Here is a 288358-nt window from a genome sequence, read left to right on the forward strand (position 1 = left end):
GGATCAAACCCAGATCTGTTGACTGGGTGTGAGTGTTTGATTGGTTCTGATGCTCCGTCCATCACCACCCCCTTTTGTACCACTTTGTTCGCCATAAGTTGGCAGGGTATGCTCAGACGTGAGTCCCTTGCTCACTTTGCCACTGGATTCAAGCAAGCGTGGCTGAAGACGGCTGAAATGCCAGAAACCGGTCCTAGGAAGCTTGTTTCCGGTCCAGGGAAGGCATGGCTTGGCAGTTCGGGCTGGACTGTTCCCATGAGGCACAGGGTCAGACTGATTTGCATATGGCCATGTCTGAACTGGGGTGGCAGAGTGGGCTAAAGAACGGTGATGGATCAAATCCGGATCTGTTGACTGGGTGTGAGTGTTTGATTGGTTCTGATGCTCCGTCCATCACCACCCCATTTTGTACCACTTTGTTCGCCATAAGTTGGCAGGGTATGCTCAGACGTGAGTCCCTTGCTCACTTTGCCACTGGATTCAAGCAAGCCTGGCTGAAGACGGCTGAAATGCCAGAAACCGGTCCTAGGAAGCTTGTTTCCGGTCCAGGGAAGGCATGGCTTGGCAGTTCGGGCTGGACTGTTCCCATGAGGCACAGGGTCAGACTGATTTGCATATGGCCATGTCTGAACTGGGGTGGCAGAGTGGGCTAAAGAACGGTGATGGATCAAACCCAGATCTGTTGACTGGGTGTGAGTGTTTGATTGGTTCTGATGCTCCGTCCATCACCACCCCCTTTTGTACCACTTTGTTCGCCATAAGTTGGCACGGTATGCTCAGACGTGAGTCCCTTGCTCACTTTGCCACTGGACTCAAGCAAGCCTGGCTGAAGACGGCTGAAATGCCAGAAACCGGTCCTAGGAAGCTTGTTTCCGGTCCAGGGAAGGCATGGCTTGGCAGTTCGGGCTGGACTGTTCCCATGAGGCACAGGGTCAGACTGATTTGCATATGGCCATGTCTGAACTGGGCTGGCAGAGTGGGCTAAAGAACGGTGATTGATCAAACCCAGATCTGTTGACTGGGTGTGAGTGTTTGATTGGTTCTGATGCTCCGTCCATCACCACCCCCTTTTGTACCACTTTGTTCGCCATAAGTTGGCAGGGTATGCTCAGACGTGAGTCCCTTGCTCACTTTGCCACTGGATTCAAGCAAGCCTGGCTGAAGACGGCTGAAATGCCAGAAACCAGTCCTAGGAAGCTTGTTTCCGGTCCAGGGAAGGCATGGCTTGGCAGTTCGGGCTGGACTGTTCCCATGAGGCACAGGGTCAGACTGATTTGCATATGGCCATGTCTGAACTGGGGTGGCAGAGTGGGCTAAAGAACGGTGATGGATCAAACCCAGATCTGTTGACTGGGTGTGAGTGTTTGATTGGTTCTGATGTTCCGTCCATCACCACCCCCTTTTGTACCACTTTGTTCGCCATAAGTTGGCAGGGTATGCTCAGACGTGAGTCTCTTGCTCACTTTGCCACTGGATTCAAGCAAGCCTGGCTGAAGACGGCTGAAATGCCAGAAACCGGTCCTAGGAAGCTTGTTTCCGGTCCAGGGAAGGCATGGCTTGGCTGTTCGGGCTGGACTGTTCCCATGAGGCACAGGGTCAGACTGATTTGCTTATGGCCATGTCTGAACTGGGGTGGCAGAGTGGGCTAAAGAACGGTGATGGATCAAACCCAGATCTGTTGACTGGGTGTGAGTGTTTGATTGGCTCTGATGCTCCGTCCATCACCACCCCCTTTTGTACCACTTTGTTCTCCATAAGTTGGCAGGGTATGCTCAGACGTGAGTCCCTTGCTCACTTTGCCACTGGATTCAAGCAATCCTGGCTGAAGACGGCTGAAATGCCAGAAACCGGTCCTAGGAAGCTTGTTTCCGGTCCAGGGAAGGCATGGCTTGGCAGTTCGGGCTGGACTGTTCCCATGAGGCACAGGGTCAGACTGATTTGCATATGGCCATGTCTGAACTGGGGTGGCAGAGTGGGCTAAAGAACGGTGATGGATCAAACCCAGATCTGTTGACTGGGTGTGAGTGTTTGATTGGTTCTGATGCTGCGTCCATCACCACCCCCTTTTGTACCACTTTGTCCGCCATAAGTTGGCAGGGCATGCTCAGACGTGAGTCCCTTGCTTACTTTGCCACTGGATTCAAGCAAGCCTGGCTGAAGATGGCTGAAATGCCAGAAACCGGTCCTAGGAAGCTTGTTTCCGGTCCAGGGAAGGCATGGCTTGGCAGTTCGGGCTGGACTGTTCCCATGAGGCACAGGGTCAGACTGATTTGCATATGGCCATGTCTGAACTGGGGTGGCAGAGTGGGCTAAAGAACGGTGATGGATCAAACCCAGATCTGTTGACTGGGTGTGAGTGTTTGATTGGTTCTGATGCTCCGTCCATCACCACCCCCTTTTGTACCACTTTGTTCGCCATAAGTTGGCAGGGTATGCTCAGACGTGAGTCCCTTGCTCACTTTGCCACTGGATTCAAGCAAGCCTTCCTGAAGACGGCTGAAATGCCAGAAACCGGTCCTAGGAAGCCTGTTTCCGGTCCAGGGAAGGCATGGCTTGGAAGTTCGGGCTGGACTGTTCCCATGAGGCACAGGGTCAGACTGATTTACATATGGCCATGTCTGAACTGGGGTGGCAGAGTGGGCTAAAGAACGGTGATGGTTCAAACCCAGATCTGTTGACTGGGTGTGAATGTTTGATTGGTTCTGATGCTCCGTCCATCACCACCCCCTTTTGTACCAGTGTGTTCCTCTGCAGCCACTCTTTCTGTGGCTGTCTCCCCAGTTGTTTGGTGTGTGGTGCAGGGTGTGGATTCACCTGGCTTGTTGTTGTGCGTGGGGGAGCACAGGAGGGGCACATGGCATGTCCCTTCATGCTGGGGGGGGGCCTGGTGTGTGTAAGGTGGAGGTGGGGCCCTGTGGGTTTTGTGCTCTGCCCATGCCTGGCGCTGGCCCTGCCTTCTGCATTGTGCGCATGTTTTCCCGCGTCTCCACCGCTGCGGTGACGTGACCGTGACATTACTTCATGATCACAGTAGATGGGTGACCTGGATGCGGAGGGGTGATTTAGTGACAGGTAGGACATGTGTGGGTACACTTGTGGATGTGTTCCTGTCCCCTCCAGGGTGTCTGGTGTGGACAGGAACCCTATATCAGCCCTGGAGTTGTGTGTTGTTGTTGTGTGCCCGATTGTGTTATTGCGTACCTGCAGGGTCATCCGTGACGGTCCATGAGTTGCTGGTAATATATCAGGTACAGCACCGGGAAGATGTGTATGGCTGGATCAATTGCGGTCGGGCTGGGTAAAGGGACCGGGACTCTGGTTTTGCGCTCCGCTGTCGAGGTTCCGTCATCTCTGGTTGGGAGTTTTCTTTGCTTCGGTGCGACTGGATATTTGGGGCATCCTGATTTGTACAGCGGACGGGACATCATTCCACACAGTGGTGAGTCTTCATTGGCTCCCACCACCGCGGTGGCACTTTGATGGCGGTTCGTGTTGCCCGGGGCGGACGGGAAATGGGCTATGTTTGGCCATACTAATATGGCAGACGTGAGAACCGCTGCTGGTGTGCGGAAAAAAGCATTTTCCGCCAACGCCAGCACCACGGTGGTGCCTCCGCCCACCATACTATTAGACCCCTTAGCATTGAATGAACCAGAAAGTACAGATATTGTTAAAACGCATATGTTGGAAACGTACCATCCCAAAAGGAATCCATATCTGGAAAATCTATGTCTCTAGGAAGTACTGCAACATTGCAGCTTTTAGAGAAATGTTACAGAAAATATAAATGAAGAAAAATATGCAGTAATTAGATGTTATGGATGTTTGGTAAAACATGCCAAAGGAAATCTTTTTAACCACAGAAAACTCAGCTGCAAAACTCCAGATAAAAGTGAATTTTTACTATTTAGCACTTCTGCAACTCTTCAAGCCTTGGCGTAGGGAACTAGAATTACTTGGAGATTTTGACTGCTATGAAGATTCTTTTAATTTTTTTTTTAAATTTGTTTATTCAGGTCAGCAAGTAAATGACAATACAGTTATAGATACTCCAGGCTGCCGCATCTGCGGGCTGTGTCCGAACATATCAAGTACTGTAAATCAGCGTGAATGCAATATTCGGTTTTCATATTACACCCAAATACATTTTTACATAACCAAAACCAACACAAACTCCGGTACAGATGGGAATCAGCAGCACACAAACAGTTTACACGTGGCAATTCAGGAGCGAAATCTGCAAAGGGGGCACCTTATATCAAGTGGCACACAGCAATGACGAACTTTTGTATGTATCGGACCCAAGTGTGTCGCGACCCACGTGGTCCCAGCCATATCCCCCACTGGCACACTGCCCGGCCCGGCCAGGCGAAACACCTCACTCTTCCCACCGTCCCGTCTCCATGCATGCACACCCAGTCAGCCACCGACATCTGTAAAATAGGCTAGAGCCCAGCATACTAGGCCAACCCCACCCGACCCCCAACCCCCTCAACCCATGTCATCCGAAACTGCCCCTGCCAGGGAACGTGGAGAGTCGGGGGAGCCCGCCCCCTCCCGGGTCCACTGCAGAAAGGGCTCCCAAATGTCCCTCGGGCGGGAAGCGGTCGGCATCGTCTCCCAGTAACATTCCAGCTGTGCATTTCCATACGTGACATCTTTCACCCATTCTGTAAATTTAGGCACGGATTTACGGCCCCAGCGCACCGCCACTTGCCTTTTAGCATAAAGGAGCAGTAGCGTGTGTAGTTTCCTGGTCTTTGGTGGGGTAGCTTGGACATATCCCAACAGCCCCAGAAGTGGTGTCGGTGTGTCGGTTCTGTGAAGGATTTGATTGATGGCCGTGAAGATATTCACCCAGTATTCCTCCAGGCGCGGGCAACTCCATGCCACATGCAGGAAAGTGGCCTGCTCGGCCCCACACTTCCAACAGTTGTCATCCTCCCTCAGGCCCATACGATGCAGCGATCTCGGTGTGCGATAGTACCTGTGTAGGAACTTGAAATGCACCAGGCGCAACCTGTAATTAGGGGATAGTTCCTTCAATTGCCCACAACAAAAGGCCCATTGCTCTTCAGACAAAGGGGTCTCTAGATCCTCGTTCCACACAGTGAGCGAGGTAGGTACCACGACAGGGGCCTGCTCTTGCATACAGTTGTAGAGCCGGGACACCAGTTTTTTGGGGGAGGCTCTCGAGAGTAAGTTTTGTAATGCCTGAAGTTGTGGGGGTTCCTCCGGGAATTGAGGCCACAGCGTTTTGCAGGATTCTCTTAGCTGGTGTAGGGTAAAGAGATCACTAAAGGTCCCCTGCGAGTCAGACTCACCCTCCACTGGAACCCCGAAGGTGCCCCCCGGATAAATGTCAGCAAATGTGTGCAGCGTTTTTCCTCTGATCACCACGGCTCCCCCTTTGTCTAGCAAGCAGGGAAGCAAGGGGTTGCCCCTCAGGGGGGCGGCCGGTGCATACAGGAGGGGGAGTCGCGCCCGCCGTCTCAGCTCCCGCCATGTCCAGCGAAGCAAGGCTACCGTGTCCACATCCCCGGAGGGGCGGGACGGCTTTCCGTATACTGCCACACTCAGGGGTAAAGGAGCAGCGGCCGCCGTCTCCACTGCAATATGCGGTTGGTAAGGTGTGGGGAACACCCAAAAGTGCAGAAATTGCGCCTGCGCGCAAAGCGCGTATAATGCCATGTCAGGGGCCCCCAGTCCGCCCTGTCGCAACGGGAGAGTAAGCAGCGCCCAGGAAGATCGCGCCTGGCCCCCAGCCCAAACCAGCGTCAACAGAAGTGACCGCACCCGCGTGTGGAAATGCGTCGTCAGGGGCAAGGGTACATTCACGAATAGGTATAAAAACTTAGGAAGGACCACCATTTTTACGAGGGCGATCCGCGCAACCAGAGACAGGGGGAGCTTATTCCAGAGTTCAACTTTCCCTTCCAACCAGTCTACTGCCCTGCCGAAATTCAGCAACCACAAGTCGTTCAGGCTACGGCTGATCCAGACCCCCAGGTATTTGACCGAGTCTGTTTCCCAGCGCAGGGGATAGTCTGAGGTCACCTCCAATGTGGCATCCGTCAGGGGGAACGCGACAGACTTGGACCAGTTAATCGCCACCCCCGCCAATCCCTCGAACCGCACGAATTCCCTCAGAAGTGGGCTCAGGTTCTCGGCGGGATTGTTGACATATAACGTCACATCGTCTGCGTACAGGGAGATCAGCAGGCTGCGAGAGCTGAAGCCTATACCCCGGGCGGTATGGTGCTGGCGGACCCGAGCCACCAGAGGCTCCATGGCAATGGCAAAAAGTAGAGGGGACAGAGGGCACCCCTGCCTGGTCCCGCGTGATATGCCAAAAGGCTGGGAGATCAGCCCATTCACCCGCACCCGTGCTCTTGGAGCGGCATACAGGGGCCGAATCAGGTTTATGAAGAGGGGACTAAATCCCATTCTCCCAAGAATCCGAAAAAGGTAGGGCCACTCTAGCGAGTCAAACGCGTTCGTTGCGTCTAGGAAAACGACCGCCGCCTGTACAGAGGGGTGTAGGTGGTGTAATACTGAGAAAATCGTGCGCAGATTGTGGGACGTGGCGCGGCCGGGGATAAACCCCGATTGATCGGGCAGCGCCACCATCGGTAACAAGGGCTGAAGCCTGTCTGCAATCAGTTTAGCGTAGATTTTAACGTCTACGTTAATAAGGGAGAGCGGACGGTACGAGTCCAGCAGTTGACTATCCTTGTCCGGTTTCAGCAGCGTGATTATGAGTGCCTCTCGCATCGAGTCCGGCAGGGAACCAGTCTCCTGGGCCTCCGCAAATACCGAGAGGAGCCTGGGGGCAAGTTCATCAACGTATGTTTTATAGAAGGTGGTGGTCAGGCCGTCCGGGCCAGGGGCTTTATGCGTGGGCATGCTCTTTATCACCTGCGCCACATCCCGGGCAGTGAACGGGACATCCATGTAGCGGCGGTGGTGGTCGCTAAACCAGACAAGGGCGATCGAGTCGAGGAAGGCATCTAGGGACTCAGGGACTGTAGTCTGTCTAGAAGTGTACAGGGACGAGTAGAACTGGGCAAAAGCAGTCAGGACTGCATCGTGCCCTAGCCGGAGCTCACCCCCCACGTCCTGTATGGAGGCTATAAAGTGGGACTGCGCACGCGGGGAAATCAGCCGCGCCAGGGTCCTGCTAGGTCTATCCCCCTCCCCGTACCGACGGGCCTCCGCCTGTTTACCCAGGAATTTTACCTCACGCTGCGCCTCGGTTTCGAACTCTAGGAGCTTGGCCTTCATTTGGGCCGCCAGTGAAGGCGACGGGTCAGCACAGAATCGTTCCTCTAAGTCCCGTAGCTCCCCCTCCAATCTGCTCAGGATCCCGCGGATGGCCTTGAGAACCCCGGCCTGCCTGGAAATACACTGGCCTCGGATCACCGCCTTAAATGCGTCCCAGAGGGACGCCTCGGAAGCCACTGACCCCGTGTTGGTTTCAAAATACTTCACAATGTCCTCCCTGATTTCTTCGGTGAAAGCAGAGTCTGTGAGTGCATGCTGGGGTAGCCGCCAGGAGAACGCGCGGGTGGGGGCATCAGGTACTCGAATCCCTAGCAAGCAGGGGGCGTGATCCGATAGTAACCGTGCTTGAATGTCCACCGCAACCCCCCAGGTCGCCACATCCGGCGAGACCAGCCAGTAATCCAGTCGGGACCATGCCGCATGCTGGCTCGTTATGCAAGTCCCCACAGCATCAGAGGGGTGCCTATCTCTCCATATATCCGACAGCAATCCCTCGGCCATGATATCGAAAACGGCTTGTCGCGCTCTGATGTGGGTTGGCCCACCCGCCCCCTTACGGTCCATTGCATCCACCAGTGCCACATTAAAATCCCCGCCCAGAATAATAGTGGAACAATCCCGTAACACGATCTGAGCCCACAGTTCCCTGAAGAAGTCGGGGTCATCAACGTTAGGTCCGTACACTGCAGCCAATACAATCTCCCTCCCCTGTAACACCTCGTGTGTGATAACATAGCGGCCCTCTTTGTCCAATACAGTGTGATGTTCCTTCCAATCCAACCCGGCCCGTATGAGTATGGCCACCCCTCTAGCATAATTCGAATAGACAGCGGAGTACACCCCTGCCCAACGTGAGTGTTTCAGCCTGTGTGAGGGAGTGGAGGACAGGTGTGTTTCCTGCAGGAAGCAGATATCTATCTTGTGTCGGGCGAGATACCCCTGCATCAGCCGAGCCTTTTTGTAGTCCCCAAGCCCTCTAACGTTCCACGTCAATAACCTAACGGTCGTCATCCCATCAGTCACGTGATGTCTCTACGCCCTCGCCCCTGCACTGTATCACCAACACAGTGTATAGCCCGTGCCCTGTGTGTGGCCGCAGTGTGTTGAAATGCCAGAAATTATATCCATCGTACCATAACATGTTAAACTGTAACGAACCCAACTTCCCCCCCCGCCCTCCACCCTCACCAACCCCCCAATCAGGTTGTGACAGATCCCCACCATGTACACGCAAAACATATGTGCACATGCAACCCACAAACAATGGGAGACACCCCATGGGGCGTGGTGCTCCAGACGAACTCCCCCGCTTTCACAGGGTGGCTACACCATAAGCAACCCATAACACATCCGAGTCCCTTGTACTGTCGAGGAGTTCCAGTTCTGGAGTTAAATTGCACATACCAGGGATAGGCCTCCCTCGGCAACCCGGAAACATGTATCCGGCCCACCGGAGCGATCACCGGCGGGAAGAAGACAACCCATCCCGTAGAACCCTAAATGAACAACATGGGTGGCACTAGCCGCCTACTCACGTCCTATTCAGTCATTGTCACTCAGGCGATCGTCTACCATCTCAGCACGTGGCGACGTGCGTCTAGCCGCAGCTCCACCGAGCCGCTTAGCAAACTTCATCGCCTCCTTTGCCTCGGTAAAGTAGTGAGTGGTGCCTTCATGTGTCACCTTCAGCTTGGCTGGATATAACAGTGCATATGGGATGGTAGCCTGCAGGAGCAGGTTTTTGGCAGGCAAAAATTCTTTCCGGGCGGCCTGCACCAGAGGAGTGAAATCCGGGTAAAAGGAGATGTGGTTACCTTTATGTTCGATTTTCCCCTTTTCACGTGCAAGGCGTAAGATAAGGTCCCTATCTTGAAAGTTCAGGATCTTAGCCAGGATCGGGCGCGGCGCCGCCCCCACTGGAGGCTTCTTCCCCAGCGACCGGTGTGCCCTCTCAACCGCGAACATCGGGGAAAGCGCCGGATCAAAGAGCTCGTGGAGCAGCTCCGACACATAGAGCTCCATCTTGCCCATGTTCGTCGTTTCCGGGATGCCAGTGATGCGAATGTTGGATCTGCGGGACCTGGCCTCTAAATCATCAGTCTTGGCCCTGAGGAATGCCAGTTCCTTATCCACAAACGTGAGGTGTTGTTTGGTCTCCCGTCTGAACTCACAACATTCAGTGCGTTCGTTCTCCAGGCTGTCGAGTCGAGATTCGTGCGAGTCCACCTGTTGCTTGACTGATTCCAGCTGTGAGGCCATGGCGTCCAGTTTTGCATCAATGCTCTTCAGGCTCGACCGCACCTCCAGCATCAGCGCGCGGTATTCACTTTCAGGCCCCGACCCCTGCGAGGTAGACTCCGCCGCCTCCTGTTCCGCTGTCTGCTGCCTGGCCTGGCGTTTGTGTTCAAACGTGAGCCGGGACTGCTTCGCCTCGTTCTTCCCTCCCATGGCGTCTGGCCCGCCACGGACCCCTACAGGAAGGTGTCCGCTGAGATAATCCGGTATGGCAACGTATCTCAGACAGCGCCTCGTGCGCCGGGATCAACCCCCGGGGTTCAGCCCCCTCTACACCCCCGCGGGCTCAGATCAGCTGGGGCGCAGCATGTAATCGCACCCGCCAGTCCGGTCCAATCTGCCCCCTTCTCGCCGGGCAGCGCGGGTGTTGTGCGATGGGCCACAGGCAGCCCAACTATCTCTCACCTGTGGCGCCACGTATAGTCTCACTGCCGCCCCCTCCTCATCCGCAGGTGTCCACAGGAGCCCGACTGTCCCGACTCGGCCGCACCCGGCGCGACCAAGCCGCGTCCTCAACCCGACAATCTCCGAGTCCGGCACAGGGACGATGCGGTATGTTAAGACAACACCGTGGCCTCTTGCGGTTCCAATCGCCTCCAGGCCGCCCGCAGCAGCGCCAGTGACAGTCTATAGCGTGTGTCCAGCAGTCAGCACAGCGCCAGCCCCATCCGCAGGTCACCTCACACAGGCCGTCGCCTACCTTCACATCAAGCGTGTAGGGGCGCGGGCCAAGCTATAGTCCGGTGTCCGCCGCGCTGGCCAGTCGCTCGGCCGCCCCCGCTAGTGTTCACAAGATGGCGCCCGCGCCGCCCGGGTGACCTCCTTCCTCGGTCGGGCGCAGGCAGGCCCGGCAGCGCTCCACACGGCGCGGCAGACGGAGCACAGCGGCCGGGTCCCCAGATGGTTCCGCTCCTGCGGCGACGGACCCCACACTTCCACTCTCTCCAGGTCCGGGGGAGCAGCCGGCCGCCTCACTCCAAGCCCGCACAGCCCCGGCCTCGCGCAGTCGCAACCAGCCGCCTCCGACCCTCACAGCGGCGGGCTCGCACCAGAGGATCCACGCGGGTGGGGAGGACAGGGGCACAGCTCGGCTCCGCGGTTTCCAGCTGCCTTCAGATGGCAGACGGCAGCGCTGCTCGATGTGCGGCACCCTCCGGTGTAGAAAACGGGACTCTTCGCGTGCTTGGGTAGGATTATTTCAGGATTTATTCATGTAGCCGGCGGAGCTCGCTCACAGAGCGGCCATTTCGCTGCCCGGTTGGCCACGCCCCAAGATTCTTTTAATTTTTAATGCATATAAAGATAACATTCAGTGCACAATTTTCCCTACTTATCTACATATGATAAATGAAGAGATTGAACAAGAAACTACTATTGCAGATGAAATAGCTGGATACAGTTCTGCTCCATAAGTCAAGATCCACTAGGACAACCAATTATTGAAAATGAAGCAGCAATACCCATGAATGAAGTAGAAACAGCATTACAACAAGCACAACAGGATATTATTGAGTTGAGAAACTTGGAAGAAGAACTAAATATTGAACAAAAATAAATATATTAGCAGGTGACACAACAGAAACAGCATGGTTTGCTGCATGAAAAAAAAGAATGCCAATGCACATCATTTAAACCTTTTCAAATGTACATCAGTGGTCAAGCTGGAACAGCAAAAAGTTTCTTAACTAAAGTTTTCCCTAGTTACCTACACAAAACTACTGAATCACATTTATCTTGTGTTGTAACAGCTACAACTGGATTAGCAGCACACAACATTGAAGGGATTACTTTACATCGATTACTCATGTTACCAGTTGAACATAAAAATATATTGGAATATGACAGGCTATCTGGAGAAGATTGTCATGAAGTTTCAAAAGTACTGAATTAATTGAAACTTTTAACCATTGATGAGTTGAAAATGGTCTCAAACTTAATGCTTGCCTTTGTACATTTAAGAATGCAACAGATTTTAAAGCACACAGCTACCTCCGAAGAGGTGTCCCTGCACTGGGGGCCATCGGGAAGATTTACTACAACTTACTTATGTGAAAGGAGAACTGGTTTCTAAAACACTTGTCCATGAAGACACTAGCAAATATTTGGGAAGTATTGGAAATGTGACAATTTGGTCTCATTTTGAATATAAAGAACTTATTAAGACTATGTGACAAGCAAGTGATGAACATTTTGGAAACATTCTTCAAGATTTAAGAATTGGTGTTTTGACAAAACATGATAAGGAAGCTTTACAAAGTCGGCTACTATTAAACTTGTTTGCAAATGAAAACATAGCACCTGAAAACATGTACAAAAAAATTGGAGAACAGAATTCTGTAGTTTGCCTAATGCCTGCACTGCAAGAGTGTTCTACATTCAATCAAGAACTTTTGAAATTAGAAAAACAACCAGTAGTGAAAATGGAAGCTATTGATGAAATGGAACACGAAGGAGTTACTATTCCCCTCTCAGAGAAATTACAGTCAAAATTGGATTCTTTGGAAAAGTCTATGTCTAAGACTGCAGGTTTAGAAAATACTTTATATATATGTGTAAACTGTCGGGTAATTTTAAGGTGAAATTTGAATGTAGAGGAAGGTTTAGTAAATGGAGCAATAGGAAAAGTTGTTGATTTCGTACATTTTCAGAACAGAGATGAAATGGAATTTTTGAAGATTAAATTTGATCAGATTGAAGAGAATGGACGTTGTGCTGGACGTTTTTTGCTGGTAAAATACTTGTGTGTTCGTAGAAAACAGTTTCCACTTTCTTTAGCATATGCAATAACCATTCACAAATCTCAAGGTTTAAGTGTAGACAGTGCTTTGGTAAATATTGGAAGTATAGTTTTTAAAGAGGGCACGCCATATGTTGCATTGTCTCGCTTAAAAACATTATCTGGTTTGTATTTGATTGATTTTAATGAGAAAAAGATCAGTGCTGATGCAAATTGTGTAAGAGAGTACAAACAGTTAAGAAGTCTTTATGCTCCTACCTTAGGTTAATATCCTATACATGTGAAACGTGTATTGTGTCCAAAGCGGAAATATGACAAATATTCCACTGAGATTCAAATAAAGAAAACAATTCAAGAGAATCATGAAGGTGCAAAGAAAATGAAAATTGACACTGTTGATGATATTGTAAAATGAAATGATATACCAGCATTTGTAAAGCACACAGCTACCTCCGGAGAGGTGTCCCTGCACTGGGGGCCATCAGGAAGATTAGCCGAGCTATTGCCCAGAGTCACATGGTGCTGGACTAACCTGCCGCTGGTGCCGGGGATTGAACCACAAACCCCGTGGTCCGGATTTAGGCACCCTGGCCGCTGCGCCACACCTCTTCCACAGTTCTAGTTCAGGTATCAACTGCTATGCTAATGTAAAGATATTCATCATGAAATTATGCAAAGAAAAAAGATTTTGTTCTTTACTACCTTATATTTTTCAAAACTTGGTAACTGATAAAATTAATCCATACTGCTTCTGGCATTAGGCATCTAGTGGGTAGATGTACTGGTTCACTGAAATTTACATTGAATATACAACAAGAAGCACAATAATTTCTTATGTTTATGCTTGGAGTATTGGAAGATGAAGGAATCAAAATTGAATTTTATTCGGACTAAGTTACACATGAGATCATAAATGTGAAGAATGTTCATTTTCTTCTACCACTGAAATAGACACTGAACTATTGATATACTTGACAATACCAGATTGCAAATCAGTGTCTTTTAACAAATTAGTAAAAACAGCTAATCAAGATATGAAATGCTCTCATTGTAAATCAGAAATCTTGTCAACATGATTATACATGGAAAGATTTGGAAAATATGTCATTTTAATGCTACAACATTGTAGAGTAAATGGAAGAAAATAGGAAACCAAAATTAGAAATGTTGTTGCAAGTCAAGTATCAATTTCAGGAGGAACATTTAAAGCAGTAGCTATAATTTTCCATGATGGACCCACTTCAGCATCTGGACACTATATTGTGTATTTAAAGTGCATTACGGGATGGACACTTTGCAATGATGCCCATTTGGAATTCAAATGTAGATTGCCTTACGAATTACCAAATTCATATGGGATATTTTTGATGCCAAAGTTTTGAAAATATCATTCGGCCTGTTGGGAAGATGTGAACACTAATTGACGAGTTTATTTTGGATATTTTCAATGCAAACATTTCGGAAACATTATTAGGCCTATTGGGAAGATGTAAACAATTAGGGCATCATTAGGATGCCATCCTGACTGAAAATGGGACCGCCCGCCATAAGTGCAGCGGTCCCATGGGGGAGATAAGGATGCGCCCGCCACACTGGCGGGTGCATCACGCATTTTTAACATTGCAGCGGGCGGTGCTTTCAGCAGCACCCGCCGCAATGGTAAAAATGCATTCTGTGCATTTGCATGCACAAAGTGGCAGGCACCGCGTGGTGCCTGCCACATTGTGCATGCAAATGCAGGGGGGTACCATAGGTACCCCCCACACCCCCAACTTCCTGGGGGCACGCAAATGGCCCCCAAATGTGAAACCCGCATGCCTTTCCATGGGGGCAACACCGCCACAGAAAGGCTGCTCTCCGCCTGCATACAAATATATATTAAACCCTTTTCCGCACGGTCGACTCGTCGACCGGGCGGAAAAGCGACGGACGGTATTCCCGTCTGCCACGGTAACCCCGCCATACTACTATGGCGGGGGGAAATGGGTAGCGGGTGAGGAAGGATGTAGGGCGGATCACCACCACCATGCGGGCGGTGGCGATCCGCCCTACTTCCTAAGGACCCCTTAGTGTATGGATTATTGTTTGTGGTAATTAATATTGCATTTGGAAAATTGTGTTTAGAAACAAGTAGTTTTTATATTTGTTCTTTATATTATACGAGATGTAAATGAGAATGTACATTTTAGAAAATCTTGTTTAGAGAAATAAAAGACTTAGGGGCCCATTAGGCTGTAGGGCAGATCGCCACCACCCACAGTGACTTCGGGGGCCCGTTGCATGCCCCCAGTGTATTGGGGGGTGGGGGGTGCCCATGGGGGGTACCTATAGTACCCACCTGCATTTGCATGCAGAATGCGGCAGGAAGCGCGCGGTGCCTGCCACTTTGTGCATGCAAATGCACAACATGCAGCTATACCATTGTGGCGGGTGCTGCTGAAAGAACCACCCGCCGCAATGTTAAAAATGCGTGATGCACCCGCCAGTGTGGAGGGTGCGTCCTAATATCCCCAACGGGACTGCCGCACATATGGTGGGCAGTCCTGTTTTCCGTCAGGATGGCGGGCTGACAAAGTCCACCCGCCATCCTAATGATGCCCTAAATGTTGTTGAACAATGTAACTAAGAAACTATAGATAGGTAAACACACAGTTACACATGTTGTAAATAATGCTCAAAGCTGATTTTTATTTTTTACAATCTCGTTAATTGTTTTTTCCCCGCTGTTGTATGATGATACTACATTTTAGTCACTGTGAAATTCAGTATAATCTTAGCACAGCAAAAAAGGGAAAGTGAAAATCTTATGTAATTGTAAAATTATGTTGTGTTCTTAAAAGTATACAATTATATTCAATAACACTTTTTCTTCTATTTTACAGAAGGTAATGGTGAAGTTTGGAAATATTTTAAATTCAATTTACAACAAAACTACTGTAAAATAGTTCCACTGAGTTTTGTATAAACATTAGTAAAAAAAGGTAAGAAGAAATAATGTAATATGCATGACAATGTGAAATAATGTTTATATCCACTATCACTGCACTCATCCATTCCTTCAAACACTACCCATGCACTCATCTGTGTACTCAGGCACTATTCTCACACAGGCACTATTGATATACTGGTACAATCACCCAGGCACTACCCATGCAGTCTTGCAATCACCCAGGCACTACCCGTGCACTCTTCCATGTACCCAGGCATTACCCATGCACTCTTCCAATCTCTCAGAGATTACCCCTGCACTCATGCAATCACCCAGACATTACCCATGCACTCCTTCAATCACTCAGGCAGCACCCATGCACTCCTCAAATCACCAAGACATTTACCCTGCTCTCTTGCAATCACCCAGGCATTACCCATACACTCCTTCAATCACTCAGCCAGTACCCATGCACTCCTCCAATCACCCAAACATTATCTCTGCACTCCTGCAATCACCCAGGCATTACTCATGCACCCCTTCAATCACCCAGCCACTACCCATGCACTTATATAATCACCCAGGCACTACCCTTGCACTCTTCTAATCACCCAGGCACTACCCCTGCACTCATGCAATCACCCAGGCACTACCTATGCACTCATAAAATAACCCAGGTACTACCCTTCACTCATCCAATCATCTAGCCAGTACCCATGCCCTTATAAAATCACCAAGGCATTACTATGCACTCCTCTAATCACCCAGGCACTACCCTTGCACTCATGCAATCACCCAGCCAGTATCCATACACTTATAAAATCACCCAGGCACTACATTTGCACTCATGCAATCACCCATACACAGACATTGTTCCTACTGGTATCAACATTATTATGCAAGCATGTTTTATGGAGTGCATCGACATTGCATTTATTTATATTACAGTGGTCGGGCCTGCATATATCATGGCATGTAATGACATCATATTCACAGATTTAACACCATCTTCAGTTCTTCTTCCAGTCGAGATGAGATCTAACTTCTGAGTGCCCTATTTATCTTCAGAAAATGCTCTCAGGGTAGAATTAGGTTGGCAGTCAATGGGCTACCAGAAACTCTCTCTCCTGATGACCACTTTCTGGTAAGTGTGTTATCTCAAGATGCACCATTCTGCCCAATCCCAACATGGCAGAGCCCATATATCTGTGAGGTGTGGCTACCAGGGGACTACACACCTCTCAAAAACAGGTTTGACATTAGGTTTCCCCTCTCCTTCAGAGGTGCCAGCTAGTTTGCCTAAACAACGGGAATGCCCCTCTCCCAAGGGTTCCCCATTTGCTCTCCAGAGGTGGCTTCAGATGTGAAGTTTGTCATTTGGGCTAATACCCATGTGGCTTACTGTAGCAGGGAGGTAACACCTGTCAGTAGTGAAGGACCTATTGTCTCCTTTCCTGGGATTTTTAGCACGTCTCCCTAGGAGGGCTGAAAGCTGTCTCTTGTTCAAGCTCCATGTTCAACTTTTAAGGGCACAAGATATTGAAGGCAAGAAAAGAACAACTTTGTAAATGTTGCACACTGCTACTTGCTAAATAAATTTAGAGTTGAGAATCAAGTCAGGCTTATGGCAGCAAGTTATTTTATACCTTAGAGTATCAACTTTGGTCGCATCGTTCAAGAGTTAGCACAGCTAAGGGTTCATCGTGGAACCCTGCACTTGTCAATGGGGTAACCATATCTTCCCACAGTAAAAACAACACAAACACTTACCACAGCGTGGGAAACATGTGGGGACACTCCTGGACCAAGGGTGGGCCTGTCCACGCCCATCCACGCCTGTCGGAGGCCAGAGGAGGCTGAGCCCTCCCTCTAATGCCTAGGATTCAAAATCTTGCTTCAACTCCAGCCGACAGAGGGGAAAGATGGGGAACAAGAAGACAACCCAGCTAGGATCGGAGAGGGTAACTATGAGAGATTCAGACTCCTCTTTGATAAAAGTGACATCTGCCATTTTAAAAGAAATTGCCCTGACTGAAAAGAGACTCTCATTGGGAGGTGGGATTGGTGAAAAGGAGACCCTTGAAATTTTTGATATTGAGCCCCTCGCTGGGATTCCACAAGAAGAGTCTTTAAAACTTGTACTCTTGAGCGTTCTTCATTAATACATTCTTCCCCAGGCCCCATCATTTCTGTCCCCACTGCTCCCATTGATATATGGAAAGGAGGCTTCACCCAAGATCTCCCTCACATCTCCTCATAAAGAGCGTGTAGGTGACACATGATATTTCGAACTCTCAAGATTACTTTCATGGACAATCCAATAGTCCATTATGCCCGAACCAGAATTGGACTGAAGTATGTGATAAACTCTGTGATAACATGCTCAGTTATTAAAATCCATTTCCTTGCATCTGGCTAGCATTGAGCGGGCATTGCAGGAAATACTTTCTGCTAAACCATAGGTTTTGAATGGAGATGGCCCTAATGTACAAATTCCACAACCCCATACAACATTGAATCCAAACTGTGCACTTAATATAGGTTTACAATCAGTGTCCTCGAGAAAGCCTGATGTAACCTGTTTGGCTAATCTAAATCAAAGACCGACTTTAACCAATGATGTATTATTAAATAAAGCTTTAACATCTGCAGGGTGGGTTGGCACTAACGGTGGCTCAGGGGAGAGAAGCGGAGCATCTGAGAGCTGGGCTCAAATACACCCGAAGCAGAGCCCACAGGTGGATAGGATGGAAAAGGTGAACAGATCCCATTATTTAAACTTACCTTCAACTGCATGCCCTTTCATTCTAATCATGGTAAATGTCACAACACTAAGAAATAATCAACAAGAATCTACGGGCCAACTTATGGATATACAACGGCACTGGCTTTCAAGGTTTGTGAGATCCGGCCCTTTCAGTCAGGATCATTTGATCATGGCTAGAAGAATACGTTGGGTGGGCCCTGCTCCAAAGCAAATAGAGGGTGATTGTATAGTGCTTAATTTTGACAACTCGCGACTGGTAGATGATCTGTTTAGACAGCTACCCTCAGCTTCCATACTGTCTTCTCAGATTTACACAGTACCACTGGGTTTCTTTTATAAACCACCTTGTTCTGATACATATTTGAATGTCAAAAATCCCATTAGTGGAATTGGCAGTTTATTCTGCCCCTCACAGAGGGATTCATTAGACATTCCTATCAGAAATCGATATGACCCATTAGAGAACCTAGACCGCTGCGACTGACTCTCTTCTTGTTTCCAGATGACACAACTTACAAATGGGGTCAAGTCAGTAAAGAACCCAGTAAAATTGATTGTTGTACAACTCACAATGCATAGTCCTGAAGTAGCAATAAGCAAGAAAAAAAAGAAGGACGGAGACACGCATCTGAAGGAAATTAGGGCTAGAATAGGATGAAAAAACCTCATCTTCATTACGTGGAATATTGCTGGGTACAATAATGAAAAAGATAACAATGATTGGCATAAAGAACTGATAAATTCACATATCATTTACCTTCAATAGACATGGGAGGAAGATCCAATTAATCTAAATTGACTACCGCTGATTCCAAACTCTAGCTCTTCAATCTATAAGATGCAGAGCAAAGGGTGGTATCTTAACACTAGTTGCGAATACCATCTTGTTTAAAATAGTAACATTTTGTAACAATTCACCTTATTTTCATATTTTAGTTGTATAAGGATATAAGAGTAGCGACTTGCTATTAATACACTACTACGATAATAATTTTGCAAATCCATCCACAGTAGTAGAGGCTATAGGAAGGTCTTCGGGAGATCTCTCTATAACCACCCTAAACCAGTACAAAAGATACGGGTAGGTGATTTTAATGTAAACAGATGCCCTAGACAGGAGACATGATCATGCGGGTTCATAGATCACAATGGTGGAGGCATTCAGTCATTTTCATCATGCTAGCCATGGGAACACCCTAAATAATCTATTAGTCTCTTTCCAACTTGAAATCAGAAACAAGTTAAATTTAACTACAGATGATCTGGACCCTACCTTTTATAGGGCAGGGTCCTGTTCAGCTATTGACTATCAGGCACATGCATCAAAATCCAAATTAGCGATTTCTTAATTGCGAAAAAAAAGGAATCGCAATTAAAAAAACGCTATCTGGAATGCATGAAGCTACTCGCGAATAAATAGCGATTCGCACATAATCTCAAAAGGGATAGCGAGGACACAAATGCGACGTGCAAAACCAGAAAATCACAAATTGCAATCTCGCTATTAGCGAGATCGCTATTTGCAAATTCGCTAATAGGGAAAATCGCAAAAAGTGTGTCGCATTGGAAGCAGGCTGATGACATCACAACCAGGAAGTCATCCAGTCCATGCTTCATTCAGTGCCCTGAGGAGTTCAGAGGAGGAGGCAGAGTACTGAAGCTGACCTGAAACACTTCCTAATCTGTATCCAGCTACTTTGTCAGACGCAGGATGGACAAAACAGCATCAGGGGAGAGTGCCAAACCCAGGAAGAGGAAGATGAAGTTCAGTGAGAGGGAACTGGAATATTTCATTGAGGAGGTCAGCAGAAGCCATGACAAGCTATTTGGCAAATTGTCTCTGAATTTGGCAGAGGCAGAGAAAAGAAAGATATGGCTGCACATCAAGACAAAAGTGAATGCTGTTGGTGTCACACACCGCAGCATTGATGACTTTAAAAAAAGGTGGTACGACCTGAGGATACGTGCCAAAGAGCACATAGCCGAAAGGCTGAAGGAAGCAGGTGCCACAGGAGGGGTTCCATCGACTGCACCCAACAACACAGCCCTGGAGGACCTTGTGGAGGTGACAATCCAACCTGAGGCAGTTGTTGGAGTCACACAGCTGGACACATCTGGTGCAGTAAGTATCCCACAAGGTATGATGCATGCAAGCATAATCCTTTGCGTAATGTGTAATCGTGCACATACACCAAGGCAAATCACAGTCTACACATCAAACTCCAGTCTACGTTTCCCCTCATACACCAATGCATCGTGGGAGTTGTAGTCATGTCAGCCAAGTGGGCATATAAAAGCAACAATGGCAAGCAAAACACACCAACACTGCTTGGCAGCCAGTGTTTTCAGTCAGTGATTTAATCTGAGAAAAGTATGCCAAATGTAAAACAATTGTAGGATTAACCAAAATTAAAATTGCATTCTTTCACCTCACAGATGCAGCTGAGGCAGACTCAGAAGATAGTGACCGCCTCCACATCTCAGAGACACCTGCTGAGACCGATGTTGAGACTCCAGTGGCCCCAGCATGCACACCACCCCCACCACCAAAATGCAGGGCACATGTCCCCTCACTGCAGCCAATGGAAGCCGAGCTGACTCCTGCACCCACTACTGGGTCCAGCCAGCCATGTGTTGCAACACCACCTCCACCACAAGCACAGGTCCAACCGGGATGACGGCGCTGGTCCAGGTCTCATATTGCTGCATGTGAAGAACAGGCTCCGAATGTGTATGGTGGCGTAGAGTCCCAGATGCTACGCATGCAGCGCCTGCAGGGACGACACATAGGCTCAATTAATCTACAGATCTCAAAGCTGGCAAAGAATATCAGCACAATGGCAGACAGTGTGCGTGAGCTGACAACCATGGTTGCTGAGGGTAATAGGCACACAAACTCGAGCCTTCAGGAGCTCACGCAGGCGGTGCTTGCAGGACAAAGCACTAAGCGGAGAAGGCATCGCCACAGCATGATCCGCATGTCAGCCAATACAAGGGCCATCAACAAGCTCAGCAACACCACTGCGCTGCTGGTACGGTGCTCCGTGGCAATGCAAATAGATCTTGGACATTTCTGTGGGGATGTTGCCAGGGCCCTAGCACAAGTGACCACTGCTGTGGAACATATCCAGGCTGGAACTGTGGGTGGCCTCAACTTGACAGGGGAGGAGGGGAGTGAGAAGGCATCGAGCCTTAGTAGCCTGTCGGTGCCAGTGACCACAACCAGGAGGTGCAGATCACGCAGCAACACATCTACAGTCACACATCAGGGTGATGTAGCAGAGGCAGGCGAAAGGAGGCTAAGGGTGCGTGGCAGGAGGCGCTAGCCAGGCATGTCCTCCTTTTTTGGCCATGGTGGGGTAACCATGGTCAATTACAAAGTAGTGATTGCTATCCAGTGCGTGGAACAGTTCATTTGACTTTATACCCTAATGCAATCACAGTCATATGTTACACTTATTTAATTTTATCTAGAAATGGGCTCATGTTAATAAATAATTTTGCGTTCACCATTTAGTTGTCATGGCTCTTTATCACCTACCTCAGAAATAATGTTGGGTGATGTGTGCACGTCTCCTCTGCCCTTCAGCTGAGTTCACCACATGCGCATGTCGGTGTTGTGCGGGTGGTTGGTCATCCCCATCAGACTCACTGTAGGACATCTCGATGTGTATGCCTCTTCTGGTGGTAATGTTCTGCAACATGACACATGCAGCCGCGATCCTGCAGTAGGTCTCTGGGCTGTAGTGCAACGCTCCATCAGTTTTGAAGAATGCGAAAATGACCTTTCAGTATTCCAAAGGTGTGTTCTATCACATTCCGTGTGCTGATGTGTGCCGCATTGTACTTCTGCTCATGTGGTGTGGCTGAGTTGAGGTATGGTGTCAAGATGTAGTCTCATACTGCATATGCACTGTCACCTACAGGGTGGAAAGCAAAGGGTTACCCACAGTTATGCAATTACATTTGTTTGTTGATGTAGCAAATAGGTATATGTGCGTACCAAGTAGATGTCCTTCGCCAAATTCACCCCTGAGCAGACGCCTGTGGATGCCACTGTGCCGGAATATATAGGAGTCATTGTTGCTTCCTGGAAATTGTACCACGATGTCTGTTATGATATGCTTAGCATTGCACACAACTTGCACATTAATTGAGTGATAGGATTTCCAGTTCCATAAGATGTATTCATTGGCAGCTGGGAGACAGATAGGGACATGCGTACACTCTATACATCCGATCACATGAGGGAATTGTGCTACCTGGTCGAAGTCATGTTTTGTCTTATTCAACTCCTGTGGGGTTGTGGGGAAGGTGATGTGGGTGTGGATCCTTGTCATCATGGCGTCAAGGAAGTTTGTGAAGAAGCATGAGAGTGAGCTTTGTGATACCCCTCCGGCTACGGCTACTTCCCCCTGGAAACTGCCTGACGCTAGTAGGTGCTGGCAACATAGGACCTGTACATATGCGGGGATAGCATGGGTCCTACGGGTCTGGTGCTGCAATAGGGGTTCAAATTCTGCAATTAGGTGCATGATCATTGCACAGTTGAGCCTGTACTTATCGTAGATTTCATCCTCATTTTGGCCCAGCAGTGTAATGCGCACTCGGAAAATCCTCTCCTGTATCCTCCTTCTGCGCTGGGCTGCTTCATTGATCCTCATCCTCCTTGCCAGCACGTAGAGGGCTGCCATTGTGAAAGGCTTCAGGGGTCTCCTGAGTAATTTTTACAGGGTTTCAGATTAGTGACATTACAAAAGGGGGTGGTGATGGACGGAGCATCAGAACCAATCAAACACTCACTCCCAGTCAACAGATCTGGGTTTGATCCATCACCGTTCTTTAGCCCACTCTGCCACACCAGTTCAGACATGGCCATAAGCAAATCAGTCTGACCCTGTGCCTCATGGGAACAGTCCAGCCCGAACTGCCAAGCCATGCCTTCCCTGGACCGGAAACAAGCTTCCTAGGACCGGTTTCTGGCATTTCAGCCGTCTTCAGCCAGGCTTGCTTGAATCCAGTGGCGAAGTGAGAAAGGGACTCACGTCTGAGCATACCCTACCAACTTATGGCGAACAAAGTGGTATAAAAGGGTGTGGTGATGGACGGAGCATCAGAAACAATCAAACACTCACACCCAGTCAACAGATCTGGGTTTGATCCATCACCGTTCTTTAGCCCACTCTGCCACCCCAGTTCAGACATGGCCATATGCAAATCAGTCTGACCCTGTGCCTCATGGGAATAGTCCAGCCCGAACTGCCAAGCCATGCCTTCCCTGGACCGGAAACAAGCTTCCTAGGACCGGTTTCTGGCATTTCAGCCGTCTTCAGCCAGGCTTGCTTGAATCCAGTGGCAAAGTGAGCAAGGGACTCACGTCTGAGCATACCCTGCCAACTTATGGTGAACAAAGCGGTGCAAAAGGGGATGGTGATGGACGGAGCATCAGAACCAATCAAACACTCACACCCAGTCAACAGATCTGGGTTTGTCACCCCAAGTGGGACGGGTATGCTCAGACGTGAGTCGCGTGTTCTCCATGCCACTGGAATCAAGCTATCCTGGCTGAAGAGGGGTGAAACCCCGAAACCGGTCCTAGGATGCTTGGTTCCAGTCTAGGGAGGACCTGGCTTGGCAGTTCGGGCTGGAATGTTCCCATGAGGCACAGGGTCAAGACTGATTTGCATATGGCTGGGTTCAAACTGGAATGGCATGGTGAGCAAAAAAACGATGGATTTAGGCCCAGATCTCTGTACTGGTGTGAATGTATGACATTGTTCTGCATTCTGTCCTTCAACTGCTGTTTTTGCATTTCAGATTAGCGACACTTGTGCGCATTTTTTCTTTTTTAACTTTAGCACCTGATTGTGATTCCACTTATTCTGCACTTGCTAAATAGCGATTTTCATGTTATTATGCATCTTATTGGAAAATAAAGCTTACTGATTGAATACAAAAACGAAATGTTCGGCCCATGCAATATGCTGCACTCTGCCTTGGGGCTCGGAAGGCCTGCCATTTGGGGTGACTTACACATGTTTCAAATGGATATTTGACTTTGACATGGCTTTAAATGGCAAAGTCAGGCTATAAATTTGAAACTGCTCCTCCAGTCTACAATGGTGGACTGGGAGACTCATTTAACCTTTGTCACACCAGTCACACCAATCAGTGCTGCAATCCCTAGGAATGACTTTCTAAACTAAAGGCCCTGAGTACCCGGTGCACCATAAACTAGGGACTTATAGGTATGTTAGCCTATGCCACTTGGGTATAGCCAATGTAACATACACGTTTTGGGATGAGGGCACTGGCACTGGCACTAAGGTCTGGTTAGAAGGCCGCAGGGCACTCTCAGAGACAAAAAAACAGCAACATCAGTTGAAAAACATGGGGGTAACCATTCAAAAAGAGGTGTTTCTTACGAGATCTAGGGATGTTTTTCATAGGCCAGGCCTAGGTGTGATTAGAGTTTTTAATTTCATATATCCACCTGTGGAAATGTTAGCAAATCAGTCACGATTATTTCTTACTTTATTTTCAAAATAATATTCAATGGTAAAATCTGAATTTTTATAAATTATTTGAAAAAGTAACTTTGTAAAAATATTTATTTTAGGTTGCCTGAACCAGAACTGACTTAAAACAGTTCTGGCACTCATCACACCTCCAAAGCTAGAACACAGAGTTCTGGCTAAGATAATTAATAATCCTGGCTCAGGAAGCAATGGCCTGCCTCTGAATCCATGAAGGGGCATGAAGTGTTAACTGCTGACTACCTTGTAGGTATTAGCTACCTGGGAGTGAACAGGAACTGTTGGTAGTGCAATGAGTTCTACAAACTTCTTTTCACTTGGAGATGCCTAGTAGGGTTTTGTAGGGTATATCCAGTCATAGTTGGGTAGAAAAACAGTTTTGGCCCAGTCCGATGGGGAGAGAACTTTCTAAATAAGAGAGTGACCAAGAAGCTGAAAGCAGACTTGCCTGGTGGCCATAGGGGTCAGCTCTATTGGAAGAGGCCTCCCAGGTAATCTTTCAAGCAAAGAGGAAGTGCTGCAATAAGCGGTGGAGGTTGCAAGAAAAGAGTAAGGATTGGGTGGCAGAATTTTCCAGTTGTTAGAAAAGTGGCACAATATGGCACCTCAATCATCATCTCCTCGGAACATTCCTGAACCTGTGAAGACTCCACCACAGAAGAAAGCCCTGCTGAAAGAAAGATTACCGACTTGACTCATGCGGGAAGAAGACTCCCTCAAGGATTCAAGGAGTTCTTGCTAGTTTTGGAACTCATGAGCTTCAACTGATCGCTTAGGTTTCAGTGGTTCACTTCCTGCTTGCCTCCTTCAGAGAGATAAAAAGCAGAAGGCCAAGATGACACAGAGGCCTGCCTTTTTACTTATTATTTTTTTCTCTATTTTTCCCATTTGATTTCAGAATGTTATTGTGTTGTGTTCTTTCCTTAAGAACTGCTGATACGTTTTGAACCTAACATATATTTCTCTGGTGGTTGCCTGCTGCTTGTACCATAGGTACCAAAGTATTGAAAATGACCATCATTTGCATGGTATTTTTCTGTTGCTGAAACTGTTTTTGTTGCCATGGGACACTGTGCCCTTCATCCCTTCTAATAAGTTGTATAGTGCCTGTGCCCTCCCATCCCAACCTGTTAAAATCGGTATGTACCTGATGGGTACATTTAATTTGCTTTTACCTCCCTAGAATATGGTGCTATATGTACCTAGGGCCTGAAAATTGAATGCTACAGATGGGCTTCAGCACTCAGTGTGTCACCTACTGAAGTAGCACTGTAAAACATCTTCAGGCTAGCTACTGGAGTCTGGGTGTACTGTTTTAAACTGACATTTCAATGCAGCAAAATAAACCTTTTTCCAGGCCTAAACCTTCCTTTTTAATACTTAAACGTCATCCCTGAATGCTATTAAAAAATTATTACATGCATATTTAGTGTTTTACATGTCCTGGCAGTTTTTCGCTGGGGCCAGGCTAGCTCTCCATAGGTTAACACTGGTTTGCAATACTACATTTAATAAGCGCTAAACTCAGTTTGGGAATATCTTGAAAATGGGTTCAAGGACTCATTTTATTTGCAACTTAAAATCCAACCTAGTAGTCAATTCAAATTATATATTACTATTTTGGAAATTACACTTTTAGAAAGTTGTCTGTTTCCTGCTTAATATCACCTGACACCTGATAGCTCCCGTCTGGTGAGATGCGTATTGCTTCCAAAAAGTGGACAAATGGTCCCAGTGTTGAGAGGGGGATTCCTCCCTTGACAGGATGGCCTGGGGCTGCGCCTTACCCCTTCCTGAGCTTCCAAAGATACTTACCTTGTCACTGTAAGATGAAGCTCACACCTAAGCCTCCCTCCCTTTGTCTCTCCAGTCAGACTGGCGCCAAACTCATTGGGAGGGCAGAAACTGACAAGAGCTAGTTTATGGAATATATAAAGGATTGCCTTCCACCGACAGGCTGGTACTGGGCATAAACGTGTCCTCTCCTCAGAGCACTTATGAACCTGGGAGGAATCAGAAGAACAAAATCCCTGCTGTCTAAAAAACTTGAAGGAAGACTGGACCTGCTTTCTTTGAATCCAGGATACCACATGTGACTCCTAAAATCATTTATCTGACCTCCGGTTTTAGCTACAAGATTACAACAAGCTTCCAGAGGCCTCTCTCCATGTATCTGCCCAGCTGACCAGTTCCAACTGAACCTACCCTACACCTCTGTTGAAGTGAGCCATAATTGCCAAGTGGTGCTGGACCCTAGGCTGGTGTTAGAGTGTACTCCTCCAACTGCAACAAATGGGACTTAGAAACCGTATGCCAAGTTTCTTCCTGAAGAAACCATGGAAACAGGGGTCAGTGTTGAAGACACAGCCGTTGATGTTAAATCACCGGTCAGCCTCAACTTTCTGGTTTGTCCTTCTGGAATAAATCCAACTTCCAGAAAACTCCCTAAGGACTGAAGAACTTCACCGGGACTGATGCTGAGCACCATGCAATTAATATCGCTTGTTCTGTGCTTTCCCCCCTATGTTGACAAGTGCACCATGACCCTGCTCGTCAGCAGGCCACTGTTGTCAAACCCTGCTTAGGATCCAGCTTTAAGCTTGTCCCGCTGATGAGTCATCGACAGCCACGTTATATTCCTAAAAGTTTCGAAGTCTGAAGGTAAACTTTGCACTGGGATGAATTTGGCTCATATATCCGACCCATGCTCCATTTTGGTAAGCCTTAACATTTGGCTTTGACTAGTGTAACAAGATACCCATAATTGGCGTTTTGTTTTTTTAGTACAATTTTAAATTCAAACACAAAAAAAATCATATTTCTAGTTATACTGACTGGATGTTTGTCATGTTGGAATTGTATGTATTGTTTGAGTGTTGCATAAATGTTTTAGATATTTCCTCTTAGTTAAGTCTGACTGGTTTATGCCAAATTACCAGATGGCTAGGCACAGATTTATTTTGAGTCTTTAATGGTGTACCATAACCAGGATTGTGATTATTGTATGAGGTGGCCTCTCATCCCCTCTACAAACCCAATACAGTGACTGCAATTTATAGGAGTCAGGTAAGCTTCACAGGTCATGCCGGTCAAAAGTGAGAAGTGAAGCTCTTTCTCTGCTACAAAGCAGGATGGTGGATCCAGTGGAAGTCCCTCAGAGTTGAATCTGCTGTTCTCAAGCTCCTGGTGAATCTTTCAATATTGGCATCCAAGGCAATGAGTGGGACAAGACAGGACAAAGCATAATTTGTTGGGTCTAGGTTGCTTTGCTGCAGAGATGAATTTGTTGCCTCACCCTATTCCAAAGTCTACATTCAATCTTCGCAGGAAAGAACAGCAAGTGGTACAAAGAAGCAATGCTTAACTGGAGAAAATGCAACTTTCAGGGTTAGCTTTGGTATTTTATCCCCATTGTACAGAACTAAATACAAATTATAGACATGACAATTTTTGAAGATGCAGGCCAAATCACTCCTTCTCTCTCCTACATGTCCCAGACCACTAGAGAAAGCTCTTAGCTTCCAGCTGCATATCCCAGGCCACTCTCCTGCACAGAATGGAGTCCTGTGTGTCTGAGACAGTACATGGAGCCATTAGGGGTGAGCAGAACTCATGGAGTTTCATTCCGCAGAAATCCGCAGAGTTACATAAAAACTCCAGAGTTCCGCGAATCAGCGGATTTAGGCATGTTGTGCTCCTCGTGCTGACTTTTAGTGCCGGGAGTTAGTACCGTGCTGAAAAATCAGCATGAACGGCACCAAACATTGTGGCAGAGGATTAGGGGTGGGCGGAATTTGCGAAATTCACTTTCGCAAACTATCGCGAAAATGTTGAAAATCTGCGCAAACACGCCGGAAATATCGCGAAGACATGGAAGTTTTTTTCCCGCCTGTTCGCGGTATTTTTTGCGTGATCGTGGCACGCCAACTTACCCATGAGGTTGCTCACGGGGACGGCCATCTTGTTTTCACTTGTCCCACCCGCCCGCGATGCTTACTTCCTGTTCCGGGTCGCGCAATGCATGCTCGCGCCCGTTCGCGGTACGTATTTCCTGTTCGGGAACGCTTTTACTTGTTCGCGTTGCTTTTTGCGTGCTCGGGGAGAAAATATCGCGTGAACTTGCGCACGTGGTCGCAATGGGCACGGCCATCTTGTTTTTCACTCTATTGCATGGTTCTGGGGCCTGATTTTCAATCCTCCCTGCATCTTTCCAATCCTTTGTTTGAAGCCACTTTTTTAAAATCTTTTTTATTTATTATTTCTCTAACTATTTTCCTGCTTCTATATTTTTTGTTTTTGTCTACTTTTTTTTGTTTTTTAGCTACTTTTTCACTCTTTCTATTGCCTGCTATTTATTTCTTTAACTTACTTTTTAAATGTTATTACCTTTTCTTTCCAGCCCGTCTCTCATCCCCAGAACCATGTCAAAGGGTGGGGCTCGCCACAGCCAGAGCCGCAACCGCCTTCCTTGTGGAAGGCGGCGCCCACAAGGGGTGCAGGCATGGGCCTTATTTGGGGAGGTGGAGTTGGCTGCACTCATTTTCTTTGTGCAGCGCCACCTCCCCTCAAACCCGGCAGCAGGTGGCAGGCCTGGGTCCGGGTACGGGCTCCGGGAGTGTCGACAGCGGTGGGGGAAGGTGCGCCGGGCAGTGTTCCGCTGCTCTGGGGTCCGGGTCACCCAGGCGCAGTTGGCGCACTGGTGGTCCGACATCCTGGACCGTGAGCAGGACCTGCTGGACCTGCTAGGAGTGGAGGTCCCGGGTCTTGGTGAGTAACTATTTAATTATTACTACTTTGTGTCTGTTCTTCTGCTCTGTGTTATATATTGCGAATATCTTTTTTTCTTCCAACTAGCTAGAATGTTGCTGCTTACATTCCAGGTTAATTATGTTTAAAAGTCTTCTGTGATTGTTATGACACAGGTGCTCCTCTGCGCTACTACTAATCTTACTTGTTTGCAACTTAGCGTTTGCGCTTGCTTAGCGTGATTCTGAAAGAGTTTATTTTAGAGAAATTACGTTTCGTAATGCTATAGTGACTCTAGTCCTTACTTTGTCCTGTCACTAAGAGATAGGGGCGGATTGATACTTAGGTTTAGTTACTTTGTATGAGTTTGTAATTTTTTAGTGGTATGCGTGATGCCTCCTCAGTTACGTCACGTGCTGCTAGTACGCCAGTCTTTATTAGAACCTTTTCTAGTTTGTTCAATGAGTGGTGGTAATTGGCTTAGCACTAGCAGAACATCAGCATCAATCAATCAACCCAAAATTTGGTGTATACAAAAACTTTAGTCATGTGTCCTCCATTTGACCATATGCATTGTTGAGGACTAAAAGAAGTGGAAATGCATACTTAATGTACGATTGGCGCGCCTGGAATAGGTGGGCTAGGTCGGGTGGTACGTCGTACTTATGCTTAGTTAGTATTCTGGAATCAGAATGGAAGACTGGATTACTGTTGACAAATAGTAAGTAGTCGATCCGCAAATCCCCCAATACTACTTGTTGATCAGATGAGATCGGTCAATTCAATTATTGCAATTGTTGTTTACATTAGTGTTTTTTGACCGTTCTTTAAAAATATTTTATTTGTTTGACACCATCCATCAATGTTTGTCTCTTTCTTATATCTTTCCTGTTCAGCACCCAGGGGCAGGCAGACAGGGAGTGGGCAGTCGGCGGGAGAACAACACCACCAGGAGGACACCAACGAGGACTCCTCTGCTGGCCCTAGTAAGTCTTCTTGTTTTTAATAATAATTCTTATTCCATAACTTTTACTGCACCATATTTTTCACAAACTATTGTTTCCGTTTCCCAATGCTATTTTTTAACAACAATTATCCTTCGATCTATACGGTTTCAAAAATCTTGTTATCCCTGCCTCTGGTATGATGACTCTCTGTACTACTACTACTATCAGTCTGTCTCTACTGTAGCAGCTAAGATTGCCCAGTTGGCCACTCTTTAGTTGAAAGGTTGTAAATAAAACTCAGATTCACCAGTAGCTCTAGCCATTGAGTCCAGTCCTTTGGGTCGTCCTCTTCTACTACTTCTAGTCTTATTGATCTTGAGTCTTTGTTAATCTTGAGGCTTTGACAATTCACACCAACAAATGCCCAACCAGATTTATTACTATTTTGATATGATAGGACATACTACTACTGTTGTAGGGATTTTGCACATACAGACCTTTGCACAAGAAAATAGGATGTTGGTGATGGCAGGTTGGACCTTCCTCACACACCTCAATCAGAAATTCAGAACCCACCACAATCCCCTGCCCGACTAGTTATAGTAGTGTCTTGTCATAACTATTAGGTCTCCAAACCCTCCCCCCAAGATACCCAACAAGTAGACAACCCAGAACATAACACACACAACCTCTCAGTCATGGAAGCAATGCACATGCACACCCTTCCTTTAATTTGCTCACTCGTGTAAGTCCACACCAAATACCACCAAGTCCATGTAAGTTCAAAATGTTTATTTTGAATTGAGAAGCTCTGTACATTGTTCTATTATATAATGCAGCACCAACAGGAAAATCAATAACATTCAAACAATAAACATTGTTACACTTCTTTACAGTTGGGAATTAAATCATGATAACTGAACAGTGGTGGAAGCACCAACATCCCTTAGGAATTTAGTTTATATGAATTTATAAATGAAGATCTCTGAGTGAAGGGACCCCTCACCTTAGAAGAACCTAGTACTGGTAGTTGTTGCATTATAACTAGGGGTGGGCGGAATTTGCGAAATTAACTTTCGCAAATTATCGCGAAAATGCTAAAAATCTCCGCAAACACGCCGTAAATATCGCGAAGACGCGGAAGTTTTTTTCACGCCTGTTCGCGGTATTTTTTGCGTGATCGTGGGTCGCCAACTTACCCATGCGGTTGCTCAAGGGCGCGGCCATCTTGTTTTCACTTGTCCCGCCCTCTCGCGATGCTTACTTCCTGTTCCGGGTCGCGCAATGCATGTTCGCGCCCGTTCACGGTCGATATTTCCTGTTCGCGACCGCTTTTACTTGATCGCGTTGCTTTTTGCTTGCTCGGGGAGAAAATATCGCGCGAACTTGCGCACGTGGTCGCAATGGGCGCGGCCATCTTGTGGTCATGCATGGTTCTGGGGCCTGATTTTCAATCCTCCCAAAATCTCTTCAATCCTTTGTTTATAGCCATTTTTTTTGGATCTTTATTACTTATTATTTCTCTAACTATTTTCCTGCTTCTATATTTTTTGTTTTTGTCTACTTTTTTTTGTTTTTTAGCTACTTTTTCTCTTTCTATTGCCTGCTATTTATTTCCTTTACTCCTTTATTTATTTTACCTTTTCTTTCCCGCCCCGTCCCCAGAACCATGTCCAAGGGTAGGGCTGTTCGCCGGCGCAGCGCAGCCAGAGCCGCGACCGCCTTCCTTGCGGAAGGCGGCACCCACAAGGGGTGCAGGCACGGGCCTTATTTGGGGAGGAGGAGTTGGCTGCACTAATATTCTTTGTGCAGCGCCACCTCCCCTCAACCCTGGCAGCAGGTGGCAGGCCTTGTACTACTTTTACTCTTATTGATCTTGAGGCTTTGAAAATTCACAGCAACAACAGCCCTACCAGATTTATTACTATTTTGATATGATACCCTATAGGACATACTACTGTTGTAGGGATCTTTCACATACATTTGCACCAGAAAATAGGATGTTGGTGATGGTAGGTTGGACCTTCCTTGCACACCTCAATCAGAAATTCCGCACCCACCACAATTCCACTGCTTGACTATAGTACTGTCTTGTCATAACTATTAGGTCTCGGAACCCTCCCCCCAAGATACCTAACAAGTAGACAACCCAGAACATAACACACCCAACCTCTCAGTCGTGAAAGCAATTCACATGCACACCCTTACTTTAATTTGCTCACTCGTGTAAGTTAGTCCATACCAAATACCACCAAGTCTATGTAAGTTCAAAATGTTTATTTCAATTTGAGAAGGTCTGTACACTGTTTTCTTAGCAGCACCAATCGAAAAATCAATAACATTAAAACAATATACATTGTTACACTTATACAGTTGGGAATTAAATCATGATAACTGAACAGTGGTGGAAGGCAGCACCACCATCCCATAGCAATTTAGTTTATATAAATTTATAAAAGAAGATGTGAGTGAAGGGACCCCTCACCTTAGAAGAACCTAGTACTGGTAGTTGTTGCATCATTCAGAAGCTCTGGTTCGTAGAAGGGAATCTTGCGTCTGTAATGCGAAAAAAGAAATGGTGTGCGTTAGTATATTGCAACTTGCAAGCATTTCTCAGCCGTGCCAAAAAGTGTAGCATCTATGGATAAGCAATATGGACTAACAGTAACAGTAGTACACCAGTACTTCCTAAAAAAGTGGCTTGTTAATGTTTGTGGACCGCTTGTACGCAGCGCGTAGACTAGACAGTAGCAGTGTGAGGCAGGTCATGTGGGCTCAAAGGTGTCTTAAGAAGCTGCAAGGTAAAGGTAACGTCACATGTGCAAAAATAAAAGCCACAAAGTTAAAATGGTAGCATGGCTAGGGCTAATTAAGCAAAGGCTACAATGATCATATATAACTATTAGTGTCTACTATACTACTACCTGATTTGTACTAGTGATGTATGTTAGTATTAACTCATTTTTCAACCTTGCAACTGATCAATAGGGGGGAGGTGTATATGACGCCTCATAAATGTGTAATGTTTTCTAGGCGCACTACCGACCACCAGTGCCGGGGCCAGCGAACAAGGCAACGCGGAGGGAGAGGATACGGCAGTTGCTGCTGATACCGACGATGGAGCGGTAGGGGGAGTGGCAGCACCACTGGCAGGCGGTGGTAAGTTAGATTCATAATCCTTAACTATTGTTGAACTTGACAGCACACTCACTGCAAGGGTGAACTGTATGTATATGTATACTGTACAGTTGTGACTTAGGGCCCCATTAGGATGGTGGGCGTATTGCCCCCGCCGGGCCGGCTGGAATTCACTGCCGATACCGCAGGGGCAAACCTCCGACATCCCTGTAGAAATTATTCAGACCCCCCCTACATGTCGACCAGGCGGAAAAGGGTTCAATATGCCGGTGGTGTCTCTCTGAACACACCGCCAGCCATATAATCTGCATTTTGGAATGCCTTTGCGTGGCGGCATTGCCGTCCGCCACGGAAAGGCATGCAGACATTGCAGAGTATGCGTGGGTGCCCCCATGGAGGGTACCTACCTATGCTATGGTACCCCCCCGCCTTTCCAAGCAAAACGTGACAGGCTCTGTGTGGGGCCCATCATGTTGTGCTTGGAAAAGCAGCACAACATGTATTTTTAGCATTGCTTTCGGCACCGCCAACCAGAATGTAAAAAAAACAGGATGCGCCAGCCACTGGGCCGGGCGCATCATCCTAATTAATTGTCCCCACGGCGGGACCCCCACCCTTTTTAGCGTGAGGATGGCGGGCGGACAAAGTCCGCCTGCCATACGATGTTGTAAGTAGTAAGTATGAGTTGTTGTGAACGTTTGAAGTGTGAACTATAAAACTAGAATCCCTTTAATTGGCATAGGAGCGAGAGTATTGAGGAACCAATGGCCTCATCTAATTTCAACTCCGCTTTGAAAGTTTTATGGAGAAGAGCCCCTGGTGCACTGTTCAACTAAAAAGTGAAAGACGGGTGGAAGGAAGAAGGACGGGCGCGATTTAAAATGTTATGTACTACTGTGCTTTATAGTGCTACTCTACCATGCCACTATGTGTATAAATAATTAACTTAACTTGTTTTTCTAAGAGTATATTTTACAATTGTCTTGTTTTTTTCTTTTTGATACACAGCTACTCCTAAACTAAATCGAAGGGAGTTGGCCGCCAAGGCACGGCGCCGGAAGCTGGAGGCAATCCAGCAAGAATACCGGCGGCTGGTGGTCTTAGCCGAGGAGGAGGAGGAGACTGCGGCTGCAATTGTGGAAGCCTCCTCCCGTGGCCCGGGCCCCAGCCACCACCCTCCAGCGGTACGGCGCCACCGTCTGGCAGCTGCCTGCCGCCACCGTGCCATCTCCGGTGCCCCCCCCACTGTGGCTGCAACTGGCGCACCCTTAGACACCGCGTCGCCCGTTTAGAGGGCGAGATGCGCCAGATGCGTGTCCTCCTCGAGTCCCGCCCCACCAGTTAGTCCCTGTCATCCTGTTCTGCCCCTTTTTTAATTCTTGTTCTTAACTCGTTTGGGCGTTACAGTCTTTTTTCTACTATGGACAGTGGTTGGGGTTAGGGAGGGGGGTGGGTCAGCTTTTGTGGGTTTAGTTTATTTTTGTTAGGGTAAATTAAATATATTTTTCTATGTTACATGCAATGTTGTTGATGTTTTGTAGGTGGGGTAACTGTTTAACATCACACTGTTTCCTTGCTGGTGCATGACCGCCCATAGCCTATGTTTGATTTCAATAATTGGCTGACTGTATAAAACACAAACAGATAGATGAGAGACACAACTCACTCATTGACTGGTCGTTCTAGTACTTTCAGTCTGTCCTCTAGTCTATGCATTCTTTGTACTGGTGTGTGAAAACGAAATCATTGACATGTCCATTATTAATTCTGACTCCCCCAAACGTGTCTCTTACCGGTGCTTGATGTTTATGTCCAACTGTGTCGCAGCACTGGCTGGATGGTGAAGATGGTTTCCTTTTTCATACATGCCATGATTGGGGTGGTGGTGGTGGTGGTGGTAGTATAGTAGTAGTAGTAGACACTGGCAGGGTGGCAGCATTTCCAAAAAAAGAAAAGGAGACAGTCAATCGCCTTTGAGAGACTCTTAGAGGAGTAGTTGAATGAAGTACAGTACAGAACTTACCGAGCAACAATAATATGCTCAAATATTTGACAAAAAAACTGAATGGTGGTTAGGAGGATAGCCTACTAGACAGAGTTACAAACTATAGTTGTGTCGAGTCACTTGACTATGCCTACAGTCTAACAGTTAGTGCTGTATATGAGGAATGACAACAAACAAATCCAATCAATGCCGGCAATTCATGCTGAGGTATATGTTCCTTTGTTAAATAAAATAACCTCTGAAATATCCTACTCATGGGTGGCCAAGCAGAAGAAGATCATCGCTCTGCCTTGAAATTGAAGTAGTGTTGCTTTCACCACATCCGCCCCAGCAAGTGTGTGATTAAGTATTGGTGTACATTTAATTTAGTTACACCTCGACAATAAGTCACACAGCCCGGGGGAAGAGGGTTAGGGTTTGTTGAGTGGATGGGAAGGGGGTTTTTGGGAAAGGTTTGACATAGAAAAACAGTATGCATACATAGACAAACAAACGACAATCATTGAAGACTACCATATCCATATGTTAAGGGAGAAAAAGGCAATGCATGCATGATGATGAGAGACAGGGTTACATACACTTCTAGTTCTTGTTCTGTTGTTCCGGCCTTAATACTTTAACACATAGCAAATAGAAATTTTAAATATTGGTAGGGAAGAAACGTAAACACAGAGCAAACCTAATGATGATAACAACTCCAAGAACACACTGTTGTAAAGATTGTATACAAGATATTAATCAAATTATTTAAAAGAAGATAAAAGTGGATACTGTTACTGTCTTATCCCGGTCAAAAATGTGGACTGGATTTGCATCTCGGCATTCCTCTTGCTCCTCTCGTCCATCAATCTTGGGTGTGTCGCCTCGCCACTGCCCGGCTGGAAAAAAAAGGTGATGGATTGGTAAGGTAATTAATATGCATTATAATGTTTTACAAAATTTAGGGCAAGGCCCGGCCTGTAATTGTAGATGGAAAACCAAAGGGGATATTGAGAAAGAAAGTTAAAACAAATGCACAAGTGATGGTGTAGTGCAACAAGAACACTTTCCGAGGTGGCATGTATGCATCATCTCTACTCTAGTCTGTTTCCAGCATTGACCTTCATCAGTAACAGGAGAGAGCAGGCCCACAGTGCTTAGCATTAGCACACCCTACGTTAAGACTTTAGAGTCCTTTTTTTTTCTCTCAAAGAGTTGGACAAACGCTAAGCACATTATCAATTCCAAACATAGTATTTTACAGTTTAAGTTAGTAAAATCAATGCACTGCAGTCATCCCACCGCTACACTCTATTCAACTTCTACACAGACATTTGGGTCTGCTGTGGTTGTTGTTGACGTGTTTACCTTTAGGCTTTTCCGTTTTATGCCACTCCTGAAACATCCTCCTGACTTCATCATCATCTCTGATACTTTTACTGACTGACTGTGAAGATCGGCCTGCAGTATAAGTAAAATTTTTATGACACAACAAGAGTAGAAATATAAATATTACTGACTTGAGTCATTCTTTATTGTGTACAGAAAGATAGATTACTACTAGTACACTTTGACATCACTTTGTGCACAACAAACAAACAACGCAAACACAAAGACCAATAGCTCAGAGTCAGGTGTCCAATGCATGCCATTAATTGTCATCATTCATTACCTGTTCCTTCTCATCTTAAGTTAACGGGCCATCTCTTTCGCCATCATCATGATGGACGGTGCTGTTGTGTGACAGTCATTTGCATTGCGCAGATTGAGTGAGTCCCCTTCCTGTATTGAATTAAAAGCAATGTATCACCAAGATGCAGGAGAAGTACACATTTCTTATTTGCAAGAAGGGAAAAATTGAATTCAACTTGAGTTAAGTTTAGTGTGTTCTGTAAAGTTGATTAGTGGCAGTGCACAATTACATAAATTCATGCGCAACAAACACAACAAAATCTACATCATTCAGTCTGCGACTCTGTGGCCAATGCATGGCATCAATCATTACCTGTTCCTTCTCATCTTAAGTTAACGGGCCGTCTATTTCGCCATCATCATCATGGACGGTGCTGTTGTGTCACAGTCATACGCATTGCGCAGATTGAGTGAGTCCCCTTCCTGTATTGAATTAAAAGCAATGTATCACCAAGATGCAGGGGAAGTACAAATTTCTTATTTGCAAGAAGGGGAAAATTAGTGTGTTCTGTAGAAAGTTGATTAGTGGCAGTGCACAATTACATAAATTCATGCACAACAAACACAACAAAATCTAAATCAGTCAGTCTGCGACTCTGCGTCCAATGCATGGCATCAATCATTACCTGTTCCATCTCATCTTGTTAACGGGCCATCTATTTCGCCATCATCATCATGGACGGTGCTGTTGTGTCACAGTCATACGCATTGCGCAGATTGAGTGAGTCCCCTTCCTGTATTGAATTAAAAGCAATGTATCACCAAGATGCAGGAGAAGTACAAATTTCTTATTTGCAAGAAGGGGAAAAATATTGTGTTCTGTAGGAAGTTGATTAGTGGCAGTGCACAATTACATAAATTCATGCACAACAAACACAACAAAATCTAAATCAGTCAGTCTGCGACTCTGCGTCCAATGCATGGCATCAATCATTACGTGTTCCATCTTATTTGCAGTTAATGGCCAGTCTCTCTTGGCTCTGAAAGGAGGATAGCTATAGTAGTCATCTGATTCATGGTCCACTTGTTTTGGAAGGACGAGGAAAGTTTGAATTTGTTGTTACCATCATCCAATCATCATTCATGAGGGAAATGGAATTGAGCAGGAGATTCAGTATGATCGAGCGGAGGAGCTGGATTCGGAGGACTGTACTGTCAAATGGCAGACACCTGACACTTGTATATTAAATTAGAAGAGTAGAAGACTGTGATAATGGATTTGTTGCGATTCACAAGTTTATAACCGGAACGACAGACACATAAACAAAGGGGGAAAAAAGGGAGGAAGACAGTAAGTGTGAGCCTAATTGTCAGGGAAGTATAGCTCGTCCTCAAACTCTGGGGGTTCTTCCAGTAGTAGGTAATCATCTGACAAAATACTTCCATCACCTGAGCCGCTGTCCTCATCTTCCTCTGTTGATTCATGTATTGTGTAATTCGGTGGTATGAAGTGCTGATTCATTTTGATCATTGTTAACCTCTCCACGTTTTTTGGAGATAGACTGGTCCTTCTCAATGTTACAATGGAACCAGCAGCACTGAAAACACGTTCAGAAGAGACACTTGCAACAGGGCAAGCCAGATAGCTTATCGCCAGCCTGCTGAGCTGTGGCCATTCAGACCTTTTCCTATACCAATACAGCAATGGGTTTTGATCAACGTACACCTCTGTTGGGTCGTCCAGATAGGCCTGGACCATCCGCTCAATGTTCAGGGTTGCTGCTGGTAAGCTTTTGTGCTGTTTTTTCTGTGCATCAGCACTGTGCTTACAATAGCCCATCTTTACATACCAATCCTGTAATGATAATGATTGTACTCGGCCTAATGATCCAGTTATTGTTTCTGTAGTCAATAGTGATGGTGAGTGTTGTGATTGTGAGCCAACCGCACTGCCCACAGCCGACGAAGTTGCACTTGATTCTGCATGGCCTGCTTCAGTATCAGTACTTGTTGTGGGTTGATGTGGCGGGCTTTTAATTAGCAGCCCTTCGTTTTCAAACTTAATGGCTGCTTCAGCTATACAACTTTTGTAGCGGGCAACATCATTGTCGGAAAAAGCAAGGAATGTCTTCACTAGTCCTAATTTTGCACGTGGATCCAGAATTGTGGCACAAATGTAATGTTCTTGTGACAAAATTTTATTTTGTATCCTTACATTTTCAGTTAAGCGCCTGGATAAGCTCTCCACCAAGTCATGGGCTTGCCTAATGTCCTCTACACCTTTGTAGGATTCAGACACATTATTCAGCTCATGCTCTAGCATTTGCAACAATGGGATAGCTTGGCCCATTGTACAGTCCTCCTTGCTGACTTCACGTGTGAAGACCTCAAAAGGAGACAGCCTCTCAGTCAGGCATTTAATTAGGGTCCATTGCTCCCTCTGAAGGGTCATGCCTTTAACACTAGCATCACTGCTTCTGTACCAGACATATTCATGGAGTGACCTGTGCTGTTCGTACAGACGATCAAGCATGTAATACATTGAGTTCCAACGTGTTGCCACCTCCTGGATGAGTGCCTTGACTGGCATCCTATGGGTTCTTTTTTCAGAAAGTCTTGCACTATAATGTTTATGCAGTGTGCCAAACACGGAACCCTGAAATAGGAACCAAGTTCCATGGCCTTAAGTACATTACTGCCATTGTCTGTGGCAAAAAAACAATACCAAGCCCTCTGGGCCGCAGCCATTCCAAAACCTTGGTGCGAAACTCTTCTAAAATGTTTTCAGCCCTATGAGATTTCTCCATGGCGAACATGGCTACAGTTGCATGTTTCCGAGTACCTTCAAAAATTGCAGCTGTGTCAACAACACCTCGTGCAGATAGTTTATCTCTAACTCCCACAAAAGAGATCCAGTGTGCAGTGATGCACATGTAATCTGCGGCTTGGCAACTGCTCCACATGTCTGTTGTCAGGTGGCTTTTGTGCACAGCACTCTGCTGCAAACCATGACCAACCAATTCCAGCACATCATGATGTAGTGCCGGAACAAAAATTCTTGCGAAATAGGACCGGCTGGGAACATTCCATTTCGGGCAGATGGCAGACACAAATTCAAGGAAACCCACCCCTTCCACAAATGAAAAAGGAAGAAGGTCCAGCGCTAACATTTTAGCCAGCTTCGCATTGTACAATCGTGCCGTTGGGTGGTTGCGTTGGAACTGCCCCTCCAACCTAAACATGCTCTCAATGGTAGGCTGGCTTACTTTCCTTAGTGGTGCTGTTTTCATTAACCCACTAAGGCTCAACGACACAGATTGTCTCATTGAGGTACTCGCCGGTCGCCTTGGTGTCTCACCCACACTCTGAGTATGGCTCTTACTGCGGTGCCACTCTGATGTTACTGAGGAGGATGTGGGCGTTACCACTGCAGTGACTGCACTACTGGAGACAGGGCTAGAAATGCCTCCCTGTTCTTCACCTGCCACCACAATAATATCGCTCCCTGATTCTGAATCCTGACCAACTTCAATGGGTTGACTTTTTCTACTTTCTTTTAACTTAAGTAGGTGATCCTCCCACACGATAGTGTGGTGTATTCTGAGATGACTTGCTTGTCCTCCGGTACCATAGTTTGTACCAAGCTTACCACGCCAAACACCTTGCCGACAAATTAAGCATATAGCAACGTTCTCCTCCGTGGCGCTAACAGAAAAGTAGTCCCAAACTGGGGAGGAGAACTTTCTGGCACTGCTGGATGTGCCACTTTCAACACCAGATGAACTTGAGGGGGTGTTTGAAAATGTATGACCCTGTGCACCTACACTGTGACTTTTACTACCACTACCTACTGAGATGGTTGAGCTGGATGTAGGTCCCTGCCGGGCCTTCGAAAATCTGGCAGCTGGAGGTAGTGGTGGTATAACCTGTGTTGGTGAGATCCGTGCTACATCCCGCTCAGTAGCAGCCTTTCTGGATAGGGTGAGAATGTTGGTCTCCAATCCCTTTGGGGCGGGAGTAATGTGCGTGATGACTGGCTCGTCTTCATCAACATCATCACCCCCCTCTTCTACATCTACCTCCATAACTCTAAGTTTTTCTGGGACCTTCCTTTTCAGAAGCATTGTCTTGTGGCGTATATCACTCTCAGACCGAGCTGGTGGGACCCAAGTGTCATCAGGATCATCAGAAGCGGGGCTTGAAGAAGAAGATGATGGACTAAGCCTCCTTTTCCTTGCTGGTGGTCTGGAAGACAATAGATCTTCTGAAACAGTGGTTTGACTTTGCTCCACTTTGTCTGCAGGAAGCTCGATTTCCTGAAATGCCCCTACGTCAGGAGCAACAACTACTATGGTGGGCTGTTGCGGCGGCTGCTGCTGTTCTTGTTGCGGCGGCTGCTGCTGTTCTTGTTGCGGCGGCTGCTGCTGTTCTTGTTGCGGCGGCTGCTGCTGTTCTTGTTGCGGCGGCTGCACACTGATCTGCTGAGTTTGCGCCTGCATTGAACTTGATTGTGTACTACTTTGCGGTAATGACATTTCTTCAACATCGCTGGTCGTTAGTAGACTGGCTACCTCTGCGACACTAAAGCCCTTGGGCCTAGGTTGGTGGGGTTGGACCGCTGTGCTACTCCCAGCTTGGTTCCCGGACAACGCTTTGGTGGCAAAAAAAACATTGGCCGGCACACCACCAGTCGTGGTTAATGGCACTTCCTTTTTCTGTTCCTTCTTCTCACCGGCAACTTTCTTGGTACTGGACCTGGTACCTTTCTTTGGGGCCATCTTCTTCAGATGTCAGGCAGGATGCAGATGCACAACAAGTTCTGGTCTCACGTGGACGTGATGCGCAGCAGGACTTCTGTCTGGCTGGCAGTACAACGGGTAGCCGGGTGATGCTGTCTTTTGTGAACCTAAAAGCAAATAAGACAGGAGAAGAACATCAGTGAAATGTTGCATTTGTTGTTGTGGTTCAGTTACTTAGTACTGTACTAGTGCAAACAAAAGATAGTCTAGCCATTTATGACTTTTTTTTTAACTAGAGCTATGTTATACTACTGTGTACAGCTACACACTACACTCTCAGGAAGGATAGGAAAGTTAATAATAACCACCAAAATAAAAATGTAATGAAAGTGGGGTGGACCATTAAATTATTTGAGCATCTCAGCATCCATGGAGATGCTGCTGGCAAAGGGGGTGGATGGATGGAAGCAGTAAGCCAAATAGCCAATAGGAAAACCATGCAGGCCTATGGCAAAAGCAGGACACTAATAACTCACAGTCCAAACACCAAAAAAGGCCACCACCCACATGGACACTCACAAATCACAAACAAGCCGGGGGCTTGGGAAACACCAGGAGCTGACAAAAGGCCTATAAAAGCCAGGTAAAGGATGCATGCTAAAGCACACTGCTCTGCCTTTTTAATGCAACAAAATGGAAATACGAACATTCACAGGCCCCAAAAAGGTCTGCAGGGCGCATGCATTGCACACCAACACACCAGACACATACAACAAAAGCATGTCTTTAAGACAACCAACATCAGAAAGGCCACCCCAAAAAACACACTTCCGCAACTCAATCCAATGCCATCCATGCCCTAAATGATGTCTAAATTCAACAGACCACACAGAAAACACTTGATTAATAAAGCTGTGGCTACCTGCTCTGATCCTGGTGGATGAAAAAGCAGGCCTGTTGGCAGAAAAGGCCAGGCAAGCTTGCAGGCCTAGGCTTCAAAATGGCCACCAGCCACATGGCCAGGCCCAACAAAATCGCAAAGGCCACCCCCAAAAAACACACTTCCCCAACTCAATCCAATGCCATCCATGCCCTAAATGATGTCTAAATTCAACAGATCACACAGAAAACAGAAGATTAATAAAGCTGTGGCTACCTGCTCTGATCCTAGTGGATGAAAAAGCAGGCCTGTTGGCAGACAAGGCCAGGCAAGCTTGCAGGGCTAGGCTTCAAAATGGCCACCAGCCACATGGCCAGGCCCAACAACATCACAAAGGCCACCCCCAAAAAACACACTTCCCCAACTCAATCCAATGCCATCCATGCCCCAAATGATGTCTAAATTCAACAGACCACACAGAAAACACATGATTAATAAAGCTGTGGCTACCTGCTATGATCCTGGTGGATGAAAAAGCAGGCCTGTTGGCAGACAAGGCCAGGCAAGCTTGCAGGCCTAGGCTTCAAAATGGCCACCAGTCACATGACCAGGCCCAACAACATCACAAAGGCCACCCCCAAAAAACACACTTCCCCAACTCAATCCAATGCCATCCATGCCCTAAATGATGTATAAATTCAACAGATCACACAGAAAACACTTGATTAATAAAGCTGTGGCTACCTGCTCTGATCCTAGTGGATGAAAAAGCAGGCCTGTTGGCAGACAAGGCCAGGCAAGCTTGCAGGCCTAGGCTTCAAAATGGCCACCAGCCACATGGCCAGGCCCAACAACATCTCAAAGCCCACCCCCAAAAAACACACTTCCCCAACTCAATCCAATGCCATCCATGCCCTAAATGATGTCTAAATTCAACAGACCACACAGAAAACACTTGATTAATAAAGCTGTGGCTACCTGCTCTGATCCTGGTGGATAAAAAAGCAGGCCTGTTGGCAGACAAAGCCAGGCAAGCTTGCAGGCCTAGGCTTCAAAATGGCCACCAGCCACATGGCCAGGCCCAACAACATCACAAAGGCCACCCCCAAAAAACACACTTCCCCAACTCAATCCAATGCCATCCATGCCCTAAATGATGTCTAAATCCAACAGATCACACAGAAAACACAAGATTAATAAAGCTGTGGCTACCTGCTCTGATCCTAGTGGATGAAAAAGCAGGCCTGTTGGCAGACAAGGCCAGGCAAGCTTGCAGGCCTAGGCTTCAAAATGGCCACCAGCCACATGGCCAGGCACAACAACATCACAAAGGCCACCCCCAAAAAACACACTTCCCCAACTCAATCCAATGCCATCCATGCCCTAAATGATGTCTAAATTCAACAGACCACACAGAAAACAGAAGATTAATAAAGCTGTGGCTACCTGCTCTGATCCTAGTGCTTGAAAATAAAATACATTCAAATAACAACAAAAGGAACAGTTGCTTCATCATGCACACACCCATGAGGCCATGCCCATGGCTAGTTCGGGCCTACTACTACTACCCACAAAATTTAAAAACAAAAAAAGGATTGATGATAATTAATTAGCAAAAATAAATTGTAGTTACAACAACTGCAATGCCCACAATCAAACAGACACAACAACCACTTACTTGTAAAATATCCTATTCCAAAAATCCTCAAATCCAATTGCAAGGATGCAGCAGACAAAAAGAGTGATCTTTCCAGCTCCAAATCCAAAGGCAGAATTAGCAGGAGATGGACAAAGCACTGGGAGGAGCCTGCTGGACAGGAACAGGAAGTTGGAGATTCTGTGTCACTTCCTCCCTCTCTCCACCTTTTAAAAAAAGGACTCCTTGCACAAAAAAGCACAGCCAAATGTCAATGTAAGGAGTTGTTTTCATCCAAAATCAGCATTTGCAGAAGGTTTCATGCTGCTAGAGCTGATATTCCTCTCCAAATTGAAAATTTTACATATTCGAGTTCTCGAGCTTCACATTACTTCCGCCGGCGTGCCGAAAATGACATGATCGCGTTCTCTTTGTCAATGTCGCGTTCGGGGTCTCTTTCTCCTGTTCGCGTTCGCGTTCGCGTTCAATTAGACGTGCCCGCGTCCTCACCCTCTCGCTCGTGATGTAGAATGACGTGTTCGAGATCTCAATCTTCTCATACTCGCGCGGTGCTTGATAGCGAGAAGAAAGACGTGATCGCGCGACAAATGACGTGATCGCGCGACAAATGACGTTAATGCGGCCGCGAACTGTCGCGAGACAGCGCAAAATGGCTACCAACAATCCAACATCTCGTGGAGAACGCGACCGGGTCGGGAAATCTTGTTGGCGAACGCGGGGATTCAGGTAAGACGATCGCGCGCACGCTAGAATGTATTATTTTACAGCGCGAGCAAGAAACAAATTATCGCTAAACTGCGGAATGCGGAAATTTTGACATTTTTGCGCTTTCCGCGGAACGCGAAAATGCCAAAATATCGCATTTTCCACGAACGGAACGGAATTTTGGCCCAGGCCTAATTATAACCTCGTCAAAGTTCTGGTTCGTAGAAGGGAATCTTCCGTCTGTAATGCGAAAAATGAAATGGTGTGCGTTAGTATATTGCAACTTGCAAGCATTTCTCAGCCGTGCCAAAAAGTGTAGCATTTATTTATAAGCAATATGGACTAACAGTACACCAGTATACTTCATATAAAAGTGGCTTGTTAATGTTTTGATTGATCGTTTGTACGCAGCGCATAGACAGTAGCAGTGTGAAGTCATGTGGGCTCAAAGGTGTCTTATACAACAAGCTGCAAGGTAACATCACATGTGCAAAAATAAAAGACACAAAGGTAAAATGGTTGCATGGCTCGGGCTAACTAAGCAAAGGCTAGAATGACCCTAGGGAGGACCATATATAACTATTAGTGTCTACTCTACTACTACCTGATTTGTACTAGTGATGTATGTTATATACTAACAACTCATTTTTAAATCTTGCTACTGACCAATAGGGGGAGGTGTATATGACGCCTAAAAATATGTAATGCTTTCTAGGCGCACTACCGACCACAACCACCATTGCTGGGGCCAGTCTGAACACACCGCCAGCCATGTAATCTGTATTTTGGAATGCCTTTACTTGGCGCCACGGAAAGGCATGCGGAGTATGCTTGGGGGCCCCCATGGAGGGTACCTATGCTATGGTACCCCCCTGCCTTTCAAAGCACAACGTGGCAGGCTCCGCGCGGGGCCTGTCACATTGTGCTTGGAAAAGCACAACATGTATTTTTAGCATTACTTTCGGCACCGCCCACCACAATGTAAAAAAAACGGGATGCGCCCGCCACTATGGCGGGCGCATCCTAATTGTCCCCACAGGACCCCCGCCCTTTTTAGCATGAGGATGGCGCGCGGACAAAGTCCACCCGACATCCGATGTCCTAACTAAGTAAGAGTTGTTGTGAATGTTTGAAGAGTGAAGACGCCCTTTAATTGGCATAGGGGCGGGAGTATTGAGTAACCAATGGCCTCATCTATCTGATTTCAACTCCGCTTTTAAAGTTTTATGGAGAAGACTAAAAGTCAGATCAGATCACCTGGTGTTCAACTAAAAAGTGAAAGACGGGTGGAAGGAAGAAGGACGGGCGAGATTTAAAATGTTACGTACTGTGCTTTATAGTGCTACCATGCCACTATGTGTATAATTAACTTGTCTTACTGTTTTTCTAAGAGTATATTTTACAATTGTCTTGTTTTTTTCTTTTTGATACACAGCTACTCCTTCCAAAGTTAATCGGAAGGAGTTGGCTGCCAAAGCACGGCCCCGGAAGCTGGAGGCAATCCAGCAGGAATATCGGCGGCTGGTGGTCTTGGCAGAGGAGGAGGAGGAGACTGCAGCAGCACTTCAAGCCTCCTCCAATGCCGGACCCCAGCCACCACCCTCCAGCGGTACAGCGCCACCGTCTGGTGGCTGCCCGCCACCACCGCAATACCATCTCTGGTGCCCCCCCACTGTGGCTGCAACTGCCGCGCCCTCAGACTCCGCATCGCCCGTCTAGAGGAGCAGATGCATGTCCTCCTGCAATCCCGCCCCACACCTTAGTCCCTGTCTTCTGCCCCTTTTTTAATTCTTGTTTGGGTGGGTGGGAATTGGGCGTTGGGGTTTTGGACTATTTTCTGGACTTTCTTACGGACATTGGTTGGGGTTAGGGAGGGGGGTGGGTCAGCTTTTGTGGGTTTTTAGTTTATTTTTGTTAGGGTCAATTAAATCTATTTTTCTACGTGACATGCAATGTTGTTAATGTTTTGTAGGTGGGGTTACTGTTTTACATCACACTGTTTCCTTGCTGGTGCAGGCCAGCCCATAGCCAGTGTTTGATTTAAATTATTGGCTGAATGTGTAAGACAAACAGATAGATGCAACACCCCTCACTGAGTTGTCCTCCTAGTACTTTCAGTCTCTCTTCTAGTCTATGCATTCTTTATCTGGACTCAAAGGGGTGTGTGAAATTGAATTCATTGAAAACACGTTGATTATTAATTATGCCTCCCCCAAACTTCTCTTACCTTTGCTTGATGTTTAACTTAGGCACAGCAATGGCTGCATGGTGAAGATGGTTTCCTTTTTCTAACATGCCATGATTGGGGTGGTGGTCGTAGTATAGTAGTAGTAGTAGACACTGGCAGGGCAGCAGCATTTGCAAAAAAAAAAATAAGACAGTCAGTCACCTTTGAGAGACTGTTCGAAGATTAGTAGAATGAAGTACAGTACAGAACTTACCGAGCAACAATAATATGCTAAAATATTTTACAACAAAACATAATGGTGGTGGGGACAGCCTAAGAGACAGAGTTACAAACTATAGTTGTGTCGAGTCACTTGACTAGGCCTACAGCGTAACAGTTAGTGCTGTGTATGAGGAATGACAACAAATCCAATCAATGCCGGCAATTAGTGCTGAGGTATATGTTCCTTTGTTAAATAAAAACACCTCTAAAATATACTACTCATGGGTGGGCAAGCAGAAGAAGATCATCGCTCTGCCTTGAAATTGAAGTACTGTTGCTTTCGCCACATCCGCCCCAGCAAGCGTGTGATTAAGCACTGGTGTACATTTAATTTAGTCACACCTCGACAATAAGTCACACAGCCCGGGGGAAGAGGGTTAGGGTTTGTTGAATGGATGGGAAGGGGGGTTTCGGGAAAGGTTTGACAGTGAAAAACAGTACGCATGGACAAACAAACGACAATCTTTGAAGACTACCATATCCATATCAATATGTTAAGGAAGATAAAGGAAATTCATGCATGATGATGATTGATAAGGAGACCCGGATTACATACACTTCTTGTTCTGTTGTTCCGGCCATAATACTTTTACAGATAGCAAATAGAAATTTTAAATATTGGTAGGGATGAATCGTAAACAGAAAGCAAACCTAATGATGATAATAACAGCAACAAGAGCACACTGTTGTAAAGATTGTATACAAAAAAATGAATCAAATTATTTAAAAGAAGATGAAAGTTGATACTGTTACTGTGTTATCCTGGTAAAAAATGTGGACTGGATTTGCATCTCGGCATTCCTCTTGGTCTTCTCGTCCATCAATCTTGGGTGTCGCCACTCGCCACTGCCCGGCTGGAAAAAAATGTAGATTTATTGGTAAGGTAAGTGTGCATGAAATGAAATGAAATGAAAATAAATTTATTGAGCGCGATTGCTGCCCGGGGGCGTCCAAGCGCTAAGTTGTGCTGAGGCGGAGTGACCAGGAGCGGAAGGATTAAGACACGAAGGATTTAGCAAACAGTAGTGTCTTCAGGTGTTTCCGGAATGAAAGCAGATTTGGATTAGATCGGAGTGAGAGGGGAAGGGCGTTCCAGAGTTTGGCAGTGTTTAGAGAGAACAGCCTGCCACCCGACCTGGCTCTCTTCACTCTGGGAACAACAGCCAGGAAGGCTTCCATCGACCTAAGATTCCTGTTTGGGTGATAGGGGGTGACAAGGTCGTTGTTAATGGGTGGGCCTGTTTTCCAAAAGGCGTGATGTGCCATGCATAACGCCTTGAATGCTACTCTCTGCCTCACTGGCAGCCAGTGGAGACTCTTCAGGGCCGGTCTGGCTGACTGGGATCGTGGAATCTGTAGCAGGGTGCGTGCTGCACAGTTTTGCACGATCTGTAATTTCCGGAGGGTCATTTCGGGAGCCCCCACATACAGGGCATTGTTCGAGTCCAGACGAGACTGAATGAGGCCCTGTACCGCCACCTTTCTAGCTTCTAGCGGTAGAAGTGGAAGGATCTTTCTAAGAATTCTTAGTAGGCCAAAGCATGTGGCGGACAGCTTCATGGCCTGGTTGGTAAATGAGAGTTTGTTATCCAGCCACACTCCTAGGCTTTTAACACTTTCCTTGGGGGTGGGAGGGGTACCCAGAGTACAGGGCCATAGAGAGGTGAAAGGTACTGGGGAGATTGGGCCTATGAGCATTAGCTCCGTCTTGTCCCCATTCAGTTTTAGGGAGGAGGAGGTCATCCATCCCTTGACATCCTCTAAGCATTTTAGCAGATCTGCCGGGCATTGCCTGTTATTGCCCGCGGCCAATGAGACCACTAGTTGCGTGTCGTCGGCGTATGACACAATTTTGATGCCATACGGTTCGACGACACCCGCCAGCGGCCTCATGTATACGTTGAACAGCACAGGGCTCAGGGAGGAGCCCTGTGGTACTCCGCAGCTGAGGGTTTTCCTAGAGGACATTGTCTCGCCATCAAAGATCCGAAAGGATCTCTCAGACAGGAAAGACTCAAACCACCTTAGTGCGTCGCCAGATACTCTGATGTCATGGAGGCGGTTCAGCAAGGTGTTATAGCTGACCGTATCGAATGCGGCACTTAGATCAAGGAGGATCACTGCCACTGATCCCCCCTGATCCAGTACCCTTCGAGATTCTTCTGTGACTGCTAGCAAGGCGGTTTCAGTACCGTGCTTCGGTCTGAAGCCTGTCTGCGATGTGTGTAGCAGAGAATGGTTCTCTAGGAACTGAACGAGTTGGGCGTTTATAAACTTCTCCAGAACCTTGCTGACCCAAGGGAGAAGTGAGATGGGGCGGTAGCTCGCAAGATCATCGGGATCTAGGCTAGGTTTTTTTAGCAGTGCCCGCACCATGGCTTGCTTCCATGTCGTGGGGACTACGCATGCAGAGATGGACGAGTTGAGAAGTTCCAGTATTATCGGCAAGGTGGTTTTAGATGCCTGCAGCAGGACATCTGGGGGAGCAGGGTCACATGGGGAGCCTGATTTAACTTGGCGTGCCACCTTGTCTAAGGTGTCGAGATCCAAAAGAGGGAAGTGCTCAAGGGAGGGCTGCTCGGGGGGAAGGTGCGGTCTGGGAAGAGGTGAGGCAGTCGCGTCCCGGTTTGTGGCTACTGTTGGGAATGTAGAGTAGATTTTTACGACTTTGTCATGGAAAAAGTTAGCAAGCACATTACATTGGTCCTGGGTTTTATTAGGCGGGGTTGCCGTATTGGGGCTGGTGCATAGCTTTATTATACTAAAGATTTCCTTAGGCTTAGATTTAGCCTCAAGAATTTTATATGAGTAGTAGGTTGCAATGTAATGTTTTCCCAAGTATAGGGCAAGGCCCGGCCTGTAATTGTAGATGGAAAAACAAAGGGGATATTGAGAAACAAAGTTGAAACAAATACACAAGTTATGGTATAGTGCAACAAGAACACTTTCCGAGGCGGCATGTATGCAACATCTCTACTCTAGTCTCTTTCAAGCATTGACCTTCAACAACAACAGAAGAGAGCAGGCCCACAGTGACAGGCCTGACGGCACGTTGCTTAGCACATCCTACGTTTAGAGTACCTTTTTTTTTAAAGAGTTGGACAAAGGCAAAGCACATATCCATTCCAAACATAGCATTTTACAATTTAAGTTACTAAATCAATGCACTGCAGTCATCCCACAGCTACACTCGACTCCACTTCTGCACAGACATTTGGGTCTGCTGTGGTTGTTGTTGACGTGTTTACCTTTAGGCTTTTATGCCACTCATGAAACGTCCTCCTGGCTTGTTATTATTCCATCAATAATCTCCGATACTTGTACTGACTGACTGTGAAGATCGGCCTGCAGAAGAAGTAAAATTTTGTTATTACACAACAAGAGTAGAAATATTATTGACTTGAGTCACTTTAGTGTGTACAGTTAGACTACTAGTACACTTTGACTTCACTTCATGCACAACAAACAAACAACAAAAACACAAACACCAATCGCTCAGAGTCAGGTGTCCAATGCATGCCATTAATTGTCATTAACTGTTCCTTCTCATCTTAAGTTAACGGGCCGTCTTTTTCGCCATCATCATCATGGACGGTGCTGTTGTCAATCATACTCAGTGCGCAGATTGAGTCCCCTTCCTGTATTCAATTAAAAGCAATGTATCAAGCTGCAGGAGAAGTACAAATTTCTTATTTGCAAGAAGGGGAAAATGCACCTTGAGTTACGTTTAGTGTATACTGTAGAAAGATGATTAGTGCACAATTACATAACTTCATGCACAACAAACAACAACAAAATCACTCAGTCTGCGACTCTGCATACAATGCATGACATCAATCATTAACTGTTCCACCTCATTTTCAGTTAATGGGCAGTCTCTCTCGGCTCTGAAAGGAGGATAGCTATAGTAGTCCTCTGATTCATGCTCCACTTCTTTTGGCGGGACTAGGAAAGTTTTTATTTATTCTTCTATTTTCCATCATCCAATCATCATTCATGAGGGCAATGGATTTAGGCAGGAGATTCAGTATGATGGAGCGGAGGAGCTGGATTCGGAGGACTGTACTGTTAAATTGCAGACACCTGAAACTTGTATATTAAATAAGAAGAGTAGAAGATGGTGGTAATGGATTTGTTGTGATTCACAAGTTTGTAACCAGAACGACAGACACACAAATAATGGGGAAAAAAAGGGAGGAAGACAGTAAGTGCAAGCCTAATTGTCAGGGAAGTATAGCTCGTCCTCAAACTCTGGGGGTTCAGCCAGTAGTAGGTAATCATGTGACACATTACTTCCGTCACCTGAGCCGCTGTCCTCATCTTCCTCCCTTGCTTCATGTATTGTGTAATACGGTGGTATGAAGTGCTGATTAATTTTGATCATTGTTAACCTCTCCATGTTTTTGGGCGAGAGACTGGTCCTTCTCACTGTTACAATGGAACCAGCAGCACTGAAAACACGTTCGGAAGAGACACTTGCGACAGGGCAAGCCAGATAGCTTATCGCCAGCCTGCTGAGCAGTGGCCATTCAGACCTTTTCCTATACCAATACTGCAATGGGTTTTGATCAATGTACACCTCTGTTGGGTCATCCAGATAGGCCTGGACCATCCGCTCAATGTTCAGGGGTGCTGCTGGTAAGCTTTCGGGCTCTTTTCTCTGTGCATCAGCACTGTGCTTATTAATGCCCAACTGTACATACCAATCGTCTAACGATTCTACAGGGCCTAATGATCCAGTTATTGTTGCTGTTGTCGATAGTGATGGTGAGTGTTGTGATCCAAACGCACTGCCCTCAGCCTCCGAAGTTGCACTTGATGCTGCATGCCCTGCTGCAGTACTTCTTGTGGGTTGATCTTGCGGGCTTTTAATTAGCAGCCGTTCTTTTTCCAACTTACTTGCTGCCTCAGCTATACAAGTTTTATAGCGGGCAACATCAATCTCTGAAAAAGGAAAGAATGTCTTCAGTCCAAATTTTGCTCGTGGATCCAGAATTGTGGCACAAATGTAATGTTCCTGTGACAAAATTGTATTTTCTATCCTTGTATTTTCAGCTAAGCGACGGGCTAAGCTCTCCACCAAGTCATAGGCTCCCTTTTTGTTCTCTACACCTTTGAATGATTCAGACACCTTCTTCAGCTGATGCTCTAGCATTTGCAATAATGGGATAGCTTGGCCCATTGTACAGTCCTCCTTGCTGACTTCATGTGTGAAGACCTCAAAAGGACGAAGCATATCAGTCAGGCATTTAACTAGGCCCTATTGCTCCATCTGAAGGGTCATGCCTTTGACAGTAGCATCCCCTCTATGCCAGACATATTCATTGAGTGGCCTGTACTGCTCAAACAGACGATCAAGCATGTAATACATTGAGTTCCAACGTGTTGCCACCTCCTGGATGAGTGCTTTGACTGGCACCCTATATTCACGTTGAATGATCCTCAGCTGCTTCCGAGCTTTAAAAGAATGGCTGAAATTAGTGCATATTCTTCGGCAGATGGCCAGTAAGTTGCTGACTATGGGCTCTTTTTTCAGAAAGTCTTGAACTATAATGTTTATGTAGTGCGCCAAACACGGAACCCTGAAATAGGAACCAAGATCCATGGCCTTAAGTACATTACTGCCATTGTCTGTGGCAACAAAACCAATACTAAGCCCTCTTGGGCGCAGCAATTCAAAAACCTTGCTGCGAAACTCTTGCAAAATGTTTACAGCAGTATGAGATTTCTCCATGGCGAACAAGGCTACAGTTGCATGTTTCCGAGTACCTTTAAAAATCTCAGCTGTGTCAACAGCACCTCGTTCAGATAGCTTATCTCTAACCCCCACAAAAAAGACCCAGTGTGCAGTGATGCACATGTAATCTGTGGCTTGGCAACTGGACCACATGTCTGTTGTCAGGTGGATATTGTGAACAGCACAAAGCTTGTCCAACCAATTTCAGCACATCATGATGTAGTGCCGGAACAGCAATTCTTGCGAAATAGGACCGGCTGGGAACCTTCCATTTAGGGCAGATGGCTGACCCAAATTCAAGGAAACCCACCCCTTCCACAAATGAAAAAGGGAGAAGGTCCAGCGCTAAAATTTTAGCCAGCTTCGCATTGTACAACCGTTCCGTTGGGTGGTTGCGTTAGAACTGCCCCTCCAACCTAAGCATGCTCTCAATGGTGGCCTGGATTACTTTCCTTTGTGGTGCTGTTATTTTCATTAACCCACTTAGGCTCAACGACGCAGTTTGTCTCATTGTGGTACTCGATCGCCTTGGTGTCTCAGCCTGACTCTGAGTATGGCTCTTACTGCGGTGCCACTCAGATGTTACTGAGGAGGATGTGGGTGGTACCAATACACTACTGGGGACAGGGCTAGAAATGCCTACCTCTTCTTCACCTTCCACCGCAATAATATCGCCCCCTGATTCTTCCTGACCAACTTCAATGGGTTGAGTTTTTCTACTTTCTTTTAACTGAAGTAGGTGATTCTCCCACACAATAGTGTGGTGTATTCTGAGATGACTTGCTTGGCCTCCGGTACCATAGTTTGTACCAAGCTTACCCCGCCGAACACCTTGTCGTCAAATTGAGCATATAGCAATGTTCTCCTCCTTGGTGCTAACAGAAAAGAAGACCCAAACTGGGGAGGAGAACTTTCTGGCACTGCTGGATGTGCCACGTTCAATACCAGATGAACTGGAGGGTGTGCTTGGAATGTGACCCTGTGCAGCTGCACTGTGACTTTTACTACCACTACCTACTGAGATGGTTGAGCTGGATGTAGGTCCCTGCCGGGCCTTGGAAAGTATGGCAGCTGGAGGTAGTGGTGGTGTAACCTGTGTTGGTGATATCCATGCTACATCCCGCTCAGTAGCAGCCTTTCTGGATAGGGTGAGAATGTTGGTCTCCAATCCCTTTGGGGCGGGAGTGATGTGCGTGATGACTGGCTCGTCTTCATCAACATCACCCCCCTCTTCTACATCTACCTCCATAACTCTACGTTTTTCTGGGACCTTCCTTTTCAGAAGCATTGTCTTGTGGCGTGCATCACTCTCAGACTGAGCTGGTGGCTGCCAAGTGGCATCACGATCATCAGAAGCGGGGCTTGAAGAAGAAGATGATGGACTAAGCCTCCTGTTCCTTGCTGGTGGTCTGGAAGACAATAGATCTTCCGAAACAGTGGCTTGCTCCACTTTGTCTGCAGGAAGCTCGATTTCCTGAAATGCCCCTACGTCAGGAGCAACAACTACTATGGTGGGATGTTGTTGCGGCTGCTGCTGTTCTTGTTGCGGCTGCTACTGTTCTTGTTGCGGCTGCACACTTATCTGCTGAGTTTCCACCTGCGTTGATTGTGTACTACCTTGCAATAATGACATTTCAACATCGCTGCTCGTTAGTAGACTGGCTACCTCTGTGACACTCAAGGTCTTGGGCCTAGGTTGGTGGGGTTGGACCGCTGGTGCTGAGGTGCTGCTCCCAGCTTGGTTCCCGGACAACGCTGCTGCAGGCGTAACTTTTTTGGTGCCAAAAAAAACATTGTCCGGCACACCAGTCGTGGTTAATGGCACTTCCTTTTTCTGTTCCTTCTTCTCACCGGCAACTTTCTTGGTACTGGACCTGGTACCTTTCTTTGGGGCCATCTTCTTCATATGTCAGGCAGGACGCAGATGCACAACAAGTTCTGGTCACACGTGGACATGATGCGCAGCAGGACTTCTGTCTGGCTGGCAGTACAACGGGTGATGATAATGACACCTCCTCCTCCGGCTTTTTGTGCACCTAAAAGCAAATAAGCCAGGAGAAGAACATCAGTGAAATGTTGCATTTGTTGTTGTGGTTCAGTTACTTTCTACTGTACTAGTGCAAACAAAAGATATAGTCTAGCCATTTCTGACTTTTTTTTAACATGGGCTATGTTGCACCACTGTGTACAGTCACACACTACACTCTCAGGAAGGATATGAAAGATAATAAGAACCACCAAAATAAAAATGTAATGGAAGTGGGGTGGACCCTTTTTGCCATTAAATTATTTGAGCATCGCATCATCAATGGAGCTGCTGCTGGCAACGGGGGTGGATGGATGGAAGCAGTAAGCCAATAGGAAAACCATGCAGGCCTATATGGCAAAAGCAGGACACTAATAACTCCCAACACAAAAAAAGGCCACCAGCCACATGGACACTCACAAATCACAAACAAGCAGTGGGCCTGGGAAACACCAGGAGCTGGCAAAAGGCCTATAAAAGCCAGGCAAAGGATGCATGCTAAAGCACACTGCTCTGCCTTTTTAATGCAACAAAATGCAAACACGAAAAATCACAGGCCATAAAAAGGTCTGCAGGGTGCATGCATTGCACACCAACACACACCAGACACACACAACAAAAGCATGTGTTTAAGACAACCAACATCAGAAAGCCCACCCCAAAAAACACACTTGCCAACTCAATCCAATGCCATTCATGCCCTAAATGATGTCTAAATTCAACTGACCACACAGAAACACTTGATTAATACAGCTATGGCTACCTGCTCTGATCCTACTGGATGAAAGCAGGCCTGTTGGCAGACAAGGCCAGACAAGCTTGCAGGCCTAGGCTTCAAAATGGCCACCAGCCACATGGCCAGGCCCAACAACATCAGAAAGCCCACCCCAAAAAAACACACTTCCCCAACTCAATCCAATGCAATCCATGCCCTAAATGATGTCTAAATTCAACAGACCACACAGAAACACTTGATTAATACAGCTGTGGCTACCTGCTCTGAGCCTACTGGATGAAAGCGGGCCTGTTGGCAGACAACAAGGCCAGACAAGAGACAACTAGCTTGCAGGCCTAGGCTTCAAAATGGCCACCAGCCACACACATGGCCAGGCCCAACGAAAGCCCACCCCAAAAAAACACACTTGCCAACTCAATCCAATGCCATCCATGCCCTAAATGATGTCTAAATTCAACAGACCAAACAGAAACACTTGATTAATAAAGCTGTGGCTACCTGCTCTGATCCTACTGGATGAAAGCAGGACTGTTGGCAGACAAGGCCAGACAAGCTTGCAGGCCTGGACTTCAAAAGGGCCACCAGCCACATGGCCAGGCCCAACAACATCAGAAAGCCCACCCCAAAAAAACACACTTCCCATCTCAATCCAATGCCATCCATGCCCTAAATGATGTCTAAATTCAACAGACCACACAGCAACACTTGATTTACAGCTGTGGCTATCTGCTCTGAGCCTACTGGATGAAAGCAGGCCTGTTGGCAGACAACAAGGCCAGACAAGAGACAACAAGCTTGCAGGCCTAGGCTTCAAAATGGCCACCAGCCACATGGCCAGGCCCAACATCAGCAAGCCCACCCCAAAAAAACACACTTCCCAACTCAATCCAATGCCATCCATGTCCTAAATGATGTGTAAATTCAACAGACCACACAGAAACACTTGATTAATACAGCTGTGGCTACCTGCTCAGCCTCTGAGCCTACTGGATGAAAGCAGGCCTGTTGTTGGCAGACAAGGCCAGACAAGCTTGCAGGCCTCGGCTTCAAAATGTCCACCGGCCACATGGCCAGGCCCAACAACATCAGAAAGCCCACCCCAAAAAAACACAGTTCCCCAACTCAATCCAATGCCATCCATGCCCTAAATGATGTCTGTAGTGTTTCATGTCTCGTTCTGTTTTGTCGCGTGCTGCTTTAGTTTGTCATCACGAGGACAAAGCAGAATGAGAACATGTTTACCATTAAATGGGATAAGCTCGTGGACTCTGTCACAAGTACACTGCGGTTGGAAACCGGTGTCAGGTTTCAAAGGGATTGTACGTTGAATGGAATTGGAATTGGTGTTAACTCCGGACAGGACGCATATGTCCGGTTGAGTATTCAATAAATTATTCATCTACTAATACTTTGTTTAAGTGTATTCACTACACTTACATTTTGGCGACGAGGATGGGATTCCTGATGTGTGTTCGGGCAAACTAGGGAAATTAGAGGGTTTTGAACACCTCATTCGTCTCAAACCTGATGCATACCCAAAAGTTCACAAGGTACGTAATATACCTTTTTCAGTTAGGGAAGAAGTTGAGAAGGAACTTGGAAACTTAGTAGAAAAAGGTGTAATTGAACCGGTTGAAGCCTCCCAGTGGGTTTCTCCATTGGTCGCAGCCAGGAAATCCAACGGAAAACTCAGATTATGTATTGACTTAAGACATTTAAATGACAACATTTTGATTGATCAGTTTCCCTTGCCTAAAATTAATGAAATTATCACAAAGTGTAAGGGGATGAATGTTTTTTCTACAATTGATTTATCTCAAGCTTACCATCAAATTCCGTTGGTGGATTCATGTAAACATTTAACAGCCTTTATTTCTCACATAGGATGTTTCCAGTACACTAGGATGCCTTTCGAGCTAGCCTCCGGCTCTGCAGTATTCCAACTGCTAATGTTCAAAATATTTGGTCATTTAAAGTATGTGCTTATATTTCAGGATGACATTTTGATTATGGCCAAGGATAATCATGATCACAAAGAAAAGTTATTTCTTGTATTGTATTTGCTAAAGAAGTACGGTCTAACCATTGAACCTTCTAAGTGTAAGTTTGCTGCCAATACTGTAACTTACTTAGGCCATGGAATTAGCGCCTCTGGGATCCTCCCCAAGACCAAACTAGTTTCTGCAATAACTGATGCTCCCAGTCCAAAAAACAAAGATGAGGTCAAATCCTTTTTGGGATTGGTAGAGTTTTTATCTAAGTTTGTAGAAAATGTTTCTAATAGAACTTTCCATATTAGAGATCTCCTAAAATCAAAGAGTAGTTTCACATGGTGCAGTCTGTGCCAAGAAGAATTCACTGATTTAAAAAAATGCAATAATTTCAGCCCCGGCACTTCAAGGCTTTGATCCTCAGGCAAAAAACATAATCACCACAGATGCTAGTGGTACAGGTATAGGTGCTGTTTTCTCACAAGTGGACCATAGTGGGGTAGAATCCATTGTAGCATATGCTTCAAGATCCTTGTCTCCAGCTGAAACTAGGTATGCAGTGATCGAACGAGAAGCACTTGCTTGTGCTTGGGCACTAGAACATTTTCAAACGTTCATTTGGGGAAATGAAGTTACTATCAAGTGCGATCACAAACCACTTGTCAAAGTTTAAAAAAATGTTGGGATGATAAATGTGTCTTCTAGGTTAGCTCGGATCTCTATGAGACTTTTAGACTTTGTGTACAAAGTTGAATACCTCCCTGGAAGAAAAAATGTGGTTGCTGACTTTCTGTCGCGATTGCCAGTCTAAATGATTGAGAACCAGGAAGATCTTATGGACAGTGTTCAAGTCGCACTACTGTGGGATCACGGTACGGATTCGTTTGGAAAAAATGAATGGGATGAGGCCCTATCCACTGATGGTTGCTTAAAGAGGGTTTTGGAATTTGTCACCAGTGGATGGCCCCGTAAGTTAGATGTTAGTGACATTAAACCTTTTTGGGAAGTCAGAAATGAGTTGTCCATTTCAGAGGGGATTTTGATGAGAGGTGATAAGGTCGTTCCTCCTTCAGCATTGAGAGAAAAGATTCTCACTTTGTGTCATGAGGGACATTTGGGTATTTCAAAAACAAAATGCATAGTGAAAAGTAGACTCTGGTGGCCTGGTTTGGATATCTCTGTAGAGAGGTTAGTAAGAGATTGCAATCTCTGTTCCACTGCTGACAAGACCCTTAAAACCCTCAGACCCCCCATGAGTGATTTTTTATGTCCCAATGCACCTCGGGAGAGTGTTGCTGTAGATATCATGGGTCCTATTGGTAGTTCTGAAAAATATATCATCTCCATGATGGATATTTTTTCAAAATGGCCTGTGCTCAAGGTTATCAAAAAGATAGATACAGAGACTGTTATCACATTCTTTGATGATGTTTTCACATCAGAAGGTACTCCGGCTAACATTATCATTAACATTATGGGGTACAATTTACTTCAAGAACCATGACTCAGTATTTATCTGAGTGCGGTATTGCGCACAAAAGCACTTCTTTGTATAATCCAAGTGGGAATGGTTTGGTTGAAAGGTATAACAGGGTTTTAAAAGGTGCAATCCAATTAGCATCTCAAAATAATTTTCCCTGGGAAATTCAAATCTTTAAAACATTATGGGCATACAAGTTGCCATTGCTGATTCGACAAAATCTTCCCCATTTGAGCTCATGAGGGGCAGGAAACCAAGAGCTAAGCGGTACCCTGGTTGGTTTAAAATTTCTGGTGAAGTGTATTGGTCTTCTGTTGAGGTTAAAAAGAATTTATCTATCAAACACGACAAGTATAAAAAATTCTATGACGCTAAATATAGTACCAAGGATGTCAAGATTTCTGTTGGTCAATAGGTCAGAATCAGGAAACCTGGTTTTACGAAGAAAGGTGTTGGCAAATTCTTTCTTCCTCAGCGAATAGTTGCTTTTAAAAAAAATGCTGTTGTCTTAGATGATGGGAAGTGTTGGAACCTGAAGAGAGTTGCATTATGTAATGCTCCCAAGATTAACAGTTCAATGGCTGCTCAATCCAGTGTGATGATTGACTCTGATGAAGATACTTGTCAGCTTCATGTTGATAAAAAAACAAGTGGTCAACATATTTCATCAGAAGGTGTGGACATCAATACTGGAGCTAAAAGAGTCATCAAACGACCTGTTTCTTTGAAAGACTATGTATGTGAATAATTTTTCTGTTTTGTATAAAGGAGGAGATGTGTAGTGTTTCATGTCTCGTTCTGTTTTGTCGCGTGCTGCTTTAGTGTGTCATCACGAGGACAAAGCAGAACGAGAACATGTTTACCATTAAATGGGATAAGCTCGTGGACTCTGTCACGAGTACACTGTGGTTGGAAACCGGTGTCAGGTTTCAAAGAGATTGTACGTTGAACGGAATTGGAATTGGTGTTAACTCCGGACAGGACGCATATGTCCGGTTGAGTATTCAATAAATTATTCATCTAATAATACTTTGTTTAAGTGTATTCACTACAATGTCTAAATTCAACAGACCAAACAGAAATACTTGATTATTAAAGCTGTGGCTACCTGCTCTGATCCTACTGGATGAAAGCAGGCCTGTTGGCAGACAAGGCCAGACAAGCTTGCAGGCCTAGGCTTCAAAATGGCCACCAGCCACATGGCAAGGCCCAACAACATCAGAAAGCCCACCCCAAAAAAACACACTTCCCCAACTCATTTCAATGCCATCCATGCCCTAAATGATGTCTAAATTCATCAGACCACACAGAAACACTTGATTAATACAGCTATGGCTACCTGCTCTGAGCCTACTGGATGAAAGCAGGTTTGTTGTTGGCAGACAAGGCTAGACAAGCTTGCAGGCCTAGGTTTCAAAATGGCCACCAGCCACATGGCCAGGCCCAACAACATCAGAAAGCCCACCCCAAAAAGAACATACTTCCCCAACTCAATCCACTTCCATCCATGCCCTAAATGATGTCTAAATTCAACAGACCACACAGAAACACTTGATTATTACAGTTGTGGCTACCTGCTCTGAGCCTACTGGGTGAAAGCAGGCCTGTTGGCAGACAACAAGGCCAGACAAGAGACAACAAGCTTGCAGGCCTAGGCTTCAAAATGGCCACCAGCCACATGGCCAGGCCCAACAACATTAGAAAGCCCACCCCAAAAAAACACACTTCCCAACTCAATCCAATACCATCCATGCCCTAAATGATGTCTAAATTCAACAGACCACACAGAAACACTTGCTTAATAAAGCTGTGGCTACCTGCTCTGATCCTACTGGATGAAAGCAGGCCTGTTGGCAGACAAGGCCAGACAAGCTTGCAGGCCTAGGCTTCTAAATGGCCACCAGCCACAAGGTCAGGCCTAACAACAGAAAGCCCACCCCAAAAAAACACATTTCACAACTCAATCCAATGCCATCCAGGCTCTAAATGATGCTTGAAAATGAAATACACCCATGAGGCCATGACTAGCTCGGGCTTACTACTGACTACTACTACCCACAACATTTTAAAAAAAAGGAATAATAGTTACCAAAAATAAATTGTAGTAACAACAACTGCAATGCCCCCAATCAAACAGACACAACAACCACTTACTTGTAAAATATCCAATTAAAACTTCCTCAAATCAAATTACAATGATGCAGCAGACAACAAGAGTGATTATTCCAGCTCAAAATCCAAAGGCAGAATGAGCAGGAGATGGACAAAGCACTGGGAGGAGCCTGCTGGACAGGAACAGGAAGTTGGAGATTCTGTGGCACTTCCTCCCTCTCCCCACCTTTTTAAAAAAGGACTCCTTGCACAGAAAGAACAGCCAAATGTCAATCTGAGGAGTTGTTTTCATCCAAATCATCATTTGCAGAAGGTTTCATGCTGCTAGAGCGGATATTCTTCTCCAAATTGTAAATTTTACATGTTCGAGTTCTCGAGCTTCACATTACTTCCGCCGGATGTCGATGGCGTGTCCAAAATGACTTGATCGCGTTCTCTCGCTTCCTGTCGCGTTGGATATGACGTGTTCGGTGTCTCTTGCTCCTTTTCGCGTTCGATATGACGTGCCCGCGTCCTCACACTCTCGCTCGCAGTGGAGAATGACGTGTTCGAGATCTCAATCTTCTCATACTCTCGCGGTGCATGATCGCGAGAAGAAAGATGTGATCGCGCGACAAATGACATGATCGCACGACAAATGACGTTAATGCGGGCGCGAATTGTCGCGAGACAGCGCAAATGGCTACCAACAATCCAACATGTCGTGGAGAACGCGACCGGATCGGGAAAACTTGTCGGCGAATGCAGGGATTCAGGTAAGGCGATCGCGCGCACGCGAGAATGTATTTTTTTACAGCGTGAGCAAGAAAAAAAATACCGGTAAGATGCGGATTGCGGAAATTTTGAAATTTTCGCGCATTCCGCGGAACGCGAAAATGTCAAATTATCTCAATTTCCGCAAGCGGAACGGAATTTTAGCCCAGGCCTACAGAGGAAACTTCTCAAGTTGATTTTGCTGCCGCTTGGGTATATTTTGTACTAGTGTTACAATCAAGGGGGGGAGCTACAAGAAGCTGTAATCCATTCGGCTTCCTGTCAATAATTCATAATCAAAAGGGAATGGATCACTTGTACCTGCAACCAGGGTCCAGATCGTTCTATCCGTCAGTACACAAAGTCGGTACTTAGAGAACCCTCATTCACGTAAACAGGTCGCGGGGCGGTTTATTTTGATTCTCCGCCTTTCTTTTAATACGTGTCAGATTTATCATTGGGTCTCTTTATGAATGCTTCCTCTACCTGGAGGGAACCACTGGATTTCACAGTAGTGATCAGAAATTGATAGTGCAAAGTGCTCTAGTGAATAGTGATATTAAACATTTCTTTCTCATACTACCTTACAAGTAACGCTTTTATTGTATCTGGTGTATGGGAAGACTCTTAAAAAAGGTGAAATTCGTGCAAAAAGGCCTAATTATGAAACCGCTGCACTGTTTGTGTCCAGATCTAAGGTCGACATGTTTCAGCCCTAAGGATGCCCCTGACGGGTCGATGGGCTTTCTTCAGGACGTAAAAAATAATTGTGAGAAAAGGTAATTTCCGATTCTGGTGGAAATCAGAGTAAATACTCTGAGATTCAAGGTCAATAGTACCTAAGGGTTGGCAATACCTAAAAAGAAAGATAAAAAGAAAAAGACGAACAACAGTGCGAGTACTTATTTTCTTAAGTACAGGTAGAAAGTTTGGCAGACAAAAATAAATGGCAAATCTTTAAAATACTTTAAAATGGGTAAGCAAGCATGTTAAATTGCAAGTCTTTATATTTATGTGAACTGTAGTTTGTTTGGGGGCTGCTTGTAATATTCAATGGTGTAATGGTAGCTGTGTTATCGTAGCTCCTGTCACTTCTTAGTAAAAGTGGTCACTTTTAACTGATAAGTACCCTGATCTAATTCTTGTGGAGCGGTTATTTCCACAGGTGTGTTTTGCGATATTTCGCTTGTCACGTTCAGAACATAGTGAGAATATGTCTCTGGTCACGGTCTAAATAATGTAGGTACGTCTGTGCGGGTATTCGGGGAATATGAGTGTCATAACTGTGGGTCCCTATTTCGCTAATACACTTGTGTGTTGCCCGGAGGGATGAGGGGAGTGTTGCGCTACTATTACGTATAGATGAAAAGCAATTGGAAAAGTAAAAAAGGCCCTTTGTGCAATCAATCGTAAAGAAACAAACAAATGGTGTAGTAACGGTCCATTATTATTCTAAATATACGTTAATAAGGTAATTGGTGGTCTCACTCATACCTTAACGAAGTCCCGATTTGGGCTTCTGCGGGGCCGCTGAGAGCGCAATGCCTAATATCAGTTCAGGGAATGACAAAAATAACATGATACAGTCAAATTGCTTTCCATATGTTATGGGAAATACTTTACGTGTCTTCCAAAAATGTGCATTCCCGCATTGTCCATACCTCCTTTTTGGGGCTGGGCACGACTTGTGCTGGCGCTGATCTCAGGAACCCAATTGACGCAGGATCCCGTGTGAGGTCAACATCTTGTATTCAACAGTATGGAAATGTAAGAAAGACTCTTTGGGATCTATTGAGTGGTATTGCTTTCTAAAGGTCCTGTAATTTTCGCTACCGTAACGTTAATTTTTATGTAGTGATAAATAAGGTCATGTTTGTTTAGTGCACATGGGAAAATATATTAATCTGTGTATAGATCATTAAGGGGAGTTAACCATTCTTTTTCTAGAAGTGGTGGTTGCCTACAATAAAAGACATTGCAGAGAGCGATCAAAACAATCTTTCAAAAGAAATGTTTTCTTCAAAAGAAACCAAATAGGGTCTGGATGGAACTTCTCATTGAGAGACACATTGATGGCTGGTGTTTAGCGGGTCGCGATATGAATTGTGTTTTTGTGAGGCCTAGTGAGTTATTGGACAGATGTTTCAATAGAGTTCAGTCTGTAGTGTGGGTCATTTGATGCTAAGCCAGGGTATGTTATCGTTGAGGCCCACAGTATCTGTTTTGAGACGATGTACCCATCTCTGTTCTTTTTCAAATAGGGGTTTTTCAGCGTTGTGGATTTTCCCTGTCAGCGCTTCAATAATGACCCAGTTGAGGTCATCAATAGAATGTTTATGTTCGATATAGTGCCTGCTCATTTTTGTTGTCTCAAGTTTACACTTAACATTACTCCTCTGTTCACAGATACTGTGGGCCTCAATGATAACATCTGTCCAATAACTCACCCAGCCTCACAAGAACACAATTCTTATCGCGACCCGCTAAACACCAGCCATCAATGTGTCTCTCAATGAGAAATTCCATCCAGACTCTATTTGGTTGCTTTTGAAGAAAAAATTTCTTTTGAAAGATTGTTTTGATCGTTCTCTGCAATGTCTTTTATGGTATGCAACCACCACTTCTATAATAGGAATGGTTAATCCCCCTAAATGATCTATACACAGATTAATAAATTTTTCCATGTGCACTAAACAAACATGACCTTATTTATCACTACATAAAAATTAACGTTACTGTAGCGAAAATTACAGGACCTTTAGAAAGCAATAACACTCAATAGACCCCAAAGAGTCTTTCTTCCATTTCCATACTGTCGAATACAAGATGTTGACCTCACACGGGATGCCGCGTCAATCAGGTTCCTGAGATCAGCGCCAGCACAAGTCGTGCCCAGCCCAAAAAGGAGATATGGACAATGCAGTAATGCACATTTTTGGAAGACACGTAAAGTATTTCCATTAACATACGGAAAGCAATTTGACTGTATCGTGTTATTTTTGTCTTTCCCTGAACTGATATTAGGCATTGCGCTCTCAGCGGCCCCGCAGAAGCCCAAATCGGGACTTCGTTAAGGTATGAGTGAGACCACCAATTACCTCATTAACGTATATTTTGAATAATAATGGACCAATACTACACCATTTGTTTGTTTATTTACGATAGATTGCACAAAAAGCCTTTGTTACTTTTCCAAGCGCTTTTCATCTATACGTAATACTAGCGCAACACTCCCCTCATCCCTCCAGGCAACACACAAGTGTATTAGCGAAATAGGGAGCCACAGTTATGACACTCATATTCCCCGAATACCCACACAGACGTACCTATATTATTTAGACCGTGACCAGAGACATATTCTCACTATTTTCTGAACGTGACAAGCGAAATATCTCAAAACACACCTGTGGAAATAACCGCTCCACAAGAATTAGATCAGGGTACTTATCAGTTAAAAGCGACCACTGTTACTAAGAAGTGACAGGAGCTACGATGACACAGCTACCATTACACCATTGAATATTACAAGCAGCCCCCAAACAAACTACAGTTCACATAAATATAAAGACTTGCCATTTAACATACTTGCTTACGCATTTTAAAGTATTTTAAAGATTTGCCATTTATTTTAGTCTGCCAAACTTTCTACCTGTACTTAAGAAAATAAGTACTCGCATTGTTTTTCGTCTTTTTCTTTTTCTCTTTCTTTTTAGGTATTGCGAACCTTTAAGTACTATTGACTTTGAATCTCAGAGTATTTACTCTGATTTCCTCCAGAATCGGAAATTACCTTTTCTCACAATTATTTTGTAGGTCCTGAAGAAATCCCATCGACTCGTCAGGGGCATCCTTAGGGCTGAAACATGTCGACCTTAGATCTGGACACAAACAGTACAGCGGTTTCATAATTAGGCTTTTTTGCACGAATTTCACCTTTTTTAAGAGTCTTTCCATACACCAGATAGAATAAAAGCGTTACTTCTAAGGTAGTATGAGAAAGCCATTTTTAATATCACTATTCACTAGAGCACTTTGCACTATCATTTTCTGATCACTCCTGTGAAATCCAGTGGTTCCGTCCAGGTGGAGGAAGCATTCAGAAAGAGACCCAATGATAATGCTGATACATATTAAAAGAAAGACGGAGAATCAAGATAAACCGCCCGTGACCTTTTTACGTGAATGAGGGTTCTCTAAGTACCGACTTTGTGTACTGACGGATAGAACGATCTGGACCCTGGTTGGAGGTACAAGTGATCCATTCCCTTTTGATTATGAAATATTTTGTACTAGAGCAGCAGCTTTCTGACCGTGCACGGTCGCGACAGCCCTCAACCTCCCGCATTGGGAAAATTGTTCTGTGTGCCCTCCTAGCGACTGAAAATCACACAAGGGGGTGCCAAATCACACTCTTACTCTTCAACTTACTTACTGTTGGCAAGCTTCATGAAGTAAAAACTCCAGCACACAGCTGTCAGCGGAATTTGTCCGGAACTCCACGTTACATGCATAATTGAGGTGGCAAAAACTCCCCCAACTCCGCAGGTGGAGTGGAATTTATCACCCACCCCAAGGAGCCATACCATTTAACTTAGAAATTACTTCCAGTGCCAGGATTCAAAGAAATGTAGATGGCTCAGATTTCCTCACAGGAAGATTAAGCAGGATTACTTTGTCTTCTAATGTTTGTTTCAAGTCAAGGGGTGTGATAACAGGTCAGTGCCATTTTTTATCAAGTGCAGAAGCCTTTGATTTGTGACTTCCAGAGGTTCACTTCATGTCAAATCCCCACCACATTTCACCTCCTTTTTTTTTTACCTTTTTCCGTATTACTTGACTTTAAATCTACCCAGAATACTCTAGCCAAGATGACAGAAATCCCATTCCTATCTGAGGAGTCCCAGATTCAACTCTAAAGGAATGCAGAACTGCCCCTCATTCAGATCTGGCAAAAGAAGTCACTCCCGCTATGGGAGAGAGAAATGTGTGAGATGGCTCTCCTGATGAAAAGCTTTTATCACTTAAGTATCCTTTTAGCTTCTAAATTCAAACACCAGTCCCTAATTCTAGCTCTTTGTGAAGCCATCTGTTCCTGCCTATACCTAAATGGCACATTTCAGGTAAACATTCATCGATAGCCCATGCCAGTTTTCCTGCCTTTAGAGTCAGCCTGCTGTTTTTGATAGATCACATTTTTACACCTCATGAGGATGGTAAGTACTGCCTCTTATGAGAAGGGAATGCCAGCAGAACTGTTTTTCTATGTTCTGGATCCCCAACAGCACAAGATATGATTTGTACTATAGAGATATGAAAAACTACCTACACTACTGTCACAGATTTTTGATCAAGTGTAAAAATAGCTTTGCAGTGCCAGAGTAGACACAGTCACAAAATACCAGAACAAAACCATCTAATAAAGTGGGTGGATTACTAAAAATGTGTCCTTCTGCACAGTTGTATCCCCTGTTGTCTTCTCCCCCGCCCCTGAAGACTAGATTCTGTTTGCTCATTATGATATATGCATGTAGAGTGTGTGTGTGGGGTGAAGTGTGATGTTATGCGGGTGATATTCATGTGCGTAGTGACACCCCATCCTGGAAATGGCCTCTGCACCTCTCTCTAATATAACCTAGCCATGCAGGGTTGCGAGAGAGAGGAAAGCCACTAACACCAGAGCAAAACATTGCAGTGTCTGTGAGATTTTTACTCAGTTACCTGCAAGCAAGTTTAGTGACTTCCACAATATTTTAAATCCTTGAACGATTACTGCTGTACACTGGAGAAAAAGACTCTTGCAGTCCCCACAAATAGGCACCAGTGGTGCCCACCGACACCCACTGCCTCAAATTAACCATTGACTGGAGTTCTTCGAGCAGGACAAATCTGTGGCTAGGCAAGGCTCCACGAGGCCAGATACCTTCTTTACAACATTCAGCTGAAGCTTCATTGCATCAAAAGGCTCTGAGTGGAACAACCATCAACATATTGTTTGTCGATGTTGTGACTTTCTCATGTAGCCTCAGTACTTCATCTCCCTCCTCTTGAGATCAACGCTTTTCTAAGTCTAGTCCCACCTTTATTGGGTGCTTAAATTTTCTCCTGGATGTTCTCTAAGCTCCAAACCCTGATGGGCGACCTCTAGGGCTGTGACAGGTAGCAGTGGGAACCAGGATCAACCATTCTCTTCTGTCAGGACTTCAGCACAATTCCCAGGGCTCAAGTGGAGTAATTGAGGTAACATAAAAAGCTGGCAATAGAACCTGAATGGAGCGGATACCTGTGTTGGTGAAGCAGGGTCTTGGCCTTCTGAGAAACCTTCCACACATTCACCTGGGAGCCAACCCCAAAATAGGGGACAAAAGTAACAAGTTAGTACATCAAAACACAAGAATGTATTCCATCACAACCTGCCTTACCCTATACAGCTAAATCCGTTGACATTGTCTTCAATCTAGTAGGTTTGGAGGGGTAGAGCTTTCTACCAGAGGAAAAGTCGGATTCTGTAATATCACTTTAATATGCAAATATGCATACTGGTCCAAAATGTACAGTGGAAAACATTAGAAAGTATGGCATCAGGGCTTGTCTCTGGGGTGACTCCTCAATTCCAACAGCCAGGACTGTCACAAGAACGATGGAGTATGCCAATGGGTGCTGTTAGATCTGGGGGTCTCTAGTTGGCAGGGTAGGTACCACTGTCCAAGTAGGGACCCTTGCTTCTAGTCAGGGAAAGGGGGATACACTGTTAAGATAACCCCTGCTCACCCTCTAGGTAGCTTGGCCTGAACAGTCTAGGCTATCAAAGGCAATGTGTAAAGTATTTGTACCAACACTCACAGTAACACAGTGAAAACACCACAGATTTACTCCACACCAGTTTTAGAAAAATAAGTTATCTTTACTAAAAACTTCACAAGACCAAATACTACAGAAAAACCAACATACAATTAAAAAGGTTACTTTAAAGATAGTACAAGAGTTTGCAGAAAGTACTCCAGGATGTAAAAATCAATGTCCTGCACAATGCGACTCTCAATGCACAAAATGCGACACTCTCGTGCCCAACAGTACCTGTAGTTGTGTTAAGGTTCCCAAAAGCTATAACAATGAAGATGGCAAAGGCGATGCGATACTCCTGAGACCTTGGGGAGGCTTTGCAGCAGCCCTGCTTCACGCAGCAGAGGTGGATGCGCCGGCTCCGATCTGTTGGGGGAGGATGCGATGACTTTGGCTTTCGTTACCTAGGTTTCTTAGGGGGAAGCTTCACGCACAGGTACGATGCAACGATCTTCGGTGCGGCGCGATGCGCGGCGCAGCGCTGACTTCTGGCGCCACAACCCTCAATGCATTATGGGACGGGACTCTGCGTCGACACACGCAGCGACTGGATACTTTCACGCACCGGCAGTGGTGCGGCCTGCAAACTGGTTCTGCGACGACCCTCGCAGCGTCAGGAATCTTCACGCACCGGGACGATGCTCGACGCACTCGGCGATGCGGGGACTCCGAGTGCTGCGATGATGCCGCAATGAAATTCTCCTCGCACTCTCGCTCTTGCGACTCGCAACCGGATGATGCGACCCTCAAATGGATGATGCGATGGGTACCAGTTACTCTTGTTCACGCTTCTGCTTTCCAGCTCCCAAACACAGCAAAACGGCCTCCTGAGGCCCCAAGCCAAGACTAGGCAAGCACTCCAAGGCAGGTCAGAACTCCCTCAGCAGGGTTCCAGGGGAGCTGGTGGTGAAGTCCTTTTGTTCCTGGGACTTCTTAACAGGGAGCCAGCTCTCCTCAGGCCCTTGGAGATCAGAATCAAAAGAAGGGGACACAGCAAAGTCCTTCCCCTCTCCTTGGCAGCAAAGCAAAACAGCAAGCAGGCAGTCTTCTCCTCTTCAGTTCCTTCCAGCTTTCTCCTTGGCAGAGGTTCCTTCTTAGTTCCACAGTGATCTAAAGTTTAGGTGTCTGGGGTCCTCTTCTTATACCCCTCCAAGTCTTTGTCTCTCTTTGTTTCAGTGGGGGGATTCCCCTTGAGGAAATATGAATTTTGTGATCAGTTATGTCCCCTATCGTAGACCCCAACGGCTCCATGTGCATGCTATAAGTACATGTATGTTCCCTCCAGTTCCAGTTATGAAGACGCAAATACATGTGCGTCCACCGTCAACATGTCCTCTTTCAGATCCGCCATGAATGGGTCAGATATTCCATTCCTAAGTATGAAAGGCCACCGACTTTATGTGGTTCACTTTCCACATTCTACAGATTCAGGCGAGTAGGCCCTGAATTCTGTCATCAAGCCTTTTCCTGCCTTCTGCCTCTGAAAGCTCCAGTCCGAGCCTGCATCTGTATCCATGAACTTTGTCCTACTCCCTGCGCGGCTAACGGTGCCTGATCCAGCCTGTTGCCTGCCAAAAACTGTATTTCACCTTCAAGATTATCTGCTCCGCTCCTCATCCGATGCATTCCTGTCTAGTAGTTTAGGTAAACATTCTTCCAGCTACCGTGCAAAGGGCCAGGCCTCACTATCCTCATGCAAGTAATTCATAGCCCCTGTTACCATGGAAGATTCCTGCCCCCTCGCATTTCATGTAGACGCTTGTACACGCACTAACAGTCAGTATAGAATAGATTCCGTCCTAGAGACCTTTCCTTTCGGATAATACAGTTCTTTAAACATAAGATATTAGACATGATTTGGGATTAGGTTGACATGACCCCTCAGACTTCTGTCTCCACATGTAGAGCTAAATGTCAAGTCCCCTTCACCCTCTAGTTGCACGTCAATCACACGTCATGCGGCTGCGCGCGCATCTCTGCCAAATATTTCTGCTGACATTGCAGGATTCTCTTATGGATCCACCCACTTGTGACATCATGTATAATGACGTTTTCTAAGTTACGCCTATATGTCCGCCTTTTTTAGTTACGCATGCATATTTTATCTATCTTATCAACTGTTACGCCTCCTGCATCTGTTTCACTGTAATGCATTTCTTATAAAAATGATTACCTGTCAATAATGTAAGGTCTTCCTTCCTGAACCCTCATGGTGATGGAATTTGAAGCCTGCAGTTCGAACTGTATTTCCTTTGTAGAGGAATAAAGCCTTTTAGAAACTCTAATACCACGGATTCTGCCTCTTATATTTACTGAGTTATTCTTACTAGACTTTACCGCATAAAAAAAATAGTACCGGTAATGAAATATTTACCACATAAATTGGCGCCCGAACAGGGACACTTTCTCATCTCACGCGCCGGAGGTGCGTTGCAGGCCCGGTCTCCTGCCACAGCTGAACGGACAAAAACGCGTACCTGCAGGATTTCCTGTATCTCCCTCCGGCCAAGCGGGGGCGACTGAGGCTGCGATCAACACCCAGACGAGGCGGTGAGAAGTGCGAAGTATCCCGACCAGAGCCTAGCTGAGAGAGCAAGATCCGAGGTATACAGAGGCCCACCAGGTTCCGAAGCTCCGAGTCCAGTCGAGTCGAGTCCAGTCCGGTCCAGTTTCAGTTCAGTTCCGAGGCCTTCCGTTCCGCGCTACCCGGTGAGTACCATTGCCGGGGAGGCATTTAAACGTGCACATAGTCTGTGCCGGTCAAGACGGGTTTGGGTACACAAATCCGGTCTGCACTGTTTTAGCAGTGTATCTGTACTGTTTAGCAGTATATCTAGTATGTCTTGCATATAATTAAGTATTATCTAGTGTTAGTATTATGTCAGTAACTAGTTTTCTATTAGTTATCATCGTTCGTTAAACTGTTAAAATGTTAAATGTTTAATACGTTCTACATATTGTGGTGTGAATGATTGTTCATTATTGTGTTTATTGTATTAAGTGTGTTCAAGTAATTAAGGTCTAAAAATGCCGCTCTTTTCAAAATTAAGACAGATCAAAACTAGAAAAGGGGTACTCGAAGAAGCTGTTCCCATTCCACCTAGGGACACTCCAGGATATTTTATGTATCATAAACATGGCCTAGATGCCGTATTATTTCTTGATTTATGGGTGGACTACACCAAGGATTTACCAGAGAGTCAGAGATAGCCCGCAGCGGGGACCTGGGATGCAGATTGCATCATGAGAGTAGAAGAAGAATTATGGAAAAAGAAAGCCAGACAGTCACAGAAAGATGCCATTGAATTATGGCGTAAAGAATCATATAGACGTACAGAAAAAGCGCTCAGACAGGAAGAGAAAGGTAGGGAGAATTCGAATAAAATCCGAGAAAATTTATTAATTGAGGAAGGTACCCGAGCAAAAGCAGAACAAATAGACAGACAACGAAGCACTCTTATGAATGGTATGTATCCTCTTCTGGCCGAAGGGTTACCTCAGGCTACCCCGGAAATACCAAAAGACTTGACTCCTCCACTACTCCCGATAAAAGCACATCCTAAAACAGCAAAAGACGTTTTCCTTTCCTCTTATTTAGATGACGTAGCTCCCGAGTATGCTAATGCCACACCACACACACCGCTTGCCGATGGTGTACAACACCAAGAGCATCCGTCTGTATCCCCGCAACAACAAACTCCTACGCCCATTCCCACAGGTCCGTCCGTTTCTACTATTTTTCCCGCATCTACAATTTCTATCTTACGTCCAACGAATCCTTTCGTGCCTAGCACCTCAGACGGTGCTACAGGAGGTACGACAGACATGTTTGCCACGCCGCCGCGAAATAAACAGACCCTTAGAGATTTAGCACTCCAACGTACACCCCAACTAGCGACATCCGACATGTTTAAAGAACATCTTGTGGATTGTAGATACGATCCAGTGCCAGGTAAACAGGACAGATTGCTACTATCATCACTACGTATACGACGAGCTACATTGTATTTAATGACGATACCAGGAATGGTTGAACACCTAGACAATATATATCACTTTGTCCAAACAGGGCGAGGCCCAGAAAGTATTAACGAAGCTATGGAATACCAGAAAGTGGATGTACAAAGACAACTACTACGTTTTTTCATAAATTGCGTGATCAGGAACCAAGACAGGCCTGGGGCAGATCATGATACCATGCAAAAACTTGCCAAATGGGGTCAGAACATATCAGACGAGAAACATGATAGACAGGCGTGTATAATCGCCATGTATCGAAAGATCCGCAAGGAAGTAGAACGAATACATAAAGAAAGACGAGAAGCAGACAGAATTGAATCAGAGGGAGAGGAGGAGCAAGAGTCAGAACAATTAGAAACGATAGCTTACGTAGGTAAAGGAAGACCCCATAATAATACTAGAGGCTTTAATGATCCGATACGTCCGATACGTCCAGAATGTAACAGACACTTTCAAACCCCTATGTTAAATACAAGGTCCCCTGAACACCTATTCCAAGCTGCTGATAAACTACTCCGAGACCGAAGGGGGTACCATATGCTCGATTCCATAGACGAGCAAGAATTAGCTAGGTCAGCAGTACAATGGGCTGACAGTCCCAGCAAATACAGTGATGATGCACTAGCACACACGTTTCTGAATCTTGCCCCCGACGAACAGCGTTTAGCTAGTATATACATGATTCAACACCTCCTTATATTATATAAAAGCCAACACTTCGATCCTGGACCCTTACCTGACATATTGACCGAATTACTCACGAATAAATGGAGAGGGTCAGGTACTGATTTGATTAAAGAAATTCTAGAATTTCGAAACCAGTATATAATTTTCGTATGCCCAGAACACGTTCCAATTCCCGCTATGGGAAGAAAAATGTATCACATAGATAGACAGAATCCCTTACGCGAAGTACACCCAATCAGAGGTGAAGATAATAACTTTACACGCGTGTTTGTGTACACGCCTATAACTAAAATTGAATTATTAGAAATGAAGAAAGTAGTACCCAGCCATGACAAGGATCCAGCAGGTTTCCACCGTGAGATAAAGGACATGTTACTCATGGGAGAGTATACTTACCCCGACATTATGAAAATATTGAAAGTGTTAATGCCTGCCGGTGTTTACGAGAAACTCAAAGAAAAGGAATGGGAGGTGGGAGACCAAAAGATAGATTGGACAGCATTAGAAAACGAAGAAAAGGCCCGAGCTGCAGGATCAGGGCTTGGGGAAAAGACTACAGCACTACCAGGATTACTAGTGCAGGTACTGCCACGTTTATTAACTACGAAAAAGGAGGACTGGGGTGCAATCTCAGCCTGTAAACAAAAGCAAGATGAAGACACTAGTGATTTCTATTCCTGATTTGAAAAATGTTTTGGTATTAATAGTGGCATAAAAGCAAGTAGCGAGTCATATCCACATCTGTTTGTGACAAAATTAGTTGAAAATTCTCTGCCGCAAGTCAAGAATAGAGTATTGAAATTCGAGAGTACCTGGCAAGGTAACACCCCGTCACAGATGTTACAGATGTTGCAATATCACCACAATAGAATTAGAGAAGAACAAGAACATGAACAAAGACGTATGAAAGATACAAAAATGAAAATGCTTGTTGCTCAGTCAGTTCCAGCTGATGGTCATCACAAGGGTGATGCCACAGGTCCGGTGAAAGGGACATGCAACTATTGTAAACAACAAGGTCATTATATACACGATTGTCCAGTACTGAAACATAATATTGCCACAGGTAGAACACAGGAAAGACCACGTCCACCTAGACAGGATCAGAATCAACAACAAATCCCTCAGCATGCACAACATAGGTCAACTCCGCAACAACTAGCTCCGCAACAGGCAGCTCCACAACAGACCGTAGCAACACCACAAGCGCAGCCTATTGCTGCAACACAAGCAACAACGCAACAGATGTATCAGTATGCACAAGCAGATTATCCCGATTACCAGCGATACACATGAAATAGCCTAGAGAGGGAAGTTGGCTTACCCCTTATCGAGGTTCCTGTAGATCAAGAGGGACCTTATGTACATAGTGAACTATTAGGGGAAGACAGAAAGTTTTTACTTGATACAGGGGCAAGCAGAACAACCATACGACGCAGTGAAGTTCCAGGGGCACCTCTCTCAGGCTCACAGAATATTTCCCTTGGATTCTCAGGAAAGCCTATCATTAATGAAGTTACGCAACCCCTTCCACTTACGGTTGGTCCATTAACACGTACTACAGATTTATTGCTTACTAAATCATGTCCAGAAAACTTGTTAGGTATAAAAACATTGAAAGCTCTAGGAGCTATAATATGTTGTTCTCCGGAAGGAGTACGACTATTTCTACGTGACTTTAAAGGTCACTATGTGTCCAGAGACATGGACCACCGGCTGCAGAGTTTACCTACACATTTATGGGCACAAGGCCCCACTGATGTTGGTTGCATGAACATTACACCATATCGTGTCACACTAAAAACAGGAGTAGTACTACCACGAATGCGACAATATAAGTTACCGCCAGATGCTGTTGTGGCTTTGCTGCAAATCATTGACGAGCTCATTGCACAAGGAGTGGTTGTAGAAACCGACTCCAATGTATGTAATTCCCCGATAATTCCGATTCTTAAAAGAACGGATCCAAAAGCATCACCAGTATATCGATTAGTTATTGATCTGCGTGAATTAAATAAATGTATTGTACCACAATACCCTGTGGTCCCAGATATCTCTTCATTACTAACAGCTATTGATTCAGAAGCAAAGTTCTTCACTGTAATTGATCTCAAGAATGCTTTCTTTAGCGTCCCAATAGATCCGGAAAGTCAATATCTGTTCGGATTCAGTTTAAATGGACGAAGTTTTAAATTCACACGCGCACCTCAAGGATTTACAGAAAGCCCCAGCATCTATAGCCAAGCATTGAAACGAGAACTTGACAGTATCCACATGCCAATTAACACTGCCTTGCTTCAATATGTCGATGATCTGCTGATCACCGCCCGAAGCGAACCTGAATGTGAAAAAGCGTCACTGGCGGTTTTAAAATTTCTGGCCAACAAGGGGCACAAGGTGTCCCCTTCTAAGCTGCAATTCTGTGTCCAGCGAGTTGTTTACCTTGGGCACTCGCTGTCCAAGGAGGGAAGACAGCTTACACCCGACCGCATCCAGTTAATTGCTAACATGTCACCACCAAAGACACAAAAGGAGGTGCGGGCTTTTATAGGTCTCACTTCATACTGTAGGCAGTGGATCCCTCAATATGCATTTCTAGCAAAACCACTCATCCAGTTGACAACACAGGAGGCAGCCATATCGACTGTCCTCCCTTGGACTCAAGAACATACACATGCCTTTGAAAGCTTAAAGAAAGCTTTATGTCAAGCACCTGTTTTAGCAACACCATGTTACAGTAAACAGTTTACACTCTTTGTTACAGAACGCGAAGGTACTGCCTTGTCAGTACTCACTCAGGAACAAGCAGGATCACACAAACCATGTGCTTATTTCTCTAGTACATTAGATCCAGTAGCTCAGGCTCTTCCTGCGTGCCTGAAATCAGTGGCAGCAACAGCTTTAGCAATCAGACAAAGCGATGCCATAGTGTTAGGACATCAATTGACAGTACAAGTACCACACGCAGTAGAGGTTCTCTTGAACCGCACACAAACACAACACTTGACTATAGCGAGACTCACCGGTTATGAATTAACATTGTTTCAGCCACACATAGAAATCAGACGTTGTAATACGTTAAATCCTGCCACACTTTTGCCAGTAAATGGAACAGATCCATTGGCACATGATTGTATTGAAGTCATTACTATCACGACGAAACCCAGACAAGACTTGACAGATATCCCTTTATCAGATCCAGACTTGACATTGTATGTAGATGGTTCATGTATGAGAACAAGTACAGGAGAGTTAGTGGCCGCTTACGCAGTCACAACAGACACTGAAGTCATTGAAACAAATTGTATTAACACTTTGTCAGCTCAAGCAGCAGAGCTCATCGCTCTGACACAAGCCTGTATCCAAGCCAAAAATAAGAAAGTAAACATATACACAGATTCACGTTATGCATTCGGAGTCGTCCATGACTTCGGCGTACTGTGGCGAGAGAGAGGTTATTTAACTTCTCACGGTGCCCACATCCAACACGGACCCCTCATTCAAGCCCTATTAGACGCGATTCATCTACCTACTGCAATATCGATTATGAAATGCAAAGCTCATACAAAAGTTACCGATATCATTTCTCAGGGTAATGACCTAGCTGACAGAACAGCTAAACAGACTGCTCAGAACCAGACTCATACAACTGACGCGACAAAGACAATAGTTCTGACACCAACACATTGCATGACAGTTAAGGATCCCGCCCTTGATGTAATTGACATACAGACACATGCTACACCAGAAGAAATAAAGAAATGGACTGAATTAGGAGGGATCCAAACGGATCAAGGATGGATGACGAAGGAAAAATCTATATGGTTTCTTCCCGACTCCATGGTTCAAGTCATCATTAACACAATACATAGTCCAGCGCACCTAGGAGAAAAAGCTATGCTAGACAGCATTCAACACATTTGGTTCAACAAACACTTGCGAGCAGCAGCCAAACAGAAAGTACGTACCTGTATGATATGTTGTCAGTTTAATCCAGGTAAAAGCATCCCCGTAGAGCAGGGTGGATTTCAACCTCCCGATCATGCTTTTGAAGTCCTCCAGATGGATTATATCTAGATGGAACGATGTCGAGGATTCAAATATGTTCTCGTAGTTGCCTGTGCTCTTTCCCGTTGGACAGAAGCCTACCCGGTTTCAGATTACACTGCCCCGACTACTGCCAAACAGCTAGTTCGAGAATTCTTCCCACGATTCGGTTTGCCACGTATTGTCTACTCAGATAACGGCCAGCCGTTCTCATCCGAACTGATGAAACACGTTTCACTTCTGTTAGGTTACCAATGGAAATTCCACTGTGTTCGACATCCCGAGGCAGCAGGTCTTGTGGAACGTCATAATCAAACTCTGAAAATTAGATTGTCCAAAATATGTAGAGAAAAAGGTGTTGATTGGATAGTAGCCTTACCAGTTGCGCTCTTTTACATGAGAATGGTAGCACATTCTCGAACAGGGCTATCCCCGTACGAGGTGATCTTCGGTAGACCACCAAATATGTGGGGGACGCCTATACCTCGCAAAATCACTGATGTTGACTGTAATATGCTGACAGATTACCTGGCTTCCTTGATGTCTGCACTACAATCTTGTCGTTCACAGGTAGCTGCAGCTTTTCCCGATAACACTGAGGTGAAGCCCCACGACGTGGTTCCAGGTGACCTGGTTCTGGTGCGGAATTTCGACCGGAAGACCCAACTGGAGCCTAGGTGGAAATCGCCTAAACTCGTTCTACTAACAACAAGGACAGCCGTGAAGATCGAGGGACGTAAAGGGTGGTTGCACTCGAGTCATATCAAGAAATTTTATGGACTACCGTCCGATGTGAACACTCAGCCTTGTATTCCTTCACAGACTGATTCAAAGCTCCCCTTGGTTGAACCCATGAAAACTGAACTTTATAAACTAAAATTAAGGTCTAGCAAGTCAGACAATTTGATTGTTTAAGTCCTCTCCAAGGTGAATCGGTTGAATTTGTCTCTGACATGTATCCTCTAGACCGAAATAGAGAGAGAAATAGACAGATAAAGCTGAAAAAACATGCGTACTGTAAATCGCTTCGTAGTCACTGCACAGTAACATTATTAATTTTGTTTCTTCTAAGTCTTCTGATCATCATAACTAGTGTATTGCTTCATATGTATTACCCTATTTCTAAACGTGCTTACAATGTTACTGCTGAACATTCTTTTAGCGAATTACTTCCGCATGAGTTGTCTTATAGATTTGCGCTGCGCAACAACACATTCATTAGTATGTTACATCACTCCCATCAAACCAGCAATGCTACAAATTGTTGGATATGTGGCCGACTCCCTCCCTATCAGAACTATAAGGGAGTTTTGCCCCTCTTTCCATATCCGTTCACACACAATGGCTCCTGTGGAGCATGGTTTAGTTTGATCAATTCTCTAGATTCAAATTCAGTAGTGTATCAAGACAACTGGGTATGGGGAAACCTGAACCTCGTTTTGCTTAAAGTCTGCTACCCTAACAAGGAGGGACTTCCCAAAAGAACAGGAACTGATCTAGAAAATGAAGTATATGGATTAGGTAATTTTACACTTAACCTCCTGATTCTGAATGTTAAATCCGAAGCTACGCCAATCTTGCCCGCTATGTCAGTATTCCCAGTTAAAGGAGAATTATGTGTAAGAAAGAATGGTTCCATACACATGGGCCATAGTAAATGCACCACTGTAATAAAATTCAGTGATCAAGGCAAGTCCACGTTTAGAGCTTCCCGTCATTCCTACTTCATATGTGGCCAGACCGCATATATACGTTTACCTCTAGACTGGGATGGTACCTGTTACATTGCGTTCCTTCTGCCACCTGTTTTCCTAGCCCCTCCTGATTATCACAGAAATACCCATTTAGTACACAATATACAGCAGAGAGATCTCCCGATTGTCGATTACACTGAAACGGCATGGGAGCAATACACAGATTTCAATAAAGGTTTCTTTCCCTATATAGGTACAGTCACTAATAGTAAACTGATACGTAGATTAACTAGAACCCTTGAAGCAGGGGTGAACGAGACTACTTCCGCCTTAGGCAATTTAACAGAAGAGCAGTCTGCTATGCGGATTGTTGTGCTTCAAAATCGTCTTGTCCTTGACGTCATCCTGGCCGATAGGGGCGGAGCTTGTAGGGTCATCGGATCAAGTTGCTGTGTTTTCATACCAGAAAACTCGCCGTCGGTATATAAAGCCATAACTCGCCTTCATAAGATTATAAGCCAGATACACCAGAGTCCAGGCACCTGGACTTGGTCCGGTTGGTTCTGGAGCGTATTGTCAGCCTGGGGATGGAGGATCCTATCCTTCCTAGGTATTGGCTTTCTCATACTATTCAGTTGCTGCTTGTGTCTACAATGTGGGCCAGCGATTTGTGGTCTGTGTGCCACATCGTGTATCCCACATCCAAGTTTTCGTTCAAGATCCCGGAAAAAGAAAGAAGAACAAATGATGCTATATGAACAGATCGATGGATTGATGAAGATCGATATCTCCTGAGGGTCCGTAGGGGACAAGGAGGGAATGAGGAAATATGAATTTTGTGATCAGTTATGTCCCCTATCGTAGACCCCAACGGCTCCATGTGCATGCTATAAGTACATGTATGTTCCCTCCAGTTCCAGTTATGAAGACGCAAATACATGTGCGTCCACCGTCAACATGTCCTCTTTCAGATCCGCCATGAATGGGTCAGATATTCCATTCCTAAGTATGAAAGGCCACCGACTTTATGTGGTTCACTTTCCACATTCTACAGATTCAGGCGAGTAGGCCCTGAATTCTGTCATCAAGCCTTTTCCTGCCTTCTGCCTCTGAAAGCTCCAGTCCGAGCCTGCATCTGTATCCATGAACTTTGTCCTACTCCCTGCGCGGCTAACGGTGCCTGATCCAGCCTGTTGCCTGCCAAAAACTGTATTTCACCTTCAAGATTATCTGCTCCGCTCCTCATCCGATGCATTCCTGTCTAGTAGTTTAGGTAAACATTCTTCCAGCTACCGTGCAAAGGGCCAGGCCTCACTATCCTCATGCAAGTAATTCATAGCCCCTGTTACCATGGAAGATTCCTGCCCCCTCGCATTTCATGTAGACGCTTGTACACGCATTAACAGTCAGTATAGAATAGATTCCGTCCTAGAGACCTTTCCTTTCGGATAATACAGTTCTTTAAACATAAGATATTAGACATGATTTGGGATTAGGTTGACATGACCCCTCAGACTTCTGTCTCCACATGTAGAGCTAAATGTCAAGTCCCCTTCACCCTCTAGTTGCACGTCAATCACACGTCATGCGGCTGCGCGCGCATCTCTGCCAAATATTTCTGCTGACATTGCAGGATTCTCTTATGGATCCACCCACTTGTGACATCATGTATAATGACGTTTTCTAAGTTACGCCTATATGTCCGCCTTTTTTAGTTACGCATGCATATTTTATCTATCTTATCAACTGTTACGCCTCCTGCATCTGTTTCACTGTAATGCATTTCTTATAAAAATGATTACCTGTCAATAATGTAAGGTCTTCCTTCCTGAACCCTCATGGTGATGGAATTTGAAGCCTGCAGTTCGAACTGTATTTCCTTTGTAGAGGAATAAAGCCTTTTAGAAACTCTAATACCACGGATTCTGCCTCTTATATTTACTGAGTTATTCTTACTAGACTTTACCGCATAAAAAAAATAGTACCGGTAATGAAATATTTACCACACCCTGCTCAAACCGGTTCCTGGGTGTGCTCTGCCCTGGAGCACCTGGTTCCTTTCAGAGTGAGGGGTAGGGTCGTTAGACGCTCAGCAGGAGGTGGAGCCTTCTTTGTGCTGGCAGAGGCAGAGTCCTCAGCCTGGCCAGCAGGGGGTGGAGCCAGCATTGTGCTGGCAGAGGCAGCCCTACTCAAACCCAGGGGCTACTCCTCCCACCCATTTAGAGCAGATCTCCCTATTCACCCTGCTGCTGACTCATCCAGACTCCTGGAGCCACCTAGCCCATCACATGACACCAGTCAGCCAATCTGCACACAGGCACACAGGAAGGTTAAACAGGAGAATAGCTACTTTCTAAAAAGTGCTATTCTCACACAGTGAATTTAAAAACCATCTTGCTAAAAAGATGTATAATTAAATTCTGAACACAGAGATACCAAACTTGGATTTTCTATCTTGCCTTTAGGGGAAGATAGGCATGTAAACAGCCTCCCCCATTCTGTCCTATGGGCAAGATAGCCTCTCAGCAGTGAAAAACGAAAATGGCTGTAATTCACTACCAGGGCATGTTACACACCTCAGTACATGCCCTACCTTTCGGATACACTGCACCCAGCCCAGGGGGGTCCCTATGGCCACCATAGGGATGCCTGACATGTACAGAAAGGGAAGGATAAGGCCTGGTCAGTGGTTGCACTGGCCAGGTCGACATGGCAGTCCTGGACTGCACATAGGCACTGCAAGCAGGCCTAAGACATCATTTTAGCGCTACTCCTGTGGGTGGCACAATCAGTGCTGCAGGCCCACTAGTAGCATTTGAATCACCAGCCCTGGCACATTCAGTGCACTTTACTAGGGGCTAACAGGTGAAACAAATATACCAATCATGGATAACCAATCAATATAACAATTTATACAGAGAGCATATGCACTTTAGCACTGATCAGCAGTGGTAAAGTGCCCAGAGTCCTATTGCCAACAGCCACGGGTCAGAAAAAATAAAGGAGGAAGAAGCAAAAAGTTTGGGGATAACCCTGCAAAAAGGGCCATTTCCAACACAACCCCCTTCCAGCCTAAAGCCAGGGTAGACCAAGCGATACCTCAATGGGATTCCCTGCTTAGGGCGATAGAACACGGAAACTGGCCCAAACAGCAGGGCACTATTCCTGTTCTACGCCTTCCTGAACCCGGTTGGATCCCTCCATCCATACTCTCAGGGTCCACCAAGCCAACCCATGTGGAACCCTTCTCTTCACCTGTGGACACCACCTGTGCAGCACCTAGCCTTAACTTGCTCACAGACAGACAGACAGCAAGCCGCAGTGACCAGTGACAGTGGTCAGGGATGGGACCCAGGCCTAATGCCTCTCAGGGCTCTCAAACCCCTGTGGCGTCAGAGGGTGGGGGGCAGTAGCCCCAGGTGCTGGGCACCCTTTGTCCACTCCCTTCCCTGTCAGGTCAGGTCTGACAACCTGGCACTGACCCACCAGCCCCGGGCCTGTATCTGGTGGCTGGACAGGAGGCTGGGGTGGGTCGTTCCATACCCGTTCCTCCTCTTCCTTGGGGCTCTGTACCCTCCCACCTGGAGCGGTACCCCCTTCTAGAATAGTCAGGGCACCTGTGGCAGGTGTCCTGCATCATTTGCTCACCAGTTCAGGGGTTCTATCCTGCAACTGGGATTCCAGGTCAGGGGGGACACCCCGGACCTGGCCCTCCAACCTAGGGTCTACACCCCCCAGGTGAACCAGGGTCAGAGGCGAGGACTCCCTCTCTCTGCACCCCCTTCCAGAAGTCTGCACCCTCCCACTCGGAGTGATACACCTCAAAGACAAACTGGTAGAGACACTGCTTACAGATGTCCCTCCCTCCAGGTCAGCCATCACCTGCACCTGGCTTCCCAACCCAGGGACCAACCCCTGCGGTTGAACACTTGCCCGGCGCACCAGGACTTCACTCACAGATGTGTCCACACTGGTAGACAGCACCCACCTGGCCAACACAACGGTGTGGCCCAGTCCACCCCCAGGGTGTGACTCCTGCCCCCCTTCCAGGGGCAACCCTGTCCACCAGGACAACCAGCCACAGGGGCCACTGACAACTGTCAGTGATGAGAGCCAGGCCTCATGCCTGTCAGGCCTCTCGAACCTCTGTGGCATCAGAAAGTGGGGGGCAGTAGCCCCAGGTGCCTGGCACCTTTCCTTCACTCTCTCTCCTGCCAAGTCAGGTAGGGCATCCTGACACTGGCCCGCCAGCCCAGGGTCCGTACCCTCAGGCTGACCAGAGGTCACGGGCGAGGCTCTCCTCCCCCTACCTCTCCTTCTGGGGTCCTGCCCTCTCCTCCCAGGAGAGTCACCCTCAGAACACAACTCACCCACCAGTTCAGGACCTCTCTCCAGCAACTGGTCTCCCAACCTAGGGTCTAAACCCTACGGTTGCACCGGGGTCAGAGGCGAGGACTCTCTCCCTCTGCACCCCTTTCCAGAGTGCTGCACCCTCCCCACTGGAGTGGTACCCCTGGCAGCCAAACCGGTCAGGAGACAGCTTACAGATGTCCTTCCCTCCAGGTCAGGCAGATCCTGAACCTGGCCTCCCAACCCAGGGACTAAACCCTGCAGTTGCACACCTGCCTGGCATGCGAGGACTTCTGGGGACTCACACAGTATCTCCCCGAGGGTGACACATGACTCATGTGTCTCGTGACAGTCTGCCTGGCGCAGATCTCCCGGCCCCTGTCCACCTGACAGTGTGCGAAGATCCCCCTGGACAGAAGTGGTGTCACCATGGTCACTCCTCGGGGACTCAGCCCTTCTGGCTGGTCCTTGACCCACTGGTTCTTCCACTGGGGAACACATCCCCCTCTCACCCCTCAGTCTGGACTTCTGCACCCTCCCAACTGGAGCTGTACCGCCAGACACCAGACCCACTGGAGCTCTGTTTACAGAGGCTCCAGGTTCTCCTGACACTAGGAGATCCTCCTCAAATGGCCTACTAGCACTGTCTAGGCCCCCAACCTGGTGTTCCCTTATGGAACCCTCCAGGTCCTAAGACTGAGTTTCGGGCACCTGGGGACCCACAGTCCCACACTCACCCCTTCTCCACTGAGACAGGACGTGAGCCCCTACACCCCTCCCACTACACTGGGACCTAACTGGGCTACACTGAACCTCTTCCACCTCACAGGTCTGGAAGATATCTGTGCCACTCCTTTTGGGATCACTCCCCAATGCCTCTTCAGACCCTCTGGCATCCAACCAAAGGTCTGCCTCCAACGCAAGCTCTCTGGAACCAGAGAACTCACACTCCACCGGGTGTTGGCATAGCTCTGGAAAACAGGGACTTAAAATATGTTCTCCAACAAATGAATCACACAGCCCCCCACAGTTGTTCACCAAGCTACCGTTTGCCTCACCCTCCAGTGCCTCACACAAGTACCCCACACCACTCTCCTGAGATTGGCAAGACAGTATCTGACTGTCTCTGTCACACAACTCACACTCTTCTGGGCGGTCTTCACACTCACACACCAAGGTTTCTACCATGGGGGAACCCCTCTCCCTGTACCTCTCATCTAGGGTCAGTAGAGTGTCCCTCCCACCACTAGGAATATGGTCCCCTGTGCCAGTTCCCCAATCTACTTCAGGGACACTGCACTCCACTGGAACTACATCATAAACCTGAACCCCCTGGTGTATGTCAAACCCCTCCTTCAAGTCAGGTGCCACATCTCTGGGTGTTTGTACCTTTCTCTCAGCACTAGAAACTCCAATCTTGCTGCCACCATCTGAGCTGGACTTCACCTCCAACTCAGCAAAGCTCACTTCTTGAGCTACCCATTTTTCTTCTTCAGCTGAGACACTCATGGCCTCAAGCCTCTCGAGCTCCAAATCAAGCTCCCTCATCCTTAGTTCATGTGCCAAGGTCAATTTAAATTCTTCTAAGGCATACATCTTCTTGCTCTCTTCTACTTTGTTCTGGGTTTCTATTTCCATCAGCTTCAACTCAAGCCTCATGACTTCTAACTCATTATCTCTAACCCTTTGGTTTTCCTCCAACTCCTCTGGAGTGAGACCCCTACTGGAATGGGAGCTGCCAGCCCTTGAGCCTGGGTTGCTCACAGGCAAATCGTTGGGTTCAAAACCATCCTCCCTATTTGCATTATTTCCATATTAGGCCTCCCACCAGGCCTTCAAGGCTTTCTGTAGCACATCCTTTCTAGATCCGCTTTTCACAGGGCAACCAAGGTCTTTGCAGAATTGCTTGAGATCTTCAACTCTGTATGAATACAGATCCTCAATGGAAAACTCCAATTCTGCCCTCTCACTTGTTGCCACCTGAAACATGATGCTCTTGAAGAGGTATTCAAAAATAGAACCAAAAATCAACAATCAGCAGTATGTGGCTGTGTAATGGTCTGCTCTCCTAGTGATGTACACCAATTACTGTGGGTCAAGTACAAATACAAGTTCAATCCTCACCGCTGACCACCAATGTTAGATCTGGGGGTCTCTAGTTGGCAGGGTAGGTACCACTGTCCAAGTAGGGACCCTTGCTTCTAGTCAGGGAAAGGGGGATACACTGGTAAGATAACCCCTGCTCACCCTCTAGGTAGCTTGGCCTGAGCAGTCTATGATATCAAAGGCAATGTGTAAAGTATTTGTACCAACACTCACAGTAACACAGTGAAAACACCACAGATTTACTCCACACCAGTTTTAGAAAAATAAGGTATCTTTACTAAAAACTTCACAAGACCAAAAACTATAGAAAAACCAACATACAATTAAAAAGATTACTTTAAAGATAGTTCAAGAGTTTGCAGAAAGTACTCCAGGATGTAAAAGTCAGTGTCCTGCACAATGCGACTCTTAATGCACAAAATGCGACACTCTCGTGCTCAACAGTACCTGTAGTTGCGATAAGGTTCCCAAAAGCTATAACAAGGAAAATGGCAAAGGCGATGCGATACTCCTGAGATCTTGGGGAAGCTTTGCAGCAGCCCTGCTTCACGCAGCAGAGGTGGATGCGCCGGCTCCGATCTGTAGGGGGAGGATGCGATGACTTTGGCTTTTGTTGCGCAGGTTTCTTAGGGGGAAGCTTCACGCACAGGTACGATGCGGCGATCTTCGGTGTGGCACGATGCGCGGTGCAGCGCTGACTTCTGGCGCCGCAACCCTCGATGAATCACGGGACGGGACTCTGCGTCGACACACGCAGCTGGTGCAGTTGGGATTACTAAATTTCCCCCTGCTTCCACGGACAGAATGATTTCTCAGTCACACGCACATACACACATCACACGCTGGTGGGGCCCATAACATCAACAATCATTCTCCCAAACTATCCATGCCTACAGAGGGATATCAAATCCCAAACGACAGCTGTTCGCTTTGATAGAGGAAACCGCTTCTACTGAATCACCCTAACAATTCCTCCATCAGGAGGTCAATCGGATCATTTAGTTGTTATTTAGTTTAATGATGCTCTTAACTCTCAAAGTAATCGATAAACATTTCAAAGAAATAATCACCCGACACAGTCATTCAAATAATGATTTTCTTTATCTAATTCAATTTCAGGTTAAATCCTAATAATGCAATATTATCTTTTGTCATATTTACCTATTCTGGATAAATGTCGTTCTCTAAGTCAGAACTGGTCCTCAGTAAATTCATCAGAGTTCTAAAGTCTCCGTCCTCTTCCGTCAGCATAAGGATCTCTGATCATCGATTCTCCGTCAATAACTTCGGCACAAAGTGACGTCTAGCGAAGAGCAGCAGCATAGAGTAGCCCCTTTCCTCTCTAGTCTACTAATATTTATACTAAAATTTACATATAACAGTTACATTTTCTCATTTCCCAAGCCAACGATTGGCTGAATTCAAATACATCTCAATACATTAGGAAACATTTTCAAATTTTCCCATGTGGAAGAAGTTTCACAGTAAATGTATGGGAAAGACAACTCCGAAGTCTTAAATGTATCAGTTTGTTGGTAACAGGTTGGGTTTGACAGTTTGTTTTTTCCAAATAGCAACATTTGCTTCACGTTCAGGGGCATTGGCACCTCGCCCAGGGTAGTCTTCATGGGCATGATCTGACAGGTCACACAAGGGACACGAACTAAGTCAGTTCAGGCGCCTTTCTCCATTGTTCAAATGATGAAGTAATGTACTCTAGTTAGGTTTCAGTCGGCGGCCATCTTTTGGTAGGCCGGAATAGTCAACTTTAAGCAAAGAAACACAAATCGTAATTAATACATAGAAATGATTAAAACAGTGTTAAACCCTTGCTAATACCCTTATGTGTATGCATTTATCTAGCCATATGCAACATCCAATGCCGTTAATGCTGGTTTATTTAAGCGCAAATCACAATAACACTATTCAAGCAACATTTATCGTTTTAATATGCATACAAACTTAGTTCACTTATTAATTTAGCCATGCAAATGCATTCCCACGTGTATTTTTTCTGTTAATAAGGTTGATTTAGTATTAATCATTTTAATATAAACATATATAAATGGATTGGGTATATAAAAAGGAAACATTTTACCCGCTCCATCACAGCGACTGGATACTTTCACGCACTGGCAGTGGTGCGGCCCACAAACTGGTTCTGCGACGACCCTCGCAGCGTCAGGAATCTTCACGCACCGGGACGATGCTCGATGCACTCGGCAATGTGGGGACTCCGGGTGCTGAGATGACGCAGCAATGAAATTCTCCTCGCACTCTCGCTCTTGCGACTCGCAACCGGATGATGCGACCCTCAAATGGATGATGCGATGGGTACCAGTTACTCTTGTTCACGCTTCTGCATTCCAGCTCCCAAACACAGCAAAACAACCTCCTGAGGCCCCAAGACTAGGCAAGCACTCCAAGGCAGGCCAGAACTCCCTCAGCAGAGGTCCAGGGGAGCTGGTGGTGAAGTTCTTTTGTTCGTGGGACTTCTTAACAGGGTTCCAGCTCTCCTCAGGCCCTTGGAGATCAGAATCAAAAGAAGGGGACACAGCAAAGTCCTTCCCCTCTCCTTGGCAGCAAAGCAAAACAGCAAGCAGGCAGTCTTCTCCTCTTCAGTTCCTTCCAGCTTTCTCCTTGGCAGAGGTTCCTTCTTATTTCCACAGTGATCTAAAGTGTAGGTGTCTGGGGTCTTGTCTCTCTTTGTTTCAGTGGGGGGATTCCGCTGCTCAAACCGGTTCCTGGGTGTGCTCTGCCCTGGAGCACCTGGTTCCTTTCAGAGTGAGGGGCAGGGTCGTTAGACGCTCAGCAGGAGGTGGAGCCTTCTTTGTGCTGGCAGAGGCAGAGTCCTCAGCCTGGCCAGCAGGGGGTGGAGCCAGCATTGTGCTGGCAGAGGCAGCCCTACTCAAACCCAGGGGCTACTCCTCCCACCCATTTAGAGCAGATCTCCCTATTCACCCTGCTGCTGACTCATCCAGACTCCTGGAGCCACCTAGCCCATCACATGACACCAGTCAGCCAATCTGCACACAGGCACACAGGAAGGTTAAACAGGAGAATAGCTACTTTCTAAAAAGTGCTATTCTCACACAGTGAATTTAAAAACCATCTTGCTAAAAAGATGTATAATTAAATTCTGAACACAGAGATACCAAACTTGGATTTTCTATCTTGCCTTTAGGGGAAGATAGGCATGTAAACAGCCTTCCCCATTCCGTCCTATGGGCAAGATAGCCTCTCAGCAGTGAAAAACGAAAATGGGTGTAATTCACTACCAGGGCATGTTACACACCTCAGTACATGCCCTACCTTTCAGATACACTGCACCCAGCCCAGGGGGGTACCTATGGCCACCATAGGGATGCCTGACATGTACAGAAAGGGAAGGATAAGGCCTGGTCAGTGGTTGCACTGGCCAGGTCGACATGGCAGTCCTGGACTGCACATAGGCACTGCAAGCAGGCCTAAGACATCATTTTAGCGCTACTCCTGTGGGTGGCACAATCAGTGCTGCAGGCCCACTACTAGCATTTGAATCACCAGCCCTGGCACATTCAGTGCACTTTACTAGGGGCTAACAGGTGAAACAAATATACCAATCATGGATAACCAATCAATATAACAATGTATACAGAGAGCATATGCACTTTAGCACTGATCAGCAGTGGTAAAGTGCCCAGAGTCCTATTGTCAACAACCACGGGTCAGAAAAAATAAAGGAGGAAGAAGCAAAATGTTTGGGGATAACCCTGCAAAAAGGGCCATTTCCAACAGGTGCATCCTATAAAATTACTGCTAGAGGTATTTAATAATAGCATAAACGTCAATCCACTAAAAGACCATAGGTAGCAGAAATGACTTTACACCCCTTTTGACCTATACATTCACTCACATACACAGGCTTACACATTAGCAAACAATCAAACATTCAAACACTCTCTCCCGCAGAGTTATATTCTAGCTAATTCTACTGTTATTCACTATTAGTGTAATAAAAAAAATGACAAAAGCAAGCAGATTGGATCCCCAACCGGATGCCTGTGTTTCTGACACTGATTTTGCCACCTCTGAGTCCAGGGGTTGCAAATACAGTGCCAGGGTTCCAAGGGACAAGCTAGGGTCGCATCTGTGACCCATGACGCCCCCGAATGTCATCCACGAATAATAGTGCATCTGGCATTGAAGATAGAAAATACAATTGTCAGCCTAGCTCCCTCTAGATGCCCTTCATCTAATTTTAATTTAGCTACTATTCAAAGAAATGTGGACCTTCTTTTTTAAACTACTTTTTAGGTTTCGCCTAGGCCGTGCATGCGCTGTCTCGGCGAGAGATGCTTTATACAGTATAGTGGGGGAAGCTCCGCCCACTTTCCGCCTATCTTTGTGATTAGCTGAAATCCTAAATGCTGCAATCTGATTGGTTTTCAGCAACTTAATCCCGCCTCCTGACGGCCATGTTGTCATTTTTCTCCTTCGATAGCTATCAGCCCCTTTACTTTCAAAACGTTTTTGTTCCCCTGCCTCCCCCCATTCCCTCCCGCAGTCCGTGGCTTCTCTGCCCACCACCACCCCTCCCTCCCACTCCCATTCGTACCTTCTTCCAGGCATGCACTTTTACTTACAATGCAATAGGTCTCCCGTAAACACGAGTTCTATTGCATTTATAAATGTTTGTTTTGTGCTGTGATTGGCTGGGGGAGTTCGCACTCTATTTTGCCTGACCTATGAATAACACATGCGCGCGCATACAATGTTTTTCATGCTGAAGGAGTTACGTTCATGTTTGCAACACGAGCCAATTCACGGGGAAGGCAGAGACAGCACAAGCAGAGAAACGAAACAGGACAAAGAGAAGCGCGCCGTGTTGAGTATGCTGTCCTTGTTTTAATTTCAGTTTTGCCGTTTCTTGTTACAATTACTGAGTGAGAAAGTGCAAGCATTCCTGTTGTGCCTGAGATAGCTGTAGATCATTTTGACTGTCAGGGACAGGAAGGTCATTTTGCAATGCAACCCAACAGAAACTGATAAGTTATTTCACTGGAGCCAAAACGCAAAGCAGCTAGAAAAGCTCCTGCCTTATTCACATAGAAGACACGGTGGAGAAAAGCTCTGAAGCGCTCCCAGCGTCCATGACGCAGGAATGCCCCCAAAACATTCATAAAGTTGTAGAGAGTTCAGGCCGGAGAATATGTCTTTTGATGATTCCGGTGTTCCCGTCGTTTCAAGATCACCGTCTGGCTATGCCTCCACCTCGCGTGTATATTGCTTAATGCAGTCTTTCTGTGCTTCTCCATGCATTCCATATTAGATTTCGGGAAGGCTTAGGCGGTGCTTTAAGAGAGGTATAGACAGACGTGCAGGCACAAACATACAGAAAGCAGGGTATTTTTAAGCTTTCTTCTGCCGTCAGGGGAGCACAAACAGACGGGGGTGCTCAAACAGTTAGAATACCGGATTTCGCTGCTCCTTCAGAATGGCCTGGAGATCCTTCAGTTGGAGAACTTACTCACCGATGTGGTACTACAAGGAATTCTGTTACCACCGTGTAGTCCTGACAGCAGCCAGCCATTATTTCTGATGAGTTGTCCGTTGTTTCTTAAATATTTGTACAATGTTGTAGGATATGGTGATTTAAATGTGAGTTTTTGATTTCATAAGATATAGCATATTCATTTGGATGCAATAATCCACTAATGGCTACAAAAAGGTTGTTTCAGGCGGCAGTGCGTGAAACAACTTACAAGTAAGGTATTATCGGCCAGAAGCATTGTAACAACTTTGACTTCCTGCTGTTTCCGAAGTGTGACTTAAAATATAATACTTCTCCGTTGTTTATTGAGACTTTATAATAAAGCAGCAGAAGCTGCCTGTTTGAACGATGTTGGTCACGCTACAGTCCAGCAGCACACACTGCCTGTTTGTCACAGAGTGGTTTTAAGTTCCCACTGCACTTGGTTTACCTCTGCATATTATGGATGTTAAGGTCGATGATTTTATCTATCTGCCTTCCTTCACACCCTAACAATTATAATGTGCTGCTGCTTAAGCAATTAGTTTTTTTTACACAAAGTTTTATGTCCCTAGATACACTGAGTCATTTTTTCCATCACGCGCTGCTGTCATCAAACACTTGTGGAAGAATGTTTTTGGTGTCCTGAAGTCCTTACGCCTGACACTGGGTAAAGCCATTTGTTTAGGATTAGAGGGGGCAGGACTTTTTCTAGTTATTTTGGGCAGCCTGAAATACATTTTGGAAATGGAGCACTCTCCTTGATGGACCTGGTGATTCGTCCTTGGATAGGCTGTCTTTATAGCACAAGGTTTTGGTTTCTTTTACACACTGACTGTTCTTTCATCCTTTGACCCTTCTGCCCTTTACTATCAAATGGTAGGGTTGGCAGAGATGATCACCTGCCCCGTTTTCAATCCAATCCCCCCCTGCACTGACATCAAGCTGACTTTGAAGTGTGTCATACCTGGCTCCTCTAATGTCAGTTGTCTTGGAAAATGGTACTTAGGACATTAAGAAATCTGTTCTATAAAGACAGGTCTTACCATACTCCCCTCTTCCTGTATGTACATGGAAGGAGGAAGTTGACGGTGCCTTGTGCATGTCAGGATCTTCCACTTACTGACTCAGTCCCAGTTACTGTGCACCACAGAACACACCCATATCATTACATACAGGGTGTGTGGCTGCATGTTAAGGAAATATACCATCATGTACAGTTAGTGACTATGTACTGTACGACATTGTGCTGATTTATGCAGGCCAAGATTGTGTACTGCTGCACATGAGTCCAGTGTCAGTATGGCAGGATCTTGCATTGGTGTGACTGCATACAAGCTGATTCTTGTACTTGAACATTTAGCCAAGTGACTGAATGAAAGGACCTTGTGCTGATTGTATATTTGTGCAAAGATACATTTTGTAAAGGCAGGTCTGCGACTGTACATACTTTGATTATTCTACTGTGAAGTCAACCCTTAAACACTTTACCAGCACGTAAGTACACTGATAGCCTGAGGATTGTGAGAGTGATGGTATATAAGTACTCTCAGTTGTCCTATTTTACCACAAACAATATATTTAATGGTTAATGTAATATAATCAATAATATGCTGCATAACTAAACACTTATAAGGTCCCAAAGGCGCGACCTATTGCATTGCAAATGCTTGTTATTATTCGAATTCTGTTGAAGCAAAAATCCAGATTTATTTGTTTTTAAAACGTTGTGTAGTTGTATACCTTTTATTCTTGCGTTTATCGTTCGAATGTGGTGTGGACGTCAAGTTGCACAAAACTGACTTTTGATCCTATTTAAAAAAATAGTTTTTTGTAATGATGTAATAGCGTTTTCCTTGTATGCTTCTTTTTATTGTTAAAACAAAAGCGGCACAATGGAAAATTTAAAATGATACAAGAGAGGAATCTAACTTCTAATGGAAGATTTGGAAAACATCAGATTAAGAGCAAATCGCTTTTCAGAGAAGGTCAAGGTATTGTGCTCAATTTAATTGCTTAGGATGACACCAAATACAATCTCTGCACCTCTCCCAGAAATAACATATTTCTCTTCTCACCTACCTCTAACTGGGAGCGATACCATACATCAAACAGATTCAATCGCCTTCTGACTGAAGTTTTATTAATGGTTTTAAGGACGTTAAACGGCGAAGGAGAGCTGGAATTAGATCTCAGCGATAGCTATTCACAGCTCCCAGAATTTCCTAATGAAACGGGCCAAAGGTAGTTGGCGATAAATCAGAGATTGCTTCGAAAGATTCTTTACACGAGGGTGAAAAAATTGAGAGATTTTATCTGGAAATTGTCTACTATAAAATTGACACAACAATGATGGCTTGAAATGAATAGGGAAACGGTTTTAACTATCAATAGAGCAGATTAAATACCAAACATTTGCATACACCTTGAGGCCTGCTCATCCCAATCCGGTAAAGAGAAAATGCGCTGGCATGCAGTCACACTCACTGTGACCTTGTTCAAGAGACCATTCACCATCTCAGGACAGAGCGACACAGGCTCAAGATTATGCGCCATTGGCGATTCCATGTTTTAATTTCGATGACCCGTATTGCAAGGGTGTGGCTTTCTTCCGGAAAGAAAAGCAGCTGCAAGACAGGATTTTCAGTTTGGAAATATCTGCTGATATACAGAAAGTATGAGCTGTGTAGTCATGTTCAGCCCGTGTTCGTATCCGGGTATTAACCCCTTCGCTGCTAGGCCTTTTCCCCCCTGTGCTAAGCCTTTTTTTGGCTAGTTGGGGTAATTCGCGCTTAGGCCCCTGTAACTTTTTGACCACATATTTTATCCACGTCAAATTTGCGTCCTTTTTTCCAACATCATGGGAATTCTAAAGATACCCAGGGTTTGTGGATTCCCCTGGAGGGTACCCAGAAATTAGCCAAAATACCGCTACATTTTTTTTTTTTTTTAGAAAAATGGGAAAAAAGGGCTCCAGATGAAAGCGTCTGTTTTTTTCCCTGCAAATGGTATCAAAAAGGGGTTGCGGTGCTGAAATCACCATCTTCCCAGCTGTTATGGACAAGCAGACTTTTGTAAGAAAACCAACATTTTTTATACAGTTTTGGCATTTTTCTGGGACGCAGCCTATTTTTGCTATTTTTTGTGCTGTCAACCTCCTTCCAGTTAATGGTAGAAATGAGTATGGAAGCAATAATGGATCCTGGAGAGCTATACATTTTAGAAAAGTAGCCAAAATTCTGAATTCATCAAGGGGTCATTTGTGTAGATCCTTCAAGGTTTCTTTAGAGAAACTAACAGTTCAAAGTAGGAAAAATTGAAAATTAGTTGAAAAAAACAGCCATTTGTGTCAACATTTTTACCTGTAACTTCTTCTAATTATGACAGCTCTATGAAAGCAATATACTGTTACATTTGTTCGACCTTTCTGGTTGTGGGGATATATAGGACTTGTAGGTTCACCAAGAACCCGACGAACCCAGAGCCAATAACTGAGCAGCGTCTTGCAATGGTTTTTTATTATGTACCGGGTATATAGCAATTATTTTGGGAAAATGTATACTTGGAAAAATTGGTATGATAGACACCTATGTATTTCTGAAATGGGAACAAAATATAGAGTTTAGAAACAGTAGATATTTGCACATTTCCGAAATTGGGAGTACCCATACTAGCATGAGAATTATAGGTCATTTTTCAAAATGACTTCTTTTTTACACATTGTCTTTCATTTGGAAGGCAGAAATGCATCAAAAGTCAATAGGTATGTAATGGGGGTGGGGAAAGAACGGGGCGAAAGCCAGGCCGTGGTAATGAAGATTTTATTGTTCTTAATAAGCGTCTCCTTCTTGCAACCAATACATCAGGGCATGTTGAAAAGAGTTCTTTAGAGGTAGGGGATTGTCCTCTCCTTAACACTGTCCGGTCCTCCCTGCGTCTTTGACCTGGTCGGCTCCCAGGGGGCTCCATGATGTTCTGGAGAAAACAGAACAGAGGAGAACGGGTATTAGGTCACAGTCCAGGCCAATAAATGAGGGGTAGGGAGTGCAGGGTCACCTCACACCGTGACACATACACAAAAACCAAACGTCTATGTGAGAGAAACAAAACCAGTGAGGGTGCTCAGGGTAGGGGAGAAGTGGGTGGTACAGGGAGAGACCCAGCTATGACTCCGGATGTCTGTCCTGCATCCCAATCCAGCCCGATACCCGCTCCCGTACCTTGGTAAGCCACGCCCCTCCTGGAGCATGGCTGGGTGGCTCGTGGTGCCGTGGACCTCCTGGCAATCCTGGACTCTTGCTGAGGTGGACGCTCCGTCTGGTCTCTCTCCGGTTTCTTCCTTTTTTCCGTAAAAGATCTCGCTCCGGATACCGACTCCTTCTTCCTCCTTCTTCCTCCTTGGTGTTCACACACACCCCTTTCCTGTTGTCCGTCCTTATTGCGCGGCATGTCGTGACGTCATCCAGGGGCGGAGTTTCGATGGTAGGGAATCCCCAGTTAAAGGAGCCCTCTTCGTAGTCCTCCGATACATCCCGTAGTGAGAGAGATGTTGGACTCATGTCATCCTGTTGGGGAGAGACAAGAGGGGGAGAGGGGGATGTTGTAGTACACCAGTCCGCATTATCGTTGTTTTCCTTTGATGTCGACCCCACTTTGTTACAAGGTAATATCATTTGCTGTACAATTCTGAGTTCCCCTAAGTCTCCCGATAAATATGGTACCTCACTTGTGTGGGTAGGCCTAGTGCCCGCGACAGGAAATGGCCCAAAATGCAATGTGGACACACCACATTTTCATAGTGAAAAATTACCCTTTTTTGCTAAGTGCCTAGCTGTAGTTTTTTAACCTTAGCTCTGCCGGTACCTAGAGAAACCTAGCAAACCTATATATTTTTGAAAACTAGACACCTAGGGGAATCAAGGATGGGGTGCCTTGACTGGCTCACCGGGTACTGTTACCCAGAATCCCTTGCAAACCTAAACAATTGTCCAAAAAAACAAATTTTCCTCACATTTCTGTGGTGGAAAGTTCTGGAATCTGTGTAGATCCACAAAATTCCAACCACCCCACGTTCCCCAAAGTATTCAGAGAAAAATTGTACCTCACTTGTGTGGGTGGGCCTAGTACCCATGATAGGAAACGGCCCAAAACGCAACATGGACACACCACATTTTCAGAGTGAAAAATGACCATTTTTTTGCAAAGTGCCAAGCTGTAGTTTTTTAACCCTAGCTCTGCCGGCACCTAGGGAAACCTAGCAAACCTATACATTTTTGAGAAGTAGGCACACAGGGGAATCCAGGATGGGGTGACTTGACTGGCTCTCACCAGGTTCTGTTCCCCAGAATCCCTTGCAAACCTAAATAATTGTCAAAAAAAACCCAATTTTCCTCACATTTCTGTGGTGGAAAGTTCTGAAATCTGAATGGATCAACAAAATTCTACCCTCCCTGCGTTCCCCAAAGTATTTTGAGAAGAATGGTACCTCACTTGTGTCGGTAGGCCTAGTGCCCGTGACAGGAAACGGGCCAAAGCACAAAGTGGACACACCACATTTTCACTGCGAAAAATGACCCAACCTACCAAACCCACACCTTTCCGAAAACTAGACACCCCGTGGATTCCAGGGAGGTATGACTTGCATGGATCCCCCAATGTTTTCTTACCCAGAATCCCCTGCAAACCTCAAATTTAGCCAAAAAAATCACTTTTTCCACACATTTTTGTGTGGGAAAGTTGTGGCATCACCAGGCTAACACAAATTTCCTACCACCCAGCGTCCCCCCAGGTCTCCCGATAAAAATTGTGCCTCACTCATGTGGGAGGCCCAAGTACCTGCGACAGGCAAGGGTCCAAAATGTATTGAGGCGACATCAAAATTGTCTATCACAAAATGACCTGGTTTTGCAAGGGGGGTCACCTGGGTTTTTTGGCCCTGTGCTGAGCGGCCACCTAGGGAAAATGTGACAGGCCTGCAATTCCCACGTTTCATGTGGGAAAATGCACCATAAAACCAGAGTACAAAAACGGTGAGATGACAATGTACGAGCACAACCCCACATCCATGACGTAGAACAAATGACCGTTTTCCAGCATCACAAAGGCATCTGCTCACAGTCACAATGTACATTGACATGCAGTCTGCATGTAAACTATGCCAATGCAGACACATGCATGGAAAACACAGTGAAACTGCATCTCCCCTTCACATTGCAGAGGGACAAGCAACCCCTCCTGCACACAGACGTGTCATTGCCATGATCAATCAATCATGACAGCGTGGACGAATGTAGGGGCAGTGACTCCCGCTTATGTATATGTTGCCCATGTTGTGGGACTTGAGTCACAGGGGGCATCTCTGCATCATGGTGGTACATAACTGAGCCCAAAAGGAGCCATGTTGTCACCTGTAGGTCACAAATGGTAGCCAAAATGGAATAACCTTGGACACATGTAAAACACCGAAGAGTGGGATATCCTACTAACTGTGACACACAGAACTGGCAGTTCAAATATGTGACACCCCAAATAGCCTCTCTGCACAGAGGTGACACACCCACCATCCATGAACATATCATAAAATCGTTATCAACATGTTAGAAGGCGACCTCAGAGGGGCCCGGAGGGGGCCCTGACTGGCCTGAGACCAACCCTCGAAGTATCGTAGCCGGGCACTGGCGGGAGACTCCTCAGGGGAGGAATCTCGTATCTAGGATCGTACACCACACGACAAAGAGACACAACACCGAGAGTTCTTAAGAGCAAATCTTTATCAGATCGGAGTGGTAAGATCTTTATGATCCGCAAAGCAATATATATACAAGTGGAGCACGGGCTCACAAAGTCTTGGAGGGGGGGTTAGGAGGTAGCGGGACAGTCTTTGGGGGGAATAGATCAAATGCAGGAGCGTATCCGGCGCACAGCTCACAATCCTCGAGCTGGGGGATACGCTTGTCGTCGTGGGGTCCGGCGGGACCAAGGGAGTCTGTGGGCACTGCGAGATACTCAGCAGGCTCGAGTACAAGTTCGGAGGTCTTACGATCTTCAGGGAGCCGCGAGTCACTCAGCAGGGCTCAAGCACAAGTTCGGAGGTCTTACGATCTTCAGGGAGCCGCGAGTCACTCAGCAGGGCTCAAGCACAAGTTCGGAGGTCTTACGATCTTCAGGGAGCCGCGAGTCACTCAGCAGGGCTCAAGCACGAGTTCGGAGGTCTTACGATCTTCAGGGAGCCGCGAGTCACTCAGCAGGGCTCAAGCACAAGTTCGGAGGTCTTACGATCTTTCAGGGAGCCGCGAGTCACTCAGCAGGGCTCAGGTGGTTCCAAGGCGAATCTGCTGGACAGTCCCAGAGCACCCCTTGTTATAGGGCGACTCCTCTTTGATGTCCGGAGTCTGTGCAGGCAGGGGTCTTGTCACCTGGGGGTCGCTTGTTGGGGGTTTCCTGCCTTTGTCCTTTGATCCTTTCAGGGCCGGGTCGGGAGGAGCCCCAGACACCCAGCAGGCGTGGAGCCAGCCCTCAGGGAGGCTGGCAGGTCGATCGAAACCCACCGTCCCAGGGAAGCACAGAGGTGTGATGGAAACTGCTCCTCCCTCTCTCATGCCAAGGGGGCGCGATGTCCTCCAGCCGGAGTGGCGCCTGTAGGCTAGGGTCGTGCTGGGGCCGGGCGGCCATCTTGGTGCATGCAGTGGGCACGCGGGCCCGGGGTGGCCGAAGGAGGAAGGCCTATGGACGGGGGAAGTCCGGGTCGGGTGCGTGTGTTCTGGTGGGAAGGATCGGCTAGGCCAGGGGCTCGGGGCTGGTGTGAGGTGCAGGGGTCAGGTCTGACTATGTTACGAGGGCCGGGTCCAACACGCGTCCCCCCCAGCTGAAAGCCGGAGAGAACTACCCATCTTCTTGGGGGTTCTCTTCGCTGAGGCGGAAGAATCGGGAGAGGCCATCGGCGTTGACGTGGTCCGTACCAGGGCGATGTTCCACGGTGAAATCCATCCCCTGGAGGGAGATTGACCACCGCAGAAGCTTGGGGTTTTCTCCTCGCATCTGCATGAGCGATCGCAAGGGGCGATGGTCGGTCTGGACCCTGAAATGGGTGCCGAACAGGTAAGGGCGTAGCTTCTTGAGGGCCCAGACTACTGCGAACGCCTCGCGCTCGATGGTACTCCATCTCTGTTCCCGGGGCAACAGCCTTCGGCTGAGGAAGGCCACGGGCTGGTCCAGACCCTGGTCATTTACTTGGGAGAGGACAGCCCCGATGCCATGCTCGGAGGCATCAGTTTGTACCACAAACTCTTTGGAGTAGTCGGGGGCCTGGAGGACGGGGGCCGTACACATGGCCGTTTTCAGGGCATTGAACGCCTCTTGGCAGGCAGGGGACCACTGTATCTTCTTGGGCTGCTTCTTGGACGTGAGTCCCGTGAGGGGACCGACCAGGCTGCCGTAATTCCGGATGAATCTCCGATAGTAGCCCATGAGGCCCAGAAAGGCTCGGACCTCTGTTTGGGTGGTGGGGGGCTCCCAGGCTAGGATGGCATCGATTTTGGGCTGTAGAGGGGCGACCTGCCCGCTTCCGACCTGGTGCCCCAGGTAGGTTACCGAACCTTGCCCAATCTGGCATTTGCTGGCTTTCACGGTGAGGCCCGCCTGGCGTAGGGCGGTTAGCACCGTCCGGAGGTGTTGGAGGTGCTCACTCCATTCGGAACTAAAAACTGCGATATCGTCGAGATATACAGCGCTGAATTTTTCCAGCCCGGCCAGGACTCTATTTACCAGTCGCTGGAAGGTGGCCGGTGCATTTTTCATCCCGAAGGGCATTACGCGAAAGCGATAGTGCCCATCCGGGGTGGAGAAGGCGGACCGCTCCTTGGCTCCCTCTGTGAGCGCAATTTGCCAGTAGCCGCAGGTGAGATCAAAGGTGCTGAGGAACCGTGCAGCTCCGAGCCGGTCAATGAGCTCGTCGGCTCGTGGAATGGGGTGGGCATCGGCTCGGGTGACCTCATTGAGTCCCCGGTAGTCCACGCAAAAGCGGAGTTCCGGGGCGACCCCGGGGGCGGCTGCTTTTGGGACCAGGACCACGGGGCTGGCCCAGGGGCTGTCTGAGGGTTCGATCACGCCTAGGGTCAACATTTTCGAGACTTCAGCTTGGATACAGGACCGGACCCGATCGGGGACTCGGTAGGCTCGATGTCTCACTGGTGGGCTGTCTCCGGTATCCACGTCATGGACACACCAGTCGGTGACCTTGGGGACCAGGGAGAAAAGGTCCGGAAACTGCCCTAGGAGCTGGCGGCAATCCTCACGTTGCTGGGGCATGAGAGACGGGGAGAGGTTCACTCCTTCTACGGAGCCGTCCCTCTCCTCAGTACATAGAAGATCCGGGAGAGGATCCGACTCTTCTTCGGACCCGTCGTCAGTGGCCAGTAGGAGGCTCAGCTCTGTCCGCACAAAGTGGGGCTTGAGGCGGTTCACGTGGAGGACCCGGAGGGGGTCCCGGGGTGACTGGACGTCTACCAAGTACGTGACCGGGCTCTTTCGCTCAACTACTTTGAAGGGCCCGGTCCATTTATCCTGGAGCGCGCAGGGTTTCACGGGGGCCATGACCCACACCAGCTGGCCCGGCTGAAACTCTACTAGTGCGGCGTTCTGGTCATACCAGCGCTTCATCTCCTCCTGACTCGCCTCCAGATTGGCCTCCGCCAACTCCCGGAACCTCCTAGTCTGATTGCGGAGGGTCAGGACGTAACGGAACACGTCTCGGGGGGTGCCTCGGGGCGCCGCCTCCCACTCTTCTTTGACCAGGCTGAGGGGCCCCCTGACGGGGTGCCCGTAGAGTAACTCGAAGGGGCTGAAACCCAAGGATTTCTGGGGAACTTCTCGGTATGCGAATATGAGGCAGGGGAGCAGGAGGTCCCACTTACGCCGGAGGGGCTCTTCCAGGCCCGCGATCATCCCCTTCAGAGTCCGGTTAAACTGCTCTACCAGGCCGTTTCCTTGGGGGTGGTACGGGGTGGTGAACTTGTAGGACACCCCGCACTGTTGCCATAAGGACCTCATGTATCGGGAGATAAAGTTGGTCCCGCGATCGCTCACGACCTCGCGGGGAAAACCCATGCGGGAGAAGATCCCCATCAGCGCCCGGCCCACCACGGGGGCCGTGACGGTGCGCAGGAGAATGGCCTCAGGGTAACGAGTGGCATGGTCCACCAGGACGAGGATGAACCGGTGCCCCTGGGAAGTTGGGGGGTCCAGAGGTCCCACAATGTCGATCCCGACCCGCTCAAAAGGGGTACTGACGACAGGGAAGGGCTGGAGGGGAGCCTTGCGCTTCCCTCCACTCTTCCCACTGGCCTGGCACGTGGGACAGGACTTGCAGTGGGCTTCTACATCTGCTTTCATTCTAGGCCAGTAGAAGTGAGTCACGAGGCGACTGTATGTTTTGTCCTGACCCAAGTGGCCTGCGAGGGGGACGTCGTGGTGATGAGTATAGGCCCCAGCTAGGCCAGCAGGACACAAGGGTTCGCTCTCCTGCAAATGGAATCTACAAGGAAGTTGGCACGGAAACTGCAAAGTACAAAGACAAAGTTTATTAACCCTTAAGGGTGGTCCTACAACCCATACAACACTCTTCAGTATTGCATAGGGTAGCACACAGAACTTGCGTACACGGTCCCCTTTTATACACAACAGAGGGGCTCATAAGTGGGTGGATACAACATGAGGCAAAGAGTATTACCTTTTATGGTCATTTTCGATACAGAATCAATATGTGGGCGGAGGAACTAATTTCCTGAGCCCGCGAAAACATGGTCAAGCAAGGACTAACTGATAACAGATGTGGTCAAGTGTGGGCATGCGCCAGACGGACAAAGGGGCTATTTATAGACTGTTACTAGGCAGATTACAAGAGCAACTAACACGAAGATAGGACTCTTCTCGTGCTACGCACGTGGAGGCATGACAATACAAAATGGAGTCCAGACTTTAGTCAACATAACGGGAGAAACTCGGTCATAAAAGGGGAATTCATGTCTTTAGTGAATGCTTACTCACATCGTTATTTCAATTTTCAACAGACGACCCTTTCAGCATTTACTGAAGACATCCGGTTTATTAGAATAATCATCGTATATATCAATCTTCATCATTTCTTCTATTTCTTTAGTCAGATGTTTCTGGTAAGTGACATTGGCAATAGCTTTCTTATCAGGAATGCAGAGTGACACACATAGGGAACAGAGTAAAGGACCACATTGGATACAAATGCAACAGGAAAACAGAATTGCTACAATGATACAGAGACCAGTTAGAACCTTCCATCCCCATGTGGTGATCAATGCCCAAAACCATCCAGAAAAGGTCCAAGCGCCATTTTCTGTATGGATTTCAGCTGCAATTTTATGCAGTTTATTGATAGCATTATAAACTGATGGCGTGTGGTCAGGAATAAACACGCAACAACTACTTCCGATAATTTTACAAGCTCCACCTCGGTCAGCTAACATAACATCTAACACCATTTGATTCTGCAATGCAACAATTCTAGTAATTTGCAATTCTTCCGTAAGATTCCCAAGAGCAGCAGCGGTTTGATTTGTCACAGCCTCTACAACTCTTGTTAACCTTCGAACTTTCCTACTGTTTAGGGCAGCCCCAACAAAGAAAAACAATCCTAAATTAAAATCAATATACTGCTGCAGACTAGTGTCAGTTTGGTCCACGTCATCAATCGATAGAGTACGTTTATACCTATTTACAGTCACATTATTCAACAACTTCAAATCCTTATGATAAGATGCAGGTGCCAAGAATACAGGAGGTAATAGAAATGCTACATAACATACTCCAGACCAACCGGCTGGCAAGCGGTAATAACCTTTATTTCCACACACGAAGTATGTATTATGGGATGCTAAGAAGGTACTATTATTCAACCCGTCGATATTTAAAATAGTGATGCAATAACTAACACCCACAGGAATATAACCCACACTCTGGACACACAGGTCCACTTGAGCTTGTGCCACTTGAATCACAAATCGGTCTTTCCCCACAGTGTCTCTGGTGTTCGTGAAAATATAGGGAATCGATTCATTGTCCGGTCGATACTCTTCCCATTCCCAAATTGTCCCATTCGCTTGCGGATATCCATCTTTATCTTGATGACATTCCCTATTAAGTCTGAAGAGTAATCGTCCCACTGTAGGCTTCCGGGTGGCAAAAAGTAAAGTGTACCATGCTCTACAGGAGCCATTATGAGAGAAAGGAAGGGGTATAAACGGAGTTCCTCCTTTCTTCTGGTGAGCTGGCATCATGCCACATATCCAACAGTTCGTAGCATTGGTGGCAACATGGGTATGATGCAACATCTGGATGAAAGTGTTATTCAAATAAGACTGACGATGCTTCAACTCTTGATACGGTAGTGTATAAAAGTAGTGCTCCTCAGGCACTGGAGAAGTCAAAACAAGTAACTTTCGAGCAGGAGTCACATCCTCCACAAACCATGTGGTTATCCCAACAATAGCTACTGTGAACATAAAACCTGTTGCACAAAGGATTTTCTTTTTCTCCATGTCAGAATGAAAAATCAATATCTTCCTGAAACTAAAAGGTTGTCAGAACTCTTCCCCTTAGGCAGAGGTTGATTTCTTCACCAGCGGGCCAAGACGAGTGTCGCTACACTAATGCAGGGCTGATCCCCCCCCCTTGCCTCATTGGCTCTCCGTTTCACTAACCCAAGGGCCGTTCTGACAACGTGTCCTGATACTGAAGAATTCACTTCCTTGGTCTGAGATGATATCGCCTTCCTCCAGGAATCACGTGGTCCGGAAAGAGCTCCTCAGTGTCGTTCGGTTCCACAGCACGGCCTTTCTCTGCAGTCAGAATTTCTCGATGGTCGGTCAATACAGCAGGCTCCACCAATCCGGGCGGCACTTTGCGACAGTGCAGGGAATGGATCCAATTCTTTCGGTTGGAAACCCGCACAGCCATCCTCGTTGCAAGTAGGACTTGCTCAGGACCAACCCATCTCGGCTCCAAGCTGTTCGTCCTTTCAAAAATCTTCACTATAACATAGTCTCCAGGTCGGAGACTGTGACCTTCGCCGGTGGACCGATCAGGGAGCGCCTCCCGGACCTGTTGATGAATAGAAACCAAGTTATCCGTTAACTGTGCCAGATAATCATTCATCATTACAAAAGGTACATCATACACAGCCTTAGATCGTGGTGGACCCCAAATATTCATTGGGCGTCCAAAAACAATCTCGTACGGTGTAAGACCAGTTCGAGAGTGCGGTATCGATCTAATTGACAATAATGCCAGCGGTAAAGCATCTGGCCAAGTCAAAGAAGTCGAAGCTTGGATCTTAGCGATCTTGAGCTTCAGTGTACCATTATACTTCTCAACCAGTCCTGCAGACTGAGGGTGAAACACTGCGTGGAACTTCTGGGTGATGCCCAGACCCTTCAGAACATACTTTATAACATCCGCTATAAAGTGGGGTCCGTTATCACTCCACAGCAGTCTACAAACGCCGTATCGAGGGAAGAACTCCTTCAATAGCATCTTGGCGGTAGTCATTGCAGTATTATCTTTCGTAGGGTATGCCTCGACCCATTTACTAAAGGCACATACCACTACTAGAACATACTTCAAATTGTTACAGCGCTCAAGCTGGATGTAATCCATCTGCAAAACCTCAAAGGGTGCAGTAGGTGTCGCAAATCCTCCTGCTGGAGTTCGAGTACCCTTTCCTGGGTTGTACCTTAGGCAAATCATGCAGGTCTACACTACCCTCTTTGCCGTGCTAGCAATCTCTGGATGCTCCCAGACTTGAGTAAGCAATTTTACAATTGCGGAAGCTCCAACATGTGCTAGCCCATGTGCCATCTGAACCATAGGTTGTACAAAAGCTGTGGGTAACTTCCATCTATCCATCTGCTTATTTCTCCAACAACCCTCATCATCCAATTCTCCATCATTGGACCATTGCTCCCGTTCATTGTCAGAAGCGGTCCTCTGTATTTCCACCACCTCTCTTTTCGCATCGTGCCATCTTTCTACCTGCGACTTTACTACATACATGGCAGTAGCACCGGGCTGCATCGCAGTCTCCCGTGCCACCCGGTCTGCCAAAGCATTCCCTTCTCCGACTTTATCAACCACTTTCTTATGGGCACTACATTTAATGATAGCAATTTTCCTCGGATATGTCAATGCAGTCAAAAGGTTGTGAACTAACTCTCCATGCATTATTTGTACTCCATGCGACGTTAGAAACCCTCTCTCCTTCCAGAGTAGGCCGAAATCGTGCGCTACTCCGAAAGCATAGCGGCTATCTGTATAAACATTCACACACAATCCTGTACTGAGCTCACATGCTCGTGTTAATGCTATCAGTTCCGTTGCTTGAGCTGATTTCTGTGGTATGCGTGCTGTCTCCACTATTGTTTGCAGTGTGGTAATTGCATACGCTGCTGAAGTCGTACCATCTGGTAGCTTCAGGCATGATCCATCCACCCACAATTCTCCATCTACATCTGGAAAGGGCGTATCTTGGAGATCAATACGACCCTTTGTCTGTTCCTCAGTCACAAGAATACAATCATGTGCTTTCCGTGCCTCAGACTGAGCTTCCGGGAACGGCAACAATGTAGCCGGATTTAACGTTACACACCTCTTTAACGTAATATGAGGAGCCAAAAGCGTCAGCTCATATCCCGTTAAACGGGCACTGGTCAAATGCTGCGTCTTTGTCTGATTAAGCAGGGCATCAACAGCATGGGGGACTAATACCAACAGCTTATGAGATAACACAATTCCCTCGCTTTGGCATATTGACACAGCTGTCGCCGCAACCGAGCGAAAACAACCAGGCAATGCTCGGGCAACAGGATCAAGTACAGCTGAAAAATACGCACAAGGGCGCTGCTTGTCGCCATGCATCTGCACTAAAACTGATAATGCACATCCATCTTTCTCATGCACATACAGCGAAAAGGGTTTTGTATAATCAGGGGTCCCCAACACTGGTGCTGAACAAAGGGCCTGTCGCAATTGCTGGAAGGCAGTGTCACACTCATTTGACCACGGAAGCGGAATAGGTGTGTCTTTTGTCAAAAGGGCTAACAATGGCTTGGCTATGTGTGAAAACCCTAATATCCATTGCCTACAAAAAGAAACAAGACCCAAAAATGCACGCACGTACTTCTGCGTGGAAGGCACTGGCGTGTCCAAAATTACTTGAATACGATCTGGTGTGAGTGCACGCCCCTCCTTATACAAAAGGTGACCCAGATAAGTCACCTTTGGTCTACAGAACTGCAACTTTTTCCTCGACACTTTGTGATTGTGAGATGCCAAAAAGGAAAGCAAGGATAACGTGCTTTTCTCACACAGCTCCGGAGTGTCAGCCGCCAACAAGATGTCATCGACATATTGTATGATGGCGACTCCCTCGGGCAAAACAAAGGAGTCCAATTGTCTTTTCAAGGCTTGACTGTAAATGCTAGGGCTTTCTGTGTAGCCCTGAGGAACTCTACAAAATCGATAAGACCTGTTATTCAGAGTGAAGCCAAAAAGGTATCGGCTATCGGGATGAATAGGAATTGAAAAGAAAGCATTTTTCAAATCAATAACCGAAAACGTGGTCGCCGTTGGCGGGACCAAAGTGAGCAACGTCGTGATATCAGAAACCACTGGATACTGAGGTATCACGATCTTGTTCACCTCCCTCAAATCAATTATAAACCGATAAACTTTGGCATCCGTATCCTTCTTCAAGATGGGTAAAATTGGGCTGTTACAGACGTTGTAGGGAACTTCCTCCACTACTCCCACCTTAATCAAATCCTGCACAATCTGTATAAGGGCCTCCTCCCCCTCCTGGGAAATACGATACTGCGGGAGGCGTGGTAACACCGCCCCCTCCTGGACACTAATATGGACAGGCGGAATCACCATCTGTCCCACATCGGTATCCGAAATGGCCCACAAAGTACGAGGGAGAGTTGCTAACACAGTATCCTCTGCAACCACACACATCCGTTCAGACAGAGGGTGATTATCATTTAATATCACACGCACTCCAGCGGGGGAGCAGCGGATCGTAGCTCTAAAGTGCTTGAGCATATCAAGACCCATAATGTTGTCCGGCGTGTTCGGGGCAAGCAAAAACGGACAGGGTGCAGAAAAGGAGGAATCAACCTGGAATGTGAGGGGTCGAGAAAGAGGGCTTCGGGAGAGCGTACCGTCAAACCCTACCGATGTAACCATTAAGCCAGATGGGGGAGCCCTCGGAACCAATTGTTTAGACAGCGCGCTACGAGTCGCTCCTGTATCCACTAGGAACTGATCAGTAGAACCCAAAACCTTCGCTGATACATAAGGACCCTTCTGATCAACCGGCACCTCAACTGATTCTAACCCCCATCCAACGCATTCCTATGCATGCTGTGAATCATGGTACCCAGAGCGGTCAGTCCCTGACACTTGGTACTGGTTTTGTCGATCAAAGACATTAGGTCTATCTCGTTGCTGCCCGGTAGGTTCAAAACGAGCGTAATCATTAGAATTCCCTCTAAAATTCGAAGAACCCCCTCTACCTCTCGGTCCACCCTGATTATGCCCCTGACGCGATGCATACAACGCCGGGCAATCTCTGGCCCAGTGTCCCGATTGTTTACAATACGCACATTGATTCCTATTCAAATCAGATCGGCCCAAAGGAGGACCATAAGATCCTCCCCTACCTCTATTGACACCCCGACGAGGCGGACCGTACACTTGCGCTAACATCACCTTCGTTTTTAAATCTTTCGACTTCTTCTCCTCCTGCCCCTTTGCTTCTTGCTCCTGACGCTCATAATACTGAGCTATAGTCAGGAGGGCTGTCGGAGACGCGGTGGACCAAGAACTTTCACTCGCTTTTAGGCGGGCTGCTATTGCCGGTAATAAATTCGCCACATATTTATCAGCAAAGAGGTGTCGACCCGTATCATCCGTAAGTGACTGACCACTAAAATCATGAAATGTCTCCTCAAAGCGCGTAAAGAAATCTGCAACTGATTCATCAACTTTCTGTTTACACGAAGCTAACATATTCCAGTCAATCTTTTTAGGGGGAATGATTGTTTTTAACTTGGTCAAAATAGCAGCGGGGAGATCTAGGATAATCTGAGGTGGTTTCTGCGCGGGCTTCCTCTCCCTATCCTCATCCTCAAGCTCAGACCACCGAGCCTTAAAAGCGGCAACATCATCCACCTTCCGTACGGATCGCCACATATCCGGTGGTAAAATAAGCCCAAAGAACAGATCTATATCTGCTAAGGTCATAGTACAAGAATTCAAGGCCCCCTCGACTTCTTCGTAAAAGGCCGCTGGATTCTTGCGGGGATCAGGCAATGCATTCTTTAATGCCATAACATCAGCCCTATGCCAGGGAGTATAAACCCAATTGTACACAAAATACCCCTTAGCATCGGCGGAGGTAACATCCGCACTAGTTCCCGCTCCTTTAGGAGGAACATACAAAGGTGCCGCCTCTCGCATTGGTTTAGCATGCACTAGTTCGCTCTTATCTGCGTGGGAGGTAGATGATTGGTCATCACCGACACGTAAATCCGACTGCTTTTCCTCCTCTGCTTTTAGGCGCGCTCTCTCTTTAAGGTCACTCGCCGCGTCCCGCAATGCAAACAGCCGTCGAGCTGCATCAGGCGCCTTAGAGGGAGAAAAAACCCCGTTACGCAATGCTTTAGCATCTAATACTACATCATCAGGCTCAAAAACTTCCGAATATTTCCGAAAAACAGAAATCACTTCATCAGAAAAGTGTCCCAAAAAATACAACTTCTCTCTATCCTGCCACTTTTCCCAAGAGTCCAACAATTCAGCGAGGGATAACTTGCCCTTAAGTGCACGAAAGGAAACTTGCCGAAGCTCACCCATTCGGTCAACCGATAACATGGACCGCGTGTCTACCTTACCCGAAGCCGATCCAGAATCCTGCGACCTCGGGGCAGACGCGCCAACATAAGGGGGCGGAGAGCGATCTAATAAATAAAAATCATCGTCAAGATTAGTAAGGACAGGATAAAGTGGCTGACGGACAGCATATTGACCCGAGACTTGCAGCCTACGCCCTTTCTCTTGTCTCTCCGTCTGTTCTCTTTCCTCCCGACGCTTCGCTTCCTGTGCTCGCACATGATCATTCTTCCGTTGCTCTTTATCAAACAGCGCTTTCTCACGTTTCTCTCGCTCACGCACTTTCTTCACCCATAATCGCACACATTCAAACATGTCTTGCCGAGCACGCCGTTTACACATACACTGTTCCACATACTCAATCTTACGCATATCAAATGATCCATACAAAGGCCATCGTAACTCAGGATCCTTTTTGGTGTATTTCCTCCATACCGTGCTGTACATTATGGAAGAAAGACCATGCTTCACATACATATCCCTATTAGGCGTCCCCTCTGGAGGGGCTGGAGCAGATTCCTCGAGGTTTAACCGGTTTCCAAAGCAGCAGCACCCCTTACGGAGTGCGCTAAAAGCAGGCATGCTCAAAAATAATGCAAAATATGCAGTATTAAAAAAATGGCACTTAAACGTTGCGCCGTTCAAATTTAAACAACTCCGGAGAAATATCTCCACATTACCTGCCTATATGTGTTGCAACGCATATATTCTCACAATAATCAATACAAGATATGACCTGGTCATCACAAATCAAACTCAAATAGCCAAACCCGGCTTCAAAAACTCGGAGCAAGTACTGTACAGCGGTTCTTACCAATCAAGAGTGTCCAGATTCCAACTGCCAAGCTCCAAAATTCGCCCAAACGGCTGTCACGGCAGGACCGACAGAAGAGGTCTCAGTCGAGGACCGGCGCCACCCAGATGGTCAGCTCGGAAGGGGAGGAAGAAAACCTCGAGATGCCAGGACTAAAGTGCCTCTGGCAGTGATCACATCCCCGGCCAAATTCCTCACCTTCGTCACGACCAGTCCTTCGAGCATCCGAGTCGCCGATGAGCCCCACGTGACGGGCGCCAATTGATGAGTATAGGCCCCAGCTAGGCCAGCAGGACACAAGGGTTCGCTCTCCTGCAAATGGAATCTACAAGGAAGTTGGCACGGAAACTGCAAAGTACAAAGACAAAGTTTATTAACCCTTAAGGGTGGTCCTACAACCCATACAACACTCTTCAGTATTGCATAGGGTAGCACACAGAACTTGCGTACACGGTCCCCTTTTATACACAACAGAGGGGCTCATAAGTGGGTGGATACAACATGAGGCAAAGAGTATTACCTTTTATGGTCATTTTCGATACAGAATCAATATGTGGGCGGAGGAACTAATTTCCTGAGCCCGCGAAAACATGGTCAAGCAAGGACTAACTGATAACAGATGTGGTCAAGTGTGGGCATGCGCCAGACGGACAAAGGTGCTATTTATAGACTGTTACTAGGCAGATTACAAGAGCAACTAACACGAAGATAGGACTCTTCTCGTGCTACGCACGTGGAGGCATGACAATACAAAATGGAGTCCAGACTTTAGTCAACATAACGGGAGAAACTCAGTCATAAAAGGGGAATTCATGTCTTTAGTGAATGCTTACTCACATCGTTATTTCAATTTTCAACAGTGGGCCAAGCCCAGGAGGAGGTTTCGGAAGCGTAGTGGTACCACCAGCACCCGGCCGGACCCTAGCTCCACCGACTTCTGTTCGCTGTACAGAAGGTCATTCTCCCAATAGACCCGGTGCGTCCCCGTCTGGTCACCTGCGGCCTGGGCCTCTGCCTGTTGCCGGGGCCCGACCAGGGAGGGACAGGTAGCCTGCTCTCGGCAGAACTCCTCTCGGGAGGGGCCCCCTTCATGGCGCCACTGTGCTAATTCGGGCAGATCGCCTAACTCGGTGTCTGAGGTGGAGTCGGAAGCCGGCGGGTCGTTACTGGCGAGCGACTCTTCCGGTGGGGGGATGTGGGGGCCCTCGGCTGGGACCATCCCATCTTCAGGGGTCGGGGCGTCGTTGACGTCCCTCAGGGGGGTCAGTCGAGCCGCCATGGATCGAGTGGTGGCGCACACCCACTCAGGGAGGCCCATCATCCCTAGGTGGGTCTTGCGCTCAACTTGCCCCCAGGGGGAACTTTCCAGGTCGTTCCCCAGGAGACAGTCGACGGGCTGGGATGTTCTCACTGCGACCTTCAGTTTACCGACCACCCCTCCCCACTCGAAGGGCACCAGGGCTACCTTACATAGGCTTTCTGTGTTGTCGGCTGAAATGACAGGGCAAAATACGTTGGGGAGGACCTGGTCCTCGTGGACTAAATGGCTGAGGACACCAGTGAAGCTGGCCCCGGTGTCGCGGAGGGCTTCTACTTGGTGGCCATTGATCGTGATGAGCTGGCCATATTTCTTTATGTTAGAGGGCAGGAGGCTCCCAGGGACCATCTCCCTATCCCCTAAGGACACTAGGGCCATAGCGGCTGGTTCCCACTCCTCGGCCTCCTCAACCTCCTCCCCCAGGGCTACATTGGCTATCTGCCTAGCGGGGGGTGCTGCCTGGTTGGTGTGTGGGGCCATGGGGCATTCAGGGTCGTTGGCGTAATGCCCGGGCTTCTGGCAACGGAAACAAGTGATGGTTACCCGGTGCCCCCGTCTCAGGGGGGGGCCGGATACAGCTGGTGGGGGTGCCGGGAAAGGCGGAGGTTGGGACTTCGGGGGACTAGTCTGGGGCTCTCTCTGCCCTCCCTGGTTTCCCCCCCCTCTCTGGTGGGGTGGTCCCTGACTGGCTCGGGGGTACTCTCCTACAGGGCCCCGGGAGACCCGGGTGTTGGTCCAGCGATCCGCCTCGACAGCCAGCTTTCTCGGGTCCGTGAGCTTGCTGTCGAGCAGATGCTGGCGTAGTTCCACAAAGCAGTTGGCAGCCAGGTGTTCCCATAACATAAGGTCGGTTAGTTCTTCCAGGGTGGTTACCTTGCTGCCCTTGATCCACCCATCGAAGGCACGGCTGAAGAAATTCACATATTCCACCCAGGTGGTACCCGGGATCTTCCTGCAGTCCCGGAACCGCTGGCGGTACATCTCCGGGGTGAGGCCGTACCTTGTGAGGAGGGCCGCTTTCATGTGTTCATAGGAGGTCTGCATGGAGGTGGGTAGGTCAAGCAGGGTGTCTCTCCCTTCGCTCAGGAACCGTCCCCATAGCCCAGCCCCCCAATCCTTCTGCGGGACCCGATGGGAGGTCATGGCGACCTCGTAGGCCCAAAACCACTGCTGAATGTCATCATTCTTGTAATATTCCTTGACCACATCCTTGGGGATGTGGACCTTCTGTTCCGTCGGGGCGGCCGCCTCCCGGTTCCCCGGGGGCCACGCTTCTTCGCTTCTTGCTTTCATTTCTATCTCCTTCAAGCTGCGTTCATGTTCTAGTTGAAGTCTCCTTCCCTCGTGTTCTCGTTGGAGTTTCTTCTCCTCCAGTTCTCCTTGCACTCGCAACTGTTCTACTGCTAGCTTTTTCTCGGCTAATTTCAATTCGCCCTCAATTTTGAGTTTGGCTAATTCGAGCTCGTGATGGCGACTTTTTTCTCAGTCTGCGAGTTCCTCCGGGGATAGGCCCCCGTCTGGTACGAAGCCTCGCACCTGGTTGCTGCTGCGTCCTCCTTTGGAGGGTCCTGCTTCGTCGTGGGGCTCCACCGCTCCTTCTGGGCGGGAGGCTCCAGAATCCACCCAAGCTTTCAGTGCCTTTTGCATATCTTCTTTGGTGTTGAGACCAGTGGTAGCGATTCTGAGTTCCTTACAGAATTGCTTTAGTTCTCTGTGAGTGTACTCTTCCAGCTGTTCCACCTGGAACACGGTGCTGGCGTCGTCTTCTACGAGAACCACGGCGCTTCCTTCTGCCATCTTTGTCGGTAGTGCGTCAGCCGTTTACGGTACGATCTCTAGATTATGGGCCCGAATCCCGTCGCTTGCCACCAATGTTAGAAGGCGACCTCAGAGGGGCCCGGAGGGGGCCCTGACTGGCCTGAGACCAACCCTCGAAGTATCGTAGCCGGGCACTGGCGGGAGACTCCTCAGGGGAGGAATCTCGTATCTAGGATCGTACACTCGGCACCACACGACAAAGAGACACAACACCGAGAGTTCTTAAGAGCAAATCTTTATCAGATCGGAGTGGTAAGATCTTTATGATCCGCAAGGCAATATATATACAAGTGGAGCACGGGCTCACAAAGTCTTGGAGGGGGGGTTAGGAGGTAGCGGGACAGTCTTTGGGGGGAATGGATCAAATGCAGGAGCGTATCCGGCGCACAGCTCACAATCCTCGAGCTAGGGGATACGCTTGTCATCGTGGGGTCCGGCGGGACCAAGGGAGTCTGTGGGCACTGCGAGACACTCAGCAGGCTCGAGTACAAGTTCGGAGGTCTTACGATCTTCAGGGAGCCGCGAGTCACTCAGCAGGGCTCAAGCACAAGTTCGGAGGTCTTACGATCTTCAGGGAGCCGCGAGTCACTCAGCAGGGCTCAAGCACAAGTTCGGAGGTCTTACGATCTTCAGGGAGCCGCGAGTCACTCAGCAGGGCTCAAGCACAAGTTCGGAGGTCTTACGATCTTTCAGGGAGCCGCGAGTCACTCAGCAGGGCTCAGGTGGTTCCAAGGCGAATCTGCTGGACAGTCCCAGAGCACCCCTTGTTATAGGGCGACTCCTCTTTGATGTCCGGAGTCTGTGCAGGCAGGGGTCTTGTCACCTGGGGGTCGCTTGTTGGGGGTTTCCTGCCTTTGTCCTTTGATCCTTTCAGGGCCGGGTCGGGAGGAGCCCCAGACACCCAGCAGGCGTGGAGCCAGCCCTCAGGGAGGCCGGCAGGTCGATCGAAACCCACCGTCCCAGGGAAGCGCAGAGGTGTGATGGAAACTGCTCCTCCCTCTCTCATCCCAAGGGGGGCACGATGTCCTCCAGCCAGAGTGGCGCCTGTAGGCTAGGGTCGCGCTGGGGCCGGGCGGCCATCTTGGTGCATGCAGTGGGCACGCGGGCCCGGGGTGGCCGAAGGAGGAAGGCCTATGGACGGGGGAAGTCCGGGTCGGGTGCGTGTGTTCTGGTGGGAAGGATCGGCTAGGCCAGGGGCTCGGGGCTGGTGTGAGGTGCAGGGGTCAGGTCTGACTATGTTACGAGGGCCGGGTCCAACACAACACATGTCGCACTCACACTTGTCTGAATGATGTGCCTGTACAGATGAGTGACATGCACTAAGTGAATGTAATTTTGGAATGCAGTTATTTGAAATGCTGTGCCTGTGGTTATCCTGTACTGACCCATAATTGCTAAGGACAGTCACAATGTGACCTGCTCATCTGAAGAAATTTGCAATGATTGTGTCCCTGCGGGCTATTCCTGCTGCGGCTGCAGTGGGGTGTGGTCCACCTACCTCATCTTCATCATCATCGTCCGGTGCCACTGGAACTGGTATCCATAGTACCTTGCTGCGTACACATATGTTGTGCAACACACAACTTGCAACGATCATCTTGCACACGATGTCTGGGCTGTACAGGAGCCTTCCACCTGTGATGTCCAGGCACCTGAAACATGACTTCAACACGCCAAATGTGCATTCCACGATGCCCCTGGTGCGTTTGTGGGCCGCATTGTACTGCCTCTGAGGCTGTGTGATCGGGACTCAGAGGGGTGTCATCATCCAAGCTCAGAGTGCATATCCTTGGTCAATAGTTGGTTCTGCATGATGTGTTGGCAGGCTCACTGGTTCATTGGTGTGTGATATGTGTGACTTTTTGATTCCTGTATGACATGTACTGCTTTAGTGGCATCAATGTGTAGTACATAGCCTCACTGCTGCTCCTCCCTCCCCCCGAGCCTATTCACTAGTATGCGCAACGCGGTTGCATCACTTGCACTCCTACGGCACACCATTGTCATGCCTGTCTGCGCATGTCCACAAGCCTGACAATGACACATTGATGTTGTGTGCTGAAGGTGTGCAGCCACGTGTGTGTAGGCTTATGGTAAGGACAGGGCGGACACAGATGTAGAATTCATGCCTGGCTGAACTCGCCCTGCAGATGAGGGTAGACCTTTGGCTTATGCTGCGGAAATAGCAACGCACACAACAGTTGGCATGTATGATCCCGGACCACGGGCTGGCTTGCTCCCTCTCATGTACCCCTCGGCCAAGGCCGCACTCCGTTGGCATGCTACATAGCAACATTGCACAATGCGTGAAGGGTGGCACAGACACTACACCAGAGACACACGCATCAGTTTCCTCTTTGTCAAGGCCAAAACTCAACCACGCCCAGAGCCACGTGTCGAATGACCACACCCCTATGCCATACGCAGGTCCACTCACTTACGCTCAAAGGGGGGTCTGACACAGCCACATGTCCCAGGTCTACACCACTGCCTGAGGTGACAAGGTTGCACATGCTGTACACAGCACAATGTGATGTGGTATGGGCCAGGGCCCTCATGCATACAAAATGACCACATCGACACACTGAGATAATTTGTGGAACTGGATACGGGCACGTGCGCCCAGCACCTTTTATTGCCAGGGTCACACGTCCAGTGACACCTGTGCTGGATGGGTGTTGGGTAGTGTAAGCAACCCCTCAGGGATTGGTTGGTGCTGGCAACAACTACAACAGTGATCAGACAATCAGAAGTTCAAAGTACAAACAGCAAGGGTCCATGACTTTAGCTGCACAGAGTTAGTGGCCCCGGATGCACTGTGGCCGGCATAGGCACACCCGCAAGGAATGGTGACATGTGGTGCACTGAGATAGGGCCACGAGAGCTGAGCGGGTCCTCGTTGATATCCAAGGAGAATGTCGTGGAGTGTTACGGGGGACAGTGGAAGGTGTCCATCCAGGCCATGATGCAGAGGGCAGAAGCAAGCAGAAACAGACATTATGGAGGAGTTGAATGCTACAGTCTCCTTTCTCCCCACCATGTCATTATCAGCTACATGATGAAGACAACCCCCAGGCCATAGACTCTAATGCCAACAAAGTTCAATGGGGAGTGCCCATGACTCCTGTGGCACAGAGCCAGTGGCACCAGAACTGGAAGGGGATGCAGTCTGCGATGAGGCCTGTACAATGATATGAACTCTGCAATGAACAAATCAAGACTCAGTTCCAATTGTGTTTCCTACTCGACCGCAGTGTGTGCCGGAGGCAATGGTCAGCGTGGGGCAACCGCTGTGCAGCCAGGTCCTCCTGGATCTCTAACACACGGCATTGAAATGGCATGTGGAGAAGATTCCTGGTTGACGGAGGTGGAGGCACCAGAGCTGAGCGGGTGTGCACCCTGCGACGATGCCATGTCCTGCCTGGGATGGACTGGATTGGATTTGTCTGAGGCCAGCTGGACCAGTGTGGAGGCCTAAGGCAGAAGTCCACAGGTGCCCACAGACACGTGTGGTTGGAATGCTATGCACAGAGTTGGTGGCACCACATTGAAGGGAGTATAGGTATTTAAACGATGCTATGAACATGTACTCTGCTATCGTGTAATCAAGACTCAGTTCCAAATGTGTAACCTCCTTGTCCGCTGTGTATGCCGGTGGAGTGCATCAATGGGAAAGGAGTACTGCGAGCCTTGCTTGCAGAGGCCGCGATGGTCTGAGGAGGCTGCCAAGGTCACGGGCCTCAGACTTGGAGCTAGCACATGCACGTGGTGGGCACTCTTGGAAACACGCCAGTGTCGGCAGGTGAGCAGTGAGGCCTGGATGCGCAGGGGCAGACGATACTGGTTCAGGGAGCAGCGGCCCGGGCTTTGGCAGGCGCACAGGATTGCAGGCACCGCTGCACATGGCGTCGGTCTCATGGCGGGATGTGAGGCGCCACCCTGGCAGACACGTTGGCCATTCCGAAAGAGAACCACACGCAGGGCTACGTGCTTTTTATTCACATGCCTACGCTAGCCCGGCATACGCCGGGTAAGCCCACTCCGCACAAGCTTACAGGGGGAAAGTAACAAGCTACATTTCCGTGATCTTTCCCACTGGCTGGGGTGACATCGTTGTGTCCACTGTCCACAACACTACCAACACCAGCATTATATGTTGACATGGATATGTCTGTGGTCTGCATACTGCAGTCTGTCCAGCACATCCACGCCACACTTGGCAATGTGTGCATTCTCATTCATGGGTCACTTGCCTCCTTCGCACATGCCTGGTTGCCACCTACCTCCACAATCTGCTGGTGTGTGGCTGATGTGCCATGCCATTGGTGGCTCATAAACATGGCTAGCCCAAATTGCCACAGTAAGTTGAGTTGTTGTGTCTGGTGGGTGGGCATGTTGTTTGTCATGTTGTATGTGGGTTTGTAATGTGTGTATTGCCAGAGTTGTGAGTTGCATGATTGTGGATTGGAGGTGTGTGGTGTGTTCATTTGGTACTTACCAACGAGCACTGCATTTCTGTAGGTGCCGTCCTGGAAGCGCCGGTTGATGATGGACTGTCGGAAGATGTATGAGTCATGCACACTGCCTGGGTAGTTGGCAACAACATTGGTGAAGAGTCCCCGGTGGTCCACTATTGCCTGCACATTGATGGAATGCGCGTGCTTTCTGTTGCGGTAATTGTGTGCAGTGTCGGCAGGGGGCACAAGTAGGAAATGTGTGCAGTCAATTGCCCCAACACATGCGGGAAGCCAGCTGTGGCATAGAAGCCTTGCTCTGTCTCCAGCTGTTCCTGCGCAGAGTGGGGTAAGTATAGGTACTGGGGTACTAAGCTGATGATTGCATCCAGGACTGGTTTGAGGAAATTGAATAGGGCTGGCTGTGAGACTCCTCCGACTCTGGTGGTTGTTGGTTGGAATGTCCCTAAGGCCAACAGGTGCAGCACAGCTAGCAGCATTGTCTGCGGACGGATGTTGGTTGTCCGCTGTGTTGGTGCCGTCAGCCTGTGGGCAATGATGTTCAGGATGGAGAGGATGGTTGTCCTTTTGAGTCTGTAGTGGGCAATGACATACTCTGGTGTTAAGTCTGTGAGTCTGGTGCATTTCCTGAAGGGCCGCTGTCTTTGTCTGTGCTGCCTCTGTGGTGGTCCGAGGGGCCGTGGGGGTCCAGTGGGGGTGGCAGTCCTGGGGGTGGTGGCCATCAGTGTTGTGACCCTGTTGGGGCTCCGAGCTGCATGATGAATTGCTCAATGGCATCTGTTGGTCTTCAGGTTTGACTCTGGGATGGGCTCCTTTTATGCTGCAGGTTGTCGTCTGGCTTTGCACCAGGTCAGAGCAGGTGTTAATTTCCTGCTGCTAACGCGCCTTATCGCATGTTTTGCGATCTTTACGTCAATCTGGCTTTTCGTTGAGAATGTGGTGTTGTTGCGGCTTTTTGCTCGGGAACGTCTACTCTGCATCTCATTGGCGATAGTTGCCGGTGTCATCTGTGGCGATGTTTTTTGGGGATGCTATCGCCAGGAAACTGGTGATATGGGCTGTTAGCACCAGCTTGTGAATGGGGCGATACATTTATCGCGACTTTGGCTGCGCTAAAGTGCCTATAACTCTGCAATAGATCCTTGAGAATATGCCCCTCTCTTTTCTACAACGACTTAGAGGAAAGACAGGCACTATGTAAAATAGCCAAATTAACTGAAATTGACCTTGAGTGAATAAAGAGCAGCGTGAAGATTTTATTTTGAAAAAATGTTGGACGGGCTCATTCTTTTCCCTAGTCTGAGCATCCTAATCACAGACTGAGCATACAAACTTTACATGTACTAATGGAGATTAAATTAGTTAGAATGCCTCAATTTTGGAGAAGTTGTCCTCAAGAATTGATACCTGTATGCAGTATGGTCCATTAAATGACTAATTAATGGATTATCCCAACAATAATAGTGTATGCAACAAAATTCAGTATAATCTATAATAAAGCAGCAAAATGTAGCTCAACATAAGCAACAGAATTTAATGTAGCATGAGGTAAAGTAAAGATGTAATGATTGGGTTATAAAGAAGCAGAGGCCCACACTGAAGGGCTTCATCTATTTTGAAGAGAAAGTATAATATGGTATGTATTGTTGTTTAGTAAAGTGCATTGCAAGACTGGAACTGTCACTGGAAAACATCGAAACTGTGAATTACGATGATGATATGCATTCTATTGCTGAATGAAGAACCTTTGATCAAAAAGGTGTTAAGAAGCAAGGACAGAATTGGTAGACCTATATGATTTCTTCAATACAGGCTCTGTTAAACCTAGGGACAGTTGGATGACCACTGTTAGCTGAAAAATGGCACTGAGGATGAAAAGAATGATATTTCAGCAACTAGAGTAGGCCATTCTTAATGCACCTTATGGACAACCATTTAAGCTTTCCTTCAATCAATCAATCATAGGTTTGTTAAAGCGCAACTACTTACAAGAAAGGGTCTCAAGGCGCTGGGGGACAGAGGGGAGGCTCAGGTCCTGAAAGTTCATGTTGATCCGTCAAAAAGCCAGGTTTTGAGGTCCTTTCTGAACTTGGAGAGTGTTGGCGTCTGTCTGAGGTTGAGTGGGAGGGTGTTCCATGCCTTGGTCACGAGGACGGTGAATGAGCGACCTCCTGTTCTGGTATTCCTGATGTTAGGCACTGTAGCGAGGGAGAGCTGGGCTGATTGGATGGATCTTTGGGGGTGCATGGAACGAGAGTTGGTGGTTCAAAAAGGCATGTCCGGTTTTGTGGAGGGCTTTGTTGGCATTTGTGAGAAGTTTGAAGGTGATTCTCTTCTTAATGTGGAGCCAATGCAGTGTCTGTAGGTGGAGGGTGATGTGGCAGTGATGAGGTAGGTTGAGGACTAGTCTGGCGGAGGCGTTCTGGACGTTCTGGAGTTTCTGGGTGAGGTTCTTGTTGATTAGCATAGAGAGCATTGCCATAGTCGAGTCTGCAGCTGATGAGGGTGTGGTTGACAGTCTTGAAAGTTGTGTTTAGAGACGTTGGGTTCGTTGGATAGGGAAAGGATGAGTTTGGTGTCGTCTGCGTAGGTTACAATGTTGATCTGACGAAGGGTGCAAGTGGGGCAATGTAAATGTTGAAAAGGGTGGGGCTGACGGTGGATCCTTGGAGATCTCCGTAGACGCTGGGTGTGAGGTCCGAGGGGTAGGGTGGGAGGCTGACCCGCTGTATTCTGCCAGAGAGGAATGAGCGGATTTAGTTGAAGGGCTTGTTTCAGATTCCTGCGTTGAGGAGTCTGTGGGCTAGGGTGCGGTGAGAGACTGTATCGAAGGCTGCAGAGAGGTCCAGGAGGATGAGGGCCACAGTCTCCCCTCTGTTGAGGAGGGAGCAGATGTCATCCGTTGTTGCAAGGAGGGCAGTTTTAGTGCTGTGGTTTTTCCTGAAGCTGGATTGGGAGGCATCAAGGATGTTGTTTTGTTCAATAAAGGCGGAGAGCTGGCTGTTGGCAGCTTTTTTAATGAATTTCTCAGGGCACGGGCGTAATGAGATGGGTCTGAAGTTTTTGAGGTTGGTGGGGTCCACCAACGTTTTTTTCAGCAGTAGGTTGATGTTTCCAGTCGTCGGGGAAAGAGGCGGTCTCGAAGGAGCAGTTGATGATTCATTGTAGCTCGGCGGCGATGATGTCGGCGGCTCTGTGGTAGATGTGGTGGGGGCAGGGATGCGTGGGGTGCCGGAGAAGGTTGACTTCATGATCTTCAGGGTGTCTTCAGTGGTGATGGAGGTCAAGCTGTCAAGAGTAGGCTGCGGGGTGTCAGGAGGGGGGTGTCGGTTCTGCGTGATGGTAGTTGTCTTCGAAGTTGTTGTAGATGGTCATGATTTTGTGGTGGAAAAAGGAGCTGAGTTTGTTGTAGAGGTCCTGGGAGGGTGGGATGTCAGTAGTCTCGCTGTTGGGTTGGGCAAACTCTATGATGATGCTGAAAAGTCCTTGCTGTTGTGTGCATGGGTGGAGATTCTGTCCAGTTGAGCTTTCCTCCTTGTCTTTCTGGTGAGCTTATGGTGGGAGGCGATGGCTGCTGTGAAGTTGTCGAGGTTAGCTGTTGTTTTGGTGCTCCTCCATATCTTTTCTAGGTGTCTGCAGGTTTGCCCAGATTCTTGGAGTTTGGTGGAGAACCAGCTGGAGATCGAGGTGTTTGTGTTGGCAGTTTTATTGAGGGGGCATTGGTGCAGTCGGTGATCCAATTGTGCAGGGTATGGGCTGCCGTGGTTGGGTCGTTGTCCGTGGCAGCTGGAGTGGAGCTGCTGAGGGAGGTGAGGAGCTGGTCTTTGGGGATCTTGTTACAGTTCCTGCATTGGAGCTGGAGTGGAGGTTTGTTGGTGGTTGTTGTTTTGAAGGTGAAGTGGATGCAACGATGGTCCGTCCATGGGAGTTTGGAGGTGTGGCTGAAGGAGTTTCCTACTGTGATGATGGGGTTGAGGATGTGCCCTTCTGAGTGCGTGAGTTCTGGTATGATCTGTTTGAGTCCCATGTTGAGGAGGTTGTCCAGGAGAGAGGTGGAGTTGGGGTCTTGGAGGTTGTCAGAGTGGAATTTGAGGTCTCTCAGCAAGGTGTAGTCGGCAGAGGTGATGGCTTGTGGGAGAATGATTTTGGTGATGGAGTCGGAGAAAGGTGTTCGGGGTCTGGGGGGTCTGTAGATGAGGGTGCCTCGGAGAGTAGTGGTCAGGTTGGTCTGTATCTTTGTAGTGAAGACAGGGTTCTGCTTGCACACATTTCTATGTTAGCATAAGCGTACTAGCAGTTTAAACGCCATTTTGCCACTTGGCCGCCTTTGCACACGACACTACGTGTATCTGTTATTGTAAGTTAAACTGCTTGCTTTTCTTCACATGAGAACGGTCTGTTTTTCACATCCGTAGACTTACACCGCAACCTTAGTCTGTACACTGTGTGCAGAAGTCTTCAAGGTTGTTGGAAGGCGGACCCCGAGGAGTCGGCGAGACCACCAAGGGGGGGGGGCCCTCACACTGTACGAAGTAGCCGAGCGCTGCCGAGAAGTCTCCTGAGAGATCCTTCTCCTATCACGTACTAGCACAGTAACACCACCACACAGGACTCAAGGAGGTTGTCTCAAGACAAGCAATTCTTTTTCAGCAATAAAAAGATTACGAGGTCAATATTTACACGAAGGGATCAAGGGATCCACCAAAAGTCTCAGTGTCTCTTTGGAAGGGTAGGGGTAGCGGTACGAGGGTACCTGGGGCCCAGTTCTTATCCTCAAGCTGGAGGACCTCCGGATCTCGGAGGGGTCGAGCCGCGACGGCGTCAGCAGGGCTCTGGCGTACAGTTCGTGGAGAGCCGCGATCCAATCAGCAGGGCTCTCAAGATGGTTTCTGCTCAGCTCGAGCCGCGACGTCGTCAGCAGGGCTCCGAGGGAGGTTTCAGCGAGGTTGGGCCGCGACAGCGTCAGCAGGGCTCCGATGTTCCAGGTGGCTTCAAAGTGTTCACAAGAAGGAGCCGCGACGCAGTCAGCAGGGCTCGTGATGGTTCCGACAAGAGTTCTTCTCCGTAGGGTCAGCCGCGATTCAATCAGCAGGGCTCTCGACTCCGGGATACAACTGCCGATCTGTGGCGGGGTCGCCCCAGATATAGGTCTGGAGCCCTTTGATGTCCGGACCCAGGCGCCCGGTGGGGGCGGAGAGGCCGGGTGGAGGTGGCCAGATGCCCAGCAGGAGAGGCGCCAGGCCCAAGGGAGTTGCAGGGCGATCACACCTCGAGAGGGGAGGACAGTTGGGGTCCCATCGATACTGTCCTCCGCCGGGGGCGATGAATGGTTCCTGCGGCACCCCCTGGCCAGTTCGTGGTGCCTCGATGTCGGGGCTTCGCTGGGGTCGAGGCCGGGTTGAGCGGGGTCACGCTGGCTGGTGCACAGAGTCACGTGGGTGCCAACAAGATGGCGGAGCCACGAGGGGTATGCGACCTCGTGCAGCTCAGGATGAAGGGCCTCGGTGCAGTTCAGAAGGGTGGCCCGTGAAGGCCGGGGCGGGGAACGGGCACAATACACGGGGGTAAGGACCATGCCACGAGGCCGGGTCCAACAAAGGTCATAATAACAATGTATGCTGTTGATTCAGGTTGATCGGCCCACGCTCTAGACACAACATGCACACAGCTGCAAATATCTGAAACTCCGGTGCCTTTAATATTGCATTGCATGCATGATGCGGGCACATGGAGAAAAACTTTTCATCTACAGAGAGCGTTGCTGATCCTGTAATGTGATTCACCTAAGCTGATCTTGGAGGTATGGGGTTCCCCATTTAAACCTATTAATATAAAACTATCTTCTAGCCAGGGGAGGGTGGTACACAAGGCGCTATAAGACCTGTTTCCACTATCATTATAACATGATTTCTCCCTTTGTGTTTTATGGAATTCTAACAATGCTGGTTTTTTTATTTCTAATTATTTGCCTGCTTATGTTAGCCAAAATACTGCATCTTAGAGCACTTAGTTAAAAATAAACATTTTAAACTTTTCCGTGTCTCTGATTACTCACGTTGTGGACTTTCATGAGAATAAAAACAAAAGAGTATTCTTGATTCCCAACATTCCTGAGAGTACCCTAAGTCGCTTGTTCTGGGTGGTCTAATCATGGGTAGCTTCACTGTAGTACGGAGAACAAATGAGACACTGATGCTAGTCAGATAGGGGTTCTGGGTACTGAGGTGAGTTTTTTGGTACACCACAATTCACTGAGGTCCTGGTTTCCTGTGCATAGTTCTGTGCATGAGCAGAATCCCCGCAACATCTTGAAGTGAAGGAGTCAATCAGGTCTGTGGGCACGTCGGTTTGGGTGCTTAGGTAGAGATTGGATTTGTGGGCGATGGTCATGCCTTCTCCGGGGTGGTTGGGGCAGTCCTTCCGGGTGATCTTGTAACCTTTGGAAATGGTGATCGTGATGTCTGGTCCTGAAGCCGCGTTCATCCAGGTTTCTGTGACGAAGGCAACGTCAGAGGAGGTGCTTTCAAGGAGGTCCCAGATTTCTGTGAAGTATCTGTGGAGGGACCGGACATTGAGGAGGATGCAATGCAGGGTTTGGAGTGCGGTGGAGCTGTGGCGAGAGGGTTACGGTAGGTCCTGGGTCTCGTTGAAGACGAAGGAGTAGCGAGAGTGGCAGCAGGTGAAGGGTCTGTGGGTGTCAATAGGTGAAGAATGCTTTCAGTTTTTGTCCTTGCTGTGTTGGCAGCATGGTTGGCTGCAGGACTGTAGCGCTGGCGGCTCAGAGGACCCGGGTCCCTGGCGCTGGTTGCGGTCGGGTCGCGGACAAGCACAGACTGGCTTACCTTCTGAGTGCCAGCGGCATGGCCGCACCGCTGCTGCCATTAAGTAGGGGTTGGGGGGCAGGACAGCTGGGAGGCGGGAGCGGGAACACTCTGGAGTAGGAGAGGCTGTGGGGGCAGCAGCGGCGGGAAGCAGGAAAAAAGAAAAGAAGAAGGGGAAGAGGGGAATAAGTCAATCAGAAGGGAACAAGGAAAGACAAACAAAGAGAAAATGGGAAAAGGCAAGAATAAGGCGAACAGACACAGAAGCAGAGATGAGCAGAAGAACAGGCACAGAACCAGTCAGTCAGTCAGAAAAACTTTATTTCGGCTACAAGCCATAAAAGTCATAAAATAGCATAGTATAATATTAACAAGAAGAATAAAGAGATTTAAAACATGATTCTGAGTGCAGATACAATTCAGCAATTCATGCATTAAAACAAAATAGTAACAATAAATAATGCCAATATAATTGCCTTAGTGAGGTAGTAATTGTCTTCTAGTTAGCCACATAGAAAGAGAAATGTGGCTATCACAATAACGTATAGGGGGGAAGAATCATATTTCAGCAACCTGAAGAGATCTCTGTGGTTCGTGACCCCTATATTCTTAGCGAGTTGAATTATCCATTTTCTACTGGAGATTTTATATGCCGGGCAGAAGATTATAACGTGGACCTCAGTTTCATCAATGGCACCACACTCAGGACAAGATTGTCTGGGTAAGCCAGCCCATTTATTTGTTCTCGAAAAAAGGGGGAGAGACCCATACCTAAATTGTAGGTATAATTTTTTGGCCATTACCGGGTGAATCAAATCTCTTGCAGACTCGAATCTATAGCTGATTTTGACCTCGAGGAAAGCCGAGGTCAAATTTGCAGTATTAACAGATCGAATGATCTGAGTCAACTTGTGTTCCTGCAAAATCTTTGCCAATGATCTTTTTGGCAGAGAAGGGCAAGTATCCTCAGGTGAGAGCCGGAGGTCTTCTCTCCCTATATCTCTGAGTGATTTTTTAACGTGGGCTAACCAAGGGATAGCGCCTGCCTTTGGTAGCAATAAAATGGACTTCAGTTCCTCCTGAAAGATGGCAAGTTCAGGAGTGCTCCATAGTCGTCGCCAATACATTACTGGTCTGGAGGCGACCATGTCCGCAATTGGTTGGATACCCAGGTCCATCCTGAGCGGCTGTATAGGGGTGCTCATCGGGAGTGCAAATAATTGTCTAAAAAATTTGTTTTCTGACTTGGTTAAAATCAAGGATGGATTATGGCCCCATAGTTCCGCACCGTAGGCAGCCACCCCCCTTGCCTGGGTTTTATAAATCTCTACCAATGGGCTGATTAGTTTTAAGTGGCTATTTTTAAGCATCTTTAGAATCCCCCCTGATATCTGGACGAGTTTTAAGTTTACTTTTGAGATCTGGGGGGCCAAGGTCATTTTGTTATTGAGGGTCAGGCCAAGATAATCAAAAGTGTTCACCCGTTCTAAAGGCAGGCCATGCAGTTTCGGTATGGGACGGTTGGTGGTATCTGCGTGAAACACCATGTATTTAGTCTTGTTCACGTTGATAATTAGGTTCCTTTTCCTACAGAAGGTGGCAAAGCCATCCAGGACTCTGACCATACCCATAGGTGATCTGGACAGAAGCAGAGTATCATCCGCGAACATAAGTACAGGAATTTTCCTGCCTGCCAACTTAGGGGAATCTATATCACTTAGGGCCAGAATGTCTTCAACCAGTCCATTCAAGAAGAGGGCAAAGAGTGTTGGGGCTAAAACACAGCCCTGTCTAACTCCCTTTTCTACCCGGAATGGTTCTGTGAGTTCTCCATGGAGTCCGAACCTGACTCTAGCAAAGGTGTCTTTATGGAGACGTTCTAATAGATCACAGAGGTAGAGAGGTACGCCCATCCCCTTTAGTAACTCCCAGAGTTGGCTGCGGTCCACCATATCGAAGGCAGAATTTAAGTCAACAAACGTGAGGTAAAGACTGCCCCCTTCTAAAATTATACTTTTCCAGTGGATCATTTGCAGCCTAAACAATTGGTCCACAGTTGACATTCTAGCTCTAAAACCCACCTGGAGAGGAGTCAGAATGTTGGTTTCCTCCATCCAGGTTTGTAGTCTCCCTAAGAGAATGCGAGCAAAAATCTTCTGGGCAACATCTATTAGGCTAATAGGCCTATAATTGGCCAAATCAAGTGGCGAGCCCTTTTTATGTATTGGTATGATCTCGGCTCCGGCCCAAGTAGGTGGTAACGGCATTCCTGCTAGAATTGCGTTAAAGAGACCAAATAGATATGGAACCCAGATGTCGGGCTCACTTTTAAAAAGATCACCTGGGATCCTATCTAAGCCTGGGGCTTTATTGGGTTGGACGTTGCTGAGAGCAACTCTAACCTCACTAAGGGTACACAACGGAGTCAAGGCCTGAGTTGGAGGTAGGCAAGGACTAGTGTGGGAGAGGGAAGTGGACAATAGTGAGGTCTGAATAGCGTAAAGTTCTTTAAAATAGGTACGCCATATTTCTTGTCCAAGGTTAGGTTGGAGCGCTTGGGTTGGGCGTGACGTTCCAGTTTTAACTAAATTCCAGAATGATCTTTGGTCCCTGTTTTTTAATGCATGGGAGATCTCCTCCCATCTGCTGATTTCCCACTCTTTTTTAGCTTCATTGATGATTTTCTTAAAAAGGGCCCTTGCTTCCTTTATTTTTGGCTTAATTCCATTTTTGAGCGTTGTCAGGAGCGATAGCTTTGCTTCCCTGCACGATTTATTAAACCAAGTTGGGTTCTCCCTTGTGGATGGTAAATTTCTCTTAATAGCCCGGCTGAAGTGGGTCTCAAGGGTGCCACATAGTTCTATGCGTGTGGCTCCAATCAGCTCAAAATCTAGATGAGCCTCTGGTGTGGTTGGGGCTCCCATTAATTTCTCCAAAAGAGGATAGATCTCAGAGTACATTGCACCGAGATTCCTATCAGATAAAGCGATCTTCTCCCATCTAACTCTTCGGGAACCGTCAGATGTAATCAAAGGGACAGCACTAGGTGGATCAATGGGAGGAGAGTGATGGTTTGTATAACCCTCCAGGGTGACAGTGATGGGATTATGATCGCTTTCACTGCGTTTAATAACTCGGAAGTCCAGGATCCTTGACCACAGTCCCATACTAAGCATCATATAATCTATGATGGACGTTTGATCATTTCTTTCAAATGTTGGATTACCTGGATTGTCTGCAGCGAACCTACCATTGCATGCCCTTAACGAGTAAGTAAGTGTCAATTGAGTAAGTTGGAGAACCAGTGGCGTCCAGGCCTTCGTAGGATAAGTATTGGAAGGTGGTATAGCCCACTCTTGGTCCTCTTCCTGGGATACAGAGGAGATCAGCCCATTCAAAGGTTCGTAGTGACAGTTAAAATCCCCACCAATTACAAGAAAATCAGTGTTAATAATAGAACTCAGAAAAGCATCCAAACTACTCAGAGTGGTGGACTCCTGGCCATACCTCACAGGACGAGAATAAATGTTTATGAGGGTCAATACCTGGTTTTCCCACGCGGACATAGCAACACACATAATATCCGGTGAGTCGGTATTAATTCTCTTGAGTGCACATTCCAAATGAGTCCGTACCCAAATAGACAGCCCTCCGGAGGGCCTTCCCCCATTTGGCCTTACTGCCGATTCCCAGAAAGTAGCGAACCCTACACGATGGTAGGGCTTCAATGCCCAAGTCTCCTGAAAGAGGCAGATGTCGTGACCATCAATGTATTCCCCCCAATCAGGGAGTTCTAACAGCCGTGATAGACCTGCCACATTCCAGGACAAAATTTTCAACCCCGTAGCCTTATAGGTGGGGGGATAGACAGAGTAAGACCTAGGGGAGGTAGGTGTTATAACCGGGGGTGTACTTGGGTTGCCATTAATAGTGGCAGGTGTTAGGCCTAACTCTGTGGGAGGGTCAAGAAGGAGAGTGTTAACGGAAGGGATGTCCGAATGGGACACTATTGGCTCAGGAAATGGTGTATCCGTTATCTTCGATTCTATTTGATACGTTAGCCCTATGTTGGGGCATCCACCCGAATACGGATTTATTATCAAGGCAGGTGGAATGCCCTGATCAATACCCAATGGTAGAGGGTTCCTATCGTCTAAGGTTTTTAGACATTCGAAGGGCGCTACAGACCAATTTGTGGGTTTTCCCCGGGTTCTAGAATCGTGGCCAACATCCAGATATTTCTAAACGTCTGAGGCCGTGGGTGCCTGGGACTGTGATAATAGAACCAAGTTCTCAGTTGGCTCTGTCTGGGATATGGCTGTGGGCCTGGGGTCAGAGACCAGCTCCAGTCAGTCAATGCAATCCAAGGAACTGAACCTATTATGGCAAGATATGTTAGAATAGGCAAGATGTGAGTCAGTCTCTTGAATTCCATTGCGGCCTATACACGGTCTCTCTGTAGTCGGTTGTGCAATGAGTGTGTTCCACCTATGTTTGGGTGCTCCCAGCGGATAGAAATATGAAAGGAGGGGGGAATGGATTCCATCAGCCACATTATTCCAACCACCCTCACCGACATATTTTACCACCCTAGGATCTTTAAAATTCACAATTATACAGTCAGCCCTGATGTTCTTCGCACCCCGACCTACCCAAGATACTCTTCGGACCATCAGAATTTCCCCATTCAAATTTGGAGGCAGAGGTCTGTTTGCATTCAGCCAATGTATTGTCTTGTTCTTCAAAGACAAGTGAGATTCAACTCTGCCTTGTGGAAGTTCGGGTACACTTGTTAAGACCACAACATATAGGCTACATTCTGGTGGTAGATCGAGTCTTGGGAGAGTCTTGGAGGTAGGGGGGGGGTTAGTTCCAGAGTTGGTCAGAGGAGGGGGGAGGATTTGGGGTGGAGGACCCACTAGGCTACCTGATTCACAGGGTGCACCAACCTGTCGTGATGTGGCAGAACAAACATGCCTACAGTCCTTGTTATAAATTAGTTCCCCTCCAGTTTGGGCTGAATTAGAAGCGGATGAATGGGCAGCCACCTGTTCAGTGAGCGAAATACAGGGTAAAATAGTCGATTGGTGGCAGGATGGGTTCGAAGCTGGATGGACTGATGCCACTGTATTTGACTGAATTTGGTTTGGTAATAATGCTAGTTTCCCTTCCAGAGCAGCAAGGCGTTCAACTAAGGGGGACAGCCTTCCATCGATAAGTGCGGCCATTCTATCCCAGAAGGCACTAGAACTCAATCCCCCCAGATCTTTCAAACATGGGACAATGGATGAGGGCGATGCGACAGAATGTTGAGTCGGGATATTAGTTAAGTCGTTTTCTGTTAGGGGTGTAATATTGTCTTGGTTGGGGACAGGCAATTTTTTTTGTTTCTTTTTAGTGGGGCAACTCACAGGACCCCCTTCACGTTTTTTCCCTTTTGTAGCTGGGAGGTTCGCCCCGGGACATTTGCTTCTAACAGACCGATCTGTCATGGATCTTGTTGTAGCACAAGTGAATATAGGAGCTGGGAAAGAGTGATCAACCTGATTGTGCCCAGGAACAGTTGGATTAGGTTGGATGGGAGCAGTTAGGGGGGAAGGATCGTCTAGCAGAACCTCAACTGGAGAGCCACCTAGTAATGAAAGTGCAGAGTTATCGGGGGAGGGAATGGTCGTAATAGCTCCCAAGGAGGATCGCTTCCCTAACGATGGATCTAGGGATAGTCTACGTTCTGTAGCAGCGATCTCGTAGGCAAGGACATTACTAGCCCGAGTTATAAAGTTGTCAAGAGTCCCTACGACATTACAACCCTTAGGGGCGAGCCTCAATAGACCAGTAGCCATTAGTTGTTACCTTTGACAGAGCACACTAGCCAAGGGGGGTGTCCAGGCCAGCCTCGTACAGTCTCGAACGGCCTCAAACGGCCCGCTCTTTGCCCGGTCTTCGCCCCGGGTAACGCCCCGCACGCGTCCCGCTAACGTGTGGAGGGGTGTGTGTAAAATCGGCAAAAGGGGCGGGGCCGAGAAGAGGAGCCAGGTGCGGGCGATAGCTTGAGCACAAAGCAACCTGGTCCTCGCAGTCCCGGGAGTCAGTTCTGGAAGTAAAAACACCCCTTGCAGGTAGAGCGTCACCCGCACGCACTCTGCATTCACCACAGCAGCGAGGGCACAGCCGGTGGAGTCGAGTGTTGTCCGCAGCTCCAGGTATCGTTCACAGCAGCAAGAACAGTTCAGACCAGGGATTCACCAGTGACCACAGCCTACGAGCGGCTCCCGCGTAGTGGGGGCCGCGAGGCGTTGTATAGTTGTTGGGGGCGGGGCCTGGAAGAGGAGCCAGGTGCGGGCGATAGCTTGAGCACAAAGCAGCCTGGTCCTCGCAGTCCCGGGAGTCAGTTCTGGAAGTAAAAACACCCCTTGCAGGTAGAGCGTCACCCGCACGCACACTGCATTCACCACAGCAGCGAGGGCACAGCCGGTGGAGTCGAGTGTTGTCCGCAGCTCCAGGTATCGTTCACAGCAGCAAGAACAGTTCAGACCAGGGATTCACCAGTGACCACAGCCTACGAGCCGCTCCCGCGTAGCGGGGGCCGCGAGGCGTTGTATAGTTGTTGGGGGCAGGGCCGGGAAGAGGAGCCAGGTGCAGGCGATAGCTTGAGCACAAAGCAGCCTGGTACTCGCAGTCCCGGGAGTCAGTTCTGGAAGTAAAAACACCCCTTGCAGGTAGAGCGTCACCCGCACGCACACTGCATTCACCACAGCAGCGAGGGCACAGCCGGTGGAGTCGAGTGTTGTCCGCAGCTCCAGGTATCGTTCACAGCAGCAAGAACAGTTCAGACCAGGGATTCACCAGTGACCACAGCCTGGTCAGGATCGGTCATGGTCAGCAGCGGTTCCTCTGCCAACCGCCTCCTTCTGCAGCAACCCCAGCCTTGCACAGCAGTCACAGAATGCAGCCAGGTCCCAGGGCACAGAACCACAGAAGTGGAGACAAGCAGAAGGCAGAGGGAGGCATAGAGCCTCAAACACTAAACTTGCAGCGCTGGTGGCAGGCACTCTAGGGTAGAACTGCGCGAGGGAAAGAGCAGTACTTGAATCGTATATGAGGCAAACCCCTAAGTTCAAGATGCTTTGGATCCTATGAAGGAATGTGCTAGAAATTGGGTTTCTGGTTGGCAGAGGAATGCACTCTGTTCAAGATGGAACCACAATCCTAGTCAGGGTAGGTCAGAAATACACTTTAAATTAACCTGTGTTCACCCTCTGATAGTTTGACTCAAAGAGGCAGGCTTAACTTAAGAGGCAATGCGTAAAGTAGTTGTGCAACACAGTAGAAACACCACAAATAGACTCCAGACCAGATTAGAAATATATATAATATAATTTTATTAAAAAAACTAAGACCAAAATGACAAAGAAATCAAATAAGTAGAATATGAGATTTGAAGATTAAGGCCCTGCTGTGGTGGTCGGGAGAATGCCACCAAGCCAGAGGCATCCCGAGCACCTTATTAGGACAATACCGCTGGACTGGCTGTGGGTTGGCAGCAGCGGAACGGTGGCAGAATGCTTCAGCTCATAAAGAGAACCTGAAGCACATGCCGCCGCAGTGCAGTGCCACTTGCACGTCAGGAGCACTGTTGCCATGCACCATTTCATGCACGGCACACAGGGTGTGCACAAAAGTGGTGGCATAGGGGGGCCCCAGTCACAATTCCCAATGGGTTAAAATGCACTTGGGCCCTTTTTGCGGCCCCTTCCCAGTCTTTCTGCTGACCTTTTCATGTTGGGGTCCCAGCTATGAAAAAGTCAGCAACAAGGCTGGACACGAGCACCTTGGCGTTATTGGCATCGGCACTGCCTCCATAGACCACCGCTTTCCCCACCACCGCCACCGTGAGATCCAAGATCCTGGCAGTGGCTGTGATCTTGTGGTGATCCGACTGCACTCCTCGTAATCATGCGGTAGGACAGCTGAGGAGGTGGCAGTCGTACCACCAATGAGGATACAGGGGTCCCAAGACCGTCATACTTGTACTCAGGCCCTAAATATAATAATAGCGCATAGATGCAATAAGCGCCTATAGCGGTTATGTGGTTGCACTGGAGCAGGGCAAAGTCAAGGGTTCAGGCCACCTGCAGGCCAAATACAGGAGCCACGCAAGGCACGTGGAAGACAGTACCTTAATCCATGTCACAACAGCGAGATTCAGAGTGCAGTCGAGCGATGTGTCAGTGTTGATTCCCTGCAGTCGAGGTGATGCAGCAATTTTGTCCACCCAGAGATGGCAATAAACCAGTTCCAAAGACAAAGCAGCATAGCCGAGATGTGTTGTTTCGAAGCCGATGGGCCGGGTTTCTCCTCATAGTCGAGGAGATGTGTCAATCTTCTCACACTGCAGCAATGGTGATGTGGTGGTTTTGATGCATCAGTTCTGTAGGCTATGCACTAGTTCTGAGTGCGGAGTGCTGGTTCTTTTCCTGCAACTGGGATGATGCATCGATTCTGCTTCACGCAGCAGAGGAAGCGTCGGTTCCTGGACCCACTTCCAATAGACCAGGCACAGGAGCAGAAGGTGAGATTTTGATATCCCTGCATCTCATAGCTGATGGCAAGCTAGCATGCCATTGCGGATCACTCTGGGTTCAATCAAGAGTCCAGTTGTTCCGCACTAGGGACAGAGGGTAGCAGGCAGTAGGGCAGCACAGCAGAAAAGCAGTTCTTCCAGAGCAGCAGTCTAGCAGAGTGTCAGCCTTTTAACAACACAGCAGTCCTTCTTCCTGGCAGAGTTTATTTCCATGTCCAGAAGTGTCTGATTTGATGGGACAGAGAACCAGTACTTATACCCAGTTCTGCCTTTCAAGTGGAGGTGACTTTAAATAGAGGCACTCAGTCACCCCTATCCTTCTTTTGTGTGTGGCTGTCTAGACGGAATGCACAAAGTGCAGCTGCCACCCATCCCACATACGTATTGGAGACAGGCTCAGCTGCACAGAGATTTAAGAGCAGAGAAATGCCATCTTTCTCCAAATTGTGTTTCTAAAATAGTAATGTTAAATCCAATTTTGCCAACAAAGATGATTTATCATAACCATTCCAATGATACTAATCATGACAAAGCTACTCCTTCTCAATCATGTATTACAGCTTAAAAGTGTAATCTGGGCCTTAGAAGTGTAGGCTGGGTCTGGTGACTTACTGGACTAATATGTCAACTGTAGGTACCTGTGTTCGACCTCATGGACACAGGTTCAAATCCTGGCTGATTCACGCAACCTTTCATCCTTCTGAGGTCAATAGAAGGAGTACAATTGAGTTAGACAACAATAAACATCTGTTATTCAGCACCAAGATACCCTGCTGGGTGAACGTCCGCTTTACAAATACACATGTTATGTTATAAGGAATTCCCAATGTTAACCTATGAGAGGGGTTAGGCCTCGCAGTGGTGGAAAACAAATTTAGGGGGCAGATTTACAATAACTGGCGCATCCCTGCATATTAGCAGGGATGCGCCAGTTAATTTGCATGAAGGAAATATAGCCTTGCACCACCATGGATGCGCCGCATTTACAATGCGGTCCACCGTGGTGCACAGATAGACAGATGCGTGACGCATCTTGTTGGCGTAAGGGCAGCGCATTGCTGGAGTCTCTTTACTGAGAGAGTGGCTCTTGCCGCCAATAAATCTCGGGAAATTTTTTCCCTGGTCCACAATCTTGCCACCTCTGATCGCTCCACCCCCAGTCTTCTTCCCTCACAGTCCCTCTGCTCATCACTCTACCTGTCTTCCCTCCCTCCCCCCCTCCTTCTTCCTTTGCCTCTTTCCCTTCCATTTCCCCTGAATTATTTTTTAAACTCCTAGCTAAAGTTAGGTCTGGTTCTCCTGCGGACTGCGCGCCAGCTCGTATCCTCAAAATTCTCCTCACTAACTGCCCCGCCCCTCCTCTTGCTCTTCTCAATTCTTCTCTGGCCTCCGGATTAGTTCCCTCTTCTTTCAAATCTGCCATAGTCTTTCCCATCTTAAAAAAAACCGGTCTGGATCCCTCTCTTCCTTCTAATTTTCGACCTATTTCCCTTCTTCCATACCTTGGTAAAATCCTGGAAGCCCACGTCACCTCCTGCCTCTCCACTTACGTTGAGGAGAACGGCCTATTGGCATCCCATCAGGCGGGCTTCCGCCCGGGCCACTCTACGGAGTCAGTGGTTCTCGCGGTTCTGGACGAACTAAAGGGAAAAGCCGATCTTAACCTTCCCCAAGCCTTGGTTCTCCTCGATTTATCCGCTGCGTTTGACACGGTCGACCATTCCATCCTTCTCGACCGTGTCAGATCAGCGGGTATCCGGGGCGCGGCCTTTTCCTGGCTCGCGTCCTTTCTTCGTGAGAGATCCCAGGCGGTTCATCTTTCCGGCTTTTCCGCCCCCTCCCGCCCGGTCACTTGCGGGGTTCCCCAGGGCTCTTCTCTTTCCCCCCTTCTTTTCAATCTCTATATCCAACCTCTTATCACATCTCTTCTTCAGCTGGGGGTCTCTGTGTACAACTACGCAGATGACCTTCAACTCATCTTCGATCTGTCCTCTTCCCCTGATTCTCTTCCTAAGTTCTGTTCTACCCTAGTTTTTATTTCTGAGTGGGTGAGTGCCAATCACCTGAAACTCAATCCGGACAGGACGGAACTTGTCCTCACTGGTGGTCCCTCCAATCCCTGGTCTCCCGCACACTGGCCCCTCTCTTTCGGTCCCCCTCCCTTACCTGTCGCCTCTGTTCGTACTCTTGGTATCAAAGTCAGCCACGACCTTTCAATGCACAACCAGATCAGCTCTGTTGTATCCTCTTGTTTTTTGTCCCTCCGTCTTATCCGGAAGATCTCACGGTTCTTTTCTACTGATGCTCTTAAAACCATAGTCGTGGCTCTTGTCACCTCCCGCCTCGACTATGGAAATGGTCTGTATGTGGGTATTCCCGCCTCTGAATCCCGCAGACTTCAGGCCATTCAAAATCAAGCTGCCCGACTTATTCTTTCCCTCCCTAAATCCTCTCACATCACTCCTGCGCTCAAGTCTCTTCACTGGCTCCCTGTCCGCTTTAGATCTTTTTTCAAATTGGCCTGCCTAGCCTTTCAGGCTCATTCCCGTTCTGCCCCTCTTTTCATCACTTCTCTTATCTCCTCGTATGCTCCCTGTCGCACTCTTCGTTCTTCCTCTCTGTCCCTTTTGCACATTCCCCGCTTTCGTAAATCCAGAACGGGTGGCACGCGGTTCTCAGTCCTGGCCCCTCAGTTCTGGAATAGTCTTCCCCTTTCTATTCGTTCTATTCCCATCTATTCTCACTTCCGTAAGGCCCTCAAAACTTTTCTTTTCTCCCAGGCGTTCCCCTCCTAGTCCTTTGAGCTGATCCTGTGAGTTCTGATTCAGGTCCCTAGCGCCAGGAAGCCGCTTGGCCACAGTGCGCTTTATTAAATACCTTTTTTCATTTCATTTCATTTCATTTCATGTCGCAAGTACGACGCAACTCCAGCAATGGTTAGGAATGCCTATTCCTAACATGTTGTGTTACTCCTTATGCCTGCTTCAAGCAGGTGCAAGGTTTTGACGCAGTGGCGTCGTAAAAGTGCCTCTTGTAGATTTCACTGCATCACTTTTATGAGGTTTCCTTGCGACACAACTCCCACCATGCATACATTATACCTGACGCAGGTATAATGTAGTGCAGGGCTTTACAACGTGACACATCTTCCTAGATGCATCACGTTTTAAATATGTTGCATCGTGCGCATTGTTTACGACGCTGCTGCATCACAGAAGTGATGCAATGGCGGCGTAAAGTCGGCGCAAGGGGCTTGTAAATCTGCCCCTAGGTGTTTTTCACTACTAGGACATGTAAAACTTGAAAGTACGTGTACTACCTTTTACTTTTACATATTGGGACTAGCAGCAGCTAATATTAGGAACACCCGCATGTGGCCCCCATTCCATAGATTTTGTAGTGACTATTTGTCTTGCACTGCACCAGTAAAAGTCTTTTTTTTGTTTTGACGCACACCGCATATTCAACGTGTTGTAGTCCCTTCAGACTAGATATCCCAATATTTCTGGCACACATGTCCCTCATCTTTGTGATGAGTGATTCGTGTCTCTTTATAATGATGCCCCCAACCCGCTTGGTCACGCTCACCGGGCACGCCACCAAAGCTACCAACAGAGACACTTAAGGTACATGAGCCCCTTACATTGCTGTGTGACCCTGTTTTTGTTTACTAGCATGTTCTATAATAGTCTGATCTGCGTCCATTCCTCACATTGGCCAGGGTTTGCAAAACGCACGCTTGTGCATTTCTCTAACCTCAAGTAAGATCCCATTTCACAGCCCACTTCCTCTGTCACCACTCCACATCTGAAGTGCATGCTCATCAATTGCAGATCAGCTGTGAAACATGCCACAGACATTACTGAACTCATCCTGGCGCAGGATTTTGACATCCTCATACTTACGGAAACCTGGCTAAAAGAATCCTCTGGTCTGATCCTTGACATACTGGCCCCCCGAACCATAACATCAGTAGACTGGACAGAGCAGACAGATCTGGTGGTGGTATCGCTTGTATATACCAGAATTGTCTGCCGTCTCCTTCTGCGGATACCTGTGCATTGACATCACCAGCAACAGCAGACCATTATGCAAATAGCACATGTTTTACCATCCTCCGGGTGACAACCTTCCCTTCATGGAAGATATAATGGAAATAATTTCTTCCAATTTGTGGCAACATTGACCACAAATCTTCCCCGGAGACTTCAACCTATACTGGAATGACTTGGAAGATCCGGTAACGGCCACTTTCAAAACTTTCCTTGCAGACCTCAGCCTAGTTCAAATATATGATGGTCCCGCCGACATTCTTGGCTCAATCCTGGACCTTATTATAGCTGAGCCCAATGCTATTCAATTGGTTTCTATTGCCCCGTGTCACTGGTCTGATCATCATTATACCTCCTTTCTTATCATTGAACCCTGGTCCAAGAAAAGATCACAAGACAAGAATCCCAGGCTCTGGAAACAATCTCTCCAAAACTCAAACATAAATGACCTGATTTTCCTCAGCAAGAACACCTTGTTGCCTCCAATTGACATGTCTGAGGTACAGAACCTCACGGAACATTACAACAGCTCTCTATATTGAGTATTTTAGACTCTGTTGTCCCTTTACAGCTTAAAAGAAAGTCCTCCAAGGACTCCAAACCTTGGTTCAACGATTCTTTAAATTCCGAGCGAAGCAATCTGAGACTTGCCGAATGATCCTGGAGAGGATCCCCTCCCGGGATCACCTCTTGCTCCTGAGATCTAGAAGAAGCTCTTACGACAAACATATCAGAAGGGCGAAATCAAACTTGTTCAGAAGCCAACTAGATAATGACAGAAATAGACCTAAAAAACGTTTTGAATTGATCAAACACCAATCCAACTATCTCCCCACACTCTCGCCATCACAGGCCATTACAAAGCCAACCTATGAAGTGTTTGCCTCTTTCTTCCTTGAAAAGACTATTAAAATGATCTACAAACTCTACAAGGCAACCAACCGACTTTCCTTTTCCCGATTAACCCTACATCCCCTCCTCCACCTCACCTCTGCCTCCTATAGGTCTCTCACCCCAAAATAACTTCTGCTGGAGCCATCTCACTCCACCTCAGCCTCTGCCTGACATAGGTCTCTCATCCAAAAATAACGCCTGCTGGAGACAATTCACTCCCTGTGGTGAATTCTCTACACTCAACCTGCTTTCTACTTTGAAACCCTCAAACCACTTCAGTGACTCTTTATCCTCAAGTTTCTTCAATGAGATGAAAGGGTCCTTAGTCCCTCTCTGGAACAAAATAGTAAATGCTTCCTTACGTCAATGTCCATACCCCCTGGATGGCCGCCATTACATCCCTGAGTGTGAGGTTGTCCTCAGCAAGAGATGTAGTATCCCCATGTGGGATAGATGAAGTATTATCGTCCTGGGCCACGGTCTCTTTTGCGACCGTGTACTCATCCAGCTTAGTCTGGTGGCTGGTTTTGGAACCCTTGGCAGTCATTGGTGCGGATTATAGCTCTGAGGTGTGTATGGGCACTATTCACTGTTGAGGTATTGGTGGGTCTGAGCGTCTTGCCCACCACCACCTACCGCTGGTCGTGCCTGACCCACGCGGCCTGTTGGTGGCACAGCTGGCCTCCCTTGTCTTGTGCAGGACCCAGGGAGCAGGCACCGTTGATCAATTTGCAGTTCCCCCTGGTGCTGTTCTGCAGAGGTGCTGGCATTGTTGTAGTGTCAGTCCCGGAGGAGGAGTACTCTACAGTCACAAAGCAATCTATTACCCGATTGCTGGTTGCCACGCTGTAGGGTACTGGCAACTGTGCCCAGGTGAGTCTGTGCGCTATATGTAGCCGAAGGGTAAGGGAGGAGCCCCCAATGTCATCCCTGTGGCTCCCCATCCTCTCCTCTTCACAGTGGTGGGGCCCTGTCCCTGAACACAACAACTGGGTCGGCCATTGTTCCGGTTCCCGGCTCAGTCTCCCCAGGTATCACTGCCACTGTGCCACAGTTGCATGTTAGTGCTGTGAATTCAGCTCCAACAGGGGGAAATGTCGACCTTCTGTAACGCAGTCTCTAGTCCGACCCCACGGTATCCAGTTAACTGGGAGGTTCCGCGAGTCGATCTCCCCACAGGGTATTACCTCTCGAACCCGGGAGAGTCTATTTGGTGTCTTGTCCCATGGGCGAGGGAGGCTCTCCGGATGTCTTCACTGAGGCCTAACCTCGCCTCCACCTTCTTACCTCCGTATGTCTTCGTTGGGGGCTGGAGAACCCCGGCCAGCCGTCAGGCAAGCTTTCAGGCGCAGTCACTTCCGCCGCCGTTCATTCTTGGCAGTCACCGCAGCAGAGCGCTGCCATCAGGCTCCCCTTCATTTGATTACTGCACTCCAGATTCACTGCGCCGCTGCCATGAGCCCAGCCCTGGGGTTGCTAGGCCGCCGCCCTCCTGAGTCTCGCGGCTGGGGTCTCTGTTTCGGCTGAAATCTCATGCACTCTTGTCACGCAGGTATTTAATTACTTTCGCACGCTACCTTTATTCGGTAGGAGTGATGGATACGGATGATTGTACCGAAAAGATGCATTTTTGGTTGAACGGGGCTCGGAGCTGCTTTACGAAGTGGCCATCTTTCTTGGCGATTGGCCACACCCCTGTGTTTGTGACTATTGATTGTGAGCAACCTCTATATTTGTCTGTTGCACTTATATGCTCCTCTATTTCCTTTTGCATTGGCATATTATTTTGCGCCTTTATCCATTTCAGTATCTTGTTCATCACTATTGTTGGTTTTGAATTGCAACTCTGTTTGTACCTTGATCTTCTGTAAAGCGCTCTGATACCCGCTTAGGTCATGTCCGTGCTATTGAAAACTTTATATCAATAAATAAAATAAATTGTGTCTATTCCTTCCATATAGTATATGGCACGGTCTACTTTTCACTCGATAGGAATATTCAGGGAGTAGGTCTGCAAGGTCTCTCCTCATGGCGTCTGACGCCGGTCTATACAGTACATTCAGTAACATTGGTTATGAACACTGTGGTTCATGTATTTCTCATGCTCCTCTACAGGGGTGAGATGAATGTTAATTTTTTAGGTTCAGTCCATTCCTGCTATGGTAGGTGGATTGATTAGGGACTCATGTCTACAAGTGAATTGGCTAGTGTTCTGACTCTTCACAATAGCGACATGTAGCATACATGTTCATGCACACGTACTGACCGCACTATTAGGACCTATGAGTTCCTTATGGTGGTTATACCTAACAAGCTTATGAGTTACTGCCACATATTCTTTTCCTCAGTTGTACAGAAATCAAGACTTGAACACTCCTACAAGGGAACAGTTACTATTAGGGGTGGCAGTGAACTCTGCTTTGCTGGTGGAATTCACAGAGTTTTTTCTACTCCACACCGAGTTCGGTAAAACTTTGCAAACCTTGGTGTAGTGTAGTTCACCGGCGCGTGCTGACCGCACTCACATCTGATCATAACTCTGCAGAAAATGGTGCTGCTTCTTTCCAGCATTGTTTTGCAGCAATTTCAAGTATTAGGATTCAGCAGTCTGGGTGGTCTCTCTGAAAGAGAGAGAGAGAAGTACTAATCCCATTTTAAGGCTAATTGTCAGCCTGCAAGGGGGAGGAAATGAGAGTTCAAACCCCGATACCTCCAGCATACTTGTAACGTTGTAAGAAGGTGGAACCAAAGTTGCAGGGTGTCTGCGCCCTGCACATGACCCTGTGGCTCCAAGTGACTGGCCCACATCCCTGTGACGCGGCACTTACAGCCAACTGACTCTGAGCAGAGTGGCATGTGCAGTTACCTGCTCGCAAATCTCTCTGCTGGGCCATGGCCCAGAGACACCTATTGAATCATGCAGCTGAGGTCCGTGGCTGCCATGCTTGGCTGCCTCAGAAGCCAATATAAATTTGTTAACAAGACGGCATGCCCTCTCGATCTTCCTAACATTTATCGTCTGTGCATCAAATGGGGCTGGATTGTTGAGCAATTAGTAGTAGCCAGCCCCTTCTCCCATTTTGCAAGGGACAGTGTCTTCTTTTGTGTTCTATGGGGCATGTTCTCAAGGATCTATCGCCGAGTTATCAGTCCTTTATCTCAGGCAAAGTCGCAATAGATTTATCGCCCCATTCACAAGCTGGTGCTAACAGCCGATACCACCAGTTTACCTGTGATAGCATCCGCAAAAAACATCGCCACAGATGACCCCGGCAACTATCGCTAATGAGATGCAGAGTAGGCGTTCCCGAGCAAAAAGCCGGGACAACACCACACCTCAAAATTCTCAACGACCAGCCAGATCAGCGATAAGACCACGAAACAGGCAATAAGGAGCGTTAGCAGCAGAAAATTCACACCTGCTCTGACCTGGTGCAAAGTCGGACGACAACCTGCACCAGAAAAGGGAACCCAGCACAAAGCTACACCTGAAGACCAACAGATGCCATGGAGCCACTGATCATGCAGCTCGGATCCCCAACAGGGCCACAAGACCCACCACCACCACACCCAGGACCACCACCCCCCGGACATCCCCTCCCCCTATCCCCGGACCACCACAGAGGCAGCGCAGACAAACACAGCGGACCTTCAGGAAATGCACCAGCCTCCCAGACCTAACACCAGATAATGTCATTGCCCACTACAGGCTCTAAAGGACAACCATCCTCCGCATCCTGACCATCATTGCCCACAGGCTGACGGGACCAACACAGAAGACAACCAACATCCTACTCAGACAAAGCTGCTGGCTGTGCTGCACCTGTTGGCCTCTGGTACCTCCCGACCCACAACCGCCAGAGTCGGGGGAGTCTCACAGCAAGCCCTATCCAAGTTCCTCACACCTGTCCTGGATGCCATCATCAGCTTGGTACCCCAGTACCTATATGTCCCCTACAATGCGCAGGAACAGCTGGAGACCAAGCAAGGCTTCTACGTCATAGCTGTATTCCCACACATGTCCTACTTGTGTCACCTGCCGACACTGCACACAATTGCCGCAACAGAAAGCTCACGCATTCCATCAATGTGCAGGCAACAGTGGACCACCGGAGAATCTTCACCAAAGTCGTCGCCAACTACCCAGGCAGTGTGCATGATTCATACATCTTCTGACAGTCCATCATCAACTGACGCTTCCAGGATGACACCTATGGAAATGCCCTGCTCATTGGTAAGTACCAACTGAACACACCACACCCCCAAACTTCACAATCATGCATCTTACAACTCTGGCAATGCACACGTCACAGACTCACATTCAACATGCCAAACAACATGCCCACCCACCAGATATGACAGCACAACTTACTGTGGCAACCTGGGCTAGCCATGTACATGAGCCATCAACGGCATGGCACCTCAGCCACGCAATAGCAGAATGTGGGGAGAGGTGGGAACCAGGCAAGTGCGAAGGAGGCAAGTGAGCCATGAATGAGAATGTACACAATGCCAAGTGTGGCGGAGATGTGCTGGACAGGCTGAAGTATGCAGACCACAGACATATCCATGTCCACATGCACTGCTGGTGTTTGGAGTGTAGTGGACAGTGGACGCAACCATGTCACCCCAGCCAGTGGTGAAGATTGCAGAAATGTAGCTTGTGACATCCCCCCTGTAAGCGTGCGTAGGGGTGTGAATAAAAAGCTTGTAGCTCTGGCCGTGGTTCTCTTCCAAAATGCCCAATGTGTCTACCAGGGCGGCGCCTCCCAGCCCACCACAAGGCCGACGCCGCCGCCATGAGCGGTGTTGCCTGCGATCCTGTGCACCTGCTGCACCCTATGCCGCTGTTCCCCGAACCCGTCTTGCCCGCCCCTGCGCACCTAGGCCTCACTGCTCACCTGCCGACACCAGCGTGTGTCAAAGAGGGACCACCACGTGCTGGCGCAAGCTCCAAGCCTGAGGCCCGCTACCTTGGCAGCCTCCTCAGACCATCATGGCCTCTGCGACACAGGCCCGCGGTACTCCCTTCTTGTTGACATACTCCACTGGCCTACACAGCTGTCAAGTAGGTCACACATATGGAACTGAGTCTTGATTTTGCAATGGCAGAGTACACATGTTAATGCAGAGTTCAAATAACTAGACGCACTATGATGTGGTGCCACTAACTCTGTGCATAGCATTACAACCACACGTGTCAGTGGCCCCTTGCTGACAACGCCTTAGGCCTACACTGCGGTTCAGCAGGCCTCACACCAATCCAATCCAGTCCGTACCAGGCATGACACGGCATCCTTGCTGGCTAAACACCCTCTCAGCTCTGTTGCTTCTACCTCTGTCAACCACAAGTCATCCCCACATGCCATTTCAACGTCATGTGTCAGAGTTCCAGGAGGAGCTTGCCAAACAGCGATTGTCCCACGCTGACCGCTGCCTCCAGCCTACACAGCGGTCAATAGGACACATGTGGAACTGAGTCTTGATTATGCAAAGGCAGAGTACACACTTTGTGGTAGATTTTATGTCACTGTACTCCCTTCGATGTGGTGCCACCAACTCCGTGCCTAGTATCCGAACAACACCTGTCTGTGGCCCCTTGCTGACTACTGCCTTCGGCCTACACTGTGGTTGAGTAGGTCACATAGTTGGAAATGAGTCTTGATTTGTGTATGGCAGAGTTCATATCATTGTACTCAAGGAGGGGAGTAAGAAGAAGACGTGGTGCAGTCCAATACGGAGGTGATCGAACACTACCAATACTTGCTCTGGTGCCACTAACTCTGTGAATCGCAAGCCAACGACACATGGCTGTGGGCCCATGCTGACCGCTTCCTCCGGCCTACACTGCAGTCCAGTTGGTCAAACATTTGGATCTGAGCCTTGATTTATTTAGGGCAGAGGTAATATCATTGTACTGGCCTCATCGCAGACTGCATCTGTTTTCAGCTCCAGTGCCACTAAGTCTGTTCCCCGACATCCACGGACACTTTCTGTTTGAAATTTGGTGGCGACTGAGTCTATGGACTGGGGGTTGTCTTCATCATCATATCAGTGATACTGACTTTGTGGCAAAAACTAGGCTGTAGCATTCCACTCCTCCATTTGCCACTTCCGGCCGGCTTCTGCCCTTTGCATCATGCCCCAGAGGACACCTTCTACTGTCACCCGCATCCCACCGCTACATTCACCTTCGACATCGACGAGAACCCACTCAGCTCGCATGGCCATGTCTCAGTGCACCACAAGTCACCATCCCGTGGCGGTGTGCCTGTGCCTGCCGCAGTGCATCCGGGGCCACTAACTGTGCAGCTCAAGTCATGGACTCGGTCTGATAGCCTATTGGATGGCCTCTTGGTTGATGGACTGGGGGTCATCAAGGCCGTGTGTCTGTGGCCCTACACTGTCCGCTGCCTCCGGCCTCAACTGCGGTCCACCTGGGCTCACACATCAAATCGAGTCCTGACCTGCCCAGACGTCGCATCACCGCAGGATGCACATGCCACCACCGCAAGGACCAACTCCAAACAACAGGTGCCAGAGTCGGAGGTGTCTTACTGCCAGACTATTAGAGTTGATCACACCTGTTGTGGGTGCCATCATCAGCTTGATACCCTGCTCAGCTCTTCAGATGCCACTAACTCAGTGCACCACACCTCATGGACCATTGTGGTTGCGTATTGGGTAAACACTGTACTTTCTCTGGCTACCACCATGATGCTTCACAGTTGTTTCTGTTATGCTGGTGTTGTCTGTTTCCACTTTAATTGTGATCACTGTTCAAGTTGTTGCCAGCACCAATGACTCCATGAGGGCTGGCTTACACTCACCCCACACACATCCAGCACAGGCGTCACTGTACATGTGACCCTGGCAATAAAGATGTCTAGCGCACGTGCCCGTAGCCTTTTCAATGAACTATCTGAGTGTGTCCTTGTGCTCATGATGTATGCACTAGGCTCCTGGGCCCTACAACATTGCATTGTGCCATGTACAGCGGATGCAACCATGTCACCGCAGGCAGGGGTTGTAACCTTGCACATGTAGCTTCATCATCCCCCACTCAATACGTAAGAGGGGTGAACTGGGCCGGTGTAAGCCAGTCCAGCAGAGGGGTGTGGATGATTATCCCGTGGCTCTGGGTGTGGTTTAGTGCTGGAAATGTGCAAAGGCATGTGTCTCTGTCGCAGTGTGTGTCTCCATTGGGGAGTGTAGGTGGTCCCTGATGGGACTTAGACACCCACGTATGTGAACTAGTTTGGCTTCCATGAGGTAGAACCCCACCCGCATCTGTTCGGCCACCCCAGTCTTGTAGTCTGACACCTGGCCTTGGAATGCGATGTGTGCTTTGGTGGGCTACAGGGAGCCAGCCGTGGTGGTGGGTGCGGACAACTGTCTGGTCTGTGCAGGGTCTGGGGTAGCCTCGATGCAGCTGGGCTGCCCTGCTCCTGGAGGTCGATTGCCTAAGATGTCCATGAACTGTTGTAGGGCATCGGTGTCGAAAGTGCGGAGGCCCTCTTCAGCATCACTGATTAGTTGTCTGGTCTGCTCTGCTGGAGGTGCTGTTTGTCCCTCTGCAATGTGAAGGGGAGATGCTTGTTGACATTGTGTTGGCATGTATGTTGACGCATTGTTCAAGTTTACATACAGACTGCATGGCAATGTACATTGTGACTGTTTGGGAGGAGCGGACTATTTGATGAGGGACAGTGTACATTTGGACTACATGACGTAGGTGAGGTTGTACACGTACATTTTCATCTCACAGTTTCCTGCTATGCCAGATGTGATTGGCCATTTTCTATGCACAAGCGGACCCAGTTGTGTCCTCTGTTCTGCAGTGTAAGTGTTGCACTGTGTACCACATTGTCGTCCATGTGGATGTGCTGTTATTGCCATGTGTGTGTGCTGCATTGTGGGAGAGTCGCCCCTGCAGCAGTGATTTTGCTGCCCCTTATCCCTTGGAGGCAGTGTGCCTTTGACTTTTGTCATTATAAGGTGCTGTGATTTTTGCGACTTGGGTCATTTGTGCTCTTGGACGGTTTTTGCACTTTTGTGCATTTTTTGTCTGCAGATGTGTTTTTGAGGTCATGGGTTGTAGGTGCACATGGATGTGTCAGAGTGTGATCTGCTTCTTTCTGGATGTGGTCCACACTCAGCCACCTCAGTCTTGTGGCGTGCACAATGTCATGGTGATTGTACTCCAGCTATGCTGCTCGTCATGTAGTGTCACTTGCATTGTCGATGTGGCTCACAACTACGCATCTTTGCTGTGTTTCGCACTGGTGCATGTGTGTGTTGTGGAATTGGTGATGTGTGGGGGGCATTGCGGATGGGAGCTTGATGTTTGTATGTGTGCTGCAATGTGCCACGGGGATCAGGGACTTGACCCAGGGTCATTTTGGGTGTGTGGTGTACTACACGTCGTTGTACATGTGTGTCATTGTGCCAGTAACCCCCATCCTCTAGTCCCTGTTCGTTACTCACCCTGTTGATTTTGTGTCAGGTCAAGTCGAGCTGTGTCCGTACTCCCGACTCATTGCACGATCTCCACACTGATGACTGTGGCCGCCATTTGCTCCAGCTCCTCCTGTGGTGCTGGACTCCCACCTCCATTTGCCGTTGCTACCTTCCTGTTGGCAGCAGTTTCTGCTTGGTTTGGCTTTTCACATCATGCCAGCGCATCTTGGCCTCCTCGACACTCGCACTGCATTCACGATGGAATGCTGTTTTTCCATCTGTGTTGCCAATGACACGGCGGAGGTGATGGACAGTTGTCGTTAGTGTTCTGTCACCTCCGTGACGACGATCCGGTTGTCATGCGGACTGTACCCTGTCTTCCCATTCCTCTTCTCCTTGGCCTTCCCAACCCCGAGGTTCCTTGCTGGTGGTCTGTGGGGCTTGTGGGGTTCGCGTTGACCTGGGCACTCGGTCCGGGTGCATCCATGTTGCTACGCAGTTTATTTTGTTTTTGGTGTGTTTTTCTTGTTCTGCTTTTATAGTGCATTTTCCCGGATGACGCATGGGAATTGCAGGCCTGTCGCTGATTATCTGTGATTTTTGTATCGCGCTTGGCCTCATCGCAACTTTTTTTGTGTTCATGTTTCACATTTTTGCGGTGTCGCGTTGGTTTTAACGAGGTAATTTGACGAGTTATTGTGGGACTATCGCATGGTGCCGCCGGCTTGAGAATACCACGTTAACACAGAATTATTTTCCCGCGATAGACTGCGATGTGAAGGGTTGTGTGAAGCTAATTTTGCGATGGTTATCACACGTTCTTGAGAATATGCCCCATGTCTTTCTCATTAAATGTGTGCTGTTGTCGACAATCACAGACACATTTGTCGCTGTCCATGACTCGTTGCTGTAAATAATGTAGTGGTCATGCTTTAAGAATGGGAGCAGTGATGTTGGCTCCAGACTCATAATAAAAGAAATATTATGAAACCAGTGCTGGATGGTGGTTTTTGCAAACATCTCCAGAGTGGCTGGAAGCACCAGCATTCCAGCTGCTGCCCAGTACTTTAAAATAACGTCTCCTCCTGCCTTCCATCGATTCCCTCAGCGCTTTCCACCCCACTTCTAGCTGCCTCACATATATCGTTTTTGAGTTTTGCCATGCTCGCAGATACCAATGAAAGTCTGTAGCCACTGCCTCAGTGCCTTTCAGTTTCCCTACTTCATAAGTATCAAACTGAAATGCTGATCAGTCAACAGGAGTGCCAGTCTCCATGAGTAGAGTAGGGAAACGAAAGACACATTGCATGCTGACTAGATTGTATCGGTTTTCTCTAATACAGTCTCAAGTGTACCATACACCCTCCATTTTTGTTCTACGGGTTGTTTGATATCTTCAAAGCAAATCATGTTACAAACCTTGAAAGGCACAATGCACAAGCCTACCCCACTGCATGGATTTTAGGAGGGGGTTTAGGTGTTTCAACTAGCTGCCAATCTCCACTTACTGACTGATACACTTTGCGTGTTTTATGTAAAAATAAATATATTTTCTATTGTGCAAAGTGAAATATCAGTGCAGTTGAACGAGGTGCTATACAAACATAGAAGCAGGGCCATTAACAACAGCAGTGGGAGTAGGTTATTAACTACTCCGCCTGCTCGGTAACTCAGCAGAATTCGGTGGAATGAAACTCCGTGAGCTCCGCCCAGGCCTGCTTACTATCACATATTTCCATTTTCTATTCCTGTCTAGTAGCCCCTGGGCCCTCTTCGATTTTTAATTTTCTCCTGTTGCATTACACAGCTCTGCGGTATAGGCAATTTTCTGAGACTTGAGAGTGAGATGTACGATTATGCTACTGATAAGATTACCCTGCACTCCTCATTTAGCATGAGTTTGTATATGGTGACGGGCACTTTACACACTGATCCACACAAACCTACACATTTCAATTAGGCACTACGGGCCTTATGTAGGTAAATTACATTTACCGATTCTTAAATACCGAATTTTACCGATTCGGTATTTATGAATCGGTAAATGTAATGTAGGTAAAAAAATACCGATTCGGTAAGTGTCGGTATTTTAGAATCGGTATTTACCGATTCGGTAATGGTAACCTGTATCTCATTGATTCCTATGGGCCAGGAGGCCCATAGGAATCAATGGGAAGCCAGTTGCCATTACCGAAACGGTAAATACCGAATCGGTAATGGGGGGAGCTCAATCAAGGGTGGCAGGGTGTCACATTGACACCCTGTTGCACCCCTGATTCCTGCATGTGTGCACATGTGGCACACATACATGCCCTGAGGGCATGTGTGTCTGCCACATTGCACACATCTAAGGGCCAAATAATGCATTAACAGAGACATTCGTCATTTACCACCAACTTTCAGTTGGTGGTAAATAACGAATCCCCACACCCACCACACACTCCCCCTACATCTCATTTCTGTATTCGGTATTTACCGAATCGGTAAAATTACCGATTCGGTAATTTTACCGATTCGGTAAATTACCGAATACAGAAATGATCCCCCTACATCTCAAAAGCCTAAATACCGGTCGGTAACGGTATATTTACTGAAAATCGGCCGTTACCAACCGGTATTGGGCTACCTACATATGGCCCTACATGTCTAGTTTAGTGTCATGTTGCTTGAACGTCTTTAATTATCTCCCTGTTTTTACTCTTCAGAATGATTGTGGACCCTGTGATTGACGATGGGCCATCTTGTAGACTAACTGGCTTACCTCTGTGAGGCTGGTACCTTTTTATTTTGATTGCAGAGTCACTACATCATCTTGGTCCTGATGAATGTCTTTGAACCCTACACTGGGTCATTTGTAGGCAGAAACATGGTGAACACACAGAGGGAGGATTTTTTCCAAACCCCCGATCCTCTCTTGCATTTTAATATCCTCTGGGGACATCAGAATAAAGCGAATATTCAGCCTATCAGTAGATAGTTTTACTCACTGCACATTTTACTTACACTCTGCCCCTCACGAAAAACTATTTTTGTTCATCTCATTTAAAACATCTCTTCTGCTCCCCACAGGAGAGTAGTTGCCCACACCAGGCAGCTTGCTGTCCTGGTGTAAGGCGGGAACCCGATTATGAAGCATGACACCCTCAGGTGAGTGATGGTTCTTATCCTTGAAGAAGCATTCTCCCACAGGCACCTTGCTTCTTCATCCCCCCTTTTATTATGCATAGACCAGACATACTTAGTGTGCATTTCTACCTTTTACTTAAAGAGCACCCTGCCCTATGAGATACCTAGGGCCTACCTGATTTGTGACTTATGTGTAATAAAAGGGGAGTTTTAAGGCTTGGTAAGGGGTTTTAAATGAAAAGTCAATATGAAAGTGTGCACCACACACATAGGCTCTGCAGTGGCAGGCCTGAGACATGTTTAACGTGCTATTTGTATAGGTGGCACATTCAGTGCTACAGGCCCATCAGAAGCATTTAAGTTAAAGGTAGTATACACTACTGGGGACTTACAGATAAATTAAATATACCAATTGTGGATAAGTCAATGAAACCAGGTTTAGGGGTGAAGCACATGCACTTTAGCACTGATTAGCAGTAGTAAGTCTCTTAGAGTCCTAAGGTCAACACAAATATTACAGCAAAAGGAACACATGATGAAAAGAATGCTGAACAATGCAAACATTCACCCTCAGTCTCAAAGATCTGGGTTTAATCTATTGTTATTTTGCTCACCACTCCACCCCAGTTTGGACCCAGCCATATGCAAATTAGGCTGGACCCTGTTCCTCATGGAAACAGTCTATCCAGAACTGCCAAGCCAGATCCTCCCTGGACTGGAAACAAGCCTCCTTGAACCAGTTTCAGGGTATCACCCCATATCATCCAGGTTAGCCTGAATCCAGTGGCACAGTGAGTACGGAACCCTTGTCACGGCATACCCTCGCCATTGGCATGACAAACGGAAAAGGAACAAATGATGGACAGAATGCTGAACAATGCAAACAGTTACCCTCAGTCATAAAGATCTGGGTTTAATCCATGTTTTTTTTGCTCACCATGCCACCCCAGTTTGGACCTGGCCATATATAAATCAGTCTTGACCCTGTTCCTCATGGGAACAGTCCATCCTGAACTGCCAAGCCATATCCTCCCTCGACCGTAAACAAGCATCCTTGAACCGGTTTCAGGGCATCACCCCATATCAGCCAGGTTAGCTTGAATCCAGTGGCACAGTGAGCACAGGACCCATGTCTGGGCACGCCCCTGCCACTTTGGATGACAAACACAAAGGGAAAAAATGATGGATGGAATGCTAAACAATGCAAACATTCAGCCCCAGTCACAAAGATCTGGGTTTAGTACATCGTTCTTTTGCTAACCATGCCACCCCATTTTGGACCCAGCCATATGCAAATCAGTCTTGACCCAGTTCCTCATGGGAATAGTCCTGCCCGAACTGCCAAGCCAGATACTCCCTAAACCGGAAACAAGCATCCCCTAATTTCTGACCCAAATGACCTTGCAAATGTCCCAATACTATGAGCCACCCATTCCTACAGCATGGTCTTTAAGCATAGGAATAGCACAGTGCTATCCATGCCAAGCTAACCAAACTTGTTTTTACCAATCCAACGCTGTAATACTGTGTTTGGAGTGGTAAATGGCTTTTGTCATTTAACAGCTCGGCATAGATAGCACTGTGCTATTCCTATGCTTAAAGACTTTGCTGTAGAAATGGCAAATGGGCAAAAGGGCCAAATGTGTCTCACTTCCAGGAGCCCTGGCTGGGCTCGAGGAAGCAAATGTGCCCTCATCAGGACTTCCAGGACAGCCCAGCCATCAAGACGCACCATTGGAAAGCATTGTGCGCAACCAGATTGCCGAGGGGCTCGAAGGATGGCTATCTGGTAACAATGTGCCTTAGCGAAAGGGCTTCTGCATGTCCTAGGAAGGGATGGCAACTCTGCAGCCTGGGTTCTCAAAGCCCCAACTGGGTCTTAGGCATGAAGCTAGGAGGGGGGCGAGACCTACCTCTGACCTGGGGCCTGCAGTTATCTTAACATGCCAGCGAAGCAAGGGAAGCCTCCTGGGGCCTGAAGGACATTATTGTTTTGTCATGGTTTTTGCTAAACTTTATTGATTGAGGCGCTGCTGAGTGTTTGTTAAGCGAAAAAAAAATCATTAAAGGCAAACAAGAAATTGTTTCAATACAGCACACAATACCACAGCACCCCCTTTTCACTAACAAGATCTACTTTGTGTGTGGATGTGCTCATTATGAAAGTACGCCATACTTTAACTCAAAATGAAATCTGCTAATGGCTTAAGTGGGCTGACAATTTGGCCCTTGATGCATGCTTGAGTGGTTGGAGAACAAATGTGAATAACACAACCACAGATGAATGGTTCAATTGTAGCAGAAAACCTCTATAAACAACTATGCCATAAACATAATTTGGTCAAATTAAAAGGTCTTGGCTAACACAGAAATTAAAGTCAATTGTTCTGCCATTGTCAGCCACCCTCTTGCCTTTGAGACAGAAGGAAAGGAAGAGAGAAGCTAAAAAAGAAGGCAAGAACAAAGTGAAAAAAACAGGAAAGAGATCAAGAAGGAAAGATGAAAACAAAGAAGGAAAGATAGAAAGAAAGAAGGAAAGAAAGCCAGAATGAAGAATAAAGGAAAGAAGGCAAGAAAGAGAGGCACAAAAAAGTATTTGAAGATGGACCTGACGCTCTCTGCAGAGTCATTCTTAAACATTTTGCCTTCGCCCCTCCTATTTTTCTGAATTTGGTTTTGTTGGTTTTAGGACTCTGTGCACTTTACTACTGCTAACTAGTACTAAGGTGCTGCTGCTTTCTCCTCTAAACATGGTAAAATTGGCTTACACCCAGTTGACACATTTAATATATTTGTAAGTCCCTAGTAAAGTGGTGCATCATGTACCCAGTGCCTGTAAATTAAATATCACTAGTAGGCTAGCGGCATTCATTGTGCCACATGCTAAAGTAGCCTTTTAAAACATGCCTTAGTCCTGCCACTGCAGCCTGAATGTAGTCTTAAATTGGCATGTGGACTTGGCAAAATAATCCCTTTTCCAATGCCAAACATCCTTTTTAATACAAATGTCACCCCCAAGGAATCAAATCAAATCAAGGGACATTTATAAAGCGCACAAATCACACGAAAGTCTCATGGCGCTTGCGGACAGCTCAGGGGTCAGCTTGGAAGGGGAGGACTAGTTAGTTGTCGAACAAGCCATGTCTTCAGCTCTCTGTGAAAACAGTTATGATCGGTGATGTTGCGGAGATGCGGGGGGAATTTGTTCCAGAGAGCGGGTGCGAGAAAAGAGAAATACCGTCCTCCATTTCTAATAGTACGGATTCTGAGAGGTGTACGAAGTGATCTATTGCTGGATCTCAGAGTCCTGCGAGGCTGGTACCAGCTTAGCTTTTTGGCCCAATAACCCGGACCTCTACCGTACATATTTTTATGTGTTAAACAAAGGGTCTTAAAATGAATTCGCTTCCTGACAGGGAGCTAGTGAAGGGATCTCAGATTAGGGGCCGAAGGGGATATTGACGATAGGTTGAGAACATGCCTGGCTGCGGTGTTCTACAAAGCCTGGAGAGAAGATCTTCATTTATTGAGGACAGCAAGGCATTTCCGTAATCCATACGGTTGATGATCAGTCCCTAGTGGTTTCCTGGCTTCTATCGGAATCCTTTTGAAGACTTTGTGTAAGTTACGCATGATGCCAAAACATGTACCAATTATATTGTTGACCTGATTTTTCATTGATAATTGGTTATCCATTTGGATTCCTAAATTCCACACTGTCTGTCTTGGGACTGGGCAGGGGTCGAGATTTAAAGGCCACCAGTCACTAGACCAATGTTTGTGAGCCTCGCCAAACAGTACAATCTCTGTTTTGCCTCCGTTTAGTTGCAGATGATTTGTGCTCATCCACCTGTCAACATGGGACACGCAGTCTTTAAAACGTGATTTTTTTTCAGTTGGGTGTAAACCAAGGGTGATCAGGATCTGAGTATCATCGGCATACGACACAACATCAAAGCCGAAAGATCTTATCACCGTGGCCAGCGGAGTCACGTATAGATTGAAAAGCGTAGGTCTCAAAATGCTTAGGAATACCCTAAACAGCCCTTAAGGACAGGGTGTAGTGTGCTTCAAACGTTGGACACACACTTTTACGTTTTACATGTCCTGGTAATGAAAAATCTTACATTTGTTTTTCACCACATCAAGGCCTACTTCTAACTGAGGACAACATTGGATTAAATTATTATATTTAACATGTGATAACTTTAAATTGGGAGGAGATAGGAATGCTGAGTTTGGTGTCTAAAGAATTGTGATTTAAAGCCCTCTTTAATAGTAAAGTCAGAGTTTAAGTCTCAATACATTCTGAAAATGGCACCTTGGAAAGTTGGCATTTTCATTTCCTAACCATTTGGTGCCTGCAGCCTGAATCCTGGGTCATTTTACTAAGCGTATTTGGCAGCTGGCCTTTGTGTATTTCTCCCAGACTGTATCACAAAGGGAGACTGAGTGTTGCATGATCAACCATCTTGTCCTGATGGGAGGGGAGGAACTGTCACCTACCACACTTGCACTTCAAAGGAGCTGCCTCAGCACTTTCACAAAGCACTTCACACTAGCCTTTTGAGACTACATGCATCCTGGGACCAGGACAGAGAGGAAGGCAACTAAAAAACCAGATGTGGGGGAGAAGTCTAGGAGTTTCTCACACTTCAAAGCTTACACCAGGTATAAGCATTGGGCCCTCAGACCACTTTTGGACCTGTGAAAGACTAAGAAGACATACTGCTCTGCTGTCCTGCTGCTGGAAGGACTGCCCTGATTCCTTGCTGCTAGGGGGACTGACCTGCTGCCTGAGAAAGGACGATTGCACCTGTTCCTTGAATTCAGAACCACCAGAAAAACTCCAAGAGCCAGCTGACTGGCCTGCTATTCTGAGTAACAAGGACATAGCAAGCTCCAGAGACCTACCCTGCATCTACCCAGCATTCCAGACTCAACTGGACATGGCTGGCCTCTGTTGGAGTAAGTCCTGATCCCACGAGGTACCTCCCTAGTTTTAGACACTTGGCTATCATCAGAATGCATACTCTTCCTGGCCCAACTGTGGGTACCCACAGAACCAACGGAGCATGACGCAACTCAACGCAAAGCGATGCAGGACCTCGTATGGCAGCACATTGCAGCTCTTGATTGGAACTGATGCAACACGACTCATCTTGATGCAGGACCTGGCCTCACAACCCTCTCACAGCTCCTGATCCTTGGTCTTATCAGTACCGAGGCAGCATGACGCAACTTGGCGCATCATCTCACAGCTCAGTTGAAGTACAACTAGGTACATTTCCCAGTGACTGAACTCAGTCGTGTTCATGGCCAGTACTCCATCGTGGCCAGCTTGACTTTGACCCGGTCTGGCACAACCACAGAACTCCATTTGATGCTTTGCGCTTCTTTACGCTACTTTTACCTAAACGTTTTAAATTACATATCTTCAGTTCCACTGATTTGATCTTTGTCATTCTGGTTTCACTGTATTTATTAAATTGTATTCTATTTCTCTAGTTAAGGTTAGGCTTTTTCTTGTGTTGGGTTTTCACTTTACTACTGTTTGAGTGCTGCATAAATACTTTACACGTACAAAAAGCCTAAATTTTTTGTGCCAAGCTACGAAAGAGTTAAGCACAAGTTAATTTGGTGACTTTTAGTGATTCACCCTGACAAGGATTGTGGCTGTTGCTTGAGAAGGACTCATGTCCCCCTTTAACCAGCAACCCAATTTCTAATGGAGGTAAAGAAGGAAAGACAGAAAAGAGAAGAAAAGACAGAAAGAAGTAAAGATGGAAAGAAAGAAAATGAAAATGAAGGAAAGAAGGAAAGAGAGAAGGAAAGCACTCACTGTAATACAATGCAACACCACAAAGGGACACTACAAACGTTGTTTATAAAAAATAAAGTTATCTTTATAGAGATTAGGCAGAGTCAAAACGGCATAAAAACACACATACAAAGAAAATAAATTCTCCCCCCTATAAGGGGTTGTCAATAAAAGAGGTTCACTGTAGCAATGTTCTTTTATAGGAGAGAGTTCTTGTAAAGATAAAAACACTTGTGGGCTCAATATAGCAGTGACCCCTGGTTGCTAGCGTGGGGAAAGTTATCTCAGCAAATGCATATGAGGCGCTCCTTAACATTGGCGTTCCTAGGCGTAGGAAGTAACTGAAAGCAAGTGGGGCCCTTGACAACCAAAGGGCATATTATCAACGGCCAGCGATAATTATCGCTGGCCGTGCTCAGCGATTATAATATTATCGCAGGCTATCTCTGGATTTTATCGCCCTGGTAGCGCATTATTAACAACGCGTTTCTCCGGAGCGAAAAAAATTCCAGAGATAGCGAGATTATCGCCCTTTTGCAGGGAACATAGTTGGTTTTCCAGCGATGTTTCCTGCAAAACGGCAATAACCTTGCTGATACGACCCACGGGGTCGTATCAGCATAATCCACCCCCTATGTTAGGGATGGCTAAATCAGGATTTTAGCAGATGTTAGATTGTGGCAAAAACTGCAGTTTGCTAAAATCGTGTGGGCTGCCTTGTAAATATCGCGATGTAAACATCAGCGATATTTGCAAGGTAGTCCATCCGGGGTACGCCCAGTAACGTCCACTTTGCATCTCATTGGAGATGCAAAGGGAGGCGTTGGGAAAAAGGGTGCTAACATGCGATTATGCATGCTAGCACCCTCTTGTAAATAGGGCGTTGGTTTTATCTCCGCTTTTTTGGTTTTTTAAGCCAAAAAAGAAGAGATAAAGCCCTTGTAAATATTCCCCCAGATGCCCCCGCCTTAGCACCGAATGTGCTACACTTATCTGCTCCGTTTCAGAGTCAGGATCTCACCCCTAGCCAATGCGCAGTTGTGCGCCAGTCACCGAAAGGACGCTAGTTGCTCTTTAAATGCCATCTGGCATCGTTCTCTTAATGGCCCCTGCTGCACCTTAATCATGGCAAGGACGTTGTCCTTAAGTCCTGTGGGGCGCTATGCCCTTCTGACTCGGGGCAGAGAGAAACACCTTTTCCAGCCTCCGTCGCGAAGGATTGCCCTTCAAATGCCGAGCCGCTCACTCCTTGAAGACCTACAACCCGCCCCAGACTGAAACGCACGCTGCACTTGGTAAAGCAGCCCGAGCGTTACCTGGGGGGTTGTTTCCTTCTCCTGCGCGGCTGGTGATTCTTCAATAAGCGGCGGGACTTCGTCATGCTCAGAGGTCCCAACGCGGCTCCTTGCTGACAAGCCTCCCCGTTGCTAGGTGATCCTTCGTGCTGGTGCCAATCCCAGCGCAGCTTCCCTTCTTCGCTAGGTGGTGACGTCACGCTGGGCAGCTCCCTTCGCAGCAGCGCTGCCTTTGTTGACACTTTCCGGTTGCCAGGCAACAACACGGAGGTTCTCCCAGGAGAGTATGATGGCAGCTCACACTTGGGCCAGTGGCGGTGAAAGCTGGCACACAGAGAATTACTGCTTCCTTTTGATGTACTGGCACACGCACGCCGTGGTGCAGAGTCGGCGCTGGTGGTCACGTGTAGACAAAGCAGTCTTCACAAAGGCACAGGCGGTGAGCAGCGACACGCACACAGCAGCTTGCAGGATGTTTTCTTGAGAACTTTTGTATCCCTGAGTTCCCAGCAGGAGGCCAGCTCTTCTCAGGCCCTTGGAGATAGGCAGGCTTCAGAGGGGGGCAAAGCACACAGCACAGCTCCTCTTCAAGTAAGGGGGACACAGCACACAGCAGACAGTCCCTTATTCCTCTTCCTCAGCAATTACAGCAACTGCAGGTCAGCTCCCAGACACTCAGCAATGGCAGCACTTTTCCTCAGTCTTCCTGGCTGCTCTTCTTTGGCAGGGATTCCTTCTTGATCACGACGTTTCCTAATCTAATTTTACAGGGGTCTCAGTTCTACTTTTATACCCAAAAAGTCTTTGTTCTTCCTGTGTGAGGGGTCCTGGACCCAGTCCAAACCAGTTATGGGTGCACTCTACCAGGGCACATCTTCTTTCATTGTGAGTGTGGGCCAGGGCCATCAGACGCACCGCATGAGGTGGAGCCAGCATTGTGGAAGGCAGGCACAGCCCTACTCAGACCCAGGTGCTACTCTTCCCCACCACTCTACATGCAGATGGGTCTATTCAGCCTAGTGCTGACTCGTCCAGTCTCCTGGAGCCACCCCAGTGTGTACACTGGCCAGGACAACATGGCAGTTCACAGACTGTGCACAGGCGCTGCGGTGGCAGGCCTGAGATACCATTTTAGGGCTACTCATGTGGGTGGCACAATCAGTGCTGCAGGCCCATTAGTAGCATTCGAATCACCAGCTCTGGCACACTCGGTGAACTTTACTAGGGACCTACTGGTAAGACAAATAAGCCAATCATGGATAACCAATCATAATAACAATTTACAGAGAGAGCGTATGCACTTTAGCACTGATCAGCAGTGGTAAAGTGCCCAGAGTCCTATAGCCAACAACCACAGGTCAGGAAAATAAAGGAGGAAGGAGCAAAAAGTTTGGGGATAACCCCGCAAAAAGGGACATTTCCAACAATACGGGCAGAGATTCTTCCACTGGAACGTTTATAAAAGTTCCATTGGTGAACTTGAGTCCCGTATAAATGTGATCTGAAGAATTGTTTACTTATGAAGCCACATATATAACATTGAACTTTTGGTCAGCTAAACAAAGGACACTTCAAAACGAATTTACAAAGGCATTAGCAGGAGCCAGTAACCGAGAAAGCTGAGATGTGGATTGTGCTCTCCAATGGTAGGAAGTATCCAGCTTTCACCTTACAAGGGTAACAGTTAAGTAATTATAAGGTCAAATGAAAACTACTGGCACTGAAAGGAACTACCTTGCTCATTGTGAGAGAGCAAAATGCAGTCACCCAGAGTGCAGTTACCCAGCTGCTGAAGTAGACGAACCCATACCCCCATGCTGCATGCTGACCATGATGGATGAAGAGAGGTGGCTGAAATCCCCTTTAAGTGAGTATATCATATATATACTTTTAGTAAAATCAAAAGGTCTTGGATAATGTCAGACCTAAAAATGGTGAAGGAAGCCACTGAAGTAAGAGCAGATTTCTGAGACAGACAAAAATCCATCCAATCAGCAGAGACCTGACTCAAATCCCACTCTGGGTATATGTTATGTTTGGAAACAATAGTTTCACCAAGTTGGCTGTAGCCAAGACCTAAAAAGCGAAGTTTGTGCAAGAAACCCTTGTTGACAACGCAAAATCTGACCTATTAGCCTGAAGAAAACAGACCTGGGAACATCATAACCTGCCGACAAGAAGGATCCCTTCACTCTATTTAAGGGAATGGAGTAGGACAAAGTACTTCATTTTTCAAACCCATCCAAGCAGTGCTTAATTTAAAAAAAATAAGCGAAGCGCCTGAAGGTTTTTCTTTAGTACCTGCCAGTGACGGCCCGTGTCGCTAAATATCCTGGACGCCTTCTCTTGATTTCACCTGATGACTCTCCTTTTCCGTCTCTTTATATAAATCTTACAGCTTCCTTCTCGTCTACGCGTTCTTCTTTTGCCACTGTTTCCCGAACTTTCTCTTCCTAATCCCTATTACCTTTTCTGCCTTTCTCTCTCTAGCATTGGCTCAAAGTCTGGTGAAGAGAAAAATATCCTCCGTCCTCAAAGATGAGCGTGAGACCCAGTGTATACGAGTCCTGGCAAGTGTATCTTTTTCAGGGCATATCCACATTCTCGCACAGGCTCGTGTAGCTTGCTGCCTTCTGCTCACAACACTTTTCTCCTTGAGAATCGCTCATGTAATGTGAATAGCTGAAGACCATTTCATCTGTTTAAATATAGTTGTATTGTATGTTTTAGCTAAAAGCTTTTAATGAATCAAAACTGTTAATACATGTTAGTTAATTCTGCCTTAGGTGTGACTTTATAGGTTCAGTGGGGCAGATTTATGTGGGACTTGCGCCCCTTTTACGCCGCCGTTTTGCGACACAACTTCAGCACTGCGCCAACCTTACGCCGGCAGATGCGTCACGCATCTGCTTGTCCTTGCACCATGATGCACCGCATTGTAAATGCGGCGCATCTGCGGTGGCGCAAGGGCAAACTTGCGTGACGCATCTTCCTTTGCGCATCCATGCTGATTTGCAGGGATGCGCCAGGGAACATAAATCTGCCCCAGTGTATATAGTGCAAAACTCTTCATGTGTGAAAAAACAGGAGTGTCAAAAACTGCATAACTCCTTCACAGTTATGAAAGGATTGGAAGATAATCTTAACCGCATAGCTATTTGTTTATTTATTTTCATTTATCAGTAGAAACCTCTCCAAGAACAATACTTCAAAATACATCCTAATTTAAAACAATTAAAAGTAACATAGATACCCGTAATTCGTTGGCAATAATTAAAATACTAAAACTCTCCCCATCAAACGAATTGCAAAGTTTGTGGAATATATTAAGCAATAGTGTATTTTCTAATATTTTATTGTGTGAATAGAATACGTGTTTCTTTTGACTTTTTACACGTTTTACCCCAACTCGAAGATTTAGGGATTGCCTTACAGGACTCACGGTCCACAAGGTATTAGCATAAGCAAATGTAAAATGTATGAATTGTTTTCCACCATCCTGTTCTCTAACCTGATCAAATTATGGACAGACCAAAACAAACATTCACTATAAGGAATACAATTCCTCAACTCAAGTACATCAAGGATGTTGCATGGAACCATAGAGCTCTGTGAACAGGCAAACGCATTCAGTCTGTGCCCTTGTGCCTCTATGTTTACAGGCTCCTTGTCACGCATGCATGCATGTACCTATGTAAGTCGGTATTTATATAGCACACACCTAGTCGAACGGAAGCCGGGCTGTGCATGATCAAGTGCAAACATGCAGTCAGTGGGCGTCTGGGGAGGTCAATGGGGTTTGTCAGCTGTTGCTGCCTCATGATGTAGTGTTCTTTAAGGAAATGTCTTCGGCTCTTTCCTATACAGGAGCGGGCCTAGATGATGGATTCAGGAATGTGATTCCAGGTCCTGGAGTTATGATTTGAGAGGGCATGTTGCTTAGTTTTTATTTTTTGGACTTCTCCATCACTGGTCTGATGGTGTAATGGCGCAGGTGTGTCGAGCACCACTTATGGTCCTAATGAATTTGTACCTAATCTTGCTGATTTTGAAGGTGGCACAGGATGACAAGCTGACAGGTTCCAACAGGGTGATGTTTTCATATTACTTTAGGCCCTTTATGGTACATGCTGTGTTACTTGTAATTTTCTTAAAATGTACAGTTAAGTGCACTGCTCTGCACCAGTTAGCAATCAGCTTCACTCAATGCTATCTTCCCGACAGCCAAACTTCTCATAAGTTATGCATCTGCATGAGTCTCTCATATTTACATTGAACAATAAAGAGTAGCTTCAGTGTGGCTATGCTAATCGAGTCATCATATAGGTACAGAGGGGAGAGAGGTACCACTCCTTTTACATCCTCCCTATCATGAACAGAGTATACACACACAACGACGAAAAGGAGGAAGTGGTCCGTGGCCAAATTCCCCCTCATTTCTTGGAAAACGTGGAGTTGTTTAAAATTGCTCTACCAAAATGTATCAGGGATGTGTTATTTCATTTGTCCCAGTATGAACCCGGTGTGATAAAACAAAACAATCTCATTATTCAGATATGTGCTCTAACAGGATTTACAGCTAATATCATTATATATCGACCCACTCATGATGCGAGCCACAGTGTTCCAATCACAAAGAACCGTTAAAAATATTTACAACGATGGCAAAAGGTACAGTGAAAAAATGTCACTCTACATCAACATTTTTCTAACCACACGCATATAGTGTGTCATCTTCAGAGCATTCACTAATGAGCTCAGACAAATAAGCATAATGCATTAATCTCCATAAATACTGGACTCACAAAAACACGCAATATTCCACGTTTAGCGTAGCCATTTATAGATCACCACAACTTGTGATTATCACATGTGCACTCTCTGCAGGGGTACGTGTGAAAATAATCACATTGTGGATTATATTGTTTTTGTAGATAAGTTTTTGTAATACTCTCATACGTTTTCTATACCCAAAGGTATTCTAAACAAGAATTTGCAATGCAATAGGTCTCGCATTTGTGAGAGTTTAAGCTATTGGCATTGTAAATAGCAATGCATTTTATTTATGTTTTAAAAATCAACAAGTAAATAAAAGGCATTGTCATTTACAATGCCAATAGCTTAAACTCTAATAAATGTGAGTCCTATTGCATTGAAAATGCTTGTTAAAGCTCGCCAGGACTTTGGCGGAGAAAGCAACATGTTCTGTAAAGCCCGATAAGTCACTTCCTGTCCCCATTTCACTGCCTCTGACAAGTTTTGCCAACCCTAATAGCCTTGTGCAAATATCTGTGGAGGCTTGTCCGCGTTCTTCAAGATTCTCTCAAAGCACTAAAAATATAGCACACCGAAACACTTTAAAGATGGCATTTTTGTTCAAATGGCCGGGGTCTGAGGCAGTTAAATATCGTCTCTGGACGTGGGCCACCATGACTCACTCACTGTCTGCAGAGATGCTACCGGGTGCAAAGAGAGACAGCTTGCGTTTGAGAGCAGAAAGACATCACCGCGGTTTCGGAGAGCCGAAGAAACCTGGCACCATTTGGAACAATTACAAAAGAAGACGCCAAAAAAGAGAATCGTTACAGAATATCTAGGGCAAATGTCTGAAAATAGCAACTGCCACCTACTGATTAAGGGAAAAGAGCTTAAATGTAACAGCATCGTAAAAATAGTGCGTCCCTTAATGTGCACATTTTAATTTTAGAGGCAATAAGGAGGCGGCAAAGAGAGGGAACACTCTTAGAATACTAATAATACCAACTACCAGTGCAAACAGCACAAAACAGAACAGTCTCCTGGCGCCAATAAACCAGCTCAATGGTACGCACATTGTGAATAAAAACTCAGTTTATTAACACTTTGCTCCGAAATAAACATAGCAAGCATTGACCGCGCAGCAGTAAAAGTATCGCCGTGTGGCCGTAAAAGCGAAAGTAATCGCGTTCGCTCTGAAAGCGAAAGTAATCGCGATCGCAATGACGCGCTAAAGCACGAGTTTTCAAAGTGCTGCTGAAGGCTAGCCATTCGCGCATGCACGCTCGCATGAACGCAAGCACTAGGCCAGCCAGCAGCACTTTGAAAACTCACCTCCAAAATGTCTCTCCGAGCCAGCGCATGCGCTGGGCTCAGCAAGACCTAAAAACTAGTAAAGGAAAGGCAGGCTTATTTCCACCAGATCAGTGGTCCGAATGGCTATGTCCAAAGCTCTGCTTTCAGTTACTTGGGAATGGCACGTGCAGTCCTTAGCTACCCCTCAACTACACCATCCTATATTTTTCGTGAGCGTGTGAGAGAAGTACAGCTCCATGTGAGAGCCTTTCAATAAACTGCCTTTAGAATCATTTGCAGTAAAAGGCAGCATAGTGTCTTGTCTATCGTTGTTCATTTTGGCTCGAAATGTGATACTTCAATGTTAAAGTAGCATCGATCTACAGGTAGTTCAGTTGCTGTGGTGTTGTTTTGTATAGTAATGCCTCTGATGAGTATTTCGAGCACAAAAGGAAAGAGTTGAGCTTAAGGCATTGATGAATTTTGCTGTTTTTATGTTTGTGTTAAGTTGCCAGATTCGTGAGGCAGTATTCTGAAAATCAGCTTGCAATCTAAACAGGCCCAGGTCTTGGTATATTTCAGCCTAGTGGCAGTGGTGGCATTTTCCTATACTTCAATTTCAGTCTTTATTAAATCAGATATAGGTTATGTATATATACTGCTTAAGGTATTGCTCTACAGGTGTATGATTTTGCTGGTGTTTACAAACTTCAACTTGTGGGATAATATATGGCCACCAAGTTTGCTCATTCTTAGTCTTGCAGGAGAGTGTTTTCCTCCTGGATTTTCTGCTTCATCTGTTTGTGATTGTGTTTTAGGTGATAGCATTTTCCCTTAGCTGCTTCCCAATCGTAATAACCATTACTTTAAGAAAACTCAGTAGATCATCTATATATCTAACATAATATTTATTAATAGATTACATTATGAATATTTGTATACAACAAAAATCCTTATTACCATTAATGCATCAGCCGTACAGAACGCAACACACAGGAGACGCGAGCATTTCGCCCAATAGGCAGATTCAGATTACAGCAAAACGGGAATTTTACTCCAAGCACTGAGACAATTTAAGGCTGTTGTCGACAAAGCATTGCCAATAGACTGATAATGCTGTAATTGGGCCCGCTTTTTCATATACAATCATATTATGTAACCCAGCCATTTCCTCTGCCACCTTTTGTTCAGCCTTCTGGTATCCAGTCTGGGTGCAATCAACAGCCTATTGCATCTCTTAAAAATAAATACATAATACACGTAATTCGGTGGGAAAGAAAAAAGTGTCACAGTGAGTTGACAGACGGGGCTTTCATGTGTTCTCTCTCATTAGCTTTTAAAATGCTGCCACGCAGACTGTTTATATGAGTTAGACCACAACAGCGCATTGTAAATAGATCACTCTCCATTTGATGTTCATTGATCCTCACTGGATTACTTTGGATGGCAATTAGAATTTCCACTTTCAGTGATTTGCAACTGCTATGCCATTTAAAAATACATATAAGGTTTAGAGAAAATATGAATTTTAAATAAAGAAAAATGGTTCCATAGTAAGTTTCACTAAAATGTCAAAGATGGTAAGGGTTTATTATATGGACAGGGCATGGGAGCAATGATTTACTAAAACACGCCCACCGTGATTTATGACGGCCGGGAGCCATCCTGGGTACCTGAGTGCCACGCCCAGCCCGCCCCCCCTCGCAGTGCGGCACAATTTGCCACGCGGCGAAGGGGTTAAATCCATTTACTTTTATTTTTGGGTGCCCTGGTCTCTGGTGGGAGCCGGCATAAATTATGGTCTTCTATCTTTCCTATTTTCTTCATCTTCACCCTATTTAGTTCAGTTTCCACTTTTACCACACATACCTGCCTTCTTGTTTACTGTCTTCTTTTATATTCTATCATTTCCTGGAGCTGTCTCTTCCCCTTCACTTTGTTTAGTAACCTTTTCCTCGCCTCTCTTTTACATCCCTTGTGTTGTTAAAAGAATATTGTTGGGAAAGTAAATAGGAACACAGGCTTAAGTATTCGCAATATGTAGGTCAACAGAAGGCTTTTTTGAACTAACATTCAATAGTACAGCAACAGAGATGACCATCATGGACACAATCAGGATATCATATAAGGTTCTATTAGACTGTGACAGTAAAGCACAACAGGGTACCACCAAAACCATTTGTTGTTTTGATTCCCTTTCACAACTTCATTATTTTTCATATCTGTTCATGGACATGTCCCTCAATTATGAGAAAACTTATTACAACTTTGAATGGTTGACTAGTTTGTTTTAAAATTGTCTCATAAACCTTTCAAAATGATACTCTCTAGCTAGAAGATGGATAAAGATAACTTCACATAAGTGAGGTATTGTTTTTGTGACTTGTGCAAATAGTTACAGGTATCTAAATATGTCTATTACATTTTTGTCTAGCTATGGAAGTGCTCCAGAATCCTGAGGAAGAGGGCAGAGAGACTGACACCATTATGAGGAGGGAAGAGTGATTTCTGAGACAAGTGAAGTCAATTATTTTTTCCAAATTACAACTGCCCTGAACAAATCAATGCTGAAGCAAATCCTGCCAGTCAGACTAATGGTCATGCCAATAAAAGACATACACATTCGCTGGAAATCCCTAGAGGGTGTCACCTCTTGCAGATTGTGTCATCTGTACTAGGAGTCTTTTGCCCACCTAGTTTATACCTGCCCTCAACTGAGTCAAAGACGTTGCACTTTATTAAAACCTTTGTTTTTAAAATATGGCATCCGTACCTGCCTAGATGCAATGAAACTTCTTTTTAACTTAGAGATCCCTATGGAATCCCCAACTTAAAGAACTTATAAGCAAAGAACAAGTCTTGGCCTAAAGGCAGACCACAGGGACAAATCAGAGAGCATATATCACATTTTATGGATCTCTATTGTGTGCCCTGCGTTTGAAATGCACTAAATGAACTGATCTGATGTTGTTTTTATTAATGACCAAAGAAGGTGCGTGGAAGGACACACCATGCACAGACTTTTGTAACAATTTTTATTAATTGAAACAATACATTTATTTACATTTACCATCCCCATTGGCAAGAAAAGTGTTAGTATTCTGAGTTTTGTTTCTTGCGGGCTCATATGGGGAAATACTGCTTCAAGCTGTTTTATTTTCTGTGCTATCCAGAAATGACTTTGCTTCCGTTTACCGGGCATTCTTCCCATAACCGCGTTTAGCGGTTGTGGTCTGACAGTTGGTGTAGTCATTTCAGGTTGACCAGCTTAAGCAATTACGAACTGTGTATGGTTTCTGTATAGTTTTACTATGTCTTTTGCTGCTGACATTGTAGCAATGACCGAATGCGGTGTGTAAGCAGCTAGGTCTGACCAGGATGCTCCTTCTATGCTGAGCTGATCAAGTGTCACATCTGTTGTGGTGTGGGGAAGGGAGCCTTTGAACCAATTAATATGCTCTTGGTACGTTAACAGGACTTCTATGTCCACGTATGAAAAGTATTCTTCAGGAATTCCGTCTTCAAAACATGTGTGAAACAAATGTGTGCATGAATCTGCAGGTGGGAATCTGACCTAAGAATAGAATACCTCTGTTCTGAATGCCTCATGTTCCTCAATCATGAAGGTAACACCACTACCAGTTGCCGGGAGGACATATTGAAAAAATATCATAGTAACTGCATTTCTGCAATTTTTTGTAATGTTAAGAGCAACTTCCTGCTCTTCTTCCCCCATACCTGCAATGCTGGCTCCATTGACAGACATTCTGGAAAGAAGTAATAAGGAAAGAGACAGGTTTTTGCACAGTGTGGGAAGTTTTAATTCTTCAAGCTTGCATATTGTACAGCCAATACATAGGTTTTACCTAATCGGCTGAGGTGGATTTTCCTTCTCACTACAGACTTCTCTGTTTAAGTGTGAGTAGGGGTCTCTGAGAAAGCACAACTGAACTAATCAGATTTGACCATTAAATAAGAACCAAACCAACGTTGGTGACGCCATGTCGTGTAGATCCTAAAAATACATAGGATCGGCGCGTTTGATGGACAGCATAAACTAAGGGATTGGTGTCTAGACTGATTCCGGACAACCCCCCAGTATATGTCAGCCTATAGACCAGCTAGCTCACAGTGCCACTATAAGCCTGCCAAGGAGCGGATAGTTTCTGGCAACCATTGAACATGACAACCCATGACACTTCAGGGATCGTGGAAATAGTACAGTACTTTTTGTTCAGTCAATCGTGCTCACTTAGTCTCAGAGAGATACACAGAATAAACATTGGAGATGTTTTTAATAAGCATTTATTGAACCAGCGCCATTCTAATAAAATACATGTTAGCCGTGACAATCAATAGACAGAAGCAAATATAAACAATTACTAGCACCAACAGAGTAAATAGAAGGTAGAATTCTGCCATGGTGCTAAAACAGTGAATATATGCAGACATATAAACATGACAGCAATCAAGCAAACGCCTACTAGGTGTATCCCACCTAAGTGTACCTCAATGTACCTAGCATGCATGTGGGTGTGAAGCCAAAAATCCCCTGGGAAAGAGCCAACCACATTACCTGATGGGAGAGAATGAAAGATCCAGTCTTGCTCACGAGTTGGACACCCTGCAAGGGATGTCAGACCGCAGTGTGTTGAAGCCTCAGTGTGCAGGGACCTCCGTGTCAATGTCAGAGTAGAAGCGTCTCCTCCCCTTACCTAGTGAAGGTGTGGTTCTTTTATACCAAAAAGGTAGCCTTGGGGATTCTACCTAGATCAATATGTTTATGATTGCGATTATGTAAATCAACCTAAGTCAATAATTGCAACTATGCAAAGCAGTCCTGTTGCCAAAGAATGAAGATAGCGATTACTTTTGTGCAGAGTATGCTAATCCTGTTTTGTACATCATGTGCAAGGGATTAAGATATGATGGTAGGAATACTCATTCATAATAAATGAGGCTAGTTCCAAAGGAACTAATCTACAATTCTTCAGCAAGTAACTGGGTAATAGGTCATTGTTAGAAATGTTATACAGCGCAAAGTAGGAAAATGTAGGTAAAAGGTTACTTTACTATTTGGGCCTAGTTTAGGGAACATAACACTGTGGCCAGGGCACTCATAGGCATCTTTATCCGCATGGGCTTCCCAAAAGAGTTCGTATCTGACTGCAGTACCAGCTTCATGTCCTTGTACATGAAGGCCATGTGGAAGTAGTGTGGGGCAACCTTACCCCCCCAAACAAATGTGTTGGTTGAGAGATTTGACTGTGTCCTAGAAGACATAATTATGGGTCTGCCTGAACCCATGAGGTGTAAGTGGGACATCCTCCTTCCATCTCTTGTGGTCACCTACATGGAGGTATCGCAGAAGGGGATTGGCTGCAGCACTTTTGAGCTTCTATATGGGTACCCTGTGGGAGAACATCTCTGTCTGGTAAAGAAGGACTGGGAGAAAGCTCCCAGGAAGTCAGTGCATGAGGAATGGAGCTACAAGGTGGCCTTCCACAACCAGACATCCCATTTCTGGAAATTTGCACAGGAGAAGCTGGAAGCTAGCCAGGAGGACATTAAACGCTCTTACGACCAGAATACCACAAAAAGTGTGGTTAATAGAGCCAGTGGAGCCCCAGGCCCTACTAAACCATTGGCCTGTGCCTTATGAGGTGAAGGAGTGATGTCACCTACCTGATGAACCTCAAAACTCCTAGGAACCCTCTTTTTTTATTGGAGATGCATATTTACAGACTCTGTGAATCAATGGCACCAATAAAAAAATGTTTTTTTCGGCACCAGGAGTATTGACCCTGGGGCTGCCAACTAGGCTAGGTAGGCATGGTAGAGAAATGTGCATTTCTTCTGTAGTCTAGGAGAGGGACCTTTGTCGGCGGTTCAACACCGAAACGTGTTTATTTGTATTGTGCGATTAAAATACAAAACTGAAGATTTACCTCTAATGAGAGTGCTGGTCTTTCTTTCGGCAGTGGGAGCGACATATATGAGCAAGACTGACCTCGCCTGAACGAGCACCCGTTGATTAGTGTGGAAGTAGGCGTCAGAAAAACAGAGCAGAGGATATATATATATATACTATCTTAAACCCGCAGTCCTCTTTCTATAACCACGAGTATCCTCCAATGGGAGTTGATGCGTGAACCTTTGAGCTTTTAAATCCCTGTGCGCGCTTCTCTGTCACACTAAGCTGGCATTGAGGAAGGCAACCAAGCCGAAACGCGTCTGCCAGGTGTTACAGGTGTTACAGCAATGGTGTTACAGCAATGGCGAACTTTTAACCAAGCATGATGTGCCCTGATGGTGAAAATAAAGCTTTCCAGAATCGTACCTGAGCATGTGTCAGCCCGTTTTTCATATAAGCGGGATTGGTGGAGTATGTTGTCAAGCGGTCGGCCGTTGAAACTGGCACGCCTCTTGGTCTGGTGCTCCGCGACTGCCGACAAATCTTTGGTGTGAGCGTATGAGGTACGCATCGCGGCGCCCCCCAGCAGCGGCACTAGTGTTGGTACACTGGGGAAAGAGCAGCAGATGGTCTGCTGAAAGGACGATTGGAAGAAAGCCAAATCACCGTCTTCATGCTGCAGTGGGAGAATGTAGCCTGACAGCTGACGGAGTCAGAGCATTATCATATGCAGGGTACGCGGTCACTGAACTGTGTCCCCGGATTCGGACTATATATTTTCTTAACCAGCAGCAAGATTTGGCCAACATCCTGCTGCATACAGGGATTTTAATCTATCGTGCTGTAAAGGGGACAAAGCACAATAGGCGGAGTGAGTACTATCTTAAACCCGCAGTCCTCTTTCTATAACCACGAGTACCCTCCAATGGGAGTTGATGTGTGAACTTTTGAGCTTTTAAATCCCTGTGCGCGCTTCTCTGTCACACTAAGCTGGCATTGAGGAAGGCAACCAAGCCGAAACACGTCTGCCAGGTGTTACAGCAATGGCGAACTTTTAACCAAGCATGATGTGCCCTGATGGTGAAAATAAAGCTTTCCAGAATCGTACCTGAGCATGTGTCAGCCCGTTTTTCATAGAAGCGGGATTGGTGGAGTATGTTGTCAAGCAGTCGGCGCTTGAAACTGGCACGCCTCTTGGTCTGGTGCTCCGCAACTGCCCACAAATCTTTGGTGTGAGCGTATGAGGTACGCATCGCGGCGCCCCCCCAGCAGCGGCACTAGTGTTGGTACACTGGGGAAAGAGCAGCAGATGGTCTGCTGAAAGGACGATTGGAAGAAAGCCAAATCACCGTCTTCATGCTGCAGTGGGAGAATGTAGCCTGACAGCTGACGGAGTCAGAGCATTATCATATGCAGGGTACGCGGTCACTGAACTGTGTCCCCGGATTCAGACTATATATTTTCTTAACCAGCAGCAAGATTTGGGCAATATCCTGCTGCATACAGGGATTTTAATCTATCGTGCTGTAAAGGGGACAAAGCACAATAGGCGGAGTAAGTACTATCTTAAACCCGCAGTCCTCTTTCTATAACCACGAGTATCCTCCAATGGGAGTTGATGTGTGAACTTTTGAGCTTTTAAATCCCTGTGCGCGCTTCTCTGTCACACTAAGCTGGCATTGAGGAAGGCAACCAAGCCGAAACGCGTCTGCCAGGTGTTACAGCAATGGCGAACTTTTAACCAAGCATGATGTGCCCTGATGGTGAAAATAAAGCTTTCCAGAATCGTACCTGAGCATGTGTCAGCCCGTTTTTCATAGAAGCGGGATTGGTGGAGTATGTTGTCAAGCGGTCGGCGCTTGAAACTGGCACGCCTCTTGGTCTGGTGCTCCGCGACTGCCGACAAATCTTTGGTGTGAGCGTATGAGGTACGCATTGCGGCGCCCCCCCAGCAGTGGCACTAGTGTTGGTACACTGGGGAAAGAGCAGCAGATGGTCTGCTGAAAGGACGATTGGAAGAAAGCCAAATTACCGTCTTCATGCTGCAGTGGGAGAATGTAGCCTGACAGCTGACGGAGTCAGAGCATTATCATATGCAGGGTACGCGGTCACTGAACTGTGTCCCCGGATTCGGACTATATATTTTCTTAACCAGCAGCAAGATTTGGCCAACATCCTGCTGCATACAGGGATTTTAATCTATCGTGCTGTAAAGGGGACAAAGCACAATAGGCGGAGTGAGTACTATCTTAAACCCGCAGTCCTCTTTCTATAACCACGAGTATCCTCCAATGGGAGTTGATGTGTGAACTTTTGAGCTTTTAAATCCCTGTGCGCGCTTCTCTGTCACACTAAGCTGGCATTGAGGAAGGCAACCAAGCCGAAACGCGTCTGCCAGGTGTTACAGCAATGGCGAACTTTTAACCAAGCATGATGTGCCCTGATGGTGAAAATAAAGCTTTCCAGAATCGTACCTGAGCATGTGTCAGCCCGTTTTTCATAGAAGCGGGATTGGTGGAGTATGTTGTCAAGCGGTCGGCGCTTGAAACTGGCACGCCTCTTGGTCTGGTGCTCCGCGACTGCCGACAAATCTTTGGTGTGAGCGTATGAGGTACGCATCGCGGCGCCCCCCCAGCAGCGGCACTAGTGTTGGTACACTGGGGAAAGAGCAGCAGATGGTCTGCTGAAAGGACGATTGGAAGAAAGCCAAATCACCGTCTTCATGCTGCAGTGGGAGAATATAGCCTGACAGCTGACGGAGTCAGAGCATTATCATATGCAGGGTACGCGGTCACTGAACTGTGTCCCCGGATTCGGACTATATATTTTCTTAACCAGCAGCAAGATTTGGCCAACATCCTGCTGCATACAGGGATTTTAATCTATCGTGCTGTAAAGGGGACAAAGCACAATAAGCGGAGTGAGTACTATCTTAAACCCGCAGTCCTCTTTCTATAACCACGAGTATCCTCCAATGGGAGTTGATGTGTGAACTTTTGAGCTTTTAAATCCCTGTGCGCGCTTCTCTGTCACACTAAGCTGGCTTTGTGGAAGGCAACCAAGCCGAAACGCGTCTGCCAGGTGTTACAGCAATGGCGAACTTTTAACCAAGCATGATGTGCCCTGATGGTGAAAATAAAGCTTTCCAGAATCGTACCTGAGCATGTGTCAGCCCGTTTTTCATAGAAGCGGGATTGGTGGAGTATGTTGTCAAGCGGTCGGCGCTTGAAACTGGCACGCCTCTTGGTCTGGTGCTCCGCGACTGCCCACAAATCTTTGGTGTGAGCGTATGAGGTACGCATCGCGGCGCCCCCCCAGCAGCAGCACTAGTGTTGGTACACTGGGGAAAGAGCAGCAGATGGTCTGCTGAAAGGACGATTGGAAGAAAGCCAAATCACCGTCTTCATGCTGCAGTGGGAGAATGTAGCCTGACAGCTGACGGAGTCAGAGCATTATCATATGCAGGGTACGCGGTCACTGAACTGTGTCCCCGGATTCGGACTATATATTTTCTTAACCAGCAGCAAGATTTGGCCAACATCCTGCTGCATACAGGGATTTTAATCTATCGTGCTGTAAAGGGGACAAAGCACAATAGGCGGAGTGAGTACTATCTTAAACCCGCAGTCCTCTTTCTATAACCACGAGTATCCTCCAATGGGAGTTGATGTGTGAACTTTTGAGCTTTTAAATCCCTGTGCGCGCTTCTCTGTCACACTAAGCTGGCATTGAGGAAGGCAACCAAGCCAAAACGCGTCTGCCAGGTGTTACAGCAACGGCGAACTTTAAACCAAGCATGATGTGCCCTGATGGTGAAAATAAAGCTTTCCAGAATCGTACCTGAGCATGTGTCAGCCCGTTTTTCATAGAAGCGGGATTGGTGGAGTATGTTGTCAAGCAGTCGGCGCTTGAAACTGGCACGCCTCTTGGTCTGGTGCTCCGCAACTGCCCACAAATCTTTGGTGTGAGCGTATGAGGTACGCATCGCGGCGCCCCCCCAGCAGCGGCACTAGTGTTGGTACACTGGGGAAAGAGCATCAGATGGTCTGCTGAAAGGACGATTGGAAGAAAGCCAAATCACCGTCTTCATGCTGCAGTGGGAGAATGTAGCCTGACAGCTGACGGAGTCAGAGCATTATCATATGCAGGGTACGCGGTCACTGAACTGTGTCCCCGGATTCAGACTATATATTTTCTTAACCAGCAGCAAGATTTGGGCAATATCCTGCTGCATACAGGGATTTTAATCTATCGTGCTGTAAAGGGGACAAAGCACAATAGGCGGAGTAAGTACTATCTTAAACCCGCAGTCCTCTTTCTATAACCACGAGTATCCTCCAATGGGAGTTGATGTGTGAACTTTTGAGCTTTTAAATCCCTGTGCGCGCTTCTCTGTCACACTAAGCTGGCATTGAGGAAGGCAACCAAGCCGAAACGCGTCTGCCAGGTGTTACAGCAATGGCGAACTTTTAACCAAGCATGATGTGCCCTGATGGTGAAAATAAAGCTTTCCAGAATCGTACCTGAGCATGTGTCAGCCCGTTTTTCATAGAAGCGGGATTGGTGGAGTATGTTGTCAAGCGGTCGGCGCTTGAAACTGGCACGCCTCTTGGTCTGGTGCTCCGCGACTGCCGACAAATCTTTGGTGTGAGCGTATGAGGTACGCATTGCGGCGCCCCCCCAGCAGTGGCACTAGTGTTGGTACACTGGGGAAAGAGCAGCAGATGGTCTGCTGAAAGGACGATTGGAAGAAAGCCAAATTACCGTCTTCATGCTGCAGTGGGAGAATGTAGCCTGACAGCTGACGGAGTCAGAGCATTATCATATGCAGGGTACGCGGTCACTGAACTGTGTCCCCGGATTCGGACTATATATTTTCTTAACCAGCAGCAAGATTTGGCCAACATCCTGCTGCATACAGGGATTTTAATCTATCGTGCTGTAAAGGGGACAAAGCACAATAGGCGGAGTGAGTACTATCTTAAACCCGCAGTCCTCTTTCTATAACCACGAGTATCCTCCAATGGGAGTTGATGTGTGAACTTTTGAGCTTTTAAATCCCTGTGCGCGCTTCTCTGTCACACTAAGCTGGCATTGAGGAAGGCAACCAAGCCGAAACGCGTCTGCCAGGTGTTACAGCAATGGCGAACTTTTAACCAAGCATGATGTGCCCTGATGGTGAAAATAAAGCTTTCCAGAATCGTACCTGAGCATGTGTCAGCCCGTTTTTCATAGAAGCGGGATTGGTGGAGTATGTTGTCAAGCGGTCGGCGCTTGAAACTGGCACGCCTCTTGGTCTGGTGCTCCGCGACTGCCGACAAATCTTTGGTGTGAGCGTATGAGGTACGCATCGCGGCGCCCCCCCAGCAGCGGCACTAGTGTTGGTACACTGGGGAAAGAGCAGCAGATGGTCTGCTGAAAGGATGATTGGAAGAAAGCCAAATCACCGTCTTCATGCTGCAGTGGGAGAATATAGCCTGACAGCTGACGGAGTCAGAGCATTATCATATGCAGGGTACGCGGTCACTGAACTGTGTCCCCGGATTCGGACTATATATTTTCTTAACCAGCAGCAAGATTTGGCCAACATCCTGCTGCATACAGGGATTTTAATCTATCGTGCTGTAAAGGGGACAAAGCACAATAAGCGGAGTGAGTACTATCTTAAACCCGCAGTCCTCTTTCTATAACCACGAGTATCCTCCAATGGGAGTTGATGTGTGAACTTTTGAGCTTTTAAATCCCTGTGCGCGCTTCTCTGTCACACTAAGCTGGCATTGTGGAAGGCAACCAAGCCGAAACGCGTCTGCCAGGTGTTACAGCAATGGCGAACTTTTAACCAAGCATGATGTGCCCTGATGGTGAAAATAAAGCTTTCCAGAATCGTACCTGAGCATGTGTCAGCCCGTTTTTCATAGAAGCGGGATTGGTGGAGTATGTTGTCAAGCGGTCGGCGCTTGAAACTGGCACGCCTCTTGGTCTGGTGCTCCGCGACTGCCCACAAATCTTTGGTGTGAGCGTATGAGGTACGCATCGCGGCGCCCCCCCAGCAGCAGCACTAGTGTTGGTACACTGGGGAAAGAGCAGCAGATGGTCTGCTGAAAGGACGATTGGAAGAAAGCCAAATCACCGTCTTCATGCTGCAGTGGGAGAATGTAGCCTGACAGCTGACGGAGTCAGAGCATTATCATATGCAGGGTACGCGGTCACTGAACTGTGTCCCCGGATTCGGACTATATATTTTCTTAACCAGCAGCAAGATTTGGCCAACATCCTGCTGCATACAGGGATTTTAATCTATCGTGCTGTAAAGGGGACAAAGCACAATAGGCGGAGTGAGTACTATCTTAAACCCGCAGTCCTCTTTCTATAACCACGAGTATCCTCCAATGGGAGTTGATGTGTGAACTTTTGAGCCTTTAAATCCCTGTGCGCGCTTCTCTGTCACACTAAGCTGGCATTGAGGAAGGCAACCAAGCCAAAACGCGTCTGCCAGGTGTTACAGCAACGGCGAACTTTAAACCAAGCATGATGTGCCCTGATGGTGAAAATAAAGCTTTCCAGAATCGTACCTGAGCATGTGTCAGCCCGTTTTTCATAGAAGCGGGATTGGTGGAGTATGTTGTCAAGCAGTCGGCGCTTGAAACTGGCACGCCTCTTGGTCTGGTGCTCCGCAACTGCCCACAAATCTTTGGTGTGAGCGTATGAGGTACGCATCGCGGCGCCCCCCCAGCAGCGGCACTAGTGTTGGTACACTGGGGAAAGAGCAGCAGATGGTCTGCTGAAAGGACGATTGGAAGAAAGCCAAATCACCGTCTTCATGCTGCAGTGGGAGAATGTAGCCTGACAGCTGACGGAGTCAGAGCATTATCATATGCAGGGTACGCGGTCACTGAACTGTGTCCCCGGATTCAGACTATATATTTTCTTAACCAGCAGCAAGATTTGGGCAATATCCTGCTGCATACAGGGATTTTAATCTATCGTGCTGTAAAGGGGACAAAGCACAATAGGCGGAGTAAGTACTATCTTAAACCCGCAGTCCTCTTTCTATAACCACGAGTATCCTCCAATGGGAGTTGATGTGTGAACTTTTGAGCTTTTAAATCCCTGTGCGCGCTTCTCTGTCACACTAAGCTGGCATTGAGGAAGGCAACCAAGCCGAAACGCGTCTGCCAGGTGTTACAGCAATGGCGAACTTTTAACCAAGCATGATGTGCCCTGATGGTGAAAATAAAGCTTTCCAGAATCGTACCTGAGCATGTGTCAGCCCGTTTTTCATAGAAGCGGGATTGGTGGAGTATGTTGTCAAGCGGTCGGCGCTTGAAACTGGCACGCCTCTTGGTCTGGTGCTCCGCGACTGCCGACAAATCTTTGGTGTGAGCGTATGAGGTACGCATTGCGGCGCCCCCCCAGCAGTGGCACTAGTGTTGGTACACTGGGGAAAGAGCAGCAGATGGTCTGCTGAAAGGACGATTGGAAGAAAGCCAAATTACCGTCTTCATGCTGCAGTGGGAGAATGTAGCCTGACAGCTGACGGAGTCAGAGCATTATCATATGCAGGGTACGCGGTCACTGAACTGTGTCCCCGGATTCGGACTATATATTTTCTTAACCAGCAGCAAGATTTGGCCAACATCCTGCTGCATACAGGGATTTTAATCTATCGTGCTGTAAAGGGGACAAAGCACAATAGGCGGAGTGAGTACTATCTTAAACCCGCAGTCCTCTTTCTATAACCACGAGTATCCTCCAATGGGAGTTGATGTGTGAACTTTTGAGCTTTTAAATCCCTGTGCGCGCTTCTCTGTCACACTAAGCTGGCATTGAGGAAGGCAACCAAGCCGAAACGCGTCTGCCAGGTGTTACAGCAATGGCGAACTTTTAACCAAGCATGATGTGCCCTGATGGTGAAAATAAAGCTTTCCAGAATCGTACCTGAGCATGTGTCAGCCCGTTTTTCATAGAAGCGGGATTGGTGGAGTATGTTGTCAAGCGGTCGGCGCTTGAAACTGGCACGCCTCTTGGTCTGGTGCTCCGCGACTGCCGACAAATCTTTGGTGTGAGCGTATGAGGTACGCATCGCGGCGCCCCCCCAGCAGCGGCACTAGTGTTGGTACACTGGGGAAAGAGCAGCAGATGGTCTGCTGAAAGGACGATTGGAAGAAAGCCAAATCACCGTCTTCATGCTGCAGTGGGAGAATATAGCCTGACAGCTGACGGAGTCAGAGCATTATCATATGCAGGGTACGCGGTCACTGAACTGTGTCCCCGGATTCGGACTATATATTTTCTTAACCAGCAGCAAGATTTGGCCAACATCCTGCTGCATACAGGGATTTTAATCTATCGTGCTGTAAAGGGGACAAAGCACAATAAGCGGAGTGAGTACTATCTTAAACCCGCAGTCCTCTTTCTATAACCACGAGTATCCTCCAATGGGAGTTGATGTGTGAACTTTTGAGCTTTTAAATCCCTGTGCGCGCTTCTCTGTCACACTAAGCTGGCATTGTGGAAGGCAACCAAGCCGAAACGCGTCTGCCAGGTGTTACAGCAATGGCGAACTTTTAACCAAGCATGATGTGCCCTGATGGTGAAAATAAAGCTTTCCAGAATCGTACCTGAGCATGTGTCAGCCCGTTTTTCATAGAAGCGGGATTGGTGGAGTATGTTGTCAAGCGGTCGGCGCTTGAAACTGGCACGCCTCTTGGTCTGGTGCTCCGCGACTGCCCACAAATCTTTGGTGTGAGCGTATGAGGTACGCATCGCGGCGCCCCCCCAGCAGCAGCACTAGTGTTGGTACACTGGGGAAAGAGCAGCAGATGGTCTGCTGAAAGGACGATTGGAAGAAAGCCAAATCACCGTCTTCATGCTGCAGTGGGAGAATGTAGCCTGACAGCTGACGGAGTCAGAGCATTATCATATGCAGGGTACGCGGTCACTGAACTGTGTCCCCGGATTCGGACTATATATTTTCTTAACCAGTAGCAAGATTTGGCCAACATCCTGCTGCATACAGGGATTTTAATCTATCGTGCTGTAAAGGGGACAAAGCACAATAGGCGGAGTGAGTACTATCTTAAACCCGCAGTCCTCTTTCTATAACCACGAGTATCCTCCAATGGGAGTTGATGTGTGAACTTTTGAGCTTTTAAATCCCTGTGCGCGCTTCTCTGTCACACTAAGCTGGCATTGAGGAAGGCAACCAAGCCAAAACGCGTCTGCCAGGTGTTACAGCAACGGCGAACTTTAAACCAAGCATGATGTGCCCTGATGGTGAAAATAAAGCTTTCCAGAATCGTACCTGAGCATGTGTCAGCCCGTTTTTCATAGAAGCGGGATTGGTGGAGTATGTTGTCAAGCAGTCGGCGCTTGAAACTGGCACGCCTCTTGGTCTGGTGCTCCGCAACTGCCCACAAATCTTTGGTGTGAGCGTATGAGGTACGCATCGCGGCGCCCCCCCAGCAGCGGCACTAGTGTTGGTACACTGGGGAAAGAGCATCAGATGGTCTGCTGAAAGGACGATTGGAAGAAAGCCAAATCACCGTCTTCATGCTGCAGTGGGAGAATGTAGCCTGACAGCTGACGGAGTCAGAGCATTATCATATGCAGGGTACGCGGTCACTGAACTGTGTCCCCGGATTCAGACTATATATTTTCTTAACCAGCAGCAAGATTTGGGCAATATCCTGCTGCATACAGGGATTTTAATCTATCGTGCTGTAAAGGGGACAAAGCACAATAGGCGGAGTAAGTACTATCTTAAACCCGCAGTCCTCTTTCTATAACCACGAGTATCCTCCAATGGGAGTTGATGTGTGAACTTTTGAGCTTTTAAATCCCTGTGCGCGCTTCTCTGTCACACTAAGCTGGCATTGAGGAAGGCAACCAAGCCGAAACGCGTCTGCCAGGTGTTACAGCAATGGCGAACTTTTAACCAAGCATGATGTGCCCTGATGGTGAAAATAAAGCTTTCCAGAATCGTACCTGAGCATGTGTCAGCCCGTTTTTCATAGAAGCGGGATTGGTGGAGTATGTTGTCAAGCGGTCGGCGCTTGAAACTGGCACGCCTCTTGGTCTGGTGCTCCGCGACTGCCGACAAATCTTTGGTGTGAGCGTATGAGGTACGCATTGCGGCGCCCCCCCAGCAGTGGCACTAGTGTTGGTACACTGGGGAAAGAGCAGCAGATGGTCTGCTGAAAGGACGATTGGAAGAAAGCCAAATTACCGTCTTCATGCTGCAGTGGGAGAATGTAGCCTGACAGCTGACGGAGTCAGAGCATTATCATATGCAGGGTACGCGGTCACTGAACTGTGTCCCCGGATTCGGACTATATATTTTCTTAACCAGCAGCAAGATTTGGCCAACATCCTGCTGCATACAGGGATTTTAATCTATCGTGCTGTAAAGGGGACAAAGCACAATAGGCGGAGTGAGTACTATCTTAAACCCGCAGTCCTCTTTCTATAACCACGAGTATCCTCCAATGGGAGTTGATGTGTGAACTTTTGAGCCTTTAAATCCCTGTGCGCGCTTCTCTGTCACACTAAGCTGGCATTGAGGAAGGCAACCAAGCCAAAACGCGTCTGCCAGGTGTTACAGCAACGGCGAACTTTAAACCAAGCATGATGTGCCCTGATGGTGAAAATAAAGCTTTCCAGAATCGTACCTGAGCATGTGTCAGCCCGTTTTTCATAGAAGCGGGATTGGTGGAGTATGTTGTCAAGCAGTCGGCGCTTGAAACTGGCACGCCTCTTGGTCTGGTGCTCCGCAACTGCCCACAAATCTTTGGTGTGAGCGTATGAGGTACGCATCGCGGCGCCCCCCCAGCAGCGGCACTAGTGTTGGTACACTGGGGAAAGAGCAGCAGATGGTCTGCTGAAAGGACGATTGGAAGAAAGCCAAATCACCGTCTTCATGCTGCAGTGGGAGAATGTAGCCTGACAGCTGACGGAGTCAGAGCATTATCATATGCAGGGTACGCGGTCACTGAACTGTGTCCCCGGATTCAGACTATATATTTTCTTAACCAGCAGCAAGATTTGGGCAATATCCTGCTGCATACAGGGATTTTAATCTATCGTGCTGTAAAGGGGACAAAGCACAATAGGCGGAGTAAGTACTATCTTAAACCCGCAGTCCTCTTTCTATAACCACGAGTATCCTCCAATGGGAGTTGATGTGTGAACTTTTGAGCTTTTAAATCCCTGTGCGCGCTTCTCTGTCACACTAAGCTGGCATTGAGGAAGGCAACCAAGCCGAAACGCGTCTGCCAGGTGTTACAGCAATGGCGAACTTTTAACCAAGCATGATGTGCCCTGATGGTGAAAATAAAGCTTTCCAGAATCGTACCTGAGCATGTGTCAGCCCGTTTTTCATAGAAGCGGGATTGGTGGAGTATGTTGTCAAGCGGTCGGCGCTTGAAACTGGCACGCCTCTTGGTCTGGTGCTCCGCGACTGCCGACAAATCTTTGGTGTGAGCGTATGAGGTACGCATTGCGGCGCCCCCCCAGCAGTGGCACTAGTGTTGGTACACTGGGGAAAGAGCAGCAGATGGTCTGCTGAAAGGACGATTGGAAGAAAGCCAAATTACCGTCTTCATGCTGCAGTGGGAGAATGTAGCCTGACAGCTGACGGAGTCAGAGCATTATCATATGCAGGGTACGCGGTCACTGAACTGTGTCCCCGGATTCGGACTATATATTTTCTTAACCAGCAGCAAGATTTGGCCAACATCCTGCTGCATACAGGGATTTTAATCTATCGTGCTGTAAAGGGGACAAAGCACAATAGGCGGAGTGAGTACTATCTTAAACCCGCAGTCCTCTTTCTATAACCACGAGTATCCTCCAATGGGAGTTGATGTGTGAACTTTTGAGCTTTTAAATCCCTGTGCGCGCTTCTCTGTCACACTAAGCTGGCATTGAGGAAGGCAACCAAGCCGAAACGCGTCTGCCAGGTGTTACAGCAATGGCGAACTTTTAACCAAGCATGATGTGCCCTGATGGTGAAAATAAAGCTTTCCAGAATCGTACCTGAGCATGTGTCAGCCCGTTTTTCATAGAAGCGGGATTGGTGGAGTATGTTGTCAAGCGGTCGGCGCTTGAAACTGGCACGCCTCTTGGTCTGGTGCTCCGCGACTGCCGACAAATCTTTGGTGTGAGCGTATGAGGTACGCATCGCGGCGCCCCCCCAGCAGCGGCACTAGTGTTGGTACACTGGGGAAAGAGCAGCAGATGGTCTGCTGAAAGGACGATTGGAAGAAAGCCAAATCACCGTCTTCATGCTGCAGTGGGAGAATATAGCCTGACAGCTGACGGAGTCAGAGCATTATCATATGCAGGGTACGCGGTCACTGAACTGTGTCCCCGGATTCGGACTATATATTTTCTTAACCAGCAGCAAGATTTGGCCAACATCCTGCTGCATACAGGGATTTTAATCTATCGTGCTGTAAAGGGGACAAAGCACAATAAGCGGAGTGAGTACTATCTTAAACCCGCAGTCCTCTTTCTATAACCACGAGTATCCTCCAATGGGAGTTGATGTGTGAACTTTTGAGCTTTTAAATCCCTGTGCGCGCTTCTCTGTCACACTAAGCTGGCATTGTGGAAGGCAACCAAGCCGAAACGCGTCTGCCAGGTGTTACAGCAATGGCGAACTTTTAACCAAGCATGATGTGCCCTGATGGTGAAAATAAAGCTTTCCAGAATCGTACCTGAGCATGTGTCAGCCCGTTTTTCATAGAAGCGGGATTGGTGGAGTATGTTGTCAAGCGGTCGGCGCTTGAAACTGGCACGCCTCTTGGTCTGGTGCTCCGCGACTGCCCACAAATCTTTGGTGTGAGCGTATGAGGTACGCATCGCGGCGCCCCCCCAGCAGCAGCACTAGTGTTGGTACACTGGGGAAAGAGCAGCAGATGGTCTGCTGAAAGGACGATTGGAAGAAAGCCAAATCACCGTCTTCATGCTGCAGTGGGAGAATGTAGCCTGACAGCTGACGGAGTCAGAGCATTATCATATGCAGGGTACGCGGTCACTGAACTGTGTCCCCGGATTCGGACTATATATTTTCTTAACCAGCAGCAAGATTTGGCCAACATCCTGCTGCATACAGGGATTTTAATCTATCGTGCTGTAAAGGGGACAAAGCACAATAGGCGGAGTGAGTACTATCTTAAACCCGCAGTCCTCTTTCTATAACCACGAGTATCCTCCAATGGGAGTTGATGTGTGAACTTTTGAGCTTTTAAATCCCTGTGCGCGCTTCTCTGTCACACTAAGCTGGCATTGAGGAAGGCAACCAAGCCAAAACGCGTCTGCCAGGTGTTACAGCAACGGCGAACTTTAAACCAAGCATGATGTGCCCTGATGGTGAAAATAAAGCTTTCCAGAATCGTACCTGAGCATGTGTCAGCCCGTTTTTCATAGAAGCGGGATTGGTGGAGTATGTTGTCAAGCAGTCGGCGCTTGAAACTGGCACGCCTCTTGGTCTGGTGCTCCGCAACTGCCCACAAATCTTTGGTGTGAGCGTATGAGGTACGCATCGCGGCGCCCCCCCAGCAGCGGCACTAGTGTTGGTACACTGGGGAAAGAGCATCAGATGGTCTGCTGAAAGGACGATTGGAAGAAAGCCAAATCACCGTCTTCATGCTGCAGTGGGAGAATGTAGCCTGACAGCTGACGGAGTCAGAGCATTATCATATGCAGGGTACGCGGTCACTGAACTGTGTCCCCGGATTCAGACTATATATTTTCTTAACCAGCAGCAAGATTTGGGCAATATCCTGCTGCATACAGGGATTTTAATCTATCGTGCTGTAAAGGGGACAAAGCACAATAGGCGGAGTAAGTACTATCTTAAACCCGCAGTCCTCTTTCTATAACCACGAGTATCCTCCAATGGGAGTTGATGTGTGAACTTTTGAGCTTTTAAATCCCTGTGCGCGCTTCTCTGTCACACTAAGCTGGCATTGAGGAAGGCAACCAAGCCGAAACGCGTCTGCCAGGTGTTACAGCAATGGCGAACTTTTAACCAAGCATGATGTGCCCTGATGGTGAAAATAAAGCTTTCCAGAATCGTACCTGAGCATGTGTCAGCCCGTTTTTCATAGAAGCGGGATTGGTGGAGTATGTTGTCAAGCGGTCGGCGCTTGAAACTGGCACGCCTCTTGGTCTGGTGCTCCGCGACTGCCGACAAATCTTTGGTGTGAGCGTATGAGGTACGCATTGCGGCGCCCCCCCAGCAGTGGCACTAGTGTTGGTACACTGGGGAAAGAGCAGCAGATGGTCTGCTGAAAGGACGATTGGAAGAAAGCCAAATTACCGTCTTCATGCTGCAGTGGGAGAATGTAGCCTGACAGCTGACGGAGTCAGAGCATTATCATATGCAGGGTACGCGGTCACTGAACTGTGTCCCCGGATTCGGACTATATATTTTCTTAACCAGCAGCAAGATTTGGCCAACATCCTGCTGCATACAGGGATTTTAATCTATCGTGCTGTAAAGGGGACAAAGCACAATAGGCGGAGTGAGTACTATCTTAAACCCGCAGTCCTCTTTCTATAACCACGAGTATCCTCCAATGGGAGTTGATGTGTGAACTTTTGAGCTTTTAAATCCCTGTGCGCGCTTCTCTGTCACACTAAGCTGGCATTGAGGAAGGCAACCAAGCCGAAACGCGTCTGCCAGGTGTTACAGCAATGGCGAACTTTTAACCAAGCATGATGTGCCCTGATGGTGAAAATAAAGCTTTCCAGAATCGTACCTGAGCATGTGTCAGCCCGTTTTTCATAGAAGCGGGATTGGTGGAGTATGTTGTCAAGCGGTCGGCGCTTGAAACTGGCACGCCTCTTGGTCTGGTGCTCCGCGACTGCCGACAAATCTTTGGTGTGAGCGTATGAGGTACGCATCGCGGCGCCCCCCCAGCAGCGGCACTAGTGTTGGTACACTGGGGAAAGAGCAGCAGATGGTCTGCTGAAAGGACGATTGGAAGAAAGCCAAATCACCGTCTTCATGCTGCAGTGGGAGAATATAGCCTGACAGCTGACGGAGTCAGAGCATTATCATATGCAGGGTACGCGGTCACTGAACTGTGTCCCCGGATTCGGACTATATATTTTCTTAACCAGCAGCAAGATTTGGCCAACATCCTGCTGCATACAGGGATTTTAATCTATCGTGCTGTAAAGGGGACAAAGCACAATAAGCGGAGTGAGTACTATCTTAAACCCGCAGTCCTCTTTCTATAACCACGAGTATCCTCCAATGGGAGTTGATGTGTGAACTTTTGAGCTTTTAAATCCCTGTGCGCGCTTCTCTGTCACACTAAGCTGGCATTGTGGAAGGCAACCAAGCCGAAACGCGTCTGCCAGGTGTTACAGCAATGGCGAACTTTTAACCAAGCATGATGTGCCCTGATGGTGAAAATAAAGCTTTCCAGAATCGTACCTGAGCATGTGTCAGCCCGTTTTTCATAGAAGCGGGATTGGTGGAGTATGTTGTCAAGCGGTCGGCGCTTGAAACTGGCACGCCTCTTGGTCTGGTGCTCCGCGACTGCCCACAAATCTTTGGTGTGAGCGTATGAGGTACGCATCGCGGCGCCCCCCCAGCAGCAGCACTAGTGTTGGTACACTGGGGAAAGAGCAGCAGATGGTCTGCTGAAAGGACGATTGGAAGAAAGCCAAATCACCGTCTTCATGCTGCAGTGGGAGAATGTAGCCTGACAGCTGACGGAGTCAGAGCATTATCATATGCAGGGTACGCGGTCACTGAACTGTGTCCCCGGATTCGGACTATATATTTTCTTAACCAGCAGCAAGATTTGGCCAACATCCTGCTGCATACAGGGATTTTAATCTATCGTGCTGTAAAGGGGACAAAGCACAATAGGCGGAGTGAGTACTATCTTAAACCCGCAGTCCTCTTTCTATAACCACGAGTATCCTCCAATGGGAGTTGATGTGTGAACTTTTGAGCTTTTAAATCCCTGTGCGCGCTTCTCTGTCACACTAAGCTGGCATTGAGGAAGGCAACCAAGCCAAAACGCGTCTGCCAGGTGTTACAGCAACGGCGAACTTTAAACCAAGCATGATGTGCCCTGATGGTGAAAATAAAGCTTTCCAGAATCGTAAATGAGCATGTGTCAGCCCGTTTTTCATAGAAGCGGGATTGGTGGAGTATGTTGTCAAGCAGTCGGCGCTTGAAACTGGCACGCCTCTTGGTCTGGTGCTCCGCAACTGCCCACAAATCTTTGGTGTGAGCGTATGAGGTACGCATCGCGGCGCCCCCCCAGCAGCGGCACTAGTGTTGGTACACTGGGGAAAGAGCAGCAGATGGTCTGCTGAAAGGACGATTGGAAGAAAGCCAAATCACCGTCTTCATGCTGCAGTGGGAGAATGTAGCCTGACAGCTGACGGAGTCAGAGCATTATCATATGCAGGGTACGCGGTCACTGAACTGTGTCCCCGGATTCAGACTATATATTTTCTTAACCAGCAGCAAGATTTGGGCAATATCCTGCTGCATACAGGGATTTTAATCTATCGTGCTGTAAAGGGGACAAAGCACAATAGGCGGAGTAAGTACTATCTTAAACCCGCAGTCCTCTTTCTATAACCACGAGTATCCTCCAATGGGAGTTGATGTGTGAACTTTTGAGCTTTTAAATCCCTGTGCGCGCTTCTCTGTCACACTAAGCTGGCATTGAGGAAGGCAACCAAGCCGAAACGCGTCTGCCAGGTGTTACAGCAATGGCGAACTTTTAACCAAGCATGATGTGCCCTGATGGTGAAAATAAAGCTTTCCAGAATCGTACCTGAGCATGTGTCAGCCCGTTTTTCATAGAAGCGGGATTGGTGGAGTATGTTGTCAAGCGGTCGGCGCTTGAAACTGGCACGCCTCTTGGTCTGGTGCTCCGCGACTGCCGACAAATCTTTGGTGTGAGCGTATGAGGTACGCATTGCGGCGCCCCCCCAGCAGTGGCACTAGTGTTGGTACACTGGGGAAAGAGCAGCAGATGGTCTGCTGAAAGGACGATTGGAAGAAAGCCAAATTACCGTCTTCATGCTGCAGTGGGAGAATGTAGCCTGACAGCTGACGGAGTCAGAGCATTATCATATGCAGGGTACGCGGTCACTGAACTGTGTCCCCGGATTCGGACTATATATTTTCTTAACCAGCAGCAAGATTTGGCCAACATCCTGCTGCATACAGGGATTTTAATCTATCGTGCTGTAAAGGGGACAAAGCACAATAGGCGGAGTGAGTACTATCTTAAACCCGCAGTCCTCTTTCTATAACCACGAGTATCCTCCAATGGGAGTTGATGTGTGAACTTTTGAGATTTTAAATCCCTGTGCGCGCTTCTCTGTCACACTAAGCTGGCATTGAGGAAGGCAACCAAGCCGAAACGCGTCTGCCAGGTGTTACAGCAATGGCGAACTTTTAACCAAGCATGATGTGCCCTGATGGTGAAAATAAAGCTTTCCAGAATCGTACCTGAGCATGTGTCAGCCCGTTTTTCATAGAAGCGGGATTGGTGGAGTATGTTGTCAAGCGGTCGGCGCTTGAAACTGGCACGCCTCTTGGTCTGGTGCTCCGCGACTGCCGACAAATCTTTGGTGTGAGCGTATGAGGTACGCATCGCGGCGCCCCCCCAGCAGCGGCACTAGTGTTGGTACACTGGGGAAAGAGCAGCAGATGGTCTGCTGAAAGGACGATTGGAAGAAAGCCAAATCACCGTCTTCATGCTGCAGTGGGAGAATATAGCCTGACAGCTGACGGAGTCAGAGCATTATCATATGCAGGGTACGCGGTCACTGAACTGTGTCCCCGGATTCGGACTATATATTTTCTTAACCAGCAGCAAGATTTGGCCAACATCCTGCTGCATACAGGGATTTTAATCTATCGTGCTGTAAAGGGGACAAAGCACAATAAGCGGAGTGAGTACTATCTTAAACCCGCAGTCCTCTTTCTATAACCACGAGTATCCTCCAATGGGAGTTGATGTGTGAACTTTTGAGCTTTTAAATCCCTGTGCGCGCTTCTCTGTCACACTAAGCTGGCATTGTGGAAGGCAACCAAGCCGAAACGCGTCTGCCAGGTGTTACAGCAATGGCGAACTTTTAACCAAGCATGATGTGCCCTGATGGTGAAAATAAAGCTTTCCAGAATCGTACCTGAGCATGTGTCAGCCCGTTTTTCATAGAAGCGGGATTGGTGGAGTATGTTGTCAAGCGGTCGGCGCTTGAAACTGGCACGCCTCTTGGTCTGGTGCTCCGCGACTGCCCACAAATCTTTGGTGTGAGCGTATGAGGTACGCATCGCGGCGCCCCCCCAGCAGCAGCACTAGTGTTGGTACACTGGGGAAAGAGCAGCAGATGGTCTGCTGAAAGGACGATTGGAAGAAAGCCAAATCACCGTCTTCATGCTGCAGTGGGAGAATGTAGCCTGACAGCTGACGGAGTCAGAGCATTATCATATGCAGGGTACGCGGTCACTGAACTGTGTCCCCGGATTCGGACTATATATTTTCTTAACCAGCAGCAAGATTTGGCCAACATCCTGCTGCATACAGGGATTTTAATCTATCGTGCTGTAAAGGGGACAAAGCACAATAGGCGGAGTGAGTACTATCTTAAACCCGCAGTCCTCTTTCTATAACCACGAGTATCCTCCAATGGGAGTTGATGTGTGAACTTTTGAGCTTTTAAATCCCTGTGCGCGCTTCTCTGTCACACTAAGCTGGCATTGAGGAAGGCAACCAAGCCAAAACGCGTCTGCCAGGTGTTACAGCAACGGCGAACTTTAAACCAAGCATGATGTGCCCTGATGGTGAAAATAAAGCTTTCCAGAATCGTACCTGAGCATGTGTCAGCCCGTTTTTCATAGAAGCGGGATTGGTGGAGTATGTTGTCAAGCAGTCGGCGCTTGAAACTGGCACGCCTCTTGGTCTGGTGCTCCGCGACTGCCGACAAATCTTTGGTGTGAGCGTATGAGGTACGCATTGCGGCGCCCCCCCAGCAGTGGCACTAGTGTTGGTACACTGGGGAAAGAGCAGCAGATGGTCTGCTGAAAGGACGATTGGAAGAAAGCCAAATTACCGTCTTCATGCTGCAGTGGGAGAATGTAGCCTGACAGCTGACGGAGTCAGAGCATTATCATATGCAGGGTACGCGGTCACTGAACTGTGTCCCCGGATTCGGACTATATATTTTCTTAACCAGCAGCAAGATTTGGCCAACATCCTGCTGCATACAGGGATTTTAATCTATCGTGCTGTAAAGGGGACAAAGCACAATAGGCGGAGTGAGTACTATCTTAAACCCGCAGTCCTCTTTCTATAACCACGAGTATCCTCCAATGGGAGTTGATGTGTGAACTTTTGAGCTTTTAAATCCCTGTGCGCGCTTCTCTGTCACACTAAGCTGGCATTGAGGAAGGCAACCAAGCCGAAACGCGTCTGCCAGGTGTTACAGCAATGGCGAACTTTTAACCAAGCATGATGTGCCCTGATGGTGAAAATAAAGCTTTCCAGAATCGTACCTGAGCATGTGTCAGCCCGTTTTTCATAGAAGCGGGATTGGTGGAGTATGTTGTCAAGCGGTCGGCGCTTGAAACTGGCACGCCTCTTGGTCTGGTGCTCCGCGACTGCCGACAAATCTTTGGTGTGAGCGTATGAGGTACGCATCGCGGCGCCCCCCCAGCAGCGGCACTAGTGTTGGTACACTGGGGAAAGAGCAGCAGATGGTCTGCTGAAAGGACGATTGGAAGAAAGCCAAATCACCGTCTTCATGCTGCAGTGGGAGAATATAGCCTGACAGCTGACGGAGTCAGAGCATTATCATATGCAGGGTACGCGGTCACTGAACTGTGTCCCCGGATTCGGACTATATATTTTCTTAACCAGCAGCAAGATTTGGCCAACATCCTGCTGCATACAGGGATTTTAATCTATCGTGCTGTAAAGGGGACAAAGCACAATAAGCGGAGTGAGTACTATCTTAAACCCGCAGTCCTCTTTCTATAACCACGAGTATCCTCCAATGGGAGTTGATGTGTGAACTTTTGAGCTTTTAAATCCCTGTGCGCGCTTCTCTGTCACACTAAGCTGGCATTGTGGAAGGCAACCAAGCCGAAACGCGTCTGCCAGGTGTTACAGCAATGGCGAACTTTTAACCAAGCATGATGTGCCCTGATGGTGAAAATAAAGCTTTCCAGAATCGTACCTGAGCATGTGTCAGCCCGTTTTTCATAGAAGCGGGATTGGTGGAGTATGTTGTCAAGCGGTCGGCGCTTGAAACTGGCACGCCTCTTGGTCTGGTGCTCCGCGACTGCCCACAAATCTTTGGTGTGAGCGTATGAGGTACGCATCGCGGCGCCCCCCCAGCAGCAGCACTAGTGTTGGTACACTGGGGAAAGAGCAGCAGATGGTCTGCTGAAAGGACGATTGGAAGAAAGCCAAATCACCGTCTTCATGCTGCAGTGGGAGAATGTAGCCTGACAGCTGACGGAGTCAGAGCATTATCATATGCAGGGTACGCGGTCACTGAACTGTGTCCCCGGATTCGGACTATATATTTTCTTAACCAGCAGCAAGATTTGGCCAACATCCTGCTGCATACAGGGATTTTAATCTATCGTGCTGTAAAGGGGACAAAGCACAATAGGCGGAGTGAGTACTATCTTAAACCCGCAGTCCTCTTTCTATAACCACGAGTATCCTCCAATGGGAGTTGATGTGTGAACTTTTGAGCTTTTAAATCCCTGTGCGCGCTTCTCTGTCACACTAAGCTGGCATTGAGGAAGGCAACCAAGCCAAAACGCGTCTGCCAGGTGTTACAGCAACGGCGAACTTTAAACCAAGCATGATGTGCCCTGATGGTGAAAATAAAGCTTTCCAGAATCGTACCTGAGCATGTGTCAGCCCGTTTTTCATAGAAGCGGGATTGGTGGAGTATGTTGTCAAGCAGTCGGCGCTTGAAACTGGCACGCCTCTTGGTCTGGTGCTCCGCAACTGCCCACAAATCTTTGGTGTGAGCGTATGAGGTACGCATCGCGGCGCCCCCCCAGCAGCGGCACTAGTGTTGGTACACTGGGGAAAGAGCAGCAGATGGTCTGCTGAAAGGACGATTGGAAGAAAGCCAAATCACCGTCTTCATGCTGCAGTGGGAGAATGTAGCCTGACAGCTGACGGAGTCAGAGCATTATCATATGCAGGGTACGCGGTCACTGAACTGTGTCCCCGGATTCAGACTATATATTTTCTTAACCAGCAGCAAGATTTGGGCAATATCCTGCTGCATACAGGGATTTTAATCTATCGTGCTGTAAAGGGGACAAAGCACAATAGGCGGAGTAAGTACTATCTTAAACCCGCAGTCCTCTTTCTATAACCACGAGTATCCTCCAATGGGAGTTGATGTGTGAACTTTTGAGCTTTTAAATCCCTGTGCGCGCTTCTCTGTCACACTAAGCTGGCATTGAGGAAGGCAACCAAGCCGAAACGCGTCTGCCAGGTGTTACAGCAATGGCGAACTTTTAACCAAGCATGATGTGCCCTGATGGTGAAAATAAAGCTTTCCAGAATCGTACCTGAGCATGTGTCAGCCCGTTTTTCATAGAAGCGGGATTGGTGGAGTATGTTGTCAAGCGGTCGGCGCTTGAAACTGGCACGCCTCTTGGTCTGGTGCTCCGCGACTGCCGACAAATCTTTGGTGTGAGCGTATGAGGTACGCATCGCGGCGCCCCCCCAGCAGCGGCACTAGTGTTGGTACACTGGGGAAAGAGCAGCAGATGGTCTGCTGAAAGGACGATTGGAAGAAAGCCAAATCAGCGTCTTCATGCTGCAGTGGGAGAATATAGCCTGACAGCTGACGGAGTCAGAGCATTATCATATGCAGGGTACGCGGTCACTGAACTGTGTCCCCGGATTCGGACTATATATTTTCTTAACCAGCAGCAAGATTTGGCCAACATCCTGCTGCATACAGGGATTTTAATCTATCGTGCTGTAAAGGGGACAAAGCACAATAAGCGGAGTGAGTACTATCTTAAACCCGCAGTCCTCTTTCTATAACCACGAGTATCCTCCAATGGGAGTTGATGTGTGAACTTTTGAGCTTTTAAATCCCTGTGCGCGCTTCTCTGTCACACTAAGCTGGCATTGTGGAAGGCAACCAAGCCGAAACGCGTCTGCCAGGTGTTACAGCAATGGCGAACTTTTAACCAAGCATGATGTGCCCTGATGGTGAAAATAAAGCTTTCCAGAATCGTACCTGAGCATGTGTCAGCCCGTTTTTCATAGAAGCGGGATTGGTGGAGTATGTTGTCAAGCGGTCGGCGCTTGAAACTGGCACGCCTCTTGGTCTGGTGCTCCGCGACTGCCCACAAATCTTTGGTGTGAGCGTATGAGGTACGCATCGCGGCGCCCCCCCAGCAGCAGCACTAGTGTTGGTACACTGGGGAAAGAGCAGCAGATGGTCTGCTGAAAGGACGATTGGAAGAAAGCCAAATCACCGTCTTCATGCTGCAGTGGGAGAATGTAGCCTGACAGCTGACGGAGTCAGAGCATTATCATATGCAGGGTACGCGGTCACTGAACTGTGTCCCCGGATTCGGACTATATATTTTCTTAACCAGCAGCAAGATTTGGCCAACATCCTGCTGCATACAGGGATTTTAATCTATCGTGCTGTAAAGGGGACAAAGCACAATAGGCGGAGTGAGTACTATCTTAAACCCGCAGTCCTCTTTCTATAACCACGAGTATCCTCCAATGGGAGTTGATGTGTGAACTTTTGAGCTTTTAAATCCCTGTGCGCGCTTCTCTGTCACACTAAGCTGGCATTGAGGAAGGCAACCAAGCCAAAACGCGTCTGCCAGGTGTTACAGCAACGGCGAACTTTAAACCAAGCATGATGTGCCCTGATGGTGAAAATAAAGCTTTCCAGAATCGTACCTGAGCATGTGTCAGCCCGTTTTTCATAGAAGCGGGATTGGTGGAGTATGTTGTCAAGCGGTCGGCGCTTGAAACTGGCACGCCTCTTGGTCTGGTGCTCCGCGACTGCCGACAAATCTTTGGTGTGAACGTATGAGGTACGCATCGCGATGCCCCCCCAGCAGCGGCACTGGTGTTGGTACACTGGGGAAAGAGCAGCAGATGGTCTGCTGAAAGGACGATTGGAAGAAAGCCAAATCACCGTCTTCATGCTGCAGTGGGAGAATGTAGCCTGACAGCTGACGGAGTCAGAGCATTATCATATGCAGGGTACGCGGTCACTGAACTGTGTCCCCGGATTCGGACTATATATTTTCTTAACCAGCAGCAAGATTTGGCCAACATCCTGCTGCATACAGGGATTTTAATCTATTGTGCTGTAAAGGGGACAAAGCACAATAGGCGGAGTGAGTACTATCTTAAACCCGCAGTCCTCTTTCTATAACCACGAGTATCCTCCAATGGGAGTTGATGTGTGAACTTTTGAGCTTTTAAATCCCTGTGCGCGCTTCTCTGTCACACTAAGCTGGCATTGAGGAAGGCAACCAAGCCGAAACGCGTCTGCCAGGTGTTACAGCAATGGCGAACTTTTAACCAAGCATGATGTGCCCTGATGGTGAAAATAAAGCTTTCCAGAATCGTACCTGAGCATGTGTCGGCCCGTTTTTCATAGAAGCGGGATTGGTGGAGTATGTTGTCAAGCGGTCGGCGCTTGAAACTGGCACGCCTCTTGGTCTGGTGCTCCGCGACTGCCGACAAATCTTTGGTGTGAGCGTATGAGGTACGCATCGCGGCGCCCCCCCAGCAGCGGCACTAGTGTTGGTACACTGGGGAAAGAGCAGCCGATAGTCTGCTGAAAGGACGATTGGAAGAAAGCCAAATCACCGTCTTCATGCTGCAGTGGGAGAATGTAGCCTGACAGCTGACGGAGTCAGAGCATTATCATATGCAGGGTACGCGGTCACTGAACTGTGTCCCCGGATTCGGACTATATATTTTCTTAACCAGCAGCAAGATTTGGCCAACATCCTGCTGCATACAGGGATTTTAATCTATCGTGCTGTAAAGGGGGCAAAGCACAATAGGCGGAGTGAGTACTATCTTAAACCCGCAGTCCTCTTTCTATAACCACGAGTATCCTCCAATGGGAGTTGATGTGTGAACTTTTGAGCTTTTAAATTCCTGTGCGCGCTTCTCTGTCACACTAAGCTGGCATTGAGGAAGGCAACCAAGCCGAAACGCGTCTGCCAGGTGTTACAGCAATGGCGAACTTTTAACCAAGCATGATGTGCCCTGATGGTGAAAATAAAGCTTTCCAGAATCGTACCTGAGCATGTGTCAGCCCGTTTTTCATAGAAGCGGGATTGGTGGAGTATGTTGTCAAGCGGTCGGCGCTTGAAACTGGCACGCCTCTTGGTCTGGTGCTCCGCGACTGCTGACAAATCTTTGGTGTGAGCGTATGAGGTACGCATCGCGGCGCCCCCCCAGCAGCGGCACTAGTGTTGGTACACTGGGGAAAGAGCAGCAGATGGTCTGCTGAAAGGACGATTGGAAGAAAGCCAAATCACCGTCTTCATGCTGCAGTGGGAGAATGTAGCCTGACAGCTGACGGAGTCAGAGCATTATCATATGCAGGGTACGCGGTCACTGAACTGTGTCCCCGGATTCGGACTATATATTTTTTTAACCAGCAGCAAGATTTGGCCAACATCCTGCTGCATACAGGGATTTTAATCTATCGTGCTGTAAAGGGGACAAAGCACAATAGGCGGAGTGTGTACTATCTTAAACCCGCAGTCCTCTTTCTATAACCACGACTATCCTCCAATGGGAGTTGATGTGTGAACTTTTGAGCTTTTAAATCCCTGTGCGCGCTTCTCTGTCACACTAAGCTGGCATTGAGGAAGGCAACCAAGCCGAAACGCGTCTGCCAGGTGTTACAGCAATGGCGAACTTTTAACCAAGTATGATGTGCCCTGATGGTGAAAATAAAGCTTTCCAGAATCGTACCTGAGCATGTGTCAGCCCGTTTTTCATAGAAGCGGGATTGGTGGAGTATGTTGTCAAGCGGTCGGCGCTTGAAACTGGCACGCCTCTTGGTCTGGTGCTCCGCGACTGCTGACAAATCTTTGGTGTGAGCGTATGAGGTACGCATCGCGGCGCCCCCCCAGCAGCGGCACTAGTGTTGGTACACTGGGGAAAGAGCAGCAGATGGTCTGCTGAAAGGACGATTGGAAGAAAGCCAAATCACCGTCTTCATGCTGCAGTGGAAGAATGTAGCCTGACAGCTGACGGAGTCAGAGCATTATCATATGCAGGGTACGCGGTCACTGAACTGTGTCCCCGGATTCGGACTATATATTTTCCTAACCAGCAGCAAGATTTGGCCAACATCCTGCTGCATACAGGGATTTTAATCTATCGTGCTGTAAAGGGGACAAAGCACAATAGGAGGAGTGAGTACTATCTTAAACCCGCAGTCCTCTTTCTATAACCACGAGTATCCTCCAATGGGAGTTGATGTGTGAACTTTTGAGCTTTTAAATCCCTGTGTGCGCTTCTCTGTCACACTAAGCTGGCATTGAGGAAGGCAACCAAGCCGAAACGCGTCTGCCAGGTGTTACAGCAATGGCGAACTTTTAACCAAGCATGATGTGCCCTGATGGTGAAAATAAAGCTTTCCAGAATCGTACCTGAGCATATGTCAGCCCGTTTTTCATAGAAGCGGGATTGGTGGAATATATATATATACATATATATATATATATATATATATATGTGTGTGTACCGGAACGCAGACCCATCAGATATATGGAGCACACACAGATGTTATTAGACATGATCAGTTTCTGTCTCGAGAACAATTATTTTCTGTTTAATGATTGTCTGTACAGACTGACCCTCGGAACGGCAGTGGGAACATGCTTCGCTCCTAGCTGTGCTAACCTGTTCATGGGGGCCAGGGAGGAGGAGATAGGAAAGGACATTAACTTGCATCCCGACCTAGCCAAGGTGATTCTGTGTTTGTGGTACATAGAAGACTTGTTTGTCATCTGGAAGGGCAGTGAACAGGAAACTTGTGGGTTTGTAGCCAAACTCAACCAGAATTCCCACAACATCAAACTCACCAGTGTGATCAGCAGAAATGAAGTGGAATACCTGGACACCAAGATAGAGATAGTTTCCATTAGGGTCTACACCTGCCTGTTTAGAAAATGCATAGCAGATAACATTCTGCTCCACGCTATGATTAGCCAATCTAAAGTTGAGCATCCCATTTGGGGAATTGCTCAGAGCTAGACGTAATTGCTGTTCTGAGGAAGCATTTACCAGAGAGCAAGGAACCATGATCGCCAGATTCCGGGAAAGGGGTTATCCAGCATGGGTTCTCAAGAGACCGACAGAATGGGTCAAGAACATAGAGAGATGCACCACTTTAGAGGAGAAGACCAACAGCACCGCCGCTACTACTGACAGCAGTAAAACTAGGGTAATTCTTACGTACAATGGCAATGCAGACATGATTCGCAAGAACATAGCATGCAATTGGAACATGCTTAGAGAGGATCCCATCTTAGGGAGTAGCATGCCTACCAGACCAAGAATAGCATACATAAGGGGACCCAACCTACGAGATTTACTTGTGCACAGTGACCTCACTAGTACTGAACAAACTAGGGGAGTAAATCTTCAGGGCTTCTTTCCATGCGGCCACTGCAAGGCCTGTGGCAGTAGCCGCATAAAGAAGGATTACTACAACACAAGTACCAACAGTTCTATCCCTATCAAACAATTCCTAACATGCAGTACCACTTTCATAGTGTATGTTTTGGAATGTCTATGTGGACTCAGATATGTAGGGAGCACAAAACATTTGACGAAGAAAAGAATCTTTGAGCATACGAGGGCCATAACGAATAAAGATCAGCAATGCCCTATTGCCAGACACCACGAAACACACCATTTTTCAGACAGTTTCTATGCCATAGAGCAGGTGAGCGGAAACAGAACAGGAGGTAACTGCACTCTGAAACAAAGGCAACATGTATCTAGGCACATAATAGGGTTGGGCACGTTGTACCCCAATGGACACAATTTAGATGAAGAAATGGCAGTACACCTGCAAGAAGCCTATGTAGACCTGCCTAGTCTTACTTTTTCTTACTGTTTCTTACTTTTTCTTACCTGTTATACCTGTAGATGCGATTTTATGTTTTTAAAGGGTTTACCAAGCTACCATGATGAATTCTATCTGTGCTTGAATTTTCTAAAATTTAACTTTTTAAAGATTGAATTTTCGATGATTGAAGTCTCTTGGATTTCAACCGATTATTACACTGTTTCTCTCTTCTCTCTATGTATCTCTTACAGGAGGACGGAAAGGGATCTATGTCTTGTTCCTGTGACAACATGGTCCCTACCCTTTTCTTCGCGAGATCTCTGTGTTGCATCTCAGCTCCCGGATAAGACATCTTCGCTTGTTATTTTTATGTGATTTATTTTGTAATTACTCCCCACTTTTGAAGGATGACATATAGGGGCTGTGATTGGGACAAAGGGTCTAGCACTGCATCCTGGTTATTTTACGACATATCCCACATTCCGCTGATAACATGTACACACCACTAGTGTGAATACAGATACTGCATGGAGCGTATGTAGACGGGGTGACACGATGGCAATATCTAAGGACACTACCACTAGAGTAAAGACACCCAACATGTATAACCACGGGTTACACCTTCATGTGATATCAGGGAGAGCAACACACCACTGGTGTGAACATAGGCACTGCAAGTGAGCCCTTATTAATCGGAAGTGACGAGGTCAGTCAGAGGTGACCTCTAACACTAGTGTACAGAATATAAATCCCGCTGACTCACAGAGTATTCTCTGTGACTTCAGGCACTAGAATACACCAAGAGGGTTAGCAAACCCGTGGGTACGTAGTTCAGCCCCGCTCACTTGGACAGAACACGCTCCCGCAGATTAAGAATAGTGCATCAGCGGCTTTGGATGTTACACATGCAATTCGCAGCAGTACACAGACCCCAGGGAGTCTCTGGGGACGCAGCCATTGTTAGCACTAAACCAACCCGTTTTAACGGGCACCAATATTGTACATTGTAAGATATTAGCTTTGATGTATAATTTTATTCCAGGTGGCAAGTATCCACAGTATGGACTGTACTTTTTCAACTTGAATTGTATAGTACTTTACTTATTTTTTTCCGTCCAAAGATGGCGACTATTTTGTTGTACTTTACATGTTCATACTTTGGTTTAGACCTTTGTTAATGTTTAAACAGGAAATGTACGTAAGGCCCTTGGAATTTCTACTCCGGTGTGTGATCAAGACCTTGTGAGGTCAAAACACGTCACAGAGGGTTTATGAATGGAATAAATTCCCTTGCTAATTTGGAACGCTGACTGATGTATTTCTGACCTGAGAGTGTGCTTTACTAAAGTGCTTTATTTGATATTGATTACCAGACTGCTCCGCTGGTTTGCGCACCACCCCTCGATGGGCAGGGATTCCCGGAGGGAGTTTGTTTGGCTTTGGAGATATATCACTGTTTATGCAATTTTGCAATTGGATATTTACCAATGGAAATGTATGCTCCTAAGCTGGAAATCAGTGTTCTGAAATGCATTGTCACTTTAAACCAACAATTTACACTTAAGCACTAGCACTTTTTATAGCGAACCTAGAGATATTAAGGTATGCTTTGTGAGGGTGAATTATATATGTAAAAAGTTTCTTTGTATACCCATCTGTGATAAAACTCCATCCGAGGTATGGAATATCCAGGACAGACATAAGTGGCAAATGAGTAGTTTGTATATACGTAACATGAGAATTGTCATCATGATTTGGACATTTTGGATTCAACAGCACTTGCACTTTATAATCCTGATGTATGAAATTTGCACTTGCACTTTCTAAGTGGACATGTTTCCTATGCAATATGAGCACTTGCTTGTCAAAGATGGAGTGGAATATCCAGCACCTGCAATTTCAATGTTTGAAAATAACGGCAAGTCACAAAACCGATTGGTTGTGTACTCATATTGAGTTCAAATGTGTTGCTATTTATGAATTACAGAACATTATAAGTCTTTAAAGGGGTCTAGACACGAGTTAGAATACGCCAGGTTATGCATTATGCAGAAAGTATAAGGGAGACTCGTACTCTGAAGGGATTGTGTCTATGGTACAATAAAGGTCCTTGTGATAGTGTAGAAAGTTAGCCAATTGTACAAAAAGAGAATGACAAAAAAAAGAAAAAAATTTAAAAACACAAAAACAAATAAAAATAACAAAAAGCAAAATGTACCAACACTCTGTTGGAATTTACGAGAAATGTGTACAAAATGAACTTTCCAATAGTGAATAGTATGTTGTCTACAGAAGGGGGATGGGCGCACACTGCCTCACACTCCAGCACTCAAGTTGCCCTGATGCATCATAATAAATGCAGTGCATGATAACACTTTCTTCAGTGTCAGGCTTTAGTTTGTCACTGAGTGGCGCGACGGAGTTTGCTGACATGGCTAGGCGGTGAAAGCTCTGGGCGAGGGCGTGGAGTCGGTGCGGGACTCTGAAGATCTACAGAGCGCTAATCAGCGAGGTGTAGGCTTGGGGAGAGTGTCGGTTACCTATGGAGACTAGGGTCTTCTCTGGGCTCGTGCTGCTGCTTGCCTGAGGTGAACTCGGAGTGCAGGCAGCCTAATTTACATCCCAAGCTGTCAAGGTAAAGGTGGAGGTAAAAGAAAAGACGTGGAAGACGCGGAAGACAACGAAAGAGGTGAAATCACTGTACTTTCAAGGAGATCAACATATGCAGGACACAGTGAGCTGGTTATAAAACAACAGATACCAGCTAATAAGGGTAAGGAGAGGGGGTAAAACTGGGAAATCTATCTATAAGTTGTCTAGAAAAGCATAAGGAAGGAAAGCAGACTTTGAGAGGAGGGAAGCTGGCTAACATCTCGAGTCGTATAGTCCCTGGGCAAATACAATCTAGATATACTCTAAGGAGCGCTAAGCTAAAAATACATATGTTGGACTCGCAGGATACAGAACAAAGGACACTTTCAACTCCAGTAGCTCTAAGTCAAGCTCAGTTAAAAACTCAGAAGACGAAGAAAAAACTTTCAGTACAGAGTAAAAAAAGGGCGCGGGCATACGGGAAAATAAAGATCTTGCTAAAACAAAGACTGTATTACCAGCTCAACAGGCATTTAAACCAACACCGTCTCTCCGAAACTTTTTTAAAACCACTCCCGCTATATTAGTGTTAAAATCGGGAGTAGAGATATCATCGCAGGAAACCAATACTGTATGTGACTCAAACACCCCTCAGAGTATTGCACAGGTCATCCTAAGCAGCATTCCTACATCCAAAACATTTCATCCACTTATGATTGAGGAAACACTGCTAGAAGATATGGAGATGTTAAGTGCATCAGAGAATGCATCAGGAAAAACACCTAGGGACTTGGAGCAGGCAATACAGGGCAGCCCCGATGTACAAGATGCACTGTATGAAGCACAGACTTCCCAGGCACTGTCAACTATACATCAGGATAAGCCTAATGATCCTAATATAAGAGAAAACAATGGAGATGTATTAAATAACCGTGAACTAGCCCAGCCAGCTCAGATGTGCGATTTACTTCAGGCATTATCAAAAGAAATGAAAGAAAGGTTTGCATTCTCAGAAAAAAATAAGCTTGATATTAAAATCTCTTGTGAAAAATTTGAAGCTAAATTAGATTTGTTGGCTGTCAGAACAAATGCCCTTGAAGAAACGGTAGCCGACTTAGCAACACAGACAGAGGATAATGCAAAACGCATAGCTATACTAAATGATAGAGGGCTAGAAATACAAGATAAACTGGATTTACTCAATAATTTACAAAGGAGAAATAGCATCCGTCTTCTTAAAATTCCAGAAGGGATGGAGGGAAGTAACCTGAAAGAGTTTGTAATGAAACTTATAAGGCAGGCAACCCATATCGAATGCTCAAAAGAAGTACTCAGGGCCGATATACAAAGAGTACACAGGGACCCTTTTAGGCCCAGCTCAAATAAAACGAGACCCAGAAAAATCTTGGTGAATTTCTTAACTTACAGTTTAAAGGAAGACATTTTAAATAAAGCCCTTAATCTAAATTCTCTTTACGCAGAAAATGTAACATTTCAGATACGCTCAGATGTTTCTGCAATCACTGCATCCAGACAATGGGAACTGGGGAAACTGATTGACCCGTTAAAAAAATTCGGAGCAACAGCATTATTAAAATTTCCAGCATCATAAAAGGTCATGCACAACAACAAAATGCAAGTATTTAAGAGGGTAAAAGATGCTGAAAGTTTCCTAAATTCACTATCGAGTGCCCACGAGACAACAAAATTAAAGAGGCAAAAGCCTTTCAGATGTAAAAGTCAGGTTTCTCTTTTAAACTATTCCCTGACCGAAGGGGGAGCTCCATAGGCCTAGGTAGAGGCCACCGAAGAAGAAATGGGGGTTCTCCATGGGAGGGTTCACTAGAGGAATGGAGGAAGGGTAAAAGGGGGGGAGCACAGGGTGGGGAGCAAAGGGAAAAAAAATCCAATTCAACAGAATGAAATTAAAGTCATAAGAAAGATATCTGAGAGATGAGCCACCCAACAGGAGATCCAGTGTTTAAATTAAAGGTACTTTCCTGGAATCTAAATGGATTAAGAAAGAATTACAGAAGGCAAAAATTATTTCAATATCTAAGAGCTACCCCAGAGCAAATCCTCATCCTACAAGAAACCCATTTACTAGAAAATGAGCTACACAACGTCTGTAAAACTCAAAAGTGGATCCAAGACGTGGTCTGTACAACCCAGTCATGTCCATCTAAGGGTGTAGCTATAATTATAAAAAAAATTGGCTATCTCTTTAGAGAAAAGTATGGCAGATAAAATGGGGAGATGGGTTATAACTAAAATAAAAATACATTTGCACAAATTTACAATTGCGGGCTATTATGGTCCGAACACGGATGACACAACTCCCTTTAAAAATTTACTATCAGAGCTATTAAATTATACAGATCCACTAATATTAGCGGGAGACTTCAATGTAGTACTAAATCAAGTTCTAGATAAATCAAGCACAGAATTTAAAAATAAGAACATTAATCCAGAATGAGATGAAACAATTAGCGTGGTATGATGTCTGGGGGTCGAAAATGGGTAACAGAAGAGGATATACAATTCACAATAAGAAATATAAACATAAGTCCAGATTGGATTATTTTCTCCTAAATACATCATTAAAACAATGGGTGCAAGATATTAAACACATCGGGTTACATCTGTCTGACCATTCAGCAATATCCTTAGGACTTAATGCTCCGATTAGACCAAGTATCAGGAGATGGACACTAGAACGTGCTATCCTATTAGAAGAAGATATAATAGAGAAACTAAGCCTAGAAACAGAGAGCTTTTTTCACATTAATTTAGGCACTGCACCTATACATATTGTTTGGGATGCTTATAATGCATTCATAAGGGGTCAGATAACTGCTATACAAATTGCGAGACATAAAAAGTATAAAGCTGAAATTGAGACCATAGAAAAAGAGATAAAAAAATAGAATATGATCTCAATATACAACAAAGCACTTCACTTAAAGTCGAGATGTCTCAAAATTAGAAACGCTTAGATTAGATCTAGAAGAAGTCTTAGAATCAAGACAAAAAAAGAAATGGCAAGCCAGTAAAATATCATATTTTGAATATGGAGAAAATTGCGGGAAGCTTCTGGCATGGAAGACAAAGCAGGACCTAGCCAGAAGCAACATTAGTGAGATTAAGTGAAATTCTCAAGATGTAGTATACAACTCTCCAGATGATATCGGGAAAATCTTTCATGCGCACTTTGAAAAGGTGTACCACGAAGATTTAAATGTAGAAGTAGAGATAAGGAACTGGTTAGGTCAAAATTTCTTAAATAAAATTACGGATGAGGCATCCAGAAACATGGATAGGGCAATCTCAATGGTAGAAATTGGACAGGTTATAACAGCAGGCAAATCCGGGAAATCTGTAGGCCCGGATGGTTTACCAGCAGAGCTATATAAAGTTCTAAAGGGTGTTCTTACTCCAATCATGCTGACATTATTTACTCATATTTTTGAACAAGGTGGAGATATACCACCGTCGTGGAATGAGGCAATTGTTGCATTAATTCTTAAACCTGCTAAACCATCTTGTTCATGCGATTCATATCGACCTATCTCTTTGCTCAATATAGACTATAAAATCTTTTAGAGAGATTAAATGGAGTGGCAGGGAATTTATTACATCATGATCAGAAAGGATTTGTTAAAGGCAGGGGGATAAAAGACCTTATTACAACTTGGTCGGAGCGATAGATATAGCAATCCTACACAAGACTCCCCTGGCAGTAATAACAATAGACGCCACGAAGGCATTCGACAGAGTCAATTTGACATATTTAAAATTGATATTAAAAGAAAATAATATAGGGAAAAATATTTGTAGGGCAATCGCATTGATAAATCACCGTCGGCCAGAATTTTGATAAACGGTAATCTATCTGATGCAGTTAAAATTCAAAGAGGTACTCAACAGAGCTGTCCCCTATCCCCTATGCTTTTTGATTTATACATAGAACCGTTAGCTGGAAAGTTTAGAACACATGACAAAATACCTGTTTTTATATTTAGAGAATCGAGCAAAAAGTTGGCATTATATGCGGACGATCTCATGATATATACAACAAATTTAGACACCACCCTCCCGTTTATATATCAGGAAGCACTCAATTTTGGAAAGATTTCAGGCTATGAAATAAATTAAGCCAAAACTGAATGCATGACTTGGAACATGGGAGACTTTACCCACCCAACAAAAAACCAATAAGATATTTAGGAATATTGATTTCACAAGACATTTAAAAAATTACGGAAATAAACATACATAAAATTAGTAAAGAGATGCAGAGGTCTATAACTGGATGGACATACCTCCCGTTGACATTGATCGGAAGAATAAGCCTAATAAAAATGATGTTGCTCCCAAAAATAATTTTTATATTACAAAATATACCATTAGCATTTAAGGAGAAATCTTTAAAGTCTCTACAAGCAAGACTGAATGCATTTATCTGGGCTCCAAAAGGAGCACGTATTACATGGAAGAAATTGCGAAGGAAAAAGAACAAAGGAGGCTTGTGTCTCCCAGATTTAGTTATGTATGCAAGAACTTTTTCCCTAAAAACAGGAAAAATGCTAATGAATACACCAGATGGGTCGGACATTGGTATAATGTTTAAAGAGATGCTCCTGGATGTGTAGAATGGAAATCAAGGTTTTCTTTATACATTTGGAGATCCAAGATTTTACAAAAAAGTTCGCTTAAAGGTACTACATGGTTTAGCTACTACCTGGGCCAAAGTTAAGAAAATACTGGGAATTACCTACTTCAGTTCCCTTGCCCCTATATGGAATACACCAGGTTCACCAGAATGGACTAAAGATATCCTTGTAACCCCTTTAATTAAAGCAGGAATTCATCAATGGAGGCAGTTAGCCCCAAATGGGACTTTACTATCTTGGGAAGAGATGAATCTATTGGTGAACAGTGATCTTTCTAAATTGAAATACTGGCAAATAAGCAGTTGGCTTCATTCAGTGGGCTCAGATGTAGGACTATCTAATGAAGTGGAATCAACATTAACCAAAAATATGGTAAAGAAAAAAGAAATGGCAACCCAATGTTGGCTGCTAATGGATATGGAAGATGGTGAAATAAAGTTACCAATGGAACTATGGGGAGATAACTTGCCTGGCTGCAACATCGAAGAATTATGGCAAGTATCTCATGATATTTTACAAACGACAATACAACCTGCAAATTTAAAAATAAACCATGTTTTTTGTATTCACAGGGTTTACTGGACTCCATCTAAACTTGCAAAATTTTCAAAGGGTCCGACCCCAAAATGCTCAAAATGTCTAGAGATAAAGGCGAACGACATTCACATGTTTCTAACCTGCCCAAAAGTCAGTCAATACTGGGAGGAGATAAAAAAAGATCTTTGCTTATTTGTGTAAAGTACTGGCCCATCCTCCTCGGCTACGGACTCCACCGATCCTGCAGTGGTCCATGCCAGTTTTGCTGTGCCTCCCGCTGAATTTAAAGGTTAAAGTAACATTATAGTTAGGTTAAATGGTCAACAACAGCGTAATGTTTTAAACTCTAAAAACCACAGAAATTCAGCGGTTATATTTATAGTTATCTCAAGTAACTATAACTTGTGTCCTGACGTAACTATAACTTGCACCCTGACATTCACAGTTTTGTCATCAATAATTTCATTACAAATTTTGCAGTGATATTATCAATTATGTCATAAAAGATGACAAGTGATGTAATATGTGGGTCACTTAGCAGTGCATGGTGAGTGTGTGAGCTACAGAAACTCTAGGATACATGTTGTAATTACTTGAGATAACTATAAATACGACTTTCTGTGGTTTTTAGTGTTTAAAACGTACACCGTTCGTTACTGAACATTTCACGTAACTATAATATTAGTTTTTCCAATGAATTTCTAGTTTTTTTCAACATAAAGCAATATTTTAATCCAACTGCCCGCTACTCCTGGCCTACAGCTGTGCATAGCAGAGGGTTGCTCACAGTGATTGCAACCAACTCCCGCATGCATCCAACCCCATCGGCCGTGTGCTGCGGGGACTGGGCACAGGTTTGTGGCCACCTCCCCAAAAGGCAGCCAACCCCACAATGCACAGGGCCATAAGGCCAGGCCCTAATGAACCCCCCCGCATGCAATCAACCCCACGCTTTGCATGGCCTTTGGCTGTGCCTGGCTTGGGGTTGGCCACAGGGCCCACCTCCCTGGGCCCACCCCCCCAAAGGTAGTTGACATCATGCTGTGCTGGGGTTTGAGACATGCATGGTAAGGGGTTGGCCTCAGGGCCTGGCCAACCCTCTGCCGGCAACTAACCCCACACCACACACAGTCTTAGAGGTGCGGCCCCTAATATTCTTGGGCCGTGAGGACCCCATTTTGCAAGGCCAAGTGATCAATAATGTGAGGGAGCTCACAACCCTCCTCAGTCAGCCTAATTAAGCTCCATGGATCCTATCCCCCGGGGCTGAGAAATTAATAAAGGTAGAATGGCACGCAACCCCCCCCCTCACTGAGCCTTTTCAGGTACCAGGGAACCCATAAACTAGGACAATACCCATCAAATGGGAGCAAGCAAATGTTTACCTGCCCACACCATTACTGTGTATATTTCAGCTTTGCCTAGTCAATATTTCCACATATGAACTTTTTTCTTTTTTTAAGAGTTCAGAATCCGCCAGTGAGACAATGTTTAAAGCTGTGCCTGGCTAGGGTTTAACCACAGGGCCCAACCCTTGGACCCACCCCCCCAAAGGCAGTTCACATCATGCTGTGCTGGGTTTGGGATGTGCATGGCTAGGGGTTGGCCCCAGGGCCTTGCCAACCCCCTGCACCCTATTGCAACTATTTAACATGGGTATGTGTACAGACATTCACTTGTACGTAAATCTATGATGAACATAAAAGCACATATTTTTTCCAACAGTCTTTTGCTTTAACCCACAACCTAATTTGACACATGTCACTGAAACCCACATTAGGTGAGCTCTTCCTTACCTTGTTCAACATGGAGTCCCATTTGCATACTAAACCTTACTGGTTAGCAAACCATGCACCAAATAACCTTTCCCATGCACATCCACACATGACTCCAGGATTTAAACTATGTCTATTCAATGAGCCCACATATGTACATACAGTACACACTGCCTTTTACTACCAACTTAAGCCACAACCTATTTTAGCAGCAACCGTACATAGACAGATAGCTAGATAGCTAGATAGCTAGATAGATAGATAGATAGATAGATAGATAGATAGATAGATAGATAGATAGATAGATAGATAGATAGATAGATAGATAGATAGATAGATAGATAGATAGATAGATAGATAGATAGATAGATAGATAGATAGATAGATAGATAGATAGATAGATAGATAGATAGATAGATAGATAGATATTACACGTTTTGCTGCTTTTATTGTGCACAATGTAGTAGTATAAAAATCCACATTTCACAGGAACTGTAAAATATGGGAAACACCATCATCATGATCATACTGACAGCACCCAAAGCACTCTGTAAAGCACCAAGAATATCTAAATGATTCACATAAAAGCACAATATCAGGCTTAATTTGCAGATAGTAATTGTTTTATCCATTTGAGATACAAATAATGGTCTTGATTCACAAAGGTCCTCAGCACTATTGGTGGAGGCCCTGCAGACGTGGGGGAGTCTCCGCACTTGGGGCAAAATCTCCACAATGAGAATTCCCATTGCAGAGATTCCGCACTGAGTGTGGGGCCTTTCCCACGAGTGCAGAGGCCCTTTGTGAATCAAGCAAAATGTTTTGGTGAAATTCTGACATTTTGCATGGTATGCGACTAATTATGTCACAAATGTACAGAATCCATAATCATTCTTTGCTCTTCAATACAGAAAATGTAACTGAACAAAGTTCTACCAAACTTAGCAAGTAAATAGAAATTGTTTGTGGTCACCATTACCAAACTTGGTGCTCTGAGAAGGGAAAACCAAAAAGCCATACGTGTGTATGCTGAACCTACCCTTGTCTTCTGGCCCGAATGGGGTGGTTCCCAATGATCCCCTGGCAATAAAATAAATGCAAAGGCAATTATGATGGGATTTGCAAATCATATGTTCTCCCTTTGTCTGTGAGATGAATAGGCAACTCTACAATGCATGCGATACATCGCATGCCATTACAACAACCGCGTTGTTACATCGTATACCATTACAATGCAAGCTGTTACAACGACTTGCTGTAGGGAGCACGCTGGATTTTGGAATAGTATAAGTCTGTGCAACAGTAGGGAAGGTGTTGGATTCTAAACCCATCACCTTCTGCCCCCTACAGCAAGTCATTGTATTGACTTGCGCTGTCATGGTTTGCGATGAAAAATGGGGCCGTTGTAATTACTGCATTGCAATGGCATGCGATGTATTGCATACGTTGCAAACAATGTTTCCCCTGTGAGACCAGCATTGGATTTGTGAATCCTGAAAAAAAAATAGAAAATCTATTTAGTGCCCTACTGCTTTGAATTGCCAATGGCCACAGAGAATATTAGCCACATGTGGTATGTTGGGAGCAGGGCCTGGCCTCAGTACAGTCCTTGTTGCTAACCCCTGCTTCGCATTACAAAATGGTGTGGGAGTTGGCTACTGGCAGCATGTTGGGGCCTGCAGACAACCTATTATGCACTTGCACATGGATTGGCACAGGGAACTGTTGCATGCCCAAGGGTTCGACCAACCAAAGACTGTTAACAGTGGGGTTTAGCCATCTTCCAAGCATTGGGCGCAAGGCTAGCCAGCGGCCAAGCCTTGAAACCAACTCTGGCTGGGCATGGCTGACCATTGAGTGTTGGGCACAGGAATTCTCTATTGTCCAATGTGATTAAAAATCGAATTACTAAAAAAAGTATAAAATTAAGTTATGTAACATTTGTTTATAACACCCCAACTACATCAACGTATGCTTCACAAACCTAAGAAACCCACCTAAAAACACATCTAACACACACTTATGGTTAAAAATGTAAACAAAAATAATTACATTTCAGAAGTTATGGTTAAGACCACATTTCATAACTCACACAGCAGCAATACAAGGCATACCATGCCCACCATGTGCAAAGGTAGAAATGCAGCTGTGCAGTGTATAGTATGCTATTTAGCACCATTCCTGAGTATCAGAAAAGGGCCATTACTTCTGAGAGGGGACACCTCAAGAGGGTCATATTGCTCCTTTACTCCCTCAACAATGGTAATAAATAGGATATTACACTCAGGGCCATATTCGCAAGGCGCTATCGCCGAATTAACGGCACTTTATCGCAGGCAGATTCGTGATAGATTTACCTCCCCATTCACAAGCTGGTGCTAACAGCCCACAGCATCAGTTTACCCACGATAGCAGCCGCAAAAAACATCGCCACAGAGGATCCCCACAACTATTGCTAATGAGATGCAGGGTAGGCATTCCCGTACCAAAAGCCGTGACAACACCACACCTCTAGCTTCTCAACGAACAGTCCGATCGGCGATAAGAACACAAAAACGGCTATAAGGTGCGTTAGCACCAGGAAATCTACACCTGCTCTGACCTGGTGTTAAGTCGGACTGCAGTCAGCATCACAAAAGGGAGACCAGCCCAGGACCACATCAGAAGTGCAACAGATGCCATGGAGCCACACATCATGCGGCCCGGACACCCAAGAGGGCCACAACACCCACCGACACCACCCCCCGGACCACCCCGCCCTGGCGCCCCCCCAACAAAGGCATGCCACATCAGCTACACAAAAACATGTACAAATTATTCTGCATGATGTCGCACAATCACAACAGTTGAAATGCATTTGTCGACGCAGAAATGAGCATCACACATTCACTTCCGAAGCAACCCAAAAAACTTTATTAAAATGAACACCAAAATCAAATGAAGACACATGGCGGCTCCCCGCCGGACAGTCCGTAGGTCACAGCCTGCAAGACAAAAAACATGATGAGAAGGTGTGTCCTGCGCACATCAAAGGACAGAGAGAGATCGAAGGAGAGAGAGAGAGAGAGAGAAGAGAGGGGGAGAGAGAGAAGAGAGGGAGAGAGAGAGAGAAGAAGAAAGGGGGAGAGAGAGAGCGAAGGAGAGAGAGAGAAAGAGAGAAGAAGAGAGGGAGAGGGAGAGAGAAGAAGAGAGGGAGAGAGAGAGAGAGAGAGAGAGAAGGAGAGAGTGGGAGAGAGAGAGAAGAAGAAGAGAGGGAAAGAGAGAGAGAGAAGAAGAGAGAGAGCCACCCCTGCGCACCTAGGCCACACAGCTCACCTGCTGCCACCGGTGTGTTTTCACCCACTTGCTGGCATGTAGTGCAGTCCATTAGGTCACACATCTGAGTCAGAGCCGTCATCTGAAACAGAGTCCAGATACATGACTGGCACAGTACACACACTCGCACAAGACAACAGCGCCTGCCCGCCCATGCACACCCAAGCAGAGGCATCATAAAGGCACCCGCCACCCACGGAGCATGCCCACCCATGTACACCCAGGCCTCACTGCTCACCTTCCGCCACTGGCGTGTAGACTGGATGTCCCACCACGTGCCGCTGCAAGCCACAAGCAGGGGGACCCCGGACATGGCACCCTCCAAACCATTCATCCATGCTCCGCAGGCCACCAGGTCTCACATGTGTTGCTGGGTCTTGAATACTCCATGGCTGAGGACATACCAGTGCACCCGGCAACATCACAGGCTGCACTCCTGCTCAGCTTTGCTTTGTTCAGCATTATGTACATCAATTGTGTGTCTTTTGCACACCCGATCAGCCCAATGGGTGCCACTAAGTCTGTGACCCGAAAGCGAGGCCACATGGCGGTAGGCCAGCGCTGCCCGCTGGCTCTGGCCTACACTGCGGTCCAGCAGAGCACACGAAACCTGAGTTGCCCAGACCGCTGGGACAGGGCATCATCGCAGGGTGCCCACTCGCTCAGCAGCTTAAGGTGCCACTGACTCAGTGCACCCAATGCCACTGTCCTGTGGCGGGGTGCCTGTGCCTGCCGCAATGCGCCGGGTTCGACTAACCCTGTGCAACCCCAGTCAGCACCACCTGGTGGTTGGCCCGTGCTGTACACAGGCCTAAGTTGCCACTAACCCTGTGTGCAACAAAACTCTGTGCCCTTTTTGATTGGGAACCATGGCGTCTGTCATCCAGTCACCACGGGCAGAGGAGAATGTGACGTCGTCGGCCCCTTATGTTGGCGGAGTCACACGGCCTGTGACGCCTGTGCTGGATGGGTGTGGTGTGCGTGACTGTGACATGCTGACAACTGGACCAGTGACCTGCACACCACCAGCGAGTACGCCTGCGACGGGTAGCAATGAGGGCCCCCCCTCGGAGCGTTAGCGGAGTAGCCTGGCCTGCCGTATGGCAGACCAGTGCTGGGCTTGCCACAATGACACGTGGGCTCTGGGCATGGTTCAGTCCATGTCCGGACAAGGAAGTGAGTGATGCGTGTATCTCAGTTGTAGTGTCCACGGGACCCGGTACACAAAATGCAATGTAGCACCCTCTGACTGGCATCCCACAGGATGCGCATCATTGAGGCAAGGGAAATCACTGTCCCTACATTCATCCACACATGCATACATGACTGATGATAGACATAACATAGTAGTGCGCCAATGGATGTTTATTGCACATCCAGTGCAGTTATGCGGCTGGAACGGTTCAGGGCAATGGCCTGCACACTACACAATATGGACCCGTGGAGGGCCAGCCAGAGTCCATCTAGGGATGACAAGTACTGCTGAAGGGAAGGGTACAGTCCGCAGCCTGGTCGCCATGTCATTGGGCATCAATCCGAAAGTGGCTGTCCATGTCACTGTCCAAGGTGAGTGCATCGGAGTGTATTGTGGGTCAGTGGAAGGTCATGAGGCCATGTGCGGGACCAAGCAGACACAGGCCAGGTGGCGGTGATGAATGATTGTGCCTGGTCCTTCTGACCACAGTCCCATCCATGTCCTCGTACCTGGGTGTGTGCCCTGCCCCACCTGTGGGTGTTGTAGAACCGGGTGCCGCACTGTGTGCCACTGACACATCAGGGGCCTGAGTGGATCCGGCTGCCGCACTGGGAGGCACTGACACACCAGGGGGCGGGGATGTGGATGATGTGGGCGCAGCAGCATTCATCAGCGCCACGCCTTGTGGCGGCAATGCCATGGTGAAGGTCAGTAGGGCATGATAGATCCCAGCTACATTTCGATGATGTATAGCGGTGGCTGCCATCCTTTCCGCCTCCATCCGCACCATGTCCTCCATGAGCCTCCGTATGTGTGTCAGCTCACGGCTGGCATCGCTGGAGTCACTCTGAGCGGACAGGTGTTCTTCTCTCCACATCATGACTTTAGCGATGTCAGTCAGGGCTCGTTGGAGACCATGGGGCAGACATAAACACCCAAGGATGGTGTCCAGTTTGGCAGCCATAATGCCGAAGCCCACCCGAACCTGCCCAGCCATCTCCATCTGGCACTCCAGCACACGGTGTTGGAAGGCCATGTGTTGTTCCTGGAAGACTTGGGAGGGTGCCGGGGCTGTGGGTGCCTCCTGCTGGGTGGTTTGGGTGGTGGGTGGGGTCTCATCGATGTAGCTGGGCTGCCCTGAGCCTGGAGTTGAGTGATGGATGAGGTCAATGATGTCTTGGATGGTGTGGGTGTCGATGCTGGCGTTGTCTTCCTCATCATTTTGGGTGTGCACTGTGCTCTGCTTGATTTTGCATGTGTGCTATTGTGCCCATCTCCACCCGTCCCCTCAGTACCTGGTGGTCACTCACCCTGTTGCGGTTGTGTTGTGGCCTGTCAAGCAGTGTCCGGTCCCCCGACTCCGGCCACAGTCTCCACACTGATGACTGTCGACACCAGCTTCTCTATGTCATCCATCTCCAGCTGTGGTGCTGGGCTGCCACCTCCAGTCTGCGTTGCTGCCTTCTGGTTGGCGGAGAGTTTCTCATTGGTCTTCCGCTTGATGTCATTCCATCGCCTCTTGACCTCGTCCATTGTCCTCTTGTGCTCTCCAACAGCATTCACCTTGTCGACGATGTCCTGCCATATTGCAGTATTGGTGCCCAGTGACACATTGGAGGTGACAAAGAGTTGTTGATGGTGTTCCATCACCTCCGTGACTATGATCCTGTTCTCCTGCGGACTGAACTTTGTCTTCCTCATCTTCTTGTCCTTGTCCTTCCCTGTCCCTGAGGTCCCAAGCTGGTCAACCGGGGTGCTTGTGGGGTTCTGCTCGTCCTCTGTGCCTGGTCCAGCTGCCTCCATGGTGCTTGTGTGTAGGTCACTTTGTGTGTGGGTGTTTTTTCTGCTTTTATGGAGATTTTTCCCACATGCCAGGTGTGTGTTGCAGGCCTGGTGCTGCTTATCGCTGATTTCCTCATCGCGCTTTGGCCATCGCAGGTTTTTTTGTGTTGTGGTTTGTGTTTTTATCTCCATCGAAGTGGTTTTATCGCAGACATTATCTGTGGTTTCGGCAGACTATCGCATGCTACGGCCTTGTTGTGAATCTCACGTTGTCACGGGGTTATTTTCCCAGCATGGGCTGCGATATTGAAAGTTGTGTTAAGCTACTCTTGCGGTAGTTATCACACATTCTTGTGAATATACCCCTCAGTGTATCTCTATATATAGTTTATGCCATGGCATATTTTAATGTCCTTCCAAGCCTGGATCTCCTACCATTCGCTGCTATACCACCTTCGACCTTCTAGCCCCCAGAGACCGCACCAACAATTGCTGCATCACCACACCGATAACCATGGATGGACCCTTTGCCTGCCAATGCTGCTGTTTCACCTGCTACACTGGAACCTTTACTACACCTAGCCGGCCAACCTCTAACCCCTTGGAACACTACCAGTGCATCCCTCTGAAAGCACGCCACCGAAATCTGGGACACCATCACCACTTCCAGCCCTGGCATGATCTTCATCACCAAGACCTGTCTCACACCATCCTCAGCATTTGATACCATCATTCTCAAGGAGACCCTCCATTGAACCCCCACTGAAGGTGACTTTTCATCAAAATGGACCACCTCAACTTCCAAACACGAATCAATGAGAACACTACAGTCGGAGGAACTCTCGTCTACCAACCATTGGGCCCCCACCCCAGCTTCTATGTCAACATCTCCAAACTCATTGCCCCCTGGCAATCACCTCCAAGCACTATATCTTCCTCGGTGACCTCACCTTCAACCTCAACTACCACAATGACACGAACTCCACCAACTTCTTGAAAACCATTAGCAACCTCAGACTCATGCAACTGGTCACCAGCCCCAACACTGCACAGGACACACCCTGGACCCAATCTTTACAGCGAGCAACAGAATTAAATGTATCCACACCACCAAACTCATGAGGACAGACCACAGCATCATCCACTTCACCATCACTAGATCACCACAACCCACCTTCACGCCCTATACCCCTTCCAGCTGCAGTTGGAACAACATCACTAAGGCCCAATGGACTCTCGCCCTCAACACCACCAGATCACACACCACTATCCAAAACCTCTGCAAAAGGATCTCCTAATGCGCCAACACAATTGCACCCATCAAACAGCGATCCTCAAGAAATCCAGCAAACAGGCCAGCTGGTTATCCCCCAAACTCTGCATCTTTAAACGTTGGTGCAAGCGACTGAAGCAACAGTGGCATTCCAGCAGGAACCCCCTCAGACCTCACCACCTTCAAGTCTGCCTTCGACAATTACCACCACACCCTCAATGAAGCCAAAAGGACACACGAACCACCTGCATCAAAGCTAGCGCCAATCACATAAATACTTCCTCAGCATTGTTAGAGAATTCTCCTGCATGTCTGCCACCACGACCATGTTTCGCTCTTCCCGAGCCTTCTGCAACACCCTGGCAGACCACTTCCACAAGAAGATAGCAGATATCTACAGCAACTTCGACCCTCAGCCAACCGACTTCAGCCACCTCATGACACACATAGACAACTCCCACTGCCAAATCTCCAACGGAAGACCACTCACCCTGCTAATCACCACAGCGACCTCCATCCACTCCAGAGCAATAACAGACCCCTGCTCCCACCACACCTTCAACCTAGGACAAAAATAAATCAGTAGCACACTCACTGGCATCCTCAACTCATTTATCAACATGACACCTGCCCTGATGCCTGGAAACACGCTGGGGTGAAACCCCTCCTGAAGAGACTCTCTGCTGCCCCCAAAAAGTTCAAGAACTACCGCCTTATCACGCTGCTCCCCTTCCCAGCCAAGATCCTAGAGAAAGCTATCAACTGCCAACTCACAGACCACCTAGAAGAAAACAACCTACATGATGCAACCAAGTAAGGATTCTGATCCAACCACAGTACTGAGACCACCCTAATAGCCACAACTGATAACATCAGGGCTATCCTCAACCATGGTGAGACAGCAACCCTGATCCTCTTTGACCTCCCTGTGTCCTTTAACACCGTATCCCACCACATCCTCATCACCAAACTCCATATCAGCATCAGAGTGGATCACCTCCTTCCTCACAGGGCGCACACAGAAAATCTGCCTAGATCTCTTCACTTCTGAACCCAAGTATCATCTGCAGAGTCCCCCAAGGATCCTCTCTAAGCCCCACTCTCTTCAACAACTACATAAGGGTCCTGGCCAACATCGCCCGCACCCACAGACTCAATGTGATTTCATATGCTGACGACACCCAGCTCATGCTCTCACTCACAAAAGACACCAGAAGCACCAGATTCTATTTCCAAAATGCCATGACCAGCATCACCGACTGGATGAGATCCAACTGTCTGAACCTGAACTCAGAAAAGATGTACTCATCTTCGGAAAGAACTCCTCCCCATGGGTGGATCCATGGTGGCCCATGGCACTCGGACCCTCATCCACCCCACCAACCACACCTGCAACCTCGGCATCATCCTGGACAGGGATCTCTCTATGAAGAGTCAGGTCAATGCAGCAGCCTCCTCCTGCTTCCACAACCTCTGCATGCTTCATAATATCTTCAGATAGATCCCTGTGAGCATCAGGACAACAGCAGCTCAAGCCCTTGTTGCCAGCCGACTGGACTACAGAAATACTCTCGATGCTGGAACAAACTCCCACCTCCTCAAACGACTACAGACTATACAGAACATTTCAGCCAGATTCATTCCTCGACCTCCCCGAATGGACCAGTATCTCACCCACCTCAGAAACCTCCACTGGCTCCTAGTCCAGAAGAGATGCCAATTCAAGCTACTGATCCATGCCTACAAGGCCCTCCACAATGCTGGACCCTCCTACATCAACCACCACCTGACCTTCCACCAACCAACCACCATCTCCGATACACCTCACTCACTCTCACAAATGTCCTATACATCCGGTGAAGGTGAAGTGGAGTTATTTCTTTCTCCTACCTCTCCACCAAGTCCTGGAATGACCTCCCACTCCACCTCCGAACCTCTCCCTTACATGTCAACTTCAGAACAAGACCTGGCTCTACGACCAATGCTATATAAATACTGACTGATCAATTTATTGAATATGCATTTGTTTTTAAGAAAAAAAACTACATTTAGCCAAAACCTGGATGCAAAGGGTTAAACTTGTGCAGTGAGGCAAAACCACATCGATGAGATTTCCACCTACATGTCTAAAGCAATTTTAACGTGAAGTTGTAAATCATGTTTTATCTCAAATCAGATTATGTCTACTGTGCTAATAATGCAATGTGAACTTGTGTAAAATGTGTGAGAGTGCATTAATTAGTCAAATTGATCTAAATATAACATGTTATTTGGCCAGGTTAATTTATCGTGTGAATGCATAATGTGTATTTAAACCAAATTCAAAGTTACTAGTTGTGGTTAGTACCTCAATCCATAACTCACATAACAGCAAACCTTAATTCATGAACTAGATGACTTGACTTCACCATTAATGTGACATGGAATTACAAATAACTCCACAGATGAAATGACATACTATATTACCCTCAACAATATGGAAGAAACAACCATGAATGCAGTATTATTTTGGTTTGAGTATGCACTCTTGTTTACTTATGTTGTGTTCTAAGGAGTTGTTGGCTTTAAGGATAAATACAGCAAGATCATACCCATTATTTTTGGGTGTGTGAATACAGGTTTGCATGTTTTTTTATAAGCGTTTTAAATCATGGTCTTACCAATTGCTTGTAAATTTCAATGTTCTTTCATATTTTAACCACAATTAGAAACCCAATTTAATTATATGAATTTCACAAGTTCCTGTTAAATTTACAGAACATAAGCAGTGGTTGAGTGTGGAGTTGCCTCACTTTCTAGACCCACTCAGACAGGGATCGTAGACCCTTCCAACATGGCCAGTTTTGGCTGACCTTACTACCTTACCTATTGCTCTACCACTTTACCTATTAATTGAGAACCTAGTTGCAGAGCAGTTGCGATCCATGTTGACTGAATCGATAACAGTTTATATTCAACTTAAACAGTACATGTTGCACATGATGGTACAAATGTAAACTAAATATTTTTACTAATTATTTTTCAATGTAAAAAAGGTTTCCCTATACGATACAAGAGACTCCACAGTTGGTGTGGTAAACTCCATTGGATAAAGTATAGAATGAATTGAAAAAAATTAAACTTGGAAAAAGATAGAAGACATATTTTTATGCTAAATAATAATATAAATAATGTATTTATTTTCAACGTAGAACAAACAAGCTTCTACAGCGCTATTAACTTCATTTTGAATTAATGGGGCCACTATAAGAGTAAGGTTCTTCAGACTGAGGAAAATAGCTTCCTCAAATACCTGTTGTGTCTCCCTACCTCCGCCTCTACAGAGCTAGTACATAGCGAGGTTGGGCTTTAGTACCTATCTGTTAAAACCGCACATTGCCCTTTGTTGCTCTGTCATGCTATTTGGACCAAAGAAGAAACTGTTTTACTAAGTCAATTATAGGAGATTGTTTGTCTCTTGAGAAAGCACTGTGCATCCCCTGGCTAAATTACATCAATTCTATCTATATTGAGCTGTTTAGGATGCCAATCCTGCCTAACCCCGATCAATAATAACACTCTCCAAACGGTCTATCAAAGATAACTTTATGTTTCATAAAAGGGAAGTCAGGATGAGAAACGAGGGAGGGAACCTAACTGTTGCACTTTATTTCTCACTTGCACTGAAGGAGGGCTATCAAAGTTATTTAACTCATGTATCAAATTTATCGCACAAATTTGTACAAACATTTAGTTGCCTTTCCCCTTATGAAAACGTGCCCACCAGATATGATTCCATGTCCTTGTTACGGCCAGATCACACAAAGCACCATGCACTGTGTTTTTTGATTCAATTTTAGGTGTTGTCATATAAATTCATGCATGAATAACTTTATTTCGGTCATGAGACCATGAAAGTACAATAAAATATATACAGGTACAAGAGTAAGACCATAAATAGAAGAAACGTTTTAAGAAATTATTAAACAGTAGGTTATCATGGTTATTTGGCAATAAAAAAAGATAAAAGCTAAAAAGAAGCCATTTCTTTGAATAAAATTCATCCTTCTCCGCCACATACCATGTAAAAAGCGGGAAACTGCATAAACAATGAGAGGGTCGTTGTCATACGTCAAGACTCTGCAAGCTTGTGCACATTGTCTGAGCCCCAAGTTTTTGCACAAGGGAACAAGCCAACATTTTCGAATCATGCTGTAAGCTGGACAGAAAAACATAATATGGGTAATGTCTTCATTACAAGTTTTGCAAACTGGGCAAGTGCCCTCCATCAATTTTTCCCATCTAGATGTTAGCGCCCCAATTGGGAGGGAACCATGTCTCATCTGAATATATAATTTTCTTGCTAGAGGAGGCTGTACTAAATCCAAGAATACTTCCAGCCTAGAGTCAGTTTTCACCATAAAGAACTCAGAGGTCAACCTACCCAAGGTAGTCGAGCAGCATAGAATTTTGGAATTGTAAGATCTAACAGCCGCCAATATCTCGGACCTTTGAGTCCTCACGCAGCTAGTACCTGGGGAATCCCACAGATGAGGCAAACCAACTTGATAGAGGGAAGTCTTTATATGGAGTAGCCATGGTATTTTCTTGTAGTTTAACTGCCCCCAAATTGCAATAAATTCCGCTCTGAAAATTGCAAGTTCAGGGACAGACCAAAGCCTTCTCCAATAAAGTAATGGTCGTGCAGCCGCCAATTCACTGACGGATTCTAGATCCATGTCCAAGCGCAGTGGTATAAGAGGCGTGCTCTGGGGGAGACCAACCAGAGCACGCATAAAGGCTTGTTCTACCTTCCGTAAATTGGATGTATTTGTGTGGCCCCACAGTTCAGCAGCATACAGGGCTGCTGACCTCACCTGTGTTTTATAAATCTCTAGTACAGGAAGGACAGGTTTGAATAGAGAGATTCTATGGAATCTTCCGATACCTCCCGTTATCTGGGATAGCCTCAGGGAGGATTTAGCTACTTGAGCATCCCACACAAAGTGCTCAGTCAACGTGACTCCCAGATATATGAAGGTCTTAACTCTTTCTAGGGGAACACCACCTAGTCCAGGGTTCGGGTGTGTGTGCCCCGGGGGATTGAAGATCATAAACTTAGTTTTCCCCAAATTGATCTCCAATCCCCTCGAGGCACAAAAGGTCATAAACCCGTCCAGAACCTGCTGGATGCCCGATGATGTCCGCGACAGCAACAATGTGTCGTCCACAAAAATAAGGTAGAGGCTGCCACCCTCCACTCTTGCAGTTTTCCAATACAGGACCTGGAGCCGGAAGATCTGGTCCAGGGTAGAAATACCCGTTCTAAAGCCGACTTGTAAGGGAGTCAGTATTTTGTTCACCTCCATCCAATCTAATAGTCTGTTCAGAAGAATTCGGCCCAGCAGTTTTTGAGTGGTATCCAGTAAACTGATGGGTCTGTAATTGGATGGGGCTAATGAACAACCCTTCTTAAAAATTGGAACAATCTCAGCTCCAAGCTATGTGTCCGGCAACGCGGAACCTTGGAGAACCGCATTAAACAAAACGGTCAGGTATGGAGCCCAGATTTTAGGTTGGGAACGGAAAAGGTCCCCCGGGAGCTTATCAAGTCCTGGTGCTTTATTTAGGGGCAGTCCCTCAATTGCAGATTCCACTTCTTTAAAGGAAATTGGGTCTGAATAATTGGCCTCATTCCCAACGTGAGGATCCTGTGAGCCAGTCCCTAATCCCGAGTGACTATAATCAAAGGTGGAGTCTAAGAATACAGCAGACCCTTGGGATGGTATATTATCCTGTGCCTGGCACACAAAAGCCCTCAACTCCGGACTTGAATAAAGTTCTTTAAAATGCGCCTCCCACACTAAGGGAGCAATATTAGGGACCCCTTCCTCCCGGTGGCCTCTCGATGTTAAAGAGGCAATAGCCCAAAAAGTCTTGGAATCCTTGGAGAGGAGTGCTTGCCTCAGATCATTCCATCTGGATTCCTCCCACTCTCTCTTGGCCCTGGTCAACTCCTTCTTATAGGATACTCTGAGTGCTCTAATTTTAGGTGTAGCCTTGGATTTAATTGCTGCAAGCATATCTCTCTTTGCAATTTTACAGGCATGATCATACCAGGGGTGTGTTCTGGGCCTTGACTGCCGAGTCCCGGTAACTGGATAAAATATTTCACCTAGACTCGTAGTCAACTTCCTATGTATCTCTGTAGCCTGCCTAGGGGAGAAAATAAACCCCATTTCGCTAATAAGTGGAATGGCAATCTGATAAATTGCTGCAAGACGAGTCGGTGATTCCAGACATGTTGGCCATTTGACCCTTCTCCTATTATTAGATATAATAAAAGGTGGTGCGGCCAGCTTTGTGCTTGGATCTGGGTTGGATAGGCCAAATGCACCTGGCTTAAGCGTCAGAACCAGGGCATTATGGTCACTGTCGTGTCTAATTATAACCCTAAAATCTTTGAGCTTATCCCAGTGTTTAGCTTCCATTAAAATGTAGTCTAAAATAGATGTACTATTAGACCTATTAAATGTGGGTAGACCAGAGCTAGCATTATCAAACCTTCCATTGCACGCCCATAAGGACATTGCAAGTGTGAGGGATTTGATTTGCAATACCAGCTTGGTCCAAGCCCTTACTGGGGTAATCGCGGGGGCTGGAATGCACCCAAGCGAATCAACTTCATCATGGTTGCCATAATCAGGAATACTCAGAGGTTCATACTGTCAATTAAAATCACCACCCAGAATTATCGTTATAGAAGGATCAAGAGACTGAATGAAAAGGTCAAGTGTGGTAATAGTGCTTGATTCATTTCCATTTGTAGTGAGCCTAGAATAAATATTTATAATGGCCACTCGTGACTTATCAGGAAGGATTAATAGAACACATTGGATATCCAAGGAGTTTGTTCCGAGCTGAATGGCCTGTATACCCAAATGTGTTCCTACCCAGATAGATAGGCCACCCGAAGGGCGGCCCTTGCCCCTGGAAACTGCGGGAATATCAAAGGTCGCAAAACCATGACATACACTCCCTTCCAGGGCCCAAGTCTCTTGCATCAGGCAGATATCATACTTTGCCATAAAGGTGAACCACTCCGGTACTAATAGTTTATTCTTTAGTCCCGCTATGTTCCATGAGAGAATCTTTATTCACCCTTGCTTCATTTTTTCAGAGCATTGCTCACTCCCCTGTTCTTTTAGGGGTGCCTGATCTCGAATGTCTTCTATTCTCTTTTGTACCCTCCTAGTATCAGTAGGGCAAGGATCATCGCCAGAGGGTAGGGATGAAATATTCTCCACTAGTCCAGGACCACCCGTATATTCACTATTATTGGGTTCTGGGATAGGGATTTCAGTGTGAATCAGTCAGTCAACCTCCTCTAGGACACTAAACCTGTTCCAATGGGCATATGACTGAAAGGGCAGAATAGGATTTGAGGGGCATTCCATAAATGACTTCCAGTGTCGAGACCCATTAGGTGGCAAGTACTGATTCCTATCATATTGGGGCCTCTGTATACAATTCAGATTAAAATTTGAGGTAGAATAGAAATGAGACAGATGCAGGGGAAATATCTGGGAATTCCACCAAAGAGGGGTTCTACAGATGTGGTCCACTGCGGCAGGGTCCCTAAAATTTATTGTCATAGCATCTCCTGCCACTATTTTGGGACCCCTTCCTATCCAATATATTCTTCTCACCGCCAAAATTTCCCCTGAAATATTAGGAGGGAGAGGTCTGTTTATGCTTAGCCACTGAATACATTTGTTTTTAAGATCACTCTCATATTCTTTTTTCCCCTCTCTAAGGGCCGGGACACCTACTAAAACTACCACATAAGGTTGTGCTTCTGGGGGCAGGTTTATTGAAGGCAACTGGGGAGAAACTGCCCTAAACTCCTCAGATCTCTTTGGTATAAGTGTGGCAGTTTTTGACAGAATTGCATCCTCCTTGGAATGTGGTCTATGATTATCGGATAGAGCCCTTGTGGGCTGGGAAGTAGGACCCACTACAATTGGTGCAGGAGGGGTTGGTAGCACGGAGTTTATACGCTTTTGAATACTTTTTGTTACTCCTAAATTCTGTACTACTGAAATATCGTCTGTGGCTGCCCCCAAACTACCAGATGCGGACAATGGTATCTTACCCTGAGGAATTATGGACTTCGCTGTTCCCCCCTCCCTCTTATTTAGAATCGAAACAATTCTATCTAGTTTGATATGGGTGGCAATAGTCTGTTCCAAACATGCCTGAAGATCAGCCACCATATTGGTGACCCAACATGGCACCCCCAATTGGGGATGCAATGTACTGTCAGATGGGGTCACCAAATTGTGGTTGGCCTCCGTTTTTTTACCTAGTTTCCTTGTTTTTTTAGGGAGACTATTTTTCCTCGCCTTAAGGCCTGGCTTCCCAGATTTCACAATCAATACAGGGGAGGAAGGAGGCAGGATAAGATGAGGGTCTTCACCATTACTAGGAGACTCGACTAAGGCCTGCACTAGTTCCTCGTTTCTTGAGGATTCGGGGAGCATCTGTGAACATGGCAGCTCAACATAAGTAGGAACAAGATCAGAATCAGAGACCATAGGATCAATGGTAATTGCTGAGCAATCCCCTCCATAATCTTGTAAGCATACTGTAGGGGTAATAGATAGTCTCCTTTCCGTATTTTCTATTGCAGTGGCCACAACTCCGATAGTTTGTTGCAACATTTTATCAATGGCCGTGAGTGTTGGTAAGGGCTGGGGCAGTGCTGCATGTAATCTAGTATTAGGGCGGGGCGCAGCAAGCTTTGATATCTTGCCCGATTTACTCATTTTCTTTCCACAAAAATATATACAGTTTCAAAAGGAGTCCTTGGCAGACTAATGCAGCAAAATAGATGGGCGAAGCTATAACAGTCAGATCAAATAAAGAACAAATTTCAATATCCCAAGCAAAGTACCTTCAAATACTCCGACCAGTCATAGCCAGTCCCAGGGATTTCTAGGGCAGGACGTTAATGGGATGGCCCAGCCCGGCCCCCACCGGCCCCGGACGGCCACAGACGGCGATGCGGGGGCACTCCTCCATCTTAAAGCGCCTCCGGGCGCGGAAGAGGCGTGAGCGGCTTCCTGCCGCAAAGTGCTCTGGGCAGTGTAGTCCTCGGTTCTGCCGGTGCGGCGCCAATGGCGGCAATGGCGGCAATGACAGGGAGATGGCGCCGGTCAAGCAGGTAGCCCAACAACTCTCAGCAGGTAAGGTGATGTCAAAAACTAGCAGCAGAAAGAAAAGAAATTCACTTTTGCTTGTGCAAGATATTAGATCGTATATTGTTGCTCTAAAGTATTTGCTTGAGTTGAATGACTCTAGTGTATGCCTTAATGTTGCACTTTTTGTCTTGAAAGCAATATATATAAAAGTATTGCTTCTTGATGCTGTAATGAACCCTATGGAGACTGGTTGGTAGGCTTTTAGTAATTTAAAATATGTACCTCGGGTAGAGAAATCCTTGATTTTAATGAACTGTCATTGCTGCTGTTTTTATTCTTCAATTTTAATTATGCATGATCATTTTATTGTGATTGCTTTTATGGTTGTTTTTTCTAACACACAGAATCAAGTCTTTTGTTTGAGTGAATGAAATCTTTAATTAATTTAAACATTTTAAGTTACATTAAAATTCTTATTTGAAGATCTAATAAAAATGTTTGTGTAGATTGAAAAAATAAAATGTTATTATGTATTCATAATTATTAAAACTTATGTACAGGACAAATTGAAAAGAATGTAATTCGATTTGATTAAAACTAAAACCTACATTAATTTTGAAAATTAAAAAAAGTGTTACAATGTTTTTTAGGATTTAGTTATATTTTCAAATATTTAAAATAATTTCATTTCCCAATATTTGCTAAGGGGTTTTTATTTTAAGTTTCCCTTCATTATTTTCTATGAGAGGGTGTTCCAGAATCACTGGTTGGCCATGGAAACATGTAAGTGTACACTTTTGAGGAACTTTACACTCTTTTGTGAATAGCAAACAATTACTAATAAATATGAGTAAACTTAGCAAGTGTAAACATCCACAAATATAAGCTACCTTTGTGAATAGCCCTGTCGTTGTATGTGTCTATCCATAATAAATAACCCTGTATTTGTAAAGTGCAAACTAATCACCCCTAAGGGTCTCAAGGCACTGGGGGCTGTTGTGAGAATTAGGCACGCTATTGCCAGAGTCACATGGTGCTGGGCTGAGCTGCCGCCGGCGCTGGGGATAGAACCATGGGTCCCATGCTCCGGAGTCAGCTGCCCTGGCCGCTGTACCACACCTCTCCCATGGGAGTGGTACAGCCAGATCATGAGTATACTTCTGAAAGAAATTATTTTTAATATATTCATTATTAATCATTGAGCTCCTTCTATAGTGGTGTAACAGTAGGTTTTTAAAAAAAATCACTGATCTGCCCCTGTGGCGGATTTGGGTATTAAACTGATAGACACTTTTGGAATGGTGTCTTAGAATATTTTCAGGACAATATCTTCAGCAGGGCAACACTTTTGGAGATATCCCACATGCCAGCAACATGCTACAAATGACACACAATCAGAAAGTAAATTGACTAAAATCATTTCTGATGTATATATCTTTATTGTGTGATGTATTGTGGGTATTCGTCCCCCAAAAATGCCATTCAATCTCAAGGCAAAAGTAGAGAGGAGCCTGGGAGCAATAGAAACAGAAAACACGAAGTGGATTGTCATCAGGCTTTGAGTCTGAATAGGTGTTAATATTGGACTTTGCCCTTTCTGCATGGTAATAACCAGACGTTTTGCCTTCACCCATCCGTATTTTGTTGAATTTGTTTTTGTTGGCCCTGGGACTCTGTGCACTTTACCACTAGTTGACCGGTGCTTGTTCTCTCTCCTCTAAACATGGCAACATTGGTGTATACCCAACTGGTGTATTTAATTTACTTGCAAGACCCTAGTAAAGTAGCATTGCATGTACTGAGGGCCTGTAAATGAAATGCTACTACTGGGCCTGCAGCACTGATTGTGCTACCCACTTAAGAATCCATTTGAACATGACTCAGGCCTGAGTATGCAGTTTTAAGCTGCTATTTCGACCTGGCAAAATAAACACCCAATCCTTCCATTTTAAGTCATGCCTAGGGTAGGCTCTGGACAGCCTAGAGGGAAGGGTGCGATGTATTTTTAAAAAAGTTCGACTTGTACATTTAAGTTTTACATGTACTGGTTTTGAACATTTCTTAAGTACATTGTTCACTACTAGAAGGCCTACCTCTCCCATAGGATAACATTGGAATTACCTTTTTCCATTTCATGTGTTATTTTTGAACAGGTAACCCTTTCTTGTTTGGTTTCTTGAAATTACAATTTAAAATCCTATCTGATGGGTCAAGTCAGATTTTAACGCCATATTTAAAAAGTTGTCAATTTTTGGCTATAGCCATTTGGGGCCTGCAGTCTGTCTCTGGCACATATGACTGGGTGTCGCTGACAGTTGGGCTTTGTGTATTCATCCTAGACTGCCACAAACAAAAGGGAGTATAGGTGTGACAAGATGGGTTATCACTTGCAGTGCAGGTGGGGGGAGCTGGGCCCAGCCCTACATACACTTGAATAGTCTGTTTCCAGTCACTACACAAAGGGCTGCATGCCCCCTATAGTTAGTCTAGAATCAGGGCCAGGAAAGCAGGGCCTCAGTGCACCTCATAGGCATGCCTCTAGAAGTTTCTCCCCACTTCAGAGCCACAACTGTGTATAAATACTGGACCTTAGTCACCAACTCTTCAATTCAATTTTGAACCTGTGGATACTCTGCTGCTCCAAGAACGGCAGCTCATTTAAACTGCTGCTCCGCTGACCTGCTGCCTGCTGCCCTTTTGAATGTTAAAGAGGAACTTGGCCTGCAACTTCATTTTGAACCCCGGACACGGAGAGACTCCCAGGGTTAGTTTGCTGGCCTCCCAAACTGAGGCTCAGGGACATAAAAGGCTCCCCAAACAGCTCCTGAACCCAGCTGTGGTGAGTTCCTGACCACCAAGTGCTTTTTCTCAGGTTCAGAACTCCAGTTGTGGCTTGCAGGCCCTAACTCAAGCTTTTGGGCTCTTCACGACAGCAAACAAGCCCATTCGTACTGAGATTTCACCGTTTGCTCCAAAAACAAGTGCAACAGAAGCATCAACCACCTGCTGGGGACTACCATTATGAGAAACCATCCCATCCGTCCACAATACACAGCCTGCTCTTCGTACCATGCTGACAGCATCCCACAGTGCCCTACTTGCTCCTTACGACCCTCTCCAACATGAACAGAATTCTTGACACAAAACTTGAGAAGATAAACCTTCAGTGGGACTAATCTGGGACTGTATCTGACCCATGCTCCATCGCAGTTGGCCCAAACATTTGACTTTGACCGGCTCCATAACAACCAGTTAGCCGGTTTTGGCACTTTGTGCTTTTAGTCACTATTTTACACTTTTTTCATGAAAATATCAGACCTCTGGTTCTACTGACTGGAAGTTTGTTGTTTTGGCCTCATTTTAGCTATTATATTCTGCTCTATTTTGCTAACATGTGGCGGGATCTTTTGTCTGTTGTTTTCACTGTTTTACTGTTTGAAGTGTTGCACAACTACTTTACATATTGCCTCTAGGATAAGCATGACTGCTCTGTGCCAAGCTACAATTGGGTTGACCACATGTTAATTTGGGGTTTGCTTGTTTGTGTTTTACCCTGACAAGGATAGTGGTGGCTGCTTGACCAGGCCTCATACCTCAGTCAACCAGTAACCCAATTTCTAACATTTATCAATTGCAGGAACACAGAACTTTGAAACAATCCAATCTAAATCAGTATACTGATGATCCTCCCTCATATTATTTGCAGAACAGTGGGAGTGGTAGAGGTTCTAACTAAGCCTGGGCAAAGCACTACGCTACGCTCGCTTAGTTTGCGCTACTTCGCACTATGCGAATTGCACGTAGCACAGTGCAAACATGCGTAGCGTAGCGTTGCGTAGTGCAGCGGTCATTTTTTGCTTGCTCGCAGTCCTCAACATCAAGTTAGCGACCGCGAGCAAGCAAAATGACATCCTGGCGAGACTTTTTCCTTGTTCGCGATCAGCAACATCAAGTTGCCGATCGCGAGAATGGAAATTAAACATCCCGGCGAGATTCTCAACGCGGGGAGGTTAGGTTTCTCATTGCGAGTGGTCGCGTATGCTTGCGACTGCTCGCGATGGGAAACTACCAGTCCGCGTTGAGAAAGCTGCCACTCGAGTAAAAATCTACTCGAGCGGCAGAAAACTACAGCTCGCACTGTGCAAGATGCCGTTTTCAATGATTGCACAGTGCCGGATGCTTGTCCACACTGTGCAATCATTGAAAACGGCCAGGGACATTTTAAGGATTTTGGAGGCCCTGGGCCAAACATATTTTGGGGGCCCCTGTTCGCAATAACTTTGAATTCACTGTCCATTTTACGTTCATTCACACCCTTGCTATGTCACGCAATATTTAATGATACTTTCAAAATGTATGAAACAGTAAAAGAAAGAAGAAAAATGAGCTGTAATTACTTACATTACATTTTATAGTGATTATGTTACTTGAATCCACATCCGAAGACAAATGAAGATCAGTGGGGCCGTCTGGTTGTGCTAGACCACTCTCTCAGTCACTCTAAGTATCACATATAACATTATTGAAGTAGGCCAGAATGATGTTGTCCCATTTTCTAGCAAAATTCTGTATCCACCTGTCTAGATTCAATCAATGTCTTGTTCCATGATATTATTTTTCATTCATTTCAGCCTGAGGTATATAACTTTCTATGCATTTACTATTTTCAGTGCTGTTCTTCTTACCTTCTTTCTATTGTTAACATTGGTTCTTTCTTTCCTCAGACATGCTCAGAACATCACCTTTAACATTTTACTGGTGAAATTCAAATTGTTTAAGGCCTTAACAATGTTGATTCTGGGATGATCTTTATTGCATGGGCTGACAGCAAACAGTAATAAATACAGAAAAGCAGTGGTGTTCAACCTTCTTCAACGTGTTCTGTGCAATAGGTGTTTGTTTGGATGATATCATATACATCCTGGTGCATAGGTTAAACAGAACATGATTGAGCAATTATCCTTGTTGGACCTCATCTTGTATCTCTGCAAATCTTGTTACCTACACTTGACCTGTGCAGTAATTGTGTTAAGGAGTTCTATTTTAATTTTGAGGAATTGAACATAAATGCTGCTGGGTTTGGAAGTTTTGTTGAAGGCAATGTTTGCTGCCTGTATCAAAGGCTTGAATGAAGTTTCAATGATAAGTAGAAAGTTATAGTCCATAGAAAGTTATAGGCTTTTGTGAACTGCTGACAATACTTTTATGATGCTCAGATGGACCCTATTTATGATTTACCATTTTCCTGGTCTACTCAGTCTTGGAGATGCCTGCAAGGCATCCATGCTGTTTTCCTGAATGGTCAGGCCCTCTTTGATTGTTTCATAGTTGGAGAAGGACGAAATAGGCAAGATTGAGTACAAGAACTCTATGCTGTTGGCTTGAATTTTGACAATGCTGTTTGTCACATAGAATACGGTTTTGGCATTTTCTTGCGAACATTATTCAAAGTGATTTTGTTCTTGGGTCTTCTTCCCATTTGTCAGTTTTTCTTGTCATATAATGTCAAATGCTATAAGTGCACAATGTGCTGTGATTCCAGAGCATCTAGGGGTATTTTAAGTGCAGTTTAGGTTGTAGAAGTCAAACATCTTAATGCAGATGATTTTTAGAAAAAGGAAAGTAAATGTGTTTCTATGAATATTTACTTAGATTCAATGAATACCAAAAATGTCATTATGTGTTTCTGCAAAATAAAGCTTCTAAGTCAAACCTTGGAGCATCTCTGTACAATATTAGGCACCTGTAAGACACTACTTAAATTATGCATCTCTTTCTGGATTTGCTAGCAGCAAACTCATTAACCAGATCAGCAAATTCTATTTCTTGGAGCATTTCTGACTCAATACTCAGCAGAGCCAGAGAATTGAGTCTGGCTTGTAGCATTCGATTACGTAGCTCATTTTTTATGAGCTTCAACTTTGAAAAGGACCTTTCACCAGTACAGTTTGTGACCATCATCGACAAGAAAATGCGCAGTGCAATTTCAATGTTAGGGAAAGTGTTCTCTAGTTTATCAGTTTTTATTTTCCTGTAAAGACAAGTCATTGAAATTGTTTCATTTTTGTGTACAGGATAATGTTTGAACTGCTGGCATTCCTTGATGAGATCAGATTTGTTCAGGTCTTTATAGTACAAAGAGGCAAGTTTTTCACACCACCCTTCGATTTCTTTGGTGTTCATGTTTTTTAATTCTGTAAAGAAGCCAAACCGATTATTTAGGTCTCTATATGCTTCGCTTCGCCGTGTTAAACCATCAATCAGAGCATCCATGATCGGTAAGTATGCTTCTACTTTAAATTTGTACCGCCCTTCAAGTACGGTGTCACTAGAGGGTCCTTCAAACCGAGTTTGTCTACTGCTTCGTTGTTTTGTACGCTTTCCAAAATCTCTGTAATGAGTATCAGGAGCTTTTGCCTTTGCCTTGCATTCATAGTCATCAAATTGGTCTCTCAACTCTTGGACATAAGACTTCAAAGATTGGATAATGTTGACTGCAACAGATAGGTTCTTCTTTTTGTACAGTCTTGCTTGTTTCGTTGAAACGCATCAGTATGTCATTCCAGAGAATGGTCAAGAAAATGGTTTCCAGCTTGTCCATTTTTTTAAGGAGACTAAGTGCATCATGCATTGTATCTTTTGACTGAATGTGATCCTTTGTCAGTGAATCAAGAGCAGCTTTAATTCTTTCATAGCCACCACACAATGCATTGAGGGCATCTGCATGAGCTGACCATTGAGTATCAGACAAGCGTTTTACAACCTTGTGATCTGGGCCTACAGAATGAAGTAGCACATCCCAATGATGAGTAGAAGCAGCAAAAAAAGTGTACAAATTTTGAACAAAGTCAAAAAAAGAAACAACCTGCATGCTGCACTCAGCCGCTTTTATACCCACCAGGTTCAAAGAGTGGCCAGCACAAGGAACATAAACAGCAAATTCGTTGATCTCTTTCAATCTTGCCTGTAAGCCTGAATACTGACCAGACATATTGGATGCATTATCATATGACTGACCACGGCAATCTGATAATGGAATACCGGCCCGCTCTAGGAATTTCACTACAACATCGGCAAGATACTCTGCCCCATGACCATGAAGGGAGAGAAATTCCAAAAAACGCTCCTTTGGTACGTGACCCTTTACATACCTCACTGTGAATGTCAACTGATCGATGTGACACACATCTGGAGTGGAGTCTACACTGAGAGAATAATATTTTGCTTCCTTTATTTCTGATATTATTGCAGAGAAAACTTTCTTGCTCATTAATGTGATAAATTCTTCACAAATTGTTGCTGATAGGTATGAGGGATTGCCCTTTCCAGCATTTCCATATTTCCTGATGTGTTCTTCAAGAAACGGGTCAAATTGGCTTAGAAGTTCTAAAGTCCCCAAATAATTTCCATTGTGCAGTGATCCTATCATCTGGTTTTCTCCTCTGAATGCCATACCTCTTGCTGCTAAAAATTTAATAACTGCTACAATTCTTTTCAGCACACCCTGCCAGTATATTTGTTCATGTTTTATCTGTTCCTCTAATTCAGAATCAATTTTACCAGTTTCTTTTTGACGGGTGGTGTATATTAACATGCATTTTTGATGCACAGGGCAAGCTTCATGTTGAGAAATACAACGGGCTGCATGCTTCCAGTCATTAAAACCAGATCTACTGAAGGCAGAATCTGTGCTAGAAAACAAACGACAAGCAAAACAGTACACTGTTCCTTGTGAAGGAGAATATAACAGCCATGTACGACTTACAAATTCCCCATTTTGCAGTTGCTGCTTGAAAGCAGCATCGGATAAACTCCGCTTGAGTTTCTTTTCTCCAATTTGATAAACACGAGCAGAACTGGAAAAATCACTATTTCGATTTTGACAGGTTGAAGGGCCTCTTTGAACCCAATATGATCGTGTTTCGTTTGTGATAGGATTCCATAAGGCAGGATCTGTTGCGTAGCTCACTGCTGTTGGTTGTGGAATTTGTGAACATTGGCTGTCATCTGTTATACTCTGAGAAGCATTTCCGGCAATAGTTTGTAAATCTATAATGTTAGAGGAAGTGGAAGCAGATACATCCTCAGTATATTCTCTTACTGGCTCATTAGCAACAAGATCATCTCCTTCATACTGTGACTGCGCCGCATTATCAGTACAACATTTTGATTGTACCGGAAAAAATGAAGTTACTTTTTGAAGCTTTGCAAGCTTCTGTTTTACTTCAGATTTTTGTTTCCTTTTCGTAGCTCCACTCACATATGAACGCCTCATTTTGTGCAGTGAGCAACTTATCAGATTATATAAAGATTCAATAACGTATATGCTCGCGAGCTGAGGAAGTAAGAAAACAGTACATTATTGTTTATTTATATCGGTAACCATTTGTTCAACACACTATTGCAGACTATGATGTGGGGCATACAAATATGTTCAGGAAATCCAGAAGCATGATCAAACATTCTGGACCTACTAGGCCAAGGAATAAAATATGTACATTTCAAATTTACCATCCCTATCAGCAAGGTGGTGGGAGGTTGGGGCACAGAGTAACTAGCATTCAGCTACACGTGTAATTGCATGAACAATACTGAACAATACTCACATTTCTTTTACTTAGAGAGAAATTGAAAGGTATCACTTTCCTTTGTGGGACTTAATTTGTTTTTGGGCAACTTTAATTTTTCACATGAAGACAGGGCAGGTTTATGATTCATTTAAAATTATATTTGCATACATATTAGTATGGATACATTTATTTTGGACACATCATCCAAATATTCACAATGAGTCAATTTCTAATAGGAGTGGAATTTCCAAATTAGCTATGTATTGAAACATAAAAGAAAAGAAAACTTAAATACAGGCAACTCAACTAGCTAATAAATTACGCAAAGTATGTCCTTTAGATTTCTAATTTAATGGTAAATAGTGTCGATCAATATTTCAATTATGTGCTTAAGAGGAATAAATTAGTACATTATTTGGGATCAATAATATGATTAGTACACCAGGGGCATCATTTAGGAGTCACCAGGGGACAAAGGAGCTACATTTCAAGTGGACTTGACACCTGCATCACTCTAGTTATACCTACAACAATCCAAGTCACATCTCCTGATCTGTCGTCATGCTCATAGTACTGTCCAGATGTACCTTTATGTGTATTTTCTGCGAGTTACATATATGCTTCTGTGAGTTCAGATGCCTGTATCTGTGTTGTCGACTGTTCATGGGTGTCTGTGTGCGGGGAGTTTCCTGCAGACCTATTCTTTCTATGTGCTTGGAGTCTCTGTCTTTTTTCACCTGTGTGCATGGGTGCCAGTACGTGTGATGGTCTTTATTTATGAGTAATTTTAAGTCTGTGTGTATGTGTGACTGTCACTGTGTATTTTGCTTTGTGTACATGGGCAACCAGTTTGTGTGCATGGGTGGCTGTATGCGATGAATCCATGGAATTGTGTGCCTAAATGTAAGACGGCTTGTATTCATTGGCATTTGTATGTATATTGGGTTCTGTGCATGAGGGTCTTTGTGTCTCTTAGTCTATTTGCATTGAAAGCTGTTTGCCTTTACGTATGTGTGCATTGGGGCCTCTATGTTGATTGGTATGTCAACCAGTGTGCATGGCTGGCCATATGTGTTTTAGTCTGTGTACATGACAGCTGCATGTCTGTTTGTTTATGTGAAAGGGAGCCTGTATGAAGATATGCATGTATTTCTTCGTGTAGATGTGTTGCTCTGTGTGTGCATCAATGCCTATAGGTGGGACATCTCTCTGCCCATCAGTCCCCATGCCACTCTGCCCAGTGCCTTGAGACCCTCACGGGTGCCGAGCAGCAATCCTATTATCTCAGGAACTGCCTATTGCTAAAGAACAAAGAACAACCATGAAGGGTCTGACTTTATATTGATGGACAAAACTTGAAACTTTGAAAGTCTAACCTAAACCTGCAATTTCACAGACTCAACTGACAATATACATGAGTACACAAGCTATAAAACATTATCCTGCCAACTCCAAGAGAAATAAATGCAAATTATCTGCATGCCACACACTTGTGACTGTCAAACGTTGTGCATGATAATAACGTCAACTAAGGAAACAATTTCAATTTCTACCATCATGTCTTTATGAGTAAGTAGGACAAAAACAGGCAAGCAAGAGGCTGAAGATAAAAACTGCTTGGATGTTTCAGAACATTGATGCAATTGTTTCTCAGTTTGAAGTTATCATTTCTATTGTAAGCAATGCTAATTACAAGATTTAAGGCCAACGCATTACAAGCAAGTGCAATCAACACCATAAATAGCACAGAATGTAGAATAAAAATAAACCATATCAGCAAGTACCTAATTACATAATCTATACAAACTGTAGTTGGTAAAGCAAAGGAAAAAGTGCAATTACTTTCAAAGTGCATAATAAAGCAATCACATTCCAGCAATATACAAAAAAATCAAGCATGTTTTGTAAAACAATCCCCCTTTCTTCTTGCATCAAGGTGACCCAGGGTCTTCCCTTGTCTGTATCTCCAGCGTTTTCCCATGTTTGTGTCTATCCATGCATCCTAGTGCAGGTGTCTCACAGTGTCTGTTTGTGTCTCCCAGGGTCTTCCTTTCTCTGTGGCTCCCAGTGTCTGTTTGTGTCTCCCAGGGGCTGTGTATTCCAGTGTCTGTCTACCTCTGTCTTCCAGTGGTTGTGTCTCCCTAGGTGGTCTTCCATTGTGTGTGTTTCCCAGTATTTTCCTGTGTTTGTGTATATCCAGGAATCCTAGTGCAGGTGTTTCACAGTGTCTGCTTGTGACTTCCAGGGTCTTCCCTTCTCTGTGTATCCCAGTGTCTGTTTGTGTCTCCCAGAGTCTTCCCTTATCCATGTCTCTCAATGTTTGTGTCTCTCAGGGTCATCCCTTGTCTGTCTCCCAGTGTTTGTGTCTCCCAGTGTTTTCTCATGTTAGTGTGTGTCTACCCATGAATCCTAGTATAGGTGTCTCCCAGTATCTTCCCCCAAACAGAATTCACAAATATTCGCTGGGAGTGCAGGGGCATAGCTTTCATCGGGCACAGCAGGTGCAGTGACACCGGGGCCCAAAGGTCTGAAGGGCCCACTGAGCCTGGATTGTCTACAACGAAGGGTGAAGGTCATGACCTCTAGGGGATATTGGCACTTCTCTTGATAGTTACTGTTACAGGAAGGTATGTTTTTGAGTATTTGGATCCAAAGTCCCCTCTCTTCTCTCACTATTGCCTGATTTTCGACAGGAGTATTCTGAAAAGATGTGTGACGCTGCAGGTAGTTCAATCCAATTAGCAAACAGCGCGGGTAGTTTTGTGTTTCCTGTCACACACCTGGGCATTCCTCTCCCTACATGCAAAGTGTTGTCTTGCACTGATTGACCGTGTCTCAGATGGAGCGGGCCGCTTGGCAGTCATGACATTATATTTCTAAGAGGTGTCTGTCCCTATGTGAAGCCATGCCAAGTGTTTCCCATGTTATCTAGAGAGGTACTGGAGCGAGGACAGACAGTTACGAGCATTCACCCATTGTCGCACCAAAGAGTCCAAGGGACCTCTGAACTTTGTGTCTGCAGCTGCTCCCGCCCCCCCACCCCGATGCCCCCCATGCAGAAGATAGCCTGGAAGAGCCTTGTAACTAGGAATGCAAATTTAATTATTGCCTCACTCGCCGTCTCCATAGCTGCCAAGGTTTCAGATTGCTATGTGTGACATTTTCATAATATCAGTGCAATTATGAGTGACATTTCAATGACCATGAGTGACACTTTCTTGTAATCAAAATCAAGCAATGACTACTAGGGAAACTCATCAATATCACAAATTACACCCCTATGAGCGACAAACTCGAAGAAGATCTTAAAACTGGTGCAAAGTGCCATAAATGGAATGGCACTTAAGTGTGAATGTGCGAGGTGCTCTGCTTCTAAACGCCTCGGAGCACACTGCCCCATAGGACCTTCAGCCATCCATGGGTTCTGGGCACTCCATTTGCCCTAGAATGACTCTCTCCATAGCTGCCAAGTTTTTAGTTTGCTTATGGGAGGCATTTTCATGATTTCAGTATACTTAGGAGTTACATTCTACAGCCAAATCATTAGCTCTTTAAGTGACCCTTATCTACTACTGAGGCTCTCGGTGAGTTTTCGTATGTTGGATACATACATATGCAGACATGTTACACAATAACAGATATGCGGCTAAAACAAGCCTGACATCTGCCAATGTTGTTAGCTGTGTCAGATTAGTGACTAACAACAATAATTTTGTTGTGGGTAATAAGAATGGAAAATGTTTCAATTGCGAAATTAGGAGACTGTGAATTAAACATTACCAAGGTCATTGGAAGGCGTAGTGACCTTTGGAGCGTCTCAATCACTCCTGTTTCTCACCTTTACACCACCATCTTCAGCAGCCTCTCAGTTAGATAAGCCCTTTGTTTGATAACTTTCTGAAAACCTTAATCACTTTCCTTTCCACTAACGTATTTTCTCTCCCCTGCACCTACATCCTAGCATCTCATACACTTCTCCATTCCTCTAGCACACATACATAATGCACCCACTCATCTGTAAGCACTGCATTTTCTTTAAATGTAACTGTCAGTATTTCGACATCTGTGTGTCTCTGTCACACACGTTTAAAAAAGAAAATCAGAGTTACAAAGGGTAGAGAGACCAAGGATTGAATGAGCATGTTTTCTGAAGCCTATTTTGACCCACTGACAGACACTGAAACAAACTGCTCTGCCTTTGGCCTGAACTCCACAGCTCTCAACTGTGGCCCATTATAAACACCCACGCACAACTTGCACTCGCACAAATACCAAGAGGCAACTCTTTTCACATTATGCACCGTACACAATTTATATACTTCCATGGAAAAATTACATTGACACATCATGTAGGAAAAAGGACGCGGTCTTATAAAAATGAAAGAGTAAGAAACGTGAAATGTAAACGTGAAAAATATTGCGGACATGGATTGACTCAATGTCTTTTTACAGTCATTGTTCAAAATTCAATCAGAATTTTTGCCTGTAAAGTGAAGGACTTCAACACAGGAAGGAAACCGAGTCAAGGACAATTTTTATTAACTGCTGGGTCTGGGACCCGGAAGGCCCCCACATCACTTAAAGTCTCGTTCTGTTCTTCTTTCATTCCTATCATCCTTCCCCTCCCTTTCCTCAGTTTCATTTCTTGCACCCCCCCTACCTTGTTCTTCCCCACCTGCTCCTTCCCTTTCCACCATCTCTTCCTGATCAATCTTCTCCATAATAGCCAGCCTTCCTTCCTCCCTCCCTCCCTCTTCTGCCGTCTTCTTTCTTCCCTGCTTTCTATCCAGTAAGAAAGATTGCCTGGGGCTGCACCACTCTGACCTCACTGGGGGGAGTTCCAGGTACAACACTGAATTTAACACCAAGCTTTCCCAAGGGAGGGTGACACGGGGTCTTATGGCTGATGCTAACCTTAAAATAATATCCAATCAATCCTTATTTAGAAATGCTGAGCCTGACACGGGCCTAACCTTTAATCAGGCAAATGGGCCCTTTACAATAAATGCTTCATGGAGAGAGGCGGGGTGGCAAGGAGGTGCAGGGTGGTGCAAGACACAGGGTTGGGAGGCAGACGGTGGAAAACATGGGAGGAAACAGGGAGGGAATGACAAAAGATAAATAGAGGAGGAAGCGAGATACACCAGTAAGCCCTGTGCAAAATGAAGAGAAAGAGAGAGAGAAAGGGAGGGCTAGAGATGAAGCCACCATGAGATGGGCTGGTGTTGAAATTTTTATGTAGCGCTTACTAGTCCTTTGTGGGGCTTTCAAGTGCTGGCCTACCTAGGTAGCACGCCGTAGCTTAGTGCTTATGTCCAGAAAGTGATCCTTTTCACTGACTGTGACTGAACTTCAGACTTCAGGCCAGGCTCGGCGTTCCTAAGGATTCTAGGAGTCGCGCACTCACTACTCACGCTGGCGGGCTGCTTGTGATGTTACTTGCATATTGACTAACTTGGTTAACCCCCCCCCCACACACACTTTTAGGACTTGTGCCCTGATAAAGTTGTAAATACACAAACGGACCCGACAGGCACCCAGGCACCCTAACTCAAAAGTTGGATGCGACCCTTTCCGTTGCTGACGTTTTGGGTAAACCCCCCTCCCCACATTTTGGATGCGCCCCACCTCCCCTCACACGCACACTGCCCGCGCGCAGCCACTGCTCCCAGCCTGCAGCACCCGGACAGGGCTCTTTAAATCCTACACGGACCACGCAGGCAGGACGTGCAATTCATGGCACTTACAGTATTCTGTGGCACGTTGGCGGAGCCGGGGGACTTTGTGAGGAACATAAATGAAGTTCCTTGGAGGTGGTAATGGTGCAATTATGTGAAAAGAATAAAAAACATTTGTATGCTTGAATGTCTTCGCCGCCCACTCTCTCTCCTCCCGACCCTCGCGATCACCCCCTGCTAAGCGTTGGAGCGCTTTACACGAGCAGCTCCAGATTACACAAAGACAAATTCGTTTTTTCGACACAGAGAGATTAAAGTGATTTGCCCAGGATCACATGATATTGAGCCGACCCGGGAATACATGCTGGTTCCGCAGTGTCATAGCCCATCTCTCCTCTTTTTTTTTTAAATGCAGATTTTCATAGCGCGAACTCGACCCGAAGGTATTGGAGCGAGCGCTTTACATGAGCACCGGTTACGTTACACACAAGGACACATTCAGGCACGGGGAGATTTATTGATTTGCCCAGGCTAGAATCACAGGATGTGGACGCGACCCCGAGGCTCGAACCCCGGTTTCCAGCACTAAAGTCGGCAGTCTAGCCGACGGACTACATCCTCTCCTTTAACACTGCACTGGTGAAACTGAGCCGATGGGGGCTGCTGGGCGGGGGGACATGACATTGGGCCGACTTGAGATCGCCCTTTCTCTACTGAATAGCAGTGTGGCTCCTGCCCTGCTCGTTTCTCTTCCGCTGTCCTGTTTCCTGGAAGGCTTCACTCCCTGACAAGGCCCTGAAAGCTCTGCTGTGATTTCTCTTTGCTGCCGCCGATGCCGTCCACAGTAAATTTTAGTACTCGGGACTCGGGACCCCTTTGGATCTCCACACCCACAAACTCAACCCGAAGGTGCTGGACTCTGGAGCGCTCTACGTAGGCACCACCAGTTCCATTACACAAGGATGATGGGGAGATTAAGTAAAGTAATTTGCCCGGGGTCACAGGATGTTGAGCCGATGCTGAGGCTCGAACCTGGTTCCCCAGTACCGTGAGCACACTGCCCCTGCACTCACCTTTGCTTTGGGGGGGCTTCGGCCTGACTAAGCTGCAAATAATGACTTCGTTATTGTGCACAGTGCACTCTCACTCTGCCTGCAGCAGCAGCCACCTGTCCTCCTCTTCGGTGACGACTTGAAGAGTTCTGGTCTGGTGCACGTGCACGGCCCGGGCCCCGGGGCCTCACAAGGAAACACGTGACGCAGCAAAGAAATATCTTTTCCCCTGCAGTTAAGTTAAGTTACTTTTCGTAAATGAAACAAAAAATGGAAATGGCACGTGTGATTGAGCTGGGCATGCGCAGAATGAATTCAGAAGTTTAGTGCGCGCATGCTATGCCCATCTCAACCACAAATTGCAACATTTCAGCCAGAGATGATTTTTTTTACCTGGAGGGAGTGGGGCCGAAGCAGGCAAGGACTGCTGAACTGGAGGTTCTTTTAAAAAAAAAACAGTGTGGGTAAATTAAATCACAAAATGCTGCTGCATTGTGCTTTTATTAGTAGCTGGGAGTGGGACTTTGCAAGGGGGCCGGGGGCCCCTTGTGAGGTGGGGGCCCTGGGCCAAAGCCCACTTTGCCCCTGCCTTAAAACGTCTCTGAAAACGGCATCTTGCACAGTGCGAACAGGGTACTACGCAGTTCGCGAAGTGCTACGTGTAGCTCGCGTAGTGCGAAGTGCACTTTGTGTAGCTTCGCGTAGTGCTATTTCGCGAACTACGCCCAGGGTTAGTTCTAACAAGAGTCCTGACCATGGAGGGAAAACTGAGTATGAAACAAAAAATTATTACTCCAGAGAAAAACGTGAGAAAGTCAGCCCCACCAATGGGACTACTAGGAAACTGGTCAAATAGAGGTGGAAAAATCAGATCAGCAAGCTCACTTCGAGTAAAAGGAAATGGCATGACTAACCACTCAAAATAAAGAACTATGCAGCAGAGATCACAGACCCTCCAGAAAGAAGTCTCTGGCAATGGCACGGACTAATGAATGAATTCAACTAAATAAACCTGAAGAATGTTAAAAGCTTATGACTGTCCTCCATCCTTTTTAAGTGTCACATCCATGAGAAGGACGTAATACATGAAGCATTATCTCTCATACAAGAGGATCTCAGGGAATAATAAGCAGAAGACTTGGCACCTAGGCCATACCCTGCATTACATGGGAATCAAACAGATGGGATAGGACCTTAACAACACATTTGATTCTTCTTTGAAGTGAGCAACTGGTAGAAGCCTAACATTAATTAAAGTCAGAATAAAAACTTGATATAAATGCCATTCTGACAGCATTACAGTATGAGAGTGTGTTAGTTTACTGTTGCTCAACAAATTATACTGGTCAGTTCAGAAAATTCTTTATGTATATTATTCATAGGTAGAAATCTAAACTTCACAGACGCGTAAAAATGGGTGCAGAGTGCCTGCCAAAATGGGGCCGAGAAAAAAATCGGTCCAGAACAAGTAGAGATGTGCACATAATTTGCTTTGGTAATTACAAGAAATTTGGGCAAACATTTGAAATTACACATAATTCAGTGAAGTCGAACTCCATCAGTTGACGCTATATGTTATCTAGAAACGTATCTTTACATCAATTTTTTACAAGAGAACACATTGCATGCAACAAAAGAGCAAAAAATCAAAACCGCGCAATAACAAGTTGTTCGGATACTGTTGTTCCTATGTGTTTGCGGTACATTTTTACAGTGACTGGCGCATTTATGGTATGATTTTACCATTAGTGGAGTTTGAATACATGAAGTGGCAGAGAGTTGTAATTGTGTGTGTGTGGTTGTGTGGTTGTGTGGTTGTGCGTGTGGTTGTGGTTGTGTGTGTGGTTGTGGTTGTGTGTGTGGTACTGTTTGTGGTTGTGGTTGTGTGTGTGACAGTAATACGAAAAGCATCTCAAAATAATGGAACACAAATATCGAGTTTGTGGAAAGAGAAAGCACGTTGTAAGTCAAACAGGCGCAGCAAAGCATAAACACAACAACAAAACAAACAAGATCACTTAGCGAAGACTGAGTGCTGATAATGGATACACAGAGCCCATCATCTTAAGAGTTTGATTGCTGCCAATGTGCACTAGAACCTGCCCCCTCCTTCTGAGCTGCACCCCATATTTCATGAGTTGTAACTGGTGCACCCACCATAGCACTTTGAGATCTAAAGCGCTACATAAGTCTAATTGATTAACCAGTCGCCAACATGCTGTGCTTTTAAAGAGAATGTGCCAAAAGTTTCCAGCTTCCTCATCATGTCCTCATGAAAGCACCAACGAAAGGACTCCCTTAATGGTGCAACGGACATGAAACAGCCGCTGCGATCAGAAATAAACACTGTGAACGTTGTCCAGTTTCACAGTAACACTTCCTTAATGTTCTTTAAGTCACTAAACAGTAATACTAAAAGCATCTCAAAATAAAGGAACACAAGCATCGAGTTTGTGGAAAGAGAAAGCACATTGTAAGTCAAACGGGCGCAGCACAGCATTAACACAACAACATGTTCATTGATGTTTGATCTTCTTTGAACGAGAACATCAAAGGGGCACCGCGAAAGTGAATGCAGGCAAAAGCGAAAGTGATCGTGGGCGCTTAATGAGCATGACGAGGTTTGACAGCCTCTGCTTGTAAGCGCGCACCCGCGCACATGCACTGTAGCTCTAGGATGGCCATGGTAGCATTTTTTGAGCCCTCACAAAAAGTCTTGCCAGACCAGCGCATGCGCTGGGTCAGGCGAGACCTAAAAACTAGTCATTACAGTTGCTCCTAACACTTCTTGCTTCTCTTATGCAATATCTTGTGAGAGGAAATGTACCCCAATAACATAAAAATAGCACTTATATTCAGCTGCTGAAGTGGTACAGACTGCCATTTTAAAAGAAAAACCTTGTGCCCAAGAAGATTATAACAGGCTTAAGAAATAGCTAGAAAAGCAAACATTCCTAGTGCCTGTGCCCATCACCTGTGCAGGTTTGAATGAGCTTTGACAGAGGATTTTCATTAGATAAATAGCTAAGTATGACACTACATGCAGAATATCGGTATCAACGGGTAATACTGCATATCAACCCTTAAATGAATATAGAAGCGTATTCTATACAGACGACTGCGCATCTTGGAGCAGATAGTGAACAGAAATACTTCAGCTGGAGATTTCCAAATGTTACAAAGTTACATTTGAATCTAATGTGATTCTACTGCACAAATAGCTGAAAATCAAGATCTCAAGCTAGTCAAGCTAGGCATGCAGAAATCTGATCCATCAGTTCCCACGCTCATAGTGTCAGATATGGTTTTCTGCATACAGTGTTGCAATGTAGGCATACCACACTGGTGCCTAAATGGATTCAGAGAATTTGATATTTAAACAGCTCTGGGGAAAAGTGGCTGCCCTAAAGGATATGCTGCATGGGTCCATGTACAGCAAGCCATGCCCCATAGGAGTGAAGGTGTTAAAGTTTAAGGGACCTGTGAGCCTGACTTTGCAGGAAAGACAATGTTTCAGATCCATAAGGTTGACTGTAACATGAGCTCAATCTATTATTGATGCAGATATCACAATAGAAATATAGGAAACATTAAATGGGGGCATATAACCTGCAGGATTTACCACACTCATTCTTACAGTCCCACCCAATACAATACCTCAATGTTCTCCACTCTAGGGGCAAGGGATAGGCAGATCGAAATTCAGCAGTTAGGGTGGTCTTTATTAAGGCAACGCATGATGAAATGGCATTAACACTATGTTATCAACGTTACATCAATCTGATTGATGGCCATTCATGCCTAAATCAACTAGAGAGTTACGATTTCTCCCTTAGGGTGTTGGGGCGCCGCCCCACTAGGTAATTGAAGTTCAAAGTAAACATTTACAGTCTGTCACCATGAATAATGAATAGAATATAATTTTTAAATAATTATTGTCAGTGCATGGCTTCTTCCTCGCTCTGAGGGTCAGTCAGCCAGGCACTGTGTGGCAGCACAAATAAAGGTTTATACGTATGGCGCTCAAGATATGACACCATGACGCAGGGCTTACCTCTTAACAGCCCTTTTGTACAATGTGAGTGGAGTGGAAATGGCGTCAGCGACTTTGCGTTGATATAATGCAGCCCCGGGGCGTTGCAATGCAGAGCCCTGTATGAGGCTACGAGTCATTTCAATCTTCGGATTCCATGCAAATCTGGCCCTGTCTAACATGGTAGGCACGCAGGCAGCCGTGCGCTCTCCGGCATCCTGTTTCCGGCCTCTGAGAAGAAGAGGGATCCCAACCTGCCCAACCGGACTGGCTCCATCGGCACTGATTGTCAACCCGCACCAGCTGGACATAGGCAAGCCTCTGCCACGCTGATGCGGGTGGGAGGGAGACAGGTAGGGTATATAGTGTGATGTAAGAGGTATATGAAGGGCAGATTCTGCTTTGGAAATGTGAGAGGGACCAGGGCAAGGGAATTTCATGGACATTCAAGGGGGTCCTTATCTGACTCTGCCTCCTACCTTTACTAGCAAACAACTTCATTTTCGAAATATTCAATGTGGAAAACGTGAAGGTAATCCTAATCAGCAAATTAGTTGCTTTCAATATTTTGCATCTTTTGTTTTATCCTGCATTCCCTAGGAGTTTTAACTATTTCCAGCATGGACGTTTCCTTATATTTCCGGGAAGTACATTACCCTTGTGCAGTGCATAGTTGGACCTCAGAGGCCTCCTGGTGTTTATAATGTGCCACTAACAGGAGCTCTGGAGTTGAGGATGAAGGCCGGAGCGAGTTCCTCACTGCGCCTGTTGGTCAGGCATAAATAAGTTCATGTTATGCGCACCCCCCATCATTGGCCTCTCTTCATGGCACACAGAACAATAGTCATGTTTCCCAGTTGAAATTGTTATTCTCTGCAAATGCATGTGACCGAAGTACACATTCGTCAAAATGTTGACAAGGCAAAAGTAAAAGAAAGTACAGTGCTTCCAAGTAAGAGTGTGTGTTGTGCACTTGATGGTGGTGATTTGAGGACGTGCATTCAGAAGAGAGTGAAAAGTGTGCAGAACCGGGAAAAAGTTGACTTGTGAAATATGCAGATCAAGATGATTACATTTACTCTTGATACCTTTACCCCTTGCATAGGCCTCAGTATTGTTTAATTCACAATCTTACAATTTCAGTATTCAGACTTTTTCAATATTATTGACAAGAAAATCATTCTTACTCATTTGTATTTAACAGCTAAATCCATTGGCAAAGCCAATAACCCCTGCTGGTTTTGGGTGTATGTCAATTGTTTCATAGTTGCAATAACTGAAAGCTCAGCGAGAAACCACAATATCGGTCGGGTGGCACACTATGTCAACCACAAACATTTAGGGCCTGATTTATCAAGGTTTTGCATCGCCCTTGCAAGGGGGTGCAAGGGCAATGCAAAACCTATGTGAGATTTATCAAGCAACTCGAGGCCATCTTGTGTGGCCTGATAAATCTAGAGTACCACAAGGCAGTACAAACAGCTGCTATACTTCACTCTGCAGCATGGCGTCATTTCATGTGTGGAGCGTGTGTCCCCACGCATCGACCCATGGATTTTGGTGCATTCCCAGATTTACCATTAGTGCCCTTTCTACGCAGTGCAGCACAGTATGGTGGCTTGCTGCTTTGCGCTGTATGAAAGAATGATAAATCTGTCCCGGACGTGTAAGGATAGGCCGGGGTTAGAATGTGCAGAGACTGCAGCTTACATCAAGCATGAATATGCAGACGGTGCTTGCAGCTGCAGAGACGTTACTGGAGGTGCTTGGGATGGCCATCGAGGCACTGGCAATTTGGAGCATGGATTTCTGCGCACCACTTTTTGAGTTCACCAGCTGCCACTGAACTAGGAAATGTTACAGCAGAATATTATTATTTATCTGCAAATAAAACCCTATACCACTAAATGGCCTCCAGATACACTTTTCACTTTCTCAGATTGCCCTCGTTAATATTGTTTAACTTGACCACATGAGGCCTTTCCCTTCTGTTAGTTTAAATATATTATGTTTACAGTCGATTTGAATTTCAATTCCAGTTGGGTGTGGCCACAAAAGACTAACACTACACCATCAGCTATTAAATACTTGTTGTGCCTAGTAACAATTAGGGAAGTGTTGACCTTCCATTCATAAAATAATCTGCCATTTTCTGTAAAAACATTTCCTGATGAATGACCACTCTGGGTGTCTGCATACTATTTTTTCATTGTTTCCACCTGCAACTAAGCAGCATCTTTGAGCAAGTATGCATTACACTTAAATTAGCCTCAAATGCAAGGGCATTGCATACAGGGTTGCCACGGTAGCACAATGAATATTAGGTCCATCGAGAACAAAATAATTTGCTGAGAGGTGGATTATAAACTTGCAAATCGTGAGTGTTAGATCTGGGGGTCTCTAGTTGGCAGGGTAGGTACCACTGTCCAAGTAGGGACCCTTGCTTCTAGTCAGGGAAAGGGGGATACACTGTTAAGATAACCCCTGCTCACCCTCTAGGTAGCTTGGCCTGAGCAGTCTAGGCTATCAAAGGCAATGTGTAAAGTATTTGTACTAACACTCACAGTAACACAGTGAAAACACCACAGATTTACTCAACACCAGTTTTAGAAAAATAAGGTATCTTTACTAAAAACTTCACAAGACCAAATACTACAGACAAACCAACATATAATTCAAAAAGGTTACTTTAAAGATAGTTCAAGAGTTTGCAGAAAGTACTCCAGGATGTAAAAGTCAGTGTCTTGCACAATGCGACTCTCAATGCACAAAATGCGACACTTTCGTGCCCAACAGTACCTGTAGTTGCGATAAGGTTCCCAAAATCTATAACAAGGAAGCTTGCAAAGGCGATGCGATACTCCTGAGATCCTGGGGAGGCTTTGCAGCAGCCCTGCTTCACGCAGCAGAGGTGGATGCGCTGGCTCCGATCTGTAAGGGGAGGATGCGATGACTTTGGCCTTCGTTGCGTAGGTTTCTTAGGGGGAAGCTTCACGCACAGGTTCGATTCGACACGCTTCGATGTGGCACGATGCGCGGCTCAGCGTTGACTTCCGGCGCCTCAACTCTCGATGCGCCACGGAACGGGACTCTGCGTCGACGCACACGATGACTGGAGACTTCCACGCACCGGCAGTGGTGCGGCTCGCAAACTGGTTCTACAGCGACCCTCGCAATGTCAGGAATCTTCACGCTTCGGGACGATGCTCGACGCACTCGGCGATGCGGGGACCCTGCGTGTTGCGATGGTGCCGCGATGAAATTTTCCACGCACTCTCGTTCTTGTGACACGCAATCGGATGATGCGTTGGGTACCAGTTACTCTTGTTCACGCTTCTGCTTCCCAGCTCCCAAACACAGCAAAACGACCTCCTGAGGCCCCAAGACTGGGCAAGCACTCCAAGGCAGATCAGAAGTCTCTCAGCAGAGTTCCAGGGGAGCTGGTGGTGAAGTCCTTTTGTTCCTGGGACTTCTTAACAGGGAGCCAGCTCTTCTCAGGCCCTTGGAGATCAGAATCAAAAGAAGGGGACACAGCAAAGTCCTTCCCCTCTCCTTGGCAGCAAAGCAAAACAGCAAGCAGGCAGTCTTCTCCTCTTCAGTCCTTTTCAGCTTTCTCCTTGGCAGAGGTTTCTTCTTAGTTCCAAAGTGATCTAAATTTTAGGTGTCTGGGGTCCTCTTCTTATACCCCTCCAAGTCTTTGTCTCTCTTTGTTCCAGTGGGGGGATTCCCCTGCTCAAACCGGTTCCTGGGTGTGCTCTGCTCTGGAGCACCTGGTTCCTTTCAGAGTGAGGGGCAGGGTTGTTAGACGCTTAGCAGGAGGTGGAGCCTTCTTTGTGCCAGCAGAGGCAGAGTCCTCAGCCTGGCCAGCAGGGGGTGGAGCCAGCATTGTGTTTGTCAGGGGCAGCCCTATTCAAACCCAGGGACTACTCCTCCCACCCATCTAAAGCAGATCTCCCTATTCACCCTGCTGCTGACTCATCCAGGCTCCTGGAGCCACCTAGCCCATCATATGACACTAGTCAGCCAACCAGCACACAGGCACACTGGAAGGTTAAACAGGAGAATAGCTACTTTCTAAAAAGTGCTATTCTCACACAGTGAATTTAAAAACCATCTTGTTAAAAAGATGTATAATTAAATTCTGAACACAGAGATACCAAACTTGGATTTTCTATCTTGCCCTTATGGGAAGATAGGCATGTAAACCGCCTTCCCTATTCTATCCTATGGGCAAGATAGCCTCTCAGCAGTGAAAAACGAAAATGGCTGTAATTCACTACCAGGGCATGTTACACACCTCAGTACATGCCCTACCTTTCAGATACACTGCACCCAGCCCAGGGGGGTACCTAGGGCCACCGTAGGGATGCCTGACATGTACAGAAAGGGAAGGAAAAGGCCTGGTCAGTGGGTGCACTGGCCAGGTCGACATGGCAGTCCTGGACTGCACATAGGCACTGCAAGCAGGCCTAAGACATCATTTTAGCGCTACTCCTGTGGGTGGCACAATCAGTGCTGCAGCCCACTAGTAGCATTTGAATCACCAGCCCTGGCACACGCAGTGCACTTTACTAGGGGCTAACAGGTGAAACAAATATACCAATCATGGATAACCAATCAATATCACAATTTACCAAGGGAGCACTTGCACTTCGGCACTGATCAGCAGTGGCAAAGTGCCCAAAGCATCTAAACCAGCAAAAACAAAATCCAGCATAGCATCAAAAATACAGGAGGTAGAGGCAAAAAGTCAGGGGTAACCACGCCAAAGATGCCAGGTCTAACACGTGTCCCCTCCAGCTGAAAGTGGGGAGAACTACCCACCCTCTTGGGAGTTCTCATCGCTAAGGCGGAAAAACCTGGACAGACCATCAGCGTTGGCGTGTTCTGTACCGGGGCGGTGTTCCACTGTAAAGTCCATCCCCTGTAGGGAAATGGACCACCACAACAGCTTAGAATTCTCACCCCTCATCTGCATCAACCATCTGAGGGGCCTGTGGTCCGTCTGAACCCGGAAGTGAGTCCCAAACAAGTAGGGTCTCAGCTTCTTCAGCGCCCAGACCACAGCAAAAGCTTCCCTTTCAATCGCACTCCACCTCTGTTCCCTGGGAAGTAGCCTCCTACTAATGAAAGCTACAGGTTGGTCCAAGTCCTCATCATTTAGTTGTGAGAGCACCGCTCCCACTCCATGCTCAGAAGCGTCTGTCTGCACTATGAATTCCTTGGAGAAGTCAGGCGCCTTGAGTTCAGGTGCTGTACACATGGCCTCCTTCAGGGCATCAAAAGCTTCTTGGCAGGCACTGGTCCAAATCACTTTCTTCGGTAACTTCTTGGAAGTTAGTTCTGTCAAGGGAGCCACAATGGTGCCATACCCCTTGACAAAACGGCGATAGTACCCGGTGAGTCCTAAGAAGGCGCTCACCGCTGTCTGGGTCTTGGGGGGTTCCCAGGCTTGGATGATATCTATCTTGGCTTGTAGGGGCGCCACCTGGCCGCTTCCTACTTGGTGTCCCAAATACACCACCGAACCCTGCCCTATCTGGCACTTACTGGCCTTGATAGTGAGGCCTGCACTATGCAGAGCCTTCAACACTGCGCAGAGGTGTTGCAAGTGTTCTTCCCAAGTGGAGCTGAACACAGCAATGTCATCCAGATATGCGGCGCTGAATTGCTCCAGCCCGGACAGTACCTGGTTGACCAGTCTCTGGAATGTGGCAGGGGCGTTCTTCAACCCAAAGGGCATGACACGGAACTGGAAGTGCCCCTCTGGCGTTGAAAACGCAGACCTCTCCTTGGCTCCATCAGTTAAGGCAATCTGCCAGTACCCAGAAGTTAAATCAAACGTACTGAGGTAGTTGGCAGCTCCCAACCGATCCACGAGCTCATCAGCTCTGGGGATGGGGTGCGCGTCAGTCTTCGTGACCGCATTGAGCCCACGGTAGTCCACACAAAACCTAAGTTCTGGAGTGGCACCTGGCGCAGCAGCTTTCGGTACAAGTACCACTGGGCTAGCCCAGGGGCTGCTGGAGGGCTCAATCACCCCTAGCTCCAACATCTTAGAAACCTCCTTCTTGATGCTGGCCCTGACCTTGTCAGCCACCCGGTAAAACTTCTGTTTCACAGGCATGCTATCTCCCGTGTCCACGTCATGGACACACCAGTTGGTGATACCGGGGGTCAGGGAGAACAGAGATGCAAACTGACCCAGCACATGGCGACAGTCCCTCTGCTGTTCTGGGGTCAGGGTGGGCGAGAGGACCACTCCATCCACTGACCCATCTTACGCCTTAGCTTCCAGGAGGTCAGGAAGAGGATCGCTATCCTCCTCCAGCCCTGCATCTGTAGCAAGGAGCATTGTGATCTCAGACCTCTCAAAATGGGGTTTGAGGCGGTTCACGTGTAGGACCCTCATGGGGTTCCTGGGAGATCGCAAGTTGACCAGGTAGGTCACCTCACTCTTGCGCTCCACCACCTCATATGGACCAGTCCACTTGTCTTGGAGCGCGCAAGGCTCCACTGGCGCCATCACCCACACCATCTGCCCAGGTTGAAATTCCATCAGAGTGGTATGCTGGTCATACCACCTCTTCATCTCATCCTGGCTGGCTTCCAGGTTCGCCTGAGCGAGGGCCCGGAAGCGCTGTGTCTGGTTGCGGATGGCCAGCACATAGCTGAACACATCCTGGGGGGTTTTCCCAGGGGATTTCTCCCAACCCTCCTTCACCAGACTGAGAGGTCCTCTAACAGGGTGCCCGTACAAAAGCTCAAAGGGACTGAACCCCAGAGACTTTTGTGGTACCTCCCTGTAGGCAAATAATAGGCATGGCAAAAAGACTCCCACTTTCGTCTCATGGGCTCCGTCAGCCCCATGATCATGCCCTTCAGGGTCCGGTTAAACCTTTCAACCAACCCATTTCCTTGAGGGTGGTAAGGAGTGGTGAACTTATAAGTTACGCCACACTCCTCCCACAGAGACTTCATATACCTAGAGATGAAGTTGGTACCCCGGTCAGATACCACCTCTTTGGGGAAACCCACACGGGAAAAGATCCCCATCAACGCACGGCCCACCACCGGGGCTGTGGTTGTCCTGAGAGGGATAGCCTCCGGGTACCGGGTGGCATGATCCACCAGGACCAGGATGAACCTGTTGCCTAAGGCGGTCCTGGGGTCCAGTGGCCCCACAATATCTATTCCCACCCGCTCGAAAGGGGTGCTCACTACCGGAAAAGGCTGGAGAGGGCCTTTGCATTTTCCTCCAGCCTTGCCACTTGCCTGGCAAGTCTGGCATGATTTACAAAAGGAAGCGACGTCCGTCTTCATCCCGGGCCAGTAAAAGTGGGTGGCAAGCCTTTGTCGGGTCTTGTCCTGCCCGAGATGTCCTGCAAGCGGCACGTCGTGAGCCAGACCCAGTAGGAAGTCTCTGAACCCTGCGGCTACCACCAGGGTACGTGATCCACTGGGCTCAGCAAACCTAGGCTCACTGTACAACAAGTCATTCTCCCAGTAGAGAAAAAAGTTCTTCGGGTCAGCACCTGCTGCCTGGTCTGCAGCCTGGTGCCGCAGACCTTCAAGAGTAGGGCATATCTTCTGCGCACGGCAGAACTCCTCTCTGGAGGGACCACCCTCTTGCTGCCAATGGGTCAGCTCAGGTATGTCTCCCAGCTCAGCGACCTGTTCCCCTGTAGGCTCCAGGGCATCCCCGTAGGTTCTGCTCCTTCCTGGACCGTGGGAACAGCGGGGGTGGACGTACCACGCCCCTTGCCCTTCCTCTTTCTGGCAGGGACCTGGGCCACTGTTTCAGGCTCCAGGTCTGCTTCACAACCCTGTCTGGCTGCCATGGACCGGGTGGTCACACAGACCCACTCAGGCAAACCCAACATCTCCAAATGAGCCTGGCGTTCCACCTCCTTCCACGGGGAACTCTCCAGGTCATTACCTAGCAGACAGTCTACTGGCATGGATGGACTCACAACAATTCTGAGAGGACCTGAGACCCCCCACCACTCAAAGGGAACATGTGCTACCTTGCAAAGGCGCATAGAGTTGTCAGCTGACACTACTGGGTGAAGTACGTCTGGAATGATCAGCTCCTCAGGGACCCACTGACACCTGACCATAGTCACACTGGCTCCAGTGTCCCTGAGAGCCTCCACCCTCCTCCCATTGATGGTCACCCACTGCCTGTACTTCTTAGTGTTATCAGGGACAGGGGTTTCCTGGACCATCTCTGTGTCTCCTAAAAAGACAAGGGACATAACTGCTAATCCCTCCAAATCGCTAGAAATTAAATCCCCACCAAAAGCTACACTAGCTATACCCGGGGTTGGAACACCAGAGGGTGCCTGGGATTTCTTGGGACACACAGGAGCTTTGTGACCCAATTCCTGACAGTGATAACACCTAATGGGACCCTTGTTATCCGACCTGCCCTTAGGGGGCCAGGTTGGTTTGGGTTTTGACTTGGGGGGCTGGGACTGGTTACCCTGGGAACTGTTTTGGGGCCCTTGTGAGAACTCCTTTTGGTTACCCTTGTCCCCCCCACTCTTCTGCTGGGGACCCTGCCCACCTTTGGCAATGGTACCCACAATTCCTCTGTGGACCCTGGTACTGGTCCAGCGGTCCGCCTCCTTAGCAAGCTCAATGGGGTCCGTCAGCTTGCTATCTAACAGATGCTGGCGCAGCTCTGGAACACATAGACTACTCAAGTGCTCCCAACTAATTAAATGTAACAACCCCTTATAATCGGTTACCTTGCTGCCCTTCATCCAACCTTCCAGTGCCCGCGAGTACAGATTCACACACTCCATCCAAGTCTCAGACTCTTTCTTCTTGGAGTTCCTAAACTGCAGTCTATACTGCGCTGGAGTAAGTCCATACCTGAGACATAAGGCCTCCTTCATATTGGGATAGGTCATGGCACCTGCTAATTCTAAGGGCTCTAGAGCACTCCTCCCAGAAGCCTCAAAATGTTTCCACAGGCCCGCCCCCCAATGCTGTTCAGGCACACCATTCATTCTCAATGCAATTTCATATGATGTAAACCATGCATAGATATCCTCACTCCTATTGTAATTCTGTACTAAATCCTTGGGGATATATACTTTACCCCCCTGCACTGGCTGTGCGCTGCCACCATTTGAACTGGACTCCACCTGCTTGGCCTTGATGTCCAGTTCTCTCATGCTCACTTCATGAGCCAGAAGCAATTTCTTCTCTTCCAAGGCACGGGCATTCTTGCTCTCCTCCGCCGCCTTGTCCTTCTCTACTTCCAATTGCTTCATTTTCATTTTCATCATTTCCATTTCATGGTCTCTCACCCTTTGATTCTCCTCCAGCTCCTCTGGAGTGAGCCCCCTACTGGAATGGGAGCTGCCAGCCCTTGAGACTGTTCTGCCCACGGGCAGATCTTGGGGAACAAAACCATCCTCTTCATCTGCATCATCCTCCTCTTGGGCCTCCCACCAGGCCTTCAAGACTTTTTGGAGCTCATCCTTTCTAGCTCCGCTTTTAAAGGGGCAACCACGGTCTTTGCAGAATTGCTTGAGTGCTACCACTCCGTACGAATACAAATCCGCAATGGAAAACTCCACTTCTGCCTTCTCACTTGTTGCCACCTGAGACATGATGCTCTTGAAGAGTTACTCAAAAATAGAGATCAAAAATAACACAGTATGTGGTTGTCTATTGGTCTGCACTTAAACTAGTGATGTACACCAATTACTGTGGGTCAAGTACAAATACAAGTTCAATCCTCACCGCTGACCACCAATGTTAGATCTGGGGGTCTCTAGTTGGCAGGGTAGGTACCACTGTCCAAGTAGGGACCCTTGCTTCTACTCAGGGAAAGGGGGATACACTGTTAAGATAACCCCTGCTCACCCTCTAGGTAGCTTGGCCTGAGCAGTCTAGGCTATCAAAGGCAATGTGTAAAGTATTTGTACCAACACTCACAGTAACACAGTGAAAACACCACAGATTTACTCCACACCAGTTTTAGAAAAAGAAGGTATCTTTACTAAAAACTTCACAAGACCAAATACTACAGACAAACCAACATATAATTCAAAAAGGTTACTTTAAAGATAGTTCAAGAGTTTGCAGAAAGTACTCCAGGATGTAAAAGTCAGTGTCTTGCACAATGCGACTCTGAATGCACAAAATGCGACACTTTCGTGCCCAACAGTACCTGTAGTTGCGATAAGGTTCCCAAAAGCTATAACAAGGAAGCTTGCAAAGGCGATGCGATACTCCTGAGATCCTGGGGAGGCTTTGCAGCAGCCCTGCTTCACGCAGCAGAGGTGGATGCGCTGGCTCCGATCTGTAAGGGGAGGATGCGATGACTTTGGCCTTCGTTGCGTAGGTTTCTTAGGGGGAAGCTTCACGCACAGGTTCGATGCGACACGCTTCGATGTGTCACGATGCGCGGCGCAGCGTTGACTTCCGGCGCCGCAACTCTCGATGCGCCACGGAACGGGACTCTGCGTCGACGCACACGATGACTGGAGACTTCCACGCACAACAGTGGTGCGGCTCGCAAACTGGTTCTGCGACGACCCTCGCAATGTCAGGAATCTTCACGCTTCGGGACGATGCTCGACGCACTCGGCGATGCGGGGACCCTGCGTGTTGCGATGGTGCCGCGATGAAATTTTCCACGCACTCTCGTTCTTGCGACAAGCAATCGGATGATGTGTTGGGTACCAGTTACTCTTGTTCACGCTTCTGCTTCCCAGCTCCCAAACACAGCAAAATGACCTCCTGAGGCCCCAAGACGGGGCAAGCACTCCAAGGCAGGTCAGAACTCTCTCAGCAGAGTTCCAGGGGAGCTGGTGGTGAAGTCCTTTTGTTCCTGGGACTTCTTAACAGGGAGCCAGCTCTTCTCAGGCCCTTGGAGATCAGAATCAAAAGAAGGGGACACAGCAAAGTCCATCCCCTCTCCTTGGCAGCAAAGCAAAACAGCAAGCAGGCAGTCTTCTCCTCTTCAGTCCTTTTCAGCTTTCTTCTTGGCAGAGGTTTCTTCTTAGTTCCAAAGTGATCTAAAGTTTAGGTGTCTGGGGTACTCTTCTTATACCCCTCCAAGTCTTTGTCTCTCTTTGTTCCAGTGGGGGGATTCCCCTGCTCAAACCGGTTCCTGGGTGTGCTCTGCTCTGGAGCACCTGGTTCCTTTCAGAGTGAGGGGCAGGGTCGTTAGATGCTCAGCAGGAGGTGGAGCCTTCTTTGTGCCAGCAGAGGCAGAGTCCTCAGCCTGGCCAGCAGGGGGTGGAGCCAGCATTGTGTTTGTCAGGGGCAGCCCTATTCAAACCCAGGGACTACTCCTCCCACCCATCTAAAGCAGATCTCCCTATTCACCCTGCTGCTGACTCATCCAGGCTCCTGGAGCCACCTAGCCCATCACGTGACACTAGTCAGCCAACCAGCACACAGGCACACAGGAAGGTTAAACAGGAGAATAGCTACTTTCTAAAAAGTGCTATTCTCACACAGTGAATTTAAAAACCATCTTGTTAAAAAGATGTATAATTAAATTCTGAACACAGAGATACCAAACTTGGATTTTCTATCTTGCCCTTATGGGAAGATAGGCATGTAAACCGCCTTCCCCATTCTATCCTATGGGCAAGATAGCCTCTCAGCAGTGAAAAACGAAAATGGCTGTAATTCACTACCAGGGCATGTTACACACCTCAGTACATGCCCTACCTTTCAGATACACTGCACCCAGCCCAGGGGGGTACCTAGGGCCACCATAGGATTGCCTGACATGTACAGAAAGGGAAGGAAAAGGCCTGGTCAGTGGGTGCACTGGCCAGGTCGACATGGCAGTCCTGGACTTCACATAGGCACTGCAAGCAGGCCTAAGACATCATTTTAGCGCTACTCCTGTGGGTGGCACAATCAGTGCTGCAGCCCACTAGTAGCATTTGAATCACCAGCCCTGGCACACGCAGTGCACTTTACTAGGGGCTAACAGGTGAAACAAATATACCAATCATGGATAACCAATCAATATCACAATTTACCAAGGGACACTTGCACTTTGGCACTGATCAGCAGTGGCAAAGTGCCCAAAGCATCTAAACCAGCAAAAACGAAATCCAGCATAGCATCAAAAATACAGGAGGTAGAGGCAAAAAGTCAGGGATAACCACGCCAAAGATGCCAGGTCTAACAGTGAGATATTGTTTGTTGTCTATATGTTTGTGTCAGATGTCCTGCTCTCTTGGAAGCTGGAATCATGGCCTGCTTCACCTTTCAAATTATTGCAAAACCTTCAAGAACAACGTCTGAAATTTTCAACAATGAAGAGTTGTCCTTCAAAACTAAAGATGGCGTAGGATGGCTTCTGTCTCCGATTGAATTAGTCCATGAGAATATTCATCACAAGACTCTATTTCGGTTATTGTGTAGACCAACAATTCCAGTTTGTTGTGGCCTCTTGCTATCTTCTGCATTCTCCCCACAGTGTTGATGTTCCCTGCTTCTCAGCCAGTGAGTGAGGACATTAGATGGTTGGAATGTTGAGTGTTTGTTCTTGAATGAGTGAACAGTAGGATTGAGAAGGGTTTAGCAGCAGGATGCTGCTCCTGGTGGGGCTTTAAATGATTTAATTGTAACCTGTAATCCCTAATTATACCAGTTATTTCAGCTAGCGATTCTTGCAGGGTCATTATACCCTTGTTGCACAATTTAAGAGAAATAAGAGTTATCAATTGATCATGACAAGAAGCAATAGGAGCATATTGTATGCCTGTAGGTAGGAATCTGCCATGTCCTACTTTTAACTCACTCACCAGCACAGCATGATGTGGCTATACAAGCAAGCCCTCTGTCACCTTGAGCCAGGGGTGGTGTTCATAGAGGAATATCAATGCTTTTTGTACTAAGATTGCACTTTGAGGAGGATAAAAATGAAAAGGGTTTAGTGAAAGCTACTAAAGCTTTTAAGGGCTGATGAATTAGAATTTTGATTGACGTACCTCATTCAGGCCCACATCTTTCCTAATACTCTTATGAACACAACGACTGCTGCACGGCTCCAGAGTGGACTTAGATTACTGGCATTCTTCAGAGAATGTGCAATATCCTATCATGCCAAAATGGAAGCTGCTGCCAACTGAGAGTTGGAATAATTATGTTGCTCACCTATAAGCTGAAACTGAAGCGAGGAGTTTTCCCTCTAGCTTTCAAGGAGGGATATCTGACACCTTTTTAGTGGGAGTATAGCAGGAGCTCATGAGCGTCTTGGGTAAAAGGAGGCCTGGGCGAAATTGTAATTACACGGCATATCTTGCATAACGTTGGAAATTTATTACTATGCTTGTTATGTGAAATGCCCGAAATTCTGTCATTGCCCCACATCACGTAATTATTCAGTGTATGCAGCCTAGTTATAGTGCAGGAACAATGTGAACAAACATAATGGAAGTGGTTGTCTTTTATGGCTCTTGCTTTTTTGATGTACATTTTTTGTTCAAAATACGTCCTTTCATTCAAACTAGATTCAAGAATGCATTTTGAGCTAAAACATAGTGCTATCTGAAGTATTTGCAATTTGCATAATTATACATAATTTCTATTAATTTCCATGGCATTTCACATAATAATGAGCAAACAAGCTATGCAGATTTCGCATGCCCCCAGATAAAAGTTGCATTGATACTACATGAGCATGAGCTGTCATACAAAGTGTTTACAACACGACTGTTTAACAGCAGTGTGCTTTATTCAGTGTGGTTAAATCAATAGAAAGCTGAATAAAATACATCAACCATCACAAAAAGAAATGGTTGTAAGCCAGAATGTTGTAGATGGAAATATTCTGTATTAGATATAGTTTCGAAAAAATACTGTCCATTTGGGTGTAGATTTATTGTTCTTTTCTAAACAATATTTGGGCAATATATTTATGTGTATAGATATTCTGACTAATATATTCTGGTAGAATACACAAGAAACATGCTGTGGACGATCCTGTTCAGAGGATTTCCACCGATGCCTCAGTGCCTCCAGGATAGTCAGGTACACACTCTTCTTGTTCTGGAGTTACCCCCAGAAGAGTTGAACTGAGCTGAGATCTTATCTGTGGAATGAGAAGCCAAATCTCCAGCTTTAAAATTGTCATTGTGAAAACCTGATATGTTTGCAGTTACATAGTTACCCTTGCCACAAATGACAGAGGAAATATTGCTTGATAAGCAAAGGTTTCCTGCTTTACTCCTGTACAGACAGCCCTTCTGAAACAATCATACGCTGCAAGTGTGGCTCTTCTGCTAAGGGGGAGGAGCATTACCCTACTGCTTTGCAGCAGTGAAACAAAGGAAAAACAAAATGATAATAACTGTTATCAATTTGCTTTTTTCATGCTGCAGCAGGTTTTCGGGCGGGGCTGCTCTGCTGACAGAGCAGGGGAGGAGAGCTTTGCACTCACTAAGCGTGCATGAATGTTTAACCGGCTGTTTCGGGCCGGTCAAACATTCATGAGCACTTTGCATGTTCTCCATCTAGGCTGCATTACAGCCTGGGTGGAGAATATGCCCGGTCTCCCATTCACTGGCTGAGTGCTGAACTACGGCACTCAGACCAATCAAGACACAGCATTGCAGCATTGTGATTAGCTCAGGGCAGCCTCAGCCTGGGTGCTTCCTGTTCCTGGAACACTGGCTGGGAGAGACGACGGCAGGACAAAGGAGGAGAGGCGTGACAAGAGGGTACTTTTAGAACTCTCCCACCCCCACACCGTGCCCTCCATCCTTCCACCCCGATCCATTCAGGACGCTCCTGGATGCTGCACATGTATTGTTAACTTTCTAATTGTTTTAATTTTATTGTTAATCCTGTTCCAGAGAGTCCAATGACTAATAAATGACTAATTAAATTCTGCAAATGCATTATTACTTTCCATAGACTTTTCCTTTATCTCTGTACCTCGCGCCATTTTCCCTCCCTACCAGCTCCACATTGTGCGTGGCCTGCGGGCCGCAGGAGACTGGGCCTATATTAGTCCCCACATAACAGTTGGACACTAATACGATAGCTGGAGAGTGGCTGGGACACCAGTGAGGCCTAGCACGTGTCATGTTGCAGAAGGACGCTAAGCAGAGGGTGTTACAGTTATCTAAAACCAGCGGTCCCACAACAGAATCTGGTCCAAATATGGCAGAGAGGGGTCTTGAACCTACCCTTACGGCGAGTGCCCCATCCAACTCCGATGCAATCATGGCAGAATGGCGGGCAGGATTTCGGTCACTAGATGGCCGATTTGACATGCAGGAGAAGAGACTAGATACCATGGGAGCCCGACTGGACATCCACAAGCACCAATTGGACACTGCATAGGGCAGAGTCTCAGACTTGGAGGATGGGGCTGCACAATTTGTCAAACGGCTGGACCGGATGGAGAAAACCCTGAAGTCAGTGGCAAAGAAAAATGAAGATTTAGAGGTGAGAAGCAGACCCAATAATTTGCGTATTTTAAGTGTGGCGGAATCCACCAATACTGGCAGAATGGATCTTTTTGTTGAATCACTACTTACTGATCTATTCAGAAAAGATATATTCACATCCACCTTCCTGCTTGAGAGGGCAAATCGCCCACTTGGTCCACGACCCAACCAGGGCGCCCGACCTAGACCGATCATTGCCCGCCTCATGAATTTCCATGACAGGGATACAGCGTTGCATCTGGCACGTGAGGCGGACACCTTGTCCTGGCAGGGATCCACGATAACACTCTTACCGGACTTCACGGCAATGGTTCAAGAGGCATCGTGGAAGTTCGCTGGAGTAAAAGCGGCACTCAGAAATCTTGGCCTCAAATATGGTATGATTTACCCCGCCCGATTGAGAGTGGATGTGAATAGGAAGTCCCGGTTGTTTGATACATCTACAGCAGCCCAAGAGTTTTGCTGAGATTTTAAATGAACTGGTGGCATCCCAGGTAGATCCCCCGCTGGGGGCTCTCCTCTGCAAAGTGGTTCAGTGGCCAGTGTGGAGCTATTTACCTGGGACTGAACTGCCTTATTAAATTATGACACACTGGGTCAAATGATCTTTACGATTTTGATTGATATAAAGCTGTTTAATAAGAGCTTTTTCTTTGTATTAACAGGGGATGTGGGGTCGGGTGGTTTGTAAGGCGTTGCCTCCCCCCAGGCGTTTATCACCACTGATTGGTTACAAGGTTCAAATGTATAGTTTTGTTTATGTATGTTCATTACCTGGGTTGTTAATGTTGCATTTTTCCTATTGAGCAAAGGGATATTTCCCTGCAATGGGTTCTGCAGGGATGGGTGGGGGGAGGGGGAAGGGAAAGTTCATTATTACATTGAAGGATTGATAATTCTTTTCTTTATCCTCAGTAAAGGGTACATAAATCTACAGACTGTATGTTCGGGTACATTGTTAGATGCTCCTTGAGATGACACGTGACAACTTGGTAACTCATAATGATTTGAAGCTCCTCACCTGGAATGTGCCGGGGTTGAATAATACTAGGAAAGGGAAGCAGGTTCTGCACTATCTGCAGAGACATCAGGTCAACGTGGCATTCCTCCAAGAAACGCACTTGTCCAAATCTACAACAACACATTACGTGGCCTCCTTGGGTCTCCTCAGATATTTTGCTAATTATCGCTCGTACCCAAGGGGTACCACGGTGCTCATACATAGGAGGCTCCCATTTCAATTATCACTGAGGAGCGCTGCATACTGATGAGGGGGCATTTAATGGGGCATAAAATAGCCTTAGTCTGCCTATATGCTCCGAATGTGGATGATCCAGATTTTTTTAATGCCCTTCACACACAAATTATACAGCTAGATGTGGACTATATTTGTATGGGTTAGGATTTCAATCTGTTACTAGACCCAATGAGGAATGATACTTCTGTGGTGGCAGATGCAAAACCCCGCGTGAGCCACGCCCTGTCTGAATTATGTGAAGAACATGGCTTGTTGGATTTATGGAGTCATTGTAGACCCGGCGAAGTGGGGGACACGCACTATTCAGCCCCTCATCAGACTTGGACATGGCTAGACTACTGGCTTGTAACCCAAGCGCTGGCCGCTTGGTACAGGGCAGTTCAGCATTTACCCAGAACTCTATCGGACCACTCTCCGGTGGTTTTGACGCTTAGGGTACCGAGACCAGAAGGCTGCGAGAGACAGTGGAGGTTCCCTAACCAAGCATTGCTAGATGACTTCGCAAAGTGATGATTGAATACATCAACACTAGCTCGGTCACCCATGGGATACGCTTTGGGAGGCCTTTAAAGCCTACATGAGAGGGGTGTGTATTTCTAAACATGCTGGGGTCCTTCGAGACTTGAGATTCATGCACAAACGGATCGAGGACTAACTCAGTACACTAGATCAGGAGCTGGTGGAGAGTCCTGACCAGGAAAAGCTGATCCGTAGACTATTGCTGTTAACAGAGTTCAGTTAATCTGCGGAGTGCGAAGCCCACTCTTTGAGTAAATATGCTACAGCAAGCTGATGCGACGGTGAGCGCCCGGGCCAAAGACTTGCAAGACTGCTGCGTCCCTCAGTTGGGTGGGCGTGTATTGCAACACTTCACTCTGCACAGGGGCAGTTGCTCACCGGGACTCCTGATCTCCGAAATGAGTGTCTGAGCTAATATTCTCAACTATACACATCTCGCCTAACGCACAGTGACGAGGAACAAAATGCATACTTGGCAGAAGTGGTGGTAGTATGGCTGGAAAAAGCCATGCAGCAATTCCTGGTGGAACTATTTACTAAGGAGGAAATAGTAAGCGCAATTGATGCCATGAATGGCTCTATGGCCCTGGACCTCAATGGTTAAACAGGTAACTTCTACAAAGCCTGTAAGGACATACTTGCCCCATATCTTTTGGAAGTATACGATGAAGCGTTGGAAAGGCGGATGCTACCTCCCATTTTGCATGAGGCGGTGATCATAATACTTCCAAAACTAGGTAAGGACCGGCTACTATGCGGCTTCTATCGGCCCTTGTCACTGTTGAACTTAGATTGTAAGGTATTGGCCAAGATGATAGCTCTGCGATTGGCCCTGTTACTTGAGCAGGTAATCTCGCCTGTGCAGTCAGGGTTTGTACCTCACCGGTCCACAGCTCTGAACCTCCGAACACTATTTGCCACTATCAACAGGATAGATCCCAAGACCCCAGTGGCAGCCGTATTATTAGATGCCGAAAAGGCCTTTGATTCTCTCGAATGGCCCTTTTTTTTGGCAGTCATGAGAACGATGGGTATGCCAACGGGCTTTACCGAGCTTACGGCATTACACTACGTATCGCCCACTGCCAGACTTAGATCAAACAGTACGCTCTTGCCCCAGTTTCAGCTGATGCGCAGCACCAGGCGAGGCTGGCCTCTATCGCCACTACTTTTTATTATCGCACTGGACCCCCTCATTCGGCACTTACAGTAGAGACATTTGCTCCGTGGACTCCAATTTAACACTGGACCTGTATTGATATCGATTCATGCAGACGACGTAGTTTTATACATCTGTAAACCACACAAAAATTTAGATCCTCTAATTAAAGAAGTTGTTCGCTTTGGCATTTTCTCCGGCTTGGCCATAAATTGGAGGAAGTCGGAAATATTACCGTTGACTCCAAGTACGCTTAGATGGGACTGTGACTTCCCACTTGAGTGGTGCAGTGGTACCACTAAAGACCCTGGTGATATACAAACTGTATTGACAACAAGCTGGGCCTGGCGGAAGTTGGTGTTGGTGACCGGGGGTGCACGTTATATTCCTCGGCAATTCCAGTTGCCAGTTACCCAATCACTGAAGAAAAGATAGTCCAGAATATGTTCAGTACATACTCTCTGAATACCTTTGATGATTTGTTTCTGGGAGGGCACATATTTCACTGTGGTGAGGGGGAGAGGTTTCAGTGAAGCATCCTTCATGGACAAGTTCATCCTGAATAGGTTACGCAGCGCGCTAAAAGCACATGAATTTCCTCTAGAGCCAGAGTCGTTTCCACCTTTGACTACTTTGATCACTACTTCTGGGGGAGACCATCTAGTCTCCAAATTATACAAAGTCTCTATGTCAATAATTTAGGCTAAAGATGCCAAAATCCGTGAGTGCTGGGAGCGAGATTTAGGACATACTATTGAGGACTCCCAGTGGTCCTTTTGCTGCTCACAGATTAAGGAGATCTCCCTGAACAGTCGGTATAAGTTACTTCATTTTAAATTTTTGTGGAGAACATACACGTCGCAGGTGAAACCTCACTCAATAGACTCTGCACGACCATATGCGTGTCCCAAGTACGGTGCACAGATTTTGCTCATATGTCTTGGAATTATGGGAAAATTGCTGATTATTGGAGGGCGGTGTACGTCTTTCTGGGCCTTATGATGGTATTAGACCTACCTCCTACCCTGCAGGTTGCCCTCCTGGGATACGTTAGAAACATTCCTAAGCAGTTGCGCTGATACACATCTATGGCGCTACTATTAGCAAAACGGGAAATAGCTATTTCTTGGGGAAACAAGTGTATACCTACCACCAAGGTCTGGCTAAATAGTCTTAGTTATTGTAATACGAATAGTGACCTGTTTGCTACTACCCTGCCTGCGAAATCCAGACTTAAAGATATATGGGGCAACTTACAAACGTATTTACTAGAGACTGCGCAGGCCTCCTCAACACAGCCCCTACCTGGGATAGTTTCTACTGGAGTTGGTTGAGACTTCCCTCTTCTCCGACTGTTCAATCACACACTACATGGCGGATACCATGAGGAGAGAGTGGTGGCTTTGGACACACATGGAGCTTGATAAAGTGTATACATAACGAGAATGGAATGTCAAATGTATCTTGTATTGTATTTTTATTATTGATGCACTGTAGACCGTACCTGAGATCTGTTTGTTTATGACAAAATGGTAAATGAAGTTTAAAAAACAAAATATTGCACCATCCGATTTGCTGATAGCCTTTAAAGATTAAATTGGATAATTTGATATTGAATTAAGATCTGATTCTAGGACCTACTTTTTATTTTGCATGATCGAGCGAAGCTACTAACAGAGTTAGTAACACAGCACAAGCCTTGCTTGCTTTGCCGCAAGTTCAAGCTATAATTCACTGACGATATCAAAAAAGCCCAAACTGTTCTACCATTAAATGTGTGTTCCCTTATGGAGAAAACCTTTCTTGGCAGTTCAGGATGGACTGTTCCCAAGAGGAGCAAGGCCAGTCCTGAATTGCATAAGTCTGTTTACTGAGTAGAGTGACCAGTAACAACTTAAATAAGTCTGGCCTCTTGAGAAGTGGGTGAAAAATTATCGTATAATGCTTTCAGAGCGATTTCCAGCAGTTTAGACTATTTACAGACATTCCTCCCTTTATCTTTTGTGAGTTTGCTGTAAAATCCCAAGTGGCTATGGGTATGCCTAAATGTGAGTCTCTTGCAAACTTTACATTTGGATCTAAGCTATACCTCACTAAGGAGGCTTAACAAGGCCAAACCTAACCTGGATTTGCTTGTGCTCTGAAAGGGCCTTGCCTGACAGTTCAAGATGGTCTATTCCCATAAGGAGCATGGCCACAACTGAATTTCATAAGTCTGACAATTGTTTAGAGAGTCATTGCAGTTGACAAATGACAGATAGGAATACAACCCAGAGCAGGTCACTGAATATACTATTTGAAAACCTTTGTCCCATCACCTTTTGTATGGTCATTATTTAAAACATTGTTATATGAAAAGATGGCCGTAGCTTGTGGTCAGTGCAAAGCAGAGGGGTTTCCTCCATTCTTATTTAAGACACCAGGCCATATAGCCAAGAGATCAAATCCCAGGTATTCACCAGTTAATGTTATTATCTGTAGTGTGGGTAAGCAGAGTCAAATGTGATTGTGTGAACTTCCATCCTGTTAACTCACACATTCAAAAGAAGGGTGATTATATGAACTTGACTCATTTTCTTTGTATTTTAGGCCCTGCAAGGAACCAGAGAAGTCAACCTATGTTTTGAAATATGCTTTACTTTAACAGAAAGCAGGGTAATTTGAGGAAGAAGATGTTAAGTATATTGGGAAGCGAGACAGGGAATCATTTCAGCACACCTTCTCCCTAATAGACAAATAATGTTCAAGCACTGTATAAAGACATGTATTATTCAACTACGATCATGTCTGCACTAACCCTACACCAAATGGCCTTGCAAATCCTCAACTCTGTGAATTTACCAAGACCTCCTCAACTAGGTGTCCATTTTTCCCATACAATCATACTGCCTCACAAAACATAAGATGCAAAAAGATGGCATTAACAATCTTCTTTCAATTCAACTTATACTAAACACACTCTCTTTTACCACATAATATATTTAATTCATGAGAAATGTTACTTGCCTATAATTGGCTTTCCCTATTATGAGTGGTTACAGCTTACTTCTATGGGAAGGTGTAAGCTGATTCAGAATCACAGCATGTATACGTTTCATAAATGAGATATACCTTTCCAATTCAATTCCTTGCTCAACAAGGGCCCAACTTTCTAAGCACACCAACAAGCAAAAATCCCCAAATCTTTTCTGTCTATGTGACTTGATTACCGTGCATGGTTCTTGTGAAGTTGCCAAGCCTGGTCTTGCTGTCCAATTATTATATTCTCTCACTTCTCTTGTTCCAATACCGTGCTCTCCTTGAGAATGGAAGCTATATTTTCAGTACACATTCTTCATGCTGTCGGTGCTTTTAGGTTATGTTCTTCTCACTGACTGTGAAATGCTGTGCTGTTACATGTTTTTCTTGGCCTTATTAGTACCATGGATATTCGTTTTAAGCAACCGCTTCTAACAATGGCTCATAGATAAAGTCAATAAACTAGTATAGAGAGTATAGATTCTAACACAAAACAAAATTCCTTTAACTTCAAAAGCACAACTTATTAACATTCACACAGAAAATTCAGCAGCTGAGATAGCACGTCAACTCATTTTTTACATTATTCAGTACTGTTTTACATGGGGGGAAAACACAGACGAGAGCCCTATCAACTAAGATTGGGTTGCTGCTGGTGTTATCCTCTTGTTGGTGCATAAGCAGGCTGCCTTCTGAGACACACATAGAAAGAGGAAAATGATATCAATACATGTTTTTTGCAGGAAGGGGGTCCCTTCCTGCACAAAACAATAATTACCGTAATGCAGGCACCCATTACAATGTGACGCAATGGTGCCTGCACTGGTGCATGGCAGCCAATTGTGCACCAGCGCAGGGGAAAGCACACAGATCCGTCGCAGTGTTGTTAATATGACACCTCCCTGTGGTTTTAAAATGATGCAGATCAGCACAGCAAAATGGCTTGAGGTGCCCCGCTGCATAATTTTTTTGTAAATGAGGTTCTGGGTGTGTGCTGTCCACTGCGGCATGTATGTAATAAGGATTAAACACATGTCCCCTTGTTAATGCTTTCTTAAAGAAAGCATTAGGTTTAGAAACAATCCAGTCTGGCTTTCTTAATAGATTGTGCTTTTCATTAAAACCTATGGTAATTTATAATTATCCCCCCCTATGTTGGCATTTGTTTATGTTTAGAAGATTAGCTTGCTGCTCACTGCTTACCTGAGGCTTTAGAGTACATATCAAGGGTAAATATCACAAAGCCATAGGTGAACTTAAAGGGCTCAGGAGTTGGGGGACCTGTCTTAGGCGTCTGACTAGTAAACCTAAAGAAGGTTAAGATATAGGACCTAATTTATTATTTGGTGGACAGCCCATTGTCCACCAGGTCAATGGGGTAAATTACTCTATTGCCCTGATGAAGGTGTCACCCACCACATTTAGAAATGTCTGCAGACCCACATGCATTAAAACTTTCCCTGACTGCTCCATCAAACATGACAGAGGCATACATCAAAGTTAACTTTTTTTTTCCAAAAAGAAAATCCCAAAGCAGGATTTTCTTTTTGAGAATAAAACAAGAATACCCCCTCACTTTATGAGAATTTGCTTTTATGGCAAGGATGGCACTGAGTACCTTTCAGGGCACCATGTTTTCCTGGTGGACATATAGCCAAAACTCTGATGGCCCTCATTTCATTGGGCTGTCAGAGGATTTTGGCCACAGTGGAGATGGAATAGTCTCCACTGTCCTCAAACTATGGTCTGTAAATCAGGCGGGAGTACCATAGTATTGGCAGGGAGGAAACTCTGTTGCTGTTGCAACGGAGTTCCCTTTCCGCCAAAATATAAATCAGGCTCCTAGTTTTAACACAATCATGTTTTCCAAATGCCTGGGAGAAGAGAAAGATCTTTAAGGACTTCCTGAATTTGTAGTGATCCTTTTCTGATATGAGGTGAATAGGTGGGGCATTCCATAGGGAGGCATCTTGATGAAGAAAACTTTGACTAACATATCTTTTATATCTGAATTGGTGGGAGGTCAACAGCCTTGCTTCAGTGGATCTGAGAGACTGAGATGGTTGGTTGGGAACAAAAAGGCTGGTGATGTGGAGTATAAATATGTATGACTTTGTGGATAAAGCAAAGAGATTTGAACTTGGTCCTTTCTTGTATTGGGAGTCAATGGAGAGATTTGAGAGGAGTGGATGAGGTTGTTTCACTTGGCATGTACACAATTTGAGTCACAAGGTTCTGAACTCGCTGACATTTCTTGATGGCCAGTGTGCAAGCCATTGTAATAGTCCAGGCAGGGCATGACCAATTCTAGGATCAAAGCAATTTTATCTGTGCTGTGTAGGAGAAAGAATATCACCTTCACTTGATGAGGGTGAAAAAAAGCATGTCTGCATTCTGTGTTTCTCTGTGGTGAAAAAGAGAGATGTAGTAATGCTGTCTTGATGCAAAGCAGTGCAGTGGTGTTTTTGCTTGAGGAATGGCTCCTTTCCACTGAAACACACCTTTTGCACTCAATAGCAAATACCCTTTTGAGACTTTGCCTCACTTCAGTCAGTACATAGCCTTAGTAAATGAGATAATGGCATCCCTATCATTTTAAAGACTTTTTATCTGTTCTTTGCTTAATGCTTTTAACACTACAGGTGATAGTTGGACTTTTCAGAATATGGGTTCTGCGCTGCTTACAGCTTAACAGTGCTGCTGCCAATGGAACACCACTACCTGTGAATCACATGCCTTCTAAGATCTATTCTGTTTAGTATGTTCCTCCAATGTCACCTTATTCTAAAAATGTGCCTTGGTTGCATTTGAGACTGTTCACCTGCACCAACAAATCTGGCCTCATCCACACAGCCGTCATTTACAATCTACATTCACCAGCTACCTGGTTCATCAACCTTGAAATTTCTATTCTCTCTCAAGCAACATTCATGATTCTGTGATGTATTACTTGCTTTCACCAACAGCTATTGAGTCAACTTTCGATTCTACAGACTTTTAATTTTTAAGCCTATCAATGACTAATAAAGATGGACACACAACCTTTGTTTTTTCCTATGATTCCTTATGTGTCACCTGTTTGTGTACCCTGATGCCTAGTGAAATTAGACTTGTTGCTTCATGTTTTGTTTAATAATTTACTAATTTACACCAATATGGTGATAACTACTTACATATTCAAATGTTCACTCCAAGGGCTCACGATAATTTGGAGAATTTGTGTATTAGTGAACTACATTCCCCTGCCCTCTCATTCTCATGCTACTTCGCTGCATTATGCTAATTATGATAATAATGCATTATTGGTGGTCCTTTTGTTCCATTTAGTATGATATTGTGCCATATTACCTTATAAGATACAGTTTCTTTTCCTGAGATGCTATTAACTCACAGGGCCCGATTCACAGAACTAACTTAAGACAAAATCCTAAACTTACTACCATTTTGGTATTCACAGAAGGCACTTACTCATTTCGGTATTCACAGAAGTTAGTAGTCCTAACTTTAGGACTCCTAAATGCCTTCTGTGAATACCGAAAGTCTTACAGTTAGGATTTTTCTCAGTTTAGGAGTAGTAAAGTTAGGACTCCTAACTTTACTACTCCTAAACTGAGAAAAATCCTAACTTTAAGACTTTCGGTATTCACAGAAGGCATTTAGGAGTCCTAAAGTTAGGAGTTCTAACTGTACTACTCCTAAACTGAGAAAAAAATGAACTTTAAGACTTTTGGTATTCACAGAAGGCATTTAGGAGTACTAAAGTTAGGGCTACTAACTTCTGTGAATACCAAAATGAGTAAGTGCCTTCTGTGAATACCAAAATGAGTAAGTGCCTTCTGTAAATACCAAAATGGTAGTAAGTTTAGGATTTTGTCTGAAGTTAGTTCTGTGAATCGGGCCCACAGTTTGTTAAATTGAATTCAAAGTGACTTCTAGACCACACATTTAGGGGTGCCTCAAAATGAAAATAAGTTGAAAACACTTCAATGCTTAGCAAGGAGACAGATGTTTTTGGGATTTTTCCTCAGCTTAAGAAATAAATTCAATCTGCACCTGGCTCATTACTGGGGCTCTTAAACACAAGTCTGTGTCTCAGAGAAAAAAATCAAGCAACACCTCCTTGGTGGGACACAGAAATACATGTCTAGGCCTGTAATCATCTGCCAACTAGGGAAACCTCCCAACTGAACACATGGCACCTAGAAGAGTCCTGTGTGGTGTACCTTACATTGAAACCACCACTTTTTCCTGCCAAGAATTCCCTACAGGGTTTTAACAACTGTTAAAAAAGAATCTCCTTACATGCATATGACATAAAGTTCCAGGTATGTGTGTGAACAGCCAAATTCCCAAAGTTCTGCCAATACAAATAGCACTTTACATGCATGGATTGGCCTATATATACTGACTCGAAAAAGGCCAATTGCATGATCATGTGAAGTCCACATAGTGGTAGTTTCTTCAAACCATGGTCACAATTTTCGACTATTCTTGTCCCATTCAATATACCCACCAACACATGTGGTGTACGTTTATTGGGAGAAGTGTGGGAACATTGTATAATAGGAATTCTGTCCTTTACATGAAGTTCCAGAGTTTTCTGTCATAGTAAAGCAAATACAGTGAGATATTTGTTTACCCATACTTTATTATTTGGAAGGGATTTGAGGAGTTAAAACATGCTGAAATTCATTTAAGTTGCCTTACTCTAGGTTACTTATTGTGTATAGTTTTCAGAAGTGTCTGTAGTTGATAAATTATTGTCTGTGCCAACTGATCACAAGCCCAAATACTGCACACATTCCCTATAGATCTCCCCAGTAAAAAGGATTCCCTGATTTATAGTGTGTCAAAGCCTGCAAAAACCCATGGAAATGGCCATGTCGAATAACCCAACATTCTGAAAATCCAGAGCAGATTTGGGTCAAACCTTGGCATGGCTATGTTCCTATGTGACGGTAACTACCATTACTTTGGGAGGAAGATGCTGAAACTCTGACAAATGTCTTCTTTAGTACTTTGCAAGAAAATTAGTGAGAGTGGTTTGGCACCCAGTGATGGAAAACGTATGATGTGCAGATATTGAAAATATATGGTTGTTGTAGACTTCCAAATTTCCAAAATACATAGCAACAAGTGTATTGCCTTTGGGCACCCCAAATTACAAAAAATAAACCCTATTAAACCTGTCAGAATTAGGGTGGTCCTCCCCCAAACATTTTACCTTCACCATCCTATGTTGCTGAATTCACTTTTGTTTACTTTAGGACTATCTGCATTTTAACATTTCTAACCAGTTGTAAAGTGCTTGTGCTCTCTCACTAACACATGTTAAATTGTCTTACACCTGATTGGCTCCTAAATTTGTTTTTCACTCTGTGTCTACTACCTCTCCCCTGGGATAACATTGGGTTGCCTCGTTCCATTTAAAAAGTGCTAACTTTTGATTGAAATAAGCTACATTTCTTGTTTGGTGTCTGAGAAATTAAAATTTTAAATCCTCTTATAATGGTAAAGTCGGATTTTAAATTTCAATTTGGCAAACGTCTCTTTTAGAAAGCTGGCATTTTTCTGTCCTACCCAATTGATGTCTGCAGCATATTCCTGGGTCACATCACTGGGTGTAATTGGCAGCTGGACTTTGTTTATTCCAGACAGACAGCCACACAATATAGGAATTAGGTGTGTTTGTATGGACCAACACTGGCGGGAGATGGGGCGGAGCTGAGCACAGCCTAATTTTTAAATTAATGGACTGTGGCCTGCCTTCAAACAAAGGACTTGTCCCACTGTATTGTTCATGCAGCCAGCTTGGTGCCAGAGCAGGGGATGCAGGAAATGTCAAGTAATTAATAAGGAATTGTCTAGAAACTTCTACTTCAAAGAAGGCACCAGGTGTAAAAACAAGGCAGTCAGTCCCACTCTTGAATTCACTTTCCAGGACCGGTGAAAGGACTCTTGGAGGACTGTTTGCTGCTGTGTCTTGCTGTGTACTTCAAAAGACTGTTTTGCTGCACCTGGAAGGATTGTGTGCCTTGAACCCATTTAGGCCTGCCCTGCTGCTTGAGCCATGTTCCACTTCTTATCCCAGGACTACCAGAGGGAATCCAAGGGATAGCCTCCTGATCAGAGCCCCAGGGACAGATACACTTCTAACCATCTTGAACACACACCTGAACCCAGCCTGAGTAAGTCATAACCCCCCAGGTGGTGCCTTTTTAGTCCTGGACCCTTGATGGTTATGTTAAAGGGGCCCAGATACCCAAAATCCAATACATGAGATTTTACATTTTTGGGCAAAAAACTGCTCTGGAACTGAGAGAATCAACCTGCTAGTCCATCCACCCAAGGTGAATTGTAGATTGGTTGATTCCGTGGTGATGCCGAATAAGCTCTTCTTCACAATAGCAAATCCTGTTCAGCTGTCTTTCTCCAAAGGGGTCTCTGGCCTTGTGGAACTCTCATTGGTCACAGTCTCCAGCTGAATCCTGCTGGAGATTTACAACTTCCAAAAAAGACACGAAGGGCCTGATTTAGATCTTTGCGGGCATGTTACTCTGTCACACCGTGATAGATATCCTGTCCGTCGAAATATAAATCCCATAGGATATAATGGGATTTATATTTCAGCGGACAGGATATCTGTTACCGTTGTGACGGAGTAACCCATCCACCAAGACCTAAATCAGGCCCTAAGTCTAAATGTAGAAATCTTTGCCACGATTCACCCAGCAACTCCCTGGCGTCTAAACCTCCTCCTCCTTGTACACCACCTGCAGTTTTGCCCCGCTGAACTCCTATGTTCTTAGAGACTTTCTTCTATGTCTGTAGGAAAGCGCTGACCAAGCCCAATCCACATTTTGTATTTTTCGACTTTGACCAATTCTCAGGCAACTAGATGTCCTCTGTTGACGCTTTGGTCTTTTAGCACACTAGTTCTCAACTCAAACTTAAAAAATTCAAGAATTTGGTTCTATTGATGGGATATTTGCAGCTTTGGTAGAAAATCATTTATTAAAATGTATTCTATTTTTCTAAATTGGTGTGTGCTTTTTCTTTTTATACCAGTTGGTGTGCTCCACAAATAACTTTACACACTGCCTCTAAGTTAAGCCTGACTGCTATTATGCCAAGCTACCAGAGTGTTAAGCACAGCTTAATGTAGTGACTTGTGTGGTAGACCTTGACCAGGATTTTTGCCGTCATCCCACTCAACTAACAACCCAATTGCTCACAAATTCCATGCATGATTTGTACCACCATGCTCAAGAGAGCGAGAGGAAAATGCTGAGGGTCAAACTTTGGATATGTGCTTGCACAAGGAAGGATGGAGGAAATAACCATATTTTTAAAAACATTGTAAAAATCTAGCAGAGGTCAAATTCAGTACAATTTCACAGTCCTTGAAAAGGCATGAGGGAAGCTTGGCATCCAGCAATAGAAATCATAGGTTACGTAAAAATGTATACTACAGTTCATGAGTAATACCGACAGTCAAAAAATAGTTCGTCTAAGCCATCATTTTTCTTGCAGTTACTTTCTGACTTTTCAAAATTCATTGCACCCTGTTTGTCGCCAGTGGACACCCTGAACATATGGAAACTCCATACATGACTGACACCCACTTGCTTGGGAGATATAGAGGTGAGAATTTGGTGATCAAGCCTGGCAAGGATAATGTCCTGTGCAAGGGAGACAGGTAAGAGAATTTCTGTTTTGGAAAGAAATTGTGAAAAATCTAACAAACTAAATGTTTGATTCTTCTACCAGCCAGCCAGTAAGGGCAAGGGGGTATGGCTTGTATCAATAGATTGCTTAGGACATATTGAATCAGAAAATATGTAGTTTTTATACGTAATCCACGTTTACAACAAACCTTTTTAACTGCGGACTTTGACCCCGCACACCATTACTCCGCGAGGACTTTGACCCCGCATACTATTACTCTGCATTTTTTTACAATGCGTGTGCATTTACCACGCATGCCTTTACAACGAATTACGTTTTAAAGGCATGTATGGTAAATGCACATGCGTTGTGAAAAAAACAATTTGGGCGATCCACGTCGTTGTGAGGAAACAGAGGCTCTTCTGTTTCCTCACTACGACGTGCACCGCCCCTCAGAGACAGACAACAGACTTCGTGAAGAAGGAACCAGGAGGAGAGCGGAACCACAAGGAGAGAGAGAGGTGAGGGGGATTGGGTTAATATTTTAGGGGTGGGGGGTCATGCTGGGGTAGTGTTTTAGGGTTTAGGGTAGTGTTCGTGTAGTGTAGGGTAGTGTTTTAGGGTTTAGGGTAGTGTTGTGATGTTTGTGTAGTGTAGGGTCGTGCTGGGGGTAGTGTTTTAGGGTTTAGAGTAGTGTTGTTGTGTTTGTGTAGTTTAGGGTAGTGTTTTAGGGTTTAGGGTAGTGTCAGGGGTCGTGCAGGGTAGTGTTTTAGGGTTTAGGGTAGTGTTGTGGGGTTTGTGTAGTGTAGGGTCGTGCTGGGGGTAGTGTTTTGGGGTTTAGGGTAGTGTTGTGGTGTTCGTGTAGTGTAGGGTAGTGTTTTAGGGTTTAGGGTAGTGTTGTGGTGTTTGTGTAGTGTAGGGTCGTGCTGGGCCGTAGTGTTTTAGAGTTTAGGGTAGTGTTTTGGTGTGTTTGTGTAGTACAGGGTAGTGTTTTAGGGTTTAGGTTAGTGCCGGGGGTCATGCAGGGTAGTGTTTGAGTGTAGGGACCGGACTGGGGGTCGGGGGGGTCGTGCTGGGGGTAGTGTTTTAGGGTTTAGGGTAGTGTTTGTGTAGTGTAGGGTAGTGTTGTGGTGTTTGTGTAGTGTAGGGTCGTGCTGGGGGTAGTGTTTTAGGGTACTGTTGTAGTGTTTGTGTAGTGCAGATTAGTGGTTTATGGTAGTGTAAATGTAGGAAAAGGACTGGGAGTTGAGGGAGGGTTGTGCAGGGGTACTACATTAGGGTGTAGGTTAGGGTAGGGTACTCTCACTTACCTTTAAAAAATTTACAATGAGTATACTTTTACCACGCACGCCTTTGCGTTGTAATGGCATGCGTGGTAAAGGCATAGTCGTTGTAAACGTTTGCGTTGTGATCATTTGCGGGGTCATTGTAATTGCTTCATAAAAAATGCGGGGTGATGGTATGCGGGGTAATTGATTGCGGGATAACGTCACATATTCGTTTTTATACGTTCTACATAATTATGATTTTAATATCTGTCATCGAATGAAAATTTCACCTTTTCTGGGTAGAAATCTTTGCAAAGCAGTGTGATTTATGAGTTGACACGTCCTCCCATGAGGGTTTGGAGCCTCCTTTGTAAGAAATTATGATTGTAAAGTTATCACCTGTAATCTAATATTTGAAATTCTACCATATGCCTTATTCTGGAGTTCTCTGCTTCAGCAAAAGAGATCTCTGCAATGTAGTTCCATTTAATGAAATGATTCCTTAGATATTCATTATGTTTCCATTTATTTACTAGTTTTCACTATGTGGTGATAGTGTAATATGTTCCCTCCATTGATTATTATGAGAGAGTGCTGCAGTATCGCTGATTGCCCATGTCTGATGCCTGACTTACTCAAAGGCTTGGCAGGAGTAAATTTGACTCTATGTTGTTAGTAGTAGCACTGCAGTAGGTGTAATCTTTTAGAACTGAGATTGCCCTAAATACTTGTGGGAGTGTTTTAGCATTTGCTCTTCCCTTCCTAAACCCCTCCTCAAATTTCCATTAACACAACCTTAAAGATTGATATTACCCATTTTCCAACCAGTGAATACGGCCTGCCTCTGAATTCGGACCCATGCACAAATAAGGGTTGACACACGGGCCAGAAATGACCTACCCACTTGTAATCAAGGCCTCGCTGACCTCAATATTGTAGGTTGCAAAGTCAGGGTCATAAGAAGAGTTGAGGTCCATGGTTCATAGAGCCTACCTATCCATATGCCTCTAAAGATACATATGCCTATAAAACTCATACCATTTGTGTTCACCTAATCTATCTCCCAGACCATCTATGTTCCATAATATTCTACTCCAAGAATTTTTAGCTGTGAATACATGCTGATTCCTGACATTCAGTAATGCCTGCTCAAAACCTCGACTCTGTTTCTTGGTAAAATAAACATTGACAGAGATAATACACCTATCTGGATTTGTCATGGGACTCTGATATTCAGACATCACTGCCGGTAAATAAGCACGCATGCCAATATTACAGGCGCACATGCTGCTGGAACAGACAACATCAGAAAATGATCTTTTGTTTTGTGGTGTGTCCATTAAGGACACATTAAAAGGACTCAAGTAAATTAAATCACATATGATTGCTAATTATTTGGCACCACCTGTAACGCAGAGGCAAATAGATGGAAACATTATATTGGAGACATGTAACATAGTTTGAAAATCTATCTGAATCTCGAAAATGATAAAGAACCACATATAAAAACACTCTCTCTAGTTTAGTTCATATTTCCTGCTTTTTCCCCGAGTTGCTGTGTAATTCAGCTTGAACTGCTTTCTTATCTTCAGTTCCTGGTCGGGTTTTAACTTCCAGAAATGCTAAAGTGTCTCCACCGGTTAATGTATCTGCTACAGATAAATGTGTGCGACTTGTACATCCCAGTTGTGAAATCAAGCAGAATAACCCGATTCGCCCAGCTTGGCAATGCTAACGTTATTTTGCAACAATAAAGAGACACGTTCCGATGGCAGCAGGAGCAAGGCGTACCAGTGATTTGCTCTGCTTGCACCGGATGCTCAGATGGTTTCTGCCTGCCAACTCTGCCTCTTTACAGGCAGGCGCTTTGCCACTGACTGCTGGGTGTCTCCTTCCATGAGTCCCAGCGCTTGCAACTGTCCTCTGTCGAGAGGGTTCACGACCGAGCCAAATGCAGCACAGGAGGTTGATAGGTTTAACTGACTCTTAAGTACCAGCCTTGACTGCTGGATGAGTGAAAGAAATTTGCAGGGCGCACATACAAAGTTCTCAGAATGTGATTCCATTGTACTGACAGTCTAGATTGCCTAAGGGCTCTGTCACGAAGCCTAGATTTTAATAAATACTATGAAATCACATGACAGTATATTAACATATATGTTTAAATAGATTTAACCAAGTCAACATGTTGAATTATTAACCCAATCTGAAAAATAAAAACAAAGTCAAGAAACATAAACATAGAAACAGAAAATAACATCATGACTATACTGTTCTCCAGGGAGACTCCCTATGGTAAAGTATAGGGAAAATGGAAATTGAAATGCATTTAATTCGAAAATATATTTTAAAATATTTTTAGGTTAAATAATAATGTAAACTATTTTGCTGGGAAAACATACTCCTTAAGGCAAGTGCTTAAAGAGCTAAACCAAGTTTCCTTGGAGCATAAGGAAAACTTGTGTAGAGTAAAAGGTATTATAAGGGGCATCTCCTTTGCAAAGGTGTGATCCAAAAGTCAAATGGATAGTCATTACAGATGCCAATGGTAAAGGCTTACAGGCAGTACTCTCTCGGACTGGCATGGACGGTATGAATGCTTTGCTGGAGATTGTTTCAGGTTCCTTGAAACCAACTGAGGAATGGTGCACCATTACTAAAACAGAAACATTTGTGTGTGTATGGGAGCTGGAGACGTTTCTGTCAGTTATCTGGGCTTTGCCTGTGATATTTAGGTGTGATCTCAAACACCCCATAAAGGTGATTTCTATGAGCGAGCTACACATTTTGCCCTCATGGTTATGAGACAGTGTAGGAAAGTGCCCTATTTGACATGGCTACCCCCCACTTTTTGCCTGGTATCTGATGCAACTTGACAGAGAGTGTGCTAGGTTCCTGCAGGTCCCAGCACCAGTGTTCTTTTTTTAAACTGTACCACTGTTCCACAATTGGCACCCCTTTAGGATCCTTGTAAGTCTCTAGTAAGTGGTATCCCTGGTACCTAGGACCCTGGAAGTAAAAAAGGGCCCCTGAGGGCACTAGCACAAATTGCACCAATTAAAGGGACCACTCAGCAAGCTCATACAAAACTACCATTGCAGCGTGCGTGTCTAAGTGCAAAGAAAACCGAAGAGTCAACATGGCACACACTTCTGTGTGCCATACCACCAAAGCAATTTATGTGGTATAGGTAAGTCACCCCTACGGCAGGCCTTACAGGGTGCACTATACCCATGTGTGGGCATATTTGCCGGAGTGGATGTGTCCCCGTGATATCTATGCTCACCCATAGATATTTTAAGTGCACAGGGACCCATAACAAGTACATGGGCTGGACACTAATGATTATGAGTTACCAGCTACATGATGGTTTCACTGTATCCAAAACACCTCATCTTAATAAGCCCACACTGATGCCAGCGCTGGATATATTAATAGATGCAGCTAGAGAGCACCTTAGAGGTGCCCCCTGAAAACCAACTGACTGCTAGTGTGTTGACTGACTGGTCTTGGCCAGACAGCCACCATAGACATGTTTCTGACCTCCTGAGGTGAGAGCCTTTGATCTCACCTCAGGAGGTCCAGGATGGGAAGCTTCAAATGCCCTGCCGCCTTTAAAATGCAACCATGGGCCTCTCCAGATAGTGAAGGCGTTCACCCCCCTATAATGACCTCACTTTTTGGCAGCAAGACCGGTGGGAAAATTTGTAAAAGTAGGAGATGTGTCCACCTTCTGCCAGCACCACCCCTTTTTTTCAGATTTCAGATTGTTTTGGACGGCATTATCATTCTGGGGTCAGGATTATGCCCACTTCCCACAGGAATTCTTCCTGATTTGAAGTGTTGGAAGCCAATCAGATCTCAGGCATGAGATCGGCAGGAGTCGTAGATCCACCACAACCTCAATTGTATATCTGAAAAATCTCTAAATTTCTCAGCAACTACTGAATGGATTTACACCATTTAACAAAAAGGGCTATTTGTGGACCAAGAGCTACATTTCTGCCAAATTTGGTGGAATTCAGTTTAGCATTTTGGGCTGTAGCCGTTTCCCATGGAAATTAACATGGGGAAAAAGCGTTTTGGAACCCCCCTTTTTCTCGCCCCCGCTTGACAGATTTCTCATAAACTTTCAAGACAGCAGCTGAAGTGAGCGTCAAACTAGTTTTGAAAATTCTGTGAGGATTTGTCAACCAGCGCCAAAGATATAGGTAATTGAAAAACTGCTTTTTAATAGAAATCATAACTACCGTCTGGCATATATATATTACATAGATAGATAGATAGAAAGATAGATAGATAGATAGACAGACAGACAGACAGACAGACAGACAGACAGACAGACAGACAGACAGACAGACAGACAGACAGACAGACAGATAGATAGATAGATAGATAGATAGATAGATAGATAGATAGATAGATAGATAGATAGATAGATAGATAGATAGATAGATAGATAGATAGATAGATAGATAGATAGATAGATAGATAGATAGATAGATAGATAGATAGATAGATAGATAGATAGATTCTGTTTTATTTTCCTTATAATGGCAGCGACCCACGTGGGTAATGAAAATTAGACTACAAGACCCATGATACCTTGCAGCAATCATTGCGATCTTTACTCACCTGTGTGGAGTTTTGGAAATAAATAAGGGAACATTCTTGTGGTCACAGCTTGCCATTCTTTGAGAGATTTGCCCATGACGAAGGGCGTCAAGCCCGAAACGCGTTGGCACGACTACAGCAAAGTTGTGTCTGAGCCTGGGTTGCTTGTGAGAGAACAGCGTTATTCCAACCAGCGAGTGCAACTCACCGGAAAGGGTACTTTTGTTTGAGATAGATAGATAGCTAGATATAGATAAATATATACATATATATGTCTACATATTTATATCTATATGGTGGCTTTGACAAAGACCGTAAGGTTGAAATGCTTCAGCCAGTGAAATAAAGTATTGTGTAATTCATATCAAGAAATTGTGTTCATATATAGAATTGGAAATAATTTGCATCATTATATGGAGTTAATGGACTATTTATATTTGGAACATTGATATTCAAAACTAGAAACTTGGGACTGATATACCCACTTGGGCGGAATTGGTGGAAAACTTTTTTTACAACTAAAATCTAACGTAATTAATTTGACTAAATGAAATGGTTTAAGAATTATATGTACTTACATTTTTAAGAGGCATTCTAATCACGTTTGTATCAGTCTAACCATGTACAGGTTTAATGAACATCATCCATGTTATGTAATGGTTATAGTCACTACTCCAAAATGGCTGCCATTTTGTCTGTACTCCTGATGTGGTGTAGTAGTCCTATGTTTATGTTTTGTTTATGTGACGTGTGCACCTTCAATATATACTTTTCTATGACAAACATGAAATGACCCGTGAGAAAGAAGCGGCTGCTCCGAAACACGTCGGGCGATTTTGCCATTTAGCCAATAAATCTTTTAATCACGCTGATGGATCTGGGCTCGGCTTTCTTTGATGAGGAATATAATACTGAGGATTGGAGTGCATATATATATATATATATATAAATTCACTGAAAAAACCATAGGTTTCACACATGTTATAGTTAGCTGGACATTTTACTGATAAAAAACCAATGAAATTCCCCCGTTATAGTTACTGTAGGCAACTATAACTCACGCGACCGCAATCCTCTGCTGATGCTAATACTGTATTTAGACACTTATTTGCCCATGTCTTCTTCCATTAAATTTTAGCTATACATATATTACAAATATTTTTTTTTCATAAAGACACATATGTCATCAGCAGAGGATTACGGTCGCGTGAGTTATAGTTGCCTACAGTAACTATAACGGGGGAATTTCATTGGTTTTTTATCAGTAAAATGTCCAGCTAACTATAACATGTGTGAAACCTATGGTTTTTTCAGTGAATTTGCAAGGTTTTTTAAATGCTAATTCCTAACTATAACGTGTGTGAAACCTATGGTTTTTTCAGTGAATTTGTACGGTTTTTTAAATGCTAAGTTACTTTACGCCATTTGTGGCGTGCGCGCCCACTTAACGCAGTTCTGTCTAAAGGTCCTATGGAAAAATGCATGGGAAAAACGCGTTTTGGGACCCCCTTTTATCTCAGCCCCCGCTTGACGAATCCCCCCGAGACTTTCAGGGTAGGAGCGGAGCGTAGCGCCACACCTATTTTGAAAAATTCGCAAGGATTCGTCGACCGGCGCCAAAGTTATTCAAAATAGAATGTTGCGGATTTCCTATGGTAAGAGGGTCCTAACTATAACTACCTACTGGCGACCGCCAGTAGGTAATATATATATATATATAGTTGTGATCAAGTCCCCAGGAAGGGATGAAACGCGTTATGGCTGCCGTTTGTCTGTGGGAGTATCCTGAATAAAACAAACAGGTATTAAACAAGAATCCTTTGGTCCGTGCTCTTTCTGCTCCGGTTGTGGGAAACACGAGAAAGAAGAGTGCTTTTAGATATATATATATATAATATATTATATATATATATATATATATATATATATATATATTTTTTTTTTTGATGTGGTGTCTCTGTACACCTGCATCGAACATTATTTAGGCTTAGAGGCATGTAAATATTTTTTTCGTGACAGACACATCTCAAAGTTTGAACACACTGAGTTACTGTTGGATATGTTACACTTCTGCCTGCATAACAACTGTTTTCTCTTTGGGGATACATGGTACAAGCAGTAAACAGGTATCGCGATGGGGAGTTGCTTTGCCCCCAGCTACGCCTGTATTTTCATGGGGTGGTGGGAGGTGGAGCATCTCTGGCATCAAGGCAATGAGCATTACTCAGATAACCTCAGCCTGTGGATCCGCTACATTAACAATATTTTTCTGACTTGGGATGGTTCACAAGATTCACTGCACAATTTCATTGCGGGACTTTCCACCAATGACTTAAATCTCAGATTCACTAGCAAGTTACACACTACTACAATTGAAATCCTGGATGTCTTGGTGGAGGTTTGTGACAACACCATACACAACAGTCTGATCAGAAAAGCTACAGCCGGGAACAGCAACTTGCATGCACGGAGACACCACCCAAATGGTTTGAAGAGGAGTATCCCATATGGAGAGCTCCTCAGAGCCAGACATAACTGCAGTACATCACAGGCACTGTCCAGGGAACAGGTGAACTTGATTGACCGTTTCAAAGTACGAGGCTATTCAGGGAAGACCATTAGAACAGCTATTGAGAAGGCCTCCACAAGGGATAGGGATAGTCTCTTGATCCTGAGGGCACGCAGCAAGAGTAAACAGGAAGTGAGACTCATCACCACCTTTTCCAACGCGTCTCAGGCACTCCACAAAATTGTAAGCAAACACTGGCACCTACTTAGACAGAATGTAGTCATAGGTAAGCTGGTCAGTCCTAAACCTCACATCACATACCACAGATGCAAATCCTTACAGGATACACTGGTGCACAGTCACTTCACGCAACAGTGCAGGAGAACAGGCACATGGTTAAAGGAACTCCCTGGTTTTCACAAATGTGGCTGTTGTAAGGCTTGTGTGAACAGTCGCAATGTAAAAAGCTATGAGCTGCTCATTGGAAGAAGCGAGAAAATACTTCCATTTATCAATTGCAACACTGAATTTGTTGTCTATGTCCTGACCTGTGTTTGTGGCTTGCGCTATGTTGGTAGCACTGTGTTTCCTGTGAAAAAACGTATACTTGAGCATCTGCGCGCCATCAGGAATAGGGATCTAACTTACACTGTTACCAAGCACTGCGCGATGGAGCATGGGGAAGTCTCTGATATCAGCTCTAAGATCTCTTATTTTGGCATTGACAGGGTTGCAGTGCATCCTCATGGAGGAGACTGTGAACGCCACCTGCGACGCTTGGAATCAGAGTACATATATTAACAAAATGGGGTGACTCTGTGTCCCTAGGAACCTGGGTATTTGATATATAAAGAACAATGGTTCCCTTGGGTAGAAACAATGCGTATTGCGGTTAGCCGTAGTTACTTCAGCATATCATATGATACATTTCTGAAAGCCAGAACATTTCTTAAGCAAATGGGGGAAGGAACAAGAACACAGAAAAAGGGTTTTTCATTAATTTATGTATCAGAATTGATATCATTCGTTATGCGAACCAAATTACATAATCAATCAATCAATCAATCATGGAACTTATATCGCGCACTACTCACCCGTAAGGGTCTCAAGGCGCTTGGGGAAGGGGGTCTGCTACTGCTCGAACAGCCAGGTCTTGAGCTGTTTCCTGAAGGCCAGGTGGTCCTGGGTCATCCGCAGGTGGACGGGTAGGGAGTTCCAAGTCTTAGCTGCCAGGTAGGAGAATGACCTTCCTCCAGCGGTGGCTCTCTGGATGCGAGGGACGACGGCGAGGGCGAGGTTAGCGGAACGTAGCCGGCGGGTGGGCGTGTAGAAGGTGAGGCGGCTGTTGAGGTACCCTGGGCCTAGGTCGTGGAGGGACTTGTGTGCATGGGTGAGGAGTCTGAACGTGATCCTCTTGTTGACAGGGAGCCAGTGCAGGTCTCTCAGGTGGCACGAGATGTGGCTGCGTCGGGGGACGTCCAGGATGAGTCGGGCGGAGGCGTTCTGGATACGCTGAAGTCTTTTCTGAAGCTTGGCTGTAGTACCGGCGTAGAGGGTGTTTCCGTAGTCTAGTCTGCTGGTGACGAGAGCGTGGGTGACCGTCTTCCTGGTCTCGGTCGGGATCCATCGGAAGATCTTTCGGAGCAAGCGGAGGTTGTGGAAGCAAGCTGAGGAGACGGCGTTGACTTGTCTGGTCATCGATAGGGAGGAATCCAGTATGACGCCCAAGTTGCGTGCGTGGTCCGTCGGTTCAGGTGCGGTGCCTAGTGCCGGGGGCCACCAGGAGTCGTCCCATGCGGAGGGTGATGGTCCCAGGATGAGGACTTCTGTCTTGTCCGTGTTCAGTTTCAGGCGGCTGATGTTCATCCATTCAGCGACGTCTGTCATCCCTTCGTGCAGGCTGGCTTTGGCGGTGTCGGGGTCTCTGGAGAGGGAGAGAATCAGCTGGGTGTCATCGGCGTAGGAAATGATGTTGAGGTTGTGTTGGCGTGCGATGGCAGCGAGGGGTTTCATGTAGATGTTGAAGAGAGTAGGGCTGAGCGACGATCCTTGCGGGACGCCGCAGATGACTTCGGTGGCCTCGGAGCGGAACGGAGGGAGGCGTACTCTCTGTGTTCTGCCGGAGAGGTATGAGATGATCCATTCCAGAGCCTTCCCTTGGATGCCGGTGTCGTTGAGGCGTTGGACTAGTGTGCGGTGGCAGACAGTGTCAAATGCTGCGGAGAGGTCTAGGAGGATGAGTGCCGCTGTTTCGCCGTTGTCGAGCAGGGCTCGGATGTCGTCGGTGGCTGCGATGAGGGCGGTCTCGGTGCTGTGGTTGGCTCTGAATCCGGACTGTGATGGGTCGAGGGATCCATTCGTCTCGAGGAAGGCTGCCAGTTGCTTGTTGACGACCTTCTCGATGACTTTGGCCGGGAAAGGAAGGAGCGAGATGGGGCGGTAGTTCTTGAGGTCGGTCGGGTCCGCTGTTGGTTTCTTCAGCAGAGCGCTGAGTTCGGCGTGCTTCCAGCTCTCCGGGAAGGTTGCTGTGTTGAAGGAGGTGTTGATGATGTCTCGGAGGTGGGGTGCGATGGTAGAGGCTGCCTTGTTGAAGACATGATGGGGGCACGGGTCGGTCGGAGATCCGGAGTGGATGGTGTTCATCATGCGTGACGTGTCTTCGGGGGTCACCTCGGTCCATGTCTGGAGGGTGGCGGCGGGGCGCGAAGGTACAACCGATGGGTGCACATACAACAAAAATACATTGCAGAATTTTTGCACTTCAAAATTCATACAGTGATAAACAATGGTGAGATAGTAGTGCTCAGTGGTGATATAGATTCACAGTGCAGTGAGGTGGGAGTGGGGGGATGCGGTTTGTTTTGGAGGGCCAAATTCAAGAAGCAGTGACAAGTACGTTAAACAAATTATATAGTTGATAGCGACTATGTCCTGCAATCTGTGCCAAAATAGATCGTCGAGGTTTCAACCCTGTGGCGCTTGGTGGAGTGTCACAAGCGGGTCTTCATCAGGACTGTGGAGGAGGAGAGGCCGCCCTAGAATTTCAACAGCGGTCAAGGCAATTGATTGAAGTGGTTGGTTTATTCTAGCAACATGTCAACTGTGATATGAATTGCACAGAAGATCAAAAAATGATTGTACACTGCAGTGTTTCGTGAGGACTCCGTTTTATCATAATACAATCATTTTTTGATCTTCTGTGCAATTAATATTACAAAACTTTGTCTAACACATATTCTATATAAATCTTGCCTAATCCACCAACAATCGATATATTGTAAACAAATTGCCATTATCTAAGGGTGGCTGAAACCTGAAGTACAGGTTAATGTGAAAAGTCGATGTTTTGATCCCAATGTGGATAGAAGGATCGATGATTCCTTAAGGCAGGGTGTTTATCAGGACAAAGGGAGCAACCTATTAAGTTGGTAATGACATAAGGGTCTGGTTACTTACAGACAAAAGTGCTGCAAAAAAGCTAGATGCCCAGGATTTCAATGGGACATATCCTAAGTATTAGAATGCAGCACCGATGGCGGCAGATTGGGAGAAACCAAATAAATCAGGTCCAATTCTGATAACAATGGAACACAGCAGAAGGACGAATTGATCAGGTGTACGAAATAAAAAAATTGGAATAAGTTCTTATTTTAGTCTAGGCCGGACATAGTGTTAAAACGGGCAACAATACCTCGCATCTGTTTCCTCCGGAGAAGGCTTGCATCTCTGCGAGTTTTCCAGGGAATCATGTCAATAAATAGACATGAAAGGGTCAACGTGCATAAGGCTGTGCTCACGCTGAGATTGCGCCATCAATGTTTAAGAACATTTTTGAGAAATCTCTACTGGAAGGTAAACGTAAATGCAATAAAAAGGGGGACAGTTTAAAAGAAGTCAAATGATAAATATAATAGCAAAGGGAAACCCTGATACATATTTCAACAAGTTCATACAGATGTTGACAGTGAAACCCTATAATTGCTCGCACCTAACCTAATGTCCCCAATATATCACTTTTAGAACAAGGGGGAATGTGCTACAACGGGTGTGCACTCAAACCAAGCACCCACTGTCAAGGTGCCGTCCTACTAGACCCAGCATATTTCACATAGAGAGCAATTGGTGCACCAACACATTAATACTTTGACAATTATACAATCTGAATCCCAAGTTTGTTCTTCAAGTCGTCTTTTATTGATCAGGAGTATCAAACAACATATAAGGTAGACAAGCCAATGCGTTTCATCTAAAGAGGTGGACTTCTTCAGAGCAAAAGCGATAACCGACAAGGCGATGGGCCAATATATCTGTGACCAGAATGGATGACTGGAACCCGGACAGCTCAATCAATTTGAAAAAAGTTGTCACAGCTATATCCAAAGGCCAGTTGCTGGGTCGATATAATGTATCCTGAGGAGCTACTACCTCCTCAATCCACTTTGTAGATACACAATTCTTAGAGGTCGATCGATCAATCAGACCTTTTATGATAACACTGCTTAGCACCATAAGAAACACCAATGCTGAGTATAAGATATGGTCCTATAGCCTTCTGAAATACAAGAGCCCAAGATAGTGGGGGGACCAGCAACAAAGAGAACACCACTTGGGGATTCAGCAAGAAGTTTTCATATCAGATAAAGTCCAATAGTTCAGCACCATATTAAGAGCCGACATCTAGAGCGGTCTGATCCCCGTTCGATCGCGAGAGGAATATTTAACCAATACGATACATATTAACAAGGCAGGATGTAATCCTCGGTAGTCCTGCAAAAAAAGCCTCAAGTGCCAGTATGGGTATTAAAATGCACGATCATTATGTTAGACATACTTTCTTGTGTGAAAAAAACAAGGAAACTCTCAATGCAGAAACAGATGTGAAAATTATAAAGCAATGTTATAGTTACAGTCATAGTAATATTTTATTTGTACAAAGGGGAAAAAGAGAAAAGTAGAAAAAAATGCCCCAGTGTATCCCACCTGATAGTTCATGTGAAATGTTAGCTAACAGTATGTGGTATGCAGGGTATTAAATAATGCATGTTTAAAATGTGTCCTGTTGTCAGATCTAATTTGGCAGCAAACGGTGCTACCATATGCTACACATAGATTCATTGAATCACAAAAGTAGTGTAACCCGGGGCCAAACATTTACAATTAGGGTAAAAACATCCATCGGTGTTAGGGAAAGGTATGTCGGATGATCAACTCCTGTTCATTCAACCCCTTCTTGACAGTGTTTATAGTGTGCATCCACTTGCATTCCCTGAGAATGTTTGTAATATCCACCTCTGGGTCCCAGTACAATCTTTTCTAAGGCTACCCATTTTAGGCTCTTTACTGGGTGGTTAAATGTTTGAAAATGTTCCACTAAGGGTGCCCCAACAATGTTACGTCTCAGATGGCTGCAGTGTTGCAATATGCGTGCTTTCACTTTCTGGTGTGTCTGACCCACATGCAGTATTTTGCAAGGGCAAAGGATCGCAGAGATTTTGTCTGTACTGTTACATTTGGTATGAGTCTTGTAAAGATGATGTTGACAGCCAAAGTAGTTTTCTTGCGGTTTTAATGAAGAAGAATAACAGCATACATATCCAAAGGGCCCAGAGGATCAGCACCAACTTAATCAGGTATTCCAATCCACTGTCCACAACATTCTAACTACTGCATAACACTTTATACAAGCACCAACAGAGTGCTCTACATTCTATTCCATATAATAAGAAGTAGCAGAGCCTAAAATATGCTTACAATAATATTAATAATAGAAAAATAACAGAATACCACATATCTTCCCTCTTTTGAAAAAATAAAGAAAGAGAAATTGAAAACAAAATAAAACAACTTAGTCATAAAATTTCTTGGGAATTCTTCTCAATCTGAAACTTCTCCGTACACCTTGAACATTAGAGCCTGTCATTTGTGAACTTGAATCACAATTGCACAGTCTGACTTTGGCTAAACAAGACATGTTCCACCACTGTCCACTGTTAAGTTTCACAGTGTGACCTTTAATATCAACAATACAGCTGGTTTCTCTGAATTTAGACTTCCCTTTTTGCAATAATAATGGGTCTATGACCCTCACCCACTGAAATCTTTGTTTCTTTTCTTTTCATTAAAACCTTATTCTTTTCATACTTTTCAAGATTAATGTGGTCACTGGTACACTTTGCTTTTCTAGATTCATGTGACACATTACAATCGCCTCCAAGTGCTCCTATTTTCCTAAATGGATTAAGAGAAGTAACAGCTTTTCTTCCTCTCATTAATTCCAATGGTACCGCACCAGAAACAGAATGTGGAGTCATTCTATATGCCCAAACCACCTTTCTTACTGCTGTCTCACAGTCTCCTCTTACTTTGACTGTACTTTGTATGCATTCAACTAAAACCCTGTTAAACCTCTCGTTTTCCATTAGACTGCGGGTGATAAAGTGGGGTGCGAAGATGTTTCACTCCTAATCTTGTTAAAAACTCTTGCATAATGGAAGAAGTAAATTGCACACCATTATCTGTGAACAATTCCTCAAGCACCCCTTCTCTGCTAAAAAACATCTTGCAAAAAATGAATAACAGATTTGGTGTTAGGTTCAGAGATTCCTCTCACTTCCACCCACTTGGACAAGTGATCAATCAATACAATAAAGTATTTCATGCAATTAGGTAGAATATGAGAAGGACCTAAAAAATCCACCGCAACTGTTTGCCAAACTCTATCTGGACAAAGAACTGGTTTCAGCACAGGTGTGGATGTTGTCAAATGGTTATCACTGTAAGAGCATTGTTTACAAACTCTAACCATGGCCTTGACATCACTATCCATGCTGGGCCACCAAAAGTCATTCCTGATTCTGTGTTTGGTGGCAGTCATTCCTATTTGACCACTATGGGCCGTTTCTATTATTCTTTGTTTGAAATGATTTGGGGGAATTAGTTTTCCTCCCCTCACCAGTAAACTATTTTCAATAGAAAGTTCATCAGCAATCTTGCAATAAGGTTGTAATTCAGATGCTAAAGATTTCTCTTTAGGCCAGCCCTTAACCACAAATTCCATAACTTATTTCAAGATGGGATCTTTAGACAAAACATCTTGCCACACCTCCATGTTAGGACAAATTACAGTATCATCCACATTGGCAATTATACATTCTACAATGTCCTCTTGCGCCTTTGAATTCAAATTGATATTCTCAACAGAAGTCTGGATAAAAAATCAGCTTTAACGTTCTTGCCACCAGCAATGTAATGTACTGAAAAATTCAATTCTAAAACTTAGTAGCTGACCTTTCAAGTCTAGCTGTAATTTCTTTAATCTTGATGCCTGATAGAATGCCAACCAAATTGTCGGTTCTTAACCAAAACTTCCTTACCCACACATACGATTTACATTTTTCAACTCCCCACACACACACCAGCATTTCCTTTTCAATTACAGGGTACCTCAACTTCACATCTTTCATTCTCCTAGAAACAAATCCCATAGTTACCCCTTTGTTTCCAATCACTTGGGATAACACAGCACCCATTCCATATGAATTGGAATCCACTGTAATATAAGTGTCACGGCCCTCAACATATGCCTGAAGTGCTGGAGCAGTTAGAATGCACTCTTTGATGAGGACAAAATGTTCTTGAGAGGTAGCATTCCAAATAAATTCAGATCCCTTTTTCAGTAAAATCCTAAAACACTCAGTAAGACTGGAAAAAATCTTTTTGAACTTAGCATAACACTCACATAAGCCAAGAAAAGATCCTAACTGATCTTTATCCACAGGATGTGGAGCATTAACTATGCCTTCTACAATGTTGGGTTTAGGTACAACATCATCCATTGAAAACATATGGGCTAAATACTCCATTTCGTTCAATGCAAAAATACATCTGTCCTCCCTCAATGTTACACCATTATTTTGAAGCGTTTGCAAAACTTGTTCCACCACCTGATTATGTTCATCTTCTATCTCAGTATGGACCAGGATATCATCCTGGAACACCACAACATTAGGCACATTTTGAAATACCCTGGTCATAATTTTCTGAAACACAGAAGCAGCCAAAGCCAGTCCAAATGGCACACGACAAAATTGAAATGTACCATCAGGTGTTACAAAAGCTGTTAAATGGCGAGATTGCTTATCCAAAACTAACTGATGGTACGCAGAACGTTAATCCAATTCTGAGAACCACTTGGACTGACCTGCAGCTGTATTAAGGTCATCAATCCATGGTAATTGAAAATTCTCCACCCAAATGGCCTTGTTGAGAGATCTTAAATCTACACATAAACGTAGTTCCCCAAACTTCTTCTTAGCTAAAAAGATGGGGGATAACCACAAGGTGGCATCAACTTTTTCAATGACACCATCACTTTGCATTTTTTTTAACATTGTTGTGAGTTAATTTCTTATACTGTGTGGAACAGTTCTAAGTTTGAGTTTCACATTTGACATACCTTCTTTAACTTTAATAGTATGTGCTAAGTCTTTAATCTCTCAAACTTTTGTTTCCATTGATTGCAGTCAGAAACACAATTCCCTAAAGAAACAGGATTTTTCTGACCTGGTTTGATAATCATACCAAACGCCGCTTGATGCCACCAGCGCAACACATTAATACCTTTGTAAACTATGTACACCTTGCCATGAATGGTTTTGTTATCAAAAGTAACGTATGCCCAAAAATATCCTCCCAAATCTACTTTACTGCCTTCGAATGTTGTCGTAATAACATCAGGAGGTAGCAATACCATATGTGACCAAGATTGTTTGTCTCTATCTATTTCAATAATAATACTGATTCTGGCTTCTGACTCAATGTGTAATGGGATGTCAGACCCTTCAATTTTTATGTGTACTAAAGGATCTCGATATTTCTTTTCCATACATTCATTGTTAATTTCTAAATACTCTACAGAAACAAAAGATGGCGCTAATTCTTCCACCCTTTTTCAACATTCTCTTGTGTTTCCAAGATTACATATTCTTGAATGCTCCTAATCGGAACACCTCTGCCACCTTTCCAAAGTGGCCCACTTTCCTACACCTCCAACATTCTTGTGCAATGGCTGGACAATTTTTATAATTCGACACATGAGATGTAGAACAACATCTGAAACACTGCAAACTAGAATAATTATGATCAGATACTACATTTATTCCACCTCTAGTATTAGTATCAACTA

At 46.2% G+C, this 288358-nt stretch overlaps 1 long non-coding RNA gene across 1 annotated transcript; it reads left to right on the plus strand.

Moving 5' to 3' along the window:
- Positions 1-90777: 90777 nt before the first annotated feature.
- LOC146810171 (uncharacterized) lies at positions 90778-197283 on the plus strand. The gene is made up of 3 exons (XR_014965633.1): positions 90778-90875; positions 165456-165538; positions 196310-197283. It is a non-coding gene; the product is annotated as an uncharacterized LOC146810171 (long non-coding RNA).
- The last annotated feature ends 91075 nt before the right edge of the window (positions 197284-288358 follow it).

Source organism: Triturus cristatus, chromosome 7, assembly GCF_964204655.1.
Source record: "Triturus cristatus chromosome 7, aTriCri1.1, whole genome shotgun sequence".
Lineage (NCBI taxonomy): Eukaryota > Metazoa > Chordata > Amphibia > Caudata > Salamandridae > Triturus > Triturus cristatus.